The 246,048-nt window shown below is 44.7% G+C and overlaps 1 protein-coding gene across 1 annotated transcript; it reads right to left on the bottom strand.

The window, feature by feature from the left end:
- Positions 1-3,702: 3,702 nt before the first annotated feature.
- Positions 3,703-234,459, bottom strand: LOC122539512 (uncharacterized). The gene is made up of 19 exons (XM_087994168.1): positions 234,428-234,459; positions 233,328-233,538; positions 231,668-231,803; positions 228,358-228,483; positions 212,561-212,702; positions 191,252-191,362; positions 172,927-173,068; positions 162,226-162,363; positions 147,946-148,089; positions 123,515-123,622; positions 106,688-106,792; positions 100,210-100,366; positions 79,060-79,086; positions 74,763-74,918; positions 73,221-73,499; positions 25,935-26,052; positions 19,746-19,825; positions 3,795-5,983; positions 3,703-3,732 (listed from the first exon to the last, which is right to left on the bottom strand). The coding sequence occupies exons 1-19, from the start codon at positions 234,457-234,459 to the stop codon at positions 3,703-3,705; spliced, it is 4,431 nt and encodes a 1,476-aa protein (XP_087850294.1).
- Positions 234,460-246,048: the final 11,589 nt, after the last annotated feature.

Genomic DNA, 246,048 nt, shown 5'->3' with positions numbered 1-246,048 from the left:
TGGATGGACATGTTTTCAGGAATAGTTATATTGTTCTGGGTGGACATGGTTTCAGAAGCAGTTCTATTGGTGTGTATGGACTTGATCTCCGGAGCTGTTGCATTGGTCTGTGTGAACATGGTTTCAGGAGCAGTTGTATTGGTGTGGATGGAAATGGTTTCAGGAACAGTTGTATTGGTGTGGGTAGACGTGGTTTCAGGAGCAGTTGTATTGGTGTATAAGGACCTGATTTCAGGAGCAGTTGTATTGGTCTGGGTGAACGTGGTTTCAGGAGCAGTTGTATTGGTGTGGATGGTCATGGATTCAGGAACAGTTGGATTGGTTTGTGTAGACATAGTTTCAGGACCTGTTTTGTTGGTCTGGGTGAATGTGTTCTCAGCAGCAGTTGTATTGGTGTGGATGGACATAGTTTCAGGAAAAGTTGAATTGGAGTGGGTGGACACAATTTCAGGAGCAGTTTTATTGGTGTAGGGGGTCATGGTTTCAGGTGCAGTTGTATTGATGTGGAGGGACACGGTTTCAGGTGCAGTTGTGTTGGTGTGGATGGTCATGGTTTCAGGAATAGTTGTATTGGTGGAGATGGACCTGATTTCAGGAGCAGTTGCATTGATGTGGGTCGACATGGTTTCTGGAACATTTATATTGTTCTGGGTGGACATGGTTTCAGGAGCAGTTAGATTGGTGTATGTGGACCTGAATTCAGATGATGTTGAAACGATGCGAGTGGACATGGTTTCAGGTGTAGTTGTATTGATGTGGGGGTATGTAATTTCAGATGCAGTTAGATTGGTGTGTATGGACCTGATAGCAGGATCTGTTGAATCACTGTGGGTGAACATGGTTTCAGGAGTAATTGTATTGATGTGGATGGACATGGTTTCAGGAGCTGTTGTATTGGTCTGCGTGAACATGGTCTCAGAAGCAGTTAGATTGGTGTGGGTGGACATGGTTTCAGGAGCTGTTGTATTGGTGTGGATGGACATGGTATCAGGAGTTGTGTTGGTGTGGGTGGACATGGTTTCAGGAGCACTTGTATTGGTGTGGATGGACATGGTTTCAGGAGTTGTGTTGGTGTGGGTGGACATGGTTTCAGGAGTTGTGTTGATGTGGGTGGACGTGGTTTCAGGAGCACTTGTATTGGTGTGGGGGGACTCGGTTTCAGGAGCAGTTGTATTGGTGTGGGGGGGGACAGTTACAGGAGCAGTTGTATTGGTGTGGATGGACATGTTCTCAGGAGCAGTCGTATTGGTGTGGATGGACAAGGTTTCAGGAGCAGTTGTATTGATGTGGATGGCCATTGTTTCAGTAGTAGTTGTATTGATGGGGGTGGACATGGCTTCAGCAGAAATTGTGTTGGTATTGGTGGACACAATTTCAGGACCAGTTATTTTGATGCGAGGGGGCATGGATTCAGGAGCAGTTGTATTGATGAGGGTGGGCCTAGTTTTAGGAACAGTTGCAGTGGTGTGGGGGTACATGGTTTCAGGGGCAGTTGTATCAATGAGGGTGGACATGGTTTCACGAGCAGTTGCAATGGTGTGGGTGGACACAATTTCAGGAGTAGTTGTATTGGTATGGGTGGACATGATTTTGGGAGTGGTTGTATTGTTTTGGATGAACATGTTTATAGGAGCAATTGTATTCGAGTCGGTCGTCATCGTTGTAGGAATCATATTGGACTCTGTAACCATGTTTTCAGGAATCATCATATTAGTTTGGATATTCAGCATTTTAGGTGTAATTATGTTTCTATGGGTGTGGATAGTGGCTGACATGTCATTGTTCGTGCTATTGCCCTGTTTACCAGACATGGTTATATCAGTTCTGGATGGCATAGTCTTGGCAGCACGTGTATTTATAGTGGTGCCCACAGACTCTGGAGTGGTTGTATTGGAATCAATACTTAGAGTTCCTTGGGTTGCTTCAGCTTGGTCAATGATTCTATTTTCATGAATGATTGAGTCATTGTCATTACCTGTAATCTCTTGAGTAGTTGCAATTGTTTGGATGCTCCGAGTTCCACGGTTCCTTCTGCTTTTGTCTTTGTCCAATGTTCCAGTAGTGAGTATTTCAGAGTAAATGCTGTTATGTTCAGGAGCAGCTGTATCATTGTATATGCCATTAGTTCCAGCAATGTTTGAAACTGACTCGTTATCCATTAATTCAGAAAGGGTTGCATTGAAATTTGTATCTCTAGATTCAAGCGTGGTCAAAATGGCATCATTGTCCATTATTATAGGAACACCTATGTTGATTTTGTTTTCCAAACTCCCAAAAGTAAATGTATTGGTTTTCCTGACTATTGTCTCAGGAAGAGTTAGATTGGTATTGTTGTCAGCATTTTCAGGTTCAGCTACAGCGGCATTGGTCCCTTTAGTTTCAAGGATATTTGAATCTGTCACATTGATCCTCATTATTTTCATGTTAATATTGGTTTCATTTATTATAGTTCCAGGAGTTGTTGTATTTGTGTCATTGAACATAATCGCAGAAATGGCTGCATTAATGTTGCTGGTGTTGATTGCATGAACAGTTGAATCGATGAGGGTGCCCATAACTTCAGAATTTCTTTTACCAGTATTGGAAATGGTAGTTTTAAGGTTGGTTGTATTTGAGATAGTGTCCATCGTTTCAGGATCATTGGTGTCAGTGTGGACATAGTTCGATTCAATGCTGATTCTATTGGAGTTGGTGCTTACAGTTTCAAACGCAGCTGAGTTGGTAACCCTGTTTTCAGGTGCTGTTGTATTGACATGTGTGGCATTAGGTTCCAGAACCTTTGTAATGGTGTGGGTGACATTAGATTCAGGAGCAATTGTATTGGTGCCCGTGTTGTTAGTTTCAGGAGCAGTTGTATTAGTAAGTGTGTTGTTTATTTCAGGGATAGATGTATTGGTAAGTGTGGCATTAGGTTCAGGAGCAGTTGTATTGCTAAGTGTGGCATTAGTTTCAGGAGAAGTTGTATTATCTCGTGGAGCCCTAGTTTCAGGAGGGATTATTTTGGCCTGCATGTTCCTAGATTCAGGCACAGTTGTACTGTTGTCTGTGACCCCAGTTTCTAGAGCGGTTGTGTTGGACCATGTGATCTTAGTTTCAGGGGCAGTTGTATTGATAAGTATGGCTTTAGATTCAGGAGCAATTGTATTGGTAAGTGTGGTATTAGTTTCAGGAGCTGTTGTTTTGGCTTGCATATCCACAATTTCAGGAGGGATTATTTCCATTTGCATGATCCTAGATTCAGGCACAGTTGTACTGTTGTGAGTGAGCCTAGTTTCTGTAGCTGTCGTATTAGTGTGTATGACCCTAGTTTCAGACGCTGTTGTATTGAACCATGTGATTTTAGTTTCAGGAGCAATTGAATTGAACATTGTGGTCTTATCTTCTAGAGCAGTTGTACTGTTGTGTGTGACCCTAGTTTCTGGAGCAGTCGTGTTGGACCTTGTGATCTTAGTTTCAGAGACAGTTGTATTGATCTGGGTCACCATAATTTCGGGTGTAGTTATATTGCTATGAGTGATGGTCATTTCAAGTGCAGTTGCATTGTGAGTGACCATAGATTCAGGGGTAGTTGTACTGGTGTGAGCTACGCTAATTTCAGCAGTAGCTGTATTGGCATGCACTACCTGAGATTCAGGAGCAGTTGTGTTGAGTTGTGTGACCCTCGTTTCAGGAGGAATTATTTTGGTGCGGGTAACCCTAGTTTCAAGTGCTGTTGTATTGGTGTGGGTGAACCTAGTTTCAGGAGCAGCTGTATTGATCTGCGTCCCTGTAGTTTCAGGAGCAGTTATTTTCACGTGAGTAGCCATAGTTTCAGGAGCAGTTGTATTGATCTGGGTCAACATAGTTTCAGGAGCAGTTGTATTGATCTGGGTCAACATGGTTTCAGGAGCGGTTGTATTGATCTGGGTCAACATGGTTTCAGGAGCGGTTGTATTGATCCGGGTCAACATGGTTTCAGGAGCGGTTGTATTGATCTGGGTCAACATGATTTCAGGAGCGGTTGTATTGATCTGGGTCAACGTGGTTTCAGGAACGGTTGTATTGATCTGGGTCAACATGGTTTCAGGAGCAGTTGTATTGATCTGGGTCAATGTGGTTTCAGGAGCGGTTGTATTGATCTGTGTCAATGTGGTTTCAGGAGCGGTTGTATTGATCTGGGTCAACATGGTTTCAGGAGCGGTTGTATTGATCTGGGTCAATGTGGTTTCAGGAGCGGTTGTATTGATTCGGGTCAATGTGGTTTCAGGAGCGGTTGTATTAATCTGGGTCAACATGGTTTCAGGAGCGGTTGTATTGATCTGGGTGAACATGGTTTCAGGAGCGGTTGTATTGATTCGGGTCAATGTGGTTTCAGGAGCTGTTGTATTGATTCGGGTCAATGTGGTTTCAGGAGCGGTTGTATTGATTCGGGTCAATGTGGTTTCAGGAGCGGTTGTATTGATCTGGGTCAACATGGTTTCAGGAGCGGTTGTATTGATTCGGGTCAACGTGGTTTCAGGAGCGGTTGTATTGATCTGGGTCAACATGGTTTCAGGAGCGGTTGTATTGATCTGGGTCAATGTGGTTTCAGGAGCGGTTGTATTGATCTGGGTCAACATGGTTTCAGGAGTGGTTGTATTGATCTGGGTCAATGTGGTTTCAGGAGCGGTTGTATTGATCTGGGTCAACATGGTTTCAGGTGCGGTTGTATTGATCTGGGTCAATGTGGTTTCAGGAGCGGTTGTATTGATCTGGGTTAACATGGTTTCAGGAGTGGTTGTATTGATTTGGGTCAATGTGATTTCAGGAGCGGTTGTATTGATCTGGGTCAACATGGTTTCAGGTGCGGTTGTATTGATCTGGGTCAATGTGGTTTCAGGAGCGGTTGTATTGATCTGGGTCAACATGGTTTCAGGAGCGATTGTATTGATTCGGGTCAATGTGGTTTCAGGAGCAATTGTATTAATCTGGGTGGTCATAGTTTCAGAAGTAATTGTATTGATCTGGGTCACCTTAGTTGCAGGGGTAATTGTATGGGTGCGAATGGACATAGTTACAAGAGCACTTGTATTAATTTGAGTGGTCGTAGTCTCAGGAGTAGCTGTGTTAACCCATGTTGCCATAGTTTCAGGAGCTGCTGTATTGGTTAGCCTTGACATAGTTTCCGGAGCAGATGTATTGATCTGGATTGCTGTAGTTTCAGGAGCAATTATATTGGTTTGAATAGACAGTGTTTCAGGAGCAGTTGTGTTGATCTGGGTCGTCATAGTTTCAGGATCAAGTATATTGATTGGCCTGGACATAGTTTCAAGAGCAAATTTATTGCTGTTGGTGCTTATTTTCTCAGCAGCAGTTGTACTGGTGTTCATGTTTATTTTTTTCAAATTGTTTGCAGTGTTGTGGTTGACCAATGTTTCAGGAAATGTTGCATTTAATTGGATGTTAAATGTATCATGAACCAATTTTTTGATGTTGGTATCCCCAGCCTCATGAGTACTTGCATTTGTGAGGTTACCCCAAACTTCAGCAGTGATTGAATTGTATTGTGTGTACACACTTTTAGGTACATTTAAATTGGTCTGGGTGGACAGGGTTTCAGGAGCAGCTGTACTGTTTTTAGTGTCCATTGTCTTAAGAGCAATTGTATAATTGTGGGTATCTAATGTCTCAGTTGTGTTGAATTGGTTGCTAAATGTTTCCGAAACCATTGTGTTGATGTCACTGAGTCCAGGCTTATTAGTAGTTGTATTGGTCTGGATGTTCATAGTTTTAGGATTCATAGTATCATTAGATGTGGCTCTAATTTCATGTGTAGCTGTATTTATTTGCTGGAGTATTATTTCAGAATTGGTTGTATTGTTGGTGCCCATTGTTTCAGAAGTGAGCATACTGGTGTTATCAGTGATGGTATCAAGAATTTTGGTTTCAGTATTGGTTAATGGTGGTATAAATTCCATCAGAGGAACTCCTGGAAGCCTTGAATGTCCTGTTGCTGGTGAGGTACCTGGATGACAAAAATAAATTGTTACACTTATTTAAATTCATTCTTAAATATGTATGCCTGTGAATTTTTCTCTGAAATATGAGCATATTTATACCACAATAAAATGACAGTTGGCTGAGTATGGAGATGATAAAGTAATTGTAACGTCACTGTATTGTTTATCCAAAGGCCCAGGCTAAATCTCTGGGGGCATGCATTCAAATATTATTTAATTCAAGTATTATTTCAATGGAGAAGAACTACAGAAAGCTGCAGTACAAAGGAATTTGGGGTACTTGTACACCATACAAGTTAGCACACAGGTGCAGCAGGTAATCAGAAAGGCTATTGAGATGTTGGCCCTTATTGCGGGGGTGGGGGAGTGCAGTTTGGAGCATAACAATACAGATGTCTTGCTTCAACTGTACAAGGTGTTGGTGAAACCACACTGGAGTACTGTGAGAAGTTTTGGTCCCCCTAATTAAGAAAATATATTAATTAAGGAAACTCTCACCAACAAAAGAAAATTCTCTGCGCGCCAGATTGGTAAGGTAACTAGTTATTTTTTAATCTTTATTTTCCTACAGTCGCATTGGGAATTTAGAATATGGGGATTGGAGGTTAGGGTAGTTGAATGCTCCTCCTGCAGAATGCAGGAGGTAAGGCTCACCACTTATGTCCATGCTGAATTCCTCTGCAGGAAGTGCACCCAATGCCAGCTCCTCAAAAACCATGTTGGGGATCTGGAGCTGGATGAACTTCGGATCATTTGGGAGGCAGAGGGGGTTATTGAGAGGAGTTACAGGGAAGTAGTCACACCTCAGGTACAAGAAAAAGGCAGATGGGTTACAGTCAGGAGACGGAAAGGGAACTGGCAGGCTGTGCAGGGATCCCCTGTGGACATTCCCCTCAAGAACAAGGATACTGTTTTGGATACTGTTGGGGAGGGGGGGGGAGAGACAACTTATCAGGAATAAGCAATGGGGTACAGGTCTCTGGCACAGCGTTTGTCCTTGTTGCTCAGAGTGAAGAGGGGAGATGAGCAGAGCATTAGTCATTGGGGACTGTTAGGGGGTTCTGTGGGAATGAGAGAGACTCACGGTGGGTGTGTTGCTTCCCAGGTGCCAGGGTTTGTGATGTCTCTGATCATGTTTTTGGGATCCTTGAGGGGGAGGGGGAGCAGCCCCAATTCGGGGTCCACATAGGCAATAGTGACGTAGGTAGGAAAAGGGATGGGGATTTAAGGCAGAAATTCAGGGAAAGAGGGTGGAAGCTTAGAACTAGAACAAACAGAATTGTTATCTCTGGTTTGTTACCCATGCCATGTGCTAGCAAGGCGAGGAATAGGGAAAAAGAGGAGTTGAACACATGGCTACAGGGATGGTGCAGGAGAGAGGGTTTTGGAATCCTGGCTAATTGGGGCTCAATCTGGGGTAAGTGAGGCCTCTACAAATAGGATGGTCTACACCTGAAATACAGGGGTACTAATATCGTGGAGAGGAATTTTGCTAATGCTCTTCAGGAGGGTTTAACCTAATTCTGCAGGGAGATGGGAACTGAAATTGTAGATCGAGTAGACAGAAGGTTGAGAGTACTGAGGGCAAAAATGAGGTTTCAGGGTCGCAAGAGTTCACCAGCAAACAGGAAGATGGTGTCTACTTCAATGCCAGGAGCATCCAGAATAACGTGGGTGAACTTACAGCATGGGTTTCAATGTTGTGGCTATTTCGGAGACATGGATAGAGCAGGGACAGGATTGGTTGTTGCAGTTCTGGGATTTAGATACTTCAGTAAGAATGGGAAAGGTGGTTAAAGGGAGGATATATGGCATTGTTAGTCAAAGACAGTATTACGGTGGCAGAAAGGACATTTGATGACTCATCTCCTGAAGTAGCATGGGCTGAGATTAGAAAAAGGAAAGGAGAGGTCACCTTGATGGGAGTTTTCTGTAGACCTTCGAATAGTTCCAAAGATATAGAGGAAAGGATGGCAAAGATAATTCTGGATAGGAGTGAGAGTAACAGGATAGTTGTTACGGGAGCTTTAACTTTCCAAATATTGACTGGGAATACTATGGTTCAAGTGCCTTAGATGGGTGAGTTCTGGTCCATTGTGTGCAGGATGGTTTCCTGACACAGTATGTAGACAGGCCAACAAGGGGCGAGACTACATTGGATTTGGTACTGGGTAATGAACCTAGCCAGGTGTTAGATTTGGAGGTAGTGAGCACTCTGGTGATGTGACCACAATTCAGTTGAGTTTGCTTTAGCAATGCAAAGGGATAGGTATATCACGCAGGACAAGAGGTATTGCTGGGGGAGAGGCTACTATGATGCAATTAGGCAGGATTCAGGATGCATAGGATGGAGAAGGAAACTGGAGGGATGGGCATAATTGAAGGGTGAATCTTACTCAAGGAACAGTAACTGCGCGTTCTTGCTAAGTATGCACCTATCAGACAGGGAGGAAGTGGTTGAGCGAAGGAGCTGTGGTTGACTAAAGAAGTTGAATCTCTTGTCCAGAGGAAGAAGGCTGATGTTAGGATGAGATGTGAAGGCTCAGTTAGGGCGCTTGAGAGTTACAAGTTAGCCAGGAAAGACCGAATGAGAGAGCTAAGAAGAGCCAGGAGGGACAGAAGAAGTCATTGGCAGATAGGATCAAGGAAAACCCTGAAATTTTCTATAGGTATATCAGGAATAAAAGAATGACTAGAGTAAGATTAGGGCCAATCAAAGATAGTAGTGGGAAGTTGTCCACAGAGTCCGAGGAGATGAGGAAGTGCTAAATGAATATTTTTCATCAGTATTCACTCTGGAAAAAGACAATTTGTTGAGGAGAATACTGAAATACAGGCTACCAGACTAGACGGGATTGAGGTTCACAAGGTTTCCAGTGTTAGCAATTCTGGAAAATGTGAAAATAGATAAGTTCCCTGAACGGGATGGGATTTGTCCTAGGATTCTCTGGGAAGCCAGGGAGGAGAAAGCAGTGCCTTTGGATTTGATCTTTATGTCGCCATTGTCTACAGGAAAGTGTGAGAAGATTGGAGGATAGCAAATGTTGTCCCCTTGTTCAAGAAGGGGAGTAGAGACAACCTTGGTAATTATAGACCAGTGAGCCTTAATTCAGTTGTGGGTAAAGTGTTGGAAAGGTTTTCAGAAATAGGATTTATTATCATCGAGAAAGGAATAAGTTGGTTAGGGATAGTCAACACAGTTTTGCGAAGGGTAGGTTGTGCCTCATAAACTTTATTGAGTTCTTTGAGATGGTGACCAAAAAGGTGGATGAGGGTAAAGTGGTTGATGTGGTATATATGGATTTTGCTTGATAAGGTTCCTCATGGTAAGCTATTGCACAAAATACGTAGGCATGGGACCGAGAGTGATTTAATGGTTTGGATCAGAAATTGGCTCACTGAAAGAAGAGGTGGTGGTTGATGGGAAATGTTCATCCTGGAGTTCAGGATGTACCACAAGGATCTGTTTTGAGGCCCCTGCTGTTTGTCATTTTCATAAGTGACTTAGATGAGGGCGTAGAAGGATGGGTTAGTATATTTGTGGATGATACTAAGGTCGGTAGGCTTTGGATAGTGCTGAAGGATTTTACAGAGGGACATAAATAAGCTGCAGAGCTGGGCTGAGAGGTGGCAAATGGAGTTTAATGCGGAAAAGCATGAGGTAATTCACTTTGGAAGGAGCAACAGGAATGCAGAGTACTGGGCTAATGATAAGATTTTTGGTACTTAGATCCTTGAAAGTTGCCACCCAGGGTGATCGGGTTGTTAAGAAGACACATGGTGTGTTCACTTTTATTGATACAAGGATTGAGGTTCGAAGCCATTAGATCACGCTGCAGCTGTACAAACTCTGGTGCGGCCGCACTTGGAGTATTGCATTCTGGTCACTGCATTATAGAAAGGATGTGGAAGCTTTGGAAAGGGTATGGAGGAGATTTACTGGAATGTTGCCTGGTATGGAGGGAAGGTCTTATGAGGAAAGGCTGAGGGACTTGAGGCTGTTTTCGTTAGAGAGTAGAAGGTTGAGAGGTGACTTAATTGAGACATATAGGATAATCAGAGGGTTTGATCGGGTCGACAGTGACAGCCTTTTTTCTCAGATGGTGATGGCTAGCATGAGGGACATAGCTTTAAATTGAGGGGTGATAGATATAGGACAGATGTCAGAGGTAGTTTCTTTACTCAGAGAGTAGTAAGAGCTTGGAAGGCACTGCCTGCAATAGTAGTGGACTTGTCAACTTTAAGAGCATTTAAATATATGGATGAAAATGGAATAATGTAGCACAGATGGGCTTCAGATTGGTTCCACAGGTTGGCGCAACATGGAGGGCTGAAGGGCCTGTTCTGCACTGTAATATTTGATGTTCTATATCATTTAATTTGAGGCAATTCAGAAAAAGTTCACTCGGATGATCCTAGTGGGAGAATTAGTGACAAGCATTAGCAACAAGAGTCAAGAAAGGTTTCAAATTCCCTTGTTTTTCAATGAACCTGGTAAGATCGCGATGGGGAAATACTAAAAATGCTGCTTTGTGGAAAACTGAAACCTTATGATGCGGGTCTGAAGGATTGGCCCCGGTACGCCAAAAGGATAATATACATTTTTCAGGCAAATGCGATAGAAGGGGATCACCAACAAAAAGTCATTCCCCTGACTTCTTGTATGGCTCCAGCTTTCAGTATCATAAAGTGTTTAACCAACCTGACAACCCCAATGTCAAAATCCTTTGATGAACTGATCGATATGGTGATCCCAAACTATTGGTTATATTGCAGCATTACAAATTTAGCATGGCAAATAGACTCAGTTACTGAATTCTTGATAAGATTGTGGAAATTGGCAAATTATTGTGAGTACAGTTCAGCACTTTGAAATATTAAGGGTTCATTTAGTTTGTGGAATTAATAACATGGCAACTCAAACGAAGCTACTGACTTAACCAGATCTGGATCTCAAAAAGCTATGGTACTGGCCCTTTCCCGAGAAAATGTGGAAAAATGGACTCATGAACTACAGGAGTCTACACATGGTACTGTCCTCAAACTTGGGTGTCCTCATACTGCAGAGCTAAATCACCAGCAGATATTACTCAAGGCCCCTATTAGTTGCCAAGGAAAAGTGATTGGAGTTGGAGGCAAGGTTCCAGAACTGGATGGGAAGTTTCTCAACAGTACAGTGAGGGGCAAGAGCATCCATGCTGCACTTGTGGTCATAGAATTCACTGCAGACAAGGTTACTAAAACAGGCAAAGCCACCTCAAGATTGGGCTTTCCAAATAAATGAGACTAAGGATAAGGAACTGATACTGTTAAATTGTATCACTTCTCCCAAAGTGACCCCTATTAAGATAAAACCTGAGGTAAATGACCACCCCAAGACTCAGAGGTAGACTCAGGCGCCACTGTATCTATTGTTGGGAATAAATCCTTTCCTAAACTCTGATGGGCCATCTTGCCTTTAAGCCTGTGAGACACCAAGACTAGATTGGCTACATGCACTGTAACCCTAGTTCCACATAGAATTCCTGCAGTGCAGGTAGATGCCATTCAGTCCATTGAGTCTACACTGACCCTGTGAAGAACATCCTATCCAGACCCACCCCATCCCCATAACTCTGCATTGTCGATAGCTAATCTACCTGCATTGACTGTGGGAGGAAACCTAAACTGGAGAACAGGCGGAAATCCATGCAGACATGGGGAGACCCTGAAACCTCCACACACACACTTGCACAAGGCTGGAATCAAATCTGGGTCTGTGGCACTGTGAGGCTGCAATGCTAACTACTGAGCCACTGTGCTGCTTGGCATAGGCAACAGAAATGGTAACAGACAATGCAACTTTCCTGATGGGCTCCACCATGGTGATGCAAGGGCTGACTCTCAACCTTTGGAAAGGGAAAGCCTTTCAATGCAACAGATCGTTAAAATGGGCACTGGTGATCTATCTGAAATCATTGGGAAGTATCTTGAAGTGGTCCAAGAGGGCCTCAGGAAGATAAAAGATGCGAGAGCCAAGATCTATCTAGACCCAGAGACAGCATGGCAGTTCCCCTTTGCCTTACATAAGTTCCAGAGTAGAGGCTGAATTGGAACTTGGAACTTGTTGAACTTGGAACTTACAGCCAATAAAATTTGCTGAATGGGGTATGTCAACTGTCCCAGTTGACAACTCAGTTCATCTCTGTGGGGATTATGAGTTGATCAACAATAGAGTTTCCCGCTTAGACAGATGCATTGTGCCATGCACAGAAGACTTGCATGAAAGGCTAGTTAGGGGTCACATATTGTCTAAATTAATATGAGCGATGCCTATCTCCAGCTTAAGCTTGAGGAATGATCCAGGAATGATGTCACTATGAAAACATAAAAAGACTATGAGTACACTGGCACCCCTTTGGGGTATCTTCACCTTATGCCATCGTTCAAAGAGTAATGGAAATCATCCTTCAAGGGATCAACCAGAGTAGATGATCCATCTGGGTGACTTCTTAATCTCAGAAGCTATTGTAAAGTGGAGAGTGTGAAGGAGGTCTTACAGATATTTATCTGGGGCAGGCATCTGGCTAAAAGGGGAAAAATGTGTGTTGCAGGTAAATGAGGTAGTGTAACTGTATCTTGGGTACAGAGTTGACAAGGGATGTGATGGCCTAATGCTATTATCTTTGGTCTATTAATCCAGAGACACAAGTAATGACCTGGGGACCCGGGTTTGGATAAAAATCTAGGATTAAGAGTCAGAGGATTATTGTGAATCCATTGTTGATTGGCAGGAAAACTTCATCTGGATTACTTATGTCCTTTAGGGAAGGAAGCTGCCATCCTTATGTGGTCTGGCATATACTTCACTCCAGACCCACAGCAATGTGGTTGGCTCTTTACTGCCACCAGGCAAATTAGGGGATGAGAAATAAATGCTGGCCTGGCCAGTGAATGAATAAAAGAAAGGACAGATTATACCCTGTCAAAGAGAAGGTGAAAGTCATGAAAAGAGGCTGTGACTCCATGGAAAACAACAGAATCAAAGCTTTTTCTAGGTCTCAAAAATTACTGAGGAGTGAGATGATCCATGTAAAGAACATCAGAGATGACTCTTGAAGCTTTCTCGGAGTTGATTAATCCATAGAATCCCAGAGTGTGGAAACAGGCCCCAAACAAGTCCACAGCAACCCTTCGAAGAGTATCCTATTCAAACCTATTCCCCTACCCAATTACTGTCCATTTACCCCTGACTAATGCACCTAACCTACACATCCCTGAACACTATGGACAATTTAGTATGGCCAATTCACCTGACCTACACATCTTTGGTCTGTGGGAGGTAACAGGAGCATCCAGAGGAAACCCACGCAGACACGGGGAGAATGTGCAAACTCCACACAGACAATCACCAGAGGCTGGAACCCGGGTCCCTGGTGCTGTGAGGCAGCAGTGCCAACCACTGAGCCATCATGCTGCCCCTTAAGAAAAATACAGGAGCTGTATTGCATATGGTCAAAACTGGGGAGAAGATCATCAAAAAAGAAAGAAAACACGTCAACCACCACTGCAGGAACTCTTCATAGAACTGAGTGTTTCAATGGATATGCCACCAAGGACCAGCCCTCTGCAGTAGGTCTTTGACTGTCTTGATGGAAAAGATATTTGCCTACTTACTGTACACTCCCAACCAGACACGGAAAGCAACAGGAATGAGGCCATGGGCAAAGCAACGTTAAGAGGTCCCATTATCACAGGGATGAGGGTGAGCCCTTGTACTCAGAGGGGGAAGAATGGAAGCAGCCTGAATGGGTGTGGTCAACCTCCCACCCATAGAACTATGGATTTTTGGTTTAGCTTTCAGCAGTTCCTGTTTGGGTCTTGAAGAGATGGGAGCTATTTTTTGTCACTCTCTCGGTATAGTCAAAAGCTGGGGGTTCTCTGCCTACTAAAGGAGTTGCATGTGAGACAATCTATGTTCTGAATTTGCTTTTTGTCAACAGTGTTCTTATGGGCTGTTACCATCTCGGACCAGTTAATTAGTAATAGTTACTGTATTTATCATTCTGTTAAGTTTTCCAATTGAGTTAAGTTATTCCAATGCCTTCTTTCTTTTGCTGTATTTTAAGTACAGCAGATAAATAAAGTATGTTTTGCTTTATGTTCAGTAGTTTGACCAAGCAAATTTAGAATGCACTTTACCTTTAAGATTTACCTTTAAAATAAGAAAATGTTAAGAGTCTAGATATCTCCTGAATAGTTTGAAGGAGTTTGGTCTGGTCCATATCAGTAGTCAGATGGGCAGATCAGTGACAGATGGAATTTAACCATGTTAAGTATGAAGTAATGCACTTTGGAAGAAGGAACAAAATCAAGACATCCTCATTGAATGGCAGGACAGGAGGAAGCTCAGAGGAGATGTTTATCTTGCGAATCTCCTCTGAACATGCTCCAGGGCCAGTACATTCTTCCTGAGATGTGGGGCCCAAAACTGTGCTCCATACTCCAAATGTGGCTTAACCAGAGCCTTATAGGGCCTCAGAAGTACATCCCTGCTTTTATATTCAAGTCCCCTTGAATGAAGTGCCATTGTTGTATTTGCTTTTCTAACTACTGACTATTCATGCAGGTTTACCTTCAGAGAATCCTGGATTTGAACTCCAAAGTCTCTTTGCACTTCAGACTTCTTAATTTTCTCCCCATTTAGAAAATCGCCGATGACCTCACACTTTCCCACATCATACTCCATCTGCCAGTTCTTTGCCCACTTACCTAACCGATCTAAATTCTTCTGCAGCCTCCCCGCCTCCTCAATGTTACTTGTCCCTCTATCTATCTTTGTATCATCTGCAAACTTAGCCAGAATGCCCTTCATTTAGATCGTTAACGTATAAATTGAAAAGTTGTGGTTCCAAAATTGAGCCTTACAGAACACCATTTGTCACCGGCTGCCATCCTGAGGAGGATCCTTTTATCCCCACTCTCTGCTTTCTACCAGACAGCCAAGCTTCTATCCATGCTAACACTTTGCCTCTAATACCATGGGCTCTTATCTTGCTCAGAAGCCTCCTGTGCAGCACCTTGTCAAAGGCCTTCTTGAAGTCCAGGTCAATACCATCCATTAGCTCTCCTTGGTCTAACCTGCTCATTACTTCATCAAAGAATTCCAGCAGATTTGTCAGGCATGACCTCTCCTTGATAAAACCATGCTGACTGCCCTATTTTACCATAAAATTCCAAGAGACAGAGGATAATGGTGGAAAGATGCTTTATTGGAATGGATGGCTGTGACTAGTGGCATTCTACAGGGATCTGTGCTGGGACCTCTACTGTTTGTGCTCTACATAAATGATTTGGAGGAAAATGTAGCTGGTCTAAGTAGTAAGTCTATGGAAGATACAAAGATCGGTAGATTTGCAGATATTGTTGGGAGGATACAGCAAGCACTGTTGGAGGCATGGGCAGAAAAATGGTAGATGGATTTAATCTGGAAAAATGTGAGGTAACATGCAGGTGGAAATTATACAGTGAATGGCAGAACCCTTTGGAGTATTGGTATGCAGAGGGATCTGGGTATGCAGGTCCATAGATCACTGAAAGCGTCAGCACAGGTAGATAAGGTAGTAAAAAAGGCTTATAGCATGCTTGCCTTCATTGGAAGGGGTACTGAGTGTAAGGATATGTAAAGTTATGCTATAGCTTTGGAAAACTTTAGTTAGACTATACTTAGAATATTGCATACAGTTCTGGTCACCACACTACCAGAAGGGTGTGGCTACTTTGGAGAGGGTACAGAAGAAAAGGTTTACCAGGATGTTTCCTGGTATGGGGGATTTTAGTTATGAAGAAAGGCTGGATTGACTGGGTTTATTTTCACCGGAATGCAGAAGGTTGAGGAGTGACCTGATAGAAGTTTGTAAGATTGTGAATGGCATGGATACAGTGAAAAGTATGAAGCTTTTTGCCAGAGTGGAGGGGTCAGTTACTAGGGGACACAAGTTCAAGATGCAAGGAGGAAGGTTTAAAAGAGATGTGTGAGAAAAGTTATGTATGCAGAGAGTGCTGAGTGCCTGAAACATGTTGCCAGAGGAGGTGGCGGAAGCAGACACAATAGCAGCATTCAAGAAGCACTTGGACGAATTCATGAATAGGAAGGGAATAAAGGGATACGGATCCTGTAATTGAAGACAGTTTTAGTATGGAAGGGCAAAATATGGCTGTGCAGGCTCGGAGGGCTGATAGGCTTGTTCATGTGTTGTTTTGTTCTTTGTTCCATTACAAAGTGTATGGACAGACTGAATAGAAAGCAGCTGTCACCACTCGTTACAGCATCAATCACATGGGAACATAATTCTAAGATGAAACACTAAAGGTTTAGATGAATTTAAAGAAAAGCAGTTTCACCCAGAGGATGGTGGGAATCTGGAATGCATTGCCTGAGGAGATAGTAGAGGCATATAACCTCACAAACTTTAACAGTACTTGGATGAGCTTTTAAAATGTCATAATAATATAAGGCTATGTGCCAACTGCTTGAAAGTGGGATTGTAGCTAGATCAGCACAGACTTAATGGGCTAAAGGGCCTCTTCTGTGCTGTATGATTCTATGATTTAGATTCGTGAACCATGGATGACAGGAGAAATTGTACGACTAACCAAGAGGAAAAGGGAAGCGTACATAAGGTCCAGGCAGCTAAGAACAGAACGGGTCCTGGAGGAATATCGAAAGAGTAGGACAAGTCTTAAATAAGGAATCAAGCGGGCTAAAAGGGATCATGAAATAGCTTTAGCAAGTAGAATTAAGGAAAATCCCAAAGCATTTTATTCTTAAACAAGAAGCAAGCAGGCAACAAGAGAAAGGATTGGTCCACTAAAAGATAATGAAGGAAGGCTGTGTGCCGAACCTGAGAGAATGGGTGAGATTCTGAATGATTACTTTGCATCAGTGTTCACTGAGGAGAGGAACATGGTGAATCTTTAGATGAGAGATAGAAGTTTGATTAGTCTGGATCACATTGACATAAGTAGGGAAGATGTGTTGGGTATGCTAGAGGTTATTAAGGTGGACAAATCCCCAGGACCGGATGGAATCTATCCCAGGTTGCTGAGGGAGGTGAGAGAGGAAATAGCTGGGGCCCTGACAGATAGCTTTGTGGCATTCTTAAATACAGGTGAGGTGCCGGAGGACTGGAGGGTTGCTCATGTTGTCCTCCTGTACAAGAAAGGTAGTAGGGATATTCCGGATAACTACAGACCAGTGAGCCTGATGTCGGTGGTGGGGAAGTTGCTGGAGAGGGTACTGAGAGATAGGATCTATTTATATTTAGAAAAGAATGAGCTTATTAGTGATAGGCAACATGGTTTTGTGGGGGGAGACCGTGCCTTACCAACTTAATAGAGTTCTTCAAGGAAGTGACCAAGTTGTTAGATGAAGGAAGGGCTGTTGATGTCATATACATGGACTTTCGTAAGGCGTTTGATAAGGTTCCCCATGGTAGACTAATGGAGAAAGTGAAGTCACATGGTGTGCAGGACGTTCTAGCTAGGTGGATAAAGAACTGGTTGAGCAACAGGAGACAGTGACTAGTAGTTGAAGGGAGTTTCTCGAAATGGAGAAAGGTGACCAGTGGTGTTCCACAGGGGTCAGTATTGGTGCCACTGCTGTTTGTGATATACATAAATGATCTGTTCACCGAGCTGGAAGTTTTTGTTGCAAACGTTTCGTCCCCTGGCTAGGCGACATCATCAGTGCTTGGGAGCTTCTTTGCAATGTTTGCAACAAAAACTTCCAGCTCGGGGAACAGAACCACAACAACGAGCACCCGAGCAACAAATCTTCGCACAAACTTTGAATAAATGATCTAGAAGAGGGCACTGTTGGTATGATCAGCAAGTTTGCAGATGACACAAAGATTGGTGGAGTAGCAGAAAGCATACTGTCAGAGAATACAGGAGGATATAGATAGACTGGAGAGCTGGGTGGAAAAGTGGCAGATGGTTTTCAATCCAGACAAATGTGAGGTGATGCATTTAGGCAAGTCTAATTCTAGAGCGAATTATACAATGAATGGAAGAGCCTTGGGAAAAGTTGATGGGCAGAGAGATCTGGGAGTGCAGGTCCATTGTACCCTGAAGGTTGCTGCACAGGTGGATAGAGTGGTCAAGAAGGCATATAGTATGCTTGCCTTCATTGGACGGGGTATTGAGTATCAGAGCTGGCAGGTCATGTTAAAATTGTACAAGACATTGGTTCGGCTGCATTTAGAATACTGTGTACAGTTCTGATTGCCACATTACCAAAAGGATGTGGGCGCTTTGGAGAGGGTGCAGAGAAGGTTTACGAGGATGTTGCCCGGTATGGAAGGTGGTAGCTATGAAGAGAGGTTGAGTAGGTTAGGTTTATTTTCACTAGAAAAAAGGAAATTGAGGGGGGCCCTGACTGAGGTTTACAAAATCATGAAGGGTATAGACAGGGTGGATAGAGACAAGCTATTTCCCAGTGTGAGGGATTCAATAATGAGAGGTCATGCTTTCAAGGTGAAAGGTTTAAGGGGGATGCACGCGGCAAGTACTTCACACAGAGGGTGGTGGGCATTTGGAACACGTTGCCAGCAGAGGTGGTAGAGGCAGGCACGGTAGATTCATTTAAGATGCATCTGGACAGATGCATGAGTAGGTGGGGAGCAGAGGGATACAAATGCTTAAGAATTGACCGACAGGTTTAGACAGTAGATTTGGATCGGCTCAGGCTTGAAGGGCCGAAGGGCCTGTTCCTGGGCTGTACATTTTCTTTGTTCTTTGTTCTCCTTTGCTGGGCTCTGCATTCTTCCTCCAGCCATTTGCTGGACACCCTGTCACTGCACTAATCACCTGTTACTCTGGTCTACCTCCAGTCACTCATCAGGCACTGCATTCCTCTCCTCAGGCACTGACTGGACACCTCACCCCTCCCCCATCAACTCCCTGGGCAACACGCTCCTCCCACAGTCAATCACAGAGCATCTCTTTCTTGCTGGGTCACTTCCAGGCTATGGCTATCGGGCGTGTCACATTGCAGCTTTGCCTCAGTCACAGTTTAGCTTTACACTTTCTTGCCCTTTTTGCTCCTCCAATCATAAATTCTGTCTCTTTTAAACATGGATGACTTAGACCTGAGACATTGTCCCTTTGATTAAATTCTCCCAGTTCATAATAAAACTATGTTTGCAACTCAAATTATCTAACAGACTATGAATAATTTGAGTTCACTGAGGTCAATCGCATGAGGAATCTGACAGATATAAACAGAGTGTCATGGAAATCTACAGCACAGAAAAAAGGTCCTTTGCCTACTTAATCTGTGCCGGCCAAGATCAACAACCTATTTTAATACCATCTTCAAACATTTGCTCCATAGCCTTGAATGCATTGACATTTCAAATGTCCATCTAAATACTTCTTAAATTTTAGGAAGGTCTCTGCCTCTGCCAGAGTTCTGATGATGGGTCATTTGATCCAAAATATTAACTCTGCATTCTATCCACAGATGCTGCCAGACTTGTAGCATTTCTCCAGAAATTTCTATTTTTCTTTTAGATCTCCTACATCAGTTGTTCTTGGTTTTATTATTTTGACCCTTGCAATAGTCAATTGCAGTCAATTGCGATTGAAATCAAGCACAATCCAGGTAACTCTACAAAGATAATTTTCACCATCCTCTGAAGGACACTGGAATATAAGCTTATTAGCCATAGCTATCATTACATTTTTAAAAAGTTACTTTAGCAGCATAGAGTTTTGAGAATTTACATTCATCCAAACGGACACATCTGTATGTTGTTTCATCAAGCACTTTGTCTTCTGCACAATGTGGGAAGCAACCTTCAATCCTGCGGAAAAAAAACAGAAAAATATTATCACATTCAACAAGATGGGTAAAAGCTTTCAGGGCATAATGTAGTGATTACATTAATTGGAAACAGATCCTTTTGAAAACTCAATTCTGTCTTCCTCAGAAAAGCATTATGTAACTATGAAGCATTTAGACTGAAGAAGAATTATATGATTATAGAAACATAGAACAAAGAAGGAGATTAATTTTTCATTTTGGAAGGGGGAACAAATAACACGTATTTAACTGAAGAAAAATTGCAGCGAAATCGACGTTTTGGGCAAAAGCCCTTCATCAGGAATAAAGGCAGAGAGCCTGAAGCGTGGAGAGATAAGCTAGAGGAGGGTGGGGGTGGGGAGAAAGTAGCATAGAGTACAATAGGTGAGTGGGGGAGGGGATGAAGGTGATAGGTCAGGGTGGAGAGGGTGGAGTGGATAGGTGGAAAAGGAGACAGGCAGGTAGGACAAGTCTGGACAAGTCATGGGGACAGTGCTGAGCTGGAAGTTTGGAACTAAGGTGAGGTGGGGAAATGAGGAAACTGTTGAAGTCCACATTGATGCCCTGGGGTTGAAGTGTTCCGAGGCGGAAGATGAGGCGTTCTTCCTCCAGGCGTCTGGTGGTGAGGGAGCAGCGGTGAAGGAGGCCCAGGAACTCCATGTCCTCAGCAGAGTGGGAGGGGGAGTTGAAATGTTGGGCCACGGGGTGGTGTGGTTGATTGGTGCGGGTGTCCCGGAGATGTTCCCTGAAGCGCTCTGCTAGGAGGCACCCAGTCTCCCCAATGTAGAGGAGACCGCATCGGGAGCAACGGATACAATAAATGATATTAGTGGATGTGCAGGTAAAACTTTGATGGATGTGGAAGGCTCCTTTAGGGCCTTGGATAGAGGTGAGGGAGGAGGTGTGGGCGCAGTTTTACAGTTCCTGCGGTGGCAGGGGAAGGTGCCAGGATGGGAGGGTGGGTTGTAGGGGGGCGTGGACCTGACCAGGTAGTCACGGAGGGAATGGTCTTTGCGGAAGGCGGAAAGGGGTGGGGAGGGAAATATATCCCAGGTGGTGGGGTCTTTTTGGAGGTGGCGGAAATGTCGGTGGATGATTTGGATTATGCGAAGGTTGGTAGGGTGGAAGATGAGCACCAGGGGTGTTCTGTCCTTGTTACGGTTGGAGGGGTGGAGTCTGAGGGCGGAGGTGCAGGATGTGGACGAGATGCGTTGGAGGGCACCTTTAACCATGTGGGAAGGGAAATTGCGGTCTCTAAAGAAGGAGGCCATCTGGTGTGTTCTGTGGTGGAACTGGTCCTCCTGGAAGCAGATACGGCGGAGGCAGAGGAATTGGGAATATGGAATGGCATTTTTGCAAGAGATATGGTGGGAAGAGGTGTAATCCAGGTAGCTGTGGGAATCGGTGGGTTTGTAAAAAATGTCAGTGTCAAGTCGGTCGTCGTTAATGGAGATGGAGAGGTCCAGGAAGGGGAGGGAGGTGTCAGAGATGGTCCAGGTAAATTTAAGGTCAGGGTGGAATGTGTTGGTGAAGTTGATGAATTGCTCAACCTCCTCGCGGGAGCACGAGGCGGCGGCAATGCAGTCATCAATGTAGCGGAGGAAGAGGTGGGGAGTGGTGCCGGTGTAATTACGGAAGATCAACTGTTCTACATAGCCAACAAAGAGACAGGCATAGCTGGGGCCCATACGTGTGCCCATAGCTACCCCTTTGGTCTGGAGGAAGTGGGAGGATTCGAAGGAGAAATTGTTAAGGGTGAGGACCAGTTCGGCCAAACGAATGAGAGTGTCGGTGGAAGGGTACTGTTGGGGACGTCTGGAGAGGAAAAAACGGAGGGCTTGGAGGACCTCGTCATGGCAGACGGAGGTGTAGAGGGATTGGATATCCATGGTGAAGATGAGGCGTTGGGGGCCGGAGAAACGGAAGTCTTGGAGGAGGTGGAGGGCGTGGGTGGTTCCTGGACTAGTGGGGATAGGACAGTGTTGAGGTAGGTAGAGATAAGTTCAGTGGGGCAGGAACATGCTAAGACAATGGGTCGGCCAGGGTGGTCAGGCTTGTGGATCTTGGGAAGGAGGTAGAACCGGGCAGTGCGGGGTTCCCGGACTATGAGGTTGGAAGCTGTGGGTGGGAGATCTCCTGAGGTGATGAGGTTCTGTATGGTCTGGGAGATGATGGTTTGGTGATGGGGGGGGTGGGGTCATGGTCGAGGGGGCATTAAGAAGAGGTGTCCTCGAGTTGGCGTTTGGCTTCAGCGGTGTAGAGGTCAGTGCGCCAGACCAACACTGCACCCCCTTTATCCGCTGGCTTGATGATGAGGTTGGGATTGGAACAGAGGGATTGGAGGGATGCGCGCTGTGAGGGTGAGAGGCTGGAGTGGGGGAGGGGGGGTAGACAGGTTGAGGCGGTTAATGTCCCGGCAGCAGTTGGAAATGAAGAGGTCGAGGGCAGGTAATAGGCCAGCGCACCCACTCCAGTTACAGGTTCCGCCCCCACTCCCAGCTCCACACCCACACCAGATCCCAGCTCCCAGCCCTGCCGAGATTTCACCATCCCTCCAGACCTCCCCCTCACTGAGGATGATCGATCAGTCCTCAGCAAAGGACTCACCTTCGTCCCCCTCCGTCCACACATCAATGAATTTAATACACGCCGTGACGTCGAACAATTCTTCCGTCGCCTCTGCCTCCGAGCTTACTTTCACAATCAGGATTCCCGCCCACCTTCCGAGGACCCCTTCGCCCACCTCCAACACACTGCATCCAGCTGGACACCCGCGCTGGCCTATTTCCTGCCCTCGACCTCTTCATTTCCAACTGCCGCCGGGTTGGGACCTGACTCATTGGAATTTAGAAGGGTTTATCATATGACTCCTTCGAAATCAAAAGTTAAAAAGTCAAAGAAACTGGGAATTGCCTGCTGTTTATGAATCAACTGACCTATTGGAAAACACGAGTCAATATTTTAATGGAGAGATAAGACAGGTTCTATTATTTTAATTTTTCAATAAACAAACTTGAGAAAACCCAAATAATCTATGCTGTTCTTGCCCTAACGAGAACATCTGGACTAATGTGCTTTACTTTCTCAGTACCCATCTGGATGTTGCATTGCTGAAGTAACTTGCAAGGAAAATAACTCTCACTGTCTCCTGTTAAAATACTTGTGTCCTGAACAAAATGAAATATCACCAATCCCAACTCTGTTTCCTAGATGAATGTGAAATCTGGTTGGAAAATCTTTCATTGCTCTGCGGCCAGCAGTAATTGGATCTCATCAACAGGAAACTATAAGAACTGTGAAAAGTCAAACATTCTATCTTCTGAATGTAAATCCTTGACACACAATTGAGTTGTTCCTTTTTAACCTATTTGCCACCCTTAATATCTCTGCAGAACTGTCACATTGTCTTATCTGTGTACTAATATGTATGTGCTTGGAATAGAGGATGTAGGTTTTAAAATGATAATTTGGGGGCCGAATAGAGGAGACAGAGAGAAACTGACCCTGCTCCTACAAGGATCAAGGACCAAGGGGTGTGGATTTAAAGACATTTGCAAAAGAAGCAAATGCAAAGTTTTTCAACACAGTGAGTGATAGGGTTTGCAGTGTTCTGCCTGGATATGTGGTCGAACAAGATTCAACTGAGATAATCAAAAAGATTATTCAGACAGAAACATTGTGCATGGATGAGGAGGATAAGGCAAGAGACTGATACTATATAATGATGGTCACCTGAGGAGCTAGTTCAGATATAGTGGGCCAAATGACTTGTTTGTGTGTCACAATAGAGCTATAGTTGAGGGAGGGATAGATGAACATATGCCCAAAACGTCGACTCTCCTGCTCCTCGGATGCTGCCTGACCTGCTGTGCTTTTCCAGTGCCACACTCTTCAATTCTGATTTTCCAGAGTCTGCGGTCCTCACTTTCTCCAGAGGGCAGAACTGGCAACTCAACTTTCAGGAGTAAAGGATCTTCAGACAGGACAGAGAGGGTGTAAGAGGAGATGATGTCACGTTATAAATCAAGGAGTCAGTTACTGCAGGAAAGGGGGACAATATCTTGGAAGGGTCTTCAAATGAGGTTCTGTGGGTAGAGCTCAGGAATAAAATGTGGGCGGACATACTGTTGGAAGTATATAGAAGAGCAGATATGTAGATAATTCACTGAGATTGATAAAAGCAATAATAAGATAATGACTTTAGGGGTTTTCAACTTGCCCAACATTAAATGAGATAGTTTAAAAGGTTAAGAAGGGGCATATTTTTTGAAATGTATACAGGAGGGCTTTTTATATCAACATGCAGACAATTGAACAAGGCACAGTTCAATGCTGAACCTAATTCTGGGAATGAAGCTGGACAATTCTTGGATGTTAATGTCGGGCAATATTTTTGAGACAGCTATCACAGCACCGTACATTTTAATTAAAAACTGAAAGAACTGCGGATACTGTAAATCAGAAACAGAAATAGGGATTTCTGGAAAAGCTCAGCAGGTCAGGCAGCATTTGAGAAGAGAAATGAAAGTTAACATTCCAGGTAAGGTCTGAGGAAGGACCCAAAATGTTAACTTTGATTTCTCTTCACAGATCTGCTAGACCTACTGAGCTTTTCGAGCAACTTCTGCTTTTGTGTCTGACCGTACATTTTAAGTTTATTATGAAAAAAGAGAAAGGTAATCTGCAAGAAAATATTTTGGATTGGGGAAAGGCAGATTTTATTAAAACAAGGTAGGTTCTGGTGAAAGTTGACTGAGAAAATTATAACATTGAATTCCTACAGTATGGAAACTGTCCACACCAATCCTCCAAGGACCATCCCATCCAGAATCAACCTTGCAACCCCCTCTGCCCTATCCCTGTAACCCCGCATTTCCCATGGTTAATCATCCACCTAGCGTGCACATCATGAGCAATTTAGCGTGGCCAATCCACCCAACCTGCACATCTTTGGACTGCAGGAGGAAACCGGATCACCTGGAGAAAACCCACGTAAACACGGGACAATGTGCAAACTCTACACAGACAGTCGCATGATGCTGGAATCAAACCTGGGTCCCTGGCACTGTGAGGCATCAGTGCTAACAATTGGGCCACCACGGAGCCTTGAATTGTGAGGAGGGAGAAGGGTGGGTTGATAATAAGCCAGGGAGAAAGTAAATTTAATAATGGGAACCATTAGGAGGTGAAATGGGATGGCTGTGCTGAAAGCAGCCCATGTCATGACAGGACCTAAGGATGTAGGGTGAGTAGAAAGAGGTGTTCAAGCTCTAAAATGACTGAACTTGCTGTTGATTGAGTCCTAGAGGTTGAAGGATCCCCAGGCAGAAGGTGGTGCTGTTCTTCCAACTTGAGCTGCAACTTGCTGGAACACTGCAGCAGGCCCGAGATAGAAATGTTGGTGTGGGAACATAGTGTGTGTTGAAATAGCAGGCAACTGGAATATGGGGGTTGTTTTTAACAGGCAGAGTGTAGGTGTTTGACGAACATCCAGTCTGTGTTTTGTTTTCCTACTGAAGAGGAGACGATTGTGAGCAGTGAATGCAGCAGACTAAATTGAACGAAATACAAGGAAATCACTGCTTCACCTGGAAGGTGTGTCTGGAGCTTTAAATTGTGAGGAGGGATAAAAATATTTTTACGTAGAGGGTGGTGGGAATCTGGAATGCTGTGTCTGGGAGGGTAGTTGAGGCAGGAAACTTCACACAATTTAAGAAGTGTTTGGAAGAGTAAGTGGGACCAGTGTAGATTTACAGGAGTTTTTGTCAGTGCAGACCTGATTGGCTGAAGGCCCTCTTCGGTACTGTGTGATTCTATGAATACTCCTGTCCTTTTGTGATAAACAACAAAACAGTGGGTGCATTGTTCAAACATCAGTGTGGCAAAATTACTATGGTCTCTCATCAGGAACAGAATGTTCATGTGGGCAAAGATGAACTGACAAGAGATCAAGCAGGGATTGGTAAAGGCAAGTCATTTCATTCATCAATTGAATGAACTTGAAACATCCTTATATTGCACACTTACTTGTAGCATAAATATTAATTCTGCTGCTATTTATTTGATTTTGTGTATATATGAATAGAGTGATTCTGTACAAATATACTTACTTTACCGATAGAGTGCATTTACTTCCAAGTGGATCCTGGCAGGTCTTTAAACAGGGACTTTCACAAGGCCTATATACCCATTCACATAAGGTGTACTCCGGTATTGCAAAGTCACACTCTGTAAAGATGACAGAACTATGAGAATATGTTTGGCAAGTGGTTCTCATTAGGCTTATTATGATTATATTATATCACTTACAGTGTGGAAACAGGCCCTTCGGCCCAACAAGTCCACACCGACCCTCCGAAGAGCAACCCACCCAGACCCATTCCCCTATATATACCCCTTAACCTAACGCTACAGGCAATTTAGCATGGCCAATTCACCTAACCTGCACATTTTTGGACTGTGGGAGGAAACACACACAGACACGGGAAGAATGTGCAAACTCCACACTGACTGTTGCCTGAGGCTGGAATTGAACCTGGGTCTCTGGCACCATGAGGCAGCAGTGCTAACCACTGTGCCACCGTGCATCACAGTGAGGAGAAAGTGAGGATTGCAGATGTTGGACATCAGAGTCGAGTGTGGTGCTTGAAAAGCACACAGCAGGTCAAGCAGCATCTGAGGAGCAGGAGATCTCATTCCTGATGAAGTGCTTATGCCCGAAATGTCGATTCACCTGCTCCTCGAATGCTGCCTGACCTGCTGTGCTTTTCTAGCACCGCACTTTTGACTTATTATCTCCAAAGTATTGTTTCTACATTAAAGTTCAAATTGGTGGCACTATTTACTTAAATGCAGTTTATTTCTTTGATTTTCAACATTCTTGACGTAATACAAAAAAAGTTTTGTTCTGGTGTATTGCCTTGTACGATTGAAAAATATGAGAGTAGTCATTGTATATTGTGGAAAATTCACTACTGCTCTGTGGTTCTCTTTGTGTAGTGTTAAATACAAGCCTATTTGTCCACAGTATTTTACTGTGGTCTGTTATCAATGTTTAAGTCAAGAGTGTGATGGAATACACCCCACTTGTCAAGAGTGTGATGGAATACACTCCACTTGACAGGATGAGGGCACTGTTGGGGGCTAGGCCAGACCACTCAGAACATTCTTAAGCAGGCAGCCCAGATCATAACTTTGCAATTTGTTTCAGTAAATGTACAGTGAAAATTACCCGGAGTGAGATAGCTAGGTTGATTACTGGATTTGAAAACAGACAAAAATTTATTCACAAGATTCCACAATGAAACACAAAGAGTAGAATAAAGAACCCCTACAGAACTCAGTCTATCCAAACTAGACTAAATTATGCTGTTCCAAATGTACACAACAGTCCCAATAAGCAAACCCTCTTGAAAAACAGTATAAAAAATAGAACAGATTGAAGTTATAAGGGGCAGAAACAGAGACAGCCAGTTCACACAGTCCACTGCTGAACTTCCCAACTAGTTCTGGACTGAACTAAACGGCTCAGCTAGAGATCTGACCACTCCCCTTTAATTATACAGGTCACTTCTAAAACATGACCACTTTGGCCTGAAGTCTCATCTGTTTACATATAAACAAAGAGGCCTCTCAATACCCTTTAATCTCTGTACCAAACCAGACTAATCAGCACCGAGAGCAGTTTATTACCCCTCTGAGAAAAGCCAAGGACACAGTATCCTTACGAAAAGGAACAGTTTTTAGAAAAAAGAAACCAGCTTTATGACAGCACCTCCAGCAATACTCAAGAAGCAGCACACTTGACTGGAATCAAATGCATCCATTCTCTCTGCTACTGATGCTCAGTAGCAGAAGTGTATACTGTTTACAATGTGCTGAAGAAAGGTGGCTGAATCCAAAACATTAACTTTGTTTTCTCTCCATAGATGCTACAATACCTGCTGAGGTTTTCCAGAAATTTCAGTTTTTGTTTCTGATTTCCAGCATCTACAGTTCTTTGGTTTTTTTGCATATTATCTACAAGATGCACTGTGGAAGTTCAGCAAGATTCCTTAGACACCATATTCCAAACCCACAACCATTATCATCTAGAAAGAATAGGGCAAAAGATATGTAGGAACACCATCCCCTGCAAGTTCCCCTCCAAGCCACTCACCATCCTGACTTAGAAATATATTGCCATCCCTTCACTGTCACTAGGTCACAATCCTATAACTTTTGCATTGTGGGTCTGCCTACACCAAATGAACTGCAGTGATTCAAGAAGACAGCTCAGGAGGCCACTAAGGAAGAGAGCTGAGCAGTTTGCCAGGGCTTCCACCTGCTGGTGATGTTAAAGGAGAGCAGATGGAGCAGTCGAATATACTCTCACTGTAAAAAAAGGTGCACAAAGGAAGGCTTATAGGAGGGGAACAGACAGACAAAGAAACTCCTTAAGCCAATTTAGGCCTTGGGCTTATGGCATGTAAATACAGTGAACAGTTCCTCATGTATCCTTAATTTCCCTACATACTTATAATGACCTGATGCCAACCAACTAAATAATTCTTGTTTCATGACAGTCAGACTGTCCATGTGTTCAAATCTTATGTCACATTTCTGGCATGATCAGAGGATGGACAATTCTGGAATCCACATTATAGGAGGGATGTGATAACACTGGAAATGAAATTTACTCGGATGTTGCCTAACCCTACTGCAGTTCAGGAATTGTTCACTGTCTTTCTTAATGTCTTTGTATACTAGTCTGTGAAACCATCTGGCTCTTCCCCTGTTGGAGTGTATCACAACCACAACCAACACTGCCATCACACACAGAGACCCTAGTGAAATGGCCTTCCCTTCTCACCATTTACTAACACCTTCCACCCCGACCTCAAATTTACTGGGACCGTCTCAGACTCCTCCCTCCCCTTCCTAGACCTCTCCATTTCTATCTTGGGCGACTGACTCAACACGGACATTTACTATAAACCGACCGACTCCCACAGCTACCTAGATTACACCTTCTCCCACTCTGCCCCCTGTAAAAATGCCATCCTATATTCCCAATTCCTTCGCCTCTGCCGCATCTGCTCCCAGGAGGACCAATTCCAATACCAAGCAACCCAGATGGCCTCCTTCTTCAAAGACCGCAATTTCCCCTCAGATGCTCTCCACCCCATCTCCTCCACTTCCCGCTCCTCCGCCCTTGAACCCCGCCCCTCCAATTGCCACCAGGACAGAACCCACTGGTCCTCACCTACCACCTACCACCCCACCAACCGCCAGATACATCGTATCATCCTTCGTCATCTCTGCCACCTCCAAACAGAGCCCACCACCAAGGATATATTTTCCTCCCCTCCCCTATCAGCATTCCGGAAAGACCACTCCCTCCGTGACTCCCTCGTCAGGTCCACACCCCCCACCAACCCAACCTCCACTCCCGGCACCTTCCCCTTTAACCGCAAGAAATGCAAAACCTGCACCCACACCTCCCCCCTCACTTCCCTCCAAGGCCCCAAGGGACACTTCCATATCCGTCACAAATTCACCTGCACCTCCACACACATCATTTACTGCATCTGCTGCACCCGATGTGGCCTCCTATACATTGGGGAGACAGGCCGCCAACTTGCGGAACGTTTCAGAGAACACCTCTGGGACACCCGCACCAAACAACCCAACCGTCCCGTGGCTGAACACTTTAACTCCCCCACCCACTCTGCCAAGGACATGCAGGTCCTTGGCTTCCTCCATCGCCAGACCATGGCAACATGATGCCTGGAGGAAGAGCGCCTCACCTTCCACCTAGGAACCCTCCAACCACAAGGGATGATTGCAGATTTCTCCAGCTTTCTCATTTCCCCTCCCCCATCTTATCTCAGTCTCAACCCGTAGACTCAGCACCACCTTCTTGACCTGCAATCTTCTTCCCGACCTCTCCGCCCCCACCCCTTCTCCGGCTATCACCCTCACCTTAACCTCTTTCCACCTATCGCATTCCCAACGCCCCTCCCCCAAGTCCCTCCTCCTTACCTTTTATCTTAGCCTGCTTGGCACACCTTCCTCATTCCTGAAGAAGGGCTTATGCCCGAAACGTCGATTCTCCTGCTCCTTGGATGCTGCAGCAACACATTTTTCAGCTCTGATCCCCAGCATCTGCAGTCCTCACTTTTTCCCTTCTCACCAGCCATTCAATTAGTTGGGCCTCCCAGTGATAGCCAGGTTGGGGAGGTGGGATAGATGGGAGTACTGAGGCGGGGATGTTGGGGGCATGTTCCTTCAAGATGAGGCTCAATCTTATGAAGTGCAAAGGGAACTTGCTTTGCAGTGCGTGTGAAATTTGGCAAGGTCATAGAGATCTTTAGCACAAAAATGGGCTCTTCTGTCCACCGAGTATGTGCCCGTCTAAAATAACCACCACACTATTCTAATCTCATTTTCTAGCACTTGGTCCGTAGCCTTGTTGTTGTGTCACCATAGTCTTACCAGACCACAGGGGCTGCTCTCTTATTAGAGAGAAGCAACTGGTGGTGATTTAACATGAGGACCTCCAGGTGAGGGAAGAGGTTGAGAAGGAGAGGTCTTCATGGTAATCTCAAACCGATGATGGGAATTGAACCCACACTGTTGGCATCATACTGCTCTGCAAATCACCAATCCAGCTAATTGAGCTAAACCAATTCCCATAGCTACGTATGCCTTGCCGTCACAAGTGCACATCTAAATACTTCAACGTTATGAGGGTCTCTACCTTTATCACCCTTACAGACAGTGAGTTTCAGATTTCCACTGTATGCCCTCTGGGTGAAAACATATCTCTCCTCATGTCTTCTCTAAACTTTCTACCCCTCACTTTAAATCAAGTCCCTTCCTGTCTACCCTATCTATGCCCCTTACAGTTTTACATATCTCATTCATATCTCCTCTCAACCTCTGCTCCGAAGATAACAATTCCAGTCTGTCCAATATCTCTTCATAGCTAATACTCTCCAGCCTAGATTCTATCCTAGTAAAACCCCTCTGCACCCTCTCCAGTATTATCACATCCCTTCTATAATGTGGATCCCAGAACTGTACACAATACTCTAGCATTCTTGATGAAGGGCTTATGCTCGAAATGTCGATTCTCCTGCTCCTTAGATGCTGCCTGACCTGCTGTGCTTTCCCAGCACCACACTCTTGACTCTGACCGTCAGCACCTGCAGTCCTCACTTTCACTAGCTGTGGCCTAATCAACATTTTAGACAGTTTCAGCATAACCTCCCTGCTCATCCATGTACCTATCCAAGAGTCGCTTAAATATCCCGAATGTATCTAACTCGACTATCACTGCTGGCAGTGCATTCCACGCACCCACCACTCTCTGTGTATCAAACCTACCTCTGACATTTCACCTAAACTGTTCTCCAATCACCTTATAATTATGCCTCTTCGTGATACCCAGGGGAAAAAAAGCCTCTGGCTGTCTACTCTATCTATGCCTCTCATCATCTTGTACTCCTCTATTATACAGCTGCTGCATAACCTGTAGCTCTTAAACTCAAATTCCCCTGCTAATGAAAACCAACACACTATATGCCTTCTTAACACCCCTTTCGACTTGGGTGGCAACTTTGAGGGATCTATGGATATGGACCCCAAAATCCCTGTTCCTCTAAATTGCCAAGAATCCTGCCTTTAACCCTGAATTCATCATTCAAATTCAATCTTCCAAAATGAATCACTTCACACTTTTCCAGGTTGAACTCCGTCAGACAGATAGACAGACCTCCAGTCACAAAAACACTTCTTGACCATCACCATCCGCTTATGGCTACTCAGTCAATTCTGGATCCAATTTGCTAAATTCCCTGGATCCCATGGCTGCTACCTTTGCTATCAGCCTTCCAAGTGGATCAAAAGCCTCGCTGAAGTCTACATAAAAGACATGAAAAACACTGATTCATCAATACACCTTGTCACCTCTTCAAAAAATTCAATCAAGTTGGCTTCCCTTAACAAACCACGCTGACAGTTGTTGATGAATTCCTGATTCTCTAAATGCAGATTAATTCTTCTTTATTCATTTGTGGGATGTGAGTGTCACTGGCTGGGCCAGCTTTTATTACCCATCCCTAGTTGCCCTTGAGAAGGTGGTGGTGAGCTGTCTTCTTGAACCGCTGCAGTACACCTTCTGTGTATTGACCCACAATGACGTTAGGGAGGGAATTCCAGGATTTTTATCCAGCGATAGTAAAGGATATATTTCCAAGTCAGGATGGTGAGTGTTTGGAGGGGAACTCGCAGGTGATGGTGTTCTTGTGTGTCTGCTGCCCTAGGTGGAAGTGGTCATGGGTTTGGAAGGTGCTGTCTGATGAGCTTTGGTGAATATCTGCAGTGCATTTTTTAGATCGTACACATTGCTGCTCTGAGTGCCGGTGGAGGAGGGAGTGGATGTTTGTGGATCTGTGCCATTCAGGCAGGCTGCTTTGTCTTGGATGGTGTCAAACTTCTTGAGTGTTGTTGGAGCTGCACCAGGCAAGTGGGGAGTATTCCATCACACTCCTGACCTGTGCCTTGTAGATGATGGACAGGCTCTGGAGAGTCATGAGATGAGTTAATCGCTGCAGTATTCCTAGCCTCTGACTTGCTCCTGATCCATCGTGTTTATGTGGTGAGACCAGTTCAGTTTCTAGTCAATGATACCCGGCCAATTACTGCCCCATCAGTCTACTCTTGATCATCAGTAAAGTGATGGAAGGTGTCATCAACAATGCTATCAAGCAGCACCTACTCAGCAATAACCTGCTCAGTGACCCCCAGTTTGGGTTGCGCCAGGGCCATTCAAATCCTGATCTCATTACAGTCTTGGTTCAAACATGGACAAAAGAGCTGAATTCCAGAGGGGAGGAGAGAGTGACAGCCCTTGACATCAAGGCTGCATTTGACTGAGTGTAGCATCAAGGAGCCCTGGCAAAACTGGAGTCAGTTAGTTCTAGGGGGCAAACTCATTGCTGGTTGGAGTCATACCTGACACATAGGAAGATGGCTGTGGTTGTTGGAGATCAGAGTCTAGATTAGAGTGGTGCTGGAAAAGCACAGCAGGTCAGGCAGCATCCGAGGAGCAGGAAGATTGACGTTTCGGGAAAAAGCCTTTCATCAGGAATGAAGGCAGGCAGCCTCCAGGGTCGAGAGATAATTGGGAGGCGGTGGGACTGGGGAAAAGATAGCAAAGAGTACAATAAGTGGATGGGGGTGGAGATGAAGGTGATAGGTCAGAGCAGAGGGTGAAGCAGATAGGTGGGAAGGAAGATTGGCAGGTAGGACAGGTCATGAGAATGGTGCTGAGCTAGAAGGTTGGAACTGGGGTAAGGTGGGTGGAGGGGACATGAGGAAACTGGTGAAGTCCACATTGATGCCCTGGGGTTGAAGTGTTCCGAGGCAGAAGATGAGGCGTTCTTCCACCTGGTATTGGGTGGTCTCCCAGACCATACAGAACCTCATCACCTCAAGAGATCTCCCACCCACAGCTTCCAAACTCGTAGTCCGGGAACCCTAGCACCTCTCGATTCTACCTCCTTCCCAAGATCCACAAGCCTTACCACCCTGGCCAACCCATTGTCTCAGCATGCTCCTGCCCCACCAAACACATCTCCACCTACCTCGACACTGTCCTATTCCCCCCTAGTCCAGGAACTCCTCACATACGTTCGAGACACCACACGCCTTCGACCTCCTCCAAGACTTCCGTTTCCCCGGCCCCCAATGCCTCATCTTCACCATGGATATCCAATCCCTCTACACCTCCGTCCGCCATGACCAGGGCCTCCAAGCCCTCCGTTTCTTCCTCTCCTGACGTCCCCAACAGTACCCTTCCACCAACACTGTCATTATTTTGGCTGAACTGGTCCTCACCCTTAACAATTTCTCCTTTGAATCCTCTCACTTCCTCCAGACCAAAGGGATAGCCATGGGCACCCGTAGGGGCCCCAACTATGCCTGTCTCTTTGTTGGCTACGTAGAACAGTCGATCTTCCGTAATTACACCGGCACCATTCCCCACCTCTTCCTCCGCTATATTGATGACTGCATTGGTGTCACCTCGTGCTCCCACGAGGAGGTTGAGCAGTTCATCAACTTAACCAACACATTCCACCCAGACCTTAAATTTACCTGGACCATCTCTGACACATCCCTCCCCTTCCTGGACCTCTCCATCTCCATCAATGACGACTGACTCAACACTGACATTTTTTACAAACCCACCGACTCCCACAGCTACCTGGATTATACCTCTTCTCACCCTACCTCCTGCAAAAATGCTATCCCGTATTCCCAATTCCTCCACCTCCGCCGTATCTGCTCCCAGGAGGACCAATTCCATCACAGAACACATCAGATGGCCTCCTTCTTTAAAGACTGCAATTTCCCTTCCCACGTGGTTAAAATGCCCTCCAACGCATCTCATCCACATCCCACCCCTCCTCCCTCAAACCCCACCCCTCCAACCGTAACAAGGACAGACCCCCCCCCCCCCCAGTCCTCACCTTCTACCCTACCAACCTTCATAGAAACCTCATCATCCACTGACATTTCCGCCACCTCCAAATGGACCCCAACACCAGGGATATATTTCCCTCCCCACCTCTTTTCACTTTCCGCAAACACCATTCCCTCTGTGTGGGGGGTCCACGCCCCCCCAACAACCCACCCTCCCCTCCTGGCACCTTTCCCTGCCATCGCAGGAATTGCAAAACCTGCGCTGACACCTCCTCCCTCACCGCCATCCAAGGCCCCAAAGGAGCCTTCCACATCCATCAAAGTTTCACTTGCACATCCACCAATGTCATTTATTGTATCCGTTGCTCCTGATGTGGTCTCCTCTACATTGGGGAGACTGGGTGCCTCCTAGCAGAGTGCTTCAGAGAACATCTCCAGGACACTCGCACCAATCAACCCCACCGCCCTGTGGCCCAACATTTCAACTCCTCCTCCCACTCTGCCGAGGACATGCAGGTCCTGGGCCTCCTTCACCGCCAATCCCTCACCACCCGACGCCTGGAGGAAGAACGCCTCAACTTCTGCCTTGGAACACTTCAACTCCAGGGCATCAATGTGGACTTCACCAGTTTCCTCATTTCCCCTCCCCCCACCTTACCCCAGTTCCAACCTTCCAACTCAGCACCATCCTCATGACCTGTCCTACCTGCCAATCTTCCTTCCCACCCTTCCACTCCACCCTCCCCTCTGACCCATAACCTCATCCCCATCCCCATCCACCTTTTGTACTCTTTGCTATCTTTTCCCACCCTCCCCTCTGACCTATCACCTCCTTCCCCACCCCCATTCACCTACTGTACTCTTTGCTACCTTCTCCCACCCTCCTCTCTGACCTATCATCTTCATCCCCACTCCCATCCACCTACTGTACCTTCTCCCCAGCCCCAACCCCCTCCCATTTATCTCTCCACTCTGGAGGCTCCCTGCCTTCATTCCTAATGAAGGGTTTTGCCCGAAATGTCGATTTTCCTGCTCCTCCGATGCTGCCTGACCTGCTGTGCTTTTCCAGTACCACTCTAATCTAGACTCTGATTTCCAGCATCTGCAGTCCTCACTTATGCCTAGTTGTTGGAGATCAGACATCTCAGCTCCAGGACATCTCTGCAGGAGTTCCTCAGGGTAGTGTCCTAGGCCCAACTATCTTCAGATGCTTCATTAATGATCTTCCCTCCATCATAAGGTCAGAAGTGGGGATGTTTGTTGATCATCGCACAACGTTCAGTACCATTTGCAACTCCTCAGACACTGAAGCAATCCACGTCCAAATGGAACAAGATGTGGGCAATATCCACACTTTTCAACTCTGATCTGCATTTGCAGTCCTCACTTTCTCCTACTTGTTAGTCAAAGCCTGGAAATTGTCCACATCTTATTGCATTTGGACGTGATGGCCACATTGAGATGGTTGAATTGAATTCTGTCCCTCAGAATTGCTTCTAAATGTTTCACATCACCAAGGCTAAACTTACTGGCCTGCAGTTTCCTTGTTTATCCCTTGCCTCATTCTTGATTGGCTGTCCTCCAGTCCTCCAACATCTCTCCTGTCACCAGAGAGGAATTGAAAATTTTTGAAAACACTGCTGCTATTTCGTCCCATGTCTCTTTCAAAAACCTGGGATATATTTCATCTGACCTTGGAAATTTATATACTTTTCTACACCCACATCGTCTCTCTCACTAGTGAACACAAACACAAAGTATTTATTTAGAACCCAATCTACATTCTCTGGCTCCAATCACAAAATTCTGCTGTGGTCCTTAATGGGCCTACTCTTGTTATTCTTTCGCCCTTAATGTACCTGTAATAGAGCTGATTGGTAAACAGGTATGCTCAGGTAAATATTTACAATTTTTATCACTTCATGCTTGTAAGGTTCATTTGTAATGTATAATTTCGAAGAGTCATAGTCCGTGGTAACAAGGAACAGGACAGATGACCTTAGAGAAAGTGATATTATTTGATATTAATCAACCTGTACTGAGTTTAGTTTAAAACAGTAAGTCATAGCAGGTGAGCTCAAAGCTGTGGTGTGTTCCTCCTGTTATTTGGTAAATGCAGTGATTCTAACGAGGTCAGATAGGTGGGCCTCATTGAATATGAGTTCCCTGATTCGGCTATTAATCTGGTGCAATCAGGGAGCCCTCTGACAGATATTAATAAGAGTATCGGAGGGCCCTCCTCACAGGAGTATTTCCTCTGTCCCTCAGGGACCTGGTGGAGGCGTTGTATGCAGTAGTCACTTATAACTGCAGATTGTGATGATTCATGGACTCCTAGGCCAACTGCTTAATTTGCAGCACTGCAGAGTTGTGGACCATCTATATATTGGTTGTGGACATTTGCACCCCCTTTTTATTTGAGAAACCATCTGCTAAGTTTTCAGTTGCACTTTAGCCCCATGGTCCTGATCTTTGGACACCTGGTGGACAAATGGGAGGACCTCTTCATGGGTCTGCTCCTGGAACTGGCTAGGCTGTCTATAAACAGATTCAGGCAGTGGGCCATGTAGTCTGTCACCTGTGCTAATTGCATGCCTCTCTTCATTTGAGGCTAGCTGTCATTGGAGAGGGAACACGTGGCATCCACCAATGCTCTCAATACTTTGAGGGAGAGGGGTGTACTGCAGGGAATGGAGTGCTTTATTTCCCTCCCAAACTCTATTTCGATTTAGTCCCTTCCTTCTCTCCCTACCACCTCGCCAACCACTTCATTCTTTGACGTAAGCATTGTCTTTATCAAGCTTTCCTTGTTACTGTTTCACTCGCCACATGGGTTCTTTCCTGCTGGTGGAAAGTATAAAATAGAATATTTGCACAGTGGTGTATGTTTACTGTCTCAGTACACATACATACATAGCTGTGGGTGATTTGAGGAAAATATAAGCACTACTGCTCAACCACCTTTGGTTGTAGTGGTAGTGTGGGGGCTATTGAGAAGAAGAAAAAAAGAGAAAACGAAAACAAAAGAAAAAAGGATGTGTCAGATTCTGTTCACTCTGAGAGTTGGCTCTAGATCAGTGTCAAGGACTCTTCAAGTGTAAATAAAGGATGACCCGATAATGAACAGGTCTCTCTGGAGTTATTACAGTAATATAGGCACATTCTCAGTGGCCATTTGCAGGAAGGATCTCCAGATGCAAGGCCTGGTAGCTTGAGTTAGGGAGCTGTTATTGTGGCTGGGGACACTGAGGAATGTTGTGAAGCTGAGAGAATTGTGGATAGCATGTACAGAGAGGTGGTCACACTGCAGGGTAGGATTCCATCAGCAGAAAGGTGACCATCAGGCAGAGTAAAAGGACTAAGTAGGTAGTACAGGAATCCCCTGTAGCTATTCCCTTGTAGGGAAACGGATATGCCACTTTAGATACTTTTGGGGGTGATAGTCACTCAGGGAAAAAAGCAACAGCTAAATTTGTGGCACCATGGTTGATTGTCTTGCACAGAGATGGAGTAAAAGGTGTAGAAATGCAATAGTCATGGGGATTCAATTGTAAGGAGAATGGATAGGCATTTCTGTGGTGGCAAATATGGCTCCAGCTGCTAAAGTCAATCAGGTCTCAGAGTGACTACAGGACAGATATTAAACAGATTTACTGTGGAGAAAGAAATTAAGGCTAGAGAACTCAGGGAGGTAAATATTGAAGTTTTGTAAACAATTCACTTTACAGAAGAGGAACTGCTGGAGATCTTAGAAAATACAAAGGTGGATAAATCTCCAGGGCCTGATTTAATGTGTACCAGGACTTTGTGGGAGATTTTGGGGGGAAATTGCAGGGCCCCTTGCAGAAGTATTTATGTCATCTATAACTAAAGGTAGGTGCCAGATGACTGGAGAGGGGCTAATGTTGTGACTTTGTTTAACAAGGGCCATAAGGAGAAGCCTAGGAACTACAGACCTGTTGGTCTGACTTCGGTGGTGGGTAAGTGTTGGAAGTGATTCTGAAAAATAGGATTTATAAGCATTTAGAGACAAAAGGAATGATTAAGAATAGTCAGCATGGTTTTGTGCAAGGGAAACCGTGTCTCACAAACTTAGACTTTAGTAAAGCCTTTGACAAGGTTCCAGATGGTACACTAATTAGTTAAATTAGATCACATGGGATTCAGGGTGAGCTTGCCACTTGGATACACAATTGGCTTAACGGCAGGACACAGAGAGTGATGGTGGAGGGTTGTTTTTCAGTCTGGAGATCTGTGACCAGTGGTCTTCCACAGAGATCAGTACTGGGTCCACTTTTGTTTGTCATTTATTTAATTGATTTAGATGAGCATATGGAAAGCATGGTTAGTAAGTTTGTAGATGACACCAAAATTTATGATTCGGAGATGCCGGTGCTGGACTGGGGTGTACAAAGTTAAAAATCACACAACAACAGGTTATAGTCCAACAGGTTTAATTAGAAGCACTAGCTTTCGGAGTGACACTCCTTCATCAGGTGATAGTGGAGGGCTCAATCCCAACACACAGAATTTGTAGCAAAAATTTACAGTGTGATGTAATTGAAATTATATATTGAAAAATTGATTGTCTGTTAAGCCTTTCATCTGTTAGAATACAGTGATAGTTTCACTTCCTTTGTGTGTAAATCACAAAACCATTTTTTTTAAAAGCTGCATTCTCGGGTTAGCTGTTAACAATGGTGATAGCTAGACAATATGTTGAAGGTGTTGGCCCCCTGTGTTCTCTGTCTATGCCATGATGTTTAGATTGATTCTAATCTAAAAAGTGAGATAACGGCGTTTTACATAAATTCAGGCAATTTTTGAGCTCAGAGTTCTACATGAATGCATGCAGTTTTTGAGCAAAGTACAATGTAACCCTGAAAGTACAAATTCACCCCACAAAATATATGTGTGCAGGTGGGTCTTTGTCTGTTTGTGTGTGCGTATCTGTCTGGGTTGGGGGTTGTGAGTGTGAGAAAGTGTATGTGTGTGTGTGTAGTGAGTGCAGAGTGTCTTAAGTCTGTGAGGGGGTGCATGTGTGAATGTGGGAGTGTGTGTATCTGTAAGGGTGTGTGTGGGTGTCTGTGTGCACGTCTGTGTGTATGTGTGTCCGTGTGTATGTGTGTATAGGCATGCCTGTGTGTGTGTGTGTGTGAGACAGTGTGTGTGTGTGTAGGAGTATCAGTGTGTGTGTATAGTGCAATGGTGGTCACCTGTAATGTGACATGAACCCAAGGTCCTGGTTGAGGCCCTCCCTATGGGTACTGAACTTAGCTATCAGCCTCTGCTCGGCCACTTTTCTCTGCTGCTTGTCCCGAAGTCCACCTTGGATGATGGTCACCCGAAGGTCCGACATTCGCTCCGAAAGCTAGTGTGCTTCCAATTAAACCTGTTGGACTATAACCTGGTGTTGTGTGATTTTTAACCAAAATTTATGGTATAGTGGGGCAGTGAAGAAGGTTATCTAAGATTATAAAGAGATCTTGATCAATTGGGGCAATGGGCTGAACAGTGGCAAATGGAGTTTAATTTGGATAATTTCAGAGGATTAGATAGGGTAGATAGTGAATGTCTTTTTCTTAGGATGATGATGTCAGCTTGTACGAGGGGGCATAGCTACAAATTGAGGGGTGATAGATTTAAGACAGATGTCAGAGGCAGGTTCTTTACTCAGAGAGTGGTATGGGTGTGGAATGCCCTACCTGCCAATGTAGTTAACTCAGCCACATTAGGGAGATTAAAACAATCCTTGGATAAGCACATGGATGATGATGGAATAGTTAGGGGGATGGGCTTCGATTAGTTCACAGGTCGGCACAACATCGAGGGTTGAAGGGCCTGTTCTATGTTCTAAATGCGAGATATTACATTTTGGTAAAACAAAGGCAAGATGTATACAATTAAAAGTAGGGCCTTTGGTAGTGTTGTAGAACAGAGAGACCGAGGTGTTCAGGTACATAATTCTTTGAAGTTTCTATGAAATATAGATAAAGTGGTTAAGAAGGCATTTAGTATGCTTGCCTTCATTGCTGAGATCTTTGAATATAGGAGTTGGAACATTATGTTGAGGAGGTACAGGACATTGGTGAAGCCTCTTCTGTAATACTGTGTCCAGTTCTGGTCGCCCTCTTATAGGAAGGATATGATTAAGCTGGAGAGGATTCAGAAGAGATTTACCAGGATATTGCTGGGAATGGAGAGTTTGAGTTATGAAGAGAGGTTGGATAGGCTGGGACCATTTTCCACTTGAGTGTAGGAGGTTGAGATGTGACCTTATAGAAGTTTATAAAATAAGGAGGGGTATAGATAAGGTGACTGGCAGGTGTATTTTTTCCTAGGGTGGAGGATTTCAAGTCTACTTTTAAGAGGATAAAGATTAAAAAAAGACATGAGGAGCAATTTTTTTACACAGATGGTAGTTTGTGTATGGAATGAACTCCCAGAGGAAGTGGTGGATGCAGGTACAGTTAAACACTTAAAATACATTTAGATAAGTACATGAATATGAAATGTTTGGAGGGATATGGGCCAAGCACAGGCAGGTGGGACTAGTTTAGTTTGGGATTATGGACTGATTGGACTGAAAGGTCTGTTTCCCTGTTGTATGACACCATGACTCTATGACATCCTGAGGGGGAGGGGGAGCATCCAATGGTTGTGGCACACATTGGTCCCAAAAAAATGAGTTTAAAAAAGGGTCCTAAAAAAGATCCTAAAAGTAGAATATAGGGAGTTAGGCAGCAAGCTAAAAGGTAGGACCTCAAAAGTAGTGGTCTCAGGATTATTACTAGTGCCATGTGCTAGTCAGAGTCGAAATAGCAGGATATAGTGAATGAGCACATGACTAAAGAGATGGTGTGAGGGGGAGCTTTTCAGATTCCTGGGGCATTGGGACTGGTTTTGGTGAGGTTGGACCAGTGTAAACTGCACAGGATACATTTGAGCGGAAGCCAGACTGATGCGCTAGGGAAAGTATTTGAGAGTGGTTGGGGGAGATTAAACTAAATTGGTAGGGGAATGGAAACCTGTGCAAGGGGTCAGAGGAAGAGAAAGCAAAGACAAGAATAAATGGCAGAAAAGGGAATAAGAGAAGTGATAGGCTGAAAAATCAAAGACAATAATCAACCAAGACCGTAATAAAAAATAGTGGAATGGGATAAAGATGTTAAAAGGGCAAGCCTTAATATTTGATGCCTAAATGCATGAAACCTTCATAATAAAGTGGATGAATTAATCATACATGCAGACATAACCAGATAGATATGGTTGGGATTACAGAGACATGGTTGCAAGGTGACCAGGAATGGGAACTGAACATCCACAGGTATTTAGCAATTAGGAAGGACAAAGAAAGAGGGAAGGCAGTGGAGTTACTGATTAAAGAGGATATAAACACAATGTTGAGAAATTATATTAGCTCAGACCATGTTGAATCTATGTGAATAGAACTGAGAAATATCAAGGGTCAAAAAACAGTCTTTGGATTAATATATAGAAATTGGGTGATAGTGGGAATGGCATTAAACTGGAAATCAGAGATGCATGCAGTTAAACAAAATGTAATTATGGTGACTTTAATGTGAATAAAGATTTGGCGAATCCAATTAGCCCATAGGGAAATTCCGATATAGTTAAAATAGGGATGTTTGACTCTTACAAAAAAGACAGACACAGATGAGAAGACACAATCATCAGCTTGCACTCCTCAGCCATATTGTCATGGAAAAACTGGTGTTTAACAGTTGGCATCTCCATTCATATTCTCAAGTATACACAGGATGGTTTTCTGGACTAATATATCAAGAAACCAACTGGAGAAAAAGCCATTTTAGTCTGGGTATTATGCAATGAGAAAGGAATAATTCGTTCTGTAGCTGTGAGAGACCCCTTTGTATGAGTGACCTTAATATGATCAAATTCTTCATCAAGATGGAGAATGATGTAGTTGATTGTGACCGAGTCCTGAATCTTAATAATGGAAATTACAATGATATGAGGCATGAGTTAGCTATGATGGATTGGGAAATGTTACTGAAAGAAAAAAAACTTTGAATAAGCAATGGCAAATATTCAAAGAGCAAATGGGTCAACTACAAAAAGTGCTTATTCCTGTTTGGCACAAGAGTACAAAAAGAAGTGGCCAAACTATGGGTTACAAGGGAAGTTAGAGATTGTATTAGATGCAAAAAAGAGACATAAATTGACAAGAAAAAAAACAATATACCTAAGGATTGGGAATAGTCTAGAAATCACAAAGGAAGACCAAAAAATTGATTAAGAAGCAGAGTCTGACAATAAGCTTGTGAAGCATTGACTGCAAAAGTTTCTTGTGGTATGTAAAGAGAAAAAAGATTGACAAAAACTAATACAGGTCCCCTCTGTTCAGAAACAGGGCAATTTCTTATGGTGAATAAAGAAATGGCTGACAAATTAAATTCATACTTCCCTTCTGTCTTCACAAACAATATGAAAAATGCATCAAAAATAATAGGGAACATAGAATTTAGTGAGAGGAAGGAACTGAAGCAAATGCACCACTTTCTCTGGCAGTTCATTCATGCATTAACCACTCTCTTGGGATAAAAAAAATGCCCCTTGCCTTTTTAAATCTTTCTCCTCTCAACTTAAAAATATGTTCCTAGTTTTGAACTCACTTAACCTGGGAAAAATACCTTTGTTATTCACCTTATCTATGCCCCTCATGATTTTATAAATCTCTATAAGGTCACACCTCAACCCCCATGCTCCAGTAAAAAATGCCGTAGCCTGTTTTTATAACTGAAATCCTCCATTCCTGGCAATATCATAGAACACAGAACATTACAGTGCAGTACAGGCCCTTCGGCCCTCAATGTTGCACTGACCTGTCATACCAATCTCAAGCCTATCTAACCTACACTATTCCATGTACGTCCATATGCTTGTCCAATGACGAGTTAAATGTACTTAAAAGTTGGCAAATCTACGACCGTTGCAGGCAAAGCATTCCATACCCTTACTACTCTCTGAGTAAAGAAACTACCTCTGTCCTATGTCTATCACCCCTCAATTTAAAGCTACGCCCCCTCGTTCTCTCCGTCACCATACTTGGAAAAAGACCCTTCCTGTCCACTTTATCTAACCCTCTGATTATCTTATATGTCTCTATTAAGTCACCTCTCAACCTTTTTCTCTCTAATGAAAACAGCCTCAAGTCCCTCAGTTTTTCCTCGGAAGACCTTCCCTCCATACCAGGCAACGTCCTGGTAAATCTCCTCTGCACGCTTTCCAAAACTTCCACATTCTTCTTATAATGCGGTGACCAGAACTGTACAGAATACTCCAAGTGCGGCCGCACCAGAGGTTTGTACAGCTGCAGCATAACCTCATGGTTCCGGAACTTGATCCCTCTATTAATAAAAGCTAAAACACTGCATGCCTTCTTAACAACCCTGTCAACCTGGGTGGCAACTTTCAAGGATCTGTGTACATGGACACCGAGATCTCTCTGCTCATCTACACTACCAAGAATCTTACCATTAGCCCAGTACTTTGCATTCCAGTTACTCCGACCAAAGTGAATCACCTCACACTTGTCCGCATTAAACTCTATTTGCCACATCTCAGTCCAGCTCTGCAGCTTATCTATGTCTCTCTGTAACCTACAACATCCTTCGTCACTATCCACGACTCCACCAACCTTAGTATCGTCTGCAAATTTACAAACCCACCCTTCTACACCCTCATCCAGGTCTTTTATAAAAATGACGAACTGCAGTGGACCCAACACCGACCCTTGCGGTATACCACTGGTAACTGGACTCCAGGATGAACATTTCCCATCAACCACCACCCTCTGTCTTCTTTCAGCAAGCCAATTACTGATCCAAACTGCTATATCTCCCACAATCCCATTCCTCCGCATTTTGTACAATAGCCTACTGTGGGGAACCTTATCGAACGCCTTGCTGAAATCCATATACACCACATCAACCGGTTTACTCTCATCTACCTGTTTGGTCACCTTCTCAAAGAACTCAATAAGGTTTGTGAGGCACTACCTACCCTTCACAAAACCGTGCTGACTATCCCGAATCAAATTATTCTTTTCTCGATGATAATAAATCCTATCTCTTATAACCTTTTCCAACACTCTACCAACAACTGAAGTAAGGATCACTGGTCTATAATTACCTGGGTTGTCTCTACTCCCCTTCTTGAACAGGGGAACCACATTTGCTATCCTCCAGTCTTCTGGCACTATTCTTATAGACAATGACGATTTAAAGATCAATGCCAAAGGCTCAGCAATCTCCTCCCTGGCCTCCCAGAAGATCCTAGGATAAATCCCATCCGGCCCAGGGGACTTATCTATTTTCACATTCTGCAGGATTTCTAATACCTCTTCCTTGTGAACCTCAATCCCACCTAGTCTAGTAGCCTGTATCTCAGTATTTTCATAGAACATAGAACATAGAAGAATACAGTGTAGTACAGGCCCTTCGGCCCTCGATGTTGCGCCGATCCAAGCCCACCTAACCTACACTAGCCCACTATCCTCCATATGCCTATCCAATGCCCGCTTAAATGCCCATAATGAGGGAGAGTCCACCACTGCTACTGGCAGGGCATTCCATGAACTCACGACTCGCTGAGTAAAGAACCTACCCCTAACATCTGTCCTATACCTACCCCCCCTTAATTTAAAGCTATGCCTCCTTGTAATAGCTGACTCCATACGTGGAAAAAAACAACATTGTCGTTTTCTAGAGTGAATACTGTTGAAAAATATTCATTAAGTGCTTCCCCTATCTCCTCTGACTCCACACACAACTTCCCACTACTCTCCTTGACTGGCCCTAATCTTACTCTCGTCTTTCTTTTATTCCTTAAATACCTATAGAAAGCCTTAGGGTTTACCCTGATCCTATCCGCCAACAACTTCTCATGTCTCCTCCTGGCTCTTCTAAGCTCTCTCTTTAGGTCTTTCCTGGCTACCTTGTAACCCTTAAGCGCCCTAACTGAGCCTTCACATCTCATCCTAACATAAGCCTTCTTCTTCCACTTGACCAGAAATTCCATTTCCTTCGTAAACCATGGCTCCCGTGCTCTACAGCTTCCTCCCTGCCTGACAGGTACATACTTATGTAGGACATACAGGAGCTTTTCCTTGAATAAGCTCCACATTTCTAATGTGCCCATCCCCTGCAGTTTCCTTCCCCATCCTATGCTTCCTAAATCTTGCCTAATCACATCATAAATGCCTTTCCTCCAGCTGTAACTCTTGCCCAGTGGTATACACCTATCCCTTTCTATCACTAAAGTAAACATAATAGAATCCTGATCACTATCACCAAAGTGCTCACCTACTTCCAAGTCTAACACCTGGCCGGGCTCATTACCCAGTACCATATCTAATGTGGCTTCGCCCCTTGTTGGCCTGTCTACATACTGTGTCAGGAAGCCCTCCTGCACACACTGGACAAAAACTAACCCATCTATAGTACTCGTACTATAGTGTTCCCAGTCAATATTTGGAAAGTTGAAGTCCCCCATGACAACTACCCTGTCTCTCTCACTCCTATCGAGAATCATCTTTGCTATCCTTTCCTCTACATCTCTGGAACTTTTCGGAGGCCTATAGAAAACTCCCAACAGGATGACCTCTCCTTTCCTGTTTCTGACCTCAGCCCATACTACCTCAGTTGATGAATCCCCAAACATCCTTTCAATAACTGTAATACTGTCCTTGACCAACAATGCCACACCTCCCCCTCTTTTACCATCTTCTCTGTTCTTACTGAAACATCTAAATCCTGGAACCTACAACAACCATTCCTGTTCCTGCTCTATCCAGTCTCCGAAATGGCCACAACATCAAAGTCTCGGGTACCAACCCATGCTGCAAGTTCACCCATCTTATTCCGGATGCTCCTGGCTTTGAAGTAGACACACTTCAAACCAACTTCTTGCTTGCTGGTGCCATCTTGCGACCCTGAAACTTGATTTCAGACCTCCCTACTCTCAACCTTTTCTGTCCTCGTAAAACTTTTCCGAATTCTCTCCAATTTAATAATATCCTTTCTGTAATAGGGCAACCAGAACTGCACACAGTCGAAAGATGTCCAGGTTAGGTGGATTAGCTATGCTAAATTGCCGATGTGCAGGCTAGGTGGAATAGCCATGGGAAATGTAGGGTTACAGAGATAAGGTGGGTTTGGGTGGGATATTCTTCAGAGGGTCAGCGTGGACTCGACAGGGTGAATGGCCTGTCTCCACAATGTAGGGATTCGTTGATGAGCCTATGATTCTATACTCTAGAAGAGGCTTCACCAATGTTCTGCACAACCTCAATATGACGTTTCAACTTCTATATTCAAAGGTCTGAGCAATGAAGGCAAGTGTGCTAAATGACTTAACCACCCTGTCTACCTGTGACACAGATTTCAAAGAATTATGTACCTGAACCCCGAGGTCTACAACACTACCCAGGGCCCTAACATTAATTGTGTAACTCCTGCTCTTGTTTGTTTTACCAAAATGCAATACTTCACAATTACAGTCCACAAACTTATTAACCATGCCTCCTATATCCTCATACAAATCAATAAAGATGTGGCTTATTTGGATTTTCAGAAGGCTGTTTTCATTAGAGAGAAGAAGATTGAGAGGTGACTTAATAGAGACATATAAGATAATCAGAGGGTCAGATAGGGTGGACATGGAGAGCCTTTTTCTAAGAATGGTGACGGCGAGCACGAGGGGGTAGCTTTAAATTGAGGGGTGATAGATATAGGACAGATGTCAGAGGTAGTTTCTTTACTCAGAGAGTAGTAAGGGTATGGAATGCTTTGCCTGCAACGGTAGTAGATTCGCCAACTTTAAGTACATTTAACTCATCATTGGACAAGCATATAGACGTATTTGGAATAGTGTAGGTTAGATGGACTTCAGATTGGTATGACAGATCGGCGCAACATCAAGTGCCGAAGGGCCTGTACTGAGCTGTAATGTTCTATGTTCTAAGCTCATACAGCAATAGAGAAAGCAAATAGAATGTTACTCTTTATTTCAAGGGGAATGGAGTATAAAAGTAGGGAGGTTTTGCTAAAACCATATAGCAGTAGTAAGACCACACCAAGAACATTGTGAACAGTTTTGGCCCCCTTATCTAAGCAAAGCTGGACTGACATTGGAGGCAGTCCACAGAATGTTCACTGGGGGATGCTGCCAAGTATGGATGACTGTTTTATGAGGAAAGGTTGAGCAGGTTAGACCTAAACTTGTTTGATTTTAATGTGGAAATGCAGGTGTTTGACTGGGGATGGACGAAGCCAGAAGTACTTCACCTGTTAAAGAAGCAGCCTCCGAAATCTTATGATTTTAAATAAACCTGTTGGACTATACCCTTGTGTCATGTGATTCTGACTTCATTTAATTTGAGAAAAATGAGAGATGACCTTATTGAAACATCAAACATTCTTAGGTGACTTTACTGGGTAGATGTGGAGAGATGGGAGGGTCTAGAATCAGAGGGCATATACTGGGAACACCCATTTAAGACAGAGATGAGGAAGAATTTTTTTCTCTCAAGATGGAATGCATCTGTGGAATTCTTTATTGCAGAGGGCTGCTGAGGATGGATCATCATTTAAGATAAGTTTTTAATCAATTAGGGAGTCAAAGGTTATAGTTAAAGGCAAGAACGTGGAGCTGAGGATTACTAGAGCAGCCATGATCGCATTGAATGGTGAAGCAAACTCAATGGGCTGAATATTTGATTTCTGTTCTTACGTCTTATGGTTGAAGACTCAGCTTCCAAATTCCTCTGTAATATAGAATTCCAAAATGTCACTACCATTGAGTAAAATAAATTCTTCACATCTAGATCCTCAATATCATCCCCTAGTTCTCGACTCTGCAGCCAGGGAAAACATAGAGTCAATGACTCAGACAGAACGGAAACAGTCACTTCAGCCTAACTGAACTAGTCCAATTTTCCTGCATTTGGCACATATCCTTCTAAACCTTTCCTATCCATGTATCTAAATGTCTTTTAAATGTTGTAATTGTACCCACCTCTACCACATTCTCTGGTAACTTGTTCCATACACACACACACACATACCACGTTCTGTGTGAAAAAGTTCCCCCTCAGGTCTCTTTTAAATCTTTCCCCTCTAACCTTAAACCTACGTCCTCTAGTTTTGGACTCCCCTGCCATGGGGGAAAGATCTTGGATATTTACCTTATCTATGTATTTTATGATTTTATAAACCTCTATAAGGTCACCCTTCAGCTCCCTTTGCTACAGGAAACTAAATCCAAAACTACCCAGGTTCTCCTTATCATTCAAAACTTCTAGGTTCAGTAACATTCTTGTAAATATTTTTGCACCCGTTCCAGTTTAATAACATCCTTCCTATAGCAGGGTGACCAGGATTATACAGCATACCTGCATCTATTTTGTCTATCCCTTTAAGTATTTTGGTGGTTTCAATGAGATCACCTCTCATTCTTAGAATCTCTAAAGAATTCATTCAGAAAGTAAGGAGGCATGGAATACAGGGAAATCCAGCTGTCTGGATACAGAATTGGCTGGTCATTAGAGGACAGAGGGTCAATGGAAAGAATTCAGCCTGGAGCTTGGTAACCAGTGGTGTTCTTCAGGAATCAGTTCTGGGACCTCGGCTCTTTGTGATTTTTATAAATGACTTAGACGAGGAAGGTTGGGTTAGTAAGTTTGCCGATGACTCGAAGGTTATAGAACATGGAACATAGAACAAACAGCACAGAACAGGCCCTTCGGCCCACGATGTTGTGCCGAACATTTGTCCTAGCTTAAGCACCTATCCATGTACCTATCCAATTGCCGCTTAAAGGTCACCAATGATTCTGACTCTGCCACTCCCACAGGCAGCGCATTCCATGTCCCCACCACTCTCTGGGTAAAGAACCTACCCCTGACATCCCCCCTATACCTTCCACCCTTCACCTTAAGGTTGGTGGAATGGTAGATAGTGTGGATGGCTGTTGTAGGTTGAAAGGGACATTGACAGGATGCAGAATTGGGCTTATAAGTGGCAGATGTAATGTCGCTCTTCAACCTGGAAAAGTGTGAAGTGTGAAGGTCACTTTGGAAGGTCAAATTTGAATGCAGACTACAGAGTTAAAGGCATGATTCTTGGCAGTGTGCAGAAACAGAAGGATCTTGGGGTCCATGTTCATTGATCCCTCAAAGTTGCCACCCAAGTTGATAGGATTGTCAAGAAGGCATATGGTGTGTTGGCTTTCATTAGCAGGGGGATTGAGTTTAACAGCCTCAAGGTTATGCTGCAGCTCTATAGAGCCCTGGTTAGACCACACATGAAATATTGTGTTTCGTTCTGGTCACCTCATTATAGAAAAGATGTGGAAGCTTTAGAGAGGGTGCAGAGGAGATTTACCAGGAAGCTGGCTGGACTGGAGGGCTTGTCTTATGAAGAAATGTTGACAGAGCTTGGGGTTTTTTCTCATTGCAGCGAGGAAGGATGAGAAGTGAATTGATACAGGTGTATAAGATGATGATAAGCATGGACAGAGTGGCTAACCAGAGGCTTTTTCCCAGGGTGGGAACAGCTATCATACGGGGGCATAGTTTTAAGGTGCTTGAAGGAAGATTTTGGAGAGATGTCAGAGGTAGGTTCTTTACACAGAGAGTGTTGGGTGTGTGGAATGAACTGCCAGCAGTGGTAGTAGAATCAGATACATTTGGGATATTTAAGCCTTGAATAGGTACACAGAAGACAGTACAATGAAAGGTATGTAGGTTACTCTCATTAACCACAACCATTTTCCTTTTAGCCAAGTATGACTTCAACCTGAGGAGAGTTATAGAATCATAGAGATGTACAGCATGGAAACAGACTCTTCGGTCCAACTCGTCCATGCCGACCAGTTATCCCAACCCAATCAAGTCCCACCTGCCAGCACCCGGCCCATATCCCTCCAAACCCTTCCTATTCATATACCCATCCAAATGCCTCTTAAATGTTGCAATTGTACCAGCCTCCACCACTTCCTCCGGCAGCTTATTCCATACATGTACCACTCTCTGTGTGAAAAAGTTGCCCCTTAGGTCTCTTTTATATCTTTCCCCTCTCACCCTAAACCTATGCCCTCTAGTTCTGGACTCCCCGACCCCAGGGAAAAGACTTTGCCTATTTATCCTATCCATGCCCATCATAATTTTGTAAACCTCTATAAGGTCACTCCTCAGCCTCTGACGCTCCAGGGAAAACAGCCCCAGCCTGTTCAGCCTCTCCCTGTAGCTCAGATCCTCTAACACTGGCAACATCCTTGTAATGCTTTTCTGAACCCTTTCATGTTTCACAACATCTTTCCGATAGGAAGGAGACCAGAATTACACGCAATATTCCAACAGTGGCCTAACCAATATCCTGTACAGCTGCAACATGACCTCCCAACTCCTGTACTCAATACTCTGACCAATAAAGGAAAGCATACCAAACACCTTCTTCACTATCCTATCTACCTGTGACTCCACTTTCAAGGAGCTATGAACCTGCACTCCAAAGTCTCTTTGTTCAGCAACACTCCCTGAGACCTTACCATTAAGTGTATAAGTCCTGCTAAGGTTTGCTTTACCAAAATGGAGCACCTCGCATTTATCTGAATTAAACTCCATCTGCCACTTCTCAACCCATTGGCCCATCTGGTCCAGATCCTGTTGTAATCTGAGAACTCTCTTCGTTGTCCACTACACCTCCAATTTTGGTGTCATCTGCAAACTTACTAACTGTACCTCTTATGCTCGCATCCAAATCATTTATGTAAATGACAAAAAGTAGAGGACCCAACATTGCGAGCATAAGAGGTACAGTTAGGATCATATTTGCTAGATTTTTGAAGAACAAGGAAGAACTCTGAGAGAAACCTATAAAATTCTAACAGGACTGGACAGGATAGATGTAGGAATGATAATTCTGATGGTGGGTAAGGCCAGAATCATAGGCCATAGTCTAAGGAGAAGGGGGAAAACCTTTCAGGACTGATGAGATGAGACATCTTCACTGAGAGAGTGGTGAACCTGTGGAATTCCCTACCATAGAAAGCTGTCAAGGCCAAAACATTGCATGATTTCAAAAAGAGGTTGATATAGCACTTGGGGCGAAAAGGATCAGAGGATACGGGAAAAAGCGGGAACAGGCTATTCATTAGCCGTGGTCATATTGAATGGCAAAGCAAGCTTGAAAGGTCAAATAGCCTATTCCTGCTCCTATTTTCTCCATTCGATGTTTCTATGTTTCAATAGGGTCAGGAGCTGAGTAGCCCAGCTGGAAACCAGACTGGTCATCACTGATCACATTATCGTTCAACAATTGCTGCTTGATAGCACAGTTGATGACACCTTCCATCACTTTACTGATAATTGACAGTAGACTGATAGGCAGTAATTAGCAAGGCTAGATTTGTTCTGCTAGGTAACTTTACATGTAGGTGGGTAGATACCACTGTTGTAACTGTACTGGAGCAGATTGGCTGGGGATGTAACAAGTTCTGGGGTATAAGTCTTCAGTACCTATACCCAAGTGTTGTCAAGGCCCATAGCCTTTGCAGTATCCAATGCTTCCAACTGTTTCTTGATATCACGTGGAGTGAATCAAATTGGTGGAAAATTAGCATCTGTACTGCTGGGGACCAGTGGAGGAGGCCGAGATGGATCACCAACTTGACACCTCCGCTGAAAATTGTTGTGGATGTTTCATTCATATCTTTTGCATTATGTGCTGGGCTTCCCATCATTGAGAGTGAGATAGGTGTGGAGACTCCTCCTCCAGTGAGTTGTTTAAGATATTTTCGAATCAACCTGCTCAAACATGTTATTACACACCTCTGGAACAGGTGGGACTGGTACCGAGTAGGTTGTTTAATTGTCCACCTCTATAACTGGATGTGACAGGACTGCAGAGCTTAGGTCAGATCCGTTGATTGTGGAATTGCTTAGCTCTGTATATCACTTACAGTTTATACTGTTTCACATGCTGTTTGATGGCTTCACTAGATTGACATCTCATTTTTGGATATGCCTGGTGCAGCTCATAGTATGCCCTCCTGCATTCTCTATTCAACCAGGATTGATCCCCTAGTTTGATGGTAATGGCTGAGTGGGAGTTATGCCAGGTTATAAGGTTGCAGATTGTGCTGGAGTACAATTGTGCTGCTGTTAATAGCCTACAATGCCTCATGGATACCTCATCTTGAATCACTAAATCTGTTTGAAGTCTGTCCCACTTAGCACAGTGACAGAGCCACACAACATAATGGATGGCATACTTGATGTGAAGTCTGGACTTTGTTTCCATGAAGACTGTGTGGTGGTCACTCTTACCAATACTGTCATGGACCGACGCATCTGCAACTGGCAGACTGGTAAAGATGAGGTCAAATATGCTTTTTCCCTCTTGCTGGTTCCCTCACCAGCTACTGCATACTTTGTCTAACAGCTATGTTTTTTTGGACATAACCATCTACCAGCTGTAGAACTGCTGCCAACACATTTTGATGATGGACATTGTTATCCCCCCCAATCAAAGTACATTCTACACCCTGGCACTGTCAGTGCTTCCTCTGAGTGTTGTTCAACATGAAGGATAGGGAAGGTGATGGCCGAGTTGGATTATTGCTAGAATAGTAACCCACAGATCCAGGTTATGTTCTGGGGACCCGAGTTCAAATCAGACCATGGAGGACGGTGGAATTTGAATTCAATAAAAATCTAGCTAAGTGTATAATGATGACCATGAAAGCATTGTCAATTTCCGTAAAAACTCATCTGGTTCACTAATGTCCTTTGGGGAAGGAAACTGCCATCCTTATCTGGCCTGGCCTACATGTGACTCCAGATTCACATAATGTGGTTGACACTTATCTGCCCTCTGGGCAATTAGGGATGGGTAGTAAATACTGGCCTGGCCAGTGACACCCACATTCCGTGAAATAATAATAAGAATAAATTTGCCAGCCAGATGGTATGTGGTAACCACCAGGAGGTTGCCTCACCCATGTTTGACCTGAAGTCATTAGACTTCTTGGGATCTGGAGGCAATGTTGAGGATTCTCAGTTGAAACTTTATTGCTGGAACAGCACAGCAGGTCAGGCAGCATCCAGGGAACAGGAGATTCGACGTTTCGGGCACAGGCCCTTCTTCCTGAAGAAGGGCCTGTGCCCGAAACGTCGAATCTCCTGTTCCCTGGATGCTGCCTGACCTGCTGTGCTGTTCCAGCAATAAAGTTTCAACTTTGATCTCCAGCATCTGCAGACCTCACTTTCTCCTTGAGGATTCTCAGTGCCAACTATATACCATTGCGTCATCACCTCCACTGGGTCTATCCTGCTGGTAGAACATGATATATCAGGGATGGTGATAAGTGGCACAAACAGAAGGAATGCTGCTGAAACTTGAGGAACAGTCATACCAGACTCAAAAATATTATTTCTATTTTTCGCCACAGATGCTGCTAGACCTGCTGAGTTTCTCTAGCATTCTCTGTGCTGTTATTATGGTGTAATGTGCTGTTATTATGGTGACGGTGATGTATAATTTCCTGAATGTATAATTCCATGAGTACTACAATATCATGCTGTTTTTTGACAAGGTTTTGAGACTACATTCCAAGTTTTAGTACGAGCTCCCAGATGTTTTATAGCAATACAATTTTCCAGCACAGAAACAGGACCTTTAGCCCAACTTGTGCATGCTGAAAAGGTTTCCTAAACTGAACTTGTCCCATTTGCCTGCATTTTGCCCATGGCCCATGTTCCTGATGAAGGGCTTTTGCTCGAAACGTTGATTTTCCTGCTCCTTGGATGCTGCCTGACCTGCTGAGCTTTTCCAGCATTACTCTAATCTTGACTCTAATCTCCAGCATCTGCAGTAACCACTTTCGCCATATCCCTTAAAACCTTTACTATTCATATACCTGTCCAAATATCTTTTAAATGTTGTAATTATATCAACCACCACCACTTCCTTTAGCAGCTCATTCCATACATGCACTATTCTTTGAGTGAGATAGTTGCCCTCAGGTCCCCTTTAAATCTTTCCTCTCTCACCTTAAATCTATGCCCTCCAGTTTTGGACTCTCCTACCCTGGGGAAAGGACCTTAGCTCATCACCTTATCTATGCTCCTCATGGTTTTGTAAACTCTAAAAGGTCACCCCTCTGCCTCGACACTGCAGGGAAAAAAAATCCCAACCTAACCATCCTTTCACATATAGCAAGGAACCTGACCCTTCAGTCCAACCAGTCCATGCCAAACGTAGTCCCAAACAGAACTAGTCCCACCTCCCTGCTACTGGCCCATATCCCTCCAAACCTTTCCTATTCTTGTACTTATCCAAATGTAGATTCATAGAAACATTTGGTTCACCATGCATCAACTGATTTTCACTTCCAAAGTCACAGAGTTTGAAGACAGCCATTTCAGGATCAAGCAGTGGATTCTGTGGTTTAATATCCCGATTGTAAGTTCCAAAGGAATGGATGTATGCAAAGCTCCAGAACAGCTGATACATATTTAACCGACACTATAAAAGCATTCATTGGAGTTGATGCAGGAGGTTTTTACAACATAGACCATAGAAAAGTACAGCACAGAACAGGCCCTTTGGCCCACAATGTTGTGCTGAGATTTAATCCTAATATAAAATATAGTAACTTAACCTACGCACCCCTCAACTCAATGCTATCCAAGTGCATGTCCAGCAGTTGCTTAAATGTCCCCAAGACTCTACTTCCACAACCACAGCTGGCAACACATTCCATGCATTCACAACTCTCTGCGTAAAGAACCTACCTCTGACGTCTCCTTTATACCTTCCTCCTAATATCTTCAAACTATGACTTCTCATACCAATCAATCCTGCCCTGGGGAAAAGTCTCTGGCTATTGACTCTATCTATTCCTCTCATTATTTTGTACACCTCAATCAGGTCTCCTCTCTTCCTCCTTCTCTCCGGAGAGAAAAGTCCGAGCTTATTCAACCTTTCTTCATAAGGCAAGCCCTCCAGTCTAGGCAGTATTCTTGTAGACCTTTTTTGCACCCTCTCCAAACCCTCTGTATCTTTCCTATAGTAAGGCGATCAGAACTGGACATAATATTCCAAGTGTGGTCTCACCAGGGACTTGTAGAGCTGCAGCAAAACCTCATGGCATTCGAGTTCGACCTTCCAAAATGCATCACTTTGCATTTATCCAGGTTGACCTCCATCTGCCATTTCTCAGCCCAGCTCTGCGTCCTGTCTATGTCGCGCTGCAGTCTGCAGTAGTCCTCTGTACTATCGACGACACCTCCAACCTTTGTGTCATCTGCAATTTCACTAACCCACCCCTCAACCTCCTCATCCAAATCATTTATAAAAACTACAAAGGGCAGAGGCCAAGAACAGAGCCCCGCGATACCCCACTCAACACTGTCCTCCAGGCAGAATACTTTCCATCTACAACCACACTCTGCCTTCTGTCAGTCAGCCAATTCTGAATCCAGATAGCCAAATCTCCCTGTATCCCATGCTCCCTGACTTTATGACTTTTCCGAATATGAGGAGGGATAAGGATTGATGCCAGTGCTGGGTTGCTTGGCAGTTCTTCAGTAGTGAAACTGAACAGTAATGGTTTCACTGCTGAAGAACTGTCAGGCAACCCAGCACTTTTACCTTTTAAGCACTGTAATTGTATCCACATCCACCACTTCCTCAGAAGTTTACTCAACAAGTGCACAACAAAATCACTCTCCTCTGGTGGCACAGTGGTTAGCACTGCTGCCTCACAGCACCAGAGACCCAGGTTCAATTCCTACCTCAGGCAACTGTCTGTGGATTTGTTGGGCTGAAGGGCCTGTTTCCACACTGTAAGTAACTAATCGAAAAATGTGTCCACTAGTCTTGAAATCCTCCATCCTAGGGAAAAGACACCAACTATTTGTATGCTCTATTTTATAGACTGCTATAAAGTCACTCAAATTCCTATGTTCAAGTGAAAAAATTCCAGCCTATCCAGCCTTCCCTTATAACTCAAACCTTCCATACTCAGCAACATCCTGGTAAATCTCTTCTGAACTCTCTTCAGCTTAATAATATCCTTCCAATAACTTGGCAACCAAAACTGCACACACTACTCCATATAACGCCTCATTAATATCCTGTACAACCTGAACATGACTCCCCAGCTCTTACACTCCAAAGACTGAGCAATGAAGGCATGCGTGCCAAATACCATTTTAACCACCCTGTCTATATGTGATGCAAATTTCAAAGAATTATGTACCTGAACCCTAAGATCTCTCTGTTGTCCAGCACTACCCAAGGCCGTCCCATTAATTGTATAAGTCCTACCCCTGTTTGTTGTATCAAAATGTGAGTGAAGCCCCTTTCCGTCATGGCTGACCACGGGTTGCATCCTGGTTGTTCTAGCTTTCTGTTTTGCTGAAGCAACATCTCTTGTGACTGAAGAGACCAATGCTGGGGTGACAGTCCCAGTCACAGAGGTCACACCTGTATGTGTAGTTGACCTGCTAGAACTGCTGCACTCCTTCCTTCATGCCTGCTTGTCTGCTGCAGCACTCATCAGCTTTTTTTCCCGTTTTGACGTGTTGGTTCAGGATGCTTCTCCATCTCATGCGGCCAGTTGTAAACCTTTCCCAGGACTCCGTAACAATATCAAGCGCCTTCATGTCCCTCATGCAGACATCCTTAAAGCACAGCCCTGTGGTCTCTTCCCAGATGCAAGCTCTCCATAGAGGATATCCTTTGGGATATGGCCATCTTCCTTGTGATGGACGTGTCCCAACCAACGCAGTCTTCACTCCCTGAGCAGCGTGTACATGCTGGGAAGGCCAGTGCAAGACAGGACCACTGCATTGGACAATCTGTCTTGCCAGGACATGCCCAGGATATGGCAGATACCTCTCAAGTGGAAGGTGTTCAGTCTTCTCTCCTGTCTGGTATATGTAGTCCACATTTCACTGCTTTTCAGCAGTGTGCTTATGACACATGTTTGTTGTACCAAACTTTAACACCTCACATGTATCCAGATTGAACTCTATGTGCAATTTTCAGCTCATTGACCCATTTATAGAGTCATAGAGATGTACAGCACGGAAACCGACCCTTCAGTCCAACTCATCCATGCCGACCAGATATCCCATACCAATTTTGGATGTAGGTTTGCTTGCTGAGCTGCAAGGTTCATTTCCAGATGTTTCGTTACCCTACTAGGTAACATCTTCAATGGGCCTCAGGCGAAGCATTGCTGAAAATTCCTGCTTTCTATTTATATGTTTGGGTTTCTTTGGGCTGGTGATGTCATTTCTTGTGGTGATGTTATTTCCTGAGATGAAGTCACTTCCAGTTCCTTTTCTCAGGGGATGGTAGATGGGGGTCTAACTTGATGTGTTTGTTGATAGAGTTCCGGTTGGAATGCCATGCTTCTGGGAATTCTCGTGCATGTCTCTGTTTGGCTTCTGCTAGGATGGATGTGTTGTCCCAGTCAAAGTGGTGTCCTTCCTCGTCCGTATGTGAGGATACTAGTGAGAGAGGGTCATGTCTTTTTGTGGCTAGTTGATGTTCATGTATCCTGGTGGCTAGTTTTCTACCTGTTTGTCCAATGTAGTGTTTGTTACAGTCCTTGCATGGTATTTTGTAAATGACATTAGTTTTGCTCATTGTCTGTATAGGGTCTTTCAAGTTCATTAGCTGCTGGTTTAGTGTGTAGGTGGGTTTGTGGGCTACCATGATGCCAAGGGGTCTGAGTAACCTTCTTTGCTGTCCACTACACCTCCAATTTTGGTGTCGTCTGCAAACTTACTAACTATACCACTTATGCTCACATCCAAATCATTTATATAAATGATGAGAAGTAGTAGACCCAGCACTGATCCTTGTGGCACTCCACTGGTCACAGGCCTCCAATCTGAAAAGCAACCCTCCACCACCACCCTCTGTCTTCTACCTTTGAGCTTCTTCTGTATCCAAATGGCTAGTTCTCCCTGTATTCCATGAGATCTAGCCTTGCTAGCCAGTCTCCCATGGGAAACCTTATCGAACACCTTACTGAAGTCCGTAGATCACATCTACTGCTCTGCCCTCATCAATCCTCTTTGTTACTTCTTCAAAAAACTCAATCAAGTTTGTGAGACATGATTTCCCACGCACAAAGCCATGCTGACTATCCCTAAGAAGTCCTTGCCTTTCCAAATACATGTACATGCTGTCCCTCAGGATTCCCTCCAACAACTTGCCCACCACCGACATCAGGCTCATTGGCCTACAGCTCCCTGGCTTGTCCTTACCATCTTTCTTAAACAGGGGCACCACGTTTGCCAACCTCCGGTCTTCAGGCACCTCACCTGTGACTATCGATGATACAAATATCTCAATAAGAGGTCCAGCAATCACTTCTCTAGCTTCCCAAAGAGTTCTGGGGTACACCTGATCAGGTCCTGGGTATTTATCCACTTTTATGCCTTTCAAGACATCCAACACTTCCTCCTCTGCAATATGGACATTTTTCAAGAATGTCACCATCTATTTCCCTACATTCTATATCTTCCATGTCCTTTTCCACAGTAAATACTAATGCAAAATACTCATTTAGTATCTTCCCCATCTCCTGCAGCTCCACACAAAGGCTGCCTTGCTGATCTTTGAGGGGCCCTCTTCTCTCCCCAGTTGCCCTTTTGTCCTTAATGTATTTGTAAAAATCCTTTGGATTTTCCTTAACTCTCGCTGCCAAAGTTATCTCATGTCTCTCTTAAGTATACTCCTACTGCCTTTATACTCTTCTAAGGATTCACTCAATCTATCCTGTCTATACTTGACATATGTTTCCTTCTTTTGATCAAGATCCCTTTGTAATCTTAGACAAACTTCTTCACTGCCTTCTATGTCACCGATTTGGTGCTGTCTGCAAACATATCAACCACGTCTCCTATATTTGCATCCAAATCATTTATATAAATGATAAACGAGAGAGGGCCCAGAAGTGGTCCCTTTTGAACAATATTCAATCTCGGTAACAACCTTATAAATCATTTTTTGCATCCCTTCCAGTTTAATAATATCTTTCCTATAGCAGGGTGATCTATATGTACACAATACTCTAAATGTTGCCTGACCAATATCTTGTACAGCTGCAACGTCATCAAAGACCCCACCCACTCCGGTTCTAATCTCTTCCAACATGTTCCGCCAGGCAGAAGATACAAAAGCTTAAACACGTGTATCAAACAGGTTCATTCCCCCATTAGAGGAGAAAGTGAGGTCTGCAGATGCTGGAGATCAAAGTTGAAACTTTATTGCTGGAACAGCACAGCAGGTCAGGCAGCATCCAGGGAACAGGAGATTCGACGTTTCGGGCACAGGCCCTTATCATTCCTGAAGAAGGGCCTGTGCCCGAAACATCGAATCTCCTGTTCCCTGGATGCTGCCTGACCTGCTGTGCTGTTCCAGCAATAAAGTTTCAACTCATTCCCCCATTATCAGACTTCTGAATGGACCTCTCAAATTTCAAATCTAATGTTGATTTTGCTTTTTTGTGCACCATCTTTACAGCCGTAACTTTGTAATACTTCCCCTGTTCAATCACCTTTGTTTGGTGTGGTCTGCCTGTACAGCACACAAAACAAAACTTTTCACTGCACTTCGGTACATGTGACAATAATAAATCAAATCAAATCAACCCTCTACCACAATCTTCTATCTCCTACCATCAAGGCAATTTTGTATCCAATTGGCTAGTACTCCTCAGGTCCCTTACAAGCCTTACTAACCAGTATACCATGTGGAACCATATTGCACACTTTGCTCCATGTCCATGCAGTCAACATGGTGTGGAAGCAGGCCCTTTGGCCCAACAAGTTCACACTGACTCTCCAAAGAGTAATCCACCCAAACCCATTCCCCTACCGCTCTAGATTTACCCCTTACTAATGCACCTATCCCACACATTCCTGAATACTATTGAAAATTTAGCATGGCCAATTCACCTAACCAGCACACCTTTTTGGATTGTGGGAGAAAACCAGAGCACCCAGAGGAGACCTACACAGACGCAGGGTGAATGTGTAAACTCTGCATAGACAGTTGCCCAAGGCCGGAATCAAACCCAGGTCCCTGGCACTATAAGGCCGGAGTGCTAACCACGGCACCACCAGCCACCCTTGTGGGAGTTGGAGGAGGATTCCTCCATCTTCCCTTAAAACAGATATCCAGGGGTATCAGACTATTTGGAAGGACAGACAAGAAAGTAAGAGAGATGATGTAGCTCTGATATTTAAATTTGACATCAGGGTAGTGGTGAGAGATGATATAGGTTCTATGGAGAATAAGGTTGAATTAATTTGGGTGGAAATTAGGAATTCTAAGATGAAAAAGTCACTGACAGGTATAATTTCTCAGCAAAGATTAGAGTAGCGCTGGAAAAGCACAGCAGGTCAGGAAGCATCCGAAGAGCAGGACAAATCGACATTTTGGGCAAAAGCCCTTCATCAGGAATGAATAATTTCTTCATCAATAATTTCTCAGCCACCAATTAATAATATCACATTGGGGTGGGCAATAAACAAAGAAATAACTAATGCCTGTAAAAATGGTACCGCAATTATCATGGGAGATTTTAATTTACATGTTGATTAAGGAGGACTTCCAAAGCAATTTTTCATAGTGCTTAGCAAAAGTAACACAGTGAAAAGGAAAGACTATGGGTAAAGGGGTAATGTGCCATGGGTTTCTAAGAAATTAAAGGAGGCAATTAAATTGAATGAGAAGGCATACGAAGTGGCCAAGAACAGCAGGAAACGAGAAGATTGGAAAAACATTAAAGGTCAACGGAAAGTCACAAAAAAAGCTACAACGAAAAGATAGAACATGAGAATAAATTAGCTCAGAATATAAAGACAGATAGCAAAGGTTTCTATAAATATATAAAACAAAAAAGAGTGGCTATAGTAAACACTGGTCCTTTACAGGATAAGAAGAGGCATTTAGTTCTGGGATATGATGAAACAGCCGAGGCATTGAACAGGTATTTTGTATCGGTCTTCACAGTGGAGGACACTAATAACATGCCAGTAATGATGGATGAATTGGACTAAAGGGTCTGTTTCCATGTTGTACATCTCTATGAATCGAAATCTGAAGAGTGAGGGGGGACCTTATAGAAACATATAAAATCACGAAGGGAATAGATAAGATAGAAGTAGACAGGATGTTTCCACTGGCAGGTGAAACTGGGACATGATGGCATAGCTTCAAAATTAGGGGGACAAGCAGGAGGTTGGAAGAACACAGCAAGCCAGGCAGCATCAGGAGGTGGAGAAGTCAACGTTTCGGGTGTAACCCTTCTTCAGGACTGGGGTGGGTGTAAGGGGAGATAAAGGGAATGGGAGAGGGCAGGGTGGTGAGGCGGGGATAGGTGAAGACAGGTACAGGGTACAACCTGATTGGTCAATGGGAGGGATGAATCCGGTTAGTGGCTGGAAGGAACAATCAGTCAGAGGAATGGAAGGGAGTTCTCCGGGCTGTAGGCTGCCTAGGCAGAAGATAAGGTGTTGTTCCTCCAATTTGCAGTTTGTTTTGCTGTGGCAATGTCCTCTTTGATTCACTGTGGCAAGGACACGCTCATTGACTACAGCTCTGCCTTCAACTATATTATCCCCTCTGGACTGATCTCAGAACTCCAAGACCTAGATCTCAAGTCAGACCTCTGCAACTGGAACTTCAGCTTCTGGAGAGTTGGATTCTGGGTAATCCAAAATGGAGGACGGGAAAACTTTCCAGCTGTAAGAGCTGCTCCTTTTTTTGAGGTATGTAAGGTGTTGGAGGTGATTTCCTCGAATTGTTTTGGAACTTTGGAAAAAAAAAGTCAAAACAACAGCAGTTTAAAAGGGAGAAGAGCAGACAAAAGAAGCACAGGGTGAGGACAGTGCAGGAGAGAAAGAGAGTGAGAGTAAGAGTAAGAGTAAGAGTAAGAGTAAGAGTAAGAGTGAGAGTGAGAGTGAGAGTGAGAGTGAGTGAGAGAGAGAGAACCTGCACAGTTACTGCCTTTGCTGTTTGAATTCGTGTATTGCTGGACATTGGAGTGCATCTGAGAAAATTAACAAACAGTGAAATTCACAACTAATCTTGGAGGAACTGTTGGGTGAATTTCACAGCACAGAATCAGATAAGTTAATTTTTGTTTTAAGTCTGTCCAAGAGAGAGGCTGCAGTAGTGAGTATAGTGAATTCTTTCTTGATTACATGTTTTTGGAGATAAGTCTCTTGATTAAGTTTAAATATAAGTCATAGCTATTAATTTAACCTGGGGGAGTGTTTGTAGAGGAATAAGTTATTTTCTGGGTAGATTGTGAAAGAGCAAAAATGGTCTTTGCAGTGATATGTACTTCTTGTCAGATGTGGGAGTTTAAAGAGAGTTTAAGGGTTACTGAGGATGACATCTGTCATAAATGCTGTTGGATGCGAATCTTATGAGATCGAGTGGATCGGTTGAAGAGACAGATAGAAGCGATGTGGAATTTGCAACAGCAACAGTATGCGATGGATGGCAGTTATAGGAAGGGGGGAAAGTCTCAGATACAGTCACATAGATGGGTTAACTCCAGGAAGGGTAAGAGAGGTAGGCAGCTAGTACAGGAGTCTTTTGTGGATATCCTCATTTCAAACAGGTATGCTGTTTTGGAAAATGTAGGGGTGATGGATTCTCAGGGGAACATAGCACGAACAGCCAAGTTTCTGGTATTGAGACTGGCTCTAATACAACGAGGGGTACGTTGGCTTCCAAGAGATCAATTGTGTTAGGGGATTCTGTAGTCCGAGGTACAGACAGATGTTTCTGTGGCCAGCAGAGAAAAAGCAGAATGGTGTGTTGTTTCCCTGATGCCAGGATCAAGGATGTCTCAGAGAGGGTGCAGAATGTTCTCACGGGGGAGAGGGGCCAGCAGGAGGTCATTGTCCACATTGGAACCAATGACATTGGAAGGGAAAAGGTTGAGACTCTGAAGGGAGATTACAGAGAGTTAGGCAGAAATTTAAAAAGGAGGTCCTCAAGGGTAGTACTATCTGGATTACTCCCAGTGCTACGAGCTAGTGAGGGGAGGAAAAGGAAGATAGAGCAGATGAATGCATGGCTGAGGAGCTGGTGTATGGGAGAAGGATTCACATTTTTGGATCATTGGAATCTCTTTTGGGGTAGAAGTGACCTGTACAAGAAGGACGGATTGCACCTAAATTGGAAGGAGACTAATATACTGGCAGGGAAATTTGTTAGAACTGCTTGGGAGGATTTAAACTAGTAAGGTGGGGGGGTGGGACCCAGGGAGATAGTGAGGAAAGAGATCGATCTGAGACAGGTACAGCTGAGAAAAGAAGTGAGTCAAACAGTCAGGGCAGGCAGGGACAAGGTAGGACTAATAAATTAAACTGCATTTATTTTAATGCAAGGGGCCGAACAGGGAAGACAGATGAACACAGGGCATGGTTAGGAACATGGGACTGGGATATCATAGCAATTACAGAAACGTGGCTCAGGGATGGGAAGGACTGGCAGCTTAATGTTCCAGGATACAAATATTACAAGGGAAGGATAGAAAGGGAGCCAAGAGAGGAGGGGGAGTGGCATTTTTGATAAGGAATAGCATTACAGCTCTGCTGAGGGAGGATATTCCCGGAAATACATCCAGGGAAGTTATTTGGGTGGAACTGAGAAATAAGAAAGGGATGATCACCTTACTGGGATTGTATTATAGACCCCCCCCAATAGTCAGAGGGAAATTGAGAAACAAACTTGTAAGGAGATCTCAGCTATCTATAAGAATAATAGGGTAGTTATGGTAGGTGATTTTAATTTTCCAAAAATCGACTGGGACTGCCATAATGTTAAAGGTTTAGATGGAGAGGAATTTCTTAAGTGTGTACAAGACAATTTTCTGATTCAGTATGTGTATGTACCTACTAGGGAAAGTGCAAAACTTGACCTACTCTTGGGAAATAAGGCAGGGCAGGTGACTGAGGTGTCAGTGGGGGAGCACTTTGGGGCCAGCAACCAATTCTATTCATTTTAAAATAGTGATGGAAAAGGATAGACCAGATATAAGGATGCTGGATGACTAAAGAAATTGAGGGTTTGGTTAAGAAAAAGAAGGAAGCATATGTCAGGTATAGACAGGATAGATCGAGTGAATCCTCAGAAAAGTATAAAGAAAGTAGGAGTATACTTAAGAGGGAAATCAGGAGGGCAAAACGGGGACATGAGATAGCTTTGGCAAATAGAATTAAGGAGAATCCAAAACGTTTTTACAAATATATTAAGGACAAAAGGGTAACTAGGGAGAGAATAGGGCCCCTCAAAGATCAGCAAGGCGGCCTTTGTGTGGAGCCACAGAAAATGGGAGAGATACTAAATGAATATTTTGCATCAGTATTTACTGTGGAAAAGGATATGGAAGATATAGACTGTAGGGAAATAGATGGTGACATTTGTAAAATGTCCAGATTACAGAGGAGGAAGTGCTGGATGTCTTGAAACGGTTAAAGGTGGATATATCTCCAGGACCTGATCAGGTGTACCTGAGAACTCTGTGCGAAGCTAGAGAAGTGATTGCTGGGCCTCTTGCTGAGATATTTGTATCATCAATAGTCACAGGTGAGGTGCTGGAAGACTGGAGGTTGGCAAACGTGGTGCCACTGTCTAAGAAGGGCGGTAAAGACAAGCCAGGGAACTATAGATCAATGAGCTTGACCTCGGTGGTGGGCAAGTTGTTGGAGGGAATCCTGAGGGACAGGATGTACATGTATTTGGAAAGGCAAGGACTTCTTAGGGATAGTCAACATGGCTTTGTGCATGGGAAATCATGTCTCATAAACTTGATTGAGTTTTTTGAAGAAGTAACAAAGAGGATTGATGAGGGCAGAGCAATAGATGTGATCTATATGGACTTCAGTAAGGCATTCGACAAGGTTCCCCATGGGAGACTGATTAGCAAGGTTAGATCTCATGGAATACAGGGAGAACTAGCCATTTGGATACAGAACTGGCTCAAAGGTAGAAGACAGAGGGTGGTGGTAGAGGGTTGTTTTTCAGACTGGAGGCCTGTGACCAGTGGAGTGCCACAAGGATCGGTGCTGGGCCCTCTACTTTTTGTCATTTACATAAAATAATTTGGATGCGAGCATAAGAGGTACAGTTAGTAAGTTTGCAGATGACACCAAAATTGGAGGTGTAGTGGACAGCGAAGAGAGTTAACTCAGATTACAACAGGACCTGGACCAGATAGGCCAATGGGCTGAGAAGTGGCAGATGAAGTTTAATTCAAATAATTGCAAGGTGCTGCATTTTGGGAAAGCAAATCTTAGCAGGACTTATACACTTAATGGTAAGGTCCTAGGGAGTGTTGCTCAACAAAGAGACCTTGGAGTGCAGGTTCATAGCTCCTTGAAAGTGGAGTCGCAGATAGATAGGATAGTGATAATGGCGTTTGGTCTGCTTTCCTTTATTGGTCAGAGTATTGAGTACAGGCATTGGGAGGTCATGTTGCAGCTGTACTGGACATTGGTTAGGCCATTGTTGGAATATTGCGTGCAATTCTGGTCTCCTTCCTATCGGAAAGATGTTGTGAAACTTGAAAGGGTTCAGAAAAGAATTACAAAGATGTTGCCAGGGTTGGAGGATCTGGGCTACAGGTATAGACTGAACAGGCTGGGGCTGTTTTCCGTGGAGCGCGGAGGCTGAGGGGTGACCTTATAGAGGTTTACAAAATTATGAGGGGCATGGATAGGATAAACAGGCAAAGTCTTTTCCCTGGGGTCGGGGAGTCCAGAACTAGAGGGCATAGGTTTAGGGTGAGAGGGGAAGATACAAAAGAGACCTAAGGGGCAACTTTTTCACGCAGAGGGTGGTACGTGTATAGAATGAGCTGCAGAAGGTGTGGCGGAGGCTGGTACAATTGCAACATTTAAGAGGCATTTGGATGGGTATATGAATAGGAAGGGTTTGGAGGGATATGGGCCGGGTGCTGGCAGGTGGGACTAGATTGGATTGGGATATCTGGTTGGCATGGACGGGTTGGACCGAAGGATCTGTTACCATGCTGTACATCTCTATGACTCTGTGACCCATAGGCCGCAGTCAGTGAAGATGGACGACTGCACCTCCTCCATGATAATACTTAACACTGGAGCCCCCCAAGGATGCGTTCTCAGCGCCTTACTGTACTCCCTGTATACTCATGACTATTTTGCCAAATTCTGAACAAATGCCATCTACAAGTTTGCTAATGACACCACTCTAATGGATGGATATCAAACAACAATGAGTCAGAATACAGAAGGGAGATCGAGGGCTTGGTGATGTGTGCAATGATAACAACCTTCCTCTCAATTTCGGCAAAACTGAAGAACTGATGATTGACTTCTGAAAGAAAGGAGGAGAACACGCTCCCATCTATATCACAGAGCGGAGGTTGAGACAGCATCAAGTTCCTGGGAGTGACGATAACTGACAATCCGTAGTGGGCTTCCCATGTAGATGTGATGGTCAAGAAGGCACAACAAATTGTGTTCTTCAACCAAAAGAGAAAATGCTGGAAAATCTCAGTAGGTCTGGTAGCATCTGGAAGGAGAGAAAAGAGCTGACGTTTTGAGTCTAACTGACCCTTTGTCAAAGCTCTGTTCTTCTACAGGGCAGCTCAGGAAATTTGGCATCAAACACAGAACAGAGAAAATTACAGCACAGTACAGGCCCTTCGGCCCTCGATGTTGCGCCGACCTGTGAAACCAGTCTAAAGCCCATCTAACCGATAAGGATCCTCACCAACGTTTACAGACGCACCCATAAAAGGCATACTATCCAGGTGCATAATGGCCTGGTATGGCAACTGCTCTGCCCAGGACCATAAGAAACTACAGAAGGTGGAGTGCACAGCCCAGACCATTATGGAAGCCAACCTCCCATCTATAGATTCCATCTCATTGCTGTGGAAAAGCTGCCAACATCATCAAAGACCCATCCAACCACAGTAAAGATCTCCTACAACTTCTTCCATCAGGCAAAGGATACAGAAGCTTCCATCCAAGGCTTTTTTCATCCTATGATCTGTTCATCCTTGCTTACTATGATCTGCCTGTACTGCTCACAAACAAAGTTTTCACGATACTTAGGTACAGATGACAATAAATTTAATTAAATCAAATCATCAAATCTAATGTTCCATTTGTCTTCCCTGTTACCTGCTGAACCAGTTTGTTAACTTTTTGTGATTTATGCATGAGAGCCCACAAATCCCACTCCACAGTAGCTTTCAATAGTCTTTCTCCACTTAATATTCAGCTCTTTTGTTCTTACCTCACAATTTCCGGCATTACATTACATCTTCCAAGTTTTTGCACAGTCAATTCAACTATCTATGTCTGTCTGTAAATTCCTTCCCTCATTCAAGAATTTTTATTACAGTATTTGTGTCATCCACAAACTTGATGCTAGTACATTCACTTCTGTCATCCAAATAATGAATATATACTGTAAATAATTGTGGCCTCAGCACTGATCCCTGTGTCATCCTATCAGTTGCAGTTATCCTGAAAATGCCCCCTGCTTTTTCCGAACACTTTGTCCCTCAACCATGCTAATATACTAACTCTAAAACAAAGGGCCATTTTCTTAAAAGTAGTTCAATGCATTACCTCATCAAATGCTTTTTGACAATCCAAATATACTACAATTACAGGTTCCCTTTTTATGTATCTTTTTATTACCTCTTCAAAGAGCTGCAACAAATTTATCATGTATGATTTCCCCTTTGTGAAGTCATGATGACTCTGCTTGATTACATTATTTGTTTCGAAATGCTCTGCTATTACATCCTTATTAATAGACTCTAACATTTTACTAAGACAGATGTTAAGATAACCAGCCTGTGGTTATTGATATTTGTCTAGTTTCTTTTTTGAATAAGGGTGTTACATTTACAATTTTCCAATCCTCTAGGACTTTTTTAATGAATTCAAGAATTCTTGAAAGATTACTATCAGCACATTCACTAGCTCTGTAGCTACTTCTTTAAAATCTTAAAATGCAATCCATCAGATCCGTGGGCTTTATCGATATTAACACCACTAGTTTCCCCAGTACTTATTTTGTTTATTTCCTCCTCCATTATAGTCCCTTGAATATTTAGTATTTTTGTAATGCTATTAGAAAACAGCTATTGTTACCTATATCAGTGATTTGGATGAGCATATACAAGGCATGATTAGTAAGTTTACAGGTGACACTAAAATAGGAGTTTTGTGGACCATGAGGAAGGTTATCATAAATTGCAGGCAGTCCTTGATCAGCTGGGGAAGTGGGCCGAGAAATAGCCAATGGAATTTAATGTAGATAAGCATGAGGTCTTGCATTTTGGAAGTCACATCAAGGTCGGAGTTTCATGGTGAATAGTAGGACCTGAGGGAGTATATTGTAATATTGTATCTCCCCACAGGCCGCCTACTTGCGGAACGTTTCAGAGAACACCTCTGGGACACCCGGACCAACCAACCCAACCACCCCGTAGCCCAACACTTTAACTCCCCCTCCCACTCCACCAAGGACATGCAGGTCCTTGGACTCCTCCATCGCCAGACCATGGCAACACGACGGTTGGAGGAAGAGCGCCTCATCTTCTGCCTGGGAACCCTCCAACCACAAGGGATGAACTCAGATTTCTCCAGTTTCCTCATTTCCCCTCCCCCCACCTTGTCTCAGTCAAATCCCTCGAACTCAGCACCGCCTTCCTAACCTGCAATCATCTTCCTGACCTCTCCGCCCCCACCCCACTTCGGCCTATCACCATCACCTTGACCTCCCTCCACCTATCGCATTTCCAAAACCCCTCCCCCAAGTCCCTCCTCCCTACCTTTTATCTTAGCCTGCTGAACACACTTTCCTCATTCCTGAAGAAGAGCTTATGCCCGAAACGTCGATTCGCCTGTTCCTTGGATGCTGCCTGACCTGCTGCGCTTTTCCAGCAACACATTTTCAGCTCTGATCTCCAGCATCTGCAGCCCTCACTTTCTCTCACAGAACATTGGTGAGGCCAAACTTAGAGTATTGTGTTCAGTTTTGGTCACCTTGCTGTAGGAAGGATGTTATTAAACTGGAAAGAGTACAGAACAAATTTACAAGGACATTGTCAGGACTCAAGGGACTGAGTTATAGGGAGAGGTTGGACAAGCTAGGACTTTTTCCTTAGAGCGTAGAAAACTGAGGGGGATCTTATAGAAGTGTATAAGATCACAGATACAGTGAATGCACTCAGTCTTTTTCCCAGGGTTGGGGAATCAAGGACTACAGAGCATCAGTTTAAGGTTAAAGCGGAATGAATAAAAGGGAACTTGCAGGGCAATTTTTTTACACAGTGGGCAGTATGCATGTAGAATTAGCTGCCATCAGATGTAGTAGAGGCAGGTGCATTAACAATATTTAAAAAGGCATTTGGTTAAATACATGGATAAGAAAGGTTTAGAAGGATCTGGGTCAAGTGCAGGGAAATGGGGTTAGCATGGCTGGACATGTTGGTTGGCATGGACCTGTTTGGGCCAAAGGGCCTGTCTCTGTACTGTAGGACTCTATGACGCTATTAGTTGGCTCCATCCTACAGCAGAGCCTGGTTAACAGTCATCTTGGATTTTCCTTGCTATTGGGTCAAGACCTCATGCTGCTGGGATTGTGTGATGGTGATGTATAATGAACAACCGACATTAAAGTATTACATGTCCAACCCCCACCCACTCACTCAAACCAGTATCGAAGTATTGGTCATGCATGACCAGCTGAGATGGGCATGCCACTTTGACCACATTCCTGATACACAAGACTCACTAAAAAGAGGTATATTCTGAGCTTCATTATGGTAAGACATCCTTTGGCAAGAAGATGAAATGCTATAAGGAAAACTTTAAAGCCTCTCTAAACAATGTAACATCCATACTAGCATGTGTGAATCATTTGCCCTAGAAAGTACAAACTAGAGACAAAGCATCCATAAAAGTTCCAATCAATTTAACCATCGCTGTGTGGAACATGTGGAGGCCATTCACAAGCAGCAGAAAGACCGTGCAGAATATAAAGTGATCCAACAGACTGAACAATTTATTAGACCAGCAAAGTTGTGAATATTGGGAAGTATTTCAAGTTTCTAAAGAATCAGATAGTTAGCTATAGAATTGTTAAAAGTGTAAAATTTAACCCTTAACCTTTGTTGTCTTCAAGCCAACTTGCGACCTGATTTGCTGACTGCAGCCTTGTACTGTGTAGTCCCTAGCTGATACATGCTAAGGTGTCTGTGTAAATTAATATTGTGTACGCTGCAGAGTCTGAGAGACACTCAGTTCCAGACAACATAAGTAATCTAAAACTATACAAACTAATTAAGGTAACTGATTAGACCAGAGGGTCTGTTTCCACTCTGTGTGACTCCATGACTCTAAAACCCAGATTAATAGGCAAGGAATTACAGGCAATGACACAAGTTTTGAGATTTGTAGCTTAGGTTGAGGTTCTGGATGTAGTTTTGCTGAGCTAGAAGATTCATTTTCTGACGTTTCGTCACCCTACTGGGTAACATCTTCAGTGGACCTCAGGTGAAGCACTGCTGATAATTCCTGCTTTCTATTTATATGCTTGGGTTTCTTTGGGTTTGTGATGTCATTTCCTGTGGTGAAGTCACTTCCTGTTCTTTTCCTCAGGGGGTGGTAAATGGGGTCTAACTCAATGTGTTTATTGATAGAGTTTAGGATCGACTTAGACCCCATCTACCACCCCCTGAGAAAAAGAACAGGAAGTGACTTCACCACAGGAAATGGCATCACCACAGGAAATAACATTACCAACCCAAAGAAACCCAAACATATAAATAGAAAGCAGGAATTATCAGCAGTGCTTCGCCTGAGGCCCACTGAAGATGTTACCCAGTAGGGTGACGAAACATTTGGAAATGAACCTTCCAGCTCAGCAAGCAAACCTACATCTAGAACACTGACACAAATTTTTAATTCTTCTCTGGCCATGGGTTAAATGCCAGTGGGCTGGAGGACGACAAATTTGGTTGCATATTTTAAAGAATTGTGGTAGTGATGAACCAGGAAATTGCAGACTGGTAAGTCTCATGTCAGTGGTAGGGAAACTATTTGAGAAAATTCTGAAGTAGCAAATTAATACCCATTTAGAAAGGCATGGTTGAATTCAAGATAGTCAGCCTGACTCTGTGAGAGGAAGGTCATGCCTCACGAATTTGTAAGAATTTAAAAAAAATCTGTGGCTGAGGGAAGTTCAGTTGATGTAGTTTGTATGGATTTTAGCAAAGTTTTTGACAAGGTCTGACATGGGAGACTGACTGAGAAGGTTAAATTGCATGGAATTGAGGGAAACTTGGTGAGATGGATCAGAAACTGGCTTAGTAATAGGACACAAAGGGTAGTGGTAAAACACTGTTTGAGTGACTGGAGGCTGGTGTCCTGTGGTGTATCACAAGGATCAGTTACTGGAACCCTTATTGTTTGTTATATCATAAATAATATAGATACAAATGTGGGAGGAATGTGAAGCAAATTTGCAGATGACACCAGGATTGGTAGAGTAGATAATAGTGAAGAAGATGGTTGTAAGTTACAGGAAGATATAGTTGGGCTGATCAGATATGCAGACTAGTGGCAGATGGTATTTAACCCTGATAAATGAGAGGTAATGTACTTTGGAAGAAGAAACAAGATGAGGGTATATTTAATGCATGGGAGGATACTGGGTGGCTTAGAGGATCAGAGGAATCATGGAGTAATTATTGACAGACCCCTGACATTGGCAGAGCACATGAACAGGATAGCTAAGAAGGCACATTAGACACTTGCTTTCATCAGTCATGGCATAGAGTATAAGAGCAAGGAGATAATGTTAGAGTTGTACAGAGCATTGGTCAGGCCACAGAAGGAGTACTGTGCGTAATTCTGGTCACCTCACTCCAGGAAGGATGTGTTAGCACTGGAGGGTGAAGGTGAAGGTTCACCAGGATGGAGATGGAGAAATTGAGCTATAAGTAGAAACTAACTAGGTTTGGATTGTTTTCTTTTGAGCAGAGAAGACTGAGGGGCTCATGATTGAGGTGTATCAGATTATGATGGGTATAGAGAGCAGCTATTCCCCTTGGTTGAGGAATTAATCACGATAGGGTACAGTTTTAGGGTAAGTGGCAGAAGGTTCAAAAGTGATTTGGGAAAAATGTTTTAACTCACTGGGTGGTAGGTATCTGAATGCACTGCTGGCAATGTAGTTGAAGCTAGAAGTTGAAACTTTATTGCTGGAACAGCACAGCAGGTCAGGCAGCATCCAGGGAACAGGAGATTCGATGTTTCGGGCACAGGCCCTTATCATTCCTGAAGAAGGGCCTGTGCCCGAAACGTCGAATCTCCTGTTCCCTGGATGCTGCCTGACCTGCTGTGCTGTTCCAGCAATAAAGTTTCAACTTTGATCTCCAGCATCTGCAGACCTCACTTTCTCCAGTTGAAGCTAGAAACCTTACAACCTTTAAAAATATTTGAATGAGCACTTCAAATAAAGTAACATTCAAGGATGTGGGACAAGTGCAAGATATTAGGATTAGTGTACTTTTAGTGGTAATTTTATCAGTGTAGAATCGATGGGCTGAAGGGTATTTTCTGTACTGTCTGAATCTGTGCAAATTCTCTCATTTTCATGATCCACCAATCCCTCGTAATTCAGTTGATTATCTCTGAAAATTCATAAGAATACCATTTACTGAAGAATTCTTATTTATACTGAAGCTAAGTTGCCTTCCGTACATTCTTTGATAACTGGCAGCTTTGCTGGCTACATCTTGGGAATAAACAACAAAAATACCTGTCGTCTTGAAACTCATGGCCATCCTTTTTCTGACATCATATTTTTCCATTGATATAATTCCATTTGGATTGGCAAAGAGGAATTCTTGTCGTGAGGTAAACGATTCAAATGCATTGTATTTGGCAAACCACCTATTCTTATGGACAAGAAATGAAGCTTGCTTTCGAAACAGATCACCCATCTGCCATTTCTCCAAAGTAATAGTCCCATTGTCAAAGTAACGGACAAAGTAGTTAGGATATTTCACGGATTCCAGTGACATATATTTATCTGAATCTGAAAAAAAAGAAATATCTGTGAGCCAGGACAGAGTTTAAAGATGTTCTAGCCACAAAAAAATTTAGGATACTGGATTGGACTGGGAGGTGGATAACAGATGAAAGACCTAGCCAAACATCAGACATTTCATACAAAATTCTAGGCATACATGTTCAGATCCTTCTATCTGCAGAGGACAGATCCTATATGCATAGGATAAACATAAATTATAAATGCTGAAGCAAGTAGTAACATTACTATAGTAAAATTCTTAAACTGAGGAATAATACTTTACTCCAGTTTTAAAATATTATTAATTGTTTTAATTTTCCCCTTAACTTCCAATCATTTTCCCATTCAGTGAACTTTCCAAGTTTATTCCTGTTTGATATCTAAAACATTTTTAACTACCCAAGCAAAACTAATCTTTTCTACTCCTTTTTATAAGTTTGCCAAAAGATAATCTTGAGGCAAGAAATGCAGTGTTTTGGACTTTCAAAAGCTATGTAATAGGGAGTCACATCATTTTATTAAGAAAATACTTGTATGGAAATTGAGCACTGCTGATTGTCCCAGCATTGGTTGCCCTTGCCTAGTTAGCCTGGACAAGGTGGTACTGGACTGTCTTCTTGAACAACTGCACCACACTCTTTGACTCTGACCTCCAGCATCTGCAGTCCTCACTTTCTCCTGTAGTATAGATAGTCTAATTTTACCTGGTAAGAAATAAGCCATTCCAACTTCTAATTTCTGACATGAATTTGCCCTATTTCTGTTGGATAGACTAGATCTGGATTTGAAAACAACAATTCTGGCTCAGTGGTTAGCACTGCTGCCTCACAGCGCCAGGGCTGCACGTTCGATTCCAGCCTCGGTTGACTGTCTGTGTGGAGTTTGCACATTCTCCCTGTGTCTGCGTGGGTTTCCTCCGGGTGCTCCGGTTTCCTCCTACAGTCCAAAGATGTGCAGATCAGGTGAATTGGCCATGCTAAATTGCCCCATAGTGTGAGGTCATTTAGTCAGAGGGAAATGGGTCTGGGTGGGTTACTCTTCGGAAGGTCGGTCTGGACTGGTTGGGCCGAAGAGCCTGTTTCCACACTACAGGGAATCTAATCTAATCTAATCAAAATTCAAGAAATCAAGCAAGCATACACATTAGAAAAAGAGAAAACTTCAGGAATACACTTACAGTGGAAAATTAATCAATCAAAGCAATTCTTAGCCTACATTCTAGCTACTGATGTCACAAAATTTCTAATAATTAGGTATGTTGGTCCTTACTGGAAATAGCTTTGTAGAGGGCTGGGGTGAACAAAAAGCTCATCTGGAGTACTCTTGTATTGTTGTACTTTTCAAGTAACAGTCTTTTGTTGACAAAATCTATGGAAATGGTCAGACCGTTCATGTTGTTAATGAAATGTGGGTCGCTTCCATGTACTGAAATAAAGAACAAGCATCATTTGTATTTAATACTTGATATTTGGGCAACTGTACAACTTCCTTCAATACAGCATTCTGTGCTATGCTACTGCTGAGGAGGAGAAAGAGAAACTCTGCTGCCTGATATCATTTTAAACTAAAAATTTGGCAAAAGCAAAGACATTTACGTCTATCAAAAGAAGGTGTTTGCAGGTTCCCAGGTCTGGGAAAAAAAATCACCAAACCGTTCCCACTCTGGGATGGCTCAGTGGTTGGCGTTGCTGCCTCACAGCGCGAGGGACCCAGGTTCAATTCCAGCCTCGGGCAACTGTCTGTATGGAGTTTACACATTCTCCCCTTGGGTTTCCTCTGGGTGCTCCAGTTTCCTCCCACAGTCCAAAGATGTGCAGGTCAGGTGCATAGGTCTTGCCAAATTGCCAATAGTGTCCAGGGATGTATAGGTTAGGTGCCTTAATCAGGAGTAAATATAGGGTAGCGGTATGGGTCTGAATGGGTTACGCTTTGGAGGGTCGGTGTGGACTTGTTGAACCAAAGGGCCTGTTTCCACACTACAGGGATTTAAAACTAATCCTAATTCTAATTCTAATCTTTAACAATGCCAGTAAAAGGAAACAGTTTTGAAAGAGTTAATGTTGATGTTGCATTAAGCTCCACCCAATTTGATGATGTCACACAATCTCTGGGTGGAAAAAGAAATTAGCATTTGTCAGGAACAGTTGTATGCTTCTGAGAGTCCTCAGTAATTATACTTGATGAGTAATATAAATTGCACTTTTTGTTATTCTGCAATAACTTATTAACAGGTGCCTCTTCCTTTCAGGCTCACCAGTGGCCTATCCTCTTCCATTGATAATTATGCAAATGGGATTAGTTCAGTTTAGGAAACCAGATGGGTATGGACGAGTTGGGCCGAATGGTCTGTTTCCATGCTGTATGACTCTAATACTCTAAAATGATGGCCCCAGCCACTATAGTGCCCACCTAATTTTGAAAAGTTTCAGTTGCAGAAGTTGACATCCGATGCTCTCTCCAAGGACATCCAGGAATGTCTATACCCACGATCGGTGAGGAATGTGAGATCAGCCATGATCCCATTTAAGCATGGAGCAGGCTCAAATACCTGAATGCCTATTCCTGTTCCTATTTCCCTTGGTTTAATTGTCTTAAAACAGAAGTCGATAGTCATGGATTATGCTCCCTTCATAGGCCACCTGCTCAGATCTATTGAAGGCTACTTTTAGTCAGATCCAGAATGAGGTCCTCTGTATGCACCCATCTCTGCGTTAGGTGCCTAAAGATCAGAAGTGCCTAAAGTGAAGAGAATATTGAAAGAGAAGGAGGAGAGTAAATTAAAGTGGAGTTGGAGGGGATGGTCAGGAGCTTGGCTTTTAAATACAGAGCTGAAAATGTGTTGCTGGAAAAGCGCAGCAGGTCAGGCAGCATATAGGGAACAGGAGAATCGACGTTTCGGGCATTAGCCCTTCCTCATTCCTGAAAACGTCGATTCTCCTGTTCCCTAGATGCTGCCTGACCTGCTGCGCTTTTCCAGCAACACATTTTCAGCTCAGATCTCCAGCATCTGCAGACCTCACTTTCTCCTTTTAAATACAGAGTTGAGTGAGCTTAACTAGCTCTGAAAACAAAAAACATTGAAAATCATAGCAGGTCAGACAGCACCCATGGATTGACAGCAAGTGAATGTTTCAACTCTAGATGATCTTACTCTGGAATCTACTCTGGAATTAATCTGTTTAGAGTTTAAAAGGGACATGTATTTCTAAGCTGAAAATGTGTTGCTGGAAAAGCGCAGCAGGTCAGGCAGCATCCAAGGAATAGGACGTTTCGGGCATAAGCCCTTCTTCAGGAATGAGGAAAGTGTGTCCAGCAGGCTAAGATAAAAGGTAGGGAGGAGGGACTTGGGGGAGGGGTGTTGGAATTGCGATAGGTGGAGGGAGGTCAAGGTGAGGGTGATAGGCCGGAGTGGGGTGGGGGCGGAGAGGTCAGGAAGATGATTGCAGGTTAGGAAGGCGGTGCTGAGTTCGAGGGATTTGACTGAGACAAGGTGGGGGGAGGGGAAATGAGGAAACTGGAGAAATCTGAGTTCATCCCTTGTGGTTGGAGGGTTCCCAGGCAGAAGATGAGGCGCTCTTCCTCCAACCGTCGTGTTGCCATGGTCTGGCGATGGAGGAGTCCAAGGACCTGCATGTCCTTGGTGGAGTGGGAGGGGGAGTTAAAGTGTTGGGCTACGGGATGGTTGGGTTGGTTGGTCCGGGTGTCCCAGAGGTGTTCTCTGAAACGTTCCGCAACTTAGATGTAGACCTCCAATTTCAGCATACAATGTTTTTTTATAATTCATTCACAGAATGGGAAATCACAGGTGAGCATTTACTGTCCATCCCTATTGGCCCTGAGATGCTGTTGGTGAGCTACTTTTTGAACTGCTGCAGTCCATGCAGTGCAGTAAACCTATAATGCTTTTAGGGGCAGAGTTTCAAGTTTTGACTCAGCAACAGTGAATGGACACTGATATACTTCAAGTCAGGATGGTTTATAGCTTGCAGAAAAACTTGCATTTGTGGCATTCCCGTGTATCTCCTGCTCTCATCCTTCTCAGTGTTTGAGGTGACTGACATAGGAAGTGCTGTCCAAGAAGCCTGGGTGAGTTGCTTCAGTGCATCTTGTAGATAATACACACTTCTGCCACTGTACAAAGTGTTGATGGGGTGTTAATCAAGCAAGCTGCTTTACCTCTGGTAACTTCTTGAGTGTTCCTCGAACTGTGTTCATCCAGTTAAATAAAGAGTATTCCATCACACTCCCGCCTTAAGTGTTGCAGATATTTCACAAGCTTTGGGGAATAAGGAGTAAGCTATTTGAAATAGAAATCCTAGCTTCTGACTTCTTCTTGTAGCCATAGCATTTAGATAGCTGATTCCATTCAGTTGCTGGTTACTGGTAATAGTAGGTTTTGAGAAGATTTGTAGCTCAGATTGAGGTTCTGGATGTAAGTTTGCTCACTGAGCTGGAAGGTGTGTTTTCAGATGCTTCGTCACCATACTAGGTAACATCATTAGTGTGCTTTACAAAATACCTTGCAAGAACTGTAACAAACACTACATTGGACAAACAGGCAGAAAACTAGCTATCAGGATACATGAACATCAACTAGCTACACAGAAAAAAGACATGATCCACTCTCACTAGTATCTTTTCATACAGATGAGGAAGGACACCACTTTGACTGGGACAAAACATCCATCGTAGGACAGGCCAAACAGAGACATGCACAGGAATTCCTTGAAGCATGGCATTCCAACTGGAACCTTATCAACAAACACATTGACCTGAATCCCATTTACCACCCCAGGAGAAAAAGAACAGGAAATGACATCACCACAGGAAATTGCATCACCAGAGGAAATGATGTCACCAACCCAAGGAAACCTAAACACATAAATAAAAAGCGGACCATACCACCAGTGCTTTACCGGAGGCTCACTGATGATGTTACCCAGTATGGTGAGGAAACGTCTGAAAACAAACCTTCCAGCTCAGCAAGCAAACTTACATCCAGGTTACTAATAATCCTAATGAGGTTGACAGTGGGGTCACAGAAGGTTGGGTCGTTACATTCACTCACATTAGAGATGGTCATTGTCTGACACATATGTATAACCCAAGCTGAATGTTCACGAGGTATTCCTTCGTAAGGGCACAGGCTGTTTCAGAATTGGGGGAACAAGAAATAGTGCTGAACATTGCGTGGTCATCTGTGATCATCCTTACTTCTTACCTTATGATGAAGGAAAGCTTATCCATGATACAACTGAAGATGTTTGGTTTCAGGATACTACATTGAGGAATTAAAACAATTTACTGCTGCTGCCTTAGTGCACTCTCATAACTCTTATCCAAAATGCCTTTAAATTATTTTTAAATATGTTACAACAGACGTCTGCACTGGATCTACTTGTGATTTCTAGTGATGGAACTAGGCTTTAGCACTGTGTAATGTGTATTATATTGAGGTCAACTCATTCTGGATAGTTTAGATGAGCCACATTATCGTGTTTTTGTGGTTTCTAGTAATAGGAATAAGTATGAAAACCAGTTGTTAGATAATGTTAACATTACATACCTCTGTTATAATATTCACAATGAGATGCTGAAACAAGGAAGAAAAATAAATTAGTTATTAATTACAATTTGATTTTAGATAGAATTGTTACATATAATTCATTCTCCTGCTCCTCGGATGCTGCCTGGCCTGCTGTGTTTTTCCAGCACCACACTTTTCAACATATAATTCATTGTTGTACTTCCCCTACTTCTATAGATAGCTTAATAGCTTATAACATGTCAGTCATGACTCAGTTAATAGATGTTGTGGGTGGCACGGTGGTTAGCACTGCTGCCTCACAGCGCCAGAGACCCAAGTTCAATTCCCGCCTCAGGAGACTGTGTGCAGTTTGCACATTCTCCCTGTGTCTGCGTGGGTTTCCTTCAGATGTTCCGGTTTTCTCCCACAGTCCAAAAATGTGCAGGTTAGGTGAATTGGCCATGCTAAATTGCCCGTAGTGTTAGGTGAAGGGGCAAATGTAGGGGCACGGGTCTGGGTGGGCTGCGCTTCGGCGGGTTGGTGTGGACTTGTTGGGCCGAAGGGCCTGTTTCTACACTGTAAGTAGGTAATCTAATCTAATCTAACTCTAACCTAAGTCATAAGGTAGTGGATTTAAGAGCCACTTCAAACACTTGAGCACTGTTATGAATCAGGCTAGACCCCCTTAAAATGTTTTAAGATGGTAACCCAGACCCTAACCTTTTTAGTTGTTTTAAGCAGATGTAAGGTGGCTTTTTCAGTAGTGATGCAGCTGGTCAAACCGCTCAGTTTTAAACAAAACAGCACTTATTTATAGACTTACTGAATGAAACACAAACAAAACAGAGTATAATATAGAATAACTTAACCTATCTGAAAATCCAACTTACTCTATCAAACTTAATGATGCTGTTCCAATTTCTTGCAACATCCCATAATCACAACTCGTGGCAAAAAAGGTAATTTCAAACCCAGGAGAGATGTTGGAGAGAGGATCCACCAGGGATCATTTGTTGAAGCATGGAATCTCTTTTCACTGTAGCTGCTTCTCTGTCCTCAGCAGTTTCTAAATGCGAAAACTAAACCAAACTAGGAAAGTTCCTGAACTGGGAGAACTGGCCACTCCCCTTTCATTGTACTGTTTAAAAAAAAAACCTAAAGGCCTCCCCTGATTGTTGACTTAGGCAGTCTCTGGTAGCCATATTGGCACCTCTGCCTTTTACAGCCCCTTCTGAAAAAAACAAGGTCAACATAACCTTGTTAAAGGAGCAGCATCATCACAAAAAACAAAGCTGACACTCCACTGCATTAATGAGGGAGAATTGCACTTTAGAGTTGTTATGTTTCAAAGTGAGATATTAAAATGATTACTCATCTATTCTTTCAGTGGGACTACTTTAAAGAAAAGCAAGGGAATTATCCCCACTGTTGGGGCCAATACCTAATTGCTCAATAAACATTATAATAAGAAACAGATGGTCTTGTAATGATGTCACTGAGAGCTTGTTGTGCCTAATTTGCATACCATGTCACCTCAAAGAAGTATCTACTTTATTGGCTAAAATAATGTGGGGTTTTCTGAGTTTTGAAAGTTGCTATACAAATTCCTTCTTTTAGAAGTTAAAATAATTCTAAATATTAAAGATTTGGCATGATGGGACAATTTATTCCATGACATCAGAAGCAATACTAACAGGTTGACTACTTCATAGAACAGGATTCTGTATTTAACATGGCACTTGATTACTGATGGTGATAGACACAAACTAAAGATATTGGAAACTTTCTGGTCATGCAATCTATGATATAAGAAATGTAAGAATATCTACTAAATATCATTTATTTTACAGGTTGGATTTTGAACTGGTAGCATGTGGGTTTTGTTCTGCATATGAGGGGTTTGAATGATACACTTGTCAGCATTTCTGGCACATGGCTTTTTAAGGTAATATGACAGAGTCAGTCCCTGGAGTAAAAATGGGAATTTCATTACAAGAGTTTTACAAGCATACATACATATTAAAGAGCATAAGATTTCTTTCTGTTAGAAAAATCAGGAATTGATTATTTTTGGTCAGGGAAAATCTTATAGATTGGAATATTTTTGTTTCCACTTCACAGAAGTCCTGGTTGAGGTTAGATGTATGAAACACTTGCCCATGAAGAAAGTGCTATCATAGTCTCAAGAGTGGAGATTGAAAGAAACAGATAAGTGAAACTAATAGACATGATAGAAAAGAGAATGGAGGTTGAATATTATAAAGTAATGGTGTTGACATAGATGGAATTGCATATTTACTGTGTGTTTCAAAAATTTTCAAATTTTGTTATATGTAAATAGTTTGGCTTATTCTCTTTTGCATATTCTGTTGTTCAAACCATACTGCAGCATTGCAGGCTTGTGATTCAGTGAACGACCACCTTACTGAATAAAATGAAACAAAATATCCTTCATCAAGTCAGATTTAAGACTTGTTCAGTAATAGTCATAGTCATTGAGGTCTATTAGCCCTTTAGCTCACTGAGTCTGCACAGGCCAAAACAACCACCTAAATATTCTGATCTTATTTTCTAGTACTTGGTCCCTAGCCTTATATATCTTGGCAAATTCAAACATACATCTAAATACTTCTTAAATATTATAATGGTTTCTTCCTCAACCACCCTAATGGGCAGTGAATCCCAGATTCTCCATCTGGGAGAAAAATGTTTCCGCCCATTCCCTCTAAACCTCTTGCTCCTTACTGGAAACTGTGCCCCCTATCACTGATCCATCTATCAAGGAGAACATTTTCTTCTTGTGCACCCTACCTATGCTCCTCATAATTTTATACATCTATATCATGTACCCCCTCAGTCTCCTCTGCTTGAACCCATTCACAAGTAATAATCACACCACACAAGTGCCAGGCATTGATACTGTCTACAATAGTGTCTACAATTGGAGGTCAGAGGCTAGGAATCCTGCCACAAGTAACTCACCTCCTCACTCCTGAAACCCTGTCCACCATCTACAAGGCACAAGTCAGGAGTGTGATGGAATACTCTGCACCTGCCTGAATGGGTGCAGCTCTGACAATACTCAAGAAGCTTGACACCATCCAGGACAAAGCAGCCTGCTTGATTGGCACCACACATACAAACACCCATTCTCTCCACCACTGACATTCTGTAGCAACAGTACATACACTAGATTGGCAAATTTCAGTAAAAGGTACATAGTGAGGAAATCATTGCCTCAGTGAGATTTAGACAAAGTGTGAAGTTGGGAATTTGATTCACAGGGGAATTTGGTACATAAGGGGACAGAGGTAACTATCTTTGATCACTTTTATTAGTCTCAAGTAATTGGTTTTCCTTGTCCTATCTCGAAACTAGAAAAATGAATGTTTCAATTATATTACTTTTACTACACAAATTATTAACTAATTCACTAATGAAATAAATTGAATAGTGTGTATGAGTAAGGTATATTAGGATTTTTTTACAGTGGCTAGGTGTATCTAATTAGTAAAGGAAGGGCATTAAAAATGGGTACTGTAGGATGCTTCTCCTTTATTAGGTAATCACTTGTGCAGGAAATAATGTCATTTGCATCAGTTTTAGCTCCAGGTTTCAGAACTTGAACAGCAGCTGATGTCACTGCACTATATTTGTGAGGGTAAGTGTTTCCAGAATTGGTCAAGCTGCAGTTTAAGTGTTTCCTGGGATAGCTTAACATATCAGGCTTTTACAAAGCTACAGGTAGGTACTACAAACTTCTCAAAGAGCATCCAACTCTCCAACTAGTACTTAGATTTGAATACTAACAAGAGTGATGAATCCTCCAGCCAGTTTTAATAAATTCTGTCAGGGATTGTTCGCACCACTAACAAGGCCAGCATTCAACCACATTTGTGTGTGCCTGAATTCATATGAAGGCCAAAACCAATAACGTTCGCAAGTTGTCTTCCCTAAAGAATATTAGTAAACAGGATTGATATTTAGAAGTTTCCAATGTAGTCTCATGGATACCTTAATGATGACTAGCTTTGAATTCCAGATTTAGCAATTGCATTTAAATTTCCCGTCTGGCATGATGGGATTTGAACACACATCTCCAGAATATTAACCTGATCTTCTAGTCTGGTGACGTTTCCATAGCACTGCCCAGAGGTGGCTCAGATGTATGAGGTGTGGAAATGGTGGTTGAAGGAAAATGGGGAAAGCCTTGGTAATTCAGTATTGAAGAAATGTTTTTGCAGCTACAGACAAGAATCCATGATGGTGTTTTGTGTCCTTGATTGGATTTTGATTTTATTGTCACGTGTCCTTGGTGTCAAGGTAAAGGATGTCACTGAGTAATAGCAGAGAACTCTGATTTGGGGAAGGTGAACTGCCAGCAGTTCGGGTCCACGTTGAAATCAATATCATTGTTAGAAAGGGAACAAAAATAGAAAATGCTGGAGAAACTCTGCAGGTCTTGCAGCATCTGTGAAAAGAGGAACAATTAACATTTGATTTCTTCAGAACTTCAGAGGACACTAATATTAACTCTTTTTCTCTCCATGGATGCTGCCAGAACGGTTAAGCTTCTCCAGTATCTCTGTGCGTGCTCCAGATTTCCGACATCCACAGTACTTTGCTTTTAATTATTTGAAAGGGAAATGCAATTCTGTAGTCAGAAATAAAGCAGTTCAATGGAAGGTTATGAAGCCAGACCTCAAAATACTTATCAAAAGCATTTGATAAGGTGCCGCACAAAAGATTAATACACAGGATAAAATAACATGGGATGAGGAATAATTTATTAGACGATTGGCTAACCAACAGCAAGCAGAGAGTCTGGATAAATGGGTCTTTTTCTAGGTGGTAGGAAGAAACTAGTGGGGGCCATAAGGTTCATCCTCAAGTTCAAACTATTAATAATCTATATTAATGACTTGGATATGGGATAGAAAATATTATAGCCAAATTTGTAGATTACTTTCAAATAGGTGGGAAAGTAAGTTGCAACAAAGAAATAAAAAATTTACAAATGGATATAGATAGGTTAGGCAAATGAGTAAAAATTTGACAAATGAAGTTTAATAAGTGAGGTTATCCATTTTTGTTGGAGGAAGAGAAATGCAACTTAATATCTAAATAGAGAAAAATATCAGTATGTTTGGTTCAGAGGGATCTGTGTGCCCTTGTGCATGAATTGTGGAAAAATAAGATGTAGGTACAGCACGAAATGGAGGGCCAATGAAAGTTTGGCATTTATGCTGAAGGGAAAAAGTATACAAGTAAAGAAGTGATGTTGCAACTGTACAAGGCATCAGTAAGATCACATCTGGATTACTGTGTACAATTTTTGTCTCTTTACTTGAGAGGAGATGTAGTGTATTGGAGGCAGGTCAGAGGAGGTTCAGTATATTGTTTTGGGAGATGAGGGATTTGTTTTATGAAGCAAGATTGAGCAGTTTAAGGCTATACTCTCTGGAGATTAGAAGAAATACAGGAAATCTAATTGATACGTATAAAATGCTAAAAGGCATTAACAAAGTAGGTATAGAAAGGATGTTTCCTCATGTTGAGCAATCTAGAACAAGAGATCATAATGGTCGGATGAGGGGTAGCAGATTTAAGACCGAGATGAGGAGAGTGGAGTTGAGGCCAAGATGAAATAGATGGCAAGGCATACAAATAGTTTATAGAGAGATATTGATAGGTTAAATAAGTGGGCAAGAATTTGGCAAATGGAGTATAACATGGAAAAATGTAAAGTTGTTCATTTTGGAAGGGAGAATAAAAAAATCAGAAAGTGATTTAAATGGACAGAAACTGCAGAAAGCTGCAACACCTAGGGATTTGAGGGGACTTGCTCATAAAGCATAGATAGCTAGCAGCCAGGGTGCAGCAGGTCATCAGGAAGGCTCATGAAATGCTGGCCCTTATTTCAAGTGTATTGCAGTATAACAATAAGGAAGTCTTACTGCAACTGTACAAGGCGCTAGTGAGACCACATCTGGAGTTCTGTGAGCAGTTTTGGTCCCCTTATTTAAGGAATAATATTATTTCATTGAAGGCAGTTCAGAGGTTTACTAGGATGGTCCCCAGTATGGAAGGACTATCTTATCAGCAAAGCTGAAAGAGGTCACCAATTGTGCCACAAGGATGAGTGCCAATTGCACTATTGTTTGTCATTTATATAAATGATTTGGACCAGAATATAGGAGGCATGATTAGTAAATTTGTGGTTGACACCAAAATTGGTGGTAGAGTGGTTAGTGAAGGTTATCCAAGAGTATAATGGGATCTTGGTCAACTGAGAAATGGCAGAGGGAGTTTAATTCAGGTAAATGTGAGGGATTACATTTTGGTAAGACCGTGGGGAGTGTTGTCAAACAGAGAAACCCAGGGGTGCAGGCAGAGAATTCTGATCAGGTGCAATAATTTTGCAGAAGGTTCAAGGTTTCAATGTTGGGAAACTAGTCATCCTGAGAGCAGGAGTTTTAATCTATGAAGCATCAAGGTTATGAGAATCAGAGATAATGGTATTACAGCTGAAAAAAGGCAACAATAGAGGCATGAGGGGGGGGCTGGGTAGAATTGACTGGAAGAGGAGCCAAACAGGAAAGACAGTGGAACAGCAATAGCAGGGGTTTCTGGGAGCAATTCAGGAGACACAGCAGAGACACATCTGGAGGAAAAAGAAATCTGGTACTGGGCAGATGAGGCAACCGTGGCTGACTAGGGAAGTCAAGGAGAGCATAAAAGCAAAAGAGAAAGCATAAAATGTGTCAAAGGGCAGTGGGAAACCAGAGGATTGGGAAGCTTTCAAAGACCAACACAGCACAACAAAAAAATAAGGGACAAGCTTAAATATAAAGATAAGCTAGCCAGTAATATAAAGGAAGTCTGTAAAAGTTTCTTTAAATATATAAAGGGCAAAAGAGAGGCAAAAATAGACAGTGGACCGCTGGAAAATGATGCTGGAGAGATAGTAATGGGGAACAAGGAAATGGTTGAGAAACTGAATAATTATTTCATATCAGTCTTCACAATGGAAAATATGAGCAATATCCCAAAAATTCAAAAGAATGAGGGAGCAGAGCTGAGTATGGTGGCCATCACCAAGGAGAAGGTGCTAGAAAAACTGAATGGCCTGAAGGTGGATAAATCACCTAGACAAGATGGACTACACCCCAGAGTTCTAAGGGAGATAGCTGAAGAGATAGTGGAGGCATTAGTGGTGATTATTCAGGAATCGCTAGAGTCTGGGAGGGTTCCAGAGGACTGGGAAATCACTAACGTGATACTGACATGAGTAAGGCAAAAGACAGAAAATTACAGACTTATTAGCCAAACCTTGGTCATGGGTAAGGTCCTGGAATCCATTGTGAAGCATGAGATTTCTGAATACTTGGAAGTGTACGGTAAAATAGGGCAAAGTCAGCATGATTTCATGAAGGGGAGGCCATGCCTGACAAATCTGCTAGAATTCTTTGAGGGAGTAACAAGCAGGTAATACCAAGGAGAGCCAATGGATGTTATCTCCCTGGACTTCAAGAAGGCCTTTGACAAGGTGCCGCACAGAAGGCTACTGAGTAAGATAAGGGCCTATGGTGTTAGAGGCAAGGTGCTAGCCTGGATAGAAGCTTGACTGTCTGGCAGAAAGCAGAGAGTGGGGATAAAAGGGTCTTTGTCAGGATAGCAGCCGGTGACAAGTGGTGTTCCGTATGGCTCAGTGTTGGGACCACAAATTTTCAATTTATACATTAACGATCTAGATGAAGGGACTGAGGGCATGCTGGCTATGTTTGCAGATGATACAAAGATAGGTTGAGAGACAGGTAGCGTGGAGGAGGTGGGGAGCCTGAAGAAAGAGTTGGACAGGTTAGGAGAGTAGGCAAAGAACTGGCAGATGGAGTACAACGTGGGAAAGTGTAAGGTCATTCACTTTGGTGTGAAGAATAGAAGCATGGGCTATTTTCTAAATGGAAAGAAAATTCAGAAGTCTGAAGTGCAAAGAGACTTGGGATATCTAATTCAGGATTCTGTCAAGGTAAACTTGCAGATTGAGTCAGTTTAGGAAGGCAAATGCAATGATGGTATTTATTTTGAGAGGACTTGAATATAAAAGCAGGGATGTACTTCTGAGGCTTTATAAGGCTCTGGTCAAACCACATGTGGCGTATTGTACACAGTTTTGGGCCCCATATCTTAGGAAGGATGCAATGGCCCTGGAGCGTGTTCAGAGGAGATTCACAAGAATGGTCCCAGGAATGGAAAGCTTAACTTATGAGGAATGTTTGAGGACTCTGGGTTTATACTCAATGGGGTTTAGAAGGATGAGGAGAAACAGACAGAATACTGAACAGCCTGGGCAGGGTGAATGTTGGGAAGATGTTTCCATTGGTAGGAGAGACTAGGACCCGAGGGCACAGTAAAGGGAAGACCTTTTAGAATGGAAGTAAGGAGAAACATCTTCAGCAAGAGATTGGTGTATCTGTGGAATTCATTGCCACAGAAGGCTGTGGAAGCCAGGTCATTGAGTATATTTAAGACGGAGATAGATTGGTTCTTGATTGTCAAGGGTCTGAAGGCCTATGGGGAGAAAGCAGGAGAATGAGGTTGAAAAATTTATCAGCCTCATGAACCAAATATTCTACTGTTTTTACCAGTGAATTCCAAAAATCCATCAGTTGTCTGAATGAAGAAACTTCAATTCAACTCTTCATCATATAAGATCATAAGACATAGGAACAGAAGTAGACCATTTAGCCTGGGCCTGCTCAAACATTCAATGAGATCATGATATAATCTTCAACTTGACTTTCCTGTCTTTTCCCAATAAAGCTTGGTTTCCTTACTGGTTAAAAGAAATTCTGTCTGTCTCGGCCTTGAGTATACTTAATGACCAGCCTCAACAACCCTCTGTGGTAAAGAATTCCATAGATTCACAATCCTCTGAGATAAGAATTCCTCTGGACTCCTGTTTTAAATTGTGATCCCTAATTATCAGATTATGCCCTCTGGTCCTAGACTCTCCTGATGGGGAAATTCTTTCTCTACATTACCATGTCAAGTAATTAAGAATCTTTCATGTTTCAATAACCTTGCCACTTCTAAACTCCAATGAGTTTGAATAGCCAACCTATTCAAGTTCTTCTCATAAAATAGTCCCTGTAGACATGGTGACTAGTGACTCTTCTCTGGACTGCCTCTAATGCCAGTATATTGTTCATGGAGTTATACAAACCAACAAACACCCTGGCTCAATTCCACTGTGCCCTGGAATTTTAAGTACTCATCCAGATGCTTTTTAAAAGTTGTAAGAGTGCCTGCCTCGACTGCCCTCTAGGCAACAGTGAAAAATATATTTATCATATCTCCTCAAAACGACCTACTCCACACATTAAACTTATGCACTCTGGTCTTGGACACCTCTCACGACTCTCATGATTTATTCTGTCTATGCTTCTTGTAATTTTGTGCACCTCAGTCAAAACCCCCTTTAGTTTCCTGTGTTCCAATGAAAACTAACCCAGCCTTTCCAGTCACTCTTCGTAACTGAGATTTTCCATCCCGGCAACATCCTGGTGAACCTCCTCTGCACCATCTCCAGTGCATTCTTTTGACAGTGTGGCGACCAGAACTGCACGGAGTATTCCATCTGTGGCCTAAAAAATGTTTTATAAAGACATTTTACAAAGACTTCCTTGCTCCTGCGTTCTATGCTGCGGCTAATGAAGCATCCCATATGCTGTCTCACAACCCTGTCTACCTGTGTTGACCACCTGTCTACTTATATGCCAAGGTCTCTTTGTTCCTCAGTACTCCCTAAGAACATTATACATGTCCTTCTCTTATGACACATCTCAATATGCATTACCTTGTACTTATCAGGACTAAATTCCATCTGCATTGCACTGCCCAATTTAGTAGCTAATTAATAACAGACTGTAGCCTGAGACTTTTCCCTTACTATCAACACCTTCAATTTTCATGTCATCTGCAAATTTACTAATTATAGCTTCTATGTTCACATCCAAGTCGTTAACATACATAAAAAGTAGCAAGGGTCCCAGCACCAATCCCTGTGGTACACCACTGGTCATAGGTTTCCAATCTACCATCACCCTTTGCATTCTATTTGAATACCACTTTTGGATCCAGTTTGTCAATTTGTCTTAGATCCCATTAGCCCTTATTTTTGAACCAGTCTTTCATGTGGGAGCCTGTCAAAGTTCTGACTGAAGTCCATGTCAACCCCATCAACTGCACTACCCTCATCAAGACACCTTTTAAAAAACAAAGCAATTAAATTAATCAAACAGGATCTCCCTCAGCGAGCTAACTTAGACTTTCCATCAACCTGAGTTACAAATCTTCTCAAAAATCGCTGATAGTTATTGTATTTATTTCCTCTCCTCTTTTGTCCCTTTTATTATTCAGTAATGTTGGAATACTATTAATGTCTTCTAATGTGAAGACAGATCTATACTATTTATTCAATTTCTCTGCCATTTCCTGGTTCCCCATTTTTATTTCCCCGGTCTTATTTTCCAAGGAACTATGCTCACTTTGATTTCTCGCTGCCTTTTTATATCTTTGAAGAAGCTCTTGCTGTCTGTCTTAATATTATTTGCAAGTTTACCTTCAAAGTTTATTTTCTCCCTCTTTACTTTTACTTTCGTCATCTTTTGTTGGTTTGTAAAATGTTACTAATCCTTGGGCTTACCATTAATCTTTACCATATATGTTTTTCTACTATAATGCGTGTGCCGTTAACACAAATTCGCTGGAACACAATTGATGAATTAGGTACACTGTTTCTAAAGTGTGAAGCTTTAAAGCGTGTATTGGTTATAACGTGATTCCAGCCCCATTAGTTTAAATGGAGCTGCTATTACATGATTTTATTATAACTCGGGGTGGCACGAGAATGGAACTACTACATTATAGCAGAACTGACTGTTTTGCTTTCAATCTGATGCTATCCTCAACTTCCCTGGTTAACCATGTTTACTTATCCCCTTTCTGCAATCTTTCTTCCTCACTGGAATATGTTTATATGGTGAGCCAGGAGCTATTTTTCAAATGTTTGCCATTGTTCCTCAACCATATTTGCTGCCGAACTCCTTCCCTCATCCATTCCAGCCAGCCCTGCTCTCATTCTTTATAATTACCCTTATTTAAGCTTTGCACAGTTGTTTCTGACCCTCAAGTTATTCCCTCTCAAACTGAGGTTAATAATATCATGAGGAGCATGGATAAGGTAAATAGACAAGGTCTTTTCTTTGGGGTGGGGGAGTCCAGAAATAGAGGCATAGGTTTAGGGTAAGAGGGAAAAATTTAAAAAGAACCTAAGGGGCAACTTTTTCTCACAGAGGGTGGTGTGTGTATGGAATGAGCTGCTAGAGGAAGTGGTGGAGGCTGGTACATTTACAACATTTAAAAGGCATCTGGATGGGGACATGAATAGGAAGGGTTTAGAGGGCTATGGGCCAAGTGCTGGAAAATGGGACTAGATTAGGTTAGAATATCTGGTCAGCAGGAACAAGTTGGATTGAAGGGTCTGTTTCTGTGCTGTACATCTCGATTACTCTATGAATGCTAAATTCTATGTAATGGAACCCTTTATTCTAACATTACACATCGCTACATCCAAAATAGACTGATCCTTGGTTGTACCGATGATATATTGTTCTAGGAAACTACACACTATGAATTATTCCTCATGGGCTCCTCTGCCAATCTCACTATCCCAATCCACATGACAATTAAAGTCACCCAAGATTAATGTACTGCTTTTGTTACATTCACTCATTATCTCCTGATTTATTGTTTCCTCCACTGTCGAGTTACTGTTAGGGAGCCTACAGATGACTCCTACCACTGTTTTCTTTCTTTTTTTTTAAACCTCCACCCACATTTTATGATTCAAGATCGAGGGCCAAAGAGCCTCTACTGCATTGTAATGTTCTATGTTTTGATCATTTCTTGCTTTCATTAACCATCTATCTTAGTCAGCCCACACTGATGCTACAGTCAATGAACCTCCACTTCCTCAGGAAGCTAAGGATATTTGGCATGTCCATAAAGACACTTTACCAATTCTTGTAGATGTACATAGAAAGCATTCTATCCAAATGCATCACTGTTTGGCATGGCAATTGATAGGTACATGTGACAATAATAAATCAAAATAAATCAAATCAAAAAGATCAAATATTCCATCCTGTACTAACAATGCTAATTTACCACTCTTTCCTCCCTGCCTGTCCTTTCGGAAAGTCATTTAGCCCTGAATATTTCAATACCAGCTTTTGCTCCTTGTATCTATGTCTTTGTAATGGTTATATAATCATATCCATCAATCTGCATTGGTGTAGTTAAGTTATCTATTTTCAGAATACAAAATGCATCCAAGTGAAAAGTAATTAATTTTACCTTCCGACTATTATTTCGATTTTTGAATCTAATTATTTCTTTTTTCTATGTTTGTTTACTCTGTCCCTTGTTGTCCCACTCTGGATATTGTTATCCAAATAGCTACCCTATAATGCTGCCTTTATGAGGTATTTTTCAGTGCTGGAGCCATTTCCTTGAGTTCTTGGAGCAGTCGTTACTGTTTTTATAGGCTTTTGCTTTAGTTTTAGAACTTTTCTAAAGAAAGGTAAAAAACAATGAGACTTTAAATGGGAGGAAAGGGAGAGAGCAGGAGTTTTGGGAGAGACAATGTTGGAGGTCCAAGAACAGCTTTAGAGTTCATCAAAAAACCTTGCACTGAGCTTTGACAGCTGACTGTCTGTGAAAGTACAAGCACCCTCTGGAAGTGGAGTTTGTTCCAAGAAAAACAAACGAACATTGAAACTTCACAGCCAACCTTGGAGAGATCTCATTATTGGAACAACTGACAGCTGGGAGTGTTAGGATTTCATTGATCAGATAAGCGTTTGTTTTTTAAATCTTGACTTTTTTGTAAATCTATAATAGTGAGTAGGGTGAAGTTTTTAAAAATGTTTTACTGATATCTGTCTCTTGATTAAATTTTTCGAAATTCTAAAAGGGGAGAGTAACCAGGTCCCAACACATTACAACTAATGATATAGGAAGAGAAAGCGACGAGGCTCTGAAGAGAGATTTAAGACCGTTTGGTTTTAAAAGTGCTTACCGGTAGCGGGCAGCGGTGTTTTTTTTTCTCTTTCACTCTCTCTTCACAGAAAGAGCGGGAGCACCAGGGGGAAGTGACGACGACCAGAGGGGCAGCCGAGACCCGGAAGCAGTTAGTGTAAGCTTACCTGGGTAGGTTTTTTCCCCCTTTAAAAGCGCGAAGGAGAGGAACCCGAGGCACTACACGGGTAGTGCCTCCCACCCGCCCTCCTCCTCTAACCTAATAATAACACCTGTTGTGGTAAGTAGGTAAGTGCTGAATTTTGCTTGTTGTATTCTTTAGACCCAGTTTTTTTTTAAAATAAAAGTTAGCTTTAGAGGGATGGCAGTGAAGGCAGTGCAATGTTCCTCCTGCAACATGTTTGAGGTGAGGGATGTCATCGACGTCCCTGCCGATTACACCTGCAGGAAGTGCACCCATCTCCAGCTCCTCCAAGACCGTGTTAGGGAACTGGAGCTGGAGTTGGATGAACTTTGGATCATTCGGGAGGCAGAGGGGGTCATAGATCAGAGTTATAGGGAAGTAGTAACTCCAAAGATGGCAGATAGATGGGTGACAGTGAGGGGGACTGGGAGGAAGCAGCCAGTGCAGGGACCCCCTGCGGCCGTTCCCCTCAAGAACAAGTATACCGTTTTGGATACTTGTGGGGGGGATGACTTACCAGGGGTAAGTAACGGGGCTCAGGTCTCTGGCACGGAGCCTGTCCCCGTTACTCAGAAGGGAAGGGTGAAGAAGAGCAGAGCAGTAGTAATTGGGGACTCGATAGTTAGGGGCACAAATAGGCGGTTTTGTGGGAACGAGAGAGACTCACGTTTGGTATGTTGCCTCCCAGGTGCAAGGGTACGTGATGTCTCTGATCGTGTTTTCCGGGTCCTAGAGGGGGAGGGGGAGCAGCCCGAAGTCGTGGTCCATATTGGCACCAACGACATAGGTAGGAGGAGTGCCGAGGATGTTAGACAGGCTTTCAGGGAGCTAGGTTGGAAGCTCAGAGTTAGAACGAACAGAGTTGTTGTCTCTGGTTTGTTACCCGTGCCACGTGATAGAGATTCGAGGAATAGGGAAAGAGAACAGTTAAATGCGTGGCTATAGGGATGGTGCAGGAGGGAGGGATTCCGGTTTTTGGATAACTGGGGTTCTTTCTGGGGACGGTGGGACCTCTATAAACAGGATGGTCTACACCTGAACCTGAGGGGCACCAGTATCCTTGGGGGGAGGTTTGCTAGTGCTCTTGGGGGGGGTTTAAACTAACTCTGCAGGGGCATGGGAACCCAGATTGTAGCTTCAGGGTGCAGGGCCTGGAGTGTAGGGAGGTTAGGAACATGCCATCAATTTCCAAGGAGGGTGTCTGTAAACAGGAAAGTGGCTTGAAGTGTGTATACTTCAATGCAAGAAGTATACGAAATAAGGTAGGTGAACTTGCAGCGTGGGTTGGTACTTGGGACTTCGATGTTGTGGCTATTACGGAGACATGGCTAGAACAGGGACAGGATTGGCTGTTGCAGGTTCCAGGATTTAAATGTTTTAGTAGGGTCAGAGGTGGGGGTAAAAGAGGGGGAGGTGTGGCATTGCTTGTCAAAGATAGTATTACAGTGGTGGAAAGGACGATGGATGAGGACTTGCCATCTGAGGTAGTTTGGGCTGAGGTTAGGAATAGGAAAGGTGAGGTCACCCTGTTAGGAGTCTTTTACAGGCCTCCTAATAGTCCTAGAATCATTGAAGAAAGGATAGGGAAGGTGATTCAGGAGATGAGTGACAGTAATAGGGTGGTTGTTATGGGGGACTTTAACTTTCCTGATACTGATTGGGAAAGCTATAGCTCAAGTTCGTTAGATGGGTCAGTGTTTGTTCAATGTGTGCAGGAGAGTTTCCTGACACAATATGTAGACAGGCCAACAAGAGGTGAGGCCATACTGGATTTGGTTCTGGGTAACGAACCAGGCCAGGTGTTAGAATTAGAGGTAGGTGAGCACTTTGGGGATCGTGACCATAATTCGGTGATTTTTACTCTCGTGATGGAGAGGGATAAGTGTGTACTACAGGGCAAGAGTTATAGCTGGGGTCAGGGAAATTATGATGCGGTGAGGCATGACTTAGGATGTGTGGCTTGGAAAAGTAGACTCCAAGGCAAGAGTGTAAATGATATGTGGAGCTTGTTCAAGGAGCAACTATTGAGTGTCCTTGATAATTATGTACCTGTCAGGCAGGGAGGAAAGGGTCGTGCGAGGGAGCCGTGGTTTAATAAGGAATTGGAATCCCTTGTTAAATGGAAGAGGGCGGCCTATCTCAAGATGAGACGTGAAGGTTCAATTGGGGCGATTGAGAGTTATAGGGTAGCCAGGAAGGACCTGAAGAGAGAGCTAAGAGCAGCAAGGAGGGGACATGAAAGGTCCTTAGTCGGTAGGATTAGGGAAAACCCTAAGGCTTTCTATAGGTATGTCAGGAATAAAAGAATGACTAGGGTAGGAATAGGTCCAGTCAAGGATAGTAGTGGGAAGTTGCGTGTGGAGGCGGAAGAGATTGGGGAGACACTGAATGAATACTTTTCTTCAGTATTTACTCAGGAACAGGGCATTGTCGTCGATGTGAATACTGAGTCACAAATAAGTAGAATGGATGGCTTTGAGGTATGTAGAGAAGAGGTGTTGGAAATCCTGGAAAAGGTGAAAATAGATAAGTCCCCTGGGCCTGATGGCATTTATCCTAGGATTCTCTGGGAAGCAAGGGAGGAGATTTGCAGAGCCATTGGCCTCTTTGTCTACAGGAGTAGTGCCAGAAGACTGGAGGATAGCAAATGTGGTTCCCTTGTTCAAAAAGGGGAGTAGGGATAACCCTAGTAACTATAGGCCGGTGAGTCTCACTTCTGTTGTGGGCAAAGTCTTAGAGAGAATTGTAAGGAATAGGATTTATGCACATCTGGATAGGAATAATGTGATCAAGGATAGTCAGCATGGTTTTGTGAAGGTCAGGTCGTGCCTCACAAACCTTATTGAATTCTTTGAAAAGGTGACGAAGGAGGTTGATGAGGGGAAAGCGGTAGATGTGGTATATATGGATTTTAGTAAGGCGTTTGATAAGGTTCCCCATGGTAGGCTACTGCAGAAAATACGGAGATATGGCATTGAGGGTGAGTTGGAGGTTTGGATTAGGAATTGGCTGGATGGAAGAAGACAGAGGGTAGTAGTTGATGGCAAAGTTTCTTCATGGAGTGCCGTCACTAGCGGTGTTCCGCAAGGATCTGTTTTGGGACCATTGCTGTTTGTCATTTTTATAAATGACCTGGAGGAGGGGTTAGAAGGTTGGGTGAGCAAGTTTGCGGATGATACGAAAGTCAGTGGAGTTTTGACAGTGAGGAAGGATGTGGCAGGTTACAGCAGGATATAGAGAAGCTGCAGAGCTGGGCAGAAAGGTGGCAAATGGAATTCAATGTAGCTAAGTGTGAGGTGATTCACTTTGGGAAGAATAACAAAAAGATGGGGTACTGGGCTAATGGTCGGATACTTGGTAGTGTGGATGAGCAGAGGGATCTTGGTGTCCATGTACACAGATCTCTGAAAGTTGTCACCCAGGTAAATAGTGCGGTGAGGAAGGCATATGGCGTATTGGCTTTTATTGGTAGAGGAATTGAGTTCCGGAGTCCTGAGGTCATGATGCAGTTGTATAAGACTCTGGTGCGGCCGCATCTGGAATATTGTGTGCAGTTTTGGTCGCCATACTATAGGAAGGATGTGGAGGCACTGGAACGGGTGCAGAGGAGGTTTACCAGGATGTTGCCTGGTATGGAAGGAAGATCGTATGAGGAAAGGCTGAGGCACTTGGGGCTATTTTCATTAGAGAAAAGAAGGTTTAGGGGTGACTTGATTGAGGTGTACAAGATGATTAGGGAGTTAGATAGGGTTGACAGTGTGAACCTTTTCCCGCGTATGGAGTCGGGTATTACAAGAGGGCATAGCTTTAAATTAAGGGGGGGTAGATATAGGACTGAAGTTAGGGGTAGGTTCTTCACTCAGCGAGTCGTAAGTTCATGGAATGCCCTGCCAGTAGCAGTGGTGGACTCTCCCTCTTTATGGGCATTTAAGCGGGCATTGGATAGGTATTTGGAGGATAGTGGGTTAGTATAGGTTAGGTGGGCTTGGATCAGCGCAACATCGAGGGCCAAAGGGCCTGTACTGTGCTGTATTCTTCTATGTTCTATGTTCTATGAAATTCGGCAGGATGTTCTCAAGGGGAGGGATATCTGGATTACTTCTGGTGACACGAATAGGAGGAAGAGGGCAGATGAATGCACGGCATGCAGCGCTGGTGCAGGGGGCAGGGATTTACATTTTTGGATCATTGGATTGTCTTCTGGGGTGCAATTGGCCGATATAAGAAGGACGGTTTACACCTGAATTGGAAGGGAACCAGTATACTGGCAGGGAAATTTGTTACCACTATTCTAGAGGCTTTAAACTAGAAAGATGGAGGCAAAGAGAGTGGCAGGCAGGGGGAGGGGAGCCAAAGAGATACTGAGAAAAGAGACAAGTCTGAGCTTGATACAGTTGAGAAGAGGAGCAAGTCAAATAATCAAGGCAAGTAAGAGCAAGGCAGAGTACGAGGTAAGACTGATAAATTAAACTGCATTTATTTCAATGCAAGAGGGCCTACAGGCAAGGAAGATGAACTCAGGCATGGTTGGGAATATGGGACTGGGATATCATAGCTATTAAAAGATGTGGCTCAGGGACGGGCAGGAGTGGCACCTTAAGAGCTGATAAGTGGCAGATGTAGTTCAACCTTGAAAAGTGTGAACTGATTCATTTTGGAAGGTTGAATTTGAATGCAGAATACAGGGTTAAAGGCAGGATTCTTGACAGTGTGGAGAAACAGAGGGATCTTGGAGTCCATAATCCATAGATCCCTCAAAGTTGCAATTCAAGTTGAAAGGGTTGTTAAGAAGGCGTATAGTGTGCTGGCTTTCATTAGCGGGGGGTTGAGTTTAAGAGCCACGGGGTTATGCTGTAGCTTTATGGAGCCCTGGTTAGATCACATTTGGAATATTGTGTTCAGTTCTGGTTGCCTCATTATAGGAAAGATATGGAAGCTTTAGAGAGGGTGCAGAGGAGATTTACCAGAATGCTGGCGGGCCTGGAGGGCTTGTCCTATCAAGAAAGGTTGACGGAGCTAGGGGTTTTCTCACTGGAGTGAAGAAGGATGAGAAGTGACTTGATAGAGGTGTACAAGATGATGAGAGGCAAAGATAGAGTGGATAGCCAGAGACTTTTTCCCAGGGCAGAGATGTCTATCATACAACAGCCCCCTCATCCCAGGGACCAATCTAATGCAAGTTAGGGTCATAGAGATGTATCACACAGATACAGGCCCATCGGTCCAACTTGTCCAAGCCAACCAGATATCCTAAATTAACCTAATCTCATTTACCAGCACTTGGCCCATATCCCTCTAAACCCTTCCTCTTCATATACCCATCTAGGTGCATTTTACATGTTGTAATTGTACCAGCCTTCACCACTCCCTCTGGCAGCTATTCCATACACGCAACACACTCTGCATGAAAGATTTGCCCCTCAGGTCCCTTTTAAATCTTTCCTCTCTCACCCTAAACCTAAGTCCTCTAGCTCTGGACTCCCCTACTCAAGAGAAAAGAGTATTTGTCTATTTACCCTATCCGTGCCCCTCATGATTTTATAAACCTCTATAAGATCGCCCCTTAGCTTCTGACACTCCAGGGAAAACAGCCCCAGCCTATTCTGCCTCTACCTATAGCTCATACCTTCCAACCCTGGCAACATCCTTCATGTTTCATTCCTGAAATATACTATGGAGACCAAAGATGTACATAGTACTCCAGTTGCAATCTCACCACAGACCAATACAATTTAAGTAAGACTTATTTATTACTGTACTCCAATTTCCTTGCAATCAAAGCTAATACACCGCAAGGATCTGTTTTGGGACCATTGCTGTTTGTAATTTTTATAAATGACCTGGAGGAGGGGTTAGAAGGTTGGGTGAGCAAGTTTGCGGATGATACGAAAGTCAGTGGAGTTGTTGACAGTGAGGAAAGATGTGGCAGGTTACAGTGGGATATAGATAAGCTGCAGAGCTGGGCAGAAAGGTGGCAAATGGAGTTCAATGTAGGTAAGTGTGCGTTGATTCACTTTGGTAAGAGTAACAAAAAGATGGGGTACTGGGCTAATGGTCGGATACTTGGTAGTGTGGATGAACAGAGGGATCTTGGTGTCCATATACACAGATCTTTGAAAGTTGCCACCCAGGTAAATAGTGCGGTGAAGAAGGCATGTGGCGTACTGGCTTTTATTGGTAGAGGAATTAAGTTCCAGAGTCCTGAGGTCATGTTGCAGTTGTATAAGACTCTGGTGCGGCCGCATCTGGAGTATTGTGTGCAGTTTTGGTCGCCATACTATCGGAAGGATGTGGAGGCACTGGAACGGGTGCAAAGGAGGTTTACCAGGATGTTGCCTGGTATGGTAGGAAGATGGTATGAGGAAAGGCTGAGGCACTTGGGGCTGTTTTCATTGGAGAAAAGAAGGTTTAGGGGTGACTTGATAGAGGTGTACAAGATGATTAGGGGTTTAGATAGGGTTCACCATGAGAACCTTTTTCCACGTATGGAGTCAGCTATTACGAGGGGGCATAGCTTTAAATTAAGGGGTTTTAAGTATAGGACAGATGTTAGGGGTAGATTCTTTACTCAGCGAGTGGTGCGTTCATGAAATGCCCTGCCAGTAGCAGTGGTGGACTCTCCCTCTTTATGAGCATTTAAACGGGCATTGGATAGCATATGGAGGATAGTGGGCTAGTGTAGATTAGGTGGGCTTGGATCGGCGCAACATCGAGGGCTAAAGGGCCTGTACTGCGCTGTATTTTTTCTATGTTTCTAAATGTGAGGTGATTCACTTTGGGAAGAATAACAGGATGGCAGAGTACTGGGTCAATGGAAAGATTCTTGGTAGTGTGGATGTGCAGAGGAATCTTGGAGTCCAAGTAGATAGATACCTGAAAATTGCCACCCAGGTTGATAGTGCTGTTAAAAAGGTATACGGTGTGTTAGGTTTTATTGGTAGAGGGATTGAGTTCTGGAGTCGTAATGTCATGCTGCAACTGTACAAAACGCTAGTGCGGCCTACTTGGAATATTGTGCAAAGTTTTGGTCGCCCCATTACAGGAAGGATGTGGAAACATTGGAAAAGGTGCAGAGAAGATTTACCAGGATGTCGCCTGGTCTGGAGGGAAGGACTTATGAGGAAAGGCTGCGAGACTTGGTTCTGTTCTCATTGGAAAGAAGAAGACTGAAAGGGAACTTGATAGAGACATACAAGATGATCAGAGCATTAGATAGGGTAGATAGTGAAAGTCTTTTCCTAAGATGATGACATTAGCTTGTACAAGGGGGCATAACCACAAATTGAGGGGTGATAGATTTAAGACAAATGTCAGAGGTTCTTTACTCAGAGTGGTAAGGGCGTGGAATGCCCTGCCTGCCAATGTAGTTAACTCAGACACATTAGGGAAATTTAAACAATCTTTGGATAAGCAAATGGATGATGATGGGATAGTGTAGGGGGATGGGCTTAGATTAGTTCACAGGTCAGCGCAACATCGAGGGCCGAAGACCCTGTTCTGTGCTGTATTGTTCTATGTTCTATTCTATTCTTAAGACTAAAATGAATACTGTCACTCTTCTACACATTATACTTCATCTATCAGTTTGTTGTCCATTCACTGAACCTGTCTTGAATATGAGGAAGTGGCAAATTTCTCCATCCCCAGTACTAAAATTAGTGCAGATGTACTATGAACTTATAGGTTTGTTCGTAAAGAGATCAAAATCCATAAAAACAATTAGTCTTTTATTCTAATCATCATTAATGTGAAAAATAATTTTCGAATATTAATGCTAATTAAAACCCTGCATAACCCTGCATAATAACAAAATAACTTTTGTTATTTAAGTGAAAGTGACAATAACAGCAAAAGATACAAGACGAATGACCATCCAGAATCAATAGAATGATAGTTCTTACGACAATTGTCTGCATTCCTCCAGTGGATGATAATTCCTTGTCGACAACATGCTTGGCTATATGCAGCAATAGCATTGCAGAAGCACTGTTGGTCTTCTCCTTTGTAGCACTTGGAAGTTGTTGACTTGCAGGACTTATAATATTGTTCAACATTAATCTGAAAAAAAGTGTGGGAACTCCAGAAGAAAGGGAATTTAGAATTTGGAAGATAGCAAAATTAATAACTCAAATCTAGCATAATTAAATCAAGATACCTAAATTAACACTTCACATTCTGTAATATACTGTTTTGACAAGAATGTATCTATATTCTACCATGTAAGACAGCCACTAATTGCTCTGCGCTAGTGTGTATGATAGACTATTTTTCTACATTATTTTCTCGGTAGTCAACTGGACTATTCTCTAACATCTCTCCTCTGTTGACCAGCTCAGTGGGACAGAATGTGCTGTATCAACAATAACCTATCCAAATACAGCAATTCAATTTCAAAGGAACGGGAGTACACCATTTAGTTTGTCAACCCTGCTCTGCCACTTAATACAATCACGGTTGATTAAACATTTCAATGCCTTTCAGTCACACCATCCTCATTACTTTGTACTACCGTGATCAGAAATCTATCTCTAAGCACAATCAAAGACTGAGCATTCGTAGCCCTCTGTGGTTGAGATTTCGCAAGTTTCACAACGATCTGAGTAAAAACTCATCATAGTTGTAAATGGCAACTTCCTTATTTTGAATTCTGAAATTGATATTGAAAACTGTTAGAATCTATTATAAAGGATGTAATTGCAGAGAATTTAGAAATATATTTGATCAAGCGGAGTCCACATATGAAGGAACAATCCATCTGACAAATTACTAGAACACTTTTGAGGAAGTAACAAGCAGGAAAGATCAAAGGAAAGCAGTGTGAGTAACATATTTGCATTTGATAAAGTATTACTCATTAGGAATAAGACAAAAGCCCATGGTGCTGGAGCTAGTATATTAGCATGGATGGAGGATTAGCTAATTAATAGAAGGCATGCAAGATAAGGGAGATATTTTAGGATTACATGTAACTAGTGGAATGTCAAATGAATTAGTGTTGGGGCCACAATTATTTAGCATAATTATTAATGACCTCGATAAGGAAACTGGATAAGGAAACTTGTCAGATTTTCAGATGAGACAGAATTAGGTAGGAAGGTAAATGGTGAGGATGCGACAACGAGGCTGCAGAGGAATATAGACAAGTTAAGTGAAAATCATGGAATTATAGAATCATATAGAGCTGATGAGGTCCTTTAGTACATCAAATCTATACTGCTTAAGCACCACTAAGTCTAACGTGAGTTTCACTTTCTAGCACTAGGAACATAGACTTGAATGTTATGACACTTAAAATGCTCAGCTAAGTACTTTTTAAAAGTTGTGAGGTTTCCTGCCTCAACAACCATCCTAGGCAACGTGTTCCAGATTCCCATAATCCTTTGGGTGAAAACATTTTTCCTTAAATTCCCTCTAAACCTCCTGCCTCAAAATTATGCACCTTTGTTATTAGGCCTTGGACTAAAGGGAAAGATGTTTTCTATTCACCTTGCCCATGCCCCTCCTAATCTTATACCTCTTTATCAGGTCCTCCTCAACCTTCTTTACTCCAACGAAACAAACTGAGCATTCCTTCATAGTTAAACTACACCAAATCGGGCAACAACCTGATGAATCTCCTCTGCGTCCCTTCCAAGAACAAAGAACAAAGAGAACAAAGTACTGTACAGCACGGGAACAGGTCCTTCTGCCCACGAAGTACCCTCCGACATATGGCCTTTCTAAAGTAAAAACCTTTTGCCTCTGTGTAGTGGGTACCCCTCTATTCCCTACCTATTTTTATATCTGTCAAGTTGCCCTTTAAACGTTGTTTACCACCTCTGGCAGCATATTCCAGGCTCATATCACCCTCTATGGAAAAAAACTTGCATTTCACATCTTCTTTAAGATTACCACTTTTTATCTTCAACCTATGTCCCCTAGTAATTGACATTTCTACCCTGGGAAAAAGACTCTGACTACACATTCCTCACATAACTTTGTAAACTTCTATCAGATTGCCCGTTGTCCTTTGATGTTCAAATCAAAACAAAGCAAGTTTGTTCAATCTCTCCTTATAGCTAATACTCTCCAAACCAGGGAACATTCTTTTTTGCACCCTCTCCAAAAACTCCACATCTTTTTTGTTGTGTGTGTGTGTGTGTGTGTGCGCGCGTACGTGAGTGAGGGATGGGGGAGTGTTAACCAGAACAAGAATCAATATTGAAACGTGGTTAACTAATCTTCTACACAGTTGTAACATGACCTGCCAATTTTTATACTCTGTGCCCTGACCAATGATGACAAGTATGCCAGATGCCTTATCCACTTGTGATAGCACTTTTAGGGAACTGTGCCCCTCACAAAGCCATGCTGACTGCCTTTAATCACACTATGCTTTGCCAAATAGTCATAAATCCTATCCCTCAGAATTCTTTCCAAAACTTTGCTGACCACAGACGTAAGACTGACTGGTCTGTAATTGCCAGCGATTTCCCTATTACCCTTCTTGAAAAGAGGAACAACATTCACCTCCTTCCAATCCACCGGTACGACTCCCGTGGAGAGTGAGGAGGCAAATATCCTTGCCAGCGGCTTAGCAACCTCCTTTCTTGCTTCCCGGAGCAGCCTAGGATAAATCTGGTCTGGCCCTGGGGACTTATCAATCTTAATGTTTTCCAAAATTTCGAGCACATCAACTTTATCAATCTAGATCTGGTCAAGCCTGTATCCCAGCTCCTCAAAGTTTTCATCTATAACACGTTCCCTTTCCTTGGTGAAAACCGAAGCAAAAAACTCATTTAGGGCTTCCCTTACTTGCTCAGACTCCAGGCACAAGTTCCCTCCACTATCCCTGATCGGCCCTACCTTCTCCCTGATCATTCTCTTATTCCTCACGTATGAGTAAAATGCCTTTGGGTTCTCCCTAATCCTTCTTGCCAAGCCTTTTTCATGCCCCTTGTAATCCTTTAGAGGATTACAAGCTTGTAATCCTCTAAAGCTGCGCTAGATCCTTGCTTCCTCCACCTTACATAAGCTGTCTTCTTCCTTTTGACGAGAAGTTCCTCTGTTCTCGTCATCCAAGGTTCCTTAATCTTACCCCTTCTTACCTGCCTCAGAGGAAAAATTTGTGCATCACTCGCAACAACTGCTCCTTAAACAGTCTCCACATGTCTGCTGTGCCCTTTCTGTGGAACAATTGCTCCCAGTCTATACCTCCCAACTCCTGTCTGATAGTGTCATAATTTCCTTTTCCCCAATTAAATATCTTCCCTCGGTAATTGCTCCTTTCACTTTCCAAGGCTATGCTAAATTTGAGGCAGTTGTGATCATTGTCACCAAAGTGCTCTCCCACCGCGAGATCTGACACCTGTTCTGGCTCGTTGCCGAGCACCAACTCCAAAATGGCCTCTCCCCTCATTGGTCTGTCGACATACTGAGTAAGGAAACCCCCTGAACACACCTGACAAAATTGGATTCATCCAAACCATCTACATTTCGGAGGTTCCAGTCAATATTGGGAAAGTTGAAATCACCCATAACAACAACCCTGCTACTTTTGCATTTTTCCAAAATCTGCCCGCCTATGAAATCTTCAATCTCTCTACTGCTATTAGGTGGTCTGTAGAAAACCCCCAATGCGGTGGCTGTTCCCTTGCTGTTCCTAACTTCCACCCATACGGATTCAGTAGACAAACCTTCCTCAACAACCTGCAGATGTGATGCACTCTCTGATTAGCAATGCTACACCCCTCCTCTTTTTCCACCCTCTCTGTTCTTTTTAAACGTTCTAAACCCTGGAACATCAAGCAATCATTCCTGCCCCTGTGAAACCCACGTCTCTGTTATGGCCACAACGTCATAGTCCCAAGTACTGATCCATGCTCTAAGTTCGTCACTCTTATTTCAGACACTCCTTGCATTAAAGCATATATACTTTAATCGATCCCTTTGTTTCATCGCGTGACAAACCTTCCTTTTAGATTCAATATATCCTGTCACTGTCACGTCTGCAACTGACCCCCTCTCAGACATGTGGCTCTGATTCCCATCCTTCCCGCCAAATTAGTTTAAACCCTCCTGAATCACACGAGCAAATAAATCTCCCACCCAGGACATTTGTACCCCTCCAGTTCAGGTGCAACCCGTCTTTCATATACAGGTCCCACCTTCCCCAGAAGGTATCCCAATGGTCTAGGTATCTGAAGCCCTCCCTCCTGCACCAGCCTCGCAGCCCCGTGTTAAGCTGCATTCGCTGCCTGTTCCTCATCTCACTATCTCATGGCACCGGTAGCAAACCTAAAATCACTACTCTATCGGTCCTGCTCTTCAGCTTCCAACCTAACTCTCTGTACTCACTTTTCAGATCCTCAATCCCTTTCCTGGCTATATCATTGGTGCCAATATGTACCACGATTTCTGGCTGTTCCCCCTCCCCCTTCAGAATCTTGTAAACCCGATTGGCGACATCCCGGACCCTGGAACCAACGAGGCAACATACCTTCTGGGAGTCCCGTTCCTGACCACAAAATCTCCTGTCAATCCATCTAACTATTGAGTCCCCTACCACTAGCGCTTTTCTATTTCCCCCCCATTCCCTTCTGAGCCACAGTGCCAGGCTCAGTGCCAGAGACCTGACAACTATGGCTTTCCCCTGGTAGGCTGTCCCCACCAGCAGTATCCAAAACGGTATACTTATTGCTGAGGGGAACGGCCACAGAGGATCCCTGCTCTGACCTTTCTTCCCCTGACAGTAATCCAATTGTCCTTATCCTGTGTCTGGGGAGTGACCACCTCTCTGTACATCCTCTCAATTTCCCCCTCAGCCGCCCGGATGATCCATAGTGCATCCAACTCCAGTTCCCTAACTCGGTTTTCGAGGAGCTGGAGTTGGGTGTACTTCCCATAGATGTAGTTGGCAGAGACATGTGAAGTGACTCTCACCTGCCACATTCTGCAGGAGGAACATGCAACTGCCCTAACGTCCATAACCCATTACTCTGAAAGCTCACACAGAACTAAACAAAGGAAGAAAAGGAAAAACAAAGAAAGCTGAAAACTTACCTAGTTTACAGACTCTTAGTAAGGTTAGAGGAGGTAGGTGGGAGGGAGGCTGTATGGATTTCAGCAAGGCATTTGAAAGGGTTCCCCATGGTACGCTCATTCATAAAGTCAGGAAGTATGGGATACAAGGGAGATTTGGCTATCTGGATTCAGAATTGGCTGGCTGACAGAAGGCAGAGTGTGGTTGTAGATGGAAAGTGTTCTGCCTGGAAGACAGTGTTGAGTGGGGTGCCGCAGGGCTCTGTTCTTGGGCCTCTGCTCTTTGTAGTTTTTAATAAATGACTTGGATGAGGAGGTTGAGGGGTGGGTTAGTAAATTTGCAGATGACACAAAGGTTGGAGATGTCGTCGATAGTATAGAGGGCTACTGCAGGTTGCAACGTGTCATAGACAGGATGCAGAGCTGAGCTGAGAAATGGCAGATGGAGTTCAACCTGGATAAATGCAAAGTGATGCATTTTGGAAGGTCGAACTCGAATGCTGAATATAGGATTAAAGACAGGATTCTTGGCAGTGTGGAGGAACAGCATGATCTGGGTGTGCAAGTACATAGATCACTCAAAGTTGCCACTCAAGTGGATAGGGTTGTTAAGAAAGCATATGGTGTTTTGGCTTTCATTAACAGGGGGATCGAGTTTAAGAGCCGCGAGGTTTTGCTGCAGCTCCACAAGTCCCTGGTGAAACCACACTTGGAATATTGTGTCCAGTTCTGGTCGCCCTACTATAGGAAAGATACAGAGGCTTTGGAGAGGGCGCAAAGAAGGTTTACCAGGATGCTGCCTGGACTGGAGGGCTTGCCTTATGAGAAAGGTTGAATAAGCTTGGACTTTTCTCTCTGGAGAGAAGGGGGAAGAGAGGAGACCTGATCAAGATGTACAAAATAATGAGAGGAATAGATAGAGTCAATTGCCAGAGACTTCTCCCCAGGGCAGGATTGACTGGTACGAGAAGTCATTGTTTGAAGATATTAGGAGGAAGGTATAAAGGTATAAAGGTTAGAGGTAGATTCTTTACACAGAGAGTTGTGAATGCATGGAATGCGTTGCCAGCTGTGGTAGTGGAAGAAGAGTCATTGGGGACGTTTAAGCGACTGCTGGACATGCAAATGGGTAGCAGTGAGTTGAGGGGGGAGTAGGTTAAATTACTATATTTTACATTAGGATTAAATCTCGGCATAACATCGTGGGCCAAAGGGCCTGTTCTGTGCTGTACATTTTTTATGTTCTATAAGTACAGGCATTAGTAAATTAGTCAACAGTGGTAATCCTGCAAGATTTGGAATGTTGAAAGTTTCTCACTCTAATAGTTCAACATTACTAGATACAGGTTAATGACTCACCTTTTGGTGACAAGGAGAAAACACATCACTCAGTAGCTGTTTGCAGTGAGTCTCTGCATAACTGATACTCTGTGTTAGTGGCATTTTCACAATTTGAGGTTTGCACTGTCAGAGGAAAGAACAGCAAGAATTTAGATTCAGTCAAGTATGTTCTCAATATTTAGAACAGAGCTGAGACAGGGAGCAGGAAATGATAAAACATAATGATATTTTCAAAAATGCTTGATAGAATACTACGTTGCACATTTGTTTTCAGACTTAAGTGACCTTGATGGGACCACATTTACTGGCCATCTGTTGTAGTTCTGATAAGATGGTCATGAGCATTTTTCTAATAATGATGGTTTTCTGTCTGGTTTGCAATGGTGCTTCAGCGAGCAGTTAGTTTAGGACTGGAGTCACCTGTAAGCCATAAAGGATATATGGTGGCAGATTTGTGTTATCGAGGGGTACTTGTGAACTACTTCAGTTTTATACAATCTGGTAGTTTTCATGTTGTTCACTTCTTGTGGCTGCCAACAACTTACCTGATTTCCTAAATTAATTTTCACAACTAGTTATGACAAGCTGAAGGAAAGATTAGCATTTTCCTAAATATTTCCAAAATACGTTGGCCTTTAATCCAATCTCTTGGGTGAACTTTGCTAAGTTGAGAATTGGCTAAGAACAGAAAAATGTTGGAAAAACCAGTAGCATTATTGGCTGAATTCTAATTGCCCTTAATAAGGTAATGGGAAGCTGCCTTTTGAACCGCTGCAGTTGCCTGCCCCTCTTCCGCAGTTACGTTAGAGCCCAGGTGTCCTTGGAGAAGGAGCACGCGGTGTCGACCAACACCCTGGAGTTGTTCAGGGAGAGGTGGGCGCCGCAGGGAGTGGAGTACATTATTTCTCCCTCCAACTCTATTTTGATTTAGTCCCTACCCTCCCCTTCACTGTTTTTGATCACACAGCACTGCCCTTTGATGTGAAGGGCAGTGTTTGTCACTGGCCACTCGGGTGTTTTCCTATCTTCCTGGTGGTGGAATTTGAATAAAGATTCGTGCACTTTGTGTCTTTCAGTGTGTCTCACACCTGCACACACACACCATGGGTGCTGGGGGGAAAAATAAGCACTACCGCACTTAGGTGGTAGTGTGGGGGTTGAAAGAAAAAAAAATACACAGAAAGAAAAAAAAGAAAAAGAAAAAAGAAAAAAGAAATAAAATAAACAGGAGATTCAGAGCCTTCTCAGTTTAGGAGACTGACTCTATGCTGGCTGGTGTTACAGTCAGTATGTTACTGTTGGTTTCTGCTTCTCTTCTTTTCTGGAGGGGGAAAATTCCTAAACTGGCTGAATTATTTAGCCAGTTTGTTTTTTTTTCTTTTTCTTTCTTTTTTTCTTCTTCTTTTTCTGGCCATTAGCCAGTTTGTTAACTGGCATTCCTTTTAGTGAGGACTGATTGTTAACGTCCTGATGCATATAATGTGTTTCAGGTGTAGCTCAGTTCTCATTAGGGGATTGTTGTTTCACTGGTTGGTTACAGTCTGTGTTACTCTTTTTGAGAAAAGGATAATGTTAATTTTGTGGTAGGACTTAGCCCTTGGACTTTAGTTTTCTTTGTTTTTTGTATGTATCTTCACTTTTTTATTGGTGTTTGGACTGAGCCCTTGTGGAAGACATACATTTTACCAGAGGAGCTGTTCCTGTGGGGAGGTCTAGCCCTAGGATTAGGCCTCTGAAGATTGAACACCTGTGTATGTGCTGGGAGGTGTGCACTTACTGTATCCTGGAGTTTGGGTGAAGAACTTTCCTTCAGGAGTGGACCAAACCCCTGAGAGTTAACTGCACCTGTACTATGTTCCTGTGAGTTGGCCTGGTTTTCAAAGCTGAGCCAGGACTCCATGGAGACTGAATACCTGTGGGGTGTGCATTTGCTGCCTTCAGGAGTGCGCTCTGCAGTTTGGTGTGGACTCCATTTTGGACAATGCACCTCAAACTGGAGTAGACTCTGTTCCTGAGAATGGACTCTACATTTGGAAGACTCTATATCTGGACTCTATGCAATAGAAAGGACTGTTTTTTGGTAATTAACTGCGTATTGTGGTGTTTGGGTCTATCACCTGCACTGTCTTGTGTGTCTCTGGGTCTGGCAGGCCTTACCGTGAGCTGGGAGGCTCATGCTTTTCCTGAAAGCGCTCACCCTGAGAGCTGGAGAATGGGTAGGCCACCCTGATGCCAGTTGCCCTGAGAGCCAGATGGTGGGTAGCTGTCCTCAGTGCTGTCACCCCAACAGGGGCCTGCTGGGTCTGTACTGCATGCACGTTTTTTTTATATAACTGGATTGTCCTTTTTATGTACAAATGTCACTGTCTTTTGTGAAACTGGGATTTGAGGTTTGTCCTCATCTCCCTGTAAACTGGCTGAATGGTAGGGTTTGGGCCTGGCTTTGCTGCTCCTCTCCCTTGTAAAATTGTTGTATACAGCTGTAAATGTTAACTTTTGTTTTGTAGACTGTTTTGTAATTTTATTAATAAAATAAAAAAACAGGAGATTCTGAGGTCTTGGTTTAGGGGACGGACTGTGCTGACTGGTGCTATAGTCAGTATGTTATGAAGTTTCTGCTTTTTGAAGGGGGAAACCTGACTCCTGAACTGGCTGAATTATTTTGCCAGTTTGTTAACTGGCATTACATTTAGTGAGGACTGATCCTATATCAGGAGTTTAACAATGTGTTTCAGGTGTAACTCAGTTCTCGTTAGGGGGTGGTTGTTGTTTCACTGACTGGTTACAGCCTGTATGTTACTCTGTCCTTTTCTCAAAAGTAAAAAGAGAAAAAATGTTAATTTTGTGGTAGGGCTTAGCCCTTGCACTTTAGTTTCCTTTGTTTTTTGTATGTGTCTTCTGATTTTGGTGTTTGGACTGAGCCCTTGTGGAAGACATGCATTTTACCAGAGGAGCTGCTCCTGTGGGGAGGCCTAGCCCTGGGATTGGGCCTCTGAAGATTGAACACCTGTGTGCTGGGAGGTGAGCACTTCCAGTATCCTGGAGTTTGGGAGAAGACCTTTCCTTCAGGAGTGGACCAAACCCCTGAGTTAACTGCACCTGTACAATGTACTATGCTCCAGAGTAGGAGAAAGTGAGGTCTGCAGATGCTGGAGATCAGAGTGAAAATGTGTTGCTGGAGAAGCGCAACAGGTCAGGCAGCATCCAGGGAACAGGAGAATCGACGTTTCGGGCATAATCCCTTCTTCAGGAATCCTGAAGAAGGGATTATGCCCGAAACGTCGATGCTGCCTGACCTGCTGCGCTTCTCCAGCAACACATTTTCAGCTATGCTCCAGAGTAGGCCTGGTTTTTCAAGGACTCCATGGAGACTGAACACCTGTGTGCTGGGCATTTGCTGCCTTTAGGAGTGGACTCCATTTTGGACCATGCACCTCACAACCTGGAGTGGACTCCATTCCTGGGAATGGACTCTATATATTTTGAAGACTATTTGGATTGTGTACCAGAAAGGTCTCTGGTTTTAACTGTATTGTGGTGTTGTCTATCACTTGCACTGTCTTGTGTCCCTGGGTCTGGCAGGCCTTGCTGGGAGGCTCACGAGTCGTCCTGAAAGCTGTCACCCCGAGAGCCAGAGGGTGGGTAGACTATCCTGTGAACCTGAATGTTATTTGGCTGTCTTGAAAGCCAGAGGGTGGGGAGGCCACCCTGATGCCAGTCACCTGGAGAGCCAGATGGTGGGTAGGGTGTTCTGAGTGCTGTCATCCTGAGAAGGGCTAATCAGGACAGGCTCACCCAGAGGTGGTTGAAAGGTGTCAGAGCAGCTGAGAGCCAGAAGGCACATAGGGGCAGGCTGAGATCTGGATGGCTTGTGGGCTACCCTGCACGCTGTAGTCCCTGGAAAGGGGACAGGCTGTCCTAGAGGTGGCTGGAAGGATAGTCCACTGGCTGGACGATGCATTGGGGTGGGTGAGTCTCCAATGGTATGTAGGGGCAGATAGGGGCAGATAGAGCCAGAAGGCAGGTAGCTGTCCTCAGTGCTGTCATGCTGGGCTGGTACTGGGGCAGGCTGTCCAAGAAGTGGTCAAAAGGTGTGAGGGCAGACAGAACTGGAAGGGGCATGGGGTGGACTGAGAGCTGGAAGGTGTGTAGGGGTGGGCTACCTTGGTGGGAGGGATGGGGGCTTGCTGGGTCTGTATTGTATGCACTGTTTATGTAACTGGATTGGCTTTTTATGTACAAATGTCATTGTTGCTGTCTCATGTGAGACTAGGATTTGAGGTTTATCCTCATTCCCTGTAAACTGGTTGAACAGTAGGATTTGGGGCCTGGTTTTGCTGCTGCTCCTCTCCCTTGCAAAATTGCTGTTGTATACAGTTATAAATAACTGTTTTTTGTAAACTGTTTTGTAATTGCTTAAAATAAAATAAACCAGGAGTTTCAGCCTTCTCAATTTGGGGGACTGACCCTGTGCTGGCTGGGTCACAGTCAGTGTTACTGTTGGTTTCTGTTTTTTTTTTGAGGGGGAAAACTTGATTCCTGAACTGGCTGAATTATTTAGCCAGTTTTGTTAACTTGTGTTTCTTTAGTGAGGACTGATTTCTAAACTCCTGATGCACACCGTTTCAGGTGTGACTTGGTTCTCATTAGGCGATTGTTTCACCGGCTGGTTATAGCCTGTTAGTCTTTTCTCTTTTTACTCTTTGAGAAAAAGATGATTTTTGTGATAGGGCTTGGCCCTTGGGACCTCTAGTTTCCTTTTTTGTATGTCTTCACTTTTGGTGTTTGGACTGTGCCCTTGTGGAAGGAAGACATTTTTACCAGAGGAGCTGTTCCCGTGGGAGGCCTAGCCCTGGGACTGGGTGCCTCAATCTTGAACACTTGTGCATGCTGGGAGGGGAGTTGGGAGTTTGTGGGAAGACCTTTCATTCAGGAGTGAGTCAAAACTCCTGAGTTAACCACATTTTAAAATGTACTGTTCCTGAGTGGCCCTGGCTCAAAGGATGTCAGGGCTCCATGGAGACCAAACATGTGTGCTGCAGGGTGTGCATTTGCTGCCTTCAGGAGTGGACTCTGCCTTTGGTTGTCCACCCTGTTTTTAGCAATGGACTCTGCAGTTGGAGTGGACTCTACGTCTGACAACGCATGTCATAAACTGGAGTAGACTACTTTTTAAAGACACTATTTGGACTCTGTGCCAGAAAGGACTCTGTTTGTTCACCATAATTCGACCATGTTTCTTCTTGTTGAGTTATCACTGTACTATCTTGTGTCCCTGGGTCTGGCAGGCCTTACTGTGAGCTGGGAGGTTCATGCTTTGTCCTGAAAGCTCTCACCCTGATGGCCAGATGGTGGGTAGGCTGTTCTAAGCACCCTCTTCCTGAGAAGGGGTAATCGGGACAGGCTGTCCTAGAGGTGGTCAAAAGGTGTCAGAGCAGCTGAGAGTCAGAGGTTGCATAGGGGCAGGCTGAGATCTGGAAGGCTTGTGGGCTACCCTGCACCCCCCCCCCCAGAGGGGGATGGGCTGTCCTAGAGGTGGCTAGAAGGTGTCAGGATAGCCCACGGGCCAGATGGCATATTGGGCTCTCTTCCACCCCAATGGTATGTAGGGGCAGACAGCCAAAAGGCAGGTAACTGTCCTCAGCGCTGTCACCCCAGGCAGCTACTGGGGTGGGCTGTCCTAGAGGTGGTCAAAAGGTGTCAGGCAAACCAAGAGTCAGAAGGTGCGTAGGGGTGGGCTGACTTAGAGTGGTTGGAAGGTGGAAGGAATGGGGGCTTGCTGGGTCTGTATTGTCTGCACTGTTTATGTAACTGGATTGTCTCGTGTACAAATATCATTGTCTTTTCATATTTGAAACTGGGTTTTGTCCTCATCCCTGTAAACTGGTTGAACAGTAGGGTTTGGGGCCTAGCTTTGCTGCTCCTCTCCCTTCTAAAATTTCTGTTGTATACAGCTGTAAATGTTAACTTTTTTCTGTAAACTGTTTTGTAATTGCTTAATAAAAATAAACAGGAGATTCAGAGCCTTAATTTAGGGGACTGACCCTGTGCTGGCTGGGCCACAGTCAGTGTGTTACTGTTGGCTTCTGCTTTTTTGGGAGGGGGCAAAACCTGATTCCTGAACTGGCTGAATTATTTAGCCAGTTTGTTAACTGACATTCCTTTAGTGAGGACTGATTTCTAAACTCTTGATGCACATGTGTTTCAAGTGTGACTGATCTCATTAGGGGAGTGTCATTTCACTGGCTGGTTACAGCCTGTATGTTACTCTCTACTTTTCTCATGTGAAAAAAAAACATGGGTTTTATGGTGGAGCTTAGCCCTTGGAGCTGGAAATGTGTTGCTGGAAAAGCGCAGCAGGTCAGGCAGGTAAGTTCACTTTCCCCATTCCTGAAGAAGGGCTTATGCCCGAAACGTCGATTCTCCTGTTCCCTGGATGCTGCCTGACCTGCTGCGCTTTTCCAGCAACACATTTCCAGCTCTGATCTCCAGCATCTGCAGACCTCACTTTCTCCTTAGCCCTTGGACTCTAGTGTATTTTTTTTGTCTTCACTTTGGTGTTTGGACTGAGCCCTTGGGAAGACATACTTTTTACCAGAGGAGCTGTTCCTGTGGGGAGGCCTAGCCCTGGGACTGGGCCTCTGAAGATTGAATGCCTGTGTGTGCTGGGAGGTGAGCACTTGCTGTATCCTGGAGTTTGGGAGAAGACCTTGCCTTCAGGAGTGGACCAAAAGCCCTGAGTTAACTACTTAAAATGTACTGTTCCTGTGAATGGCCCTGGCTCTCCAAGGATGTGCCAGGCTGCTGGAGACTGAACACCTGTCATGTGGGGTGGGGCATTTGCTGCCTCAGAGTGGACTCTGCCCTTGGTTGTGGACCCTGTTTTTAGCAGTGGACCTCACTTCTGACAATGCACGTCATAAGCTGGAGTGGACTCCCATTCTGAGAATGGACTCTATTTATGAAGACTCTATATATTTGGACTGTGTACCAGAAAGGACTCTTTTTTTTTGTTTTTAATGATTTACTGTATCATGTTGGTTGTTGGGTCTATCACTTGCACTGTCTTGCATGTCCCTGGGCCTGGCAGGCCTTACTGTGAGCTGGGAGGCTTCAGGGTCATCCTGAAAGCTGTCACCAAGAGCCAAAGGGTGGGAAGGCCATCTTGTGAACCTGAAGGTTGGTAAGCTGTCCTGAAAGCTGGAGGGTGGGTGTGCTACCTGATGCCAGTCACCAAGAGCCAGAAGGTGGGTCGGCCGTTCTGAGCACTGCCTTCCTGAGAAAGGGTAATTGGGATGGGCTGTCCTAGAGGTGGTTGGAAGGTGTCAGAGCAGCTGAGCACCAGAAGGTGTGTAGGGGCAGGCTGAGATCCAGAAGGCTTGTGGGCTGGCCTGCATGCTGTTCCCTTGGGGAAGGGGACTGGTTCACCTAGAGGTGACTGGAAGGTGTCAGGATAGTCCACAGGCCAGATGGTGCATTGGGGTGGGTGAGAGCACAATGGTATGTAGGGGGCAGACTCCACCAGAAGGTGGGTAGGCTGTCTTCAGTGCTGTCACTCCAGGTGGGTACCAGGGCAAGATGTCCTTGAGGTGGTCAAAAGAGGTCAGGGTGGACAGAACTGAAAGGTGTGTCGGGGCAGGCTGTCTTAATGGCTGGAAGGTGGGATGGACGGGGGCTTGCTGGGTCTATATCATACATTTTTATGTAACTGGGTTGTCTTATGTACAGATGTCATTGCTGTCTTTTCATGCTTGAAACTGGGATTTGGGGTTTGTCCTAATTTCCCTGTAAACTGGTCAAACAGTAGGGGTTTGGGGCCTAGCTTTGCTGCTCCCTTCCCTTGTAAAATTGCTGTTTTTGTATACAGCTGTTAACATTAACAGTTTTTAAACTTTTGAAAACTGTTTAAAATAAACAGGAAGAGATTCGGCCTTCTCAATTTAGGGGACTGACTCTGCTGGCTGGGCCATGGTCAGTGTTACTGTTAGTTTTTGCTTCCTTTTTCTGGGAGGGGTGAAACCTGATTCCTGACTTAGCCAGTTTGTTAATTGGTATCCCTTTTTAGTGAGTACTGATTTTCTAAACTCTTGATGCACACAATATGTTTCAGCTGTAACTCCAATCTCATTAGGGGATTGTTGTTTCACCAGCTGGTTATAGAACATAGAAAAATACAGCGCAGTACAGGCCCTTTGGCCCTCGATGTTGCGCCGATCCAAGCCCACCTAACCTACACTAGCCCACTATCCTCCATATGCCTATCCAACGCCCACTTAAATGCCCATAAAGAGGGAGAGTCCACCACTGCTACTGGCAGGGTATTCCATGAACTCACAACTCGCTGAGTAAAGAATCTACCCCTAACATCTGTCCTATACCTACCACCCCTTAATTTAAAGCTATGCCCCCTCGTAATAGCTGACTCCATACGTGAAAAAAGGTTCTCATGGTCAACCCTATCTAAACCCCTAATCATCTTGTACACCTCTATCAAGTCACCCCTAAACCTTCTTTTCTCCAATGAAAACAACCCCAAGTGCCTCAGCTTTTCCTCATACGATCTTCCTACCATACCAGGCAACATCCTGGTAAACCTCCTCTGCACCCATTCCAGTGCCTCCACATCCTTCCTATAGTAGGGTGACCAAAACTGCACACAATACTCCAGATGTGGCCGCACCAGAGTCTTATACAACTGCAACATGACCTCAGGGCTCCGGAACTCAATTCCTCTACCAATAAAAGCCAGTACGCCAAATGCCTTCTTCACCGCACTATTTACCTGGGTGGCAACTTTTAGAAATCTGTGTACATGGACACCAAGATCCCTCTGCTCATCCACACTATCAAGTATCCGACCATTAGCCCAGTACCCCATCTTTTTGTTACTCTTACCAAAGTGAATCACCTCACACTTAGCTACATTGAATTCCATTTGCCACCTTGCTGCCCAGCTCTGCAATTTATCTATATCCCACTGTAACCTGACAGATCCTTCCTCACTGTCAACAACTCCACCAACTTTCGTATCATCCGCAAACTTGCTCACCCAACCTTCTAGCCCCTCCTCCAGGTCATTTATAAAAATTACAAACAGCAATGGTCCCAAAACAGATCCTTGCGGAACACCGCTAGTAACGGCACTCCATGATGAAACTTTACCATCAACTACTACCCTCTGTCTTCTTCCAGCCAGCCAATTCCTAATCCAAACCTCCAACTCACCCTCAATGCCATACCTCTGTACTTTTTGCAGTAGCCTACCATGGAGAACCTTATCAAACGCCTTACTAAAATCCATATACACCACATCTACCATTTTACCCTCGTCTACCTCCTTAGTCACCTTCTCAAGGAATTCAATAAAGTTTGTGAGGCACAACCTGCCCTTCACAAAACCATGCTGACTATCCTTGATCACATTATTCCTATCCAGATGTTCATAAATCCTATCCCTTACAATTCTCTCTAAGACTATGCCCACAACAGAAGTGAGACTCACCAGCCTATGTTACTCTGTACTTTTCTCAATGTTAATTTTGTGGTACCAGATGAGCTATTCCTGTGGTGAGGCTGAGTCCTGGGACTAGGCCTCTGAAGATTGAACACCTGTGTGCTGGGAGGTGAGCACTTGCTGTATCTTGGAGTTTTGGGAGAAGACTTTGCCTTCAGGAGTTGACCAAAGCCCTGAGTTAACTGCACCTGTATGATGTTCCTGAGTGGGCCTGGTTCTCCATGGAGACTGAACACTTGCTGTGGCGTGTCCTTGGTTGTGGACCCTTTTTTAGCAGTATCCTGGTTTGTCTTTGTGGCTAGCTTTTGCCTGTTTGTCCAATGTAGTGTTTGTTATGGTCATTGAATGATATTTTGTAAATGACATTTAGTTTTGCTCACTCTGTAGGCAATCTAATCCAATACAGTGTGGAAACAGGCCCTTCGGCCCAACCGGTCCACATCAACCCTCAGTAACCCACCCAGACCCATTTCCCTCTGACTAATGCACTTTGCACTATAGGAAATTTAGCATAGCCAATTCACCTGACCTGCACATCTTTGGACTGTGGGAAGAAACCAGAGCACCTGGAGGAAGCCCACACAGTGTGCAAACTCCATACAGTCACCTGAGGCTGGAATCTAACCTGGGACCCTGGTGCTGAGGCAGCAGTGCTAACCATTGAGCCATCATGCCACCATTCAAGGGTCTCTCCAGTTCATTAGCTGCTGTTTTAGTGTTTTGGTATGTTTGCAGGCTGTCTACACAGACAAAGAGCAAAACTAATGTCATTTAAAAAATGCAATTTGATCAAATTTGCAGCAAAACATGTTATGTGCTTTGGGAAGTCAGCAGGCAAGTTTGCTGCAGTATTCCTACCCTCTGACTTGCTTTGGTAGCCATTGTATTTATGTCAAGTCTAATTTCTGGTAGACCCCAGGACATTGAGAGTGGGGCTTCAGTGATGGTAACACCATTGAATGTCAAGGGCTAATGGTTAGAGACTCATTGGAGATGGTCATTGTCTGACATTTGTGTGGCATGAATGTTTACCATTTGTCACCTGAATATTATCCAGATCTTGTTACATGTGAGGATGGACTGCTTCAGTATTTGAGGAATTGGGAATATTACTGAACAATATGCAATAATTGAACATCCCCACTTCGGACTTTACGATGGAAGGCAATTCATTGAAGCAGCTGAAGAGGGTTGGGTCTCTGACCCTATCCTGAGAAATTCCTACATGTCACGTATGGCTCCAACCAGCAGAAAGTTTGACCCTGATACCCAGTGATTCCAGTTCTTCCCAAGATGTCTCAATGCCACATTCAGTCAAATGCAGTCTTGATGTATAGGGCTGTTGCTCTCACCTCCCCTCAAATTCAGCTCTTTGTCCATTTTGAACGAAGGCAATAACAAGGTCAGGATCAGTGGTCCTAGTGGAACCCAAACTGGATGTCACTGAGCATGTTATTGCTGAGAAGGTGTTGCTTGATAGCATAAGTCCTTCAGGACTGTTGTGGTGTAAGGGAGCTGAGAAATAGGAGGGTAGGGGTGGGGTAGCTGGGAAAGCCATCAGTAGATGATACTGATAAGTTAGAGGGGAGGGTGGACTGGATAGGTGCGAAGGAAGATACAGGTAGGACAGTTCAAGAGTGTAGTGCCAAGTTGGAGGGTTGGATCTGGGATGAGGTGGGGGGAGGGGAGATAAGGAAACTGGTGAAGTCAATGTTGATGCCATGTGGTTGGAGGGTCCCAAGGCAAAAGATGAGACATTCTTGACTGACTCTACTTCAAACTCACCAACTCCCACAGCTACCTGGACTACACATCCTCTCACCCTTCTGTAAAAATGCTAACCCTTACTCCCAATTTCTCTGCCCCCACCATATATCCTTCCATGAGGAGCCATTCCAGGGCATCCCAGATGGCCTCCTATTTCAAGGACCACAATTTCCCCCTCATGATCAACAATGCCCTCCAGCATATCTCCTCCATTTCCCACACCTCTGTCCTTAAATCCCACCCTTCCAACCCCAACAAGGATAGAACTACCCCTGGTCCCCACCATCCACCCCACTACTCTGCAGATACAACAGATTATCCTCTGCCATTTCCACAACCTACAATCAGACCCCCACAGAGATTTTTCCTTCCCCACCCATATCTGTACTCCAGAGACCATTTCCTCAGTGACTCCCTCATTAGGTCCACATCCCCAACACCTTTTTTTTTTCCCCCCCCACCCTCCTCATCTTGGCACCTTCCCTTGCTGCCACAAAAGATCAAGCATGTTGCTGGAAAAACACAGGCACAATCGACATTTCGCACTAGTCCTTCAGCAGGAATCCTGACGAAGGGCTTATGCCTGTGACGTATATTTTTTCTGCTCCTCTGATACTGCCTGACCTGCGGTGCTTTACCAGCAACACACTCTTGACTCTGATCTCGAGCATCTGCAGTTCTCACTTTCTCCTGCCACAAGAGGTGTAAAACCTGCTCTCGCACCTCCCCCCTCACTTCCGTCCAAGGTCCAAAAGGATCTTTCCACATTCAGCAGAGATTTTCTTGCACATCCACCCACCTCATCTACTGTCTCCATTGCTCTAGACATAGTCTCCTCTACACTGGGGAGACAGGATGCCAACTCACTGAGCATTTCAGGGAACATCTCTGGGACACATGGATCAAACAATCCCACTGCAACACCCTCTCCCACTCTGCCAAAGACATACAATTTCCTGGGCTGCCTCCACTGCCAAATCCAAGCCACCCAACAGCTGGAGGAAGAACGCCTCATCTTCCCGCCTTGGGACTCTCTGACCACACGGCATCAACATTGACTTCACCAGTTTCCTCATCTCCGCTACATCCACCTCCTTCCAGATCCAACCCTCCAACTCAGCACTGCCCCCTTGAATTGCCCTACCTGTCCATCTTCCTTCCCACTTATCAATCACCCTCCACCTGTATATACCTCCAACCCCCATCACACAGGCCTCAAAGCCCTCCGCTTCCTTTCCCGCCAAACCAACCAGTACGCTTCCACTGACACCCTCCTTCAACTGACTGAACTGGTCCTCAATCTGAACAACTTCTCTTTCCAATCATCCCACTTCCTCCAAACCAAAGGAGTAGCCATGGGCACCTGCATGGGCCCCAGCTATGCTTGCCTCTTCGGTGGAAATGTTGAACAGTCCATCTTCCACAACTACACTGGCACCTTTTTCCTCCACTCCATCGATGACTATCAGCGCTACCTTGTGCTCCTACAAGGAGGTTGAACAGTTCATCCACTTTACTAATACCTTCCACCCTGACCTCAACTTTACCTGGACCGTCTCAGATTCCTCCCTCCCCTTTCTAGACCTCTCCATTTCTATCTCGAACAACCGACTCAACACGGACATTTACTATAAACTGACTGACTCCCACAGCTACCTAGATTACACCTCCTCCCACCCTGCCCCTTGTAAAAACGCCATCCCATATTCCCAATTCCTTTGCCTCTGCTGCATCTCCTCCTCGGAGGACTGATTCCAATACCAAACAACCCAGATGGCCTCCCTTTTTTTTTCAAAGACCGCAAATTCCCCTCAGATGTGGTTGACGATGCTCTCCACTGCATCTCCTCCACTTCCTGCTCCTTTGCCCTTGAACCCTGCCTCTCCAATCACCACCAGGACAGAACCCCAGTAGTCCTCACCTACCACCCCACCAACCTCCAGATACATTGTATCATCCTTTGTCATTTCTGCCACCTCTAAACAGACCCCACCACCAAGGATATGTTTCCCTCCCCATCAGTGTTCTGGAAAGACCACTCCCTCCAAGTCCATCATCAGGTCCACACCCCCCCACCAACCCAACCTCCACTCCTGTCACCTTCCCCTGCAACCACAAGAAATGCAAAACTTGCGCCCACACCTTCCTTCCCTACAGCCACACCCCCACCCCCTCATTTCCCTCCAAGGCCCCAGTGGATCCTTCCATACCCTTCACAAACTCACCTGCACCTCCACACACCACTTACTACATCTGCTACACCTGATGTGGCCTCCTATACACTGGGGAGACAGACCACCTACTTGCGGAATGTGTCAGCGACCACCTCTGGGACACCCACACAAACCAACCCAACTGCCCCATGGCTGAACATGTTAACTCTCCCTCCCACTCCAAGGACATGCATGTCCTTGGTCTCCTCCAGCACCAGACCATGGCAACACAACACCTGGAGGAAGAGTGCCTCATCTTCTGCCTAGGAACCTGCCAAGGATGAATGCAGATTTCTCCAACTTTCTCATTTCTCTTTTTTTTCCCCCACCTTATCTCAGTGCCAACCCTCAGATGTAGCAGCACCTTCTTGACCTGCAATCTTCTTCCTGACCTCTCCACTCCCCACCCCCTCTCCAGCCTATCACATTCCCAACACCCCTCCAAGTCCCTCCTCCCTACCTTTTTATCTTAGCCTGATTGGCACACTCTCCTCCATTCCTGAAGCAGGACTTATGCCTGAAACATCAATTCTCCTCCTCCTCCTTTGATGCTGCCTGACCTGCTGCACTCTTCCAGTAAAACATTTTTCAGCTCCACCTGTATCTACCTATCATCTTCCCAGCTACCTTCTCCCCACCAGTACCCTCCTATTTATCCCTCAGTCCCTCCCCTTTCCCCACATCCCTAATGAAGGGCTTATGCCCAAAACGTCAACTTTCCTGCTCCTTGGATGCTGCCTGAATGGTTGTGCTTTTCTAATGCCACGTATTTCAACTCATCCAGTAGCTACAGTCCTCACTTTCTCCTAGCTTTCCATATGGTCAGTGTTATATCTGTACTAGTACAGCTTGGCTATGGGAACACAAGTTCTGAAAACATGTTTTCAGTACTTTTGTCAGAATATTGTCTGAGCTGTAGCCTTTGCAGTAGGTAGTGCCTCTAACTATTTCATAGTAATATTAGAGTGTATTGAATTGGCTAGAGACTAACATCTGTGATGCTTGGGGATCTTGAAGAGGGTGAGATGGATCATCCACTTGGCACTTCTGGCTGACGATTGCTGTGAATGCTTCAGTCTTATCATTTGCCCTAATGAGGTGGGCTCTTCCATCATTTGCAGATGGTATAGTTGTGGAGTGTCCCCTCCCAGTGAGTTGGCTAATCATCCACCACCATTAATGACTGTTACAGGACTAAACTAATCCTACCTGCCCGCACTTGACCCATATACAGAGGAACCGTGATTATCTGAAGGACAAGGGTGGGGTTAATCAAATGTTTGGTTCATCAAATGCCGGCTAAGTTAGCCAAGCAGTGGGACCTTGCAATCTTGTTCAGATAATCCAAAATTCAGCTAAGTGAATGCTGGATAATTGAGGTCAAACACAGGCACGTGGGACTAGTTTAGTTCGGAAACATGTTCATGTGGACTGGTTGGACTGAACGGTCTATTTCCATGCTGTATGATGTGATGCTGTAAGCTATAACTTTTCATTGATAAGTCAGACTGTTCCACATGGCACCAGTCACCCTGTGCCTCCAGCAAACAAGTGAAAACGTCTGGCGAAAGAGGATCGAGAAGCAGTATTCTAATCTGCAGAAGAATCATCTCAATGGACCCTGTAAACAGGGATCACTGAACAGCCTTCCCATCTTCACTCCACTCGTAACACTTATGATTTTATTTGTCTAGTGACATTACTATTATGCCACTGTCAGCTCTTATATGCAGAAATATGGTCTGTATTTCCCATCAATCTGGTTGTAAAAGTCTAATAAATTGCAGAATTTTGCAGACTTCTATAACATCATAAACCTTTTTGACTCTAGGAATAACAGGATTTGATCTCCAGTGCATTACCTTAGTGGAAGCTCATCTGAGACTGATTTGAAATGGAGGCAATGAGGATCTCATCGTGGATTAGTAAATGACACAGATGAAGGAAAAGAGCAGGTTTGAACTGCATTTTAGGCATGACATTGGAATAGCAAAAGATTTTCTCCAAGTGGCAGAATTGTTTCTGGCAGTCTTAAAGGGATTTCCAGAGATCACGTTGATTGACTTGGCAACAACGTAGCACCACTTGGTAGAGCTAGGAAGAGATAACTGAGGTACAACCAGTGCACTTGGGTTTAAAGAAGATGTGTGAGAGACCGAGTGCTTTGGGGAGTAAAATATCAGAATCAGGTGATAATCAATTACAATTAAAGCAGCTTAAGCATGGGGGAGAAGAAGAAATTAGAATTTTTTTTAAAAATCATTTACAGCAAGGCCAGGTGGTAGACCATCCCATTGAGCATTTATTAACTATCCTTAATTGCCCAGAGGGCTGTTTAAGTGTTAACCATGTTGCTGTGGGTCTGGGGCACATGTCGGCCAGACCAGCTAAGGTTGGCAGTTTCCTTCCTTAAAGAACATTAGTGAACCAGGTGAGTTTTCCAACAATTGACAATGGATTAATGGTCATCATTAATTTCAGATTTTTTACTGAATTCAAATTCCACCATCTGCTGTGGCGGGATTCAAACCCAGCCCCCGTGAACCTCAGCTGGGTCTCTAATTAATAGTCTAGTGATAATACCACTAGCCCATGCCTCCCCAAAGGATGGCTGAAAAGGAAAAAGAAATTGCAGAGGAAGATAAAGAAAGAGAAATAGAATTGAAAACAACAAACATAAGAAAGCGAAAGAAAACAAGAAAACTGTGGAATATCACATCAGCTTAAAGGAATGTAGTTGCAACAGGAAATCACAGAAACCCTACAGTGTGGGAACAGGCCATTTGGTCCAACAAATCCACACCAACCCGCTGAACCCACCCTGACCTTTTCCCCCACTCTATTACTTTACATTTCCCCTTCCTAAGGCACCTTACCTACACATCCCTGAACACTATGGGCAATTTAGGATGGCCAATTCACCTGACTTGGACATGTGGGAGGAAACTGGAGCGCCCAGAGGGAATCCATGCAGACGGGGAGAATGTGCAAACTCCACACAGACAGTTGCCCGAGGCTGGAATTGAACCTGGGCACCTAGTCTTGTAAGGCACCAGTGTTAATCACTGAGCTACTGTGCCACCCATGATGTCAGAAACTGATGCACATCTGACCGGCTGTGCTTTTCCAGCACCACTCTGATCTAAACTCTGGTTTCCAGCACCTGCAGTCCTCACTTTTGCCCAGAAGGATAACCAGTCATGCAAAATGACTGGCAGCCATACCAGTAATATCCATATCCTGAGAATTATTTTTTTTTAAGTTTTGGCTAAATAGCTGGCTTTCATCCAACAGATGCTATCTGGCAATAAAAGTGGCAGTAAGCATCACATTGCAATGCTCTGTTCTTACCATTGATGTAACCCATTGTTTGCCATATTCTGTGCCAAGCATTTTTATGTTGTTAAGATGAGTTGACACTGATTCATCTCCCTCTCCACAAAAGCCTTGCACAAGTTTCTGTAGAAAAAAAAAACAAATGTATTAAGATTCTCCATTCTCACTGGTGACTTTGCAAAATCTCAAAAGCTCTATGCATCATTTGCTAATTTAAATGTTAATTACAATGCATGAAGGATAGGCAATCAAAGACCTTGCATTTACACAGCATCTTTAACATTTGAAAAAATTTAGCAATGTGCTTCATTGAAACATAAAAAGATAAAAATGGAGATTGAGTCAAGGAAGTAAGTGTTCAAATAGATAACTTAAAGCTTGGGAAACGAGTTTTGCTTTAAGACGAGTTTTAAAGGAGGAACAATATGGAGAAGCAGAGTATTGCAGAGGAATTTCCAGTTCTTATAATGAAGCGAATGCACAGCAATCAATAGTGAGATAAAGGAAGTGTGATGTGGACAAAGAGACAGGTTCAGAGAAAAGTATGAGGAAAGACAAAAATTGTAGAAGTAAGTTAGGAAAGAATTGTAAAGGTACAGTAGACTACAGGGATAAGGAGGAGTGAAACAATTAATTAGCTGAGTAGGTAGACATTTTGGTCTGCCATGTCTAAAGGAACAATTCACCTTGTGCCATTTTTGTCTTTTTCTCCACAGTCCTGAAAATATTTCAATTTAAAATATTGATTTCATTCCCTTTGAATCTTAATGAAGACTGTCTTCACCACACTCAGGTAGTGCATTCTAAACCCAAACTATTTGTTGTGTAATAAAGCTTTTCCTTATGTCATCAGTGCTTTCTTTTTTACTAATTATCTTAAATATGTTCTGCTGTGGTCCTTGATCCTACTTTTATATTCTTTCGTAAGAAATGGGGATCACTGTCAAGACGACCATTTGTTGCTCCACCCTCATTGCCTTGAACTAACTGGTTTGCAAGGCTATTTCAGGAGTGGTTTTGAGTGTCTTGAGGAAAGGTTGGACAGGTTTGTATCCGCTAGGGTTTAGAACAGTGAGAGGAGACTCGATTAAATTTCATAAGATCCTGAGAAATAATGATAAGTTGGACATGGAGACAGGCTTCTCCTGGAGAAATGGGGTCATGTTGTAAAAATAAGGGCTTACCTATTTCAAGCAGAAATGATGAGAATTTATTTTCTCAAAGGTTTGTAAGTCTTTTGAGCTCTAAGACCATAGCATATGGAATGAGCTCCCAGAGGAAGTGGTGGAGGCTGGTACAATTGCAACATTTAAGAGGCATTTGGATGGTATATGAATAGGAAGGGTTTGGAGCGTCATGGGCGGGTGCTGGCAGGTGGGACTAGATTGGGTTGGGATATCTGGTCGGCATGGACAGGTTGGACTGAAGGGTCTGTTTCCATGCTGTATATCTCTACGACTCTATGACATAGGAGCCGAAGTAGGTCTTTCAGCCCATCAAGTATGCTCCGACATTCAATGAGATTATGATTAATCTGATAAACCTCAACTCCACATTCCCATCTTTTCTCTATAACCCTCGATTCCCTTACATAATCCCAGTCTTGAAGATATTTAATGATTCAGCCTTGACAGAACTGAAAAAAAATTTCATAAATTCCCCAACCTGAGAGAAGAAATTTCTCCTCAACTCTGTCTTAAACATATTTTAGTTCCATTTTGCTTCACAAAGGAAGGTACACATTAAAATGTTGGGGATTGCGTGGCCCCACTATTTAGAAAAGGGATAGAGAGAAAACAGAGAATTATAGATCTAATAGTCTGACAGTGGCAGTTGGAAAAATGCTCCAGTTAATCATAAAAGATTTAACTGTATAGCACTTGGAAAACAGTGACAGGGTCGGATAGAATCAATATATGTTACAAAAGGGAAATCAGGTTTGACAAATCTACTGGAACGTTTTGAGAATGCAACTAATTTAGTTGATAACGGGGAGATAGTGCTTTAGTTGCACTTTCAGAAGGCTTTCAATAAGGTCCACATAAAATATTAGGACGCATAAGTGAAGAACATAGGATTGGGTGTTTGGAAGAGACAGCCAGTGAATGGTAGGTAACCTCAGAGATCTGTGCTAGGACCCCAGCTATTCACAATATATTAATGATTTTGACAAAGGAACTCAGTCTAATATCTCCAGATGTGCAAATGACATAAAGCTTGATGGGAGAGTGAACTGTGAGGAGGATGCAGAGATGTTTCAGCATGATTTGAAAAAGTGAGTGAGCTGGCAATTGCAGTTGAAATATAATATGGATAAATGTAAAGTTATCAATTTTGGTAGCATACCAGGAAGGCAGATTATTATCTGAATGGCAATAGGTTGGAAAAGAGGGAGTACAATGAGTCTTGGGTCTCCTTATACTTCTGACACTGAAAGTAAACATGCATGTGTAGCAGTTGGTTAAGAAAGCAAATAATACTTGGACTTCATGGTGGGAGCAGCATGGTGGCTCAGTGATTAGCACTGCTGCCCCATAGCACCAGAGACCTGTATTTGAGTACCTGTGTGGAGTTTGCACATTCTTCCCATGTCTGCATGGGTTTCCTCCAGGTGCTCTGGTTTCCTACCACAGTCCAGAGATGTGCAGTTTAGATGAAATGGCCATACTAAATTATCCAGGGATGTGTAGGCGAGGTGGATTAGCCATGGGAAATGCAGGGTTACAGGGATTGAGTAGGATGTTCTCCAAAGGGTCAGTGTGGACTTAATGAACTGAATGCCCTGCTTCCACTCTGTAGGGATTCAATAATTGACAGGATTTAAGTACAGAGACTGGGATGTCTTGCTGAAATTGTATAGGGCCTTGGTGAGACCACACTTGGACTATTGTGTGCAGTTTATCTGAGGAAGGTTTCTTTGGCTCTGGAAAGAATGCAACAAAGGTTTATCAGACTGATTCCTGATGGTATTTCTCACATATGAAGAGAGACTCTATCAGCGAGGGTCATATTCTCTAGAATTTAGGAAAACTAGGGAGGATCTCATAGAAACCTGTGAAATTCTAATAGGATGAGACAGGGTAAATGCAGGATGGATATTCTGCATGTCTGGGCAGACCAAAGGCAGGGGTCACAGACTAAGATTGCCATGTTTGCCATTTAGGGTTGAAATGAGGAGAAATTTCTTCAATGGTGAACCACAGAACACGATTGAGGAGAAAACCATAAATGTTTTCTAGACGAACTTAGTTTTAGTTGAATGGGCTAAATGGGTCAAAGGGTGTGGGGAGAAAGCAAGAACAAAGAACTGTGTTGGATGATCAGCCATGATATCAAATAGTGGGTGATTCAGGCTCAAAGAACAATTCAGTGCAAGATTTATACACTTAATGGTAAGATCCTGGGGAGTGTTGCTGAACAAAGAGACCTTGGAGTGAAGGTTCATTGTTCCTTGAAAGTGGAGTGCATGTAGACTAGGTAGTGAAGAAGCTGTTTGGTTGACTATAGGGATTGGGAGCTTATGTTGAGGCTGCACAGGACATTGGTAAGACCACTTTTGGAATACTGTGTTCAATTCTATTCTCCCTGCTATAGGAAAGATTTTGTTAAACTTGAAAGGGTTCAGAAAATATTTCCAAGAATGTTGCCAGGATTGGAGGATTTTAACTATAGGAAAAGATTGAACAGGCTGGGGCTATTCACTCTGGGGCGTCAGAAGTGAGGGACGACCTTTTAGAGCTTTATAAAATCATGAGAGGCATGGACAGGGTGTATAGTCAAGATCTTTTCCCCATGGTAGGGTATCCAAAACTAGAGGACATAGTTGAGGTGAGAGCAGAACAATTTAAAAGGGACCTAAGGTGCAACTTTTTCACACGGAGGGTGATGCGTGTATGGAATGAGCTGCCAGAGGAAGTGGTGGAGGCTGGTACAATTACGTTATTTAAAAGGCATCTGGATTGGCATATGAATAGGAAGGGTTTAGAGAAATGTGGGTCAACCGCTGGCAAATGGCACTAGATTCATTTAGGATAGTTGGTTGGCATGGACGAGTTGGACCAAATGATCTGTTTCCATGCTATACATCTCTATGACTGTATGACAAAAGGTCTCTTACTCCTATTTTAAATATACTGTATTCAGATCACTGATGATTTTGAAAACCTCCATCAGATCTCCTCTTAGCCTCTTCTACCCAAGAAGTACAGTTCCAGCTTCTTCAGTCCATCCAAAGATGTGCAGATTAGGTGAGTGGGCTATGCTAAGTTGCTCATAGTGTTCAGGATCTGTGAGTTAGTCGGGGTTAAATGTAGAGTAATAGGGCAGGGGAATTGGTCTGGGTGGGTTGGTCTTCGGAGGGTCGGTGTGGACTTGTTGGGCCAATGGCCTATTTCCACACTGTGGGGATTCTATGATCCCTCATAACTGAAGGTCCTTATCCCTGAAAGCATTCTTGTGAGCCATTTCTGACCCTTGTACATTTGTACACCTTGATCATGTCACCACCCCCAGCCTTCTCTGTTCTTTAAGATTAGAATTCCTACATGTGGAAACAGGTCCTTCGGCCCAACAAGTCCACACTGGGCTCCGGACAGTATCCCACCCACACCCATTCCCCTATCCTTTATTTACCCCTGACTAATCCACCTAATCTACATGTCCCCAAACACAATGGGCAATTTAGCGTGGCCAGTTCACTGAACCTGCACACCTTTGGATTGTGGGAGGAAACTGGAGCACCCAGAGGAAACCTACGCAGACACATGGAGAATGTGCAAGCTCCACACAGACAGTCATCCAAGGTTGGAATTGAACCTGGCACTGTGAGGCAACAGTGCTAGCCACTGAGCTATGGTGCCACCCACTGTGGGGCTGTGTTCAAAGGAAAACAGCCCCAATCTCTCCTTGTAGCTACAATTCTTCAGCCATGGCAACATTCTGGGAAATCCTGTCTGCATTATCCTCATTATTATTTCCCCACTTTCATTCTCCATGGGGCCTGTGTTCACTTTGGCTTCTCTCTTCCTTTTTATACATTTAAAGAAGCTCCTGCTGTCCATGTTCATAATACCTGCAAGTTTTCACTCAAAGTTTATTTTCTTCCTCTTTATTGATGCTTTGATCAAATGAAATAATTTCAAGTTTGCTAATGACTGAAAACTGTGAGGAATTGTGAGTGGAGAGTAGGAAATAATGAGGCTTCAATATGATTCTAATAAATTGTATGAGAGGACAAATACTGTACATGAGATTCAGTCTAATGTGGGGTGAAGATATCCATTTGGACAACAGAATAGCAGAATATTATTTAAATAATGATAGATTGAAAAATGTTGATATAAAAGGGGTCCTGCAGGTGGAGCAACCATTTTCATTTTATTCATCTGCGGTCTGCCTACATCGCAAACTAGACCAGCATTTATTGCCCATCTTAAATTGTGGTTGGAAGTCAATCACATTGCTATGGGTCTGGAATCTCATAAGGTTGGACCAAGGATGACAGAAGTCTCCTTCTCTGAAGGACATTAGTGAATCAATTTCTTTTTGACATTTGGCAATGGTTTCATGTTCATTAGGGTCTTAATTCCAGATTTTTATTGAATTCAAATTTCACGATCTGCCATGGTGGGATTCAAACCTGGGTCCCCAGAACGTTATTACCCGAGTTTCTGACCAATGGTCTGTTGATAATGCCATTGCCTCCCCAGCATTTAGGAAGATAAATAGCATATTGACTTTTATTGACAGAACAGCTGAGAACAGGAATGAAAATGTCTTACTGTAGTTGCACAAGGCCTTGATCAGACAACGCCTGAAGCATTATGTACAGTTTTTAATAATGACCTCTGGGGTGAAGGGCTTATCGTATGAGGAGAGGTACAGTTAATTGGGCCACAACTTACTGGAGTAAAAGAAAGAACTGTGGATGCTGGAGATCTGAAACAAACAGAAAAAGAAATTGCTGGAAAAACTCAGTAGGTCTGACAGCATCTGTGAAGAGAAAACAGAGTTAATGTTTTGAGTCCAGTGACCATTCATTGGCTAGCAACCCATGAACCCAAGCCATCTTTAAAGCACCCGATGTGCACCCAGGCGAGCATTCCCAGGCTGCCCTGCTCATTAAAGGACATGTGCACAACATGTAGGAGAAGGGGAAGATGTCACTGCAATTCTCCAACCTGGAGGTCTTGCACCACCATGCCTTGTTAGCCTGATCCCAGATTGTGGAAGAACAGCCAGCAATGCAGAAACTAGGTCAGTGTCTACTCTGCCTGACATCCAAATCCTTACCCATATAAGGGGAGAATTCTAACCCTTGAAGGACAAAACCAAGACCCCTCCTGCCACTCTGTATGGCACTGCCACACTCCCCTCAGTCCCATTATCGCACCCAATCTTTGTTTCTAACCAGTGACCGCCATGCCTTCTCTCTCTTTTTACTTGCAGGTTCCATAAGTCTTACCCATGACATCAGTGGGGAAATAATCAGGGATGGAAGCAGTACATTCACATTATTCCTATAATGTGGCACCCAGAACTGTACCCAGTACTTCACCTGAGGTTTAACAAATGTCTTATGTCTCCAACTGTGATTTAATACATCTTTTATACCTCCAGCCAAGGTGTAACAATTGTATTATACAGGAGATTGATTATCAGAACAAATGGAATAGTAGGTAATGCACTGAATTGGATAATAACAGGAACAAAGTAAGACAAAGAACTTTGGATGCTGGAGATTTGATACAAAACAGAAATTGTTGGTGAAACTCACTGGTCTGTCAGCATTTTTGGGAAGAAAGTAGCATTAACATTTTAAGTCTGGTGGCTCTTCATCAGAACTGAGTAGGAGAGTAGGAATAAATGGGTCATCCTCAAGGTGGCAGCTCTGGCTGTTCACATTATATCAATTAGATGTGGTGACTAAATGTAATATTTCCAAGTTTGCAGATGATGCAAAATATAGCATAGAACATAGAATATTACAGCGCAGTACAGGCCCTTCAGCCCTCGATGTTGCGCTGACCTGTGGAACCAATCTGAAGCCTACCTATCCGACATTATTCCATTTTCATCCATATGTTTATCCAATGACCATTTAAAGTTGGCGAGTCTACTACTGTTGCAGGCAGTGTGCTCCATGCCTCTACTACTCTCTGAGTAAAGAAACTACCTCTGACATCTGAACTATACCTATCACCCCCTCAATTTAAAGCTATGTCCCCTCGTGCTAGCCATCACCATCCAAGGAAATAGGCTCTCCATGTCCAACCTATCTAACCCTCTGAATATCTTATATGCCTCAATTAAGTCACCCCTCAACCTTCTCTCTAATGAAAACAGCCTGAAGTCCCTCAGCCTTTCCTCATAAGATCTTCCCTCCATACCAGGCAACATCCTAGTATATCTCCTCTGAACCCTTTTCAAAGCTTCCACATCCTTCCTATAATGCGGTGACCAGAACTGTATGCAATACTCCAAATGTGGCTATACCAGAGTTTTGTGCAGCTGCAACATAATTTCATGGTTCCGAAATTCAATCCTTCTACCAATAAAAGCTAACATACCATATGCCTTCTTAACAACCCTATCAACCTGGGTGACAACTTTCAAGGATTTATGTAGCTGGACACCAAGATCTCTCTGCTCATCTACACTATTAAAAATCTTACCATTAACCCAGTACTCTGCATTCCTGTTACTCCTTCCAAATTGAATCACCTCACACTTTTCCGCATTAAACTCCATTTGCAGGAATGCATGTGTGAGCAAATTGTAAAGTGGCTTCAGCAGAAGCCACTTTACAATTGTGGGCGGCACGGTGGCACAGTGGTTAGCACTGCTGCCTCACAGCGCCAGAGACCCGGGTTCAATTCCCGACTCAGGCGACTGACTGTGTGGAGTTTGCACGTTCTCCCCGTGTCTGCGTGGGTTTCCTCCGGGTGCTCCGGTTTCCTCCCACAGTCCAAAGATGTGCAGATTAGGTGAATTGGCCATGCTAAATTGCCCTTAGTGTTAGGTAATAAGGGGTAAATGTAGGGGTATGGGTGGGTTGCGCTTCGGCGGGTCGATGTGGACTTGTTGGGCCGAAGGGCCTGTTTCCACACTGTAAGTAATCTAATCTAATAAAGAATGTTTACAGGATTAGTTCATGGGAAAGAACATAGCAGATGGAATATAATGTGGAAAAATGTGAGACTATCCACTTTAGTAGGGCAATACATAAGTGCAGCGTATTTCACAGAATCATTGAATCATATAGCATAGAAGTCTTCCCTAGAATGTCTTCCCTGGAGGGGTGACCTTATGGAGGTTTATAAAATCATCAGGGGCATAGATAGGATAAATAGACAAGGTCTTTTCCCTGGGATGGGGGTGTCCAAAACTGGAGGGCATAGGCTTAGGGTGAGAGGGGAAAGATATAAAAGGGACCTAAGGGGAAACTTTTTCATGAAGAGAGTGGTGCGTGTATGGAATGAGGTGCCAGAGGAAAAGGTGGAGGCTGGAACAAATACAGCATTAAAAAGGCGCCTGGATGGGTATATGAATAGGAAGGGTTTAGACGGATATGAGCGAAGTAATGACAAATGGGACTAGATTAGGTTGGGATATCTGGTCTACATGGACAGGTTGGACCGAAGGGTCTGTTTCCGTGCTGTACATCTCTATGACTCTTTGATTCTCAAAGGCCTTTCAGCCCATCAAGTCTATACTCCCAAAGCTGTGCTAAATCTGCACTGGTCCCACTTTCCAGAAGTAGGCACATAACCTTGAATGCTATAACATTTCAAGTATTCATCCAAATATGTTTTAAAGGTTCTGAGCTGCATTCTTTTCACCCTGCCCATACCTCATAATCATACATCTGTAATGGTAATCTCTATCAGATTTCCCCTCAACCTTCTCTGCTCCAAAGAAAACAACCTGAACTTATCCAGCCTTTCTTCATAGCTCAAGTGCTCCATTCCAGACAACATCCTGATGAATCTGCTCTGCATCCCCTCCAGTGCAATCACATCTTTCCTATAGTGTGGTGACAAGAACTACACACAATACTCCTGCTCGGACCGAACCAAAGTTCTGTACAGCTCCTACATAACCTCTCTGCTAGTTTATCAGTGCCACAATTGAGAAAAACAAGCGTCCCATATGCCTTTGTAACTAACCTATGAACTTCCCCTGCCACCTTCAGGGATTTGTGGACAAACATCTAAATATCCCAAGATCCCTCTACTCCTCTGTACTAACTCAGGAAGTGCAACTGGAAGGGAACATTGCTTATTGTTGAAAACCAAAGTAGAGCCATTACTCATGGCATACTTAGGCTAGTCCCAGTCTGGGACAAAGAGTCCTGCAAACCAATCCCAGGGTCTACTTTATTTTACTTTCAAATCAATCTGTTCAGAATTGCTATCACATGCCAATGGAGTGGGAAGAACTTGAACCCAGGACCCCTGGTCTAAGGGCAGGGATGCCACCATGCACTAAGAGAACCTGCAGTGTCTACTGTCTTATTTATTACGACAAACTATTTTCTTTTGATACAAACCCGCAGACTCCCATAACTACCTGGACTAACCTCCTCCCACCCAGTATCCTGCAAGAACTCCATAACATTCACCCAATTCCTCCACGTCCGCTACATCTGCTCCATCAAGGAGGCATTTCAGTCCCCAGATGTCTACCTATTTTGAACAACATGCTTTTCCTCCCTCTGTCATCCAGACAGCCCTCCATTCCCCCTTCCACTACTCTAACCACACCCCCTCCAAACGCAGTAAAGAGAGAGTCCCCCCTGTCCTCCCCTACCATCCCACCAGTCTCCGTATCCAACGCATCATCCTTAAACACTTCTGCCAACTCCAACTGGACCCCACCAATCAAGAATATCTTCCCCTTACCATCCCTCTCTGCCTTCTGCATGGACTGTTACCTTCGACAGTCCTTGGTTTGTGCCACTCTCCCCACCAACCCTCCTGAACGCCAGGTACCTTCCCCTGCAATCAGAAAAGACACAAAACTTGCTGGCACACCACCCCCACCCCTTCACCTCCATCCAGGGTCCCAAACAATCCTTCCAGGTGTGACAGAGGTTCTTCCTTGCATCAGGTGCTCCCAATGTGGTCTTCTCTACATCAGGGAGACTGAACGTAAACTTAGGGAACGATTTGCCAATCATCGCAGCCAGGCCCACAGCAGCCGACCAGACCGCCCAATCACCGCCCATTTCAATTCCCCTTCCCACTCCCTTTCTGACATGACCATCCTTGGCCTCCTCCATTGCCACAACAAGCCACACTGCAAATTGGAGGAACATTTCCGCCTGGGCAGCCTACAACCTGGAGTAGTCAACATTGAGTTCTCCAATTTCAAATAATCTCCTTTCCCAGCCTGTCCCTCTTCCTTCCACCAACCCGATTCATTCCTCCTATTGACCAACCAGGTCGTACCCTCTACCTGTCTTTGCCTATCTCCACTTCACTACCCTGATCCCACCACCCCCTTTATCTGCAGCTCCCCCTACACCCACCCCCAGTCCTGAAGAAGGGTAACACCCGAAACGTCAACTTCTCCACCTCCTGATGCTGCCTGGCTTGTTGTGTTAGAACATAGAACACAGAACAAAGAACACAGAACAATACAGCGCAGAATAGGCCCTTCGGCCCTCGATGTTGCGCCGACCTGTGAACTATTCTCAGCTCGTCCCCCTACACTATCCCAAAATCATCCATGTGCTTATCTTAGGATTGTTTAAATCTCCCTAATGTGGCTGAGTTAACTACATTAGCAGGCAGGGCATTCCACACCCTTACCACTCTCTGCCTAAAGAACCTGCCTCTGACATCTGTCTTAAATCTATCACCCTTCAATTTGTAGCTATGCCCCCTCATACAAGCTGATGTCATCATCCTAGGAAAAAGACTTTCACTGTCTACCCTATCTAATCCTCTGATCATCTTGTATGTCTCTATCAAATTCCCTCTAGCCTTCTTCTTGCCGATGAGAACAGGTTCAAGTCTCTCAGCCTTTCCTCATAAGACCTCCCCTCCAGACCAGGCAACATCCTGGTAAATTTCCTCTGCACTTTTTCCAATGCTTCGACATCCTTCCCAAAATATGGGGACCAGAACTGTACACAATATTCCAAGTGTGGCTGCACCAGCGTTTTGTATAGTTGCAGCATGATATTATGGCTCTGAAACTCAATCCCTCTACGAATGAAACCTAACACACTGTATGCCTTCTTAACAGCACTATCCACTTGGGTGGCAACTTTCAAGGATCTGTGGACATGGACTCCAAGATCCCTCTGCACATCCACACTAAAAGAATCTTTCCATCGACCGAATACTCTGCCTTCCTGTTATTCTTCCCAAAGTGAATAACCTCACATTTAGCTGCATTGAACTTCATTTGCCACCTCTCAGCCCAATTCTGCAGTTTATCCAAGTCCCTCTGCAACTTGTAACATTCTTCCATACTGTCCACTACTCAACCGATTTTAGTGTCATCTGCAAATTTATTAGTCCATCCACCTATGCCTGCGTCTAAGTCATTTGTAAAAATGACAAACAGCAGTGGTCCCAAAACAGATCTTTGTGGCACACCACTAGTAACCAGACTCCAGGCTGAATATTTTCCATCAACCACCACTCGCTGCCTTCTTTCAGAAAGCCAGTTTCTAATCCAAACTGCTAAATCACCCTCAATTCCATGCCTCTGCATTTTCCCCAAAAGCCTAAAATGTGGTACCTTATCAAAAGCTTTACTGAAGTTCATCCATGTATACCACGTCAACTGCCCTATCCTCATCTACATGCTTGGTCACCTTCTCAAAAAACTCAATGAGGTTTGTGAGACATGTCCTGCCCTTGACGAAACCATGTTGACTATCTGAAATCAAATTGTTGCTTGCTAGATGATTATAAATCTTATCTTTTATAATCCTTTCCAAAACCTTTCCGACAACAGAAGTATGGCTCATTCGTCTATAATTACCCAGGTCCTCTGGTACCAAACCTGTAGACAATGACGACTCAAACATCAAATCCAAAGGTTCTGCTATCTCCTCCCTAGCTTCCCAGAGAATCCTTGGATAAATCCATCCGGCCCAGGGGACTTGTCTACTTTCACTCCTTCCAGAATTGATAATACCTGTTCGTAACTAACCTCGATCCTTTCTAGTCTAATATCTCGTACCTCATTCTTCTCCTCAACAATATTGTCCTTTTCCTGAGTGAAAACCGATGAGAAATGTTTGTTTAGCACCTCTCCAATCTCCACAGGGTCCACACTCAACTTCCCACTTCTGTCTTTGATTGGCTCTATTCCTACCCTAATCATCCTTTTATTCCTCACATACCTATAGAAAACTTTAGGGTTCTCCACCTTTATTCTATTTGCTAAAGACTACTCGTGTCCTGTCTTTGCTCTTCTTAACTCTCTCTTTAAATCCTTCCTAGATGATCTGTAACTCTCCATCGCCTCATCTGAACCATCTTGCCTCATCAAGACATAAGCCTCCTTCTTCTTCGTAACAAGAGATGCAATTTCTGTAGTAAACCACGGTTCCCTTACCTTATCACTTCCTCCCTGCCTGACAGGGACATACCTATCAAGGACACACAATATCTGTTCCTTAAACCAGCTCCATATTTCGATTGTCTGCATCCCCTGCATTTTGCTACCCCATTCTATGCATCCTAATTCTTGCCTAATCGCATTATAATTGCCTTTGCTCCATTGATAACCCTTGACCTGTGGCATGTATCCCTTTCCATCGCTAAACTAAACGTAACTGAATTATCTGCTCCCAGGAGGACCAGTTCCACCATAGAACACACCAGATGGCCTCCTTCTTTAGAGACCGCAATTTCCCTTCCCACGTGGTTAAAGATGCCCTCCAACACATCTCGTTCACATCCCGCACCTCCGCCCTCAGACCCCACCCCTCCAACCGTAACAAGGACAGAACGCCCCGGTGCTCACCTTCCACCCTACAAACCTCCGCATAAACCAAATCATCCGCCGACCTTTCCGCCACCTCCAAAAAGACCCCACCACCAGGGATATATTTCCCTCCCCACCCCTTTCCCCCTTCCGCAAAGACCGTTCCCTCCGTGACTACCTGGTCAGGTCCACGCCCCCCTACGACCCACCCTCCCATCCTGGCACTTTCCCCTGCCACTGCAGGAACTGTAAAACCTGTGCCCACACCTTCTCCCTCACCTGTATCCAAGGCCCTAAAGGAGTCTTCCACATTCATCAAAGTTTTACCTGCACATCCACTAATATCATTTATTGTATCCGTTGCTCCCGATGTGGTCTCCTCTACATTGGGGAGACTGGGTGCCTCCTAGCAGAGCGCTTTAGGGAACATCTCCGAGACACCCGCACCAATCAACCAAACCGCCCCGTGGCCCAACATTTCAACTCCCCCTCCCAGTCTGCCGAGGACATGGAGGTCCTGGGCCTCTTCACCGCCGCTCTCTCACCACCAGACGCATGGAAGAAGAACGCCTCATCTTCCGCCTCGGAACACTTCAACCCCAGGGCATCAATGTGGACTTCAACAGCTTCCTCATTTCCCCTTCCCCCACCTCATCCTAGTTTCTAACCTCCAGCTCAACACTGTCTCCTTGACTTGTCCGGACTTGTCCGATGTACCTAGCTCCTTTTCCACCGATCCACTCCACCCTCTCCTCCCTGACCTATCACCTTCATCTCCTCCCCCACTGACCTATTGTACTCTAAGCTACTCTCTCCCCACCCCCACCCTCCCCTAGCTTATCTCTCCACGCTTCAGGCTCTCTGCCTTTATTCCTGATGAAGGGCTTTTGCCCAAAATGTCGATTTTGCCTGTCCTCGGACTTTGCCTGTCCTCGGATGCTGCCTGAACTGCTGTGCTCTTCCAGCACCACTGATCCAGTAACTGAATTATGGTCACTCTCTCCAAAGTGCTCACCTGCAACTAAATCAAACACCTGGCCTGGTTTATTACCAAGCACCAGATCCAGTGTGGTCTCCCCTCTTGTCGGCCCTTCGACATACTGTGTCAGGAAACTCTCCTGTACACGTTGGACAAAAACTGATCCATCCGACGTACTGGAGTTATAGCGTTTCCAGTCAATGTTGGAGAAGTTAAAGTCCCCTATAATGACCATCCTGTTCCTTGCACTCCTACCCAGAATCATTTTGCTAATCCTCTCTTCCACCTCCCTGGAACTCTGCGAAGGCCTATAAAAAACTCCAAGCAGTGTGACCTCTCCTCTCCTCAGCCCACACTACCTCAGTAGACAAGTCCTCATCAAATGTTCTTTCAGCCACCGTTATACTATCCTTGACTAACAAGGCCACGCCGCCCCATCTTTTACCGCCTTGCCTGTTCTTAATGAAAGATCTAAACCCTGGAACCTGCAACATCCATTCCTCACCCTGCTCTATCCATGTCTCCGAAATGGCCACAACATCGAAGTCCCAGGTACCTATCCATGCTACAAGCTAACCACCTTATTTCGGATACTTCTGGCATTTCAAACCAGTTTGCTGTCTGCCAGCACATTCCTGTGAGCCTGAAATCCTGTCCCTGTCCTTCCTACTCTCATCCTCCTGTGCACTGCAACTACACCTCTGGTTCCCATCCCCCTGCTGAGCTAGTTCAAACCCACCCGAATAGCACCAGCAAATTTCCCACCCTGGATATTAGTGTTCTCCCAGCCTCCTGCCTGTCTACTTTGGATTCCAGCATCTGCAGTTCTTTTGTCTTATTTTCTAATCAACCTGTTGAGATAAGTTATCATACACCTGTGCAGTAGGTAGGGCTTGAACCCAGATCACCTAGCTCATGGGCAGGGACACTACCACTGCACCAGAAGAATCCTCAGTGTCTGCTTTCTTTTCTTTTGCATCCAGAAATCACACAAAACTGAATAGCTTTCTACCATCAAAGCATTGCCAATTTTTCCAACAATTAATCAGGCAATGTCTGCTTTCTTTCATTTTATAACATCAATCTGAGGATTTGGATTATGGTACCTTGACATTACAATACACCACCAACACGGGTCCCCAGTGCTTATTCTTTTTTTTAAACATATGTACTTTCTATTCAACTTTTTCAGAGCTTCTGTGATATATCTGTAGAGTAGCTGGGAGTTGAACCTGGGGAATTGCCACTGCATAACAAGAATGCCACAGTGTTTGCTTCGTTCTTACATATGTTTACACGTTATTCCACATATCTGAAACAATGGGATCTGAACCCGATCTCCTGGGTATGGACACTACCACTACACCATAAGTGCTTTCCCTTAATATTGCACATTGCAATGACCCAGGAAGTGAACCCAGGTCAATCGCTTGGAAGGCAGCTGTGCCCACCACTTTACACCATCGCTCTGCACAATATCTGTTTTTTTTTATTTAACCTATTTTTCAAACCAACCTGTTCAGAAATGTTATTACAGATCTCTGGAGCAGGTGGGACTTGAACCCGGGCCTCTTGACCCAAAGGTACACAACAATGCCCTATTTTTTATTGAACTTATTTTCAAATCAACTTGTTCACAAATATTATTATACATCTCTGAGACGTGAGAGTTAAAATTAGCCCTCCTGGCTCGAACACAAGAGCCCTCTTGGAAGATGATTTTGATCCATCAATGCCTGGGTTATGCATCCAGCACATTTCCACTATGTCACTCTGTTCAGTGTCCACTTTGTTTCATTCTCTTCTACCCAGAAGTGCTATTAGGCACAACTGAACAAATTTCCCAACACCAAAATCACCAAAACCTTTTAATGTTTTTAAAATTTTAGTAAGCAACATCAGTATAACACCCACGTAGCCAACTGAGTATTTACACGGAAAGCCCCCATTATAGGTGATGTAAACCATCAGAGACTTGGATATCACAGGGGCAGGAATGACTGTTGGATGTTCCAGGGTTTAGATGTTTCAAAAGGAATAGAGGGGGGAGGTAAAAAGGGTGGGGGAATGGCATTGCTCATCAGGGATAGTATCACAGCTGCAGAAAGGGATGTCATTGAGAAGTGTTTATGTACAGAGTCAGTATGGGTGGAAGTCAGAAACCGGAAAGGAGCAGTCATTTTGGGAGTTTTCTACAGGCCCCCCCCCACCAATAGCAACAGAGACATGCAGGAGCAGAATGGGAGGCAGAATTGGGAAAGGAGCAGAAGTAACAAGGTTGTTGTCACATGTGATTTTAACTTCCCTAATATTGATTGGAACCTCCTTATTTCAAATAGTTTGGATGGAGTGGTTTTTATCAGTTGCGTCCAGGAAAGGTTCCTGACTCAATATGTAGATAGGCGAAAGTAAGGACTGCAGATGCTGGAGATTAGAGTCAAGTGTGTGATGCTGCCTGACCTGCTGTGCTTTTCCAGCACCACACTCTCAATATGTGGATAGGCTGACTAGAGGGGAGGCCATATTGAATTTGGTCTTTGGCAACGAACCAGGTCAGGTGTTAGATCTTGCGGTGGGAGAGCATTTCAGTGATAGTGATCACAACTCCCTGACATTTATTATAGTCTTGGAGAGGGATAGGAGCAGACAGTAGGGAAAATATTTAATTGGGGGAGGGGCTATTACAATGTTATTAGACAGGAACTGGGGTATCTGAATGGCTAACAGATGTTCTCAGTGAAATGTACGTCCATATATCCTAACCAAATCTAGTCCCATTTGCAAGCACTTGGCCCATATCCTTCTGAACCCTTCCTATTCATATACCCATCCAGATGCCTTTTGAATGCTGCAATTGGGGATAGAGTTGTCAAAAAGGTGTACATTGTGTTGTCTTTCATTAGTAGGGGGATTGAGTTTAAGAGCCATGAGGTTATGCTACAGCTCTATAGAGCTCTGGTTAAAACACACTTGGAATATTGTGTTCAGTTCTGGTTGCCTCATTATAGGAAGGATGTGGAAGCTTTAGAGAGGGTGCAGAGGAGATTTACCAGGAAGATGCCTGGACTGGTGGGCATGACTTATGAAGAAAGGTTGAGGGAGCTAGGGCTTTTCTCTTTGGAGAAAAGAAGGATGAGAGGTGACTTGATAGAGGTGCACAAGATGATGAGAAACATAGATAGAATGAATAGCCAGAGACGTTTTCCCAGGGCGGAAATAGCAATCATGAGGGGGCATCATTTTAAGGTAATTGGAGAAAGGTTTAGGGGAGATGTCAGAGGTAGGTTATGTACATAGAGGGTGGAGGGTGAGTGGAATGCACTCCTTGCAGTGACTCTTGGATTGGTGCACAGAAGAAAGTACAATGAAGAGTATGTAGGTTAGTCTAATCTTAGAGTAGGATTAAAACGTCAGTACAACATCGAGGGCCAGAGGGCCCGTACTGTGCTGGACAGTTCTATGTTTTATGTTCTAAAGATGATGGTTGGGGGAGGAGGGGGGGGAAAAGGTGTGCTAAGTAGGAAGAAGGTGAAGGGCCTAAGTCAAAGTGGAGTTGGAGGGGGAAATAAAGCACTGTATCCCCGCAGTGCCCCCCTCTCTTTAAAAGCATCAAGAACACTGATGGACACCGCATGCTCCTTCTCCAATGATACCCATGCTCTAACATAAGAGAGAGGCAGGCAGTCGGCAGAGATGACCACCTCCACAGGCCATTGCCTGGACCTGTTTCAGTAGCCACTGAAAACAAAAAAAACCCTGGAAATCACAGTGGATCAGGTTGCATCCTTGCAGAGAGAGCAAGCTAAGGTTTTGACTCTTCATCACAGCTGACATGAAGTGTGGAGGGGGCAATATTTATGCAACAGTGCGAGGATAGCGTGCTGGGGGAGGATGCTGATAGTGCAGATTCAGTGATCGGAATGTGAGAAGAGCAGAACAATGGTGTGTCGAACTGTTGAACTGGAAAGAATAGACAGTCCCACTTTTTTGGGGGGCACAGTGCAGGGAGGGAGGTGGAGGAGAGAGAGGACATGGTGACAGAGAATGCAACCAGAAAAGCTAAAGGGAAGGGAAGAAATGGGAATCAATTCACAATCTGAAGGTGTTGAACTCAATATTAAGTCCAGAAGGTTGTGAAGTGCCTACTCTGAAGATGAGATGTTGTTCCTCCAGTTTGCACTGTGAATCATTAGAACATTGCAGTATATCAAGGATAGACAAGTGAGCATGCGAGCAAGATGCTGTGCTAAAATGACCATCAATGGAAAGGTCAGCATCAAACTTGTACACAGAGCAGAGGTATTCAACGAAGTGGTCATAGAGTCATAGAGATGTACAGCATGGAACCAGACCCTTCAGTCCAACCCGTCCATGCCAACCAGACATCCCAACCCAATCTAGTCCCACCTGCCAGCACCCGGCCCATATCCCTCCAAACTCTTCCTATTCATATACCCATCCAAATGCCTCTTAAATGTTGCAATTGTACCAGCCTCCACCACTTCCTCTGGCAGCTCATTCCATACATGTACCACCCTCTGCGTGAAAAAGTTGCCCCTTAGGTCTCTTTTATATCTTTCCCCTCTCACCCTAAACCTATGCCCTCTAGTTCTGGACTCCCCAACACCAGGGAAAAGACTTTGCCTATTTATCCTATCCATGCCCATCATAATTTTGTAAATCTCTATAAGGTCACTCCTCAGCCTCCGACGCTCCAGGGAAAACAGCCCCAGCCTATTCAGCCTCTCCCTGTAGCTCCAACCCTGGCAACATCTTTGTAATTCCTTTCTGAACCCTTTCAAGTTTCACAACACCTTTCTGGTAGGAAGGAGACCAGAATTGCATGCAATATTCCAACAGTGGCCTAACCAATGTCCTGTACAGCCGCAACATGACCTCCCAACTCCTGTACTCAATACTCTGACCAAAAAAGGAAAGCATACCAAACGCCTTCTTCACTATCCCATCTACCTGCGACTCCACTTTCAAGGAGCTATGAACCTGCACTCCAAGGTCTCTTTGTTCAGCAACACTCCCTAGGACTTTACCATTAAGTGTATAAGTCCTGTTAAGATTTGCTTTCCCAAAATGCAGCACCTCGCATTTATCTGAATTGAACTCCATCTGCCACCTCTCAGCCCATTGGCCCATCTGGTCCAGATCCTGTTGTAATCTGAGGTAACCCTTTTCGCTGTCCACTACACCTCCAATTTTGGTGTCACCTGCAAACTTACTAACTGTACCTCTTACGCTCGCATCCAAATCATTTATGTAAATGACAAAAAGTAGAGGACCCAGCACCGATCCTTGTGGCACTCCACCGGTCACAGGCCTCCAGTCTGAAAAACAATCCACCTAGTTTATGTTTGGTTTCTCAAATGTAGAGTAGGCCATACTGGGTGCAGCAAATACAATAGACCAGGTGGAAGAGATGTAGGTGAAATGCTGCTTCACCTGAAAAAACTGTTTAGGCCATGGGATGGTGAGCAGGGAAGTGGTGAAAGGGGTTGCACCTTCTGTGGTTAAACAGAGGATGGTGCTGTGGGAAGCGACGTGGTGTTAGTGGTTTTTGAGGAATGAACTAGGGTGTCCTGGTGGGAATGACCCCGGTGGAATGCAGATGGAGGAGTGAGGGGAAGATGTGTTTGGTTGTGGCATTCTGCTGAAGTTGTCTGAAATGGCAAATGATGATCCTTTGAAGGCAGACATTGGTGGAATAAAAAGTGAAGACGGGGGGATCCGATCATACTGTTGAGAGTGATGGGAAGGGGCAAGGGTGGAAACATGGGTGAAAGGTTGGATTTGGTTGAGGGCCCTGACAACCACAGTGGGTGGGATACTATGATTATGGAAGGTGGAACAGCAGCGCCGTTTTGGAAGGTGATATCATCCAAACAGATATGAAGTAGGTGAAGGAACTAGGAGATTGGGATGGAGTCCTTGCAGGATGTAGAGAGTGAAGAGCTGTAGTCAAGGTAGCTATGAACTGTTTATTCCCTGAAATGGAGATGGAGAGGTCAAGGAAAGGACAGGTAGTGTCAGAGATGACCTTGTGAAAGTTATAGAGGGGTGGAAATTGGAAGCAAAATTAAGAGGTTTTTCAAGGTCCAGGCAGGAGCATGAAGCAGCACTAAACCATTCATCAATGTAACAAGAAAAGAGTTGTGGGAGATGACCAGCACCTGCATGTTGTTGGTGGAGTAGGAGGGGGAGTCGAAGTGTTCAGCCATGGGGCGATGGGATTGGTTGGTTTGGGAGTTTCTGGACTAAGGGGGACATGACAGTGTTAAGGTCCTTCCTGGACCTCTCCATCTCCATCTCCGGCAATTGACTAGTCATCCATTAGACCAGTATATTAAATTATGATTTGGGTTATTACTTCAGAGGTTTATTATGTTGACCTCCAAAACCTCGTGTCACACACGTCATCCCTAATCTCGTCCATGTAAATGGCTCAAAGGACCTTTGTAGAATGTCTTAATTTGGGTTAAGTTAGTATCCAAAGATATATATGGAGCCAGCCTGATCAAGCTCTGACGAGGTCTACCAAGGTTAAAGGATTATATGGACCCAGCCTATTTCAAGGAGAAAGTGAGGACTGCAGATGCTGGAGATCAGAGCTGAAAATGTGTTGTTGGAAAAGCGCAGCAGGTCAGGCAGCATCCAAGGAACAGGAGAATCGACGTTTCGGGCATAAGCCCTTCTTCGGGCATAAGCCCTGATTCTCCTGTTCCTTGGATGCTGCCTGACCTGCTACGCTTTTCCAGCAACACATTTTCAGCTCAGCCTATTTCAAGTCTTGCTGAGGTTAGCAATGCTTTGACCTTTGTAATAGTCTTAATTGTCTTGTGTCAGGCTGCTCCGGGGTGGTACAAAGGGCAGTCAAAGGGTATGCTTCAACCAGGTCAATTTTCACAACATGCAGCTATCTATTTCACACAATTCCACATTCCCTCCTTCTGTCATATCATGACAATCAGTTATACAGGTATATTAACAATTCAATTGAAAATACATTGGCACAAGCAAACAAGTAATCCTATTCCTACTAACAGTAGCAATATTAGTAAAAAGACCTTAAAGATCCAATCAAACATTCCGTGGCTCACTTTCTCCTCGTGATCTAATCAGCCCAACGAACCTAGTGGGTTCTAATCATGGAATCGCCTGCCAATCTTTTGTGTTTGATTAGTATGTCTCTTAATATGGTCAGGAGAAAGTGAGGCCTGCAGATGCTGGAGATCAGAGCTGAAAATGTGTTGCTGGAAAAGCGCAGGTCAGGCAGCATCCAGGGAACAGGAGAATCGATGTTTCGGGCATAAGCCCTTCTTCAGTAAATGTTTTCCTGAAGAAGGGCTTATGCCCGAAAGGTCGATTCTCCTGTTCCCTGGATGCTGCCTGACCTGCTGCGCTTTTCCAGCAACACATTTTCAGCTCTTAATATGGTCAGCCAGGTTGGTGATACTCTCAGAGGCATCTGGAAAGTAAGTACAGCACTTCTGACCTACAACAGCGTACATTCCTCCCTGCAAGGCTCGCAGATAATCCAAGGCCAGTTGTTTCTGTAATGCCGTGGTCCAGACAGCCACCAGCTCAGCTGAGACCTCAGCCAGTCCTTGTCCACCTGCCCTGGCTACTAGAGCTGTCCCATTTGCCAGGTATTCTAATGCTGAGGCCGCATCAATCAATTTGTTGACCTATTCCATACAGTGGAAAGGACATCATGAGGATCTGGCCTGTTCTGGTAATGGTTCTTTTGGCTTGTGGATGGTAGTGCTTAAAGGAGTTTAGGTGATCCACGTTGAACACAACATATCCCAGATAACAGGATCTTATCCAACCGGTAGGAAGCAATGGGTACAATGCGGTGCCCTACACAATTCCACACCGAGGAGTCACAAATATTCCTGAACATTGTGTAATCATCAACAAATACCTCTTTCTCTGATATAATGATTCAGGAAAGTTCATTGATTGCAGTAGTTAAAGATGGTTGGGCCGATGAGGAACTCCAAGAGGGATGTCCTCAAACTGAAATGATTGACCTCCAACCCTCACAACCATCTTGCAATGCACCAGGCATGACTCAAAACAGTGGTGTGTTTTGCCCTTAATTCCCAATGATTCTAGTTTTGATGTCAAGGGTTATCACTCTCATCTCCCCTCTGGAATTCAGCTCTTTTGTCTATGTCTGAATCAAGGCTGTAATGAGGTCAGGAGCTGAGTGACCCTGGCAGAACCCAAACTGGTAGTCACTGAGCAGGCTATTGCAGAGCATGTGCTGCTTAATAGCACTGTTGATGACACCTTCCATCACTTTGCTCTTGATCAAGAGTAGATTGATGGGGCAGTATTTGTAAGACTTAGATTTGTCACGTAATTTTGTGTACAGAACAAAGCTGGGAAAATTTCTACATTGTTGCTAGATGCCAGTGTTGTAGCTTTACTGGAACACTATGAGTAATGGCATATAAAATCTGGAGCACACATCTTCAGTACTATTATCAGAATGTTGTCAAGGCCCATAGCCTTTGCATTATTCATTACCTCCAATCATTTCTTGATATCATATGGAATGAATTGAATTGGCTGAAGATTGGCTTCTGTGATATTGTGTACCCCTGGAGGAGTCTGAGATGGATCATCCACTTGGCACTTATGGCTGAAGGTTGCCGCGAATGCCTCTTCCTTGTCTTTTGCACTGAGGTGCTAGATCTTCCATCATTGAAGATGGGGATATTTGTGGAGTTTCCCCCTCCAATGAGTTGTTTAATTGACAATTCACAGCTGGACGTGGATGACTGCAGAGCTTAGATCTGATCCATTGTTTGTGGGATCACTTAGCTCTGTCTATCACTAGTTGCTAATGCTTTTTGGCATACAAGTAGTCCTGTTTGGTTGCTTCACCAGTTGACACCTCACTTATAAGTATTCATAGTACTCCTCTTGGCATACCCTTCTTCACTCTCCATTGAACCAGTATTAAATTTCTGGCTTGATGGTAATGATAAAGTAGGAGCTATGCCAGGCCATATAGTAGCAGATTTTTTTTGAAGCATGATTCTGCTACTGTTGAAGGCCCCCAGAGCCTCACTGACGCCCAGTCTTGAGTCGGTAGGTCTGTTTGAGGTCTGCCCGATTTAGCATGGTTATAGCGCCACATACGACAATGGAGGGTATTGCCATATGAAAGCAAGACTTCGTCTCCACAAGAACTATGTGGTGGTCACTCTTATTGATATTGTCATGGACAGATGCAGCTGGCAGACTAGTGAGGAATAGGAAAGGTATGCTGTTCTGTCTTGTTAGTTTTCTTACTACCTGCTGCAGTCCCAGTCGAGCAGTTATATCTTTTACGATTCAACCAGCTTGATGAGTGGTGGTGCTGCCAATCCGCTTCTGGTGGTAGACACTTCCTCCAAGTGGTGTTCAATATTGAGTCATCAGATGAGGACGGGCTGTATGTGCTAATCAGCAGAAAGTTTCCTTGCCCATTTTTGACCTGATGCCATGAGACTTATGGAGTCCATAGTCAATTTTGAGGACTCGCTGGGCAATTCCCTTCCAACTGTATCCCACTGTACCCACCTCTTCTGGGTCTATCCTGTCAGTGGGACAGGACATATCCAGGGATGGTGATGGTAGTGTCTGGGACATTGCCTGTAAAGTGTGATTCCATGAATATGACTATACTAGGCTGTTGCTTGACTACTCTGTCCCACATGTTCATCTTTCTTCCCACCTATCCGCTTCACCCTCCCTACCAACTTTTCACAATCATCTCCCACCTGCATCCACCTATCGCCTTCCCAGCTTCCTTGCCCCCATCCCCACCCTCCTATTTATCTCTCAGCCCCCTTTCCCCGCCCCCCCCCCCCACCCCCAACATTCCTGAAGGGCTTATGCGCGAAACATTGATTTTCTTACTCCTCAGATGCTGCCTGACCTGCTGCGCTTTTCCAATACCACACCTTTCTATTCTATGTGACAGCTCTCCCAGTTTTGACATTAGACTCCAGATGTTCATAAGTAGAACTTTGCAGGGTTGATAGGAATGTTTTTGCTGTTCTTATTTTTGGTGCCTCAGTTAATCCCAGGTGGTCTGTCCAATTTAATTTCCTTTTTGAGATTTTCTAATCGTTGATACAACTGAATAGCTTCTTAGGCCATTTCAGACAGCTGTTGAGAGTTAACCACATTGCTGTGAGTCACATGTCGGCCAGACCAGGTAATGATTAGAGACAAAAATCCTGCAGATACTGGAATCCAACATAGACAAGCAGGAGACTGGAAGAACACAGCATGCCAGGCAGCATCAGGAGATGGAGAAGTCGATGAACACCCAAAACATTGACTTCTCTATCTCTTGATGCATCCTGGCTTTCTGTATTCTTTCAGCCTCTTCTTGTCTACCTTAGACCACGTAATGATAGCAGTTTTTTTCTTCTCTTAAAGATATTAATGCAGTGTACAACACCAATTTCATTTGAAACAAAAAAGAACTTTGTAAACTCACCATGAGTTCATCTTTAATCTGAACCAACACTTGCAGGTGTAAATCCCAATATACTGTCAGGCCTACTGCAGTTTCTACAATAATATAGAAGCCAACATGCGAAATTCGGAATGGATAATTTGGCTCTTCAGAGTGGGATGTTATCTGTTGCACAAGGAACACAGAATATTATTTCTTATTTTGCCATTCACTCTGGAAAAAAATGCTGTGTTTTTTTACTACAATACTTAGAAACATAGAAAAATACTGCGCAGTACGGGCCCTTTAGCCCTCGATGTTGCGCCGATCCAAGCCCACCTAACCTACACTAGCCCACTATCCTCCATATGCCTATCCAACGCCCACTTAAATGCCCATAAAGAGGGAGAGTCCACCACTGCTACTGGCAGGGCATTCCATGAACTCACGACTCGCTGAGTAAAGAATCTACCCCTAACATCTGTCCTATACCTACCACCCCTTAATTTAAAGCTGTGCCCCCTCGTAATAGCTGACTCCATACATGGAAAAAGGTTCTCATGGTGAACCCTATCTAAACCCCTAATCATCTTGTACACCTCTATCAAGACACCTCTAAACCTTCTTTTCTCCAATGAAAACAGCCCCAAGTGCCTCAGCCTTTCCTCATACGATCTTCCTACCATACTAGGCAACATCCTGGTAAACCTCCTCTGCACCCGTTCCAGTGCCTCCACATCCTTCCTCTAGTATGGCGACCAAAACTGCACACAATACTCCACATGCGGCCGCACCAGAGTCTTATACAACTGCAACATGACCTCAGGACTCCGGAACTCAATTCCTCTACCAATAAAAGCCAGTACGCCATATGCCTTCTTCACAGCACTATTTACCTGGGTGGCAACTTTCAGAGATCTGTGTACATGGACACCAAGATCCCTCTGCTCATCCACACTACCAAGTATCCGACCATTAGCCCAGTACCCCATCTTTTTGTTACTCTTACCAAAGTGAATCACCTCACACTTACCTACATTGAATTCCATTTGCCACCTTTCTGCCCAGCTCTGCAGCTTATCTATATCCCGCTGTAACCTGATACATTCTTCCTGTCAACAACTCCACTGACTTTTGTATCATCCGCAAACTTGCTCACCCAACCTTCTAGCCTCTCCTCCAGGTCATTTATAAAAATGACAAACAGCAATGGTCCCAAAACAGATCCTTGCGGAATACCGCTAGTAACTGCACTCCAAGATGAACCTATACCATCAACTACTACCCTCTGTCTTCTTCCAGCCAGCCAATTCCTAATCCAAATCTCTAACTCACCCTCAATGCCATACCTCTGTATTCTTTGCAGGAGCCTACTTACTTTGCATTGTATTCCATGATACTTTTGTTATTGATTCTATCTTGGCCTCCCGTCTATACCAGTTATTCCTTTCCCTCCCCTTTAAAAACAGCATGAAATCCATCATATTTTTACCTTCTTTCATTCCTAAACAAGTCACATTCGACTTGAAATGCTGACCCATGATGGGTAGGATTTTCCACTCCCCACCATGGTGAGGAGAATTGAGGAAAGGTGAACTTTATCAAGCAAAAGGCAAAAAGATCAGAATCTACTGCTCTTACAGCACTGTGGTAGTTATGCTATCTATGGGCCAGGAGACCCAAGTTCAAATCCCACTTACCTCAGTGCTGTATCATAACATCTTTGAACAGTTTGGAAAATATCAAAAATCAGATTCTGACTTTGGGATTCACTTCAATAATTAAGTCCCCTTGCATCAGAAGGCATATTGAGATTGTCACCAGCAAGTGGCAAGGCTTACTGGCATGCATTTGCATCTCGTTAATGCCACAACTCTGGAATTAATTCATCCTTCCTGATTAACTGCTATAAAATCAAGGAACAATGCTTCAGAATGTTGCCACCAAAAAACAGGCTTGTACTTGGAGGGAAGGTCAGTGATGAAACAGCTGAGGATGGTCAGGCCTTGGAACACTACCCTGAGGATCTCCTGCAGAGATGCCCTGAAGCTGTGATGATCTTCAACAACCACAATGATCTTCTGATGTGTCATGTATACTCCAACCAACAGAACATAAAACATAGAAAAGTACAGCACAGAATAGGCCCTTAGGCTCACGATGTTGTGCCGAGACTTAATCCTAATGTAAAATATAGTAACTTAACCTACGCACCTCTCAACTCACTGCTATCCATGTGCATGTCCAGCAGTCGCTTAAATGTCCCCAAAGACTTCGCTTCCACCACCACAGCTGGCAACGCATTCCATGCATTCACAATTCTGTGTAAAGAACCTACCTCTGATGTCTCCTTTATACCTTCCTCCTCATCTCTTCAAACTATGACTTCTCGTACCAGTCAATCCTGCCCTGGGGAAAAGTCTCTGGCCATTGACTTTATCTATTCCTCTTATTTTTTTGGACACCTTCATCAGGTCTCCTCTCTTCCTCCTTCTCTCCAGAGAGAAAGGTCAGAGCTTATTCAACCTTTTTTCATAAGGCAAGCCATCCAGTCCAGGCAGCATCCCGGTAAACCTTCTTTGCACCCTCTCCAAAGCCTCTGTATCTTTCCTATAGTAGGGCGACCAGAACTAGACACAATATTCCAAGGGACTTGTAGAGCTGCAGCAAAACCTCGCGGCTCTTAAACTCGATATTCCTGTTAATGAAAGCCAAAACACCATATGCGTTCGTAACAGCCCTATCCACTTGGGTGGCAACTTCGAGGGATCTATGTACTTGCACACCCAGATTCCTCTGTTCCTCCACACTGCCAAGAATCTGTCTTTCATCCTATATTCAGCATTCGAGTTTGACCTTCCAAAATGTATCACTTTGCATTTATCCAGGTTGAACTCCATCTGCCATTTCTCAGCCCAGCTCTGCATCCTGTCTATGTCACGCTGCAGCCTGCAGTAGCCCTCTATACTATCAACGACATGTCCAACCTTTGTGTCATCTGCAAATTTACTAACCCACCCCTCAACCTCCTCATCCAAGTCATTTATAAAAACTACAAAGAGCAGAGGCCCAAGAACAGAGCCCAGCAGGACTCCACTCAACACTGTCTTCCAGGCAGAATAATTTCGATCGATAACAATTCTCTGCCTTCTGTCAGCGAGCCAATTCTGAATCCATATAGAGTGGTGCTGGAAAAGCACAGCAGATCAGGCAGCATCCGAGGAACAGGAAAATCAACGTTTCGGGCAAAAGCCCTTCATCAGGAATAGAGGCAGGAAGCCTCCAGGGTGGAGAGATAAATGGGGGTGGGGAGGGAGAGAGAGATGTTAGGAAAGAGTACAATAGGTGGATGGGGGTGGGGATGGAGGTGATAGGTCAGAGGGGAGGGTGGAGTGGATAGGTGGGAAGGGAGATGGGCCGGTAGGACAGGTCATGAGGACATGCTGAGCTGGAAGGTTGGAACTGGGATAAGAGGGGGGGAGGGGAAATGAGGAAACTGGTGAAGTCCACATTGATGCCCTGGGATTTAAGTGTTCCGAGGTGGAAGATGAGACGTTCTTCCTGCAGGCATCGGGTGGTGAGGGAGCAACGGTGGAGGAGGCCCAAGACTTGCATGTCCTCAGCAGAGTGGGAGGGGGTGTTTAAGACTAAAATTGGGCCCTTGAAGACAGAAACTGGTGAATTTATTATGGGGAACAAAGAACTGGCAGAAGAGTTGAATTGGTACTTTAGATCTGTCTTCACTGATGTAATAGTGGCTGAAGGACCTGAACTGAAGGGAATTTATATTAAGCAGGACATGGTGTTGGAGAGACTCTTAGGTCTGAAGGCTGATAAGTCCCCAGGATCTGATGGTCTGCATCCCAGGGTGCTGAAGGAGGTGGCTCTAGAAATCGTGGATGCATTGGTGATCATTTTCCAATGTTCTATAGATTCGGGATCAGTTCCTGCGGATTGGAGGGTGGCTAATGTTGTCCCACTTTTTAAGAAAGGAGGGAGAGAGAAAACAGAGAATTATAGACCAGTTAGTCTGACCTCAGTGGTGGGAAAGATGCTGGAGTCAATTATAAAGGACGAAATTACGACACATCTGGATAGCAGTAACAGGATAGGTCAGAGTCCGCAGGGATTAGTGCTGGGACCACAGCTTTTTACAATGTACATTAATTATATAGATGATGGTATTAAAAGTAATATTAGCAAATTTGCTGATGACACAAAGCTGGATGGCAGGGTGAAATGTGAGGAGGATGTTAGGAGAATACAGGATGCCCTGAACCGGCTAGGTGAGTGGACAGATGCTTGGCAGATGCAGTTTAATGTGGATAAATGTGTGGTCATCCACTTTGGTGGCACGAACAGGAAGGCAGATTACTACCTAAATGGAGTCAAGTTAGGTAAAAGGGCAGTACAACGAGATCTAGGTGTTCCAACCTCGTAGTCCGGGAACCCCGCACTGCCCGGTTCTACCTCCTTCCCAAGATCCACAAGCCTGACCACCCTGGCCGACCCATTGTCTCAGCATGCTCCTGCCCCACTGAAATCATCTCTACCTATCTTGACACTGTCCTATCCCCCCTAGTCCAGGAACTCCCCACATACGTTCGAGACACCACCCACGCCCTCCACCTCCTCCAAGACTTCCGTTTCCCCGGCCCCCAATGCCTCATCTTTACCATGGATGTCCAATCCCTCTACACCTCCATTCGCCATGACCAGGGCCTCCAAGCCCTCCATTTTTTCCTCTCCAGACGTCCCCAACAGTACCCTTCCACCGACACTCTCATTCGTTTGGCTGAACTGGTCCACACCTTTAACAATTTCTCCTTCGAATCCTCCCACTTCCTCCAGACCAAAGGGGTAGCCATGGACACACATATGGGCCCCAGCTATGCCTGTCTCTTTGTTGGCTACTTAGAACAGTTGATCTTCCGTAATTACACCGGCACCACTCCCCACCTCTTCCTCCGCTACATTGATGACTGCATTGGCGCCACCTCGTGCTCCCGCGAGGAGGTTGAGCAATTCATCAACTTCACCAACATATTCCACCCTGACCTTAAATTTACTTGGACCATCTCTGACACCTCCCTCCCCTTCCTGGACCTCTTCATCTCCATTAATGACGACCGACTTGACACTGACATTTTTTACAAACCCACCGACTCCCACAGCTACCTGGATTACACCTCTTCCCACCCTACCTCTTGCAAAAATGCCATCCCGTATTCCCAATTTCTCCGTCTCCGCCGTATCTGCTCCCAGAAGGACCAGTTCCACCACAGAACACACCAGATGGCCTCCTTCTTTAGAGACCGCAATTTCCCTTCCCACGTAGTTATAGATGCCCTCCAATGCATCTCGTCCACATCCTGCACCTCCGCCCTCAGACCCCATCCCTCCAACCGTAACAAGGACAGAACGCCCCTTGTGCTCACCTTCCATCCTATCAACCTTCGCATAAACCAAATCATCTGCCGACACTTCCGCCACCTCCAAACGGACTCCACCACCAGGGATATATTTCCCTCCCCACCACTTTCCGTCTTCCGCAAAGACTGTTCCCTCCGTGACTACCTGGTCAGGTCCACACCCCCCTACGACCCACCCTCCCATTCTGGCACTTTCCCCTGCCACCGCAGGAACTATAATACCTGCGCCCACACCTCCTCCCTCATCTCTATCCAAGGCCCAAAAGGAGCCATCCACATCCATCAAAGTTTTACCTGCACATCCACTAATATCATTTATTGTATCCGTTGCTCCCGATACGGTCTCCTCTACATTGGGGAGACTGGGCGCCTCCTAGCAGAGCGCTTTACAGAACATCTCCGGGACACCCGCACCAATCAACCACACCGTCCCGTGGCCCAACATTTCAACTCCCCCTCCCACTCTGCCGAAGACATGGAGGTCCTGGGCCTCCTTCATCGCCGCTCCCTCACCACCAGACGCCTGGAGGAAGAACGCCTCATCTTCTGCCTCGGAACACTTCAACCCCAGGGCATCAATGTGGACATCAATAGTTTCCTCATTTCCCCTTCCCCCACCTCACCCTAGTTCCAAACTTCCAGCTCAACACTGTCCCCATGACTTGTCCGGACTTGTCCTACCTGCCTATCTCCTTTTCCACCTATCCACTCCACCCTCTCCTCCCTGACCTATCACCTTCATCCCCTCCCCCACTCACCTATTGTACTCTATGCTACTTTCTCCCCACCCCCACCCTCCTCTAGCTTATCTCTCCACGCTTCAGGCTCTCTGATGAAAGACTTTTGCCCAAAATATCGATTTCGCTGCTCCTTGGATGCTGCCTGAACTGCTGTGCTCTTCCAGCACCACTAATCCAGAATCTGCTTTCAAGCATCTGCAGTCATTGTTTTTACCACGTTCTTGTACATCAGTCAATGAAAACAAGCATGCAGGTACAGCAGGCAGTGAAGAAAGCTAATAGCATGCTGGCCTTCATAACAAGAAGAATTGAGTATAGAAGCAAAGAGGTCCTTCTGCAGCTGTACAGGGCCCTGCTGAGACCACACCTGGATTATTGAGCGCACTTTTGGTCTCCAAATTTGAGGAAAGACATTCTGGCTATTGAGGGAGTGCAGCGTAGGTTCACGAGGTCAATTCCCGGAATGGCGGGACTATCTTATGCTAAAAGATTGGAGTGGCTGGGCTTGTATACCCTTGAGTTTAGAAGGCTGAGAGGGGATCTGATTGAGACGTATATGATTATTAAAGGATTGGACACTCTGGAGGCAGGAAGCATGTTTCCGCTGATGGGTGAGTCCCAACCAGAGGATACAGTTTAAAAATAAGGGGTAGAACACTTAGAACAGAGTTGAGGAGAAACTTCTTCACCCAGAGAGTGGTGGGTGTATGGAATGCTCTGTCCCAGAAGGCTGTTGAGGCCAAGTCTCTGGATACTTTCAAGAAAGAGTTGGATAGAGCTCTTAAGGATAGTGGAATCAAGGATCATGGGGATAAGGCAGGAAAAGGATACTGATTGAGGATGATCAGCCATGATCATAATGAATGGTGGTGCTGGCTCGAAGGGCAGAATGGCCTACTCCTGCACCTATTGTCTCTTGAAATGTTGGGCCACGGGGCAGTGGGGTTGATTGCTGCAGATGTCCCGGAGATGTTCCCTGAAGCACTCTGTGAGGAGGCGTCCAGTCTCCCCAATGTAGAGGAGATCGCATCGGTAGCAACGGATACAATAAATGACATTGGTGGAAGTGCAGGTGAAACTTTGATGGAGGTGGAAGGCTCCTTTGGGGCCTTAGATGGTGGTGAGGGAGGAGGTGTGGGCGCAGGTTTTGCAATTCCTGCAGTGGCAGGGGAGGGTGCCAGGATGGGAGGGTGGTTTGTTGGGGGGGCGTGGATCTGACCAGGTAGTCACAGAGGGAACGGTCTTTGCAGAAGGCGGAAGGGGTGGGGAGGGAAATATATCCCTGGTGGTGGGGTCTGTTTGGAGGTGGCGGAAATGTTGGTGGATGGTGCAGTTAATGTGAAGGTTGGTAGGGTAGAAAGCGAGATCCGGGGGTGTTCTGTCCTTGTTACGGTTGGAGGAGTGCGGTTTGAGTGCAAAGGTGCGGGATGTGGATGAATTGTTTTGGAGGGCATCTTCAACCATGTTGGAAGGGAAATTGCGATCTCTAAAGAAGGAGGCCATTTGATGTGTTCTGTGATGGAACTGGTCCTCCTGGGAGCAGATACGGCGAAGACGGAGAAATTGGGAACACAGGATGGCATTTTTTGCAGGAGGTAGGGTGGGAAGAGGTGTAATCCAGGTAGCTGTGGGAGTCGGTGGGTTTGTAAAAAATTGTCAGTGTCAAGTCGGTCATCATTAATGGAGATGGAGAGGTCCAGGAAGGGGAGGGAGGTGTCAGAGATGGTCCAGGTAAATTTAAGGTCAGGGTGGAATGTGTTGGTGAAGTTGATGAATTGCTCAATCTCCTCGCGGGAGCACGAGGTGGCGCCAATGCAGTCATCAATGTAGCGGAGGAAGAGGTGGGGAGTGGTGCCGGTGTAATTACAGAAGATCGACTGTTACACGTAGCCAACAAAGAGACAGGCATAGCTGGGGCTCATATGGGTGCCCATGGCTACCTCTTTGGTCTGGAGGAAGTGGGAGGATTTGAAGGAGAAATTGTTAAGGGTGAGGACCAGTTCAGCCAAACGAATGAGAGTGTCGGTGGAAGGGTACTGTTGAGGATGTTGGGAGAGGAAGAAACAGAGGGCTTGGAGGCCCTGGTCATGGCGGATGGAGGTGTAGAGGGATTGGATGTCCATAGTGAAGATGGGAGGTTGAGGGCTGGGGAAACGGAAGTCTTGGAGGAGGTGGAGGGCATGGGTGGTATCTCGAACGTATGTGGGAGTTCCTGGACTAGGGGGGTAGGACAATATCAAGGTGGAGATGAGTTCGGTGGGACAGGAGCAGGCTGAGACAATGGATCGGCCAGGGTGGTCAGGCTTGTGGATCTTGGGAAGGAGGCAGAACCGGGCAGTGTGGGGTTCCCGGACTACGAGGTTGGAAGCTGGGGGTGGGAGATCTCCTGAGGTGATGAGGTTCTGTATGGTCTGGGAGATGATGGTTTGGTGATGGGGGGGTGGGGTCATGGCTGAGGGGGCAGTAGGAAGAGGTATCTTCAAGTTGGCATCTGGCTTCAGTGGTGTAGAGGTCAGTGCGCCAAACTACCACTGCACCCCTTTTATCCGCTGATTTGATGGTGAGGTTGGGATTGGAGCAGAGGCGTTGTGAGGGTGAGAGTTTGGTGTGGGGAAGAGGGGTAGACAGTTTGAGGTGATTAATGTCTCCCTGTATCCCATACTTCCTGAATTTATCAATGTTGAGTATTCCCTACGATTTCCATTAATTCCAGTTTTGCACACAGAAGCAGGAGCTAATGTTCAAGGTGGGGGTGGTTTCTGGTAGCACCATCATCATTCCAAGGCCACATTAAGAGTGATCTGCTTAAATCTCCCTGCAGGGAAACTGACTGCTATGTATGGGAAGATGGACTGATCAGTTCCTACCTGTCAACCTAAAATTATGACCTCTCATTCTAGATTATCCCACAAGAGAAAACATCCCCTCTGGTTCCTTCATCAATCCCCTTTAGCATCTATACACAACGATTAGATATTAGGGAGTATTGGTCTGAGCTGCTCAATGTCTCTTCGTAAGACAAATCCTTTATCGTTGGAATTAAACTCGTGAACCTTCTCTGAACTGCCTCCCATGCAATTTCATCCTTCCTCATGTAAGGGGACCAAAACTGTGTGCAGTACTCCCGATACTCACTAATCTCCCTGATGCCTTGTACAGTGCAGTAACACATCCTGATTTTTTTTTTCCCTCCATTTCTTTCACAATAAATGCTAAAATTCAATATTCCCTCCTTATAAAAAACAGAAGCTATGAGTAGGAGTATGCCATTTGGCTCTTTAAGCCTGCTGTATATGCATGCTAGTCTGAGAAGCATGCAAAAGGACACCTCGATCCCTCTGCACCAAAGCACCAGAATTTCTCTCAAATTTGATATATTTTGCCTTTTTACTTTTCCAACCAAAATAGACAACCTCAACTTCTCCACGTTAAACTCCATTCACCTAACCTATCTATATTCTTTCGCAAATCAATTATCCTGATTATCTGCTTTCTGTTGGTTAGCCAGTTCTCTTTCCAAACTAACAAATGACTCCAACCCTGTGTGAACTTAGTTGGTGTATTAACCTTTTGTGCAGCATCTAATCAGTTGCCTTCTAGAAGTCCAGACATACAACATCCAGAGACCCCCAGTATCCACTTTGCTTGTTACATCTTTGAAGAACTCTAGCAAATTAGTGAAACATGATTTACTTTTCATAAAATATTGAATCTGACGGATTGCATTTGGACTTTCAAATGCCCTGTCATTACTTCCTTACTAATGATTCTGACAATTTCTCAAAGACACATGTTAAACTAACTGGCCTGTAGTTTCTGACTTTCTGTCTCGCTTCATTTCTGAATAAGAGTCTTACATAATTATTTTTCCAATCTACTGGAACCTTTCCAGCATCCAGGGCATTTTAGAGTATTTTCACCAATGTATCCACTATTATACTATGTTTGCTGCTACTTCCTGTTCCTGAATAGCAAAGGCTTCCACTCCATGAATATGCAGATTACTTGTAATCTAAACAGATAACCTTCAGCATCTTTAAACTCACTTCAACACATACAGAAATGACTGATTGGCCAAAAAAGGCTATCATCTCAAAACTTGGCTCATGACATGTCTCAGAAAGTCAGAGACCAATGCTGAGGAGAGGTGCAACACTGCACATGTTTCCAAAGGGCCATTGTGGGGCAGACTTCCTGAAGATGAGATTCAGATGCTTGGACTGGCCAGGTAGTGCAATGCAGTACAGCCCAAACAGGGTGTCCCACATCATAGTTGTTTGTAACACCCTTCACAAGCTGATCTGGCAAAGGAGGATGTCTTGGCACAGGACGGGATGGAGGAGCAGCAACTCTTCTTAAGGGAAAAGCTGAAGCTAAAGATACTGAAATGACACAGGAGCATCCTAACGGATGTCAAGATGACAAGGTTATGATCTGACAGGACAAAGAGGCATACAACTAGCTCATGGCAACCTGCCTCCAGGGACTGAGCTAAGTTGACATGTTTGTTGTACTGTTCTTTTTGTTACTCATCATCCTGCTCTATTCAACATTCAACCTGATGAGCCTGCTCCACTTTCTGTACATCATTGTCATTAGAGTCTGCTAGAAGATTGAGCTTCCAAAATCCCCTGACATAGAGAATTTCAAAGATGCATCAACCTGTGAGTGAAGAAATTCCTCCTTATTGCATTCCTAATTGGACAATCTATTAACTTGAAATTATATCCCTTAGTTTTAGACTGACCAGCCTGGAACCTTCTCTACATCTACCTCATTGATTCTTATAAGAATTTTCTGAGTTTTGATGAAATTTCATCTCATGCTTCAAAGCTCTAGAGAATACAGACCCAGTTTACTGAGTCTCTTTGATAAAACAGTCCTGCCATCTAAGAGTTAATTTAGTGAATCTTCTTTGCACCGCCCTGTTTACCAAGTATATCTCTTTACGTATAAATGGATCAAAATTATGCATAATACACTAGAGGAAGTCTTACCAAGGCTCTGTACAACAATAACATAGAACAGTATCGGAAGGTATTTAATTGGGGGAGGGGAAATTATACTGTTATTAGACAGGAGCTGTGGAGTATAAATTGGGACCAATTGTTCTACAGGAAGTGCACAACAGAAATGTGGAGGCTGCTTAAGGAGCATTTGTTGTGAGTGTTGGATAACTTTGTCCCACTGAGAGAGGCAAAGAATGGTAAGATGAAGGAGCCATGGATGACGAGAGAAGAGGAGCTTCTCGTCAAGAGGAAGAAGGAAGCTTACTTAAGGTTGAGGAAGCAAGGATCTGGCACTGCTTTACAGGATTACAGGGTCGCCAGAAAATAACTCAAAAATGGACTGAGAAGAGCTAGGAGGTGGCATGAGGAAGCTTTGGTGAGTAGGACTGGGGAAAATCCAAAGGTACTCTACACTTATGTGAGGAATAGGAGAATGATCAGAGAGAAGGTAGGGCTGATCAGGGATAGTGGAGGGAACTTGCTTGGAGTCTGAAGAAGTAAGGGAGGCCCTGAATGAGGCCCTGAATGAGTGTTTTGCTTCAGTATTCACAAGAGAAAGGGACCTTGTTGATAGTGAGAACACCATGGACCAGGTCAATAGGCTTGAATAGATTGATATTAAGAAAGCGGATGTGCTGGAAATTCTGGTAAGTATCAAGATAAATATGTCCCCAGGGCTGGACCAGATATATCCAAAGCTACTACAGGAAGCGAGGAATGAGATTGCTATGCCTCTTTGCATCCTCACTCTGCACAGAAGTAGTAGTGGATGATTGGAGGGAGCTAAATGTTGCTCTTCTGTTCAAGAAAGGGAACAGAGTAATCCCTGAGAATTACTGACCAGTCAGTCTTACGTCTGTGGTAAGCAAGGTACTGAAAGGATTCTGAGAGATAGAATTTATGACAATTTGGAAAAAAATAGTTTGATTAAAGATAGTCAGAATGGCTTTGTGAGGGGCAGGTCATGCCGCACAAGCCTTACTGAGGTCTTTGAGGATGTGATGAGAAAAGTTGACAAAGGTCAAGGATGTGGTGTACATAGATTTCAGTAAGGCATTTGATGAGGTTTTCCAAAGTAGGTCTATTCAGAAAGTTAGGAGGTATGGGATACAGGGAAATCTGGCAGTCTCGATACAGAATTGGCTGACTGAAAGAAGACAGCGAGTGGTAGTAGATGGAAAGTATTCTGCCTGGAGGTCGGTGATCAGTGGTGTCCTGCAGAGATATGGTCTTGGGCCTTTGCTCTTATTAGTTTTTATAAATGACTTGGATGAAAAAGTGGAAGGGTGGGTTAGTAAGTTTGCTGATGATGCAAAGTTCAGTGGTGTTGAAGGTAGTGTCGAGGGCTGTTGCAGGCTACAACATGACATAGACAGGATGCAGAGCTGGGCTGAAAAGTGGCAGTTGGAGTTCAATCCAGATAAATGCAAAGTCATTCACTTTGGAAGGTCGAATTTGAATGCTGAATATGGGATTAATGGCAGGATTATGGCAGTGTGGAAGAATTGTGTGATCCATGGATATAGATCCCTCAAAGTTGCCACCCAAGTTGATAGGGTTGTTAAGAAGGCATATGGTGTTTTGACTTTAATTAGCAGGGGGATTGAGTTTAAGAGCTGTGAGGTTTTGCTGCAGCTCTATAAAACCCTGCTTAGACAACACTTGGAATATTGTGCCCAGTTCTGGTTGCTTCATTATTGGAAGGATATAGAGGCAGCACAGTGGCTAGCACTGCTGCCTCACAGCGCCAGGGACCCGGGTTCGATTCCCACCTTGGGTGACTGTCTGTGGAGGCTGCACATTCTTCCCATGTCTACGTGGGTTTGCTCTGGTTTCCTCCCACAATCCAAAGATGTACAGGTTAGGTGAATTGGCCATGCTAAATTGCCCATAGTGTTAGGTACATTAGTCAGGGGTAAATGGGTCTGGGTGGCTACTCTTTGAAGGGTCAGTGTAGACTTGTTGGGCCGAAGGGTCTGTTTCCACACTGTAGGGAATCTAATCTAATCATGCATTAGAGAGGGTGCAGAGGAGATTTACCAGGATGCCTGGATTGGAGGGTTTGTCTTATGAAGAGAGAGTGAGTGAGCTAGGGCTTTTGTCATTGGAGAGAAGAAGGAAGAGAGGTGACTTGATAGAGGTGTACAAGGTATGGGAAATGCAGGGTTACAGGGACTGGGTAGAGAGGTGGGGGTGCGTCTGGTGGGATGCTCTTTGGAGGGTTAGTGTGGACTCGATGGACCAAATGGCCTGCTTCCACATTGCAGGATCCTATTCAATAAAGTTATTCTGTTTATTCACAAAACTGTGAAGTGACATACTTTCAAAAAAGGAACAAGACAAGAAGCACTCAATGAATGGCAAGAAGGAACAAACGGGTCTTGGTATGCTTGTCCATAGAGGCCTGAAGATGGCAGAACAGGTTAATGAGGTCAGTCAGAAAGCATGAGGCACTTGCCTTTATCAGTCGTGGCATAGATTAAAAGATCATGGAGGTCATGATGGAGCTGTACAGGATTTTGGTCAGGCCACAGCTGGAGTGGTGTGCGCAGTTCTAGTCCTCACACTACAGGAAGAAGGTGATTGCACTGGAGGGAGCGCAGAGGGGACTCACCAAGATGTTGTTTGGGATGGAGGCTGGATAAGCTCGGGTTGCTTTCTGTGAAGCAGAAAAGGCTGAGAGTTGACCTCATAAAGGGGTATAGGTACGTAAGGTGCATGGACAAGGTGAATAAAAAACAGCTGTTCCCTCTAGTCAAAAGTTATTTTTTAAAAAAGGGGCCATAATTTTAAAGTAAAAGGCTGGAGGTTTGAGAAAATCCTGTTTCACGCAGAGGGTGGTGAGGGTTGGATTGCACTGCCTGGCAGGATAGTTGAGGAGGAAAATCTCACAACCTTCAAAAAGTATTTGGATGTGTAATTGAAATGTCATAACTTTCAAGGCTTTGTGGGGAAGTGGGACTAGGTATTAATGTCTTTTTGGCAGTATTGACTGGATGGGATAAAGAGCCTCTTCTGTACTGTGTAGTTCAATGAAACTATGCTGGTGAATCTAATGCATATCACTATAGTTTTCTGTTTTAATTTCAGAGTTACGTGACACAGATTTGCTTTCTTTTCATGTGGATACATTCTGCTTACCTTATCCACATTATCCAGTATTAGAGAATCACCTCCAACTGTAATGTTAATAAGCTTTCTGCAGATGGATCCTCCAAAACGATTGCACACATTTTTCACTCCAACTCTGAAGGGTATTTTAGTGGCATGTGGCAGTGACTAACAAAGCAGAATAAAAACAAAAGGCAAATACAATTAAAAAGCAATTAAAAAGACCTTGTCAAAAGCAAATCTTCATACCAAAAGAAGGCAGCAACAGTCAGCAATATCAATGCCAGCAACAACTGACATCTCTTCAGTTGCATGCCACTCCAAAAAGGGAGGGGCACGTAGGTGAACACAGAAGGCATGGGTGAAATGCACCTGAACAGAACTCAATGTCCTTGCAGTGGTTTGCTTGCTAGGAAGGGGTTTCAAATAAATTGCTAATACGCTGGGAAGCAGAATATAACATTGTAGAGGAAAAATAGGTGCACAAATAATAGGGAGAAATAGATAACAAGAGAGGTTCCACAGTGCATGTAAGGATGTGGTAAATAAGGTTAGTAAGCTGGAGCCATAGGTAGCAATATGGCAATATCATATTCATGTGATAATGCAACCTGGCTCTCAGAAAGAACAGGATTGTGCACAAAGTATTCCAGGGTACAAAGTGTCCAGGAAAGTTAGGAAGGAAAAAAAATGGGATGATAATGTTAATGAAGAATAACAAGATAGAGTTTATTGCCTCCTGACAAGGAGTTTACGGGTACAGAGAGTCAGGTATGCTACCTATGTCTTGAGATTTTTTTTAGCACATAATAATGATCAGTTAACGATAATCATGGACCTCATCCTATGCTGTTGGCATTTAACCAGCATTTAACCTAGCAGCATTCCCAATGTAGGCTGGTGATGGGTGGAACAAGCTCATGGGAGGCCCACTCCCCAGCCAGGTCTTTTCCCCATACCAGTGATCCCTCCTCCTGGTCTGCCAAGAAGTAATCCTAAAAGAATGAAAATAATTAATTGTGGGAGTTCAATTTCAATCAGAAGAGAACATTTCTGGCTGAGACAAACTGGAAATAAAGATTGACAGACAAAACTGGAATTGAACAATGGGCTTTGTTTAAGTGAAGACAGTTCTTCAAAAGGGGAAAGTGTAGGACCAATAAACAGACAAAGGAGAAACAGAAAAAGAGTGCCTGTGATATATCTACAATACATGTGACAATACAAGTGAGAATCACCTTCTAAACAGGATGCTTACAGGGACCGTGAAGAGAGAGATAGGATGTAAAACAGCATCCGAAGGGACATAGTCATGACATTGTTGGACCAATACTCAAGAAACATGTAACAAAGGCTTTCTGAAATGGTTAATCAAGTTCAGTCAGCTGTATTAAACAGCTACAGAAAATCAATAAAGAAAAAAATGACATAGGTAGTATCCCTGCCTCTGAACCATGAGGCCTGGCTTCAAGTCCCGTCTACTCCCGGAGTGTATAATGACACTTCTGAATAGACTGATTAGAAAAAAAAAATTGAAAATGGCAGACCACCAGACATTGAGCCATGTGCTATAATTAACAAAGGATCCATCAACATCCTCCTTACTAATATCTGGGGCTCTGTGCTAAATTAGTCCATCAGACCAATCAGTAAACAGCCAAAAATAGGGATAAACATCGAAGTATACCTTGGAGGTAAGTGCCAGTTAACATTATCACCAACCCTATGTACTTTTCAACCTATAGGACAGACCAAGCAGAGATGGCAGCATAGTGGCGTACAGTCAGAAGGAAGTTGCCATGGAAGTCCTCTCCATGATGTCTCATGGCAACAAATCAAACACAGGCAAGGAAGCCTCCATCTGGTTACTTATACACCATATTCCCCTCAGCAACTGAATCAGTTCTTCATCATGTTAAAGCAACTGGAGAAAGCATTGAGGATGGAAAGAGCACAAAATGTACTCTAGTGGGAAACTTTAATGCCCATCACCTAGAATAGTTTGGTGGCACTACCACTGACTGAATTCGCTGAGTCTTGAAGGACACATTACCTGGCATCTGATGCAGCAGGCCTGTCAGAATGAAAAAGAGAGAAAAACCTACCAATATTTTGCAGACACTTTTGTCCAGATCAATGTTGGCTGAGGTGCACATTGTACGGTCTTTGAGAAGGAAGAAGGATCCTGTTCTGAAGGAGAGTCACTGGACCCAAAATGTTAACTCTGCTTTCTCTCCACACATGCTGCCAGATCTGCTGACCTTTTTCCAGTAATTTCTAATTTTGTTTCTGATTTCCAGCATCTGCAGTTCTTTGGGTATTTGAAAAATTTGGGACTCTTTTCCTTGGAGAGAAGAAGTCTGAGAGGATATTTGTTTGATGTTTACAAAATCATGAGCTGGCTGGATAGAGTAGATAAAGAAGAGCAGTTCCTGTTCATAAAAGAGAAAAGAATAAGAGGGGCATAGCTAGTCCCTTGAAGGTGGAGTCACGGGTAGATAGCGTAGTGAAGGCAGCATTTGGTACGCTTGCCTTCATTGATCAATGTATTGAGTATAGGAGTTGGGATGTCATGATGCAGTTGTACAGGATATTGGTTAGGCCACTTGTGGAATACTGCATTCAGTTCTGGTCTCCTTGCCACATGAAGGATGTCGTTAAACTTGCAAGGGTTCAGAAAAGATATACCAGGATGTTGCCGGGTTTGGAGGGTTTGAACTATAGGGAGAGGCTGAATAGACTGGGACTGTTTTCCCTGGAGTGTCAGAGGCTGAGGGGTGACGTGATAGAAGTTTATAAAATGATGAGTTGCATGGATAGGGTGAATAACCAGGCCTTTTTCCCAGGCTAGGGGAGTCTAAAATTAGACAAGAGGGGAAAGATTTAGAAGGGACCTGAGGGACAACTTTTTCACACAGAGGGTAGTCCGTGCATGGAATGAACTTCCAAAGGATGTGATGGAGGCTGGTATAATTACAACATTTAAAAGGTATCTGGATGGGTCCATAAATAGGAAGAGTTTAGAAGGATTATAAGACCACAAGACATAGGAGCAGAAATTAGGTCATTCAGCCCATTGAGACTACTCTGTTGTTGGATCATGGCTGATAGGCTTCTCAACCTCATTCTCCCGCCTTCTCCCCTTTGATCCCCTTGGAAATCAAGAACGTATCTATTTCTGTTTTAATTGTACTCAATGACCAGGTTTCCACAGCCTTCTGTGGCAATGAATTCCACAGATTCACCACTCTCTGGCTGAAGATGTTTCTCCTTATCTCCAAGGGCACAGCCTTTGAGTTAGGGAAGACCCTTTAGAACAGAGATGAGGAAACTCGTCAGCCAGAGAGTGGTGAAGCTATGGAACTCATTGCCACTGAAGGATGTAGAGGCACGTCATTAAGTATAGATAAGACTGGGAGAGATAGGTTCTTGATTGTCAAGGGAATCATAGGTTATGGAGAGCAAGTGGGAGAATGGGGTTGAGAAACTTATCAGCCATGATTGAATAGCGGAGCAGACCTGATGGGCCGAATGGCCTAAATTCTGTTCCTATGTTTTGTGATCTTATAGATTCTATTTAAAGTGATGTGAAGGGGGATCCAAGATGGCAGCGATCCAGGAAGATCGCATTGAAGAGCTCCGCACTGCAGTGCACGTGGGACAACTTTTAACCTGCCCTAACCGGACCACTATGATATTCTGGTACTCTGGAAAGGTTGTGGAGTCCCAGGAAACTGTTAAAAATCAACTTACCTCAGTTTTTGCCGTCCAGGGGTGCCGAAGAAGGGAGGAGTATCCGATGCCGGGCCTCTGGCCCAGCCTGTAGGATCCTTGGATTTGATTTCTTACTAGGCCCTAGCAAAGGAGGTCACGAACTCTTGTGAGATGTTGGGTAAGCAGATAGAGGAGAAGCTGACCCCGATCTCTATCATACTACAGAAGCATGAACAGCAGATGGGAGTTCTGGAGGAAAGGACGGATGAGGTAGAACACAAAGTTGTAGTGGTGGAAGCTGATACCGGTTCCTCCAAGAGTAGGATCCAAGCCCTGGAGAAGCAGGTCTGTAATTTGTGTGACCAAGTTGATGACCTCGAGAACAGGGACAGGAGAAAAAATATTTGGATCGTTGGTCTGCCAGAAGGTAAGTGGCTGGCGGAATTTATTGAGGACTGGTTGCCGAAATTCCTTAACTTGGAGGCTAGAAAGACAGGCTTGAAGATCAAGAGCGCTCACCGGGTCACGGTGCAGAGGTCAGGTCTGGATCAACATCCTAATCCCATCTTGGTGAGGTTTCATCATTATAGAGATAAGGAGAGAATTGTGGAAGCTTCCAGAATCCAGAGAAGGATCTGAAGGCCCTAGTTTATGAGGGCTCTAAGATCATATTCTTCCAAGACTTCTCACTCTCTGGCTAAAGAATTCTCTCATCTTCTTTCCTAACACGAAGGCTGTGCCCTTCGAGATAAGGAGAACTTTCTTTAGTCAGAGAGTGGTGAATCTGTGAAACTCATTGCCACAGAAAAGAAAATCCTATGATGGCGTCAAGAGAAGACTGAGGGAGCTTGGGATCCAGTTCTCTCTGAGGTGTCCGGTGGTGCTTCAGATCACCATAGGTGGATTTGTATATCTCTTTGACTTGTTGGAAAAGGCAAGAGACTTTGTGGACAAATTAACTTAATCTGAACAATTTAGTATATATAAATAGTAGTGTTGTTTGGGTATGTCTGTGTTTTCTCTTTTTTAAAAAAGGAGGAAGTCCAGTTGGGGCTTTCTTTTCCTATCTTTTTTATTGGTAATAATCTGGTCCACACTCTGCTTGGCGGCGGTTGAGTTGGGTATTTTCAATTTCTAAATTAAGTTATACCAAAGGATGGGTGGGGTACCTACCTTTCTCTTTCAATTTTTTTTTTATTCATATTGCTATTCCATGATGTATTTTCTTTCTTTTCTGCTTATGTTTGTGGTGTGGCTCTAGCTAGGAGGAGGGAAAATGTTTGGGATGGCTAGGTGCCTACTTACATGGCAATTTATGCCCGGTTCAGGTATTTAAATGCCCAGGCTGCAGTATTGGCAGTGGGATGGGAAATTGGGTTTTGGGATGTGTAGTTGCTCCCTTTGGGCAGGGGTGAGTTCCCCTATTCAGCTTTGTTGGCTTTTTATATGATAGTTTATCTTTTGGAGTTTGTTGTATATAGTCTTTGATAGCTTTGTAGGTTTGTTAATTGCAGTGGTTTTAGTCTATGTAGTTTTACGTTCGATGGATCTTGCGACACAAAGGCTTGACGATTTGTGGTTCAAGTTCCTCCTCTCTGGAATCTAAATGTTACTGCAGAAGGTTATGGCTAATGACTTGATTAAATGATGCATCTGGAACATCAAGGTGAGTCACTTACCAATTAAGAGGACGAAGGTACTTTCGAGTCTTAGAAAGGAAAAGTTGGATATTGCTTTGGAGCCACACTTGGATGATAGAGAACATTTGAAACTACAGCAGAATGACTTTGATCGGGTTAATTTTTCATCTTTTAAAACCAGGAGTAGGAGAGTGGCTATATTGGCTAGGAGGAAGCTCCCATTTAAGTTATTACAGTGTGTTAAAGACATGCACGGGAGGTTTGTCATTCTCAAAGCCCTGATAAAGGGGAAGAATATGGTGTTTCAAATGTTTATTGCCCTTCAGCCCATCTCCTCAAATTTCTGGTAGATGCATTCTCTAAACTGATCAGTCTCAAGTTGCAGCATATCATTGTAGGGGGAGATTTTGTCTCATGGATCCCATAGTAGACAGGTAGCCCAAATGCCCCCAGATCCCTCTGTACAAACTAAACAATTAGTGGATCTGTGTGTGGAGTTAGGGTTGGTGGACATCTGGAGGCATCTCCATCCTACAGGCAGGGATTTTATGTTTTTTCTGTATCCACACAGATGTCACACCAGGATTGATTTTTTTCTGACTCCTGCGGCAACCCTGGAATGGGTGGCATCTTGTACGATTGGTAATATTACCATCTCTGATCACGCCCCAGTGTACCTGTTGGTTAAGATTAAGGACGCTATAGTAGGCCCAAGGCACTGGTGAATGGATCCCTTTATCCTCAAGGATAATAAGTTTGTGGAGTACTTCTCTCGGGAATTTTGGGCATTCCTAGACACTAACACAGGCTCGGTTAGTAGCCCATCCATCCTTTGGGAAACTGCCAAAGTCTATGCCGGGGATTAGTTAATTCTTACTCTGCCAGTAGGAAGCGGCAGAAGGGTGAGCAGCAACGTCTCCTTGAAGCACAGTTGAAGGCAGCCGAGAAGGCTTACTTTGACAGGCCCTCATTTGTCAAGCTACAGAGGAATACCCTGCTGCGGTCTGCAATGAAATCCATGCTTACGCAGACAGCAAAGAAAGAACTTACTTTCAGAAAGCAAATGTAATATGAGCATGGTGACAAGCCAGGCAAGTACCTAGCATATCTCGCCAGGAAAAGGAGCACCCCTCAAGCCATTATGTTGATCAGGGAAGGGTCTGGGAACCTAACATGCAATTCCAAAAAGATTAAAGTGACATTCCAGAAATTTTACTCTAAGTTACTGATGGTTGTGAAGTGGGGCGGGCCAAAATGGAGTCCTTTTTCAAGGATCTGGAGCTCCCGAGCGTGACCCCCGAACAAGAGTCTTTTCTCAATGCCCCTTTTTCAGAGCAAGAGGTGCAGGAGGCTGTGAAGCAGCTTCAGAGTGGAAAGGTGCCAGGTCCTGATGGACTTCCCAGCGAATTCTATAAGGAATTTATAAACATATTGTCTGGTCTGATGCTCAACATGTTCAATAACTCAAACAGTCATGATCATCTTCCGCCATCTCTGAGAGAGGCCAATATTTCACTTATTCTTAAAAAAGGAAAGGTGCCAGAGGACTGTGCTTTGTACAGGCCCATTTCACTCTTAAATGTGGACTTCAAAATCCTCTCTAATACTCTTGCACTAAGGTTGGAGACTGTGTTACCATCTCTTGTTAAAGAGGTCCAGACAACATCATAAAGGGCCGCAGACCTTCCAATAATGTTAGGAGGCCGCTTAATGTAATTCAAGCATGTCAACAAAAGTCAATACAGGGATTGGTGATTTCTCTAGATGCAGAGAAGGCATTTGACCGAGTTGAGTGGCTTTTTTATACTCTGGAGCGGTTTGGCTTGGGCGATGCCTTTATAAGATGGGTAAAGGTTCTCTACAGTGACCATCTCACTGCAGTCATGACCAATGGGGTACAATAAAGAAATTTTAACATTTTTAGGGACAGCTGGCAGGGCTGTCCCCTTTCGCCATTGCTTTTTATATTGGTGATTTGACCATTGGCGGAGGACATTTGTAGGGATCTTAATATATCAGTTCCAGAAGTGGGGTCAAAAATACATAAGATTTTGTTGTACACAGCAGTTTCGGTGCCTCGCTTCATACAATGCATTAACTTGTTTGGCACCTTTTCCGGGTACAACATTAATTTTGCAAAATCAGAGGCTATACCTATGGGTGGTCTTACGAAAGTGCTAAGTCTTGAGGGTGAATATCGATTCCTATTTAAGTGGTCACAGAGAGGTTTTGTGTATTTGGGCATATTCATCACTCCAGTTCCTAATTGGTTGTTTGAAGCTAATTTTGTTCAATTATTCGACAAAATCAAACAAGACCTTCAAAGATGGGAGGCGCTTCCAGTCTCATGGTTAGGTCGGATAGTGCTTATTAAGATGAATATTCTTTCCCATTTGTTATACCCTAAACAGATGTTCCCCTTGATTTTCGATAAGCAAAAGTTCAGGAGACTGAATGGCTGGTTCAGCTCTTTTATTTGGCATCGTAAGCGGTCCCTTAATAAATTAGCTAAACAGCAACTGCCTCACAGATTGGAGGGCGTGGACCTTCCGGACATTAAAAATTATCAACTAAGCTCACTTTTATCTTACATGACTGATTGGGCTTGTGGGGACCTTCTTTCAATATGGTTAGATATCAAAACCTCTCGGCAGGGTATCCCCTTACTAGCTTGCTGTTTTTGGACAAAATGAGCACAGTTAGGGAAGATTGTCATAACCTAATAGTTATCAATATTGTTAAAGCATGGAGGGCAATTTGGCAGAGGGGAGGCAATATTGGCAAAACATCTTCTCTTACACCTATAGTGGCTATGCCGGGTTTTCAACCAGAGATGATAGATTCAGGATTCAAATATTGGGCAGCTAGGGGTGTGTCTTGAATCAAAGGGCCTCTTTTGTACTCTGTGATTCTATGATTCTAAGTATATCATATGCCTTCTTAACTACTTTATCTATCGATCCAGAAGGGGCTGGTGTACACGCACACCAAAATCTCTCTGATCCTCAGTTCCTTCCAGGGTGCTACATTTCTAAGGCTATTCTCCTCACTGATATTATCCCTCCAATATTTGTATCACCTGATCAATTCCCTACATGTAATATAAGCCGCAACAACAAGGGCTCCAACACTGACCCATGTGGGACCCACTTGTCACAGACTTCCAATCACAAAAACACCCCTCTATCCTCATCCTCTGTTTCCTGTCACTCTCCTAATTCTGACCTAATTTGTCAAAATTCCTTGGATACCATTGACATTTATACCTTTGCTATAAATTTCCAATCCAGGACATTTTCAAAAGCCTTGCTGAAGTCCAAGTAGATTACATCAAAAGCATTGCCCTCATCTATACACCTGGATATGTCTTCAAAAAATTCAATCTAGTTGGTCAGACATGGCTTCCCCTTAATAAAACTGTACTGACTGTTCTTGATGAATCCCTGTATCTCCAAACACCTCTGATTAATTATGTCCCTCAGAATTGCTTCCAATATTTTCCCCATCACCAAGGGATTAGATTGACCAGCCTGTGGTTTTGTGGTTTATCCCTTGCTCCCTTCTTGAATAATGAAGAAGGGTTACACCTGAAACATCGATTTCTCCAACTCCTGATGCTGCCTGGTTTGCTGTGTTCTTTTAGCTTCCTGTCTGTCTCCCTTTCTTGAATAATGGCTGTTCTCCAATCTGTGGAACCTGTCCTTGGCTAAAGAGGAATTGATACTTTTTGCAAGCACCCCCTCAATTTCCTCCCTTGCCTCACTCAAGAACCTGGGATATGTTTCATCTGGCCCTGGATATTTATCTTACTTTTAAGTCCAATTAGTTGTCTCTTATTGGAGATGATAATTGCCTGACATTTGTGCAGTATGAGTGTTACTAATCACCTTTTAGCCTAGATAATGTCCAGGTTTAATTGCATTTGGATATGGACTACTTCCATATCAGAGGAATTATGAAAGATGTTGAATGTTGTGTAATCACCGGCAAACATCCCCACTTCTGACTAAGGAAAGGTCATTGATGAACCAGCTGAAGATGGTTGGGTCTACAACACCATCCTGAGCAACTTCTCCAGAGATGTTCTGGGGCTGAGATGACTGACCTCAAATAGCCACAACCACCTTCCATTGTGAAAAGTATAACTCCAACCAGTGGAGAGCTTTCCTCCTGATTCCCACTGACTCCAGTTTTGCTGGGGCTCATTGATACTATACCCAGTAAAATAAGGCCTTGATATCAAGGGCTGTCATTGTCATCTCACCTCTAGAATTCAGTATTTTTGTCAATGTTTGAACCAAAGCTATAATGAAATCGGTGAGCCAATTTTTACTGAGCAGGTGCTACTTGATAGCGCTGTTGATGAGATCTTTCATCACCTCACTGATAAATTTAGACTTTAGAACTTAATTTTGGATTGAACTGCATTAGTCAAAATTTTGGCAAATCTCCATCATATAATAGTCTCTCTTCTTCATAGGTTCCTTTAAAATGACCTTATTAATTAGTTCTGAAGAAGGGTCACTGGACCCAAATAGTTAACTCTGCTTTCTCTCCACAAATGTTGCCTGAACTTTTCCAGAAATTTCTGATTTTGTTTCTAATTTCCAGCATCATTAATTAGTTTTTATCATTGCACAACACTGGAAAGAAATTGCACATTCTCTTTTTGGTTCCTCAACAAACTATTATGAAAAGCCATCTTGTATTCATTCCAGGAATATATCCTCAACAGTATTAGCTCTGACTAGTTTTACCCAGTCTATACATAGATCTAAGTTCCCAAGAAGACTGTATTATCCTTGTTACATGCATCTCTAATTTTCTGAGTTATAGCATGACTAAGATGACAATCACATTTTGGCAATCAACAACATGTTTGCTGCGCCTTTGATGTTTTCTAGCTCCACCTAAACAGATCCTACACCATGATCAAACATCCTCTCTCCCTTAATATCTTAATATACTCATCAATTATTTACAACACTTATCATTTATAATTTGATTTTTTGTACACCCTTCCTAAAGATGGAGTAACTTCGTCATTCATTTCCCACTTTTGTTCACCCTGATAGCATACCTTCATAATGGCATGAGATCTTCCTATTTACTTTCGTCTACCTTGTTGCAAATGTAATTATCATTCAGATCAAGAGCCCTTAATTCTGTCTTCTGATCATTTTCACAATCTCTAGCTTTATTTGTTGACACACTCTTTAGTTTGCACTCTTTGTCCCTTTCTGCCACGCTCAGATTATCAATTCACCTCTTACTACTTTGCCCTCTTATCTTATCCTCCCTCTTTATCAAATTTTCCCTCACCTGATCCCTCATTTCCTCTTAAAGGCAACATTATGAACGATTGTAAGGTGCTTACTTCAGTCAGCAGTATTTCACAATTGTTACTTTCATATTCCAACCAAATGTTATCATAAAGAACATATTGTGACTCTCCATAGGCGAAACAAAGCTTTCTGCAGTCCTTTGTGGTGCAATTTATAATCCCCGATTGGCAAGTACTAGAAAATAATGCAAAATAATAATGTAAGAATTAACTACAATAGTAATGATGAAGTGAGCATTTGCTAAACAGATGCTGCCAGGCTTGCTGAATATTTCTAGCCTTTTCTGTTTTTATTCCACATTTCCAGAATCTGTATTTTGAATTTGAGTAATTCTAAATCATTAGGTAAGAAATCTTCTGTTTCATCCCTGAGATTTTTGGAGATTTCAATTTGATTCCTGTAGATCCTTAGGCAATCCAGGAGGATTAGCAACTCCTTTTAATGACAAATTTTAATTTGCACTAAAATTGGGAAAAACCAATCAAACAAAGCAATAAAAGCTCTGAACTTCTGGAATGTATGTAGTTCAGTTTGCTACTCATTTTTTTTGTATTAGCAAAGTCAGCCTGGATTTAATGATGAGTAACATGAGAATAAATAAACAATCTATTGCTGTGTTCCTCTGAGAGACCACAACACTCCCCTCCCCTCAACAGTCACCCAAAATGGTACACTTATTTGAGAGGGGAATAGCCGCTCCTGCCTGCCCAATATCTGGGTGAATCTTTGATGTGATCACACCATCTATACAACTTCCTGTCTCCCGTATGGCCCTCAGTGAGTCCAACGGTAACTCATTTCAATCCCTGCAGTCTGATCTCACAAAAGGATGATACCACTTCACTAACTGTCATTACTATCTCTCTAGTAACTACTGGATTTAAAAAAACATGCCTGCAGTAAGTGTGTCCACCTGCAGCTCCTCTCAGATTGCAGGGATTGGCATTAGTGGCAGTTGGACTCACTGAGGAGCAACCAGGAGGCAGGAAGTTGTACAGATGATGTGATTACATCAAAGTTTCACCCAGATATAGGGGCAGGGACGCAGTGCAGGAATCACCAATGGCTATTCCTCTCTCAAACAAGTATACCACTTTGGATACTGTTGGGGGTGACGGCCTCTCAGGAGAAAGCAATAGCAGCAGCCAGATCAGTCACACCATGATTGGCACTAATGTACAGCAAGGAAGGTCAAAGATGAGACAAGCAGTGGTGATAGGGGACTCTATAGTCAGGGGCACCGATGGGCATTTCTGCGGCTAAGAGCAAGACTTCAGGATGTGAGTTGCCTCTCTGGTGCCACGGTCAAGGATGTTTTGGAGCTGGCACAGGATATTCTGACAGGTGAGGGTCAGCAGGTCCATTTTGATACTAGCAACATAGGTAGGAAGTGAGATGAGGTCCTGCAAAGAGAACTTAGGGAGTTAGGTAGAAAGTTAAAAAGTAGGAACTCTCGGGTTAAAAACTCAGGATTACCCCTGTGTCACAGGAGTGAGGCCAGAAATATGAAGATAATATAGATGAATGTGTGGCTAAAGAGTTAGAGTTGGAAGGAGGGTTTCAAATATCTGGATATTTGGGATCTCTTCCAAGATGGGAGGGACCTGTAGAAGAAAGACAGATCTGAAACTAAACTGGAGGGCTACCAATATCTATGCAGGGGAGTTTGTTTGCCAGTTGGAAGGCAGTAGGTCAGCATGTGGAGTGATTGAGGAGAGGATAAAGGTTAAGGCAAGGAAGTCTAATTGGAAGAACACGCAGGGCCAGGACTGGTGGTCTGAAGTATATTTATTTTAATGCAAGGAATATAACAGGTAAGAAAAATTAACCTCTGAGTTTGGATTAGTAAGTGGAATTATGATGTTGTAGCTGTTACAGAAACCAGCTTGAGTGAAGGTCAGGACTGGTAGTTCAGTGTTCTGGGCTTTACATGTTTCAGACATGACATGGTGGGATGTAAAAGCAGTGGGGGAGTTAGATTACTGATTAAGGAGAATTTCATAGCTGCACTAAGAGACAATATGTTGGAGATCATCTTGATATAACTCAGGAATAAGAAAGGTGCAATCACTACAATGGGGTTATATTGTAGGCCTCCCAATAGCATGTGGAAGATAGTGGAACAGACAACAGCTTCGCTTCACTTGGAGGTCACCATTGATGATGTTACCTAGCCAGGTAATGAAACGTCTGGATATCAAACCTACAGCTCAGCGAGCAAACCTACACCCTAAACCTCAAAATGAGCTACAAACCTTCACAAACCTTGCAAAAAAGTGGAACCGATGTGTCGGTAAATCCTGGAAAGATGTAGAAACAACAGGGCTTTTGAAGTGGATGATTTTAACTTTCACAGCATTGACTTGGATGAAATTCCAGGGACTTAAATGGGGCAGAATTTGTGATGTGCATCCAGGAAAGGTCTCACAAAACAACACGTAAACAGTCCAACTACGGAAAGGGTTGTACTGGAGCTTATACTGGGGAATGAGCCTGGCCAGGTGATCAAAGTTACGGTTTGGGGGCGGGAGGAGGTTGCATTTTGGGAACACATATCATAATTCCATAAGTTTTACGATTCTTAAGAATAAAGATAAGACTGATCCTTCAGTAAAAGTGCTAAATTGGAGGAAGCCTAACTACAATTGCATTTGGCAGGAACTGGGGAAATTAGATTCAGAACAACTGACATCTAACATACGGGAGCTTTTAAAGACCAGTTGATCAGATTCAGGACCAACATGTTCCTGTGAGGATGAAAGATAGGGATGGCAAGATTAGAGAATCCTGGATGCCATTTTTAAAATTCATTCATGGGATGTGGGTGTCCCTGGCAGGGTAGCAATTATTGCCCACCAGTTGCCCAGAGGATGATTAAGAGTCAACCACAGTGTCTGGAGTCACATGTAGGCCAAACGGGTAAGACAGTGATTTCTTTCCCTGAAGGACATTAGTAAACAAGAGTTTTTCTTGACAATCGGCAATGGTTTCATTTATTATTATTGAATTCAAATTCCACCATCTGCCATGGCAGGATTCAAACCTAGGTTCCCAGAACATTATCTGAGTCTCAAGATTAATAGTCTAATAATAATACAACTAGGGCATCATCTATTGAAAATTTAGTAAGCACATATTAGGTTTTGGAAATTGAACCCTTAGGACCCTTGGTATACAGAAGGATCTTGGGCTGCAAGTCTATACTTCCCTAAAACTAACAAGACACATGGATAAGATGGTAAAGAAGCATACTTGCCTTCATCAGTCAGGGCACTGAGTAGAAAAATTGGCAAGTCATGTTACAGCTGTATAAAGCTGGAAATGTGTTGCTGGAAAAGCGCAGCAGGTCAGGCAGCATCCAGGGAACAGGAGAATCGACGTTTCGGGCATAAGCCCTTCTTCAGGAATGAGGAAAGTTTGTCCAGCAGGCTAAGATAAAAGGTAGGGAGGAGGGACTTGGGGGAGGGGCGTCGGAAATGTGATAGGTGGAAAGAGGTCAAGGTGAGGGTGATAGGTCAGACTGGGGTGGGGGCGGAGAGGTCGGGAAGAAGATCTCAGGTTAGGAAGGCGATGCTGAATTTGATGGATTTGACTGAGACAGGGTGGGGGGAGGGGAAATGAGGAAACTGGTGAAATCCGAGTTCATCCCTTGTGGTTGGAGGGTTCCTAGCCGGAAGATGAGGCGTTCTTCCTCCAACCGTCGTTTTGTTGTGCTCTGACGATGTATAAAACATTAGGTAGACCACACTTGGAGTATTGTGTCCAGTTCTGGTCACCAAATTATAAGAAGGATGCATCAGAGATGGTGCAAAAGGGGTTTACCAGGATGTTATCTGGATTGAAGTGTTTTCGGTGGATGGAGAGAGAAAAACTTAGATAGTTTTCACTACAGCAATGGAGGCTTAGCGGCGACCTGACAGAAATATATAAGATTATGAGAGGCATGATTAGAGTGGATAATCAGAGTATATTTCGCAGGGTGGAAATGTCAAATACTAAAGGATTAGTTTCGAGTGTCATCATGGTTGGCACACACATGGTGGACTAAAGACCTATTCCTGTTCTGTGTTCTATGTAATTAAACTACTGGTCTTTAGAGACTGCCAAAATATCTTAAATTATGGCAAGTATAAAACATATCTCAGTAAAGTCAGAATAGAACAGATGGAGCTAAAAAACAGAAATGGCATTCCAGAGGGATGCTTTTGTTTTGGATGTTCAAGCTAAATTAGTTTTCAAGTATTCAGTGAACCAAGAAAAGTTATAAAAAACTAATTATTTCAACTGATCGATAAAAAACTGTAAAAAAAACCCTGAAGATTACTTTTAAGGTTTGTTTTTGGCCAGAGCAGGTTAGGTCATCACAGAGATGTGTGAAGCTTCCCTGGTTTAAATTCATTTGAGGGTTTCGTAAAGAAAAAGGTTGTTGCAGCTTGGACCTGATAAATCAGCCAAAGTCATTATTAATTACAGTTACCCACACTAGAGACAGAATAAATCATTAACTGCATCACTGACTGCCGAGAATATGGATGAGAATAATAAGATAAGAGTCCATGCTGTTGGGGATAGTATATCAGCATGGATAGAGGGTTGGCTAACTAATTGAAGATAGAAAGCTAGGATGGGGCGGGGAGCATTTTTGGGCTGGCAACCTGTATTTGGTGGAGTGCCACAGAGATTGAGGCTGGGGCCACAATTATTTACGATATATTTTAATAACTTGATGAGGAAAGATACTGCTAAGATGACACAAAAATAGATGGGATGGCAAGTGGTGAGGATTAATATAAAGACAATCTGCAGAGGGACACAAATAAATTAAAATAATAAATAAAATTGGCAGATGGGACATAATGTGGGGAAATGTGAGATTATGTATATTAGAGGAGTTGAATTTTATTTAAATGGAGAAAGATTATAGACAGTGACAGCACACTGGGATTGGATGATCCTTGTGTGAAAATCACAAAAAGCTAGCATTCAAGAAGCTTGACACCATCCAAATCAAAGCAGCCCACTTGATTGGCACCACATCCACAAGCATCCAGTCCTTTTGCCACCATCATTCAGGAGCAGCAGTCTGTACCATCTACAAGATGCACTGCAGAAGTTCACCAAAGATTCTCAGATGGCACCTTCCAAACCCACAACCACTTCCATCTAGAAGGACAAGAGCAGCAGATATATGGGAACATCAACACCTTCAAGTTCCCCTCCAAGTCACTCACCATTCGGACTTGGAAATATATCACCATTCCTTTACTGTCGATAGATCAAAATCCTGGAATTCCCTCCCTAAAGGCATTGTGAGTCAACCTTCAGCAGGTGGACTACAGCAGTTCAAGAAGGCAACTCACCATCACCTTCTCAAGGGCAACTAGGGACAGGCAATACATGCTGGCCAGCCAGCAATGCCCACATCCCACAAAATGAATAAATAGAAAAAAATGAATAAATTCAGCAGGCAATAAGGAAAGCAAATGGAATGTTGGTCTTTATTTTAAAGGGAATGGAATAATAAATTAAGGATGTTTCTTAAAACTGTACAAGGCACTAGTCATACAATAGCTGGAATACCGTTGTTAGTTTTAGGTCCCTTATCCAAGGAAAGATATATTGGCATTGGAGACAGACCAAAGAAGGTTCACTCGGTTGATACCAGCAATGGAGGAACTATTTTATGAGGACAGAGTGAGTAGATTGGGCCTGCACTCAGAATAAAGAAGAATGCAAGATCACCTTATTGATACATACAAGAAGCTGAGAGAACAGATTAGATTAGATTACTTACAGTGTGGAAACAGGCCCTTCGGCCCAACAAGTCCACACTGACCCGCCGAAGTGCAACCCATCCATACCCTACCCCTACATTTACCCCTTTAACCTAACACTATGGGCAATTTAGCGTGGCCAATTCACCTGACCCTGCACATCTTTGGACTGTGGGAGGAAACCGGAGCACCCGGAGGAAACCCACGCAGACACAGGGAGAACGTGCAAACTCCACACAGTCAGTCGCCTGAGTCGGGAATTGAACCCCGGTTTCTGGCGCTGTGAGGCAGCAGTGCTAACCACTGTGCCACCGTGCCACCCATAGAAACTAGCGCCTGGAGGAAACCCACGGTGATACAGGAGAAAATCGCCCGAGGCTGGAATTGAACCTGGGGCCCTAGTGCAGTGAGGCAGCAGTGCTAACCGTTGAGCCACCCCCCTTTTTCAGAAACAGAAACAGATACAGAAAGATTGTTTCCCATTTTGGAACAGTCTAGCACCAGTGGGTATAATCTCAAATAAGAGGTCCCACATTTAAGAGAGAGATGATGAGGAATTTCTTCTTTCAGAGGATTTTAAATTTACCAAACTTTAAATTTACCACACAAAGGTGCTAAGGCTGGGTCATTAAGTATATTCAAGGCTGAGATAGGTAGATTTTTAATTAAAGGATTTAAAAGATATGGGGAAATACAGAAAACTAAAATTGAAGACTATCATATCAGCCGTGATCTCATTGAAGGGTGGAGCAGGCTCGACACGGTGAATTGCCTACCTTTGCTCCTACATCTTAAGATTTTATAATTCGGAGCTGAAATTCACTGTTTGAGAATGTGATAGAGGCTGGCTTTCAGGTTTGAATAACAATGCAAAGAGACAAATCAGCCAGACTGGGGGGAATAGGCAGGGAAGTAAAACTAACAGAGCAGTTCTGACAGACATAACGGGATGAATGGCCTCTTTCTGCCCTTGAACTGTTTGAAAAAACATGTCCTTGGAATGTGGACATTGCTGGCTAGGTCTTAGAAAAAGTGGTTGTTTAACTGCCACTTTGATTGCTGCATTACATCAACGATACCATGATACTGTTGGGGAGGGAGATCCATAATTTTGACCCAGTAACCCTGAAGGAATGGCAATACATTTTCAAGTCAGTATGGTAAGCAGCTTGGACGGATAGAGGTCTCATGTTGGAAGGTGCTGTCGGAGGACCCTTATTGGGATATTGCATTGCATCTTGTAGAAGGAACACACTACTGCCACTCTCTGTCAGTGATGCAAACGATAAATGCTAGCAGTGGGAGACCATAGGAAACCAATGGAAGACTGGGAGGACCTTGCAGCAGTCAGTATCATTTTGAAACAGTATGGGAGGTATGTAGTGAGCCAGTATCACTGTGAAACAGACTGGGAGGAGTGTGCAGTGAGCCAGTATCATTGTGAAACACTGGAAGGAGTGTGCAGTGAGTCAGTATCGCTGTGTAACAGACTGGGAGGAGTGTGCAGTGAGTCAGTATCGTTGTGAACAACTGGGAGGAGTGTGCAGTGAATCAGTATCGCTGTGAAACAGACTGGGAGGAGTGTGCAGTGAGTCAGTATCATTGTGAACAACTGGGAGAAGTGTGCAGTGAGTCAGTATCGCTGTGTAACAGACTGGGAGGAGTGTGCAGTGAGTCAGTATTGCTGTGAAACAGACTGGCAGGAGTGTGCAGTGAGTCAGTATCATTGCGAACAACTGGGAGGAGTGTGCAGTGAGTCAGTATCACTGTAACAGACTGGGAGGAGTGTGCAGTGAGTCAGTATCATTGTGAACAACTGGGAGGAGTGTGCAGTGAATCAGTATCGCTGTGAAACAGACTGGGAGGAGTGTGCAGTGAGTCAGTATCATTGTGAACAACTGGGAGAAGTGTGCAGTGAGTCAGTATCGCTGTGTAACAGACTGGGAGGAGTGTGCAGTGAGTCAGTATTGCTGTGAAACAGACTGGGAGGAGTGTGCAGTGAGTCAGTATCATTGCGAACAACTGGGAGGAGTGTGCAGTGAGTCAGTATCGCTGTGTAACAAACTGGGAGGAGTGTGCAGTGAGTCAGTATCATTGTGAAGCACTGGGAGGAGTGTGCAGTGAGTCAGTATCATTGTGAAGCACTGGGAGGAGTGTGCAGTGAATCAGTATCATTGTGAAGCACTGGGAGGAGTGTGCAGTGAGTCAGTATCATTGTGAAGCACTGGGAGGAGTGTGCAGTGAGTCAGTATCATTGTGAAGCACTGGGAGGAGTGTGCAGTGAATCAGTATCGCTGTGAAACAGACTGGGAGGAGTGTGCAGTGAGTCAGTATTGCTGTGAAACAGACTGGGAGGAGTGTGCAGTGAGTCAGTATCATTGCGAACAACTGGGAGGAGTGTGCAGTGAGTCAGTATCACTGTAACAGACTGGGAGGAGTGTGCAGTGAGTCAGTATCATTGTGAACAACTGGGAGGAGTGTGCAGTGAATCAGTATCGCTGTGAAACAGACTGGGAGGAGTGTGCAGTGAGTCAGTATCATTGTGAACAACTGGGAGAAGTGTGCAGTGAGTCAGTATCGCTGTGTAACAGACTGGGAGGAGTGTGCAGTGAGTCAGTATCATTGCGAACAACTGGGAGGAGTGTGCAGTGAGTCAGTATCGCTGTGTAACAAACTGGGAGGAGTGTGCAGTGAGTCAGTATCATTGTGAAGCACTGGGAGGAGTGTGCAGTGAGTCAGTATCGTTGTGAACAACTGGGAGGAGTGTGCAGTGAATCAGTATCGCTGTGAAACAGACTGGGAGGAGTGTGCAGTGAGTCAGTATCATTGTGAACAACTGGGAGAAGTGTGCAGTGAGTCAGTATCGCTGTGTAACAGACTGGGAGGAGTGTGCAGTGAGTCAGTATTGCTGTGAAACAGACTGGCAGGAGTGTGCAGTGAGTCAGTATCATTGCGAACAACTGGGAGGAGTGTGCAGTGAGTCAGTATCACTGTAACAGACTGGGAGGAGTGTGCAGTGAGTCAGTATCATTGTGAACAACTGGGAGGAGTGTGCAGTGAATCAGTATCGCTGTGAAACAGACTGGGAGGAGTGTGCAGTGAGTCAGTATCATTGTGAACAACTGGGAGAAGTGTGCAGTGAGTCAGTATCGCTGTGTAACAGACTGGGAGGAGTGTGCAGTGAGTCAGTATTGCTGTGAAACAGACTGGGAGGAGTGTGCAGTGAGTCAGTATCATTGCGAACAACTGGGAGGAGTGTGCAGTGAGTCAGTATCGCTGTGTAACAAACTGGGAGGAGTGTGCAGTGAGTCAGTATCATTGTGAAGCACTGGGAGGAGTGTGCAGTGAGTCAGTATCATTGTGAAGCACTGGGAGGAGTGTGCAGTGAATCAGTATCGCTGTGAAACAGACTGGGAGGAGTGTGCAGTGAGTCAGTATTGCTGTGAAACAGACTGGGAGGAGTGTGCAGTGAGTCAGTATCATTGCGAACAACTGGGAGGAGTGTGCAGTGAGTCAGTATCACTGTAACAGACTGGGAGGAGTGTGCAGTGAGTCAGTATCATTGTGAACAACTGGGAGGAGTGTGCAGTGAATCAGTATCATTGTGAACAACTGGGAGAAGTGTGCAGTGAGTCAGTATCGCTGTGTAACAGACTGGGAGGAGTGTGCAGTGAGTCAGTATTGCTGTGAAACAGACTGGGAGGAGTGTGCAGTGAGTCAGTATCATTGCGAACAACTGGGAGGAGTGTGCAGTGAGTCAGTATCGCTGTGTAACAAACTGGGAGGAGTGTGCAGTGAGTCAGTATCATTGTGAACAACTGGGAGAAGTGTGCAGTGAGTCAGTATCGCTGTGTAACAGACTGGGAGGAGTGTGCAGTGAGTCAGTATTGCTGTGAAACAGACTGGGAGGAGTGTGCAGTGAGTCAGTATCATTGCGAACAACTGGGAGGAGTGTGCAGTGAGTCAGTATCACTGTAACAGACTGGGAGGAGTGTGCAGTGAGTCAGTATCATTGTGAACAACTGGGAGGAGTGTGCAGTGAATCAGTATCGCTGTGAAACAGACTGGGAGGAGTGTGCAGTGAGTCAGTATCATTGTGAACAACTGGGAGAAGTGTGCAGTGAGTCAGTATCGCTGTGTAACAGACTGGGAGGAGTGTGCAGTGAGTCAGTATTGCTGTGAAACAGACTGGGAGGAGTGTGCAGTGAGTCAGTATCATTGCGAACAACTGGGAGGAGTGTGCAGTGAGTCAGTATCGCTGTGTAACAAACTGGGAGGAGTGTGCAGTGAGTCAGTATCATTGTGAAGCACTGGGAGGAGTGTGCAGTGAGTCAGTATCATTGTGAAGCACTGGGAGGAGTGTGCAGTGAATCAGTATCGCTGTGTAACAAACTGGGAGGAGTGTGCAGTGAGTCAGTATCGCTGTGTAACAAACTGGGAGGAGTGTGCAGTGAGTCAGTATCATTGTGAAGCACTGGGAGGAGTGTGCAGTGAGTCAGTATCACTGTGTGACAGACTGGGAGGAGTGTGCAGTGAGTCAGTATCATTGCGAAGCACTGGGAGGAGTGTGCAGTGAGTCAGTAGTGCTGTGAAACAGATTGGGAGGAGTATACAGTGAGTCAGTATCACTGTAACAGACTGGCAGGAATGTGCAGTGAGTCAGTATCACTGTAACAGACTGGCAGGAGTGTGCAGTGAGTCAGTATCGCTGTAAAACGCACGGAGAAGTATACAGGGAGACAGCATTGCTGTGTAACAGACTGGGAGAGTGTGCAGTGAGTCAGCATCGCTGTGGAGCAGACTGGGAGGAGTATACAGTGAGTCAGTATCGCTGTGAAACAGACTGGAAGGAGTGTGCAGTGAGTCAGTATCGCTGTGAAACAGACTGGAAGGAGTGTGCAGTGAGTCAGTATTACTGTAACAGACTGGGAGGAGTGTGCAGTGAGTCTGTATCGCTGTGAAACAGACTGGGAGGAGTATGCAGTGAGTCAGTATCGCTGTGAAACAGACTGGAAGGACTGTGCAGTGAGTCAGTATTACTGTAACAGACTGGGAGGAGTGTGCAGTGAGTCAGTATCACAGGGGAAAGTGCAGACTGCAGATGCTGGAGAATAGGTTTGAGACTTTGGTGCTGAAAAATCACAGCAGATCGGGCAGCATCCAAGGCACAGGAGAACCATTCCTGATTAAGGGCTCTTGCCCAAAACATCGATTTTCCTGTTCCTCGGATGCTGCCTGATCTGCTGTGCTTTGCCAGCACCTCACTCTCATCACTGTGAAGCAGACCGTGAGGATAATGCAGTGAGTCAGCATCACTGTGAAACAGACTGGAAGGCGTATGCAGTGCGTCCATATCACTGAAGCAGACTGGGAGGAGTGTGCAGTGCATCCGTATCACTGTGAAACAGACTGGGAGGAGCGTGCAGTGAGTCAGTATCACTGTGAAATGGACTGGGAGGTGTGTGCAGTGAGTTAGTATTGCTGTGAAGCAGACTGAGAGGATGTACAGTCAGTATCACTGTGAAACAGACTGGGATGGTGTGCAGTGAGTCAGATTTGATTTGAAATAGACTGGATAGAATTTAGCATTGAGCAGTCTGTGTGCTGTGTAATGTACTCAGTACAAGACGGAGCAAAAAGACAGCGGTGAACAGTGTTACAGGTGAAGGAATCTCACTGCAGTACAAGGTAAAGTGTCTCTGTGTTTCGAAAGAGTTGATAACATTAGTTCATCTGGATGGTACAGGGAGTTCAAATAGTGAATAATTAGGGAGGGTGGTGGGGGTGATATTGGATGGAGAATAATAACTGTTATTTTTAGGTAGCTAATTAAAATTGAATTCAATCTAACAGCCAATAGACAGCTAGTCATGTCAATTGGTGCCATTTTGTGTTCCACCTGGAGATGTGATCAACCATGGATGCTGAGAACATCCCTGATAATTGGATCTGCAGGACATGTATCCAGCTTCAACTACTCACTGAACGAATGGATCGGCTTGATCAACAGGTGGAGACACTAAGGAGCAGACAAATGGTGCAGAGAATCATAGATAGAAGTTGTGGAAATGTGGTCACACTCAAGGTACAGGAAGATAAATGAGTGACCCTGAAACAGCGCAGGTAGTCAGTGCAGGCGTCCCTGCAGCTGTCTCCCTGTCAAACAAGTATTCCATTTGGATTTGGATCAGTGGGATGGCCCATCAGGTGACAGCAGCAGCATCCAGAGCAGTGGCACTTTGGCTGGCCCTGCTGTACAGAGGGAGGGACAAAGCATATCAGAGCAATAGTAATTAGGGATTTGATAGTCGAGGGAAAGATAAGCACTTCTGCAGCTGCAAGAGAAACTCCAGGATGATAGAAGTGTCCCTGGTGCCATGATCATGTATGTCCTGAGTGGGTACAGGGCATCCTAAAATGAGAGAGAAAACAGACAGATGTCATTTGCTCTCTAGCTGAGCAGTTTAGTTCAGTCCAGAACTGGTTGGGAATTCAACAGTGAGCTGTGTGGAAACTCTCTCTTTTGCCCTTTTAACTTCAACCTGTAAGCATCTGGCCCTTTTTTGTACTGTGTTTTAAAGGGGGTTTGCTTATTGAGACTGTTGTGTATATTCAGAACAGCATACTTGAGTCTAGTTTGGATAGACTAAGTTCTGTAGGGGTTCTTTATTCTGTCCTTCATGTTTCATTGTGTAATTTTGTAAATAAATTTTTGTCTGTTTTTAACCCGATAGTCCACCTCGCTAACTTTGAGTGATTTTCACTGTACATTTACTGAAACAAATTACAAAGTATATTTTGGGCTGCTTGCTTAATGATTTGAGTGGTCTGGCCTAGTCCATAAAAAGTGATAAGGTTCTTCAATGACAATTCAGGGAGTTAGGTTGTAAACTAAAAAGCAGGACCTGTAAGGTAGTAATCTCAGGATTACTCCCTGTGCCACTTGATACTGAGGTTAGGAAAAGAGTCAGCACGATTGAATACGTGGCTAAACAGCTGGTGTAGTGGGGGAGGGCTTCAGATATGTGGATAATTGGGATGCCCTCTAGGGAAGGTGGGATGCATATATGAAGGATGGGTTGCACCTAAACTGGAGGGGCACCACTACCCTGGCAGGGAGGTTCTATAGTGCCAGTCAAGAGGATTTAAACTGGTGTGGCAGGCAAGTGGAAACCGGAGCAGCAGTTAAGTATAGAACCTGGACAACAGCTTGAGTTTAAGGCAAACTCAAGAGGAAGAGCATTCAGGGAGAGGTTGCTGAGCTCAGCAGAACTGGAGGCTTGGAGTAAATTTCCTTCAATGCAAAAAGTTTTACAGTTAAAGCTGATGAATGCATGCAATTATTATGATGTTGCCATCACAGAGACATGGTTTAAAGAGGGATAGGATTGGCAGCTTAACATTGCGGGATATTGCTGTTTTAGATGACACCGAGGAAGCAAAAGAGAAGGGGAGTTGCATTACTGATTAGTGAACATATCAGAGATGTTTTCAAGGAAGACACCCTGGAGGGGTCTTGTCAGCTACGCATTATGGGTAGAGCTCAGGAAAAGGAAGGGTGCAATCACAATACTGGGATTATACTACAGCCCTCCCAGCTGCCACAGGAGATAGAGGAAGAGATATGTCGTCAGATTCTGGAAAGAGATGAAAATAACAGAATTGTTGTGGTGGGTGATTGTATCATTCCCCACTTGGACTGGGACTCCCTTAGTGGATGAGAAGCAATTTGTTCAATGTGGCCAGGAGAGGATAGTTCAACAAGGGAGGTGGATATACTGGACCTGGTATTGGGAAGTGAGCGCAGCCAGGTGATCAATTTTCAGTCGGGGTACATTTAGGGAATAATGACCATTATTCCATTTGGATACTTATGCATAAAGACAAGGGTGGATCGCAGATGAAGGTATTTAAATTGGGCGAAGGCCAACTATAACCAAATTAGGCAAGAATTTGAGAATGTGGATTGGTCAGAGCTGTTTGAAAGTAAATCCACATCAGACATGTGGGAGTATTTTAAAGACCAATTAATCAGAGAGCACGACAGGCGCATTCCTATAAAAATGAAGGACAGGTATGGCAGGAGTAGGGCATGTTGGATGATGGGGAAATTATTAGCTTAGTCAATAAAAGGAAGCATACTTCCTATCTGCGCAACTAAAAACCAACAAAGTCCTTGAAGAACATAGAAAAAAGTAGAAAGGAGCTCAATTGGGGAATTAGGAGGGCTAAAAGGGGTTATGAAATGTCCTTGACCAGCAGGATTAAGGAGAATCCCAAGAGCATTTATATGTACATTGGGAGCAAGAGGGTAGTTTAGAAAAGATGAGGACCACTCCAGGATAAAGGAGGGATGTTATATGTGGAGTCAGGAAATGGGTGAGATCTTTAGTGAGTACTTTACATATGTATTCACTAAAGGGAGGGATATGAAGGATGTTGAGTTTAGGGAAAGCTGTATGAATACTCTCAAGCAGGTCAACTTAGTGAAGGAGGAAGTGTTGGGTGTCATGAAATAATTAAGATCGACAAGTTCCCAAGGCCAGATAGGATCTATTCCAGGATACTGTAGGAGGCAAGGGAGGAAATAGCTGGGGATTTAACAGATATCTTGGCATCCTCTTTGGCCTCAGGCAAGGTTCCAGAGAATTGGCGAATGGCCAGTGTTGTTCCTTTGTTTGAGGGGAAACAGTGATAATCCAGGTAATTACAGGCTGGTGAGCCTGATGTCAGTGATGGGGAAGTTGTTGAAGATAATGAGAGACAGGATTTATTCACATCTGGAAGTGAATGGACTTGTTGGTTATAGGCACCATGGGTTTGGGTGGGGAAAGTCACATCTCACCAATTTGATTGAGATTTTTGAAGCAGTGATAAGAATGGTTGATGAGGGAAGGACAGTGGATATTGTCTACATGGACTTTAGTAAACCATTTGATAAGGTACCTCATGGCAGGCTGGTACAGAAATTAGAGTCTCATGGGATCCAAGGTAAGCTGGGTAGATGGATACAAAACTGGCTTGGTCATAGAAGACAGTAGCAGTGGAAGGGGTGCTTTATGGAATGGAGATCAGTAGATGTTCCACAGGGATCAATGCTGGGACCTTTTTTGTTTGTAATACATATAAATGATCTGGAGGAAAATTTAGATGGTCTGATTAAGTTTGCAGATGACACTATAATTAGCAAAGTTACAGATAGTGAGGAGGATTGTCAAAAGATATTGTGGGTTATAGATTGCAGATTTGGGCACAGAAATGGCGGATGGAGGTTAATTCAGATAAATATGAGATGATGCATTTTGGAAGATCAAACTCAGGTGCAAATTATACAATATGTGGCAGAACCCCCAGGAGCATTGACGTTCAGAAGGATCTAGGTGTACGGATCCACAGATTCCTGAAAGTGGCAACACAGGTGGATAAGGTGATCAAGAAGACATACAGTATGCTTAATTTCATCGGCTGGAGCATTGAATATTAAGGTTGGTCTGTTATGTTACAGTTATACAAAACTTTAGTTGCATCCCATTTGGAATATTGAATGTACTTCTGGTTACCACACTACCTGAAGGTGTCGACACTTTGGAGAGGGTGCAGAGAAGGTTTATGATGATGTTGCCTGGACTGGAGGGTTTTAGGTATGAGGAGAGGTTCGATAAACTCAGACAATTTTCACTGTAAAAAAGGGAGGCTGAGGGACACTTGATAGAGGTTTGTAAAATTGAGAGGCCTACATAGAATAGAAAGTCAGAGGGTTTTTTTCCAAGGTAGAAAGATCAACTACAAGAGGGCATAGGTTCAAGGTGAGAGGTGGAAAATTTAGGGGAGAAGTGCATGGAAAAGTTTTCACACTGAGGTAGGCCGGTGCCTGGAATGCACTGCTAGTGAAGGTGGTAAATGCATGCAAGTTTTGCAACTTTTAAGGCATATCTCATTGGATACATGAACAGGAGGCTAACAGAGGGATAGAAATTGCATGTGGTCAGTAAGTAGTGGGTTTAAATAAGGAATAAGAATTGGCACAGATTTAGTGGGCCAAAGGGCCTATTCCTGTGCTGTATTGAATCGTGTTGGATTGGATTGAATTGTATTGGGTAGAGAACAGAGAATTGACTAGTGGGTAGGAAAGAGTGAGTGGGGATAAGGGCTTCTTTTACAGGTTGGTGACCTGTGACCAGAGTGTTTCCAAAAGGATCAATGCTGGGAACACAACTGTTTAATGGCTTGGATGAAGGAAGTAAACGTACTAAAATTTATATGACACAAAATAGATGGATGCTATTAAAATCTAGCATGTAACTCTGAAGATGGACGAAGGAGATCCAGTAGATGTGGTGTACCTGGACTTTCAGAAAGCTTTTGATAAAGTCCCACATAGGAGGTTAGTGAGCAAAATTAGGGCGCATGGTATTGGGGACAAAGTACTAACTTGGATTGAAAGTTGGATGGCTGATAGGAAACAAAGAGTAGTGATAAATGGCTCCATTTCGGAATGGCAGGCAGTGACCAGTGGGGTACCGCAGGGATCAGTGCTGGGACTGCAGCTTTTTACAATATAAGTTAATGATATAGAAGATGGTATTAGTAATAACATTAGCAAATTTGCTGATGATTCTAAGCTGGGTGGCAGAGTGAAATGTGAGGAGGATGTTAGGAGATTACAGGGTGACCTGGATAGGTTAGATGAGTGGTCAGATGCATGGCAGATGCAGTTTAATGAGGATAAATGTATGGTTATCCACTTTGGTGGCAAGAACAGGAAGGCAGATTCCTACCTAAATGGAATCAATTTAGGTAAAGGGGCAGTACAAAGAGATCTGGGTGTTCTTGTACACCAGTCAATGAAGGTAAGCATGCAGGTACAGCAGGTGGTGAAGAAGGCTAATAGCATGCTGGCCTTCATAACAAGAGGGAATGAGTATAGAAGCAAAGAGGTTCTTCTGCAGCTGTACAGGGCCGTGGTGAGACCACACCTGGAGTATTGTGTGCAGTTCTGGTCTCCAAATTTGAGGAAAGACATTCTGGCTATTGAGGGAGTGCAGCGTAGGTTCACGAGGTCAATTCCTGGAATAGCGGGACTACCATACGCTGAAAGACTGGAGCGACTGGGCTTGTATACCCTTGAGTTTAGAAGACTGAGAGGGGATCTGATTGAGACATATAAGATTATTAAAGGATTGGACACTCTGGAGGCAGGAAACATGTTTCCGCTGATGGGTGAGTGCCGAACCAGAAGACACAGCTTAAAAATACGGGGTAGACCATTTAGGACAGAGATGAGGAGAAACTTCTTCACCCAGAGAGTGGTGGCTGTGTGGAATGCTCTGCCCCAGAGGGCAGTGGATGCCCAGTCTCTGGATTCATTTAAGAAAGAGTTGGATAGACCTCTCAAGGATAGTGGAATCAAGGGTTATGGAGATAAGGCAGGAACAGGATACTAATTAAGGATGATCAGCCATGATCATATTGAATAGTGGTGCAGACTCGAAGGGCAGAATGGCCAATTCCTGCACCTATTGTCTATTGTCAAAGAAGCAACTGAAACTCATTTTTTTGAGGTGGTCATCGTCTGACACATTTTGTGGCACAAATATTACTTACCACTGATCAGCCAAAACCTGGATGTTGTCCAGTCCTTCCTGCCAATGGATACTGCTTCTTTTGTGTCTAAGAGTCAGGAGCATCCTTCTCTGACCTTTTTGGTGGAGGAACTAAATATGGTTGAGCCTAGAATACTACCCTGAGGAGCTCCTGCAGTTAAGTCCTGGGACTGAGATGGTTGACCTCCAACAACCACAACTATCTTCCTTTGTACTAATTATTAATTTAACCAGTGGAGAATTATCGTATTGAGCCACATTGACTTCGGTTTTGCTTAGGCCCCTTGACACCATATTCAGTTAAATGCTGCCTTGATATCAAAGGCAGTTACTTTCATTCCATCTCTGATTCTGGGGCTCAGATTGTTCAATCAAGTTCAGAACCACTATTTTCAAGCCTGATTGGAAAAAAAAACAAACTTAACTTCCTCCAATTTTTATGAGCTATTTTCAGATCAAGGGTAACTCTCAACTGACACAGTGCAGGAATTCTCCTCAGGAATGGCACAATGTACACAGCAGTCATAACCCTTTTTACGTCACTAGGTGCTGTATTCCAGTAGGTAAAGTTCCATAAAATTTGATTCTGGTGGTATATGTGTATCTGTGAATACATGAATATGTAGTTGTGTAAATACATCAGGTAGGGTAGTTGAGGTTAGAGGGTAGGTGCCCCTTTGGTATGGTAGTGGGGTGGTGGAATAGAAAATGGGTAGGGTGACAGGGTAGCAGTATGGCAATTGGGTGAGGTGACAATGTCGCAGCTGAATAGAGTGCTAGATGGGTAAAGTGATGGGTGTCAGAGAAGTAGGGTGGTCAAGTTGTAGGATGACAAGGCTGTAAAATCAGATTACGGGAGTGTCTTGGCTGGAGAGTTGCAAGTCCCAAATGCAGTGTGCGTGATTGCAGTCACAACCTAATTTCTTGACATGATTCCTTCTGACATTCCTCCTTCCAAGCTTCCATATTTTATAACTCACCACACATTGCAATCACTCTGAATGACCTCTTTTGAAGAATATAACTGGCCCTCATGTATGCATGGACACTGGGTCTTGTTAATGCAGTTACCTTCTGGGCTTCGAACCAGGCTATGAAAGATAATTCAAATAAATTAGCACAGAACAGAGTTTTGAGTAAACCATGTCTACATTGTTCTCTCATAGCATAGTAATATATGAACAGAAGTAGGCCAGTCGGACTATCGAGTCTTCTGATTATCCAGGCTAACACACCACCTCCAACACCAGGGGTTCCTATTAAGTTAGCTATGTGCGCTAAATTATCAAACACCTTTTGGAAATCCAAATATATTACATCTTTAGCTGAGCTTTTATTCATCCTGCTTATTATGTCCTGAATAACAGTTATAAATTTGTCAGGCATGATTTCCCTTTCATGAAGCCATGCTGACTCTGCTTGATCAGGCTGTGTATTTCTAAATACTCTGCTATTACTTTATAATATGTACCAACATTTTGCTAATGACAGATGATAAGTTAACTGGTCTGTAGTTACTGTTTGTGGTCTCCCTCACATCTTGGATAAGGTTGGTGCATTGACAGCTTTTGAATCTTCCAGGAACTTTTCAGATTCTACGGGTTCTGGAAGATTCTTACTAGGATGTTCATTAACTCAGTAGCAACTTACTGTAAAACCCAAGGTTACAAGCCATCGGGTCCAAAGGATTCCTCAAACTCATCATCCTTTAGTTTCCTAGTACTTTGTCTCAGTAATCGTTATAATGTTCTCTCCACCAATATTAGTGAGTTGATTACTTAGCAGTTCTGCAATGCTAGCAATCCTCTGTCATGAAGACTAATGCAAAGTATTTACTATCTCTATTGCCACTTCCTGGTTCCCCTTTATTATTTCTCCAGCTTTGTTCTTAAGAGACATTGTTCATTTTGTCTCTTACATATATTTTGATTCATTCAATGGTGTGGATATTGCTAGCTGGGCCAGCATTTATTACTCATCCCTAATTGCCCAGAGGCGTCTGGTGAAGAAGCTGTGGGTCGGGAATCACATGTAGGGCAGACCGGGTAAGGGTGATAGTTTCCCTCCCTAAAGACCATGAGTGAAGCAGATGGTTTTTTCAATAACCAACAGTGGGTTCATGGTCTTCATCAGACTTGTAATTCTATATTTTTACTAAATTCAAATACCAACATCTGCCATGGTGGGATTTGAATACAGGTTCCCAGAACATTGCCTGGTTCTCTGGATTAATGAGGAGAAAGTGAGGACTGCAGATGCTGGAGATCAGAGCTGAAAATGTGTTGCTGGAAAAGCGCAGCAGGTCAGGCAGCATCCAGGGAACAGGAGAATCGACGTTTCGGGCATAAGCCCTTCTTCAGGAATGAGGAAAGTTTGTCCAGCAGGCTAAGATAAAAGGTAGGGAGGAGGGACTTGGGGGAAGGGCGTCGGAAATGTGGTAGGTGGAAAGAGGTCAAGGTGAGGGTGATAGGTCAGACTGGGGTGGGGGCGGAGAGGTCAGGAAGAAGTTTGCAGGTTAGGAAGGCGGTGCTGAATTCGATGGATTTGACTGAGACAAGGTGGGGGGAGGGGAAATGAGGAAACTGGTGAAATCCGAGTTCATCCTTTGTGGTTGGAGGGTTCCTAGGCGGAAGATGAGGCGCTCTTCCTCCAACCGTCGTGTTGTTGTGGTCTGGCGATGGAGGAGTCCAAAGACCTGCATATCCTTGGTGGAGTGGGAGGGGGAGTTGAAGTGTTGAGCCACAGGGTGGTTGGGTTTGGTTGGTCCGGGTGTCCCAGAGGTGTTCTCTGAAACGCTCCGCAAGTAGCCGGCCTGTCTCCCCAATATAGAGGAGGCCACATCGGGTGCAGAGGATGCAATAGATGATGTGTGTGTAGGTGCAGGTGAATCTGTGGCGGATATGGAAATTTCCTTTGGGGCCTTGGAGGGAGGTGTGGGCGCAAGTCTTGCACCTCCTGCGGTTGCAGGGGAAGGTGCCGGGAGTGGAGGTTGGGTTGGTGGGGGGTGTGGATCTGACGAGGGAGTCACGGAGAGAGTGGTCTTTACGGAATGCTGATAGGGGAAGGGAGGGAAATATATCCTTGGTGGTGGGGTCCGTTTGGAGGTGGCGGAAATGACGGCGGATGATGCGCTGTACATGGAGATTGGTGGGGTGGTAGGTGAGGACCAGTGGGGTTCTGTCCTGGTGGCGGTTGGAGGGGCGGGGCTCAAGGGCGGAGGAGCGGGAAGTGGAAGAGATGCGGTGGAGGGCACGTCGGGGGGAAGACCATTAATCTCTGGATTAATGGTCTAGCAAAATACCACTAGACCTTTTGTTTCCTATTTCTGACACTGGATTTATAAACAAATTAAAAGCAAAAACAATCCAAATACTCTATGACGAACCTTTGTCACATGGTATGGATTTTCCTTCCTCACTAGGATATATGTGGTGTTAGTCATAATTTATGTTCTGAACCACCTGCCATTGTTCCTCATCAATACTTTCTGCTAAACCACCTTCCTAATCCACTCCAATAAACTCATCCCTCATCCCTATAGAACATAGAACATTACAGCGCAGTACAGGCCTTTTGGCCCTCGATGTTGTGCTGACCTGTCATACCAATCTGAAGCCCATCTAACCTACACTATTCCATGTACGTCCATATGCTTGTCCAATGACGACTTAAATGTACTTAAAGTTGGTGAATCTACTACCGTTGCAGACAAAGCATTCCATACACTTACTACTCTCTGAGGAAAGAAACTACCTCTGACATCTGTCCTATATCTATCACCCCTCAATTTAAGCTATGCCCCCTTGTGCTCGCCATCACCATTCTTGGAAAAAGGCTCTCCCTGTCCACCCTATCTAACCCTCTGATGATCTTGTATGTCTCTATTAAGTCCACCTCTCAACCTTCTTCCTTCTAACGAAAACAGCCTCAAGTCCCTCAGCCTTTCCTCATATGACCTTCCCTCCATACCTGGCAACATCCTAGTAAATCTCCTTTGCACCCTTTCCAAAGCTTCCACATCCTTCTTATAATGCGGTGACCAGAACTGTACACAATACTCCAAGTGCGGCTGCACCAGAGTTTTGTACAGTTGCAGCATAACCTCATGGTTCCAGAACTTGATCCCTCTATTAATAAAAGCTAAAACACTGTATGCCTTCTTAACAACCCTGTCAACCTGGGTGGCAACTGTCAGGGATCTGTGTACCTGAACACCGAGATCTCTCTGCTCATCTACACTACCAAGAATTTTACCATTAGCCCAGTACTTTGCATTCCGGTTACTCCGACCAAAGTGAATCACCTCACACTTGTCTGCATTAGACTCCATTTACCACCTCTCAGCCCAACTCTGCAGCTTATCTATGTCTCTCTGTAACCTAGAACATCCTTCGTCGCTATTCACAACTCCACCGACCTTAGTGTCGTCTGCAAATTTACTAACTCACCCTTCTATGCCCTCATCCAGGTCGTTTATAAACTATACAACAACCATTTTTAAAGTTGAACATAGTTGCTTCTGACCCAAATTCTCATTACAAATCTTGTTGGATCAGTCCAAATTCACCTCACTGCTTTTCTCTCATCATATAACGTACTCTGCTTCCAATACAGAAACATAGGAAATAGGAGAAGTACGTGTCTACTCCACTGCTCAACATGAGTAGCTTGTTTGCAGGCAAAGGGACGTCCAGCAAATGGGAGGCCTTTAAACTTGAGATAGCTAGAGTTCAAGGTCTATATGTTCCTGTGAGGGTGAAGGGCAAGGTTGGCAGGAATCGGGAACCGTGAATGACAAGAGATATTGAGGCTTTGACCAGAAAAGGAAATCTCTGGAGGAATATAGGGAATACAGGAGTTTACTGAAGAAGGAAATCAGGAGGGTGAAAAGGGGGCACAAGATAGCCTTGGCTACGAAGATTAAGGTGAATCCAACTGGTACTTGAAATATATTAAAGGAAGAAGAATAACTAGAGAATAAGGCCTCTCAACGACCAAAGTGGACATATCTGTGTAGAACTGTAGGAGATCGGCAAGGTTCTCAACGAATATTTCTTCTGTGTTTACACAGAGAAAGACATGAAGACTTGGGAACCTGGGGCAGTTAGTGGTGGATATCTTGGAAACAGTCCATATCAGTAGAGGTGGTGTTGGACGTATTAGAATGTATGAGGGTGGCTAAATCTCCTGGTACTAAGAACACTGCAAGAGGCTGGAGAAGAAATTGCTGGGGCCCTGGTTGATATTTTTGCATCACTGTTAGCCATGGGTGAGGTCCTGGAAGACTGGAGTGTATCGAATGTTGTGTCATTATTCAAGAAGGGCTGCAAAGAAAAGCCTGGGAGCCAGTAAGCTTAACATACGTGGTGCGTAAATTACTAGAGAAGACTCTGAGAGATAAGATATACATGCATTTGGAAAGACAGGGTTTGATTAGGAATTAGTGGTGCTGGAAAAGCACAGCAGGTCAGGCAGCATCCGAGAAAAGGAAAATCGACATTTTGGGCAAAAGCCCTTCATCAGGAGTAGTCTAATTTTTGATTAAGAGTAGTCAGCATGACTTTGTGAGCATGTCTCTCAAATTTGTTAGAGTTGTCTGATGAAGTGACCAGAAGGTTGACAAAGGCGGGGCAGTCAATGTAATCCACATGTATTTCAATAAGGCCATTGATGAGAGAGAGAAAACAGTACAGAATAGAACAGGCCCTTCAGCCCACGATGTTGTGCTGACCATTGATCCTCATGTAAGGTAAACCTAATGTACGAAGCCTCAAATGTCTGTGACCATATGCATGTCCAGCAGTCTCTTAAATATCCCCAATGACCTCGCTTCCACAACTGCTGCTGGCAACGCATTCCATGTTCTCTCAACTCTCTGCGTAAAGAACCTGCCTCTGACATCCCCTCTATACTTTCCGCCAAACAGCTTAAAACTATGACCCCTCGTTAACAATTTCTGCCCTGTGAAAAAGTCTCTGCCTATCGACTCTATCTATGCCTCTCATTGTCTTGTACACCTCAATTAGTTCCCCTCTCTTCCTTCTTTTTTCCAATGTAAAAAGTCCGAGCTCAGTCAACCTCGCTTCGTAAGATAAGCCCTCCATTCCAGGCAGCATCCTGGTAAACCTCCTCTGAACCCTCTCCAAAGCATCCACATCTTTCCTATAATAGGGCGACCAGAAACTGGACACAGTATTCCAAGTGTGGTCTAACCAAAGTTTTACAGAGCTGCAACAAGATCTCACAGCTCTTAAACTCAATCCTCCTGTTAATGCAAGCCAAAACACCATATGCTTTCTTAACAACCCTGTCCACTTGGGGTTCCACATGGTAGGCTTCTCTGGAAGGTTAGATCGCATGGAATCCAGGGAGAACTGGCAAATTGGATATAAAATTAGCTTGATGGTGGGAAGCAGAGGGTAATAGTGGAAGGATGCTTGAGGGACTGGTGGTCTCTGACTCGTGGAGTGTCTCAGGGGCCCACTACTATTTGTTATTAGATTAGATTAGATTAGATTACTTACAGTGTGGAAACAGGCCCTTCGGCCCAACAAGTCCACACGGCCCTGCCGAAGCGCAACCCACCCATACCCCTACATTTACCCCTTACCTAACACTACGGGCAATTTAGCATGGCCAATTCACCTGACCTGCACATCTTTGGACTGTGGGAGGAAACCGGAGCACCCGGAGGAAACCCACGCAGACAAGGGGAGAACGTGCAAACTCCACAGTCAGTCGCCTGAGGCAGGAATTGAACCAGGGTCTCCGGCGCTGTGAGGCAGCAGTGCTAACCATTGTGCCACCGTGCCGCCCGTTATCTATATCAATGATTTGGATGAGTATTTACAAGGCGTGACTAAGTTTGCTAAGGACATTAATATAGTTGGTATCGTGCACAGTGAGGAGGATTATCAGAAATTGCAGCAGGATCTTGATCAGCTGGGGAGGTAGGCTGAGAAATGGCAAATGGAGTTGAAGATAGATAAGTATGAGGTCTTGCAACTTGGAAAGTCAAATCAAGGTAGGAGTTTCATGGTGAATGGTGCAGCCTTAAGGAGTGTAATGGAACAGAGGGATCTTGGAGTTCAGATTCAGTTCTGTGAAAGTGGAGTCACAGGTAGGCAGGGTAGTGAAGGCGACTTTTGGCACACTGGTCTTCATCAGTCAGGGGATTGAGTATAGAACTGGAAGGTTATGTTGCAGTTATACAGGACGTTGGTGACGCCGCACTTGGAATATTGTGTTCAGTTTTGGTCACCTTGTTATCGGAAGGATGTTATTTCACTGGAAAAAAATGCAGAATAAATTTACAAGGATGTTGCCTGGACTCAATGTTCTGAGTTATTGAGAGAGGTTCGACAAGCAAAGACTTTTTTTCTTTCGATCATAGGAGTCTGAGGGGGGGAATCTTATATTGATTAAGATTAGATTACAGTGTGGAAACAGGCCCTTCAGCCCAACAAGTCCACACCGACCCGCTGAAGCGAAACCCACCCATACCCCTACATTTACCCCTTACCTAACACTACAGGCAATTTAGTATGGCCAATTCACCTGACCCTGCACATCTTTGGACTGTGGGAGGAAACCGGAGCACCCGGAGGAAACCCACGCAGACACGGGGAGAACGTGCAAACTCCACACAGTCAGTCGCCTGAGGCGGGAATTGAACCCGGGTCTCTGGTGCTGTGAGGCAGCAGTGCTAACCACTGTGCCACTGTGCCGCCCACGAATGATGTATAGGGTCATGAGAGGCATGGATAGGGTGAGTGCACTCAGTCTTTTTCCCAGGGTTGGTGAATCAAGGACTACAGAGCATCAGCTTACGGTTAAAGGGGAAAGAATAAAAGGGAACATGAGGGGCAATCATTTTACACAGAGGATGGGATGCATATGAAATAAGCTGCCAGTGTAAGTGGTTGAGGTGGGTACATTAATAACATTCAAAAGGTATTTGGACAAATACATGGATAGGAAAGGATTATAAGAATATGGGCCAAGTGCAGGGAAACGAGGTTAGCATGGACAGACATTTTGGTCAGCATGGACCAGTTTGGGCCAATAGGCCTGTCTCCGTGCTGTAAGACTCTGACTCTTTCACTAACCCTCCATCTCAATACCAAAACCTGCACTCTACCCATACCCTCTGATGCTTTAGTGCTTACTGATCTATTGATTTTTTTCTTAAACGTATTCATTAATCTGGCCTCCACGGCGTTCTGCAGTGGAGAATTCCAGAGGGTCACTGGAATGAAGATATTTTCCTCATTCTAGTTCTAAATGAGCTACCCCATATCCTGAGACCATCAACACTTTTGTTGAGCATCCTCCCATGGAAATTATCTTCGTGAATCCAGTCAGTCCTGCCCTGTCAGAGTTGATTGGAAGGGAAGCTTAGCAGGGAAGACAGTGGAGCAGCAATGGCAGGAGCTGCTGGAGGTGAGTCGAGAGTGTGGTGCTGGAAAAACACAGCAGGTCAGGCAGCATCTTGATGAAGAGCTTATGCCTGACCTGCTATACTTTTCCAGCACCACACTCTCAATGATCTCCAGCATCCACAGTCCTCACTTTCTCCTAATTTATTTCAATATTACTGCAAAGCCTTATTCAAGAATGCTTACTTTGAAGAACTTCTCCCCCTCTCTCTACAAAGATCTGAGAGTCCCTCTCTCACTGTACTCCCCACGTCCTCTCCTCTGTCCTGAAGCATTTCGAGAGGTGATCCAGGAATCACAGCAGAAATTCATCCAAAGGAAGAAGAAACATACTAAGGGAAGGATTAGGCAACTATGGCTGACAAGGGAAATCAGGCACAGCATAAAAGTAAAATTAAAAGCATATAATGTGGTGAAGGTTAGTGGGAAGCCAGAGTATTGGGAAGCCCTTAAAAACCAGCAGAGAACAACTAAATAAGCAAAATTGGGAGGGGAGATGAAGAAATATGAGAGTAAGCTAGCTACTATTAAAAAAGGTTGCAGGATTGTTTTTAGATATCTAAAAGATAAGAGAGGCAGGAGGCTGGAAAACCAGTAAAGGGGAAGAAAGAAATTGCTGAGGTGCAATATAGGTCCTTTGCATCAGTCTTCATGGTGGAAGACACCAATTGCAGACCCAAACTTCAACAGAGTCAGGAGACAGAGATGACTGTAGTGCCCATCACTCAGGAGAAGCTGCATGGAAGCTGAAAGGTCTGAAGATGGATAAATTACCTAGATTAGGTGGCTATCACCCAGGTTCTAAAGGAGACAGTGATCTTTCAGGAATTATTGGAGGCAAGGAAGACTGAAAAATGACAAACGTAACACCCCTATTTAAGATGGAAGGGGAGGCAGAAGACAGGTTGTGGTGGTGGCATATTAGCTGAGTGGTTAGCATTGCTGCCTCACAGTATCAGGGACCTAGGTTTGATTCCACCCCCAGGTGACTGTCTGTGTGGAGTTTGCCAATTCTCCCTGTGTCTGCATGAGTTTCCTCTGGCTGCTCTGGTTTCCTTCCACGGTCCAAAGATGTGCAGGTTAGGGTGAATTGGCCATGCTAAATTGTCCCATAGTGTCCAGGGATATGCAGGCTAGGTGAATTAGTGTTGCGAAATGCAGGTTACAGGGATAAGGTAAGGGGTGGGTCTGGATGGAATGTTCTTTGGAAGGTCGGTGTGGACTTGATGGGCCAAATGTCCTGCTTTCACACTGTAGGGGCCTGACCTCGGTTGTTGGTAAGATATTAGAAGACATTATTAAGGTTGGGATTGTGAAGTACTTGGAGGTGCATGGTAAAATAGGGCAGAGTCAGCATGGCTTCATCAAAGAAAGGTCATGCCTGGCAAATCTGTTAGAATTCTTTCAGCAAGTTAGATAAAGTAGAGTCAGCGGATGTGATCTATTTGGATTGAAGAGTAGAGATGGACTGCTGAGGCTACAAAGGTTCTAGTCAGACTGCATTTGGAATATTCAGAACTGTTTTAGGCCCTGTACTTAAGGAAGAATGTGTGGATGCTGGAGGCAGTCCAAGGGAGGTTTACAAGAATAATCCCAGGAGTGAAAAGATTGTCATATGAGGAGCAGTTAAGCACCCTGTGTCTATACTCAATGGTGTTTAGAAGGATGAAGGGGAGCTTACAGAAACTTGAAGAACACTGAGAGGTCTGGATACAGCAGATCTGGAGAAGATGTTTCCATTAGTAGGAGTGACTAGGACCCGAGGACACAACCTCAGAGTGATGGGAGGACCCTTTAAAACAGAGATGAGGAGGAACCTCTTCAGTGATAGAGTGGTTAATCTGTTGATCAAATTACCCCAGAGGGCTATGGTGGCCAATTCATTGAGTGTATTTAAGATGGAGACAGGTTCTTAATTATTTAGCAGATTAAGGGTCACATGACAACACAGAAAAATGGTGTTGAGAACGATATCAATCATGATTGAACCGTGGAGTAGACTCAATGGGTCAAATAACCTAATTCCTCCTATACCTTGTGGTCTTGAGATCTAATTTTATTAAGCTTTAATGAAATAATTCTTCTAAACTACATTAAATACAGGCTCAGTCAATCCAATCTCTCCTTGTACGCCAGACCTGCCATCCCAGGAACATCTTTGAGAGAAAAAATTCTTCCTCATCTCAATCTTAACTGGCACCCGTTAATTCTAATACTATGCTCACTGGCCTTAGACTCTTTCATGAGAGGAAACATCTTCTGAGCATTTACCCTCTCAAGACTATATGTTTCAATGAGATCACCATTCACTCTTCTAACTTCCAATGGATAGAATTCCAACCTGTTTAACCTTTGCTAATAAGGCAATCCCTCCATGCTGGGAATCATCCTATTGAACCTTCTCTGAACTGTCTCCAACAAAATAATACCTTTTCTTAAATAAAGAGGACAAAAACTGGTCACAGTACACCAGATGTGGTCTTACCAGCATCTTGTGCAGTTGCAATAAGACTTCCCTATCCTCATACTCCAAACTCCTGAAATAAGGGCCAACATTCCATTCGTCTTCCAGACTACCTGCTACACCTGTGTGTTTCATGCACAAATCCCCCTAAGTCTCTTTGTGTTGCAGCTTTTTAAAATTTAAATAATACAGGTTTTTTTTTTGCCTTTCCAAAATGGACAACTTTACATTTTTCCACATTATACTCCATTTGCCAACTTCTTGGCCACTTACTTAACCAATAAGGCGAGCCCCTCTGTAACTGGATCCTCGACTTGCTGACCAAAGACTGCAATCACCTCCTTCACTATAATCCTCAACACCGGTGCCCCGCAAAGCTGCGTACTCAGCCTTATAGTCCTTATATACTCTCAACTGTGTGAGCAAATTCTGCCACAAATCCATTTACAAGTTTGCTGACAACATTATCATTGTAGGTTAGATCTCAAACAACAATAAGACGATACAAGAAAGAGATTGAGTGTCTAGCGGTGTAGTGTAAAGACAACAATCTCTCCATCCATGTCAACAAAATGAAGGAGCTGGTCATTGACTTCAGGAAACAGTGTGGAGGGCACATCCTATCTGCATCAATGGTGCTAAGGTGGAGATGGTCAACGGCATCAAGTTCCCCTTGGGAGTGATGAAAACCAACAATCTGTCCTTATCCACCCATATCGCCGCGATAGTCAAGAAAGCACAACAATGCCTCTACTTCCTCATTTGGCATGTCACAAGGACCTGTTAGGGTAAAAGAAAAGGCTGGTAGGTATAGGGAATACTGGATGATGAAAGAAATTGAGGGTTTGGTGAAGTAAAAGGAAGCAAATGTCAGGTATAGACAGGATAGATCGAGTGAATCCTTAGAAGAGTATAAAGGCAGTAGGAGTATACTTGAAAGGGAAATCAGGAGGGCAAAAAGGGGACATGAGATAGCTTTGGCAAATAGAATTAAGGAGAATCCAAAGGGCTTTTACAAATACATTAAGGACAAAAGGGTAATTAGGGAGAGAATAGGGCCCTCAACGATCAGCAAGGCGGCCTTTGTGTGGAGCCGCAGAAAATGGGGAAGATAGTAAATGAGTATTTTGCATCAGTATTTACTGTGGAAAAGGACATGGAAGATATAGAACGTAGGGAAATAGATGGTGACACCTTGAAAAAGGTCCACAATTCAGAGGAGGAAGTGCTGGATGTCTTGAAAGCATGAAGGTGCATAAATCCCCAGGACCTGATCAGACGTACCCGTGAATTCTGTGGGAAGCTAGGAAAATGATTGTTGGGCCTCTTGCTGAGATATTTGTATCATCGATAGTCACAGGTGAGGTGTCAGAAGTCTGGAGGTTGGCTAACGTGGTGCCACTGTTTAAGAAGGGTGGTAAGGACAAGGCAGGGAAGTATAGACCAGTGAGCCTGACCTCGGTGGTGAGCAAGTTGTTGGAGGGAATCCTGAGGGACAGGATGTACATGTATTTGGAAAGGCAAGGACTGATTAGGAATAGTCAACATGGCTTTGTGCGTGGGAAATCATGCCTCACAAACTTGATTGAGTTTTTTTGAAGAAGTAACAAAGAGGATTGATGAGGGCAGAGCTGTAGATGTGATCTATATGGACTTCAGTAAGGCATTCGACAGGGTTCCCCATGGGAGAATGGTGAGCAAGGTTAGATCTCACGGAATACAGGGAGAACTAGCCATTTGGATACAGAACTGGCTCAAAAGTAGAAGACAGAGGTGGTGGTGGAGGGTTGTTTTTCAGACTGGAGGCCTGTGACCAGTGGAGTGCCACAAGGATTGGTGCTGGGTCCGCTACTTTTCATCATTTATATAAATGATTTGGATGTGAGCACAAGAGGTATAGTTAGCAAGTTTGCAGATGACACCAAAATTGGAGGTGCAGTGGACAGCGAAGAAGGTTACCTCAGATTACAAAGGGCTTTTGAGCAGATGGGCCAATGGGCTGAGGAGTGGCAGATGGAGTTCAGTCTAGATAAATGTGAGGTGCTGCATTTTGAGAAAGCAAATCTTAGCAGGACTTATACACTTAATGGTAAGGTCCTAGGGTGTGTTGCTGAACAAAGAGACCTTGGAGTGCAGGTTCATAGCTCCTTGAAAGTGGAGTCGCAGGTAGATAGGATAGTGAAGAATGTGTTTGGTATGCCTTCCTGTATTGGTCAGAGTATTGAGTACAGGAGTTGGGAGGTCATGTTGCAGCTGTACAAGACATTGGTTAGACCACCTTTGGAATATTGCGTGCAATTCTGGTCTCCTTCCTATCGGAAAATGTTGTGCAACTTGAAAGGATTCAGAAAAGATTTACAAGCTGGGGCTGTTTTCCCTGGAGTGTCAGAGGCTGAGGGGTGACCTTATAGAGGTTTACAAAATTATGAGGGGTATAGATAGGGTAAATAGATAGTCTTTTCCCTGGGATGGGGGTGTGCAGAACTAGATGGAATAGGTTTAGGGTGGGAGGGGAAAGATATAAAAGAGACCTAAGGGGTAACTTTTTCACGCAGAGGGTGGTAGGTGTATGGAATGAGCTGCCAGAGGAAGTGGTGGAGGCTGGTACAATTGCAACATTTAAAAGGCATTTGGATAGATATATGAATAAGAAGGGCTTGGAGGGATATTACTGAAAATGTGTTGCTGGAACAGCGCAGCAGGTCAGGCAGCATCCAGGGAACAGGAGAATCGACGGTTCGGGCATAAGCCCTTCTTCAGGAGGGATATTGGCCAGGTGCTGGCAGGTGGGACTAGATTGGGTTGGGATATCTGGTCAGCTCTATGACTATGACTCTAATCAATTTTTACAGATGCACTATAGAAGACACTATCTCGATGCAGGTAAAAACAATGACTGCAGATGCTAGAAACCAGATTTTGGATTAGTGGTGCTGGAAGAGCACAGCAGTTCAGGCAGCATCTAAGGAGCAGCAAAATCGACGTTTTGAGCAAAAGTCCTTCATCAGGAATAAAGGGCTTTTGCCCGAAACGTCGATTTTGCTGCTCCTCAGATGCTGCCTGAACTGCTGTGCTCTTCCAGCATCACTAATCCAAAATCCACTATCTCGATGCAACACAGTGTGGCGTGGCAACTGCTCTTCCCAAGAAACAATGGAGAGTTCTGAACACAAACCAGTCCATTTCACAAACCAGCCTTCCATCCACTGATTCCATCTATACTTCCCACTGTCTTGAGAAAGCAATCAACATAATCAAAAAGCCCTCCCACTCTGGTTATGCTCACTTGCACTCTCTTCCCTCAGACAGAAGGTATAAAAATTTGAATATACATATGAACAGATTCAAGGACTTCTTCTCTCCTATTATCAGACGTCTGAACGGACCTGTCAAACATTAGTTCTGATCTCTCTTTCTCTGCAGCTGTAACATTGTATTCTGCATTCCATTCTAAAATGCACTTTGTATGAAATGATCTGCTAGTACAGCATGCAAAACTACATTTTTCACTAGCTTCGTATATGTGACAAGAATAAATCAACTTCTGCATCCCCTTCACAATATGCTTTTCCACCCATTCTTGTGTTGTTTGCAAATTCGGCTATAGTTCTAAGAACAAAGAAAATTATAGCATAGGAACCAGCCCTTCAGCCATCCCACCTATCCAGATCCTCTACCTAAACCTGTTGCCTATTTTCTAAGGGTCTGTAACCCTTTGCTCCCTGCTCATTCATGTATCTGTCCAGATACATCTTAAATTACACTACCGTGGCCGCTTCTATCACCTCCGTTGGCAACGCGTTCCAGGCATCCACCACCCTCTGCATAAAGAACTTTCCATGCATATCTCCCCTAAACTTTTCCCCTCTCACCTTGAACTCATGACCTTAGTAAGTGGCTCCCCCACACTGAGAAAAAGCTTCTTGCTATCCACCCTCTCTTGACGTTGCAGACCCCAATCAGATGCATCCTCAACCTCCATCTTTCTAATGAACATAATCCTAATCTACTTAACCTCTCTTCATAGCTAGCGCCCTGCATACCAAGAAACATCCTGGTGAACCTCCTCTGCACCCTCGCCAAAGCATCCACATCCTTCTGCGCCCTTTGCACCCATTTGCTCCCTTCCTCAGAGTGATTGATATATATTGTAAGCAGTTGCAGTCCCAGGACAGATCCCTTGGAACCCATTGATCACAGGTTGGCAACCTGAAAAAGAACCCTTTTTCCCCACTTGCTATTACCTGCCCATGAACCAATTCTCTATTCATGCCAATACATTAGCTCCAACACCATGGGCCCTAATGGTATAATTAACACTGTGTGAGATTCCTTATTGAACACCTTCTGGGAGTCCAAATACAAGATATCTACTAGTTGCCTCCATCCACTCTGGTTCAGACCACCTCAAAGATCTTTAATAAACTAGTCAGTCACCGTTTCCTTTTCATGAAGCCATGGTGACTCTGCTCAATTAATTAATGATTTTCCAAATGTACTGCTATTACTTCCTTCATAATTGATTCTAATATTTTCCAATTGCAGATATTCGGCTAATCAGCCTACACCCACCTACTTTTCGCTTCTCTTCTTTTTGCATTTGGGTGTCACATTGGCAGTTTTCCAATCCTCCAGCACTTTTCCAGAATCTTTCAAAAATTACAACCAACGTATTCATTACCTCTGCTACGAAATCGTTTAGGATGCTTGTATGCAAGGCATGAGGGCCAGGGGACTTATCATAGAATCCTCATAGTGTGGAAACAGGACATTTGGCCCATCTAGTCTATGAGGAGAAAGTGTGGTCTGCAGATGAAGGAGATCAGAGCTGAAAATGTGTTGCTGGAAAAGCGCAGCAGGTCAGGCAGCATCCAGGGAACAGGAGAATCGACATTTCGGGCATAAGCCCTTCTTCAGGAATGAGGAAAGTTTGTCCAGCAGGCTAAGATAAAAGGAAGGGAGGAGGGACTTGGGGGAGGGGTGTCGGAAATGTGATAGGTGGAAAGAGGTCAAGGTGAGGGTGATAGGTCAGACTGGGGTGGAGGTGGAGAGGTCGGGAAGAAGATTGCAGGTTAGGAAGGCGGTGCTGAATTTGATGGATTTGACTGAGACAGGGTGGGGGGAGGGGAAATGAGGAAACTGGTGAAATCCGAGTTCATCCCTTGTGTTTGGAGGGTTCCTAGCCGGAAGATGAGGCGTTCTTCCTCCAACCGTCGTTTCGCTGTGGTCTGACGATGGAGGAGTCCAAAGACCTGCATATCCTTGGTGGAGTGGGAGGGGGAATTGAAATGTTGAGCTACAGGGTGGTTGGGTTGGTTGGTCCGGGTGTCCCAGAGGTGTTCTCTGAAACGCTCCGCAAGTAGCCGGCCTGTCTCCCCAATATAGAGGAGGCCACATCGGGTGCAGAGGATGCAATAGATGATGTGTGTGGAGGTGCAGGTGAATCTGTGGCGGATATGGAAGTTTCCTTTGGGGCCTTGGAGGGAGGTGAGGGGGGAGGTGTGGGCGCAAGTCTTGCACCTCCTGCGGTTGCAGGGGAAGGTGCCGGGAGTGGAGGTTGGGTTGGTGGGGGGTGTGGATCTGACGAGGGAGTCACGGAGGGAGTTGTCTTTACGGAATGCAGATAGGGGAGGGGAGGGAAATATATCCTTGGTGGTGGGGTCCGTTTGGAGGTGGCGGAAATGACGGCAGATGATGCGCTGTACATGGAGATTGGTGGGGTGGTAGGTGAGGACCAGTGGGGTTCTGTCCTGGTGGCGGTTGGAGTGGGCGGGGCTCAAGGGCGGAGGAGCGGGAAGTGGAAGAGATGCGGTAGAGGGCATCGTCGACCACGTCGGGGGGGAAATTGCGGTCCTTGAAGAAGGAAGCCATCTGGGTTGTACGTTTTTGGAACTGGTCCTCCTGGGAGCAGATGCGGCGGAGACGAAGGAATTGGGAGAATGGGATGGCGTTTTTACAGGGGGCAGGGTGGGAGGAGGTGTAGTCCAGGTAGCTGTGGGAGTCGGTCGGTTTGTAGTAGATGTCCGTGTTAATTCGGTCGCCTGAGATAGAAATAGAAAGGTCGAGGAAGGGGAGGGAGGAGTCTGATACGGTCCAGGTGAATTTGAGGTCGGGGTGGAAGGTGTTGGTGAAGTGGATGAACTGTTCAACCTCCTCGTGGGAGCACGAGGCGGCGCCGATACAGTCATCGATGTAGCAGAGGAAAAGGTGGGGGGTGGGGCCAGTGTAGTTGCGGAAGATGGACTGTTCCACATATCCTCCGAAGAGGCAGGCATAGCTGGGGCCCATGTGGGTGCCCATGGCTACTCCTTTCGTTTGGAGGAAGTGGGAGGATTGGAAAGAGAAGTTGTTCAGGGTGAGGACCAGTTCAGTCAGTCGAAGGAGGGTGTCAGTGGAAGGGTACTGATCAGTACGGCGGGAAAGGAAGAAGCGGAGGGCTTTGAGTCCTTCGTGATGGGGGATGGAGGTGTACAGGGACTGGATGTCCATGGTGAAGATAAGGCGTTAGGGACCGGGGAAGCGAAAATCATGGAGGAGGTGGGAGGGCATGGGTGGTGTCCCAAACGTAGGTGGGGAGTTCTTGGACTAAGGGGGACAGGACCGTGTCAAGGTATGCGGAGATGAGTTCGGTGGGGCAGCAGCAGGCGGAGACAATTGGTCGGCCGGGGCAGTCAGGTTTGTGGATTTTGGGCAGGAGGTAGAAGCGGGCCGTGCGGGGTTGTGGGACTATGAGGTTGGAGGCGGTGGATGGGAAATCCCCCGAGGTGATGAGGTTATGGATGGTCTGGGAGATGATGGTTTGGTGGGGGGGGGGGGGGGTGGGGTCATGGTCAAGGGGGCAGTAGGAGGAGGTATCTGCGAGCTGGTGTTTGACCTCAGCGGTGTAAAGGTTGGTGCGCCAAACTACTACCGCGCCTCCCTTGTCTGCTGGTTTGATAGTGAGGTTGGGGTTGCAACGGAGGGAGTGGAGGGCTGCGTGTTCCGAGGGTGAGAGGTTGGAGTGGGTGAGAGGGGTGGGGGAGTTCAGATGGCGGTTAATATCGCGACGGCAGTTGGCTATGAAGAGATCGAGGGCAGGTAGGAGGCCAGCACGGGGTGTCCAGGTGGATGGGGTGTGTTGGACGCATGAGAAGGGGTCGTCAGAGGGTGGGCGAGAGTCTTGGTTGAAGAAGTAGGCGCGGAGGCGAAGGTGGCGGAAGAATTGTTCGATGTCACGCTGTGTGTTGAACTAATTAATCCGAGAGCGTAGGGGAATGAAGGTGAGGCCTCTGCTGAGGACTGATCCTTCATCCTCAGAGAGGGGTAGGTCTGGAGGGATGGTGAAAACACGGCAGGGCTGGGAGCTAGGACCTGGTGTGGGGGTGGGGTTAGGCCTGGGGGCGGGGACGGAGATCGGCGTGGGGGCGGGGTTGGGCGTGGTGATGGCGATCGGCGAAGGGGCGGGGTTAGACGTGGTGACGGATATAGGCGTGGGGGCGGGGTTAGACATGCAGTCGGAGATCGGCGAAGGGGTGGGGTTAGGCGTGGTGATGGAGATCGTCATGGGGGCGGGGTTAGGCGTGGTGACGGAACTCGGCGGGGGGGCAGGGTTAGGCGTGGAGATCAGTGTGGGGGCGGAGACACATGCAGCATTGTGGTCGTGTAGGTTAGTAACGTCACTGGGGGCGGAAGTGGCTGTGGCGACCACAGAGACAGAGTTATTCCCCATAGCCGCGGAGGTCGTGAATCTGTCGGCGATTGTCTTCATGGCGATCGTGGAGGCGGTTGTCTGGGCGGCGATCGCGGAGGCTGCGAGGTCGGTGGGGGCGGAAATGACGTCATCGGCGGCGGCGGCTATTGCCGCGGGCGATGTAGCGGCCGCGTGTGTAATGGCGCCAGACTGATTTCGGAGGCCGATGGAAGATTCTGGAACAGTTGAGGAACCCAGAGTGTGGGGGTAAGTACGTGAAAGTTTTTGGTACTTACTGTCTTTGATTTCCGATATGGCCAGGAAGAACTGTTTGTTTAGTTTATGGATCCTTCAGTGGATGAAGAACAGTAGAGGTCCTTTGCAGGTCTGTGAGAGTGTTGTCCTGAGCTGGGGTAGGTCGAGTTGCAGGGAATGTAGGTAGCGGCGCATGGCTGCAAGCGTGGAGCGGAGGATCCGGAGGGAGGTCTGTTGCTGGAGGCTTCGGATTTGTTATAGGTACTGGATGTCCTGGTTGGGTCCAAGTTTTGTTGGTCGGAACGTAGTCCGGAGTCCGTGCGGGATAAGTCGGTTCCGTAGGCAGGTGCTGAGGAAGGAGATATGGCTGTGGTAGCGAGTCTGTTTGAGAATGTGGCTGAAGAGCTTCTGTGCAGAGGAGATGACCTGGGGGGTGCAGTGAGAGAGGGACTCACTGAAATCTTTGTAGAGGGAGGAAGAGAGCTTCTTCAAGGAAGGCATCCTTGTAAGAGGATTCGCAGTAGGTTGAAATCTTTGAGGAGAAAGTGAGGTCTGCAGATGAAGGAGATCAGAGCTGAAAATGTGTTGCTGGAAAAGCGCAGCAGGTCAGGCTGCATCCAGGGAACAGGAGAATCGACGTTTCGGGCATAAACCCTTCTTCAGGAATGAGGAAGGTTTGTTCAGCAGGCTAAGATAAAAGGTAGGGAGGGGTTCGGAAGGGGGAGGGGTTCGGAAATGTGATAGGTGGAAAGAGGTCAAGGTGAGGGTGATAGGTCAGACTGGGGTGGGGGCGGAGAGGTCAGGAAGAAGATTGCAGGTTAGGAAGGCGGTGCTGAATTCGATGGATTTGACTGAGACAAGGTGTGGGGAGGGGAAATGAGGAAACTGGTGAAATCCGAGTTCATCCCTTGTGGTTGGAGGGTTCCTAGGCGGAAGATGAGGCACTCTTCCTCCAACCGTCGTGTTGTTATGGTCTGGCGATGGAGGAGTCCAAAGACCTGCAAATCCTTGGTGGAGTGGGAGGGGGAGTTAAAGTGTTGAGCCACAGGGTGGTTGGGTTGGTTGGTCCGGATGTCCCAGAGGTGTTCTCTGAAACGCTCCGCAAGTAGGCAGCCTGTCTCCCCAATATAGAGGAGGCCACATTGGGTGCAGAGGATGCAATAGATGATGTGTGTGGAGGTGCAGGTGAATCTGTGGCGGATATGGAAGTTTCCTTTGGGGCCTTGGAGGGAGGTGAGGGGGGAGGTGTGGGCGCAAGTCTTGCACCTCCTGCGGTTGCAGGGGAAGGTGCCGGGAGTGGAGGTTGGGTTGGTGGGGGGTGTGGATCTGACGAGGGAGTCACGGAGGGAGTTGTCTTTACGGAATGCTGATAGGGGAGGGGAGGGAAATATATCCTTGGTGGTGGGGTCCGTTTGGAGGTGGCGGAAATGACGGCAGATGATGCGCTGTACATGGAGATTGGTGGGGTGGTAGGTGAGGACCAGTGGGATTCTGTCCTGGTGGCGGTTGGAGTGGGCGGGGCTCAAGGGCGGAGGAGCGGGAAGTGGAAGAGATGCGGTAGAGGGCATCGTCGACCACGTGAAATTGCGGTCCTTGAAGAAGGAGGCCATCTGGGTTGTACGTTTTTGGAACTGGTCCTCCTGGGAGCAGATCTAGTCTATACCAACCCTCCAAGGAGCTTCCCATCCATACCCAACCCTATCTCGGTAACCCTGCATTCCCATGGCCAATCCACCTAGCCAGCAAATCCTTGGACACCAATGATAATTTAGCATGGCCAATCCACCTAACCTGCACATCTTTGGTAAGTGGGAGGAAACTGGAGCACCTGGAGTAAACTCATGTTGATAGGAAGAATGTGCAAACTCCACACACAATCGCCTGAGGCTGGAATCAAACTCAGGTGGTGTTGTGAAGAAGCAAAACACTCAGCCACTAAGCCACATTTTGCCCCATTCATTTGTCTAATACCACTTCTCCAGTGATGGTGATGATAGTTAATTCCTCTTCTATACTCTAGTGTTAATGGAATGTTCAAAATATCTTGCAATACAAATACTGATTAAACATATCTGTTTAACTCCTCTGCCATTTCCCTTGTTCCTGTAACTATCTTGCCAGAATTATTTTCTAAGGGGCTTATGTTCTCTTTCTTTTTATACATTTAAAGAAACTCTTACTGTCAGTTCGCTTTTCCTCACTAGTTTGCACTCATAGTTTTATTTTCTCTGTATTTATTATCTTTTTAGTCCTTTTTTGCTACATTCTTAATTTAACCTGCATGCTTGCTTTCAGTGACTGGTATACAAGGACATTCAAGTCCTTTTGCACATCAACATTTCCTAATCTATCAACATTTAAATAGTGTTCTGCCCTTTCTATTTTTCCTACTTAAGAACTCAAGGTTTTCAACCATAAATTATCTCAAGAAGGTGACTTAAAAGAAGTTCTGGGATTTACATATTAATGAACTGAAACCTGCAACCCATTCTAAAAGATGAAAGACTTAACTATCCAGGTTTGTTCAATATATCACTGTATGACACTGTAATATTTTGCTATAAATTCTGTGTTGTATGATCTTATACTCCACAATCACCTGATGAAGGAAGGCACTCTGAAAGCTAGTGCTTCCAAATAAACCTGTTGGATTATAACCTGGTGTTGTGGGATTTTTAACTTTGTCCACCCCAGTCCAACCCCGGCTCTGCCACATCATACCTTTTAAATGTTGTAAAATTGTACAACTTCCTCTGGCAGCTCATTCCAAACACGTACCACCTTTTGCATGAAAACTTTGCCCCTTAGATCCCTTTTAAATCTTTCCCCTCTCACCCTAAATCTATGTCCTCAACTTCTGGACTCCCCCTACCTCAGGGAAAAGACCTTGTCTATTTAACCTATCCATTACTCTCATGATTTTATAAACCTCCATAAGGTCCCAATGTACTAACCAATAAAGACAAGGGTATCAAATGCCTTCTTCACTATTCTGTCTACCTCACTCCACTTTCAAGAAACTATGAATCTGCACTCCAAGGTCTCTTTGTTTGGCAATACTCCCTAGGACCTAATCATTAAGTGCATAAGTCCTGCCATGATTTGCCCTACCAAAATGCAGCACCTCGCATTTATTTAAATTGAACTCCATCTGCCACTCCTCAGCCCACTGACCAACCTGATCAATATCCTGTTGTAACCTGAGTTTATCTTTTTTGCTGTCCAATAGACTACCAATTTTGGTGTCATCTGTAAACTTACTAACTAAACCCCCTCTATTCACATCCAAATACTTTATATAAATAATAAAACTGAGTAAATCTCTTCTACCCTCTTTCTTGAGAATTGACATCTTTAATTTCTGTTTATGGTAATGTTTTGCTCATCATAAAAAGCTTTCTGGAAAAGTTAAAATTTAAACTAATGATTACCCATTCATTTATCTCAAATTATGACTACATACCCTGGCTTGCATATGCAGCCTTCTTCACATACTTCCGTGCAGGGCATCTGTTTGTAGATCTGGTTCTCACAGCTTGGCTCACATATCTTTCCAGTGTTATTATTTGTGCAGTAAGTGTACTCTTCTTCTTGAATGCACAGCTCTAAAAAGTATTAAAGAATACAAAAACCATGATATGCATTGTCTAAAATCAAGTTTTATTACACCTCTCTCTCCTCTGTCAAAATCACCCTTAATACCGAAAAACAAATACACCACCTGGTTTCTCCTTTTTCCCTCTTAGGATATGAATGTCACTGGCAAGGCCAATATTTAATGGCCAATCCAATTGCTCTTGCATAGGTGTTAAAAAGAGATATAAAGTCATAAATTTTCATCTTGCACAAATCAGGACTGAAACCCAAGCAAATCAAAATTCAAAAGAAATGACAATTTATGCAGTGTGAAAATATGGAATCCCTTGGTTTGAATTCCAACCACAGTCCCACCAATCAGCACTCATTACAAATAGCAATTCCTCCGTTTTTGCCTATTTACTTATGGGATATGGGCTTCTCTGACTAGGCCAGCATTTATTGCCCATCCCTAATTGCCCAGAGGGCAGTTAAGAGTTACACAGGGAGAAGATACAGAAGCCTGAATACACGCACCAGCAGGTTCAGGAACAGATTCTTCCCAGTTATTATTAGACTGATGAATGGACACTTTTGCCTCAAATAATGCCAATCTGGCTAATGTTGATGTCACCTAGTGCATGTCCTGTGCAATATAAACTGTATGCCTCTGTCTAAGTCTTTTTGATGTGTACATCCTTGCTTACTATGATCTGGGTGCGTTGCTCATAAACAGAATTTTTCACTGTACTTCGGTATACGTGACAATAAATAAATCAACCAATCAACACATTGCTGTGGGTTTGGAGTCACATGTAGGCCAGACCAGGTAAGGACATAGATTCCTTTCCTCAAAGTACATTAGTAAACCAGATGGGCTTTTCCAACAATCAACAATGGTCATCATTAGACCCTTAATTCCAGATTCTTTATTGAATTCAAATTTAAATTCTGTAATGGCAAGATTTAAACCTGCATCCCTAGAATATTAGCTGAATTCCTGGATTCATAGTCTAGCAGTAATACCAGTTAGTTCTGGACTTCCAAGTACAGTAAACTATTTGGTATCCAGCACGCATGGAGAATGGTGGATGCCAGTTACATGAACCTGCTCATTGTAGCCAAGACCACTCGTAAGTACTCGAGAGAGAGATGCAGAGAGGTAACCAAAAGATCAATTCCTAAAGTGAGAAGACCTATTCCTGCAGACTGCCGATTGCATGAGAATTGCAGATAACTGGGTATCAGATAATGGGGACTTTACTGTAATTACTAGAATTTTGAGGATTTCTGAAGAATAATCAAACTGGACTCAAGGTATTAATTCTATTCTTCTCCACAGAAGCTGTCAAATCTGCTGGGTTTCTCCAGCATTCTCTATGTTTGTATTAGTTCTCATAAAAAAATCAGTAATGTGCTAATGAGACTTTATAAAGCTGTAGTAGGCACCATTTAGAATACTGTATCCAATTTTGGGCCCCACACCTCAGGAAGCACACACTGGCACTGGAGCATGTCCAACAGAGATTCACATGGATGGTCCCCGGAATGGTAGGCCTAACATATAATGATCGGCTGAGGATCCTGGGATTGTATTCTTTAGAGTTTAGAAGGTTGAGGGGAGATCTAATAGAAACTTACAAGATGATGTATGGCTTAGAAAGGGTGGATGCTGGGAAGTTGTTTCCGTTAGGCGGGAAGACTAGCACCTGTGGGCACAGCCTTAGAATTAGACGGGGTAAATTTAGAACAAAAATGAGGAGACATTTCTTCAGCCAGAGAATAGTGGGCCTGTGGAATTCATTGCCACAGAGAGCAGTGGAGGATGAGAAATTAAATGTCTTCAAGGCAGAGATTGATAAATTCTTGATCTCGCAAGGAATTAAGGGATACGGGGAGAGTGCGGGTAAGTGTAGTTGAAATGCCCATTGGCCATGATTAAATGGCAGAGTGGACTCGATGGGCCAAATGGCCTAACTTCCACTCCCATGTCTTATTGTTTTATACTTAGTATGGTGCAAGTGAGCTGCATTGTTCAGTAAACTTGCTGCAGCTCATCTGATTCAATGTACTGCAGTGGTTTTGGTATAACCAAGTGGCTTTTGAAGCCACTTCAAAGTCGACCACCTTGAGTTTCTGAATTCTTCCAGCCCCTGAAGGATACTGGCAATGGTGAGTTAGTTGGGAAAATATGGTAAGATTGGATAAACTAAATTCTCAGCAGAAAAGAAACTTATATTTTCCATCATGGAAACAGTGAGATGAGTTTTGCTTGGCATGAGGCCAATTTGCTGCATTTATATCTCTAACTTTAACTCATTAATCTGCCTTTTGCTATTCTCTCTCATGATGGAGAGCAACTAAATAAAGACAATTCCAGACATGAAAATCAGAGTGAATTCCTGGAGGCTCCAAGCCACCACTTGCTCCTCCTGTCCACCATTTTGGCCAGCAGTCCCTAATATCTCAAATAAGCTCTATGAGCAGCATCCACCTGCACCTCTGATCCACATAAATATAACCTCATCACGTCATCATGGCACATTTTGGACTAATGTGCAATACAGTTCACCACTTCAATGCTGCACTTTGGAGTGAAATAGCACTTTACTTTTTCTCACTTTTGGGACATGGATGTCATTCATTTGCTTGCATTTCTTGTCCTTCCCTAGTTGCCTTTGGTGATGGTAAGCTGCACTTCCTGAACCGCTGCAGTTCACATGCCATAGGTTAACACACAGTGCCCTTAGGGAGGAAACTGCAATTGTAATGCAGCTGATAGGCTGCTTTGCACACATGGACAGACACATCTCATGCATCGGAACAGGATACATCTTAGGACTCTTAACTTAGTCTTTTAGAGCTCACTCTGCACGTTCTTGGATGCTCACATCATTGCTGCCTTGCTTGGCTTACCTTTTTGCACACTGCCGTATCATTTAGTACTTTCAACGTAATGTAACTTATAGTCTTGTATCCTACAACAGACACAAAATCAGGCAGCTTGTCATGTTGGCAGCAGTGATCAGTGAAGGAGGTGGACATGCTATGCCAATAAGGTGTTATGCCAATTGTGCTATGCCAGTGTCATACCTGCAACATGTGTTACATGCCAACATACTGCATCAATCAAACGGCCATGTCTCAAAATCTAAGTCGTGCAGTCCTCAGTCAAGTCAAAGGAACAGTCATCCTTCAGGGTGTACTGGCTCACTAATCAAGGTCATTGACCAATATTAGTCCAGGGGTTTGGGATAGGATTGATCACATGGTAATGGTGGTCAAAGTTAGACATTTTGTACAATTACAGTTCAGGTAGTGGCCATGATTAGTTCTACAGGTCCAATACAACTGGACGGGGGATTTATAAGTAAGTCAGCTGGGAGGTGCACAGAGATTAATCAGGAATATATAGTCACTTGCAGTCGTGGCTGTCCTTCTAAGTTGGTCGGGGGGTTGGGCTACAGTTATTCCTGAACAATAACAAGATATTAGGCTATCCTGATAGTTAGGGAAATAGTACACTTTCCTTACACAGAATTCAACCATGACATGGTCCTAAGGACAGGTAACCTGTGTAGCTTGATTTTTGTAGTTGTAGTTATAGTGTCAGTTGATCAGACAGGCGATGATGTAAAGTGGCAATACATTTATGAATGTGTGATTCTATTTCTAATGAAGTGTCATTCATTCCACCTATGTGCACTCAGAAGATTAGATTAGATTAGATTACTTACAGTGTGGAAACAGGCCCTTCGGCCCAACAAGTCCACACCGACCCGCCGAAGCGCAACCCACCCATACCCCTACATTTACCCCTTTTAACCTAACACTACAGGCAATTTAGCACGGCCAATTCACCTGACCCGCACATTTTTGGACTGTGGGAGGAAACCGGAGCACCCGGAGGAAACCCACGCAGACACGGGGAGAATGTGCAAACTCCACACAGTCAGTCGCCTGAGTCGGGAATTGAACCCAGGTCTCTGGCGCTGTGAGGCAGCAGTGCTAACCACTGTGCCACCGTGCCGCCCACTTAAACATATTTTTTTTTTCAAAAGGTTTTCTTCCTTGTTTCCCTCATACTACATTTGCTGACAAGGATTTCTCGTGGCCAGTTACTAAAGACCTGATGCACAGGTCTATAAAGATGGTGTTAAAGCCAGTGCCAAACATCCCAGATGGTTCTGACAGTGGCTAGTGTTTTTACTGCTGGTGAGTGCTCAACAGCCACAGATATATGCTGCAGTCATAATTCGGTAAGCAGTATAAATTATGTGAGTACTATGGTAGAGCACGTTGAGGGAAATCCTCCATGAAACTCCACAAAACTAATATCTAGACGATTTATGGTACAATTCAGCTGAGAGTCAAATGAAGACTAGTCCAGGTAAGGACAGTAGACTACTTTTGCTAAAGGATATCAGTGAATAAAAAGCAAAGAATAATATAGCAAAGGAACAAGCCCCTCCGCCAACCAAGACTGCACCTATTCCTAATCCTTATTTAGAACCACCACCCATTGCCCATAAATGGTTTAAATCTCCCTGTTCATCTCTCATTCATGTTTATGATTGCCTTAAATACCTGCTTCCACAACCTTCACTGGCAGTGCGTTCCAGGCACCCACTACCCTCTTGTATGAAACAATTTCCCTCATTTCTCCCCTAACCTCTCCCCCCTTATCTTGAACATTTGCCTCCATATAGTTGACCTTTCAACCCTGAGTAAAAGTCTCTGACTATCTACCCGATATATGATTAGATTACCTACAGTATGGAAACAGGCCCTTCGGCCCAACAAGTCCACACCAACCCTCCAAAGAGCAATTCCCCTACATTTACCCCTGACACATGGGCAATTTAGCATGGCCAATTCACCTGACCTGCACATCTTTGGACTGCGGGAGGAAACCACAGCACCCGGAGAAAACCCACGCAGACACGGGGAGAATATGCAAACTCCACAAAGACAGTTGCCCGAGACTGGAATCGAACCCGGGTCCCTGGTGCTGTGAGGCAGCAATGCTAACCACTGAGCCATCATGATATCCTTTAGCCAAAGAAGTCTCTATAATTTTGTAGACCACTATCAGTTCACACCCCCCAGCCTCCCTCTTTTCATGAAAACAATTCATGTTCATCCAATCTCTCCTCATACCTAAAACCCTCCAGACCAATATTTAATTAGTTAGTCAATTAGTTGATATAAAGCTAAGACTTACAATGGCAGGAGACCTCAGACCCGTGGCATGTGCCTCTTGCCTGATGTGGGAGCTCAGGGAAGTGGCTGACGTTCCTGGATCTTACACTTGCATGAAGTGTGTCCAGCTGCAGCTCTTGCTTGACTGCAAGACGGCTCTGGAACTGCGGATGGACTTACTGAGGAGCATCCACGATGCTGAGGAGGTCATGGATAGCGCGTTTAGTGAATTGGTCACACCGCAGATTAGAATTGCTGAGGGAGACAGGGAATGGGTGACCAAAAGGCAGAGAAAGAGTAGGAAGGCAGTGTGTACCATTTTGGATAATGTTGGGGAAATGGCTCACCAGGGGAGGGCAGCGGTTGCCATGATCATGGCACCGTGGAGGGCACTGCTGTTCAGAGGGGCAGGAAAAAGACTCGTGGGGCCATAGTCATAGGGGATTCAATTGTAAGGGAAGTCGATAGGCAAAAATAAGACTCCCGGATGGTATGTTGCCTCTCATGTGCTCAGGTCAGGGACATCACCGAACGGCTGCAGAGCATTCTAAAAGGGGAGGGTGAACAGCCAGCTGTCATGGTGCAAATTGACACCAGTGATATAAGTAAAAAAACGAGATGAGGTCCTGAAAGCATAATTCAGGGAGCTAGGAGAGAAGTTAAAGAGGATGACCTCAAAGGTAATGATCTCGGGATTGCTACCAGTGCCACATGCTAGCCAGTGTAGAAATGAAAGAATAGGCAGGATGAACACGTGGTTTGAGGGATGGTGTAGGAGGGAGGGGTTCAGATTTGTGGGACATTGGGACCGGTTCTGGGGAAGGTGGGACTATCAGGGAAAGGAAATCTCAGGTAAAGGATAGATCAAATACACGTACAAACACCAGCGCACATGTAGACGTGCGCGGAAAACAACCTAACGAAGCTGTACATAGTCTTAAGTCTGTTCCAGATCCTGACCTTGATGACTGCCCTCCAAGACCTACAGCCCTCCTACGAGATCCGCTGGCGAAGGTTCCAAGTCAGTGGCGCCGCCTCAGAGTCTGCTGGATAACCAATAGCAAATTGCAACCATCTGAAGCAAGAAGCCCAAAATGACAATGGCCACTCCAAGACGGAAAGGCATCCAGGGCCTGCTTGCGATCTCCCCACAACGGATGATGAGGGAAGGAGTATGGTGTGGCCCCAATGGTCTACCACAATCATTATTTCCATTCTATGCCAAACTGACACACGGTAAGGACCATGTGTTAAAAGGGAGGATGTATGACAGTATTTCAGCACACTGGTACACTAAGGGATTTACTCATTACTCCCAGAAGTATTGTGAACGATGTGTTATCTGCACCTCCACAGACATCATTTACTGCATCTGCTGCACCCAATGTGGCCTCCTCTATATTGGGGAGACAGGCCGCCTACTTGCGGAACATTTCAGAGAACACCTCTGGGACACCCGGACCAACCAACCCAAACACCCCATGGCTCAACACTTCAACTCCCCCTCCCACTCCACCAAGACATGCAGGTCCTTGGACTCCTCCATCGTCAGACCATAGCAACACGACGGCTGGAGGAAGAGCGCCTCATCTTCCGCCTAGGAACCCTCCAACCACAAGGGATGAACTCAGACTTCTCCAGTTTCCTCATTTCCCCTCCCCCCTTGTTGAAACTTTATTGCTGGAACAGCACAGCAGGTCAGGCAGCATCCAGGGAACAGGAGATTCGACGTTTCGGGCACAGGCCCTTCTTCAGGAAGGGCCTGTGCCCGAAACGTCGAATCTCCTGTTCCCTGGATGCTGCCTGACCTGCTGTGCTGTTCCAGCAATAAAGTTTCAACTTTGATCTCCAGCATCTGCAGACCTCACTTTCTCCTCCCCCCTTGTCTCAGTCCCAACCCTCGCACTCAGCACACCTTCCTAACCTGCAATCTTCTTCCTGTTCTCTCCGCCCCCACCCCCACTCCGGACTATCACCCTCACCTTATCACCCTCACCTTAACCTCCTTCCACCTATCGCATTTTCAACACCCCTCCCCAAGTCCCTCCTCTCTACCTTTTATCTTAGCCTGCTTGGCACACTTTCCTCATCCTGAAGAAGGGCTCATGCCCGAAACGTCGATTCTCCTGCTCCTTGCATGCTGCCTGACCTGCTGCGCTTTTCCAGCAACACATTTTCAGCTCTGATCTCCAACATCTGCAGTCCTCACTTTCTCCTAGATGTGTTATCTGTGCCAATAATAATGTGGGCAGGGGAATACAAATGAGTCAGGCAGCTCACCCCCAACCCAGAGCCCTCTGAACATTTGCAGATGGATTTTATTGAACCAACACCCAGCGAAGGGAAAAAGTATTGTCTGGTAATAGTTGATATGTTTTCCAAATGGGTGGAAGCGTTCCCCACATCTAAACAGGATGCCAGTGCAGTAGTCAAGGCTCTGCTAACTGAAATAATCCCGAGATGGGGCATCCCTGAAAGGCTCAGTAGCAACAATGGGACACTATTTGTCAATAATGCCCTACAGCAGATCAGTGATTATTGGGAATAAACATGAGACAACACTGTGCCTACAACCCAGCGAGTGGTGGGGCAGTGGAAAGAGAAAATTGTTACCCTAAAAAAAATTTTAAATTGACAAAATGTTGTGAGGAACTAGGGGTGGCATGGACAAAGGCACTTCCAATTGTGCTGATGTATAGGAGATCTAGGAGAGGAAGAGCTAATCTTAGCTGAAAATGTGTTAATGGAAAAGCGCAGCAGGTCAGGTAGCATCCAAGGAACAGGAGAATCGACGTTTCGGGCATGAGCCCTTCTTCAGGAATGAGGAAAAAGTGCCAAGCAGGCTAAGATAAAAGGTAGGGAGGAAGGACTTGGGGGAGGGACGTTGGAAATGCAATAGGTGGAAGGAGGTTAAGGTGAGGGTGATAGGCCGGAGTGGGGGGTGGGGGCGGAGAGGTCAGGAAGAAGATTGCAGGTTAGGAAGGCAGTGCTGAGTTCGAGGGTTGGGACTGAGACAAGGTGGGAGAAAGGGAAATGAGGAAACTGGAGAAATCTGAGTTCATCCCTTGTGATTGGAGGATTCCTAGGCGGAAGATGAGGCGCTCTTCCTCCAGCCGTCATGTTGCTATGGTCTGGCGATGGAAGAGTCCAAGGACCTGCATGTCCTTGGTGGAGTGGGAGGAGGAGTTGAAGTGTTGAGCCACGAGGTGGTTGGGTTGGTTGGTCCGGGTCTCCCAGAGGTGTTCTCTGAAGGGATGAACTCAGATTTCTCCAGTTTCCTCATTTCCCCTCCCCCCACCTTGTCTCAGTCCCAACCCTCGAACTCAGCACCACCTTCCTAACCTGCAATCTTCTTCCTGACCTCTCCACCCCCACCCCCACTCTGGACTATCACCCTCACCTTGACCTCTTTCCGCCTATCACATTCCCAACGCCCCTCCCCCAAGTCCCTCCTCCCTACCTTTTATCTTAGCCTGCTTGGCACACTTTCCTCATTCCTGAAGAAGGGCTCATGCCTGAAACGTTGATTCTCCTGCTCCTTGGATGCTGCCTGATCTGCTGCGCTTTTCCAGCAACACATTTTCAGCTCTGATCTCCAGCATCTGCAGTCCTCACTTTCTCCAAGAGCTAATCTTAGCCTGTTTGAGATTTTGTTCGGGAGGCCGCCCAACACAGGAATTGGCCCAAGACCTAAGGGAAGACAGATAACAGGCCACTGTGAGGATGAAATGTTGTGTTGCTGTATAAAACTCTCGACACTTTTATCTCAAGTATAGAATCGAGTGAAAGCAGCACTCCCCAACCAGTAGATGGGAAGCTGCACGATCTAGAACCTGGAGACTGGATAGTGGTGAAAGACTTCAGGAGGAATAACTAGAAGGTGAAGACGTGGCTGGGTCCATTTCAAGTGCTCCTTACAACACAGACAGCTGTTAAGGTCGCCAATTTTTAGTTATCTGGCTCTGCATTTTTTAAAAATCTGGCTCTTTTTTTTGGTTGTTGTCAATGGAAACTCCTTACTGTTTCAAAAGAGACATTCTCACCTACCTGCAAACAGCGCTGGAATCTCCTGATCCCATCAAGATTGCATTGTTACTGCCAGGATGTTACATTGTATCGACAATCAGGACATTCTTCCGATAACTGGTTTTTCAGTTATCACCACTGTAACTGGATTACTTAATTTTCAAATACATCGTACTTTTCCCCATTTTAATTCACCTCATTGTACAAGATTCCTATAAAACCTGGGGATCGTGCTGCGAGTCGTCGGAGCTGCTGGAGACCATCGCTGGATCATGATTGGACGTTGGAGGATCGTTTGGTTGTGCTGACCTGCTCTTGGTGGATCTTTATGCTGGCTTCGGCCTAACGCCAATTCAGGTACCAGCCAACCTCCGAGCTATGGCCTCAGCAGCCGCTTGCAGCCCTGGCCAGGGCATTCGCAACACAGTCAGGGTGACTGTGAAGAAGGTGGAGGAGCACACACCGGTCGATCGGACAGTGTTTGTGAAGAAGATTTTGCTGGAGTGCTGTGGGTTTGAAGCAGTGGATGTGTACTGCCTGCAGGATTTCCCTGTGACCTTCAGGAGCGTGAAGAATTGTGAGCAGCTCCTGAAGGTCTTCAAGGAGAAGGAAGGGGAACCTCTGTTCTCCATCTTGTCGGCGGTCCCATTGCGTGTGCTTCCTGCGCAAAGGAGTCGGGTTGTAACAATCCAGATGTACAACCCTCACGTCCCAGCAGCAGATGTCCTGACCTTCTTGAGGAGATACGTCCAGGTCGAGGGAGAGAGTACCGATGTGGTCGATCCTTTCGGGATCTGGACCAACAAACGACAGGTCAGGGTAACCCTGAGGGTCGATGCCAGTGGGAACATCCTTCACCCACCCTCCAGCTTTGCCATCGGAGGAAGCAGAGGTTACCTGACATACGCAGGGCAGCCAAAAGTGTGCCGAACCTGCGGGAGATCAGGCCACATGGCGGCGGATTGCAAGGTGACTGTCTGCCGAAACTGCAAGCAGGAAGGCCACCCGACCAAGGAATGTAAGGAGGCCAAGAACTGTAATCTGTGCGGAGAGGCGGGCCACATGTACAAGTCCTGCCCAAGACGAGGGGCCGCCACCTACGCACAGATGGCTGGAGGTGGCAACACGAGCCGTGGACCGCCTAACACCAGCAAGGTACCACAAAACAGCACGGGAACGGTGTTTGGAGGCACCCAGAAGGAAGGGCAGGCTGTAGCGGAGCAGACGGCAGACAGCGGGGAGGTGCAGCAGCCGATCCAAGCTCCTTCAGGACAGACTGAGGAAATGGAAGAGAAGGGACCAAAGGAAGCAGAGGATTGGATTACCGTGAAAAGCAGGAAGAGGAAACCTCCCAAAGCCACCCAGCGAGGGGGGAAGCGACACCTACACGGCGAGGATACAGGCAGCTCTTCCGATGGTGAGGACGGGTGCAAGGAGGGTCGTCACCAGAGGAAGAGACAGAGCGCCGTGGGGAAAAAGGAGGGCAGCACCGCCCAAGCAGGAAAAGACGATCCCTCCGAGGGGACAGGTAAAGGCCTCCCCCCACCCGGTGAGAACCAAGAGGTACCCACCGGCCCACAGCTCAAGGTAACTGGGAGCAGCGGTCCTGTGACAGCCCCGCTGTCAGATGGAGAACTGAACTATGAGGACCCTGGGCCCAACCCGAAGACACCAGAGCAGGGAAATGGCTCCATCGTGGAGCCGGACAGCTACCTCAGCCCTGGGAGGGTCCAGCAGTTTGCCGTCACCACGGGGATGCACACAGCTATCCCAGAGGGGCAAGACCAGCAGCAAATGGACACTATTAACCTTGTAAACTGTTAAAATGGGGTTAAAAATTGCCAGCATCAATGTGCGTAGCATCAAATCGGGTACGCGATGTGTTTCTACGATGGCCTTCCTGGCCAACGTTAAAGCCGACGTCCTGTTTCTGCAGGAGTGTGGGATACCGCACCTCAGCAGCTACAGGAGATGGTCGAGCTTGTGGGCCCATGGGCCGTCAGTTTGGTCGGGGGGCAACGATAGCCGTGCCTCCGGCCTGGGTCCTGTTGAGAGGAGGCAACTTCACCATCTCCGAGGTTAAGGAGGTGGTGGGCGGGCGCCTCCTCGTCGCCGACGTCATGTACAGGAATGCTCCCCTGAGACTGATTAATGTGTACGCCCCAGTGGGTAAGAGTGAACGGTTGGTCGTCCTGCAGCAGCTTCCACTGTTGCTGGCTACGTCCAGGCCGGTCATTCTGGCCGGAGATTTCAACTGTATCATTGATGCAGATGGACGATCCGGCGGGGGGGACAGTAAACTGGACACCACGTCCAGAGCCCTGATGGTCACGGTAAAAGATGCCAAGCTGCACGATGTCTTCAGCACCCTTGCAGACGGAGTGCAGCGTAGATACACCTGGTCACGGGCAGACGGGTCTATCCGCTCAAGGATAGGTTACCTGTTTGTGTCCCGAACGCTCTCGGTCAGATCCACCGACGTCAAGCCGGTGTTCTTCTCTGACCACTGCCTCCTGCTGGCCGACTGTCACCTACAGGACGAGCAGCGGGCTGATAAGGGAACGTGGAAGGTGAACACAAAGCTGTTGACCCCGGGAAACATTGAGGAGCTCAAGAGGGACTACGCAGGTTGGACAACCGTGAAGCCCCTCTTTGAGTCTCCAGCGAACTGGCGGGAAGCAGTAAAAGGGAACATCAAGAGGTTCTTCATCCTCAAAGGTGTTCAGGAGGCGAGAGAGAGGCGGGGAAAACTGTCCCAGCACCAGGAAAGTATGCAGAACCTGCTCCTGCTGCAGACGATGGGGGTGGATGTCACGGAGGACCTCAAGGAGGTGAAGGGCCAGCGAGCCTCGCTCTTTGCTTCGGAGGCCTCCAAGATAATCTTCCGGTCCAGGGTCCGCTCGGTGGAGCAGGACGAGACGTGCTCACGTTTCTTCTTCCAGAAGGTGCACAAACAGAGCTCCGTGCTCAGCAGCCCGAAAGAAGAAGATGGCTCGATAACGTCATCTCAGGCTGACGTCATGAGGATCAGCAAATCCATCTATGCCAGTCTGTATGACGTGAAGCCAACCAACAGCACGGCCTCCCAGTCGTTCCTGTCCTCAATCACGGAGGTCTTAGACAACAGAACACGGGAGAGGCTGGACCAGCCGCTATCTCTGGACGAGCTGACCAAGGCCCTCGAGTCCTTCGAAAAGAATAAAACTCTCGGAAGCGACTGCTTACCGGTCGAGCTCTATTCTGCTCTGTGGGACTTGATTGGCCACGACCTGCTGGAGGTATATGTCAGTATGCTTCGGGCAGGTACCATGAGTGAATCCATGAGGAAAGGCATCATCACCCTCGTCTACAAGCGGAAGGGGGAGAGGGAGGAACTCAAAAATTGGAGACCAATCTCACTGTTGAATGCGGATTACAAAATTCTGTCAAAGGTAATCGCCAACCGGGTCAGGTCTGCTCTGGGGTCGGTGATTCACCCTGACCAAACCTGTGCTGTGCCGGGCAGGAAGATCGCTGAGAGTCTCGCGCTCCTCAGGGATACGATCGCCTACGTGCAGGACAGGGGGTTGGACACCTGCCTGATCAGCCTGGACCAGGAGAAAGCCTTTGACAGGATATCACACAGGTATATGAGAGATGTTCTCTCCAAAATGGGCTTTGGGGAGGGAATCTGCAATTGGATCAGACTACTCTACACCAACATTGTCAGTGTAGTCTCAATCAATGGGTGGGAATCAGATAGCTTCCCAGTCAGATCTGGAGTCAGGCAGGGCTGCCCTTTCTCTCCTGCCTTGTTTGTGTGCTGCATAGAGCCATTTGCCGAGTCCATCAGGAAGGATGCGAGCCTGAGAGGGGTGACTATTCCTGGCAGCGGGGGCCTGCAGGTTAAGGCCTCCTTGTACATGGATGACGTCACCGTTTTCTGCTCGGATCCGCTGTCCGTGCACAGACTCATGTGCATATGTGACCAGTTCGAACGGGCTTCGGGGGCCAAGGTAAACCGAGGCAAGAGCGAGACCATGCTCTTCAGGAACTGGGCCGACCAATCCTCCATCCCCTTCACCATCAGGACCGACCACCTGAAGGTGCTAGGTATTTGGTTCGGGGGGGCTAGGGCGTGCGCCAAGTCTTGGGAGGAGCGTATCAGCAAAGTGAGGCAGAAACTGGGCAGATGGACACTACGGTCGCTCTCCATCGCGGGAAAAAACCTGGTCATCAGGTGTGAGGCACTGTCATTGCTATTATACGTGGCACAGGTCTGGCCTATTCCCAGAACCTGTGCCGCTGCAGTCACCCGGGCCATCTTCCAGTTTATATGGAGGTCAAAGATGGACCGGGTCCGAAGGCACTCGCTGTACAAAGATCTGGGCAACGGGGGAAAAAATACAGCCAATGCCACCCTCACCCTGATGGCCACCTTTGTGTGTGGCTGCATCAAGCTGTGCGTGGATCCCCGGTACGCAAACACCAAGTGTCACTACGTACTGAGGTTCTACCTGTCTCCGGTGTTGCGAAGGATGGGCCTGGCCTCGCTGCCGCGGAACGCTCCGAGTAGTTGGACCGTTCCGTATCACCTGTCCTTCGTGGAGAAGTTTATGAAGAAAAACACCTTTGACCACAAGTCCATCAGGAAGTGGTCAGCACGTAGTGTCCTTGAGACCCTTCGGGAAAAGGAGAGGGCGGATCCTATCGAGCGGTTCCCTGAGCAGACTGTCAAAGCCATTTGGCAGAATGCCTCATCACCAGAACTTTCCAACAAGCACCAAGACATGGCTTGGCTGGTGGTGAGAAGTACTCTGCCTGTGAGATCCTTTATGCACGCCCGGACTCTCAGCCGCACCGCACGCTGCCCTTGAAGCGGCTGCGGAGGGGAACGAGACTGTCACACACCTCCTTCTGGAATTTGCCTACGCAGAGGAAGTCTGGAGAGGAATGCAGTGGTGTTTGTCGAGGTTCGTCCCGAGCAGCGCCGTGACGCGGGACTCCGTGCTCTACGGCCTGTTCCCTGGGACACACACCGAGACGAACATCAACTGTGCCTGGAGGATCATCAACTCGGTGAAGGACGCTCTCTGGGTGGTCCGAAACCTGCTGATCTTCCAGCTGAAGGAGTTGACCCCGACTGAGTGCTGCAGACTGGCACATTCCAAGGTCCAGGACTACGTGCTGAGGGATGCACTGAAGCTTGGGGCAGCTGCCGCCAAAGCGCGCTGGGGAAGACCACTGTGTAAAGTCTGCCTGCCTAACGAAGAACAGGGGGCCCATGCAGTCATTTGGGCTCTGCTGACGCCTCAGCTAATTATATGGGCATATGATTGAAAAAATGTACAGACCTGTATAAAAATGATAAATTCTGATCTCTGTATGTACATGTTTACATATGTATGGCATGACCAACTGTACAGACCATCAAATTATTTTATGAATAAAGTATATTTTTGAAATAAAAAAAAGTTTCAGCTTGGTCAATTTCTCTTCCGCGATATCGTTGTGTTAATAAACTGTTTGCTAATTTCACTTTGATCTGTGCTTTGTGATCTATGCTTTATTGGGTTATTTCTCCAACAGTTTGGCATGAGTTGGCAGCCCCTTTTCTCTCAACAGGGTAAGCAAACCTAACTTTTTAAATTTAGCCCTATTTGGTCTTGGCGGCTAGCCCTGCCCCAGCAGGTCAGACCTAGAGAAAGGCTGAACGAATGCAGAGGTTGGCCACAATTCTAATCCATCTACTGCAGCAATTCGGCATTGAGCAACCACAGTCTTGGCTTGAGAAGGTTGTCGGGTAAGCTCCTAAATTGATCAACTAAATTTGAAATAATTTGGCAGATGCGTGATCCAACTTGTGCCAGGACTTGGGCCATGATCCTGGTCCAGCCAAGGGAAAGATGGAAGGGCAGAGAAAGTCTGGCAAGATAGATGGAGAAATCGCTGATCAAATTTTCGCTTTGATACTGAGAGATCTTCAGCTCGAAGGAAATTGACAGGGGCCCTGCTATTTTGTTTGTCTGTCCTGTGTTTGTCGAGTATTTGTCTCATCTATTTGTCCTGTTTGTTTCTGTGTTTGTCAGTGCTGCAGTCTGTTCTCTATTCCCAGCTCTACCAGAGGTCAAAGAGGTTGCGGGACCCCAAACACTCGGGAGACAAGTCTAATTGTCCTGCTGTGGCAGCGGTCTGCAGACACCAACTCTCTCAAGGATGTAACAAGAGCCAGGGTAACCACACACACTCGAAGAGTAGGTTGGGAATACTCTGTTTACATGTCACCAGCCAATATTATTTGTGAGCAGAACAGGGGAGAAGATTACGGCGACCCTTCGTGGCATTAGTTTAGATAAGTTTAGGGAAGTGGTCAGCACCCCCCCCCCCCCCCCCCAACTTAAAATCACGGAGTCCTGAAAACTTTTTTTTTAAAAAAGGACCCCTCTCAGCCCCCTTCCCTCAGTACCCAAAACTTACCTTGGTGTTGAAAAACTTGATCCTGCGGGGTGGGACGAGGTGGCTGTGTTACTGGCTTCCCGGCTGCAGCAGAGAGACAGAGAAAGAGAGCGAGCAAGAGAGAGAGAGCAGAGACTCTCCGGCAGCCTGTCACAATTCAGGCTAGCACTCAACAGGGTCCTCGTGCCCGGATGCACCGATTCACTGAACCTTGGAGAAACTTTGACTCTTTGTGTTCAGGCTTGCATGCACATTTGCTTGCTGGTGATTGAATATCTGTTTCAATCCCTGCAGCTCCAGATCCAGAGATGACTTGATTTAATTTGCATTTGGTGATCGAAGATGGTTTCCTTTTAAGGAACCATCGGTGCTTCTGAAATGGAAGTTCTGCGTAAGTTTTATTAATAAGGTATTAACGCTCCCACCCTTCTTAGACACCATGACTGCCCTAATGGCACTCTCTAACTCATCAAAGAATTGACTAAAGTAAATCAAAGCAGTCACACTACGACTAAATTGGCATTGGACTGTACACTGCTTCTCTATCAGAGTTTTCGGCAGTATGTTTATTTAAAAATAATATATTAAAATTATAATACAGTGTAAGTAACATTTCAGCATCTTGGACTGAGGTACAGAATGATTCTGCACGAGAATAAACGTGAACTTTATATGGCTTAATTAAAATTTAATTTGATTAGATTAGATTAGATTCCCTACAGTGTGGAAACAGGCCCTTCGGCCCAACAACTCCACAATGACCCTCCGAAGAGTAACCCATCCGGACCCATTTCCCTGTGACTAATTCATCTAACAGTATGGGCAATTTAGCATGGCCAATTCACCTGAAATGCACATCCTTGGACTGTGGGAGGAAACCGGAGCACCCGGAGGAATCCCACGCAGACACAGCAAGAATGTGCAAACTCTACACAGTCACCCAAGACTGGAATCGAACTTGAGACCCTGGTGCTGTGAGGCAGCAGTGCTAGCCACAAAATACAAAAGAAAATTGTAAAATTGAGTCTAACGACAGTTCTAAAATCCCAAAGCACCAATACTGCTTTCATAAAATTATACTGGCATAATTAAATTTGTCTCGAGATCCACATTATTTTAAGACTGCCGCATCTCATCAGGGTGTACGGAGTACCCATGGTAGAGCTACTATCTGACCCTATCAACTTCAGCATAGGGCTTATCACTGTCCTTGATACCGAAATAATTTCTGCTTCATGCAGGGTCTCACACGGATATCCCAGATACACGCTACTCCATGCTGCGGGCAGCGATTTCCCGTAGCCCTGGAACCTCCAACCCTGCCAGCTCCAGCTACGGCTGGTCGTGCTCACATGCACTTAGAGTCCCCTCAGTTGAACCGGGCTGGGCTTTCTCTTTTATAAGTGTACACCTCCACTTTGCACCCCTTAGTCAAGCCCCGTTCCCCTGGTAGAGGTTGCCCAACTTGGGCAGGATACGTTTGTGTATGCTTCATTCCTGCAACACTCCAGGCCACTTTTACCACGCACACCCCAGGCACTGCCCCCTCCTACGAAAACCCCCCGGTGCTAACTGATCTTCCAGCAGCACTGTGGGCATAGCATCTCAACCATGCAGACCAAGTGATGTCAGTCCCGCCACACACTGTCACACTAAAATGGGGGGGCCAACCTGCTGTCTAGACGTCAATACCCACGGTCACCAGCAGCAATAGAAGAGATCAAGTCAGTGATTGACTCCTTCCTACAAAGGGATGGCCTGGTTCCTACAACCAGTCCATGTATTACAACCATCCTACTCATCCCAAAACCAGGGAGGCCAGGAAAGTGGCATTTTGTCCAGGATATGAGGGCTGTTAATGCAATTGTGATTCCCTGCTCCCCAGTGGACCTGGACACGAATGCCATACTCACCAGCATCTCTGCTTCCGCCACCTGTTTTCTGTAATCGACCTCTGCTGAGCCTTTTTCTCAATTAAATTGTTCCCTGAGAGCCAGTACCTTTTTCTTTTACATATGGGGGCTGCCAGTACACATGGACCAGGCTTCCCCAGTTTACACGGAGAACCCCACAGGCTATACCGCTGCAGTACACTGCACTCTCTCCACCCTACACATGCCGTTCCACAGCACCCTCCTCCAATAAGGGATGAATTGTTACTGGCTTCCACCTCCGCTGAATCATGCATGCTGGACACAGCAGCATTGCTCGACTTTCTAGCAGAAGATGGTCACAGGGTTTCAATGGAAAAAAATGCAACTCTACCAGTATAAAGTACAGTACTTGAGATACAAACTCTCACATGGCCTCAGGCCACTCAGCCGAGGACATGGAGGTCCTAAGCCTTCCTCACCACCGCTCCCTCACCACCCCCTGCCTGGAGGAAGAACACCTCATTTCCCCTTCCCCCACCTCACCCCAGTTCCAAACTTCCAGCTCAGCACTGTCCCCATGACTTGTCCTACCTGCCTATCTTCCTTTCCACCTATCCACTCCACCCTCCTCTCTGACCTATCACCTTCATCCCCACCCCCACTCACCTATTGTACTCTATGCTACTTTCTCCCCACCCCTACCCTCCCCTCATTTATCTCTCCACCCTTCAGGCACTCTGCCTCTATTCCTGATGAAGGGCTTTTGCCCGAAACATCGATGTTCCTGCTCCTCAGATGCTGTCTGAACTGCTGTTCTTTTCCAGCACCACTCTAATCCAGAATCTGGTTTCCAGCATCTGCAGTCATTGTTTTTACCAACTATCTGGAGAGAGAATCGCGGCCATTACTCAGCTCCCCCCGCCAGCCACAAGAACTCAGCTGCAGGCTTTCCTGGGAATGGTGAATTATTATAGGCACTGGATCCCAGACCATTGACAAGCCCCTACGGGAGGCATCTTCACCAAAGTAGCCAGCGAATGTGCACTAGACACCAAAGATGGAACAGGCATTCACCGAATTAAAACAGCGACTGGTCTCTGCACCAGCCCTGGAAGTCCCAGGCTACACTCAGCCCTTTTATCTCTATGCCAACTAATCCAACATCTTGACACAGCTCCATGGGGATCTCCAGCGCCCTGTTGTTTCTTCACTCTGTACATTTAACGCCTGTTTTAAGGGAAATGCCGGCATGTTTGAGAGCCGTGGCAGCAGCCGTGTTAACAGTAGAAAAGGCCACCCCCATCATGCTGGATCACCCATGCACTGTTTAGATTCCCTATTCGGTCTCCCTGCTGCTACATTCAGCAGCAACCCAACATTTCACTGCCACCCGGAGAACAGGCTATGAGGTTGCTTTACAGTCCAAAGCTAACCTGTTCTTACAGCATGCCCCTTGCCTTGAACACCGCCATTCTGCTCCCATTCATTCAGAATGCCATTGCAGACGACCTCGTACAGCAGGTCATCACCCTGCGCCCTGACCACATTCTCATAACGGATGGGTCCTCCTTCAGGCCCTCGGATCACCACACACTGGCAGTGTATGCCGTCTGCACCTCTTTCACAATCTTGGAATCAGCTGCACTACCAGATGGCACATCCGCACGGCTGTGGAGCTGTTTGTGTTCAATCGGGCCTACATCATTGCAAAAGGTCACACAGCCAACATTTATACTGACTTCAGGTATGCCTTTGGAGCCGTCCACAATTTTGGCACACTCTGGAAACAGAGAGGCTTCATCACTTCAGCAGGGGAGGCCACTACAACATGTTGCGCTGATCTCCAACCTACGGGAAGCAGTCCGATTACCCTCCGCCCTAGCGAATATCAAACGCATTGCCCATACCTCTGCCACTGGCCCTGTCACCCTAGGGAATTCCTCAGCTGACACAGCAGCTTGGGAAGTCGCGCTGCACTCCACCAGTTACATCCTGCAGGCCCCCAGAATAGCAAAGGCCCCAGTATTCCCTGACCCCACAGAGGAAGTGTGAGCTGGCCAACAGGTTGCTCTACCACAAGAAAAAGATAGTTAGGCCCACACTGAGGCCATACAGTCATCTTCCCTACAGCTGCTAGTACACCCCGATGGCTGCATCATTTGCCCAAGAGCCCACCTAGACACACTGGCCCAAGCAGCCCACGCCAATGGCCACACGGGCAAGAAGGGCATGACACACGCTGTAATGCAATCCTGGTATGCACTGGGATTCGCTGCCACTGCCCAAGCACTGCTGTCAAAGTGCCTCATCTGCCTGCAGAACAATGGAGGAAAGCCTGTTGCCAAATATGGCCGCCTGCCAGTTTCTGAGGGGCCTTTCAGCCACTTGCAGATTGACTTTGCTCACATGCCCCCAAAACAGGGTGACAAAGACATCCTTGTCATCAAAAACATGTTCTCCAAATGGGTGGAAGCATTCCCCACAAGAAAGAATGATGCACAGACAGTGGTAAAATGTCTCCTAAGGGATGTCATCCCCTGATTCAGAGTCCCCGGTAACATGGAGACAGATAGGGAGACTCACTTTACTGCTAAGCTCACAACTGGTATTAACAAGGCACTAGGCATACCATGGCGACACCAGATCCCCTACCAACCCCAGTAATCAGGCATGGTCGAGCGGTTGAATGGCACCCTTAAAACCACACTGACCAAGATCACCCAAAACATAGGACAGGCCTGGCCAGACGCCTTTCATTCAGAATGCCATTGCAGACGACCATGACTGTTTAGACCTAACAGTAGAAAAGGCCACCCCCATCATGCTGGATCACCCAGCATGTGGCCAAGCAAATTGCACGACAGGGTTCACCCTTTTGAGATGCTCATGGGGCGACCTATGCCCACTGGTACCAGGCCCCCAAAGCTCTCCATGGAAATAGCCCTTCTCCTGACACAAGAAGCTCTGCTAAATTAAATACAAGCCCTCAGCAGAATCATTAATGTAAAGCACGACCAGGTCAGAGCTGCGCTGCCCACACCCCAACCACTGCCAATTCATTCGTTCTAAGATCACTAGAAAAGGATTCTCTCTCCCCTCGATGGAAAGGCCCTGTACCTGATCCTGCTGATGACCCAGAAAGCTGTAAAAATGGACACATGCCACCTGCTGGAAGAGAGCTCCATCTCCAATGAACAGGGACGAGACGGGAGAAGGCACCATTCGGAACACTGGAGATGGATCCAGCTGCTCGCCGCAGCCAACATCATCATCATCCTCAGCCTGACCCACCCGACCGTCACACTGTGGCTTGCTGTGCAATGCTTTCCTGAGAATGACCCATGGGTATGCTCAGCAATTTAACTAGACCCGCTGCTGGGTCTGTTCTAGGGTCCCCATCCACTCTCATGGGTGTATTCCCTTAGCTTCAATCCCGTTTAACTTCACTGACATGGCGGAGTGGTGGCTGGAGCCAGACAGATCCCCTGAGGTTACCACACTCAAAATACCACCTGCAATGACCAACTACAGGGACAATAGCCCAGCCTGCTGGAGATGTGCGGGGTACCACCTGGATAAACTTAAAGGGTGGTTTTACCCAGCCTACAATCTCTCCCATGAACACCCAGCCCTGGCCATTGCTGACACCACCAAACAGGGGCCATTTGCAGGATCCAATTGTTGAAAAGCACATAGCCATTGGATAGGAAGCTGGCTGGAGCCAGTGCACTGACTCCCTGTTCCTAAATCCCGCAGCACGCCGATCCACTGCAGAAGGCATCATATTAAACTACAGGTATTCAACAGGACAACCCACAATACCACCTTCCTCACCTTCTGGACAGGGACTCAGACCTGTTATCTCCGGACCTACAACAGCACCTACTTTATCTGTGGCCACAAAGCCTAACTCTGGCTGCTGTTGTCCAGGACTGGGAGCTGCTATGTTGGTATGGGGTACCATTCATTTATCACTCCCAGTACCCTCCCTTCCCAAAGCCCATGACCCGCAGCAAATGAGCCCTCGCTGCCCTTGATGCAGCTCTCTACCTCATGGCACTCCCCTATGCAACCTTGCAGTTGCAGATAGAAGCCCACAAACTCACCACCACACTGGAGGAGATGGCGAATTCCACAGCTGAAGTGCACCCCCAGCTAATGCGGAGGCTGTTGCCATTTGCACTATGGCCCTGCAAAACAGGATGGCCTTAGACTACCTGCTCGCTGCAAAAGGGGGCACGTGCGCCATCACTGGTACGGACTGCTGCATTTACATCCCTGACCTCAGCGAAAACATCACGGACCTGGCCCAGTATATCTGGCAGGCAGCTTCTGTCCTGCAAGATCAGAACTCCCACTGGGACCTATGGGACTGGGCAGCCTCCTGGTGGGGGTCATGGGGTACAGCCCTGCTACAGAAACTTATAGCTTTCATTGCTATCACTGCTGGGATTGTGACACTGGCCATGGCCATCCAACTGCGCTGTTCACGCCTGTTTGCAATACTACTGCCCTCTGCCCCCCTCACCACCTAACTAGTACAATCCACTGGGGGAACATCCCTGCCCCTGAGACAACCTCTGCTGAATCAGACTCAGACACCGAGAGCTATCTGTCTGATACCAAGCACCTCTCCCCAACCCGACAAATGCCCCAGATCCGGCTACATTGCCCCCTACTCATCCCTCCCCTCAGCAAAAAAAGGGGAGAATTGTGGGAAAAGACCTGCCACCCTGCCACACAGAACAAAGGAAATCAAACCTGTCCAAACCATACAAGAAACTCCCAGAACGCCTTAGTGTTGACAAAACAGGCTGACAAGTGAAACCAGACATGACCATAGTCACTCGCAGACAAGAGATTACACTTCCCAAGACAAACTAACAAGAAGCTTCCTGAACCCAGTCAAGACAGCTGCCCAAAAGCCGCGAGAGCAGTCTCATAACCCAGTGATACCAAAGCCATACAAAGGACAGGTCAGACAGAGAGGCACCAGAATACTTTGCTCACAGGACAGAAACAATGGTAACTCCTTACTGTTTCAAAAGAGACATTCTCACCTACCTGCAAACAGCGCTGGAATCTCCTGATCCCATCAAGATTGCATTGTTACTGCCAGGATGTTACATTGTATCGACAATCAGGACATTCTTCCGATAACTGGTTTTTCAGTTATCACCACTGTAACTGGATTACTTAATTTTCAAATACATCGTACTTTTCCCCATTTTAATTCACCTCATTGTACAAGATTCCTATAAAACCTGTCTTGATTCGCAGTTCGAGGAAGAGGGTTTTGGCTGCCTGGACAGACTGTCTGTGCTGTTTCAGCTTGATCAATTTCTCTTCCACAATATCGCTGTGTTAATAAACTGCTTGTTAATTTCACTTCGATCTGTGTTTTGTGACTGCTACTTTATTGCACTAATTTCTCTGACCAAAAGGTACCTTTGATAGAGAATGTTCCCAAATTTCTTGGGTCGCCCTCAGTGGCGGTAGATCTGTCTGCAATTTCAAACTGCCTGCATTTTTATATGCTTAACATCAGATCGTCTCATTTGTTCGATGTTGGCAAAACAATTAGTTCAAACTTGATTGGGTTTTAGAATCCTGGGGCATAATTTAAACATATTGGTTAAATTCAAATTGTTGTCAAAACAGCAACCAACCCATGAATCCATTTCACAGCCAAATGTTACATATGTTCAATTTTCCAGTACACTCTGGGACTGCCATCTAGTCATATGACAGGTGCTTGTAAGCTGTTAGAGTGAATGCTGTTCTGCACTATCTTAAAGGTACAGTGCACGCCATAAACTTCATAACACCACCCCCCTTAAGAAAAAAATTAACCATCATAATCCCCGTGTCTGCGTGGGTTTACTCCGGGTTCTCCGATTTCCTCCCACAGTCCAAAGATGTGCGGGTCAGGTGAATTGGCCATGCTAAATTGTCCGTAGTGTTAGGTAAGGGTTAAATGTAGGGGTATGGGTGGGTTGCGCTTCGGCGGGTCGGTGTGGACTTGTTGGGCCGAAGAGCCTGTTTCCACACTGTAAGTAAGTAATCTAAGTAATAATGAAAAGATGGCTTCATTTGTTTTCTTAATCCCATAATGATAAAATACATAGGACATTAATCTAAGTTATACTTTTATATTAATTTCTGCACACACATATATAACATTGGAATCTGTCCAATCTTATCTATACATTTCCCTTTAAATCCATGATAATGCATCTACTATCACAGTCTTACGACCCGCAACAAATACAATTTATAAATTAAAAATCTGTAACATAAGACTCCAATGAAATAGTCTCATATTTTTCTCTTTGAATCGTTCTAAGAACATAAGGGGATCATGGTCCGTGTACACAACTTTCTCCAACTCATTGTTCAGCACATAAACATTAAAATGTTGTAAGGCCAGTACCAAACTCAATAATTCTTTTTCAATGGTAGAGTATTTTCTCTGGAGGGTGTTGAGCTTCTTTGAAAAGTAGCCAATTGGCCATTCAAGTCCATTATCATCTTCCTGTAGCATACAGCTAGAACTCCTGTATCACTAGCATTGATCGCAATTTTGAAGGGTTTCAAAACATTTGGTGTCGCTAAAACCTGTGCAGTAGTTAATACTGCTTTTAAATTCTCAAATGCCTCCTGGCATTGTTCTGTCTAATGAAACTCTGTGTTTGTCTTTAGTAAATCTTTTAGCAGTGCTGCCACGCTGCTGAAGCTTGGAACAAACTCCCGGTAGAATCTAAGTAGTCCCAAAAATTGAAGCACCTCTTTCTTCGAGGATAGTTGTGGAAATTCCTCGATGGCCTTCGTCTTTGCATTCCTTGGGGTCAACCTTGCATGACCGATGTTATGTCCCAAGAACGTCACCTCTGCTTTTACGAATTCTATTTTCTTTAAGTTTATTCCCAGTTTTGCTTCGTGTAATTGTTCAAAGAGCTCTGCCAACTGTACCATGTGATCTTTCCATGACACATGAAAGATCATTACATCATTCAGATAAACTGCACAATTTGTTAATACGGCCACAACTCTGTTCATGAGTATTTGGAATGTAGCTGATATGTTCTTCATTCCAAAGGGCATCTCTTTACCTTTTACCTCTTTGAATTAATATAGCCTATTTGGGGTTACAAATGCAGAAACTTCTTTTGCTTTCTCGAATAAAGGTACCTGTCAATAACCACACAGTTAAGTCCAACTTTGCGATGTAAGTGGCTTATCCAACTTTCTGTATACAATCTTCCCAACTTTTTCTACACAGTCCTCCAATCTTGGTATTGGACAGGATTGTTGACCTTCCGATAGTCCACACAAAATTGTTGAGTCCCGTTAGGTTTGGCAATTAACACGACTGGCAAACTCCAGTCACTCTAACTCAGTTCAATGATATCTTTGTTGAGCATCACATTCACTTCCTTCTGGACCTGTGTGGCTTTGAGAGGATTAAGTCTGTAGGGGTGTTATTTTACTGGAACAGCATTTCCTACTTCACCTCATGCACAATAATATTAGTCCTCCCTATCTTATTCCTGTATACGTCCTCAAACTGCTGCAACAAGCCTTTCAACTGAGTTCTTTACTCCTGAGACAGATAGTTCACTGAAATATCCAACTCCTCCAGGACTTTCTCATTATTTAATATATTTTGAGGCACATCAAATTCCATGACATCTGGATTTGATTCCTCACTCTGCAGGGCCACCTTTCCAAAGCTCCCTGGGATTCAGGATAGAACACACTTCATTTAAAGTGCTGTATATCTAAGTTATCCATGACTTCCTTAATTAGCCTCTCGGTAAAATTAAATCCTTCGTCTGACTGTTTCTCCCATTCCTGTCTCTATTATAGTAAAGTTTCAACATACTCACATGACTTACCTGAAACATTTTTTTTCCATCCGACATCTTTACCACATAGTTTACCTGACTTAATTTTTTTCTCAATTTGATAGGGACCATTAAATCTGGCTTTGAAGGGATCTCTTGCCACTGGTAACAATACTAATATGTCATCACCACGGGAAAATGTTTGAATTTTAGAGTTTTTAATCTGTCACCTGCTTCATTCTATGTTGTGCTCTTTTCAGGTACTATTAGCTAATTCACCGAACCAATTTAATCTCTCCTTTAACTCAGATACATAATCCAAAGGTGAAATCTCTGACTTTAGTCCTGTCAATTGTCCTTTAATTAATTTTAAAGGCCCTCTCACTTCATGTCTGAATATTAAATCAACGGTAGCAAACTGAGTAGATTCATTTGGGGCTTCTCTAATGGCAAACAATACAAATTAGATACCTTTATGCCAATCATTCAGGTAATCCTGACAGTACACTCTTAACATGTTCTTCAGGGTCGATGCCACCTTTCCAAAGCTCCCTGGGATTCAGGATAGAACACACTTCATTTAAAGTGCTGTATATCTAAGTTATCCATAGCTTCCTTAATTAGCCTAGCAGTAAAATTAAATCCTTCGTCTGACTGAATCTCTCTGGATAGCCCATACCACGTAAATAAAGCGACTCACTCCTACACCACCCTGTTTGCCTTAATACTCCATAACGGAATTGCTTCCAGAAATCTGGTAGACACATCCATTATGGTTAGCAAGTACTGGTTCCCACTTTTAATTTTAGGGAGGGGACCTACACAATCAATCATAACCTGCATGAGAGGTTCTTCAAATGCAGGAATTGGCAACAAAGGTACTGCCTATGGCTTACCTACCATCTGGCATGTATGACGTGTGGCAAAATCTAACCACATCCTTGTGTAGTCCAGGATAATAGAAGTGTTTTTGTATCTTAGTCTGAGTCTTCCTCACACCCAGGTGACCTCCTACTGGTCATTTATGTGCTACCCATAATACTTCCTGTCTGTATGCTACCAGCAACACAATCTGGTGCACTTCCACCTATTTCTCATTTGCACTAACCTGCCGTAGACTCCATTTTCATCTTAGGACTCTATCTTTAAAATAATAACCCCTAGGAATACATTCTGATTCTTTTTCTGAGTATGCATCAATATATATACCATTTATTGTCTCGCCTTTCTGTTGTAAGTCCATTAGCCTTTCAGGACTAAACACTTCTGACTGACCCTCTGCCTGTTCAGGTTTTTCCTGCAACATTACATTAAACAGGGTGTCCGCTAACTGAACCTCAATTCCTTTGTCTTTATCTTTAGATTTTGCTTCTTGCTGTGACTTATGATAGTAGGATCTTGTTACTACACATTCTGGAAAACTTCTAGGATATTTGTCTTTTAACTCCTCAGTTCCCTGGTCTTCCTTTGGCTTCTCCACAACAAGGGGCATCACTCCCACCTTCGATGCTGTTCAATTGTTCCCAAGAACAAATTGAATTCCTAGAACTGACACTCTGTCACTCATTCCCACTATTACTTCCCTAATCTTGATTTGGCACTCCAACCTGATCTTACACAGGGGAACATTAAATTTATGTCCGTCTATTCCACAAATTACCACTCTCTCGGGTAACATGTCAGAAAGAGTGTTAGTACGTTCATTTGTTACTATTAGAGACTGGTTCGACCCCCATCTCTCAAAATTATAACTTCTTTCCCTTCTCTCCTGTTCTTCATGAGTAAATCTTATCCATAGAGGTGAAGCCTTTATAGAGATCAGGTATTAACTCCATATCCAGCCCCTGCCGAGGCTGTGCACGCTCCTGCAGCTCCTTAACTTTTGTTGGGGTTTCCTTTACTACTTCCTCTAATCCCACAGGTTTAGCATTTTTTTACCACATCTTTTCCAACAGCACCTTTCTTCAACAACTGGCTCTGTGACTTTATGTGTCCCACTTTACCACAGTGGAAATACCTGAGGTCTTTCATCTCCTTTCCATCCTCTTGGGCTTCTATTTTCACCTGTGGTAAACTATTAACAGTGTGCTCTACTCTGTTTTATAGTGTAGGATCTCCCCTACTCCCAATTTCTATCCCTCACAGGATGAAATTCTTGTCGGAAGGTAAATTTCACCTTACGCAACAATGTATATTCATCTGCCACCTCTGCCGCCCTTCTCACTTCCTGAACTTTCTATTCATCCACATGAATTCTTACCATCTCTGGAAGGGAGCTTTTAAACTCTTCCAGCAGAATAATCTCTCTTACAGCCTCATTTGACTTCTCTATTTTAAGGCCTGCAACCAATTATCAAAAGAAGTGGCAGATGGAGTTTAATTCAGGTAAATGCGAGGTGCTGCATTTTGGGAAAGCAAGTCTTAGCAGGACTTATACACTTAATGGTGAGGTCCTAGGGAGTATTGCTGAACAAAGAGACCTTGCAGTGCAGGTTCATAGCTCCTTGAAAGTGGAGTCGAAGGGAGATAGGATAGTGAAGAAGGCATTTGGTATGCTTTCCTGTATTGGTCAGAGTATTGAGCACAGGAGTTGGGAGGTCATGTTGCAGCTGTACAGGACATTGGTTAGGCCACTGTTGGAATATTGCGTGCAATTCTGGTCTTCTTCTATTGGAAAGATGTTGTGAAACTTGAATGGATTCAGAAAAGATTTACAAGGATGTTGCCAGGGTTGGAGGATTTCAGCTATAGGGAAAGACTGAACAGGCTGGGACTGTTTTCCCTTGAGCGTCGGAGGCTGAGGGGTGACCTTATAGAGGTTTACAAAATTATGAGGGGCATGGATGGGGTAAATAGGCAAAGTCTTTTCTCTGGGGTCGGGGAGTCCAGAACTAGAGGGCATAGGTTTAGGGTGAGGGGAAAGATATAAAAGAGACCTAAGGGGCAACGTTTTCACACAGAGGGTGGTATGGGTATGGAAGGAGCTGCCAGAGGAAGTGGTGGAGGCTGATCTGGTTTTTCTTTATGTTTCTGAACCGCTGTCTATACGCTTCTGGTACCAATTCATAAGCACTCAAAATAGCCTGTCTGACATCTGCATAATCTCTTGACCCCTCATCTGACAATACTGTAAATACCTCACTAGGTCTGCCCACCAGCTTAGTCTGAACTAGCATTACCCACAAGTTCTCTGACCACTATCTGTCAAGCCAATTTGTCACATGAAATCAAGTCGGCTTCGATGTCTTTCTCATCAAAATGTGGCAAGTTTAACATAATTGCATATATCATTACCTTCATTTCCATCCTGTTAACTTGACTTTCCTGACTAATTCGCAACTTCTCAAGTTCAAATTCTCTCTCTCTTTCTGTTTGCTCAAGTAAGAACCTTCTCTGTCTTTCTTTTTCTCTCTCTCTTTTCTTCTCTCATGGCCCTTCTTTTCCTTTTCTTTATCTTCTAATTCCATTGGCCTCAACTGCAATTGAAGTTTTTCTAACTCTACTGCATTTGTCTGTTTCTCTGATACACCTAAGTATGTCTTTCTTCTGTCTTTCTAAACTTTCTTGGCAAATTTGGGAATCATCTTCAAACCCCAGAACCTCTTTAGCAATCTTAAGAGCCTTTTCTGTCACATTTAATTTAACCAAGTAACCAAAATTAAACAAATGATTTCACCTAAATTTTATTTAAAGATCTATGACACTAATTGGCAAGTGTTTAAATCTCCTTGGACCTTTTGTACTCCAGATGTGTTTAAATCTGTCCAATTCTCAGACTGGATCTGCCTAAATCTGTCCAAATCTCGGGCACGAACTCCCAATCTGTTACGACACAGAGGCGAACCCTTTAGTTACTTAAACCAAACACCCAGAAAAGCTCACCTCGCCTCATAATCTGTTAAAATGTGTGTGAGTGACAGAGAACTCCCAATCTCCACTATTTAAAGAAAATAACATCAATTTATTTTTTTAACTCAAAGTGAACATTAAACAACACCTATTCCACACACACCCTCGTTCTCTTAACTGCTTATTACCGGTCAGCAACTCTATAACAATATGAGTGTTCCAATAAGACACCTATTAAAATTACATCAAATTAATTTCAAAACCACACAGCCGCTGTCGTCTTCGGTATCCTTCTTCTTCAAGCTGAAGATCTCTATCAAAGGTATCTTTTGATAGAGTGTGTTTCCGAATTTCTTGGGTCTCTTTTGATGGCAGTTACTCTGTCTCCAATTTTCAAAATTCTTACATTTTTACATCCCCGACATCAGATAGTCTCATTGCTTCGATGTTGGCAAGACAATAAATTCAAACTTGATTAGGTTTTCGTATCTTCGGGCAAAATTTAAACTGATTGTTTAACTTCGAATTGTCATCAAAACAGCAACCAACTCAAGATCCATTTCACAGCCAAATATTTCATATTTTCAATTTTTCAGCATACTCTTGGACTGCATCTCGTCATGTACTAAGGGGCTTATAAGCTCCCAGTTCAGAACAGCATTCGCACTTTCTTAAAGGTACAGTACACACCTTCAACTTCATAACACTATGCTTTTCCAAATAATCATGAATACTGTCTCTCAGAATCTTCTCCAATAATTTGCCCACCACCAATGTAAGACTGACTAGTCTGCAATTTCCAAGGGTATCCCTATTCTCTTTCTTGTACAAGGGAATAACATTTGCCACCCTCCAATCATCTGGTACCACTCCAGTGAACTGTAAGGACGCAAAGATCATTGTCAAAGATGCAACAATCTCTTCCCTTGCTTCCCGTAGAAACCTTTGTAATATCCCGTCTGGGCTGAAAATGTGTTGCTGGAAAGGCGCAACAGGTCAGGCAGCATCCAAGGAACAGGAGAATCGACGTTTCGGGCATGAGCCCTTCTTCAGGCTGGCCCAGGGGGCTTATCTAGCCTCATGCTTTTCAAAATTTCCAGCACATCCTCCTTCTTAACATCAACCTGTTTGAGAATATCAGTCTGTTTCACGCTGTCCTCACAAAGGACAAGGTCCCTCTCGCTAGTGAATACTGAAGCAAAGTATTCTCCTACCCCCTCCGGCTCCAGGCACAAGTTCCCTCCAATATCCCTAACTGGTCCAACCCTCACTCTGGCCATCCTACTGTTTCTCACATAAGTGTAGAACGCCTTGGGGTTTTCCTTAATCCTACCCACCAAGGTTTTCTCATGCTCCATTCTAACTCTTCTAAGTCCATTCTTCAGTTCCTTCCTGGCTACCTTGTAATCTTCTAGAGCCCTGTCTGATCCTGGCTTCTTCAAACTTAAGTAAGCTTCCTTCTTTGTCTTGACTAGATGTTCCACATTTCTTGTCATCCAAGGTTCGTTCACCCTCCCATCCCTTCCTTGCCTCAGTGGGACAAACCGCTTCGTGGGCGGCATGGTGGCACAGTGGTTAGCACTGCTGCCTCACAGCGCCAGAGACCCGGGTTCAATTCCCGCCTCAGGCGACTGACTGTGTGGAGTTTGCACGTTCTCCCCGTGTCTGCGTGGGTTTCCTTCGGATGCTCCGGTTTCCTCCCACAGTCACAAAGATGTGCAGGGTCAGGTGAATTGGCCATACTAAATTGCCCGTAGTGTTAGATAAGGGGTAAATGTAGGGGTATGGGTGGGTTTCGCTTCGGCGGGTCGGTGTGGACTTGTTGGGCCGAAGGGCCTGTTTCCACACTGTAATGTAATGTAATCTAATCTAATCTAATCTATCCAGCACTCGCAGAAAGAAGTCCTTAAAAAGCCTCCACATTTCTGTCACGCATTTCCCTGAGAATATCTGTTCCCAACTTGTGCTCCACAGTTGCTGTCCAATAACATTATAATTCCCCCTCCCCCAATTAAATACTTTCTCAAACCATTTGCTCCTATCCCTCTGCATAACTATAGTAAGAATCAGGGAGGTATGACCACTATCACCGAAACGCTCTACCACCGAGAGATCTGACACATGAACTGGTTTAGTGCCAATCACCAAATCCAATATGGCCTCCCATCTGGTCAGCCTATCTACATATTGAGTCAGGAATCTTTCCTGGACACAACTGACAAAGTATTCTCCATCCAAACTATTTGTTTAAGGAGGTTCCAATCAATACTAAGGAAGTTGAAGTCACCCGTGACAACAACCCTGTTACTTCTGCACCTTTCCAAAACTTGCCTGCCAATATGCTCCTCTGTGTCTCTGTTGCTAATGGCAGGGGGTTGGGGGTCCATAGAAAACTCTGAATAAAGTGATTGCTCCTTTCCTGTTTCTGACTTCCACTTATAATGAGTCAGTAGATAAGCCCTCCTTGACAACCTCCCTTCCTACATCTGTTATACTATCCTTGATTAGCAATGTCACACCCACACCTTTTACCTCCCCCCAATCCTTTTGAAACATCTAAATCCTGGAACATCCAATGAACATTCCTGCCCTTGTGATATCCAAGTCTCAATTATGGCCACATCATAGCTCCAAGTACTGATCCATGCTCTAAGTTCATCACCCTAATTCCTGACACATCTTGTGTTAAAATAGACACACTTCAACCTAACACACTGACTGCAACTTTGCTCTATCAACTGTCTATTGTTCCTCACAGACTCTCTGCACACTGAATTTGCCTGTTCACCAGCTTCCCCATCCTCTGATCCATAGCTCCGGTTCCCATCCCCCTGTCAAACTAGTTTAAACCCTCCTGAAGAACTCAAGCAAATCTCCTGCCCAGGCTACCTGTGCCTCTTCAGTTCAGGTGCCTCTTCTTATACAGATCCCACTTTCCCCAGAAGGTATTCCAATGATCCACATATCTGAAGCCCTCCCTCCTACACCAGCCCTGCAGCCACGTGTTCAACTGCACTTGCTCTCTGTTCCTTGTCTTTTTAGCATGTGGCACCGGTAGCAATCCTGAGATTACTACTCTGCTCGTCCTGCCTTTTAGCTTCCTTCCTAACTCCCTATATTCACTTTTCAGATCCTCCTCCCTTTTCCTGGCTATGTCATTGGTACTGATGTATACCATGACTTCTGGCTGCTCACCCTTTCCCTGAAGAATCCTGTGAACCCAATCCAAGACATCAAATCCCTGACTCTGGCACCCAGGAGGCAACATGCCATCCAGGAATCTTGTTCGCGACCACAGAATCTCCTATCTGCTCCTCTAACCATTGAATCGCTCTCACTATTGCTGTCGTATTCTCACTTCTTCCCTTCTGAACCACAGAGCCAGGCTCAGTGCCAGTGACCTGGCCCTTGTGGCTTCCCCCTGGAAGGTCACCCCCCCCCCCCCCAAGAGTATCCAATGTCGAAGATCCCTGCACTGTCTACCTGTTCTCCTTCCCTCTCCTGATGGTCACCCAGCTACCTCTATCCTGTAACTTAGGTGTGACTACCTCCCTATAACTCCTCTCTACCATCCCCTTAGCCTACCGAATGATCCAAAGTTCATCCAGCTCCAGTTCCCTAAAGTGGTCTGTGAGGATCTGGAGTTGGGTGCACTTCTCCCAGGGGAAGTCAGCAGGGTCACCAGTGGTGACCCTTACTTCCCACATCGTGCAAGAGGAATATTCAACTGCCCTTGCCTCCATCCCTTCTGCTCTAATTTGCCAAAAGAGATCTAAAAAAAAAACCTCACCTTGCCAACCCTCCACATAGTGTTTTTTTAGTTAGAGGTGGAGCACTAATGGGCGGCACGGTGGCACAGTGGTTAGCACTGCTGCCTCACAGCGCCAGAGACCCGGGTTCAATTCCCGCCTCAGGCGACTGACTGTGTGGAGTTTGCACGTTCTCCCCGTGTCTGCGTGGGTTTCCTCCGGGTGCTCCGGTTTCCTCCCACATCACAAAGATGTGCAGGGTCAGGTGAATTGGCCATGCTAAATTGCCCGTAGTGTTAGGTAAAGGGTAAATGTAGGGGTATGGGTGGGTTTCGCTTCGGCGGGTCGGTGTGGACTTGTTGGGCCGAAGGGCCTGTTTCTACACTGTAATCT

The sequence above is a fragment of the Chiloscyllium plagiosum genome, unplaced genomic scaffold, assembly GCF_037043375.1.
Source record: "Chiloscyllium plagiosum isolate Xiang-an unplaced genomic scaffold, Cpla_swu_hap1 HiC_scaffold_2, whole genome shotgun sequence".
NCBI classification, from domain to species: Eukaryota; Metazoa; Chordata; class Chondrichthyes; order Orectolobiformes; family Hemiscylliidae; genus Chiloscyllium; species Chiloscyllium plagiosum.
Note: the sequence above shows the minus strand (reverse complement) of the source record. Positions and strands in the feature narration are given on the sequence as shown.

Coding starts and splice junctions, on each gene's coding strand:
- LOC122539512 (XM_087994168.1), bottom strand. CDS start 234,459: ATGGCGCACGTGCCCCCTTTTGCAGCGAGCAG. Junction 79,087..100,209: donor GAGGAATGCAGACAATTGTC/GTAAGAACTATC, acceptor TCCTTGTTTCAG/CATCTCATTGTGAATATTAT. Junction 73,500..74,762: donor CCTCTACAAAGCTATTTCCA/GTAAGGACCAAC, acceptor CTTTTTTTTCAG/ATTCAGATAAATATATGTCA.